This window comes from Schistocerca serialis, chromosome 3 (genome assembly GCF_023864345.2).
Source record: "Schistocerca serialis cubense isolate TAMUIC-IGC-003099 chromosome 3, iqSchSeri2.2, whole genome shotgun sequence".
Taxonomy (NCBI): Eukaryota; Metazoa; Arthropoda; class Insecta; order Orthoptera; family Acrididae; genus Schistocerca; species Schistocerca serialis.
Window position 1 is genome coordinate 65,801,568 of NC_064640.1, and position 229,939 is coordinate 66,031,506.

General features: G+C 39.2%; 1 protein-coding gene across 5 annotated transcripts; it reads right to left on the reverse strand.

The window, feature by feature from the left end:
• Positions 1-17,382: 17,382 nt before the first annotated feature.
• Positions 17,383-222,217, reverse strand: LOC126469714 (glycogen debranching enzyme). 5 transcript variants are annotated; one of them, XM_050096902.1, is made up of 27 exons: positions 222,107-222,217; positions 154,064-154,220; positions 149,457-149,682; positions 144,033-144,234; positions 127,488-127,622; positions 121,146-121,364; positions 112,814-113,052; positions 107,455-107,667; positions 104,151-104,345; positions 98,431-98,560; positions 90,259-90,382; positions 84,650-84,915; positions 84,109-84,258; positions 76,539-76,741; positions 76,155-76,358; positions 72,136-72,389; positions 68,506-68,595; positions 68,246-68,423; positions 49,847-50,025; positions 44,786-44,888; positions 42,414-42,639; positions 37,301-37,448; positions 34,604-34,819; positions 28,590-28,798; positions 18,553-18,738; positions 17,948-18,184; positions 17,383-17,596 (listed from the first exon to the last, which is right to left on the reverse strand). In XM_050096902.1, the coding sequence occupies exons 2-27, from the start codon at positions 154,206-154,208 to the stop codon at positions 17,531-17,533; spliced, it is 4,743 nt and encodes a 1,580-aa protein (XP_049952859.1). In that variant the 5' UTR covers positions 154,209-154,220; positions 222,107-222,217; the 3' UTR covers positions 17,383-17,530. The 5 variants fall into 5 exon arrangements, with proteins under 5 accessions (XP_049952859.1, XP_049952860.1, XP_049952857.1 ...); XM_050096903.1 differs by lacking the exon at positions 222,107-222,217 and adding an exon at positions 221,963-221,978; XM_050096900.1 differs by lacking the exon at positions 222,107-222,217 and adding an exon at positions 168,205-168,354.
• Between the last annotated feature and the right edge of the window lie 7,722 nt (positions 222,218-229,939).

The following is a 229,939-nucleotide window of genomic DNA, read 5'->3' on the forward strand; positions in this document are numbered from 1 at the left end:
CGTAGAATGCCAGTTTTCTTTCTCCTGATAATAACGTCCTCTTGAGTAGTCCCCGCCCGGAGATCCGAATGGGGGGACTATTTTACCTCCAGAATATTTTACCCAAGAGGACGCCATCATCATTTAACCATACAGTAAAGCTGCATGCCCTTGGGAAAAATTACGGCTGTAGTTTCCCCTTGCTTTCAGTCGTTCGCAGTATCAGCACAGCAAGCCATTTTCGTTAGTGTTACAAGGCCAGATCGTTGCCCCTGCAACTACTCAAAAGGCTGCTGCCCCTCTTCAGGAATCACACATTTGTCTGGCCTCTCAACAGATAGCCCTCCATTGTGGTTGCACCTATGGTATGGCCATCTGTATCGCTGAGGCATGCAAGCCTCCCCACCAACGGCAAGGTCCATGGTTCATAGGGGGGGGGGGGGTAATGTCCGAAATTTGGTGTTCTCAGCACAGTCTTTACGCTGTGGTTTTTGAAATACTGGTTTCCCTAATGTCTGTTAATTCCTTTCGTGCAGCCATCACCATGTTAGAAAACTTTTCACATGAATCACCTGAGTACAAACAACAGCTCTGCTAATCACCACCCTTTTATACCTTGTGTATGTGATACTGATGCCATCTGTATATGTGCATATTGTTATCCCCTGACTTTTGTCACCTGAGTGTAACTTATCCACGAATGTGTAGATGAATTTCATGAAATAGAAGAACCAAAATCTACTGCAAAAGATGCAATCTATATTTATGTTTTTTGAAGCACAAAAATTGTTTCAAGCTGCAACACACAGAGATAACACCCTCATATTGTTAGTGATTTTTCAGTAACTGTTTCGTCATAACTTTAACTAGTTGTATTTATATTATACTGTACACACAAATGAATAACGATGTATGTAATTATATGTGGGCATGATAAATACGCAATTTGTGCATCAGTCAATATCCTATGTACTTCAGAAGCATACCTAACTAAGTAAAGTTCTGCATTCCAGCCTAGATGAGCTGACTGTGCCCAACCAGTTGTCATGTCATCCTCTCCCATTGGTGTCATTAGATGTTGTATAGAGGGGTGTGAGGTCAACAGTCAACACATTGCTCTCCCTGTCATTAGAGGAAGAGGAGGAGGAGGATGTTAGTGTTTAACGTCCCGTCGTCAGGTAGGTCATTAGAGACGGAGCGCAAGCTCGGGTTAGGGAAGGATAGGGAAGGAAATCGGCCGTGCCCTTTCAAAGGAACCATACCGGCATTTGCCTGAAACGATTTAGGGAAATCACGGAAAACCTAAATCAGGAAGGCTGGAGACGGGATTGAACCGTCGTCCTCCCGAATCCGAGTCCACTGTGCTAACCACTGCGCCACCTCGCTCGGTCTCTCCCTGTCATTGTCAGGTTTATTGACCATCAAACTGCTATGAATCAATTGAGTAACTCCTCAGTTGGCCTCATAATTCTAAGTAAACCCCATACCAGTCCTCCCACCTGGGAAAATTCCATAGCACTCTCAGCTATAGAGGCAGATATATATTTTATAAATACACCCTAAACTACATGACTTTATGTGAGTGTCTTTTAGTTGTGCGTGTCTGCAACCTGACATGTCTTCTTTACAGTAAACAGCAATCTCTCCTTTCCTACATTGTTAAATTAAAATGAAAAAATGCAGGCTGAAAAGAATATACCAACATCATCAGCAACTTCTCTGATTGTGATTTGGTGATTGTTCACTATCATTTCTTTCATTTTTTCCACAATTTCATGATTTAATGATGTGCTGTGTCATCCAGTGCTCTTGTTATCTGTGTGGGCTCGACAGCCAGCAGTGATGGTGTGGGGTGCTATTTCTTTTCATCCCCTTTGGATGTCTTCCATGGGACACCTACAGTGCAGCAGTATGTCCTCTATATTCTATGCCTTCTTTTGTTGCTCTTCATGGCAAGCCATCTGGGGCTTACATTTCAGCAAGATAATGCCTGCCTGCACATGGCGACTGTGTCCACTGCTTGACTTCGTGCTTGCAAAACCCTTTCTTGGCAAGCAAGTTCGCCAGATCTCTCCCCAATTGAAAGAATTTGGAGTATTTTTGTCAGGGCCCCACAATCATCTTGGGATTTTGACAATCTGGCATGCCAATTGGACAAAATTCACCAAGATATCCCTCAGGAAGACATCCAACAAGTTTATCAATCAATCCCAAGATGAATAACTGCTTGCATAAGGGCCAGAGGTGGACCAATGTGTTACTGACTTGCTCAATTTGCGAAGCTTTCTCTCTTGAATAACTCATCCAATTTTTTTTTAAATTGTAATCGTTTGTTTGTTTGTACATGTACATAAAATCTACCAAATTTACTCCCATTTAGATAATTCCTTTGTGGTGCATCTTTTCTTTTTGTCTCTTGTTTGGTGCTTTTTTTCTCTTAGAGTGAATATTATTTTAGATGTTTGCTTTAACTTCAGTTATAAGCATGTTGGGTTCAGCTTTCTCTTTTATGTCCTTGAGTAATTTATTGTACAATTTGATCCCATCATAGAAAATACCGTTTTGGATTTTTTGTTCCCCTGAATTAGTTATGTCACTTTGGATTTTGGGAGCCATTATTTACGTTATTTGTCTTTCACACTTTTCTTGCATTGGTGGAGACTCAGTGATAGAGCAGAGGGACTAGATCATTCATTTCCACACGTAATGATATTAATTACATCATCACTGTCTTAGAATGCTGATATCCGGAGGTCTGTTTCATATCTATCTTCCCTACATTTATTGTTTTCTGAAACTTTACCCTACTGGCAGACTTTGAGGGCAACTCCTACCACATGTTAACTTACTGACCTGGAACCACACTTTGGAAGTTGCATGACCTGGCTTCTTGAATTGTCCTCCTGCCATGAATGGCCATGATGGACATTTGTAAAAGAAAATACACAACACAGTATCAAATGATTATTGGTATCTTCATATTTATTAATATTTAGTGCTAGATAATATTCTCTTTTCGATGATCAGCCCTGAAATGTGCAGGAGCTTCAATGTTCAGCACAGATTAGTAAGTTATGGAAATTAACCAACATTCACAAAGTTCACTGGTGTTAGACTAAGGTAAACAACTCTGATAGACATAACAGCTTCACATTTTAGCGGTCTGACACTAACTGACTAATAAATGCATGGCATTTATAACTCACAAGTAAATGTAGACTGCATACCATGAACTGAATGGAAAATTACATAATGAGATATAGATTGTCTGTGTAATGACTGCAAGCTTCCTACTCAGTTATAAAATGATGTTCACATTTTCTTTCCCAGTTAATGACTGAGGCACCTTGTACCTTGCATCTATATAGAGGCATATAATACAGAAGTACTGGTCTATCCTCCTTCAGTTATTAACTTAACAGTCAGAAAAATGAAAGGACACAAAAATGCAGAAGCAAAGATGTAATTTTGTTTAACTAATATCAGTATAACTGGCAAATGGCAAGAATAATGGGTTCTACTCTGATCAAAATTTTAATGTACATGGGAATTCCAAAAGCCTGCCAAAATTTTATGATAAAGTGAAGTGTTATAATTGAAATAAGTGATAAACTAACAAGCTACTTTAGTAAAATTACTCATTTTTGGTAACAGAAAAATCAGGGCTATAAAACTAAGGTATTGAATCTCAGAAATCATTACATTTAAGACTGGAACATTCTAGAAAACAGAAATTTTTTAATACCAATAACTTTAGGTATATAAGTTTTTTCGAAAAAGTAAAATGTTTTTTGAAATGGGAGAATAATGGCTTTTGAATGAGCTCCACAAGTCTGGAAAAAAACAACCCTTTGATAATCAAAAATTTCACAGTTACAGAGTTTGCATGTGTAGCAAAGAATTAAAATTTATTTAAATAAAACACTACTAGTTGAACTAAATATACTGTTCTCATCAGTAATCAGGGAAGTTACACAGTGAATAATAAAGTTCTGTGAATCCCTGCTTGGATAAGAAGGTGGATATTTTGAGTAACTGTTGTGTATGTACTATTAGCAAAACAAGATCAAACAAGCAAAAATTTTGATGTCAGGTGCGGTACAAGAAAATGTAGGATAGACTCACAAACATTGACGATGTTGTAAACAATCTTCACGGGTTTGCTGCCAGATCACATTGTGCAAATTCCACAATATATCCTCAGAGTAACTGTCAGACATCTTCAGGTGGTTCGACCGTGCTTGTGGCTAGCTATGACTGATGGTATCCGCACACCGATGCCCCGTTTTTAGAAGACGTGCATGAAGAACGTGCAGCTGGGGAAATTGTGCATGCGCAGTGATTTGCCCTATTCAAACTCCCTCTGCCAAAAATCGCTGACTGGACTGACTGACTGACTGGACTGACTGGACTGAACAACAAGCTAAGGTCCATCAAATGACTAAATATGATCGACTCAAAGCCCGAACACAGGAAGGTGTACTATATTTAATCTCACAGAGAAGACTTTGGATGTCACTGCAGTTTCGGTGATAGAGAAGGAATTGAATTTTGCAATACACCAGGGACAATTCCTGTCCAAGATGTGATTAGTGGAATAGAGCAGGCTGTTTCAAAACTTTCTTAGGATGCTGCTGAAGAGAATAGGCGTGACACATGCCGTATCTTGACTCAAGCTTTATCTAAGAGGTCCAACTTTAACATTACCTCAGCAGAAAGAAATGCTCTACAAGAATTGAGAGAAGACCAAGACATCGTCATCCTATCTGCTGACAAAGGAAATGCTTCTGTGATTCTCTCACGCACAGAATATAACAGCAAGCTATACAAACTGCTCGACGATCCTGCATATAGAAAATTAAAAAGTGATCCTATGGGTAGGATCCAGAGGAAAACTGTGGAACTCATAAGGAAGAACTTTTGAATGCATTACGGGAACAGCAGTGATCAATGTCTTATAAATAATTACTATTAAAAACAGTCTTGATCACGATTTATTTAACAAGGTGACCGGTTTCGACCACTACTGTGGTCATCTTCAGACCATTGAGTAGGAACCTCTTTCTGTTGGAGAATCAGACCATTGAGTAGGAACCTCTTTCTGTTGGAGAATCACTCCAACAGAAAGAGGTTCCTACTCAATGGTCTGAAGATGACCACAGTAGTGGTCGAAACCGGTCACCTTGTTAAATAAATCGTGATCAAGACTGTTTTTAATAGTAATTATTCATAAGGAAGAGCTCGATTCCTGAAAAAGTCGCTAAGGGTTTGCGTCAACAGGCTGCAGTTCCTCCTAGACTCTACGGCCTACCCAAGATCCATAAGAATGAGGTGCCTCTACATCCCATTGTAAGTAACATAGGAGCACCTACTTATTTTGTTGCCTAATACCTGAAATCACTATTGGGACCTCCTGTAGGCAAGTGTGACCATCGCATTCGAAACTCTGAAGATTTCATAGGTCACACGAAAACCCTTAGACTGTAATCATCAGATCTGTTAGTAAGTTTTGATGTTGTGTCTTTATTTACAGAGGTGCCCTTGCAGGACTCTTTGGAGCCCATTAGCAACAAGTTTGAGGAGGACATAGTAGCATTATTCAAACACATGCTCACTTCAACATACTTCTTATTTGAAGACCAATATTTTGAACAAGTGGACGGTGTCACCATGGGAAGCCCTCTGCCTCCTGTGGTGCTCAATTATTTTATGGAGGACTTTGAAGAAAAAGCACTGCAGTCAGCCACTCTAAAACCCTCTTGTTTTCTGCGGTATGTGGATGATACATTTATGATGTGGACTCATGGACTTGACACACTACCTACGTTTCTTCAGCATCTGAATTCGCTCCATCTGAATATAAACTTCACAACGGAATTGGAAAAAGATGGTACTTTATCTTTTCTTGATGTCTTGGTATGTCGGAAATCAGATGGAACCTTGGGACACAGCGTCTACCGCAAGCCAACACATACAGATCTATATCTGCAGGCCACAAACTGCCATCATCCTGCACAATGTAGTAGTACATTACGTATGTTAGTTCACAGAGCACATGTGGTATCTGATCCTGAGTGCCTGTCAAGTGAAGTCAGTGTTCCAACAAAATGGTTATTCTGAGAGACAGATATGTAATGCATTCAGGCCCAGGAGAGTTCAATCTATGGAGCAGAATGAAGATATGAAGAGACCCACCACTTTGGCCTTTTTGCCGTATTTTGGTGCCATGTCATCAGGAATCAGAAGGGTCCTCAGAAGATACGGAATTAAGTGAATTTTTCAACCATCTGCAAAACTGAGAAACCTGTTGGGTTTGGATAAGGATGACCTCGGACTGAGAAATGTGGTGTGTATGAGATTCCTTGTCAGTGTGGAGCAGCGTATATAGGCCAGACATGCCGCACAGTACAAGAACACTGCAATGAACATCATCATCATACACGCATTCGTCAACCGTAAAAGTCAGCAATTGCCGAACACTGCCTGAATACACGACATCATATGATTTATGAAAAGATGGAAGTTTTATCCCCGGCATCATATTTCTGGGACTGCTTTATTAAGAAAGCAATACATATCTGTACAGCTGATAATCTCATCAACAAGGATACGGGATTTCAACTGAGCATAGCCTGGAACCCTGCATTGGCAGCTATTAAATCACGACGCAAAAATTAAGATTCTTCAATAATAGGCCCATCATAACACTGGCCCAGTATGGCCATTGGTGAGTAATGTCTGGCCACACTGTTGACAAATGCAGTGTACAGCGCATGTACGGGAGAGCCACTCTGTGATTTTCGGCAGAGGGAGTTTGAATAGGGCAAACCACTGCGCATGCGCGATTTCTGCGGCTGTGCGTTCTTCACGCGCATGTTCTGAAAACGGGGGGTTGGTGTGCAGCCACCATCAGTCGTACCTAGCCACAAGCAAGGTTGAACCACCTGAAGATGTCTGACAGTTGCTCCGAGGAAATATTGTGGAATTTGCACAACGTGATCTGGCGGCAAGCCCGTGAAGACTATTTACAGCACATCTGCCGGGAAAGCTTGAAGAGTCACATTGACAATGTTGGTAATTACGTAGTTGTAGTAACTGCATAGTACACAAGACAGGCCCAAAGTAAGCCGAATATGGCTTTATTCATGAAGCACTCAACTACGATGGAAAACAAACTTCCTTGGATCCCCACATAACAAGACACAGTACAGTGACGTTAATGGCACACTGGAAAGACGCATGAGAGGAGCCAGTTAGTGTTGTTCCACACACATATATACACACACGAGTCACTGGGTAGGTGGTGCGGTGGAGACCTCACTGTGTGCACACCTCTCAGAAGTGCCCTCCATCGACCAGCCCATGCTGATACTGTTGGTGGCAGATTCGAACACGTATGCACGGTGACACCACCCTCAGCGCACATGCACTAGGTGCAAGATATAACACACTTCTCCCTTGTGCAAAGTGAAGGCCCAGGTAATGGAGGAGACACCAGCAACCTGATGATAGAAACATCTATTGATTCCAAACTGTTGGCACCCAGTGCTGACAGAGGGGGCAGGGTGATGGGCTGGGCAGGTACTGGAGTATTGGGCCAGAATGCATAGGGACACGGACTTGCCCAAGGGCAGTGGGCCCACACGGCACCCAACGACAGTACTGGAGACTAGGGTATCATCGACATCTCGATGTTGTCAAGCACGTCCCAGCGTGGAGGTGGCAGGGCAGAACCCACTGATGATGATGGCTGATGTGATGATGGAGGGAGGTCTGGTGCAGGCAGTCCGGCCAGAATAGGAGGCTGCAGCAATGGACCAGCCCCCAGCACAGGGAAGCTGGAACCCCAGGTTGCCACATGTGGAGGAAGCAGCCAATGGGATGGGGGCACCTCCACATCAATGACAGTCTCGAGTTGGAGGGCAGTGGGTTGGGCTGTCATGACAGGGGTGCCACCCACGAACCATTAGAGTCCAGTGGTGAGCAGAGGTGCAGCTGATCAAGGTGACGTGTCACCAATCTGTCAGCCATACAGACATCACACAGATGGTGTCCCCAGCAGCGGACAACCACAGCAGGTGCATCTCAGGCTGCAGAAGGTGGAGGAGCATGTGCGGCTGCCGGCCATGAAGCAACTCATGTGGGCTCAGCTGCCTCATAGGCGTGAGGCAATAGGCACTCAGAAAATAGAGAAGGGCATCATCCAGTGAAGAACCTATAGTGAAATTTTTCATTTGGGACTTGAATGTATGCACTAGTCATGCTGCCTTGTCATTTGATTGAATGTGTCCTTGGATGAAAAACTTGTCCCCTACCTAACAGTTTAGTGCACAAAGCATCTCAATGGCAGAACCTCACATCATAATGTGGCAGGACTGACTAATCTGGGAAAGAGGTCTTCCATGGACAGCTGCAAAACACTGTCAAAAACAGAGGGGGCAATACCATAAGTGAAAATAGTTGCACAGAGTGTCTTAAGCCTGACCCGGCAATTGATCTCACCAGCCCTGTTGTACAAACCAAACCACCTGGCACAGAACCAGGTTGGCAGCAGCAGTAGCAGTTCCTATGTGCAAGCTCATAATTGGAAAACACTTGACTGCAGCCTGCATTTCTGTATCAAGATGGAAGCAAAGCAATTGGCTCTCTGAGCACTATGGGACTTAACATCTATGGTCATCAGTCAGCAAATCAATTCTTCACAATGAAATTCGGAATCAGGACCCACAGGAAGACAGGACAAGGTGTCCACATTGGCATGTTTAAACATAGGTTGAAAATGGATTTCATAATTGTAGCGAGACAAGAACAGTGCCTAGTGATGGAGGCGATGTGCTGCCTTGTTGGGCAAGGAAGTGTGAGGGTTAAACAAGGAAACCAAGGCTTTATCATTAGTAATAAGATGAAACTTGTAGCCATACAAAAAACATGAAATTTCTAGAAAGCACAGACTATGGCAAGAGCCTCTTTTCCCACCTTAGAGTAACGTTACTGGGCTGGAGTGAGCGGTTTAGAGGCAAAAGCAAGAGCTGATTCAGAGCTATTGGCATACTACTGAGAGAGGACTGCTCCAAGGCCATACTGTAAGGCATCAGATGTCAAAACTATGTGCTGGTCCACAGAGAACTTAGCAAAACCAGGGGCCAAGAGTAGTTTGGATTTCAGCACTTGAAAAGCACATTCACAGTCCAGGCTCTAGCAAAAATTCTTGTGTAACAAGGCATTCAAAGGGTGCACCATGGTGGCTGACTCTTGCCAGGAATTTATGGTAGTAGGCTATGTTCCCTAGGAAGGCCTGAAGGTCTCTCATGGATGAGAGGCAAGGTATAGATGTAACAGCTGAGATTTGGTCTCACAGAGGGCAAACCACATCCCATGATACCTCAAACCCCAAATAAACAATAGATGGTTGGAAAAACTGAGATTTTGTGAGGTTACCATAAACCTGTGGACTGTAAGACAGAAAACAAAGTGCACAAATTTTTCAAGTGATCCACTATGGAGGAGCCTGTGGCAACAATATCATCAAGATAATTAATGCAACTCACAACAGACATAGTCAGTTGATATAAAAATTGTTGGAAAATAGCACAGACACTAGCCACACCAAAAGGAAGGTGCAAATGTTGATAGGGATTAACAGGAGAATTCAAAATCAGAACTTGTTGGGACTCTTCACCCACAGGAACCTGCAGATACTCTTCAGACAAATAAATTTTAGAAATGTACTAGCCACCCAATATTTTCACCAACAGTTCCTTCTGGCATGGGAGAGGATACGTATCCATGATCGACTGGGTGTTGACAATAGTACTGAAGTCGACACAGAGGTTTCTGAACTACAACCGGTGGAGATGACTATTCACTAGCAATAGCAGGTTGCACCACCCCTAGAGATTGAAGTCTGTCCGAGTCTGCTTTCACTTGAACGTTCAGGGTGACAGGAATATGACATACATGACAAAAACTAGGTCAAGCTGTGGATTTCGAAAAAATATGAGCAGAAAATTTGTAGCACACCTATGCCTCCCAAAAATAAGTCTGAAAACCCCTCATACAGTGTTTCCAATTAAAAATACAATACTTGATCATACACAATGTGAACTGTGTTGGTGATAGAAAATCGAAAAGTCTTAAATGCATCCATCCTGAACAAGTTCTCAACACCGGCATCAGCAACCACCAAAAATGTAATGGGACGAACCACTAATTTGTAAATTGCCCCAACAGCACAATACTCTGTTTGCTGTACCTGGCCAGCTTCCACGTGATCGAGCACATGGTGAAAAACACTTAACTTGCTAGATAACTTGGGAGAAGTCACAAGCATTGGAGCCACACAGTTTACATCCATGTCCATATCTCGAGCAACCTTTGGTGAACGACACACAGAGGCCTATCTGCGAGGTATTTCTGAAGAATGGCTTTTCACCTAGGCAAGTGAACAGAGTGATGAAGACCTAGAAATGACGGAACAAGGAAGAGGAAGAGGCCTTCAGGTCGACTGCTTATCTACCATTTATTGGGAATATTTCTTCGCAGATAGACAGAATATTGAGAAAATATCAAGTGAGAGTCATCTTTCGCCCTCCTTCCAAAATTTCATCACTGGTGGGATCCGTTAAAGATGACCTGGGCCTGCGTAAATCAAGTGTTTACAAAATTCCGTGTGAATGCAGCAAATCATATATAGGGCAAACAACACGAACTGTGCAGGAATGCATTGTGGAATACCAATGGCATACTTGCCTTCTCCAACCCACCAAGTCCACAATCGCCGAACATTGTATTTCCACAGACCATTCCATGAATTACAATGACACAAAGATTTTGGCCAATACATCAAACTTTTGGAGCTCAATTATCAATGAATCTATGGAAATAATATTGTCTGACAACGAGAGTCTCATTAATCGAGATAGTGGTTATCAGCTAAACTCTGCTTGGAATCCTGTTATAGAGAAACTTCGTAGTCGACATAGTTATCTGCATAAAGATGAAAATCAACCTGATATCGATACGCCAAGCTTCCACCGTGGAGGGTGCGAGGCGCAGCGCATGGAGTTGTTATAAACGCGCATGCTGAGCAACGCATGCGCAATGTCACCTCAGTATGCCTTTAAATAGCGGAGCTCAGCGCGTACTCGCCAGTACTACTACAGTGGAACTCACCTGAAGATGGCCAGAAGACTCTGCGCCGAAATATCGTGGCAGGACATTACTGATATCTGGCAGTTCTCCCGTGTTTTTATGGAACAGTTTACCTTGAGATTTCTTTTTTAATAACTGTTCCTATCGCACTGACAGTCTGCACAATCATAATGCAGTCCCTGCTCTCTCGTGCAGAAAATATTCCACCATCATGTCCAACAACAGTTGCAGAAATATTTTGCAAGTTTATAGTAATAGAGGGCTGGTGGTACTGACTGGATCACAGTCTGAAATTCTCAGGATCACTAAACCCCAAACAAGCCCTGCTGTTTTGACCATTCAGCATCACCAAGGGAGCATTGTGTTGTTTGTGGCACACTATAGATATATTGGAATCATTTTATATTCTACTCACAGATGATGAGAAGGAAAATCAGTTGGTGGTGTTCTATGCGTTTAGCCTTACTGCCACATTTGTCTCATCAAGGACATTCTCAACTGTGTACACTAAAGAGAGAAATTTTTTTATTCTCTGTGAAGACAGATTCTTGGAATTTAAGAACATCCTTTCACATAATACACAGTGCATTTTGTGATGTTAATTTACTAACTAAACAAACCCACAAACAATTAATATATTTTTTTCCTGTGTTTCAATTGGACTGTGTTATATGAGGGTTTGAAGCCTACCTCTTTTGCCCTGAAGTCATACCTGTCATAGTTCTTCTTATCAACTGCAGTTTGTCATTAGCCTCAAACACATTAAAATTGTCAAAGTTACTCAGACTCAAGGTATATTCACATTATGACACACATTTCCAAGATAAAACTTTATACATGGTTGACAGATAACTTGTCAGTCTGTGTCTCAAAGAGTCCTCTGTTTCACAACAATAACAGCAAAATTAAATGTGAGTAGAGGTAATATTCAGATAAAGAACAGATACAGTGTGCTGAGTAGGAGGAGGAGCCTCATTCAGGTGTAGAAAAAAGTAGGCCACGGCAGGTGATTAATAAGAATTTGAGAGATTAAGTCATATTATAGTTGTAAGAGGAACATCTGCACAAAAATCTGTCCAAGGCAGGATTTCTGTGTGGCACATTTCTACCAAGCACACAGCCAAACATATATTTAGGAACTGTTACATATATAGTTATTGTTAAGGGCATAAGAAATCTAGCAACACTTCTGCTATTAATGGTTTTGAAATTTTTCAGAAGTCTTCCTTACAGAATGTTGCACAATATCGCCAGGGGATACAAAAATGGATGTGTTTAAGTCTTTTGCACAAAACACACAGAAATAGAGGAGAAAGTTTCACTTAAACCTACAAGAAACTTGTCACTCTTAGAAATGCTTGGAAGGAATTTTAAATCAGTGTTATGAAAAGTATCACACTGTGTGCTCAAGTTAACATGGAGTATCAGTAGGGATATTGTCACAAGCTGTGGTGTATGCAGTGTGACATAGTGGCTAGCATTTCCAGTTGACATGCTGCAGGTCACCTGTTCATACCTGACCGACAGCAATTATTCATTGATTAGTATTTATCATTTCTGGAAGGTTCTTGAAATATCTTATATTTTTAATGTTTGTATGTTCTGCAATATTTGATGTCTGTACAAATATCAGCTGTCTGGAGTATTCAATGTTTGTAAAAATAGCTGTACTTTTTGTCCAGTTGATCAGTTCTGCTGTCACTGTAAGTTGGTGTTCATAATATATGTGCTTTCAGTGCTAAATGATGTCTTTCATTGACAGCCCTGCTTCTGAATTTTGACTTGACTCTGGTTACTACATAACAATATTAGTTATATGCCACAGCTAAACGCAAGGACTATAGCGATCCTGCATCCTGCAGAAAGCTAAAGTCTCCAGAGTTGCATCCCCCCTTCAGCCCAGGACAGAGTGTTTGTTTGTTTTGTGGGTGACAACTTTAAAAGCTCAGGCAGTAGCATCAAGTCAGAAGCACCAGATGATTACAGCTAATGCACATTCCTTTTGTCAACAGCTTGTTAGTTACGACCATGAAAACATAATGTTATTGACTCTGGCACAATACAAAACCATAACCAAGTTGTCATTACACAGTAAGAAGACAGTTTTTGTGACATTTTATCACTTGGTAAAGACAAAGAAAACAAAGTACAAGTAGCTGAGTTCATTCTTCTTATCATCATCATTGTCATCATAGTCATTATCATCAATGTTGGATGACAAAGGTTGCAATCAATTAAGCTAGGTAATAACAACAGATTCACAGATCACAGTGTAGCAAATGAACTCTGCAATTTAGTGGTAGGCAAGAGCAATGGCTGGTGAACAGCTGTGCCACCAAGAAACCACTTCCTTATATGGGGTACCGCAGCCACAACTTCACTCTGCTCACCACATATCTCACACCCCAGAGATTGATATTGTCATGGTGAGACACATTAAGATGGGACAGCTCCATGTGCTACAGCCTCACACCTTTAATACATTTTTTTTCCATTATACATTTAATGCAGATATCATGTGTACACAAAATTGCTGAGTAATTATTTATGCATTATTTCATTAAACTTTGTTATTCACAGGATAGTTTACAGTCTGTTAATGACCACAGTGTAAATAGTGTATGTAGAAACACTTTATTTAAAGAAATATTTTAAATTTACAATACCTGTAAACCATGTACAAGTCAAAATGCAACCCAGCTAGTAACTGTTTGTTTTAAGATTGACATAGCTTTGAAAGCCATCATTCCCTCTTTGAAACAAATGTTTTACTGCTTCTGAAAGCTTAATATTTAAAAAGTTATTCTTATTCAAAATTCTTGTAGTCCAGAGTGTTCCAGTCTTAAAATGTAACCCTTTCCAACATTCCGTGTTATAGTTTCATTGTCAAATTTTTCTGTTTCCAAAAATGTATACTTTCACTAAAATAAATTGTTAATTACTAAACTATAAAATAAAACTTTCCATGGAATTCTTGGCAGGCTTAGAAACTCATTGGCTTTATATTTTACCATTTAGTAAATTCTGTAATACATCCATCTATAAATAAGCATCGCATCCGAAGCAGTAGTCAGTCAGGACCTAGCAGTAAACTTGCAAACTTCTATGTCAGTTCTACTTTGGTAACTAATCATCAACAAGCGCACATCTCATGTTCAGTATTTGGTTTTTATCATACAACTTTCAGTCAGTCCATGGTTAGCATTCAACTAGCACAGTTACTACATATGTTATTACTCAATTTGCAATAAGTGTTCGATACACAAGGTTCGATAGTCAGTCCACACATAAACTTCTAAACGAAGATGCTTTTTTATTATGTTGCTTGTGATGTTGTGCAACCACTTGTAACTCATGTAGATTACTGATCTGTGTTAAGAAATTGATATTAATACATACAAATAAGCTGATAATTGAATTTAGTGTCAATAAAAGGAAACAGAATGAAAATGTAAATTTTAGTGTTGTGTACATTTATTCAATCAAATTATCATGGGAAGAACATTAAAGAACAAATTTCACAAGACTTATGAGGCATGAAACAAGTTGGTAACATTTTAACATGGCACTCAATGCACTGAAGTAAGTTACCTGAGCAGGTAACTCATGGTACCAACTGATTGCAGAGTATGATACAGTTGGAAACCAGTCAATCCTTATAAATATGGCACCATTCTCAGGTGTGGTCAGGTATTCTTATGTAAAGGATCTTTACATTGGGCCCCTGATCCATCTGTTTTTGCCTCTCAAAAGCAAACAGTGCATGAACCTACTGCCCAGTCACATTTATCTGCAGCTGCAGATGACCTAAACCTTCAGCAAGTAACACTTTACAGGTGTGAGTATATTCGTGTGGGGCTCCAGGTCACCTGATGCCAATCCTATTTAGCCCTCAAGTACCTGCAATGTGGTGCATCTTAGACAATCTCCAAACAATCTTACATCTCAGACTAGTTCCAAGCAAGCTCCATGAATTAAGGGTGGTGGTTGATTGATGATGGAGCTGGCTGGAATGACAAATAAGATTTATGATCCTGTCAACAATGCTATTAGAGATGGTTTATGAGCTCAGTCTGGGGAAGGAAAATGACAGTGTCATTTCCTTTGTAACCATCCTGGGATCTGCCATGATTGGTTTAATGAACTACAGAAAACATAATTCCGGATGTCTGGATAGTGATTTGAACCACTGTCCTCTTAAATGTGAGTCCATTGTCTAGTGACTGCACCACCTCACTGGGTCTCATGAATCAGAATGGTTTTCCAGTGCTCTTGGTGTCTGGTAGAGTCAGTGCTGTGATATGCACTAGTATGTCAGTTAACTACCATTAGTTAGGTGACTGCATGACATTGTGTAAGTTTGTGTAGCCTTAACAAAAAGAAATTCAAAGCTTAAAATATGCAACAATTTTTCTTTAAATTAATCTCCCATGAAAAGATTTGTTACTTTGATGTGTGATGTTTTGTCGTTTATTCTACTTTGTTGTAGATTTGCAAAGAAGACAGTCAGAAATCAAAAATGGAGCAAACTACCTTCCATACAGATGTAAATGAAGTACAAATTTCAAATAAACACTAGGAAAAATTAAAGTATGTATCACTTCAGAATGCAATTTTAAAATGTTATTCAATTTTCATTTATAATACAGTCAGAAACAGAACTCTCAAAATTTTTATGCCAAAATGTGTTGTCTGTAAACCAAAACAAACAGAAGCATGAATATCTCTTAAGGAAATAATGGGTAGGAAAAGAAGAAAAACTGAATGGTTTTTGAAGTGAAATAAGAACAAACAGTTTATTTCAGTCAGCAATGTAATACTTTAATTATGTGAGCTGCTTTGGTTTTCTCTTCTTCTCTCCTGTCTCACATACACATGCACACACACTCCAATATAACACCTCTTCCTCATTAAATTAAAATCATTATTATTAACAAAGTTAGCAATAGTTGACTTTATCACCTTGGTTGTGATATACACAATTTTATCATTTTTATTATTTAAAACAAATTTTCAGTAGGTCTTTGTGTTAATAATTTTGTATGAAAGTACCTGCTGTCACTATTTTAACATTAGTCCCAATAAAAGTGTAAAACTAGTACTTAATCTACAATTGGCACTATTTATTTTTGAATAGTCTGCTTTTAAAATTTTAAATAACTTCCTGAGAAAATTATTCAACATACATTCATCTCAGTTAGGCAAAATACACAACATAAAAAGTTACAATGGCAAGGAGGAAGAAGGCGAGAGCATATGAAATCATAATACGAGCAACTTTCTGTTGCTCAGATGGTGTTAGCTGTGCCTTCCTTTTCCTTGTCTTTGTTTCCTTCTTCACATCTTGCATCAGAAGCAGTGGCTCTAATAACAACAAACTAGGAGGCTCTGGCAGTGGATATGATTCAATTACTGAAATTGACATTTCATCTTGTGCACTGACACGTCTTGAAGCACTGGATTGAAGCTTTTTTGGTGTTTTTATTTGCAGACTTCCTGGGTACTTAAATTTCTTCTTCTTGTCAGTTATTATTGCTCTACTAGATTCTGAAATATCACAATCTACTTCTTCTGAACCCTTCATAATATATGGTGATGGGATCTCTGAACTCGTCATGGTGATTTGTGCTTCTGGATCCACATCTACAAGTCTCTTCTTTCTTTGCTCAGGAATGAGCACTACTGTAGCATCAACATCTTTATAATGAACATAGCTACCCAATTCTTTGTTTTTTAGTGGCAGTGTACATTTTTCTGATTGTGAAGAAAATGGATTGTAGGTTGGGTACTTAAAACTGTGCATTGGACTTACAACATTATTATTTTTTTGTGCAAAGCTGACCTGGTTACCTGATCTATTGGATTTGCTGAAAATCTCTGAAGGATTTCCTTCTAATACTGAAGCCCGAGCTAAAACGTTTCGTGTATCTCTGTGTACTACAGTTGTCACTGCTTCATCATTGGCAACATGGAGATTATTACTCCGGCTGTCAAGGGAAGACTGAATAACTGTTAAATGATCCAGCAGAACATAGTTTATCATTGGTAACTCCCTAAAATCAGTAGACTGCTGTCCATTTTCTGATTCTGCTGTAAATGTATTTTTAATTAGAAAATTTAAGCAGCTGACACAAACACATTTTGCTATAAAAGGCATGTACTCTTTTAACGGTATCTCACACAACTGAAGAGAAAGTGCATTATAGCCCACCCAATGGATTTGTAATACAATACTGGTTAGTGGCTGCCTGAATCTGAAGAACCTATCACTATAAACAACATTACTTGCCGTAACAGCACGGGCAATAGGGGGGCCAGAAGTTAGTGGGACATCATGTAATGCGTGTGAAGTCATGGGCCCCCTCTGGTGTTTAGATGGATTTACACACGCAAGGTGCAGTCAGTTACTAGAAGAGTCGAGAATGATAGGGTGGCTTTCCTGAAGTTGATTCAGATCATGTAGCACCTGCAAAAAGACAGATAAACATTATGAACTATTATTAACTTTAGGTATCTAGTTTCATCATAATACTGAAACACAAAATTTTATGCACTCAGTATTTTTGCAGATAATGAGCTATTTTCAATATGTACAGTATATCTGTGCTTTCTGTACGTTGATATATTTGACCTCTAAAAATGACAATGGCATTTTCCTATATTCTGAGGAATTTTTGACTCTAGAAGCACTACTTTTTATCAACTTTGTACTTATATGATAAAGCTGCTTTTGATAATCAAATTCAATTAGTAAATTTTAATACAAATGTCTTTTCATTTATGATAAATCATTTGCTAATGATATATTCATATTCACCTCTATAATGGATGCCATGCTCCATGCCTGTGTTTGACAACTGTGATTACAGTAAGCCCCATCTTTATTCGTAAGTTCAGGCAGGCCTCTCCACGGCGATGTTTGTAAAACTGTGAAATGTTTGGCCAAGATAGATCGAACACGTGCAGCAGTACGCTCCAACTCAGCAATTCCACCAACTTCTCGAGCAAAGTGTAAGCACGCTCGAAGGAAGTATCCAAGTGGCCACACCCATTCCTGAAAATGAGAATGAAATTACATTTTCACCATCCTCAAATAGGTAATCCACATGATATGTTTGCAGAAAATATGAGAACGTGAAGACGGAAAAAAGTTAATGTTTGGGAACTGAAAGAGGGGATACAGGTGGAAGAAGAAAGAGGGAGAATGAATGGTGGACATGAAGGAACAAGGGAGAGTCAAAAATCTTAAAATGTAGAATTTAGTGATACAAAGCAAAATCAATAAGCAAACTGAATAATTTTTTTCTGCATGGAATATATAACCAAGATTATATTTCACAAGTTATGCTGTGTGATACACAATAATTATACAGTGGGAGTATAACTTGTATTCACAGTAACTGTATTTATTCCACCACTTACTGGTCCCTGGTGGTAATTGAATCCATGAGCCACTTTAGGATCAGCAGAATCATTAGCATTATCATAATCTCCACAATAGTTCCAGTCAGCTGGATCAAGAGTTTTCATCCCAAGTGGGCCCAGAAGCAGTTCTTCTACCTTCTTCAATGCTATCCAAGCATGTTTCGGCTCAAACATTTCTGGTGCCTACAAAGAAACACAAAAACATAGACATTTTGACAATAAATAATCTCCTTACATCAAAAAGATACAGAGAAGTGTGGGAAAGGGTGAATTGGCAACAAGAGACACTGCTCGCTGGAAAAATTCTTTTTAAAAATGAATCAGGTAGGTTAATGGGAAAGACATTAAAACTATTTACTCCTGCTGCTTGCATAACTCATTGGCCACACATATATGTATCGTCGGATTATGTTAATAGAAACTTCAACATTGTTCACATGCAGACATATTGACATGAGAAATAACATGGATTATCATTTGAAATATGATAACAGTTTTCTTTATAAGCATTAAAATGAGCATCAGACTGCAATGCAAATGAATTTACAGAAAGGATACCCACTCTATGTGTGATATTTAAAATAATGTAACTGGAGAGGTGAACTGTTATCTGGAGATGGGTTTAGTCCTGAAACTGTCCATGGCAAAAGAAAGTATTATAGTGGAGAAACAGTAATTGGTTGATGTATTTTTGTCATTATACTATATACACTGCCAGGGTTTTTTAAAAAAAAGAAAGAAAGAAAGACTTCATCGATTTTGATCTGATGATGGCATATGCCACCTGGGGGATAGTGGATGTACTAACAATGGTTTCACCATCATCCACCAAAAGAAATATAGTGGCACAGCTACCAGAGTGCCATCTTTGTCTATCCTTTAATATGGAATGCTCACAGCCAGAAGGATCACTGTGCTTCAGACATGTGAAGCAAGCAGGCAACCATGCCACAGAGACACACTCCTGCTTCCTGCAGCCAACTGAGCGAGTTTAAAAAGGGTGAAATTGTGGCCTTATGAGTGGTGGGATGGTCCTTTCAGACTATTGCCACACAAGTTGGATGTGCAGCATCAGATGTGCAACAATGCTGGTATCAGTAGTCAAGTGAACATTCTCACACGAGATTCTGGATGTCCACACAGCACAGCTGTGCATCAGGATATCATGTTGTAAGGGTATCAGTGGCAGACTTTACAGCTACCACAGCACAGATACAAGGGTTTGTGAGCCAAGACATGTAAACATAAACTGTTGCTATTAGCAATGGGACTATGGACATGCACATCTCTAACCCGTTTACCATTCATGCCACAGCATCAATGTACATGGCTTGATTGGTGTCATCAGAGGATCACTTGCAAGATGAAATAGCAAGCTGTGGTCTTCAGCGATGAAAGCAGATTCTTCCTGTATGGAAGTGGTGGACGTATGCATATACAATGTAGACCAGGTGACTGCTGTCTCAAATAGTTCATTCATCCATCACACACTGGCATCACCCCAGGCCTTATGGTCTGTAGTGTGATACGCTACAACTCTCATTCACCTTTGGTGTATCTTGGGGGGGGGGGGGGGGGGATGCTAATGATTGCTCGGTATGTGCAGAATGTTGTTAGCAGTTAAGCTTCACCAGGTAGCCATAGCTATTCGTCAGGCACTCCATCCGTATTTTTACAGATGCCCTTCCTTTTTCACGTGCTTCGTCTGGTTTGAATCGATTGCTTATTTTGCTTTGATCTGATAAGTGCTGTTTTCTTTGTTATAGGCATCATGCATTGTTTGTCGCATTCTGATAGTGTGTGTTTACGGCCTGTCGCCGATCGCGGCATGACTCGCTTTTGTGCGCGCTACCGCTGCTTACAATAAAAAAAAAAGAGAGTAATTGTCTCATTAGCGAAACAATGGCAAGAGAGTGCTATTTGTTGTTACTTACACTGCTGCTTTCTTTCATAATGATCAACAAGAACCAAATAATAGACTGCGTATCATAGAATATGTTCTGAACGAGAGTTAGGCGAAAATTTTTCTCCGTTTGAAAATCTTTGCGGCCGCTTCTTTAATACATTAAATTCTGCACAGAAATTGGTCATCTTAGATTTAAAAATCTAGTCAGTTGCCGTGCTTCATTTCTGACTGTATCACTATTAGGCATAACAATAATATGAATATAAACATGACACGATACGTATATTCTTCCGCGTTTGCTGTTGTCTCACCCTCGTTTCGTAGTTTATTAGGCAGACAGGGTTTAAACGAGATAGCAGCAAACACGAAAGAATACATGGCAAAATGTTTATATTCGTATTATTCTTATGGTGAAGAGAATACTGCATGTGATTCACATTTCATCAGGTTCCTATTAGCAACCATCTCCTCTCACAGGTAGGAAAAAATTCAGAACGTAGTGTTGGCCATATTGACAAACATCCCAAACAGTCTTGCCAGTTGGATTTTCGTAGTACATTGAAATTCTGCTACATTCGAAAATGAACAAAACGGAATTTGTATTTACTTTGTTGGATAACGTATGAAAATGCAGTGGTCGAAACTCGGGGCGGAGAAAAAAAAGCTCGTCTTCCACCTTATTTTTTTTTTTTTTTTTTTTAAATTTATTTACTGACGCAGAGGGATTGGCGCCAGTATTTATCTTTGTGCCTACAAAGCATGCCTGTGTAGCGCTACATATATTTGACGGCAGAAGTTAGTTGTGGTGGCACCTACCAACATTCTTAAGAACTTCCACTTGCTTTACACTCGATTCTAAGCCGCAGGCGGTTTTTTGGATTACAAAAGCCGGAAAAAAAAAAGCGGCTTAGATTTGAGTAAATACGGTATGTACTTGTGCCTGATTTCCTTATCCAGAAGTTTCTCCACTCTTATCCTCCTACATATGGACCTGACCTCCTGCACTTTCGGCCTCACAATCCCAATTTCACTGCAGATTAAATAATGATCAGTGTCATCAAAGAATCCCCTGAATACACGTGTGTCCCTCACAGCCTTCCTGAATTCCTGATCTGTTATTACATAGTCAATGACAGATCTGGTTCCCCTGACTTCCCAATGGTGAATGTTCTTATGTTTAAAAAAGGAGTTTGTGATTACTGAGCCCATACTGGCACAGAAATCCAAGAGTTGTTTCCCGTTCCTGTTGGCCTCCATATCCTCTCCAAATTTACCCATAACCTTTTCATACCCTTCTGTTCGATTTCCAATCCTGGCGTTAAAATCCCCCATGAGCAGAACACTGCCCTTGTCCTTTACTCTAACAACTACATCACTGAGTGCCTCATAAAAACTATCCATCTTATCTTGATCTGTCCCTTCACAATGCGAATATACTGACACAATCCTAATTTTCTTGCTAGACACTGTCAAATCTATCCACACCAGTCGTTCGTTTACATACCTTATTGCAACTACGCTGGGTTCCATTTCTTTCCTGATGTAAAGCCCTACACCCCATTGTGCTATTCCTGCTTTGACTCCTGACAGGTATACATTGTGTTCTCCCACTTCCTCTTCTTTCTCACCCCTTACCCGAATGTCACTAACAGCTAAAACGTCCAGCCCCATCTTACTTGCAGCCTCTGCCAGCTCTTCCTTCTTCCCAGAGTAGCCCCCATTGATATTAATAGCTCCCCATCTCATTACCATTTGTTTGCTAAGTTGTATCTTAGGAGTCCCTGGTTTGTCAGTTAGAGGTGGGACCCCATCACCTCCAAAGGTCTGAGGCATTTTGCTCTGATTATTGCCAGCATCATATTTAAAGTACCAGGGAAGCAGGTTGCTAGCCTTACTTGCCCCGAGTCCCATTGGGTTTTACCCCTAACGGCTGAGGGACTAACCAGTGGATTTGGTAGTCTTTGCCGTATGAGCACAAAGGTGACCACGACTAAGAATATGTCCGAGATGCCCAGCCTTATTCCAAAGTAAGTGGTATCCCAACTGTCGGGGCCACTTACTTGGCCACTCATATGTTGCCCGTGGTTCATGAACTAGGACATGACTACAGGAACCCACACCATGAACCACACTGCTTGTGTTATTGATCTGTAAATGTAATCATTTCATGCATTCCATATGTACCCTTGCAACAATAAATCTTGAATGAATTGGAAACCCCTGGATGGATGTACGTAGTAGCTATTTTCCTGCAGGGTATATTAGAAAACTGGATAGTTGACCTCTCAATTAAGTGCAATTTCACTTAATCACCTCTGGGCATCGAGAAATTTTCCTGTAACAGCACATTTAAATTAGATACCGATCCAAGAAAGAGAATATATCTGTTTCCTGTAGTAAGTGCTGTGGTTAGAATGCCAGATAATAAAGCTGGATGTGTGTACAGACATGCTGACTTGAAATATTCAGGGTGGGCCAAAAGTCAGTTTTCAGTCGCAGTCCTTAGACTTTGGTTTGCTTAGAATGGGGGAAGACAGTCATGAACTTGACTAGTCAGTCATGAACTTGACTAGTGTGTTGCTTGAGGTTCTATTGTTTGTTGTAATGTGAGAAACAATGAATAGAAAGTTAGCTACAGAACAGTGGGTACTTGTTTTGTTAAAATGGTGAAAATATGACCATAATTACGGTGATGTTTGTGGAACATTTTCCAAACAGCCAACAGCATTTTAAATACAGTAACCACAAATTAAACTTAACATTTGAAGAAAATGGGCAGTTGTGGAGCTTCCTCATTTAAGTATGCCAAAGCCTGTTACTAAAGGAGAGAATCTTAATGCTGTCACACAATATTCTGTACAATCCCTGACTAAATCTCACCAGAAAAGCATCCAAGGAGTATGGAATAACAAGAGCAAGCCTACAAAGGATTCAGAAAAAGCTGCAATCGAGGCCATATAGGTCTACTTTATGTCAAGGCCTGAATGAAGATGATCTGGACAGGCATATGGGATTCAGAGAGTTGTCCATGATCTGACAAGAAGCCAACACAAAGTTTCAGAAAAGCATTTTTTGGAGCAACTAAGTAACTTTTAAGGTGAATGGTAGAGTGAACAAACGCAGGTAGTTTACTGGAGACTAAATGGAATAACAAAGTTCTGATTAACCAACTGCAAATTAAGTGTGGATGAAAATTTAATATATTGTATTGGAACCAAACGAATTAATATTGTCTGTCACCTGCAATGGAATGAACACACAAGTGCACTAGCAAACAAAATGTCATCACCATGCTATGCCCTTAGTATTGTCATCAGTGTATAACAGATAAGGCACTATAGTTACATACTGTTCCTATATCTACTCTCTCTTCAGACATGGAATTAATTTTTGTGGTTCCCACACACAAAACATGGACACACAGTCTTTAAACTACAAAAAATGCTCATTAGAACAATAACTAAAATAGTAAATGAGCTCCCTATAAAGATATACACCAACGGGAAAAAAAAAATTGCGACATCAAGAAGGAGTAGTGCGACATAACCAAAAGTTAGTAGATATGTTCCTACATCAGAAAGATGATGTCTATTCAAATTTCACACTGGTAGCATAAGAGTGGTGTCAGCAGACCACTATGAGGATGCAAATCAGGTTTGCTTTAAATACATGCTGTAACAATTGTGAGCATTAGTTACCTGTGAGATTGGGCATGGTGAGTTGATGTTAGTGAAGAATGCCTTTAAGGTGACAAAGACCACATTATCAACACCTTACTGGATTTGAACAAGGTCATGTAATAGGGCCACAAGAAGCTGTATGTTCCTTCCGCAGTACTGCAGAAGTATGGCAGGAATGTAACCCCTGTTCATGTTTGCTGACAGTGGTGGTCACAAAAACGTATGGTGGCAAGAAGACTGGGCTCTGGATGGCCACATGGAATGATTGAGATGGAAGACCATCATGTTCAGTGTATGGCTCTGGCGTATCATACTGCATCTGCAGCAGCAATTTGAGCAGCAGTTGACACTGCAATGACACAACGAACTGTTACAAAAAACATTTACTTAAAGGACAGTCCCAAGTCAAATGCCCTCTAGTGTGTGCTCCACTGACCTCAAACCACTGGCATTTGCGACTTCAATGGCGAGAGCTCATTGGAGGGCAGGGTGGAGGTCTGTTGTGTTTTCTAATGAAAGCCAGTTCTGCCTCAGTGCCAGTGATGGTTGTACATTGGTTAGAAGGAGCCCAGGTGAGTGCCTTCAATCAACCTATCAATGGCCTAAACAAATTGGACCTACACCTGGAGTTATCGTCTGCCATGTAGTTTTGTATGACAGTGGGAGCAGTTATCCCATGCACTCTGACTGAAAATTTGAACCCCAATCTGGTGATTGAACCTGCTGTGTTGCCATTCATGAACAGCATTCCAGGTTGTGTTTCCCAACAGGATAACACTCACACACATACCATTGCTGTAACCCAACCTGCTCTACAGAGTGTTGACATGTTGCCTTGGCCTGCTCAATCACCAGCTCTATCTCCAATTGAGCACATACAGGACATCAATGGAAGACAAGTGCAGTGTCATCCACAAACTGCATTTACTGTCCCTGTATTTACCGACCAAGTGCAACAGGCATGGAACTCCATCCCACAAACTGACATCCGTCATCTGTACAACACAATGCATGCACGTTTGCCTGTTTTCACCCTACATTATGGCAGTTACACCTATTATTAATGTACCAGCAGTTCACATTTGCAATGGCATATCTCATGCTTACATTAACCTGTGGTCTTGCAATGTTAATGAATTCCCGAAATTTCATTACTCTACATTAATTACTTTTTGGTGTTGTGATTTTTTTTTTTTTTTTTCAACAGAATATTATCAATAGCCCAATATGGTTTCCAGAAAGGCCAATCATCAGGTACAGCAATATTTGAATTTCTGAATGAAGTGCTCAAAAAACTTGATAGTGGAGAAAAAGTAAGGCATATGCCTTGATTTGTCTAAGGCCTTTTATATTATATTGCTGCAGAAACTTGACAGTATTGGTATCGGAGGTACACCTAACAACTGGCTCAGATAATATCCTGCTGGCCACAGGCAAGTAACAGGAATACAATGTCAAGAGGATAATAAATCAACTAGACACTATTCTGATTAAAAAGAAATATATATCAAAAATAGGATGGGACACAGTACTGACCCCTGACAGTACACCACACTTTACTTCTTTGTAATCAGAACAGTATTTAGTTGATTTAATATCTTCTTGAAATTGTAATTCTTCTTCTTGCTTGTGGCATGACCTAGTATTAACCAAACACTGTCACAGCATTATCCAATTTGCACATGACACAAGCATTTTAGTCAGCGGAAAGACAGCAGAAATTTTACAGACAGCACCATCTGAGACGTTAACTAGTGTTGGAAACTGGTTTGGCCAAAACAAACTAACAATAAATAAAAGTAAAACAGTAGCATTAAATTTTCATAATGTCAAGAGAAACAGTGAAGAGGACATAAAAATTCAGATATCAGACACAGATATTGCAAATCAAGCTAATACAAATTTATGGGGATCTTGCTCCAAGGTAACCTTAGATGGTATACTCACACTACACTTACAGCATATTTAAAAGACATAAGTACCATGCACTAATTAATTGATTGATTGATTGCTTTATTAATCCGTGAAACAATTTACATTGTATGGATTTTGTCATGTAAACCATTGAAATTTTTATGTCTTCAAATTAATTTCTTACACAGTAATTGGCAGTGAATTTTTAAAATCTAATTACATTTGGTTTTTATATAGTCTTAGATAAGCATTAATTCTATATATGCATTATAAACTGTACTTCTTATAATAGTTAACCTGTTTTAATTTCGGTACTCCATTACCATGAAAAGACTTCTATTTTGTAAATAATCTTTCAGTTTTGTTTGGGAAGAGTAGATAGTATCTATGTCTTTTATATGCTGTGGTAACTTATCATATAATATGATGGCATGTACAATATACTCTGCCAAGTTTTAACTTCAATTTTTTTGTCAAGATGCCAATTGTAATTGTTTCTGGTTTTATAATCATGTACTAAGCAATTCTGTGGTAATTCACCATCCTGCCTACATTTCTTCAGTTTGCAGGAAAGAATAGTGATAATCATGTCTGGAATGAAAAGGAACACTCTGCAGACCATTATTTGAAAGTATGGGGACTCTTTCTCTTCTATGTATTTACCTCTTTGAAAGTGCAATGTTTATCAAGAAATATGCAATAACAAATCCTAGTGTCCTCCTCAAAAATGAAAATCTTCATCCTCATAGCACAAGACAGAAAATTGACTTTCACATGCTCCAAATAAAAACCAGTTCGTGCCGAAAACGAATGTTCCACCATAGTAAAATTATTTACAACAAGTTGCCAAAAGAAATTAATGTAATAAATGATATAATAAATTTAAAGCAGTATTAAAAGAATATCAATGAATACATTGCTTCTCTTCTATCATCTGTCAGAGTTCCTCCAAAATCTATGACAGTCTAAGAAAGTTAAAGTATATAAACGTCATTTTTTACTGCTTACAAAAATATTGTGTAAGTATGACTATCTACTTGTGGCATGGGAAGACTGTAATCACTAATATTTTTTATTCGTGTTTTCAGTTTTAATTTTTTAGTGAAAGTGGTTTAATTAAAAGTCAGGGCTGAAAAAATTATATTCATTAATACACAGAAAACATCATGTAAACATGAAGATATATTTGCATTGATCTGTCCAATATCTGATATACTGTACTGTATATGTAAGATTTACTGGTCCGAAAAATACAAATACAATACAATACCTATAAAAGAGAATACTACTGTATGCAGAAACAAGGTGATTTAAAAAAAAAAATTGTTTCCTGTTTCAATTAAGATGATGTGCCTGGTATTTTGTAAATGGTCTATGGATGAATAAACAACTAACTAACAACTGGGATAAACAGATATAAATTAGGATATAGGAACTTAACTTTCAACTCAAACTTTCCTTTTGCAATTCAGCGCAAGCCAAGCTACACAAATTTCTTCTCAGTCTCCTTTCCCACTAAACTGCTCTCACCCTCCCATTAACTTGAACTTAAGCTTTGGATGTTTCTGTATTTTCTTCTTCATTATATCTCCCATTACTACTTCTACCTCATACCCATAACATATTTGTATCCAGTTACCTCCACATGCACTTTACATTGCCTCTTGTTCCTTTGCTTATCTTCTTTGCCCATTTTGTTTATTTCCTGACTCACTAACTATTATTACCCATAGCTATGTTCAGTTTCATACACTGTTTTTATTTACTTCTTCCCCCATCACTTGAACTCATCTTTCTTATAAGTACCATATTTATTTATTTACTATCTTTTTACAATCTTTTGTATTTCATCTGAATTTGACTGAACATTTAGCTTAAAAATAACTATATGAATGTGAAGAAAAATTACAAGGAAGATTCCAAGTTATTACTGTTTGAGTTTCTTCTCTGGCTTTCCATTCTCATCTGGATTTTTTGCAATGTATTTTCTGCAGCCAGCTAGTAGTTGTTAGCTAGGCTATGATTTTATTAATTACACTTTTTGCAGCACAGTTCCCTGTTTCAATTTCCTTGTGTTTTGTTAAGTCACTGTCACTCCAAAATCATGTGAACTGCCTTCCAACAGTCTCGTCCACCTGGCCACCTTCAGTTTTTTCTGCTCTTATATTCCCAAAGAAGAAACCAGTTCCCTCATCCAGAGATCCAACATACTTTAATAATTTTGTTTTCAGCCTCACCAAGATTAATTACATGCTCACTTAGTATCAAGCATTCTTTCCATCTGTAAAACTAAAATGTAAAATGTTATTCCTAAATATTTATTCACATTCATTTTCCCACTCAGCAAAATACATGAACCTCTTTATTCTAATTAAATACTCATTACTATAAGTTTCTCTTTCTTTAAATATCTGATGTGCTGTACTGTACATGTAAGATTTACTGGACCAATAAATATAATACAATACAATACAATAAAATAAAAAGGAGAAAAAAATAGAAAGATAAAAATAAAAACTTTCACTGATACTTACAACCACCATGGCAATAGGGAAGTTGCAACGCAGCTGATAATCTGCCCAAGGCTGACTTGCTTTATATGTATCTTTATATATACCACGGCGATGCACCAAATCCGGGCGTGGCTCATTAGGAGATAATTCAACATCAATGTAAAAACATTTTTCAAAATTTGTTGCAATTTTTTCTTCCCATTGTTTGTATGTCCATGTAATTAGAGTACCTGTACAGAATATTTATTATTATTTGCTGTAATGTGATTACAAAGCCTTTTCATACAAAGACATTTCATAATGTGAAACAATTTTCTTAAGGTGTGTATGTTATACTTTGATAGATAAAGCTTAGGAACAGTGGGAAAATGCAGTCTGAAGTTGTGAAAATCATGCATAATGTAGAATCGCTATGAGAATTACAAATATTATGAGAAAAAACTGACCAAAAAAAGGATTTAATTAAATAGTCAAAGCAGCACAGGTGAAGTGATTTGGACAAGGGCTCGTGGTCTGATGGAATCCCTGCTAGAGTCTATACAGAATTTGCAACTGAGTTGGCCCCTCTCTTAACCATGATGTGTACCATAGATCTCTTGAACAAAAAGCTGTTCACAGTTGCTGGAGGAAAGCATAAGACACATGAATCTACAAGAAGAGTAAAAGAAGTGGTACACAAAACTGCCACCTATATCTTTTACATTTATCTATTGTAGAATATTAGAACAAAGAGCTCAAATGTAATAAGGTATCCCACGCAGAATGGCCTCCTCCGTACCAACCAGTGTGGATTCCAAAACATTTGTCATGCAAAACCCAACGTGCAATTTTCTCACATGAGATTCTGAAAGTTGTGGATCAAGGCACTCAGGTGCATGCAATACTTACTTTCTGAAAATAATTTGTATCAGTCCAACTAAAGTGCTTATTAACAAAACTACAACTGTATGGGGCATCAAATGAGACTGTGGCAAGATTGAGGCATTTTTGGTAGGGAGGATGCAGTACATTATCTTGGGTGGAGAGTCATTACAGATGTAGAAGTAATTCCAGGTACACCCCAGGAGTTTGTGTAGCCTCAGTATTTTCACAGATGACGCAGTTATCATACCTCAAAAAAGTTGCACAGATATCCAGTCAGATCTTGATAAGGTTTCAAAATGGTACATACATTGGCAACTTGCTTTAAATATTCTGGGCTTTCCACAATCTTACATAGTATCCTATGACAACAACATTGTGTAACAACTGTAATCATTCAACTCATGCTACTTTGCTGCAACAATTTATGGTGACATGAACTGGAACCATCACACAGAGTTAATGACAGGTAAAGCAAGTGGCAGGAATCAGTTCACTGATAGGATACTGTAAAAATGCTGTCAGTCTGCAAATGATATTGCTTACAAAATGCTCATCCCACCCATCCTATAATACTACTCAATTGTGTGGGATCCAGTAACATGGCTTGTTGACAATATGTGAAAAAGAGCAGCAAGAATTGTCACAAGTTTGTTTAACTCCTGAGAGAGTGCCACAGATATGCTGAGTAAAAAGAGCTTGCAGGCTCTTGAAGATGTATGTAAACTATCCCAAGAAAGCCTACTTAAAAAATTTCAAGAACATCAATAAGGCAAGTAATATGCTATAGCCTCCAATGTATAACTCCTGTAGGGACTGTAAAGACAAATTAAAGCATACACATCGGTATTTCAGAAGTCATTGTTCCCACACTCCATATGTGAATGGAACAGGAAGCAGCAGTGAAATGGGATACAAACAAGCACCCTCTTTGCAAAGTTAGAATTTAATTCCTGAGGGTATTTTTGTTCAGTCGTTAGAGCTACAAGAAAATGTGTTTTTCTCAGAAGACATGTTTTGCTTTATTGAAGTAAAGCATCATCAGCAGTCTGTAATTGAAGATATTTACAATTTGATTAATTTTATAGATTAACAAATTGTTGACTTTTACTCATGGTAATTTATGCTTGGTTTTTCAGCTACATCAGGGAATGCCACCTGTCAGTACATTTTTGGTTTCTTTCTTCATTAGGCACTGATAATTGTGGTCTAATTTTACACAAAGTTCTGCAAAACAGCATAAAATTAGACCACTATTATCAGTGCTTAACAAATAAAGGAACAAAAAATGTGCTAATGGACAGCATTTCCTGATGTAGCCAAAAACTGAGCACAAACTACCATAAGTAAAAACATACAGTTTATTAACAAACTGTTTTTTCTATCTAGAAAACAAATCAAATTGTAAATATCTTTAATTACAGACAACTGATGATGCTTTAAATCAATAAAGTGAGACACATCTGGTGAGAAAAACACTCATTTTCTTATAAACGTAATGACAGAACAAAAATATCCTCAGGAATTGTAAAGCAACTACAGACAATATGGCCACACAAAGAAGAATTTAAAATTTAATGTCCCTTCAATATCAGTATTAGGAAAATCAACTCTAGCCTTTTTTAAGGAACCATCCTGATGTTCATCTGAAGTGATCTAAAGTAACTGAGAAATCTAAATAAGTATGGCTGAACAAGTATTTGAAACCCACTCCTCCTGAATGAAACTCCTGCATGATCACCAGTGTACTGACACATTTGAGTATCAATAAAAGAGAAGAATAAAAAAGTAGCTGTAGGTAGAAAACACAGTGAGCCACATTAAACTTTTGTAACACAGTATAAGGACAAATGAAGTGTAGGAAAGAAAATGTCTCATACATCATTTCTTAACAATTACTATTATTATTATTATTTTTATTTTTATGCTGACAAACAACCTTGGAATCAATTAAAGCATGTAAAAAATTCAAAAAATGTTAAATATATGAACTATTATACAAACAGAGATAGTAGGTCTAAAGGAAGCAATTAAAATAAATGAATAAACAAATATGTAAAAAGTCTGTGCAGCAGCTTGCAAGATTTGATAGGAAAAGGGAAAGGCCATGCTACAGATGGATTTGTAGCAAACTAAGAGAAATAAACTATTTAAGAGCTACGCATGAGAAGTTTAAAACTGAATGTTATGGCATAGAACATTTCTGCACTTACACCTTGAACTGAAATACATGCGATGGAAAAGACAAAATTATGGTGAAAACATCTGGAAGCTCATTTTGCTTTACATACATTGATAAACCAAATATTTCGATCAAACCTCTGCTATAAAAGGTATAGACTAAGTAATGTGTCAGGTGCATTTTTTCAATAAAGGAAACGTGTGGCACACTAATTGGGATGAGGTTCAGCAAATGTTCACATGCAGTGGCATTAATTTATATCAATAACCATGGAATATCTACATCTATATTCTGCAAACCACTGTGAAGTGCATGGCAGATGGTACCAGTTTTCCAAATCCATTTACATGTGAAGTGTGGCAAGAATGGTTCTAATTAATCTAATCTTGTCTTAACATCCCTATGAGAGTGATACATGGATGGCTGTAGTATATGCCTTAAGTCATTATTTAAAGCTGGTTCTTGAAACTTTGTAAGTAAACTTCCCAGGACAGTTTACATCTGTCTTCAAGAGTCTGCCAGTTCAGTTTCTTCAGCATTTCTTTGACACTCTCCCATGGTTCAAACAAACTTGTGGCTATTTTTACTGTCCTCCTCTCTATACATTCAGTGTCCCCTGATAGCCCTATTTGGTATGGGTCTCGCAAACTTGAGCAATATTCTAGGATGGGTCAGAAGAGTTATATGTAAGCAATTTCTTTAGCAAACTGGTTGTATTTCCCTAACATTCTACCTATAGACTGAAGTCTGCCTCCTACTTTACCTACAGCTGAGCCTTTGTGATTGTTCCCTTTCATATTCATACGAAGTGTTACACCCAGGTATTTATATGAATTGACTAATTGCAACTGTGAATTGTTGATATTATAGTCATAGGATACTATGTTTTTTTGTATTGTAACGTGTAAATTTTACATTTTTGAACATTTTGGCACGTTACCAATCTTTGAATCACTTTGAAATCTTATCAAGATCTGACTGAATATTTTTGCACCTTGTTTCAGATAGGGAAAGAAGCCATTCAAGATGACACTATTCCATGTGTAGCAGATGAGGAAACTGATGTGCATAGTTCAGAAGGGAAAGCAAAACAATACACTGAAGAAGCAATACAGAGGACATTTGGTGAAATAAAAATTAATCTTACATCATCATCTGAAATAAGGAAGAAAATCATGACTTTAAAAAGAAAAAGTTCATATGGAGAAGATAATATGTCCAATAAGACATTAAAAAGTTGTAGCCCTCTAATATGTAATGTTCTTAATCACAGACATAAAACATCATTAACTCAGGGTTTCCCCAGAAAGATTGAAATATGTCATTGTTATGCCTCTCTATAAAAAAGCAACTCCACAGACATCAGTAACTATTGCAAGTGTCACTCCTTATATAAGTATCTTAAGGTTTTAAAAATGTAATGTACTCCAGAGGTGTCACCCACCCGTGTAGTACTGGGATACTTAGCCAGTTACAGTTTGTGTTCCAAAAGGGCCCTTCTATTGAGTCAGCAGTTTAAACATTTACTGACCACATGATAAAATGTTTGAATGGTAAAACATCACCAACTGGGATCTTCTGTGACTTATCAAAGGCATTTGATTCTATCAGTCATAATATTCCATTAGAGAAGTTAAGTTTTTATGGAATATGCAGTTCAGTAAATCCCTGGTTTAATTGTTATTTAAGAAACAGAATACAACAAGTTACTCTAGGTTGTTTGAGTAACAGAAAGAGGGATGTCACATCATCTGCACAGTTAGATCTTGACCCACTAGTGTTCTAGCTTTATGTTAACTATGTGCAATTTAATTTTAATCAGGAGGAAGAATTAGTCCTGTTTCCAGATGATACAAGCATTACTGTGAATCTAAACAAAGAAGCATCAACTGAGAAAGTAGTAAATTTTGTGAAAGTTACTGAATGGTTTTGCACAAATAGGCTGTTTCAAACTTTGAAACAATGCTGTTCATCCAGTTTTGTACTGTCAATAACATCTCACCTCCTATTAATTTAATATACCAGCACAAAAGAATAAACAGGGTAGAAAATTTTAAGTTCTTAGATGTGCCTATTAATGAAAACAAACTGGAAAAACCATAGTAGACCTGCTAAAACATTGATGTTCAGCTACAACAGACAAGTGAAATGGTGAGTCAAAATAATAAAAGGCGATGGAACAACGGCAATGTATTGCATTGTCAGATGAATCATACATGCTATTTGGTAGGTGACGAATGCGGCCTTCTAGCTGAATGCTTCCTTGAAATATGGCTTAAATGATGCATGTGGTTGCTGTACAATGATATGCGGAACGATCACTTAAGCTGCCCTCCTCAGTTCTTTGGTGAAGCTGTGGACTATACAATTATTATTCAATAAATGATGACATAATACTGTTGTGAGACTGTAGTGATCATTCAATAATGAAAACTTTTATTTTACAGTCTTGATCACATGTAAATAAAAATTTGAATATACAAAGTGGCCCATTATTGCATTTCAATGCAATCAAGACAGCAAAATAAAGGATTTCATCAATATTATTGTTGAACATTTATATAACTGCATGGTTGATGTCTTTTCCACAGAAAATTGCATTCCACAGAAAATTGCATTTCTCAGCAAGACAATGGTCCAATCCCCAAGGTCAAGACCTTTTCTGTTGCTTTCAGGAGTTCAAAATGATACATTACAATTGACTTTCTGGTCTCAAAGTCTGCCAAATATCAACTCTGTCAAACTGATGCAGAGTGTCATCTCAGAGATTCTCCAAAAGAAATGCGTATCTATATGTGGATATCTGTTTCCATCTGTCTTTGTACTTACAACAAGGACTTGTAGATCCATGCCATTGTGAACAGTAGCTGCCAAATGTGGCTACAGAAACTACTGACTGGATAATCTTCATGTTATGGCTCTTTAGTCATTATTTGTGTTTCAGATGTTTCTTACAGTAATTATAACATAGAAAAAAATAGTTAAACCATACCATTCTTGCTACTCCGTTGTACACTGCTGTATGGGAAACGTCCCTGTTCATGAAGACTTGCAAGCCATCTTAAGGTTGATTTACACAGTGCTACAATTTCTACAGCACTTCCATCACGTGGGGTTGCTGGTTTCCCCCTGTTGCCAGCCTTATCACTGGAACCCATTTTGTCCATCCATGTCCCACAGTTGTATGAATTTCCTCCAAAGACAAAACCTGTAAAACAATTATCAGATTACATAAACATAACAACTGCAAGCATATTTTCAGTCACACTTCACAAGCTGATACATGGTTGGGCTTCACAGCCCACTGATGCAATGTTATCAATGCGTGGTGGAGAAAGGATGGGAAGGTAATTGTTCCTGTCATTTCCAAAGGACCCATCTTGAAGTTTGCCTTATGTGATGTAGGGAAATGACAGAAAACTTTGCAGATGTCCATATTGCAATGTGAACTCTAATCCTCCTGAAGGTGAGTCCAGTGCCTCAACCACATTGTCACCTTCCTTGTTACTCTAATGCCAGGGTACAAGAGCGTGGAGAAATGTAACGCACACAGAAAATGGCAGTTAAAGTGCTACATGCTGAAGACAGTGACCAAAAGGAAAATGGCAAACTTTCAACCAGTTCTCCACCTGAGGTAAAGCTATTTGACTTAAAAATAATGAATTAGATATTGATCTGACACCTAATGAAGATGCCATGTAACTAAGGCAAAACACATCCAGGTGCACAAGATAAATAAAAAAACTTAATGTGCAGCAACCAAAACGTGTTTTTATTTTATGTTATTTTATTAACTACTGTAATTTAAATACAGCTGCTGTGAAAATGGTCAACACAAGAAACTTGTAATGATGTCCATTTTTCAACAAGATGTTGTGCATGTATTTGCTGAAGGCCATTATATTTTATTACTATTTGTCAACGCAGAGGTTTACCATGCTTTAAACATTTGCATGAGCTTGTCATTTCTTTGACATATATTTTTCAGCAGCAAGTAAACTGCAGACACTTTTCCATAGTCAACTAGAGGACTTAAGCAAGAATCAACAATTTTATAAAATGTTGGACAAGTAACAGAATTGTTGTCATATATACATGCAAAATCATTAATATAGTGGTCATATTCAACGTGATTCATGCTGCGTTTGGTGTGTGCAGATTTTTGTGTGTTGACCACTTATGATTGCAGTGGCAGAAAAAATTATGCCACATGTAGTGAATAAAATTAATCCTTTCTGTGAAAGCTGAACTAGAGATTAATAATTTGATAAATATGTCAATTGCACATTACGTAGTTATTTATAACGAGGATTTGTAAATCAATTGATGCTGTGCAGACACAGAATACATCAATAGAGAAACATAACCCAACACACAATAAATTAATCACACCAAAGATATGTCATGCTAATACCAGTAACATTAAGTCTAGCCTTGATAACGCCATTAATCTGGCAAGTAAGAATGTCCACAAGTTTCTTCAGATGTGCCATATCCATCTGAAGCCACTCATTGAAAGTTAGATCCCAGAGAGCTACCAAATTGTGTGGTTTTCATTTGCTATGTTTCACTTGCTGATACAAATAGTCCCAGTCATTTTCTATAGGATTAAGGTAGGCCAGTCAAGGCACGATAGTGTGCTGAGTGTTTGTCAAAACAGTAACATATGTGTGTATACCTATGAACACAGCTGTTGTCATGTTAGAAGACAGGCATATCCACAGCATACTAATCATGAAGATATAGAATAAAGGTTCACTGAAAGTACTGAAGTAAACATCCTGGTTCATGTTCATGGTAGCATGAATAAATGTGTCCAAGTCATTGTATGAAAAAAGAAACCCAAACATCATAAAACCACCTTCACCCACTGTGGGTGAGCTATTGATGTACTTGATGCCTTGCTTCATTTGAAAAGAACCAAAATTGCAACTCACTGGACTGCACTACATGCCTCCAGCCAGCTACTGTCTAGTTTCTGTGTCATTTGGCCCACTGAAGGCTTGCAGGTTTACGGGCTGCTGTGAGCAGTAGACTTTTGCATGGTGTCAGACTCCATGTCTATTACAGGCAGTTTGTTTCATAATGTTCACTTGGAAACTGGTTGACATGGGCTTGCATTCACTTATAGTAGCAATTCTAGTCATTAATGAGGTGCACCACTTGCCTCTGATCCCTGTCAGTTATGTTCTCTTTATAATCATTGTTCTTATGCCATGCTACATGGCCACAAGTGGTACACCATTTATTGTAGACATGATGAACAGCCTTCATTGACATACCAACTAACTGGGCAACAGTCGTGGTGTGGTCATGGACATGTCCAAACATGTAAACATGCTAGCCATTATGTCACATCTACATGTCAACCAGTCTTACTGTGCTGATTCCATAGAATGGACTGGCAGATACACACCACTTCAATGCCATGACTTATGTCAGTGGTGGACAGTCACATGACCACCAGGTGCCAGTTCACCATTATCTACAGTGCTCCAAAATGACCAGTGTGCTCTTTTACAGTCAGGTGACTACTACTTTGTTCAGTGAGTTTAAGATAACAGCAAAGTACCCAATAAAAACATAAATACGTATATTAGCAGAAGTTCAGTAAAAAGATATTTGGTCTTGAGTATTGAATATGTTAGTCTGTTATAAAAGAAATGGGCTGTTTCCTTCAATAGCATACCTGTTTCTGGATGTACACCTATTTGATTGTTGAAGCCTTTGTCAGTCATATGTGCATCAATACTTCGACCAGCATTACGCTCTCGGAAGCAAAGGCCTTGGAAATGAACACTTAGTGCCTCTTGCATGACATCATGGAGAGGCTGATCCTAAAAATAAGGAAAAAGCAAGTTATTTTTCAGTAGTTCCTTATTTTAATACTTTTATATTGCCAGTTTGAGATGACCTGTCGGTGAAAAAGCAATTAGGGATAGTTCATAGGTTTGAACTGGGAAAGGAAATCATCCAAGTCTTTTATAAAGGAATTGTCCTGGCAGTTGCCTTACGAGATTTAGCAAAATCATGGAAAACCTAAATCTGGATCGCCAAATAGGGATCTGAACAACCATCCTCACAAATGTAGGTAGGTATCAAAGCTTGCAATGGTTTTGATATACTAATTATAGGGAGAAGCATGCAATTAGAATAAAAGATTGAACAAGTAAAGTATTGGATACTAGAATTATTGAAAGCAAAACAAAACAAAATGTTAGTAATGGGTTCATATTTTGAAATTAATTTAAAATTTTGCAGATTCAAACTGGTGATATTGTTGAAAGTGAGAGCAATGTAAACAGTCTGAGATTCCTTTATAAAGACTGCGGGGGTTTAACGAATGAAGAAATATGGCTGCTTACGTGACAAGAAGGTGATTAACTTCCAATAAACTGTGATCTGATCACTAATTACTTATATACTGAATGTACTCAATGAGAAGATGGCTCTGAAGATTTAATTTGTATTTTAATGGAAAATAACAGAAATGACATTAAAGAAGACATTCTAGAACAGCCAGTATTTGCCATTAAGCACTTGTAGCAATAAGACCAAAATCAAATCCCATCTACTGCCAATCTTGCTGAATACAGCATAAGTGCTCTACATAGGTCACACATGCACAAGATAATCAGCTACAAGAGTACTGTTTACCAATCACTGGAGGAGTGAACACTTAACTGCTGGAGTGTCAATATGTACAAGAGACTTTAAGTCAACACATAAATTGATATATTACAGGGTATAGCTTGCAGAGTGACAACAGAGGCTGAAACTCATTAACAGGAATACTTTGGACCGGGCAATATTCGTTTGTGGGGTGATCTCTTTAGAAAACCACATGGACCTCTGTGTTTCCAGAATGAATTTTTCACTCTGCAGCAGAGTGTGCATTGATATGGAACTTCCTGGCAGATTAAAACTTTGTGCAGGACTGTGACTCAAACTCAGGACCTTTGTCTTTCATGGGCAAGTGCTCAACTGACTGAACTACTCAAGCATGACTCACAACTCATCCTTTTTTAACTCTGCCAGTACATATTCTCCTACCTTCCAAACTTCACAGAAGTTCTCCCATGAAATTTGCAGGACTAGCCACTCCTGGAAGAAAGGCCAGTGTGGAGATGGGGAAGGATATTTCAAGAATGAATTTTTCACTCTGCAGTGGAGTGTGCACTGATATGAAACTTCCTGGCAGATTAAAACTGTGTTTGTAAGGTCGGAGATAGGTACTGTTGGAAGTAAATCTTCATAAGCCATGACTCGTAGCTCCGTCAGAAGAACACTTGTCCATGAACAACAAAAATCCTAAGTTCAAAACTCATCTGACACGCAGTTTTAATCTGCCAGGAATTTCCAGCTCTGTGTTGTTCCACATGTAACTGTGATTACATGTATCTATGAAAAGACATCTTTGTCGATTTTGTACATGTTCATACAGGGTGTCCACAAAGTCTGGGTGCACAAGGATTTCTAATAATGGTACTCTTAAGTGGATGAGAAGGATGGGCATATTGCAAGATTGCAGAAGACTTTAACCTCTGACACCCTCATCATCAACCTATTTGTTTTACTGCCATCAGGAAATTAATCACCAAGTTTAAAGAAACACGCTGTGTGTTGGACAAACCTTGTTTCGGACTACCAAAGACTTCAAAAGAGGCTGTCTTGGCCAAGGTTTATGCTAGCCAAAGGAAATCACCATGTTGGATATCCACAGAATTGGGTGTTCAAAGGTCAACCACCACAGAATCTTGGCAGAGGAGAGGTTTCATTTGTACAAGTTATGGATATTGCACCACTTAAATGAAGATGACCTCAATAAATGCATGCAGATGTGTGAATGGCCTGTAGATAAATTGGATGAAAATATCAATTTTACTAAAGACTGAGTGGTGTTCAGTGATGAAACTGTGTTTTATGTCAGTAGTAAAGTGAACAGACAAAATCTTTGATACTGGTCTCAAGGCAATCCACATTGGACGAGTCCATCTAAACAGCAGGGCTGCCAAAATGTGATGGTGTGGTGTAGTTTGTGGAAAGCTCATGTGCTAGGACCTGTCTTCTTTGATGAATATATACTGGGTGAGACTTATCTGAACATGTTGAGACACAAAACTGATGCCTCAAATTGAGTGTTTGGGTGAGGGAGTTCAAAGACCAGCTTCAGCAGGATGGGGCCCCTGCCCATTTTGCTGCAGCTGTTAGAGATTGGTTGAATGGCAACTTTCCTCACTGGATTGGGACAAGAGGTCATGTGGAGTGGTCCCCTCATTCCCCTCATTTCTCCACTTGATTTCTTTTTCTGAGGAATGCTGAAAGAGGAACTTTACTCGATGAAGATTACAAATTTAAACCACCTGACAGAATGCATTCCCAGTTAGTGTGATAAAATTGACAGAAATTCAGACCTGTTCCATCCATTTAACCTTAATATTGAAAAGTCCATCAAATTATGCATTGAAAAGCACACAGATCATGTTGAAGCTATTACTGATTAATGTTAAAGTTACTAAAATGTGGTTTATTATTATTTTCAGAATTCCCTAGGTACCCAGACTTTTGGACACACTCTACAAGAGGAGCAGGTGATGGTTTCATAGTAATATGTTACAGTGTTTAAAAACACAGTTCTTGTTTTCAGTGGAAAGCAAAGAGTGGCCATTACAATCTGCAGCTTGATCCTCAAGATAATCTCAAGAGATTTGTTGGTATTGACTGTTCTCTTCCCCACTCCAGACCCTTTCCATGCTAAATTAGCATATTTTTAACAAGCATGATATTCACTTTTAATGAAGCAATCACACTCAATATTAACATGACTTGTGCTACAAAAAATTGTCATGTCCATTTTGTACAACACAAGTATGTTGTAATCTCAAACATAAAATCTATATCAGGAATCGTTTCATATTTTATTCATGCCACACGATGTGTTCTATACTTTGAGTAAGTTTTATCTCATTTGACATACAACTTGTGATTCCTCCTTGATTTGCACAAATACTATGTACAGTTATTGCCAGGCATAAACCTGCAATTGTCTGCTTCTTCAGAATTTTAGTGCCACCTTTTTATCAACAATGTTCTTTCTGAATAAATTCTTGTTCTGCAGCAGAGTGTGTGCTGATTTTGAAACTTTCCTGACAGATTAAAGCTATGTGCTGGACCTGAACTTGAACCTGGGATCTTTTTGTTTTGTGGGCAACTGCTCTTATTGACAAATCTACCTAAGCCCTACTCATGACCTGCACGCACAGCTTCATTTTCTCCAGTACCTCAACTTAATTCTGTGAAGTTTGGAAGGCAGCATAAGAGATAATTATGGTCATTAGTCATGCTTGTATAGCTCATTTACTAGAGCATTTGCCCGCATAAGGCAAAAGCCCCAGGTCTGACTCCCAGTTTGGCACACAGTTTTAATCTTCCAGGAAAGTTTCAACAGTATTCCTACTTGTTATACACTTTGCTATAAGCAGTGTAGTATGTAATGACAATGACATAATATTTGGAGTGTGTATTACAATTTTGTTGTGATACAGTACTGATACACTGAGTTTAAAAATGTTCTACAAAAACTGGACAAATAATTGAAGTGTACTCTATTATTATAAATGAGAACATTGCAATGATTTGTATAAGACATTTATAAATTTAAGAAACACTTCAATGAATTATCCTATTTATTTATAACTTTTTAAATGCTGAATCAATACTCTATGTAGTGCACACTGTAAATATTATGCCATTATTGTTATGCGCTACATTGCTTACAGCAAAGCATGTAGCTAATAGGAACACTGTTGTTAAGAAGTGACTTTAGCATTCTGAGTATGCAATTACAGTTACATGCATTATAATGTCTGCATGTAGTATTTGTACATATCAAGGGAATATAACAAGTTGTATGTCAAAGGAGATGAAACTTATGCAAAGTGTAGAAAATATGATGTGATACAAATAAAATATGAAACAATTCCTGATATAGACTTTATGTTTGAGCTTAGATCATGTTTGTGATGTACAAAATGGAAATATAGGTTTTTTTCAGAACACAAGTCCTGCTGATATTGAGTGTGACTGCTTCATAAGAAGTGAATATCATTCTTCTTACAAATATGCTGTTTGGCGCAGCAATGGTCAGGGGAGGGGAAGAGGACAGTTAGTAAACATAGGCCTCTTGAGAGCATCTGGAGGATTCAAACTGCAAGTTGAACTGGCCACTCTGTGCCCTTAATTGTTTCCCATTGAAAACAAGCTTTGTGTGGTTGAGCACTGTCAACTTTTAACATGAAATCATCACCTGCTGCACTTGTATAAGGAAGCACATAAGCTTTGAAGATATCTTTTTATAGCTCTGTGAAGGTGGAACACATTCCATGTGGAACACTGCTGAGGTCCTATGCTTCCTAAAGATTTCCAGACCATATGTAAACACTATCTGGGTCAAAGGAGTCCTATTAGTGAGTTCCAGTCCCTGCTGTCACTTTATGAAAACCTAGAATAAGAAATTTCTGAACATGCGCACACATTCACTCACTCACCCACCCACCCACACACACACACACACACACACACACACACACACACACACACACACACAATCATATATATATGCTATGTCCACATGTAAGGAATATCACAGTCTAGTAGAAATTACAAATCCAAAGAAACAACACATGTCCTGGTTTCAGATATTCAGGTTGTACAGCTGAGACCAAAAGAAGAGCAAAAATAATTTTAATAAGAAGTGGACAGGAGAGAGGACAAATGAAGAAAGAAATACAACTATAACTTACAACTTGACCAGCAGGGAGTGCTGGAGAATCATCTGTTGGGAAAAGTCTTGACACTTTGTCTTTAAGAATGTTATGTCCATCTGGAGCTTCATTAACATAACTATGAATGCAGTGCAGCCACCACCATACTGCATCACGACAATTGAAACGAGCCTTGCTTCCTCCATCTAAGAGATTAGGTATAAGTCCATGGCGTAAGCAAGCAGCATAAGCAAGAATGTGATACCTAACAGAGAGCAACAAAAAAGCATTTTCATGAAATTATTCAAATTATCCACAACTGTAACAGTTAGAATACTACTATAGTATTTACACCCCATATATTATTTATTTCAAATAGTTATTTAATGTTATTAAGATTTTATAAGTAGTACTTTACATAATATAAAGAGGATGGATCACAGCTCACAAACTAGAGACAATGCCTAGTAACAAAGCAATATTTACTAAAAATGGAAAAATGTATAGGTTTTAGGCAAAGTCAATGGCTAGAGCTTCTCTCTCTCTCTCTCTCTCTCTCTCTTGTGATGCTGGCTCCTGCTGCAATCAGGTGGTTGTGTCAGGAGACAAGAGTAGCTTTACATGCACACACACATGTGCAGGTTTGTGTGTGTGTGTGTGTGTGTGTGTGTGTGTGTGTTTTATACGGTGTCCAGTGTGAAGGAGCCCCAGATTTCAAAATTAAGTGTCTTGAAGACTCCAATCAATATAGTGCAACAGACAGTATGTTTGTTGTGAAAGCTGTACGAATTTTATACAGAAGTTTCAAAATAGTCCAAAAACGTGCTAACAAATGGCATTTTACACTGTGCAGCTCACAGAGTATCGGTGTGCACAATTAATCTCATCCTCTGGAAGCATATTTTGCAATCACATCACAATATTTTCAAAATGTCCGCCACTAGCAGTGCAGAGGTGGCACACACAAACAATGAAATTTGCCATCACATCCTGTAGTGTCAGTGGAAATGGAGTCAGATGTCACATAGATTGCTGATTCCAGCCTGTCCAGCATGGTGGGATGGTTCCAGTGTCTTTCAATGTTCTCTACAAATCTAATCACAAGGAGTCAGATCGGGCAAATATGGAGGCCAATCCATCCCTGCACCAGTAAATTTGCAATACGTCAACAAAATGACTCTACTCCTGAAGTATTCACCAAGAAAGTGAAACATCTGTTTGGTGCAGTGGGGTCTCGCCTGATTTGCATGAACCACTCAGTGCCTGTCTGATCCTCAAACGCTAACTGTGTGGTGACAAATTGCACCAAAATTGCAATGTAATGTTCACTCGTGATAGTTAATTGCATGAAAAAAGTACCAATAATGCCTCCACAGCATACCATAGCCCAAAAAGTAAACTTGGGAGAATAAGTGGTTTCATTTCACACAAATGAGGAGTTTTGGAACCCCCAAATTGACAGTTTTATCTATTCACAATTCTATTTAGGTAGAAGTGTGCCTCATCTGTGAAACAGGTGGAGCCTACATAACATTCTTCATTATCAACCACTGTTAGAATGTGGTTTGCAAAGTCTGGCCCCCACCACACAGCTTGTACGGGTATGTCCTGGTGGCTCTGGACCTCTGTATACTTTCTGTATAAGATTCTTGCAGCTTTCACAATAAACATACCATTCATTGCACTTATTTATTGATCTTAGTTTTTGAGATATTTAATTTTATAATCAGGGACTCCTTTGAAATCTTACAATGTCTGCATTTCATTTCAAACAATAGCCAGTTAGCATTTCTCATTTCTCAAATCCTGTATATTTTAGGAAATGTAGATAGATTTTTTACCACAATAACTAATTAGCCACCACAAGAATATCACTTGAAGCACATGTTGCATGTTATTTTACAGTGTTACTATTGTGGAACACTACAGTCATCTACAAAATTTGTGTGTGTCCTAATCTGACACCACAAAGTTTTCTTTTAGACAGTGTTGAGTAAAATCAGTTTTACATGAGGTGCTCACCTTTGGAAGACTAAGGTACAAATTTCCAAAAGTAAACAGACATATTATATGTATTGTGGAAATTTGGAATGGAGTGACTCTGTTCCCTTGGGATAAAACTTTTATAACAACAGCACAAGGACATGGTACTCCAAGTTATTGCTTGGTATTTCATGCAGCTATTATGCATGTAAATTTGCACTCTGAGCTACTGAATATGGATAATGTCACCAGAACGGTTTTTATCCTAGTAACATTGCAAAGAAAGAGCAACTGGTCACAGAGTTCTCTTCATTATTAATAGACGATGTCCTGTCTTCTATAACAGAAAATAATTACTAATTTGCGTGAATGAATAGCTAAATGATATCAACTGAAAAAAAGAGTTTACAATGATTCTCATTAGTTACCTTGCATCTTGGTATCTGCCTGTTAGGATGAATAGACCTCTTAGTGCAATGAAAGTGTCTCTGCCCCAGTTGCGTACATAACCAGTTGCAAAATGAGGTAAACCTGCAAATAAAAAACATGCTTTAGTATGCTCAATGGACACATGAACTGATGAATTTACTGCCACATGAGTATTGATTTCATATCATCATCACAATAAACTACAGTTAAATCTTGAATTGTTAGAACAAGAATCCACACACATAAAAGAGTTTCAGGTGATAACAGTGAACATTGTAATTTTTGTTAACAGACTATATTTGTAGCTTTGAAGATATATTTTAAACCTGAAATTTATTGTGACATTAACACATTGGCACTCTTCACTCATGAAGAGAAAGTTGTTTAGAAAGAAACATAGAAAAGCTCCAGAGTGTTTAAAACTGTACTGTACACGTGTCACTGTAGATGGTTATTCATTCATCAAGTGGGGAACCAAAGCTTTCTGGCTCCCTTAGGATTATTTGAGAGGCATAAGATATTTGCCAATATATAGTCCCAGCCACTTCTGTGTCTAGTGTCATCATCACATTACAGTCATTATACTACACTGTATATAAAATTACCATAATCATTTTCATTTAGCTTAACTCTTCCATGGACCAACTTTTTCCAGCAACACAAGAATACTAAAAATTTTGCATTAAATGCCAACATTCATTCATTTTCTAAATTTTTATTTCCTCTTTTTTCAGATGAAAACCAACTCTACGACAAAAAATTCAATGAAATTTACGTAAATATGCTGCAATATCAAGTGGAACATTAGAGTAATAGCACATACCTTGTCTCTTGTCTCTATTGAACCCAACTGACAATGTCTATATGTTTGTTCTGAGATGGACATATGATTACTAACTGGACAAGTCATGCATTCTCTGGTACTGTTTTAGTTTATGACATGAGCCTTAGTGGTCACCCTTTCTGTTTTTGAGATGAAAAGCTACCAATCAATTGTCTTGCAAGTCACAGCCGACAACTCAGGTGATCTTAGTAATCTTGATGTTCTTTATTCAGCATTCATAAAATATGAAAGCATCAAAAAATACAAAATCCCCTCAGAAGTAAAAATTCTGATGCCACATCTTGTAGGAATGCAGACCAATAATATCAGTTGGACTCTAGATGACTGAAAAACTGTGACCTGTTCAGACGAGTTCTGATTTCAGTTGGTACGAGCTGATGGCAGGGTTCAAGTGTGGTGCAGATCCCATGAAGCCATAGATCGAAGTTGTCAACAAGGCACTGTGCAAGCTGGTGATGGCTCCATAATGGTGTAAGCAGTGATTACATGGAAGGGACTGGATCCTGTGGTCCAACTGAACCAATCATTGACTGGAAATGGTTATGTTTGGCTAATTGGAGATCCTTTGCAACCGTTCATGGACTTCATGTTCCCAAATAACAATGGAATCTTCATGAATAGCATTACACCATGTTCCCAGCTAACAAGAACACACTGGAAAATTTGAGCAAATGATTTGGCCACTCACATTGCCTGACATGAATCCCATCAAACATTTATGAGACATAATAGAGAGGTCAGCTCATGACAAAATCCTGCACCGGCAACACTTTTGCAATTATGGACAGCTATACAGGCAGCATGGCTCAATATTTCTGCATGGGACTTCCAATGACTTGCTGAGTCCATGCCACATTGAGTTGCTGCACTATACTGGGCAAAAGGAGGTCGGACACAATATTAGGAGGTATCTCATGGCTTTTGTCACCTCAGTGAATGTGACGTAGCATCATGTGAAAAGTGCTCAATCATCAATAGTATTGATCACTTCCAATGATTTTATTGCCTGATTCATGCAAAGGCATATCAAGGATGTTACTATTAAGTGTTTGTGTTCTTATAATCTGTTATCATTCTAAAAGTTACGTGCAATTTTCCTGTTTTGATAGGTGAGCCTTTTAATTACAGAAATGTGTATGGTTATTTTTTTTATCCTTGTCCTGGATAATTCTGTATATTCTTGCAGCTAAAGTCATTAAATCTTGTATGGCAGAAAAGTGAGCAGACAACATACTAATTATTATTTTGTGTGGCCCTTAATCTGGTGCAAATCTTTCTAGCTCATGCCACTTCAGTGATGTGCATTTCAGATGTGTTAATCCTTGCTTAGTCAGTGGGAACTATACTCCGACCAACTCCTAGTTTTACTTTGTTCCCAATGATTCACCTTACCATTTCTAGTGTCACCTGACATCTGGTGTAATTTTTCAGAGCTTGTTGCAGACGATGTATTAATCTGAACTCAACATTTAACATACTTGTAGGAGAACAAGTTATTCTCCTCCTTATTTGATATTTGCAGCACACAAACAGTGCGGTAGCATTTCATCATTTTTTCACCACAGCACATCTAATGAAAGTGCTACAAAAAAATGAATCCCTTCTATTGTAACTGTGAGACCTAGATATGTGGTGCTTCCTCAAATGATGAAACAGAAATGTAAGCTGGGGGCAACGCAACTTCAGTTCCAGTGTAGAGATGGGGTTGCGTCCACATTAAACAACATGAAATGTGTGAGCGTTCTCATAACACTGGACAACCCTAAGGACACCACAACAGTGTCTAGTAAAAAAATAATGATGGAGCTAAACCAATGATGAGCCTTCTGCTTGCTATTGCCAGATACAATAAGATCATGTAAGACATTTATAACTTTGACCAACTATAAGAACACTGTTATTGGTCAGCATTCCTACGAGACGTGGCATCAGAATTTTTGCTTCTCAGTGGACTTGGCAATTGTTGATGCTTTCATCTTTTATGGATGCTGAATAAAGAAAATCAAGATTACTAAGATCATCTGAGTTGTTGGCTGTGACTATCTTCACCACTGAACACTAGTGTCTGCTGTGCCATAGACTTCATGCATGTACTCCTTTGTGTAGCATTACTGACCACAGGTGCTGCAAGTGATGTCATACTGTTAGCGAAGGCATTCACATGGGTCGTCTGCTCCAAAACCCCACTAATGCCAAATTTTGGTGCACTGTTCTAACGGGTAAGTTTGTCATACGTCTCTCACTAATTTCCATGGTTATTACATTCAGCATTTTTGTCTGTTAGCACTGACAACTCTACACAAACGTCATCACTCTCTGTTGTTAAGTGAAGGCCATCAGCCACTGTATTGCCCGTGGTAAGAGGTGATGCCTGAAATTTGGTATTCTTGGCCACACTCTTGACACTGTGGATCTCAGAATACTGAATTCCAAATAATTTCCAAAATGGAATGTCTCATGTTTCTAGCTCCAACTACCATTCTGCATTCAGAGTCTGTTAATTCCTGATGTGCCATCATAATCACATCAGAAACCTTTCCACATGAATAACCTGAGTACAAATGACAGCTCTGCCAATGCGCTGCCCTTTTACACCCCATGTACACGACACTACTGCCATCTGTATATGTGCATATTGCTATCCCATGATTGTTGTCACCTCAGTGTACAACCAGTATCTCTAAGCCTAGTCTGTGCAGCTTTCTCTTTCACCCCATCCTTTTTGCATTTAATATGGAGGTAATATCACATGGAAGATGATCTTATTAGAGATGGAAGATCTAAAGAGTTCAGAAAAGAATAATAATAAAAAAAAACAACACTGGCATAATATTACTTACAAAAATTTATTGATATTTTCCACAGCAGTTAAAAAAAAGCCCCAAAACATTAAATCTACATCTACATTTATACTCCGCAAGCCACCCAACGGTGTGTGGTGGAGGGCACTTTACGTGCCACTGTCATTACCTCCCTTTTCAACACCAGTCGTGTATGGTTCGCGGGAAGAACGACTGTCTGAAAGCCTCTGTGCGCACTCGAATCTCTCTAATTTTACATTCGTGATCTCCTCAGGAGGTATAAGCAGGGAGAAGCAATATATTCAATACCTCATCCAGAAACGCACCCTCTCGAAACCTGGTGAGCAAGCTACACCACGATGCAGAGCGCCTCTCTTGCAGAGTCTGCCACTTGAGTTTGCTAAACATCTCTGTAACACTATCACGGTTACCAAATAACCCTGTGACGAAACGCGCTGCTCTTCTTTGGATCTTCTCTATCTCCTCCGTCACCCCGATCTGGTACGGATCCCACACTGATGAGGAATACTCAAGTATAGGTCGAACGAGTGTTTTGTAAGCCACCTCCTTTGTTGATGGACTACATTTTCTAAGGACTCTCCCAATGAATCTCAACCTGGTACCCGCCTTACCAACAATTAATTTTATACGATCATTCCACTTCAAATCGTTCCGCACGCATACTCCCAGAAATTTTACAGAAGTAACTGCTACCAGTGTTTGTTCCGCTATCATATAATCATACAATAAAGGATCCTTCTTTCTATGTATTCGCAATACATTACATTTGTCTATGTTAAGGGTCAGTTGCCACTCCCTGCACCAAGTGCCTATCCGCTGCAGATCTTCCTGCATTTCGCTACAATTTTCTAATGCTGCAACTTCTCTGTATACTACAGCATCACCCGCGAAAAGCCGCATGGAAATTCCGACACTCTCTACTAGGTCATTTATATACATTGTGAAAAGCAATGGTCCCATAACACTCCCCTGTGGCACGCCAGAGGTTACTTTAGCATCTGTAGACGTCTCTCCATTGATAACAACATGCTGTGTTCTGTTTGCTAAAAAGTCTTCAATCCAGCCACACAGCTGGAAAGGGTAGGCAGAGATCCAAAGCTCTATACTATTTATGATTTTTACAATTCAATTCAATTAAATTAAATTGAGACCTTTTGCACTCCAGAAAAAGTAGGTCTAATGCCATTAACTGAAACAGTCTGAAACTTGATACAATTATAATCTGAGGGAAACATATTCCTCCGTTCACCACAACCCTCATGACAGCTTCAGTCAAATCAATGACAAGTCCATGATTAGATTTTATATTAATTAGTGGGGTTAAAAATTTAATTCTATTTACAGTAACATCGGTTTGATCATAACACACAAAAGTATAACAATGTCTAACATACCTGCTGAAAGAGTTACACAAGCCTGCACTTCTTTTCCTTCACTATCTAGTCTTGTTAGTGGCAATGGAGCTGCTAAATTTGGTGATAACTGTGGCAATGGTGACGAGTGCACAACAGATGCACACTGTACAGACCCTAGTGCCAAACCTCTCAAGAAAGTTGAGCCATCCTTAATAAATCTGAAAGTAAGACATCATGTGAAGACATAACATTAATTTTAACAAAGTGAGAGTTACATCTACCAGTGTCCCTGAGTATCAGACAAAGCCTCTATTACTTCACAAGCAGACAGTGTCTCATAATCAGCAGTTGCTCAGTCACTCACAAGACTGTCATTACTGTGATCAAGTTGCTACTGAACATCTTGATCTTTTCCTCTTTTCTGAGGTGTAAAACAAACTTCTACCAAACATGAATGAAAATATAGCCAATGTTAGAAAGAACCATATTCTACATCAAAACCTTTCACAACTGTACCACCTCATAAATGACCTCCCAACAAGTACATTTATACAAAAAATAAATTTTCACTAATTTATGAATGCAAAACTAATATGGGGAGCTGTAATCTCTCTTTGGATGAATTATACGAGCAATACATCAGTCACAAAAAGTTTGATGAGACATGTTTTATCAAGTGAAGTTCACTGACAGGCATGTCTGACATATATATGAGGCAGTAGTGCAAACAACCACATGTGAACAAGATTGTGAAAACTGTAAATGTAAAATATGAGAATTATGGATTGCAAACAATTGTACAGGCTGAGCAACATACTGTGGCTGTGTCAAATATTTGTGTAAAGGACTCTGCATGAACATCAATGATATTTATGGTCTTCAAATGAAGGTAAACACAAAATAGGAGATCACTACACTTTCATCTTGATGATGCCAAAGAGCACCTTATTATGAAGTTATAGTGTTTGAATGTGGATGAATTCTCCATTTATGTGAGCTTTCATATCTTGTAACTACCTACAGTGAAGAGGTAGGATATATACAATCATAAATGTCATTAACTGCCAGTGGACCACAAGTAAATCACCATGAAATGACAGACACATGGCAATAATGAAGTCCAGGGATTCATTTTGAAAGAGGGCACAAATTTAGAGCCTGAAACAAGTATGCCACTACCTTCACCCCTGATCACTATTGTCTGCTGTGCCATAGACCTCATGCATGTACTCCTTTGTGTAGCATTACCGACAACAGGAAACAGATTTTGGGCATAATGTTTTATTGCTCTGTATATTTAAACCATTCTTTATTCTGTTACATGCCACCCATACAAAATCCATTCATCTAATGATTCCTTCATTATTTTGAAATTATCACAAGCAGGATATACCATCAGATTACTAAATGCACACTGTTGAACAGATGATGCAAGAGTCAACCATATACTACGGTTAGATTTCATTGCTCAAAATGGAAATGTTACTTGACTATACATGGCAGACAAGTTTTATGTGATCCAGACACAGAAGAAAGATGAAAGACTGTTTGTCTGTGAGGCACTTATGAGCAGAGACATTGGCTTCCTTGCCAATCATTTATTGCATTTGGAAACCTAACACAGGTAGCAGCAGTCCAGTTATCTTTATGCATTATTACATTTACAAAAACTCCTCCATTTGTTGTGGCATTAAGAAATAGTAATGCAGAGCTTCCCAACAGATGAAATATACATGCTGGTTCAGGAGAACTGCACAGTTTAGAAATCAGGATACAGGAAGTGGCAAACTAAAACTTTCAAGTGGATCATAAAGCATTCATGGATTGCTCTCATGAATTGTCCTCATAAGGAAAGGGTCTGCTCCACATTTCATATTAGCACACACTCCATCATGAATTGAAACCCTAATTCCAGTAATAATGGGTCCTGGGAACGTTTTTATATGTACTTCCTTTCCAATGATTAGTGCTTTACTTTCCAAAAGGATTAGCACTATCACAGATTGTACAACTGCGAGAACTAAAATTAGTTTAATGACTGTTTCTCTCCTGGAGTCATGACCTGGACTACAAAAGCATACGGTTGTCATTAATCAGCAGCAGGATTCCAAGGATCACTGAACTTACTCCTAATATGGTACAGGACCCTCTGTGCTACATGACATTATTAAAAGGTCTTACAGTTCACAATTTCCAACAAAGCAATACACACCCACACACAGTTAGGTTCTTCTCATATCTCTGCAATTCACACACCTGGAGCCATCAACCTCAGATACAACTGACTGTACATTCCTTGAAACTGTTTCAAGGGTAGCACTGAATCTTCTATAATTGGCATTCATATGTTAAACTGTTCTACGAAGTCTATCTGGAAGTAACTGCTAGAAATGAGCTGATATTTTTTGCTCCAACAGCTCTGTCATTATATGCACCACCATTTCGTCCCCAAGTTTAGGTTTGCAGAATTTGGTTTCCAGAGGAAAAACTGCCAAAAGCTGATAGACACTATTGTTTCAGGGATTTCCACATGAGTGTAACTATTCACATCTGGGCCACATATTGCTGTCATATCTTAATGCCACAGAGATATGAGAATTAAATGGTATTTTTCAAGCCATTTGTTTGTGTTACTAGTTAGCTTCAGATTACAACTACATGCTGGATGAGGAGAACTGCACAATTTTAGAAATTATTACAGATGGAGTAGTAAACTAAAACTGTAAACTGGTGACAAGAAGTGTAAAACATAACTTTAGTTAGTCTAGTATTATTTTATTTATTCACCAGTTAATTATCTGGGTTTACTTATGTATGGGGCCTTTTAGAAACACAACATCAGCAACATGTACAACAAAATCACTTTCATCAAAACATGTGGCTATTGTTGTGGAAGCAGCAGGAGTCACAGGTGCTACAGCACCAGCAGCTCTTGTAATACCTCACTCCGACTCACATTTTACCAATTTCAGCATTCTACTGCTGCTGAGAAGAAAAGGTCACCTTCATCACATTGTCCAGATGGGACATGTCACACGTCCCATCTTGCCACATGCCACATATCAACATCTTGACAACTTGTTAACTTTATGTGGCCTTCAGGTTTTTCCTCTCCCTTCATGTTTGACAAGCTCAACATTATTTTTGTCTGCTACTGCCAGAATCTTGTTGTGCTCAAGTGGTTATATTTATTTTGAGCACCAAAGAATCAGATCAATCACATGTACTTGACTGTGAGGCCCAAGTCAACTCTACCAATTTGTCTATGCCAGCTCTGTGCAATCTATCTTACAGGGACAGCCTTGTAAGGGGCCACACGGTAAACATGTCTTATATGAGAGCCAATGCTCTAGAAACGACTGACTGCCTCTCAACACTGTCTTGGCCATTGCACAATATTTACACTTAAAGGTTTGCAATGACACTAACAGAAAGTGTTGTCTTCACACCATCACTGCTTTGCTGACACTGCAGTTCACATACAAGGGCCAACACCACCAGTGGAGTCTGGTCTCGTCATACTGCTCAGACTGTTTCTGCCACCACAATCAAGTGGCTCACTCTCACTGCCAAGCCTCTCTTGCTGATTGTGACTGACAGGTACAGCTCTCAGTCATGTGTCACAGTCTACACAGGCAGACCTCTTGGACACACATGTGATAAAGCAGCAGGAGCTGTCATGTGACTGGTTTTTGTCATATCACTAGGTTCCAATCTAGTCCAGCGCCCGGAATTTGACAGTGTTTATTGGTGCTGACATAGGGATTCTTGGGTTTTTCAGTTCCTCTAAAACACTGTTGGTAAGTCACCTCATTTGTCAATCACCTATCCCAGTAATAGGTAATACCCTGATAGGTAATACACTGATCATCCAGAACATTATGACCACTGACCTACTATTAATATAAACCTGTCCAGGCCATAGCAGCATCACCTGGTGAGTAAAGAATGCTAGTCAGACACATGCACGTTGCCTGTAGCATCAGTGAAAATGCTGTCCATGTGTAGAATGGAGAAGGTGCATGTTCTACCTGAGTTTGACCGAGGGCAGATTGTGATGGCCTGGAGGTTTGGCATGAGAATTTTGGAAAGTGCACAACTTGTCGGGTGTTTGAGGAGTGTGTGGTGAGTGTCTTCAACACATGGTGAAACCACATCCAGATATCGTGGGGTTGGGTGGCCATCCCTCATTACAGTTGTCGGACGTTCTAGGGTGAGCAGACTGATAAAACAGGACAGGTGGTACACACTGGTCGAACGAACACAAGACTTTAATGCTGGGCAGAGTACAAGAGTATCTGAACACACAGTGTACTGAACACTCCTAATGATGGGCCCCCACAGCCGATTATCCATGCTTGTGCCAATTTTAACACCACGACACTGGCAACTACGACTGAAATGGGCACGTGACTGTCAGCACTAGAGGTTAGTGCACTGGCAGAGCATCACATGGTCTGATGAATCCCTATACCTTCTTCATCATGCCAATGGGAGGGCACGAATCCGTTGTTTTCCAGGGGAACAGCTCCTTGACACTTGTACTGCAGGATGGAGACAAGCTGGTGTCAGCTCTATTATGCTCTGGAGAACATTCACATGTGCATCCATGGGCCCAGTGGAGCTTACACGAGGCTCCGTGATGGCCGAGTAGTATTGTACACTGGTTACAGACCATGTACACCCTTCATGATTATCATGTTCCCCAATGGCAGTGGCACTTTTCAACAAGATAATGTGCCATGTCACAAGGGCAGGAGTGTGATGGAATGGTTTATGGAACACACTGGCAAGTTCCAATTGATGCGCTGGCCCCGCAACTCACCAGATCTGAACCTGATTGAACACATCTGGGACATAATTGAATGTGGTGTCAGAGCTCATTGCATCCCCAGAATGGGAATTACATAACTTGTGTGTGTAGATATGGTGCCAACACCCTCCAGTGACCTACCAAAGCCATATTTTTTTAATACTACGATGTGTCACTGCTGTTACCCATGCCATGTTACCCATGGCTATTTGGTAGGTAGTCATACTGCTCTGGTTTATCAGTGTATAAGTTGATCATGCGCCATCTCAGGTTTGTGGCAGTCAACTGCGACGATGTGTGGAACACATCTGGCTCAAGTCCCTTTGATAGCTTTTACTATTGCATCATAAACTTCATGCAGCTGGTATCAGAAGTTGTCCCATTTTGAGATATAGGTAATATCTGCATGACAATCCCTTTCTTATTAGACCACGCTTTAAGTTATGCTACAGATTTTGCTACTCAGATCACTCTCAATATTGGTGCCATATTTTGGTTTCAAAGGAACAGTACTGTTCCTATATGCCATCTGTGACACAGTGAGAGTATAACCCATAGCCTTGTGTCTAGAAATTTTGCAACATATCCTATACACAATGAATCTTTCACTCTGCAGCAGAATGTGCACTGTTTTGAAACTTCCTGCCATACCATAACTGTGTGTTAGACCAGTACTCGAGCTGGAATGCAGGAGAGAGGTACTGACAGAAGTGAAGCTGTGAGTACAGGTTACAGTCAATCCCAGACAGATCAGTCAATATGGGGGTTCAAGTCTCAGTGTAACAGACAGTTTTAATTTGGGAGGAAGTTTTGTATCCTATTCAGCTGCTGAGAGATCCCAGTCATCACTGTCCACAAACAGTAGGGATCTTCTGCTCATAAGGAGATTTCTAAGTGCCTGTCGAAACATAAACTGTCATCGACCATACAAATTGGCACATTCTGCGAAGTTGTTTTCTTATTTCACTTGTAGCGATTGTGTATCTGAAATTAACTTCATGGAAGCATATTTCCAGCTGCTTCTTTATGAGAATTCATGAACCTTTATAGTAATGAATACCCCCATTTTCATTAGAATCATTGACTGCTTTTCAGTACTTCCCATTTTTAGTGTTTCTTGGAACAGTTATTACGTGATATTCCCTGCTGATTGATCTATGTTGAGGTCATAACTGTTATTTGTAGAAAGCAAGCAGATCACCTTTGTAGCCTTCAATGTCTGTTAACCCTACTACAGCATATCACCATCTTTTGCAACTTGCAGTCAGTGTTTAGCTAACTTATTAGCAGAGCATTCCAAATGCGGTCACATTTGTCACATTATTCAATGAGCAGCACAAAAATGATGCACAATTTGTCCTGACACTTAAGTATGAGGAAACATTTGATTTAGTCATATGTTGCTACTCTAAACTTTGCGCTTAGCAGTTTCACTTTGAAACAGCACTTTACACTTGCTTCTTCTTATGGCCTTAGTGCATAGCTCTTTCATAAGAAAAGATGATTTGGGAAAGCCACTACCTGATTCTTGGATAATCTTGTTCTCCAGCTAAGATAAATACTGCAAAATCAAGTAGGAAGTTCTTTCCAACAATTTTAGCATTCATATATTTCATGAGTCTCTTTTTGGGGCCACCTTTGAGCTTTTCATGTGCTAAAACAAGCTGTTCCTAGAGATGGGCATGTATGTGCACCACATAATGGCTGCACTGTTTTAATCTATTGCTAAGCAGCTCCAAGTAAAACATCTCTTCAGCCATATTTTAGTAAAAAAGTAATACATGAAACCATTCCAAGTAACACAAATATGTCTTTATTCATAACCCTCTGAACAATAATGGAAGTAAGCCTCTCATGACTTCACATGTAATAAGACAAAAGAATCATACAGAAGGTGCAACATAAGCAAGACACAGAACAATTGATGTGAGCAGTACAAACTAAAAGAACAGAGTGAGAGTCAGCACTGCTCCCCACGTATATAGGTGCGAGTCACCGGTAGACCGTGCAGCAGAAACATTGCTGTGTGCATGCTTCCTGCAGGTGGACCTCTACTGGTCGGCCCACACTGATACAGTTGGTGGTTGATTTAAGTACACATGTGTGGCAACACTACAGTTGGCACACTCACACTCACTCGCAGTAGTAGCAGGATACAGCACACCTCTCCCTTGTGCAAAGATGGGACTGAGGCAAAAGAGGAGATGCCCATGGCCCAATGAGAGACACATTCATCAGATCTGGAATGGTGGCAGGCAGTGCTGACAGCAGGGATGGGACAATGTGCTGGGCCAGAGCGTGTTGAGACACGAATGTGCCCGAGGGCAGTGGGCCCACGTGGCGCCCAATGACAGCACTAGGGAGGAGAGTGCCATTACCATTTCTGCATCATCATCATCAGCAGGCAGACCCCAGTGTGGAGGAGATGGGTGTGGACTCACCGGCGATGACAGCTGAGGCAATGATGGCGAGGGGGCCGACGGAGGTGGACGACCAAAACAGCAGACTGCAGCAACGGATCTGAGGCCAGAGGAGGACCAGTGCCCAGCACCAGGAAGCAGGAACCCCAGGACAAAACACATGGAGGTGGCAGCCAATGGGATGGGGACACCTCTACAGCAGGTGACGACAGGCTTGAGGTGGAGGGTGGCGGGGCAGGCTGCGGCAACGGGGGCCATACCTGTGAACTGGTAGCTTCTGGTGGTGAGTGGGGATGCAACTGGTCAAAGCAGTGCACTGGTGACCAAACCCTCATGCCCACAGCAGTGATACTGGTGTGAAGTGGCTGGAGGAACCCAATCGTGGCAGGTGTGGTACAGCCCACATAGGTGGAGGAGCAGGTGTGGCAGCCAGCCACCAAGCAACTCAGCTCCTCCATAGTTGTGAAGCAATAGGCATTCAGAAAATTGAGAAGGGTGACATCTGGTGAAGATTGCACAACAGACTTTATCATTTGGAACTTGAATGGGCACTAGTCATTCTGCCTTGCCATTTGATTGAGGGTGGAATGGTGGAGCAGTAACATGATGAATAGCGTGACGGGAACAAAACAAATGAAAGGCTTGGGAAATGTGTAATGGGGTCCATTGTCAGAAAATAAGGTACAAGGCAACTTCTTAATAGAAAAAAACTCAAGAATGTGTGAATTGTGACCTCAGCTGACATCAACACACACTAGAGAATGTAAGGAAACTGGGAAAACGTATCTACAACCAAGAGCAAATATGAATTCGAGAAGGAACTTGCAAAGTCAACATCAATGCATTCCCCTGGCTTGTATGGAGCAACCCAGGGGGACATAGACTCCCTGGGAGCTGCCTGTTATCAGGCACACTGCTCAGAAACTGCACCAACACAGACAATTTTGCCATTGATTCCTGGTCAAAAATCATATTTCCTAGCTAACAGTTGAGTACATGAAACTCCCCAATGGCCCTGCTGGAGAAGACATAGAACCTCACACCATAACACAATGGGAATAACTATGCTGGGAGAGAGGTCTTCCATGGACAACAGCAAAACACAGTAAAAAACAGAGAGGCGATATCATAAGGAAAAATAGTTCCACACAGGGTCTGAAGCCTGACCTTGCAGTTTATCTGGCCAGCCCTGTTGAACAAACTGAACCACCTGACAGAGAACTGGGTCAGCATCAATGACAACTGATATGCATGAGCTTGTAATTGGAAAACCCCAGACTGTGGCCTGCATTACAGTATTAAGATGGAAGCAAAGCAATTCTTCACAATCAAAGTCAACATCAGGACCCACAGGAAGGTGGGACAAGGTATCCGCATTGGCATGTTCAGTCACAGGTTGAAAATGGATTTCATAATTGCATTGAGACAAGAACAGCGCTCAGTATTCTAGGCAGTACACTGCCTTGTCAAGCAAGGAAGTGTGAGGGTTAAAAGAGGAAACCAAGGGTTTATGGTCAGTAATAAAGTGAAACATGGAGCCATACAAAAAAAAAACATAAAATTTCTTGAGAGTAACCCTGCTGGGCTGGAGTGGGAGATTTAGAGGCAAAAGCAACAGGTTGTTCAGAACCACTGGCATATTGGTGCACTAGGACCACACTAAGGCCATAATGTGAAGTGTCAGTTGCCATCTTTGTGCTGGTCTGGACAGAAGATAGCTAAGAGGGGGCCGAAAGTAGCTTGGTTTTCAACATTTGAAAAGCACATTCACAATCCATACTCCATCAAAAAGGTACATTCTCACGTAACAAGGCATGCAATGGGTGGGCCAACTCCAGCAGGAATTTATGGTAGTAAGCTACCTTCCTTAGGCAGGCCTGAAGCTCCTTCATGGACATGGGGCAAGGCCTAGACATAACAGCAGAGATGTGGTCCGGCAGAGGGCAAACCGCATTCCATGTGACTTCAAACCCCGAATAAACAATAAAAGGTTGGAAAAAACTGAGATTTTGTGAGGTTACACCATAAGCCTGAGGACTTTAAAACAGAAAACAAAGTGCACAAATTTTGCAAGTGATTGGCCACGGAGGAGCAGAGATAATAAATGCAACCCAGGACAGTCTTAGTCAATTGCTCTAAAAATCACTTGAAAATAGCAGGGCTCCTATCAACACCAAAAGGAAGGAGCAAATATTGATAGAGACCACAAGGAGTATTCAGAACCGGAATTTGCCAAGACTCTTCATCCATATAAACCTACAGGTATGCTTCAGTCAAAGCAATTTTAGGAAAGTACTGGCCACTCGATATTTTCACCTACAGTTCCTCCTGGTGTGGGAGAAGATATATATCCACAGTCGACCCTAGTACTGAAGTCTCCACGGTGGTGAAATTTTCCTGATGGCTTCTGAACTACAACCAGCAGAGGTAATAACCATTCACTAGCCATAAGAGGTTGCACCACCCCTAGAGACTGTAGTCTGTCCAATTCTGCTTTCATCTGACATTTCACGGTGACAGGAATAGCACGTGCATGACAAAAATGAGACCATGACAAAAATGAGACCAAGCCAAAAAGGCCAAGCCATGGATTTCAAAGAAATATGAGAAGAAAAATTTGTAGCATACTCTCTACCTTCTGAAAACAAATCTGAAAACTCCTCACATGGTGTTTCCGTGTGTGTGTGTGTGTGTGTGTGTGTGTGAGAGAGAGAGAGAGAGAGAGAGAGAGAGAGAGAGAGAGAGAGAGAGAGAGAGAGAGATCTGATGGATGCCCAATGGCGAGGTCATCAGTGCCCTTACACTTATAAAAACAAATGAATGTGGAGATGAACTAAAAGTGTTGTACATGTATGCACTCAAAATGACCACACAGTCACTCTGTATCACATGCACTCTCACATGCACTAAAACCAATTAGGAGGAAAGAGAGGTAATCAAGAAATTAAAACACAGAGAAAATTTAACAAAGAACAAGGAACTAAAAGAAAAGCACAGGTAAATATGACTGACTTACAAAAATCTAAGATGAGCCAGCCACTCTTTGACACATTAAGAACATCTCCTTAAATTCTTGTTAAAAACATTGGGCAATTCACAAAACTTTAAAACCCTAACCACATTCGTTTAAGCATTACCTAAAATAGATGGCAAATCTGCCACAGTCCGCTGGTCGGCAAATAAAATGCAGTCCAATAAAATGAGGTGCACTGTGATCTGCAGGCCACAAGTACCACACATTGGAGGGTTCTCTCAGCAGAGTAAGAATCCATGTGTCATAGGTCTGTGGCCTATGAAAAGACGAGGAAGAAGGACTTCGTCCCACCAACGCGGCTGGAAGGAAGTACTCCACGACCGAGTTGTGGGCTTGATGACACGGAGCATGTTATTGGTCACTGCTAGCCACTCGTCTTCCCATCAACACATGACTTTGTACCTCAACAGAGAGGTGATAGCATGCAGGGGGATAGCACACCAAAATACCAGAGGATCACAAAACGCCTCCTTGGCTGTTCAATCCATCCTTTCATTCCCCGTAATTCCAATGTGCCAGGTACCCAGCACAAAGACACCTCCTTCTCCAGTTGTTGTTGTTGTTGTTGTAGGAGGGCATCCTGGATATTCTGGGATACTGTATCTGCTGGGTAAAACTGTTGGGTAGAGTAAAGAGAGCTCAGAGAGTCTGAGCAGACAAGAAATCTAACACCTTATCTGCTCCAGTGCTTGCAAGATTGCATATAATTCTGCCTCAAAGATGGTAAATTCTGGAGGCAGTCTGACCTTGAGGACACGATCCGGAAAAACAACAGACCAACCAACAGAGTCCCCTTGCTTAGACCAATCCATAAAAACACCTACATGGTCATGGTATTCAGATGTAATATCAGAGAATATCAGATTAAAGATGGAAGCAGGAGTGCTATCTGTCCTGTACCACATCCGATCTAAAATCACTCTAAGCCCTCCAGCAACCAGGGTTGCAGGCAGTTAAAACCCTGGATTTGGGGTCATACTGGCTCCACACTGAGTGACTCCAGCACACATTGCATGCGAATTCCAAATGGCATTGTGGCTCATGGACAGTTGGAAAAAAGGCATTCCAGAGGTGGATGTGCAACAGTATGGTGTGTGGGTGAAGTTGGAGCTGCAAAGAACTTACACACCTGTCGCACCATGAAGAGCTGGCACCAGATGGTAGGTGGTAGTTCTCCCACTTCAGCAGAGATACTAAGTATGGGACTGATCCGATAAACACCCGTGGCCAGCTGAATCCCCTCATGATGGACAGCATCAATGATACGCAAGTAAGAGGACATTGCTGACCCATACACTGTGCAACCATAGTCCAGCTGCAAATGTACAAAAGCCCGATGAAGCTGAAGGAGATGCACACTGTCCGCTCCCCAAGACCTGTGCCTAAGGCACTTGATGATGTTCAGTGCCCTCAGGGTTCTGGCTTTCAGGTCTCACAGGTGTGGTAGCCATGACAATCGGGAGTCAAAAATGAGGCCCAGAAACGCACTGTGTCTCTCAAATGTAGGATGGTGTCCCCCATATTCAAGGCACGCAAATTAAAAAGATGATGAGAATTATTGAAATGAACACACACTTATCTGCAGAAAACTGAAAACCCATCTTTGCAGCCCACTCCTCTAATCGCCGCACTGTAAGTTGCAACAGAGGGCTCACTGTTGCAATACTGGAGGAGGAAAGAAAACAACAAAATCATCTACAAATAAGGAGCACTGTAAAGGACTTCTTACCATAGATGTGATACTGTTGATGGCTATGGAAAAGAGGGTAACACTTAAAACATTGCCCTGAGGAACACCATTCTCCTGCTCAGATCAATCAGACAGTGTGTCACCAACTCAGGTCCTAAAAAATCTCTGAGACAGTAAAGACCATATGAAGATGGGGAGGTGGCCACAAAAGCCCCATTGATACAGTTGGGTGAGAATACGTCGTCTCCAAGTAGTATCGTATGCCTTACTTATATCGAAGTATATGCCGATACAGTGATGCTTACAGAGGATAGCCTGCTGAATAGCCACCTCTAGGAGGGTCAGATTGTTGACAGTGGACCAAAATCTTCAGAATCCATACTGAGAGCAGCCAAAGAGTTGCCTGATCTCCAACAACCAGACCAGATGATGGTTAACCATTCGCTCCAGGGTCTTTCCTACGCAGCTCATTAAGACGATACTCCAATAACTACTGGGACACATGCAGTCCTTTCCTGGTTTGAGGAGAGGTATCAGAATTGCCTTTCCAGAGCAGTTGCAGATCGCTGGAGACAGGCTCTCAGTCCCAGCATCATGAGCATCTTTTCCACAGTTCCCGCAGATCTCTTCACCTTCACAAGTCATGGTTATATGGCCGGAACACTGGTATTTATAGCACTGCATAGGGTTTGGAATATAAGGCCAAATGTTAAGTTGAAGGAACCCCACCATAAGATGTTCAGGCAGTGTCAGAGAATTGAATGTGACAATGAAAGTGGCAGTCTTTTCAGTTGCTCCAGAGAGAGTGTGGCAGATATGATACGCAAGTTGGGATGGAAGTCATTAAAGCAAAGACGTTTTTCGTCTTGGCAAGATCTATTTACGAAATTTCAGTCACCAACTTTCTCTTCCAAATGCGAAAATATTTTGTTGAGCCCAACCTACATAGGTAGGAATGATCATCAACACAAAATTAGAGAAATCAGAGCTCGAACAGAAAGGTTTAGGTGTTCATTTTTCCCGCACGCTGTTCGGGAGGGGAATTATAGAGAGATAGTATGATTGTGGTTCGATTAACCCTCTGCCAAGCACTTAAATGTGAATTGCAGAGTAATCATGTAGATGTAGATTCCTGTGTGTTTGTTGCTCCACATTGATTATTCCCTGTGATGCCCATCCTTGCCTCAGTTTTGCAGTGTCCATGTCCATGAAATCCCAGCATGTGACAACACCATTACTGGAGTTGAGAGAGGTGTGCATCTCAACAATGATATCATAGTCACCCAGTTTCTGTCATTTCTTAAGAAGGTCTACCAGCTTTGACCTGTTAGTTTCAATCAGCAATGAGCCATTACACTATCATTTCATAGATTTTAATATTTCCAGCAAGGCCTTCCAAACCCTTATGGATATAAAAGGGGGACACTTCAAATTTCCCCTTCTTTCTCTTTATCACCAGAAACACATTGTTATTCATGAATCCATTAGCCCTGTTCCTGCAGCCAAAAGTATTCTTATTATCAGGATGACTAGCCTCTCTCATTCTTTTGGATGAATGGGTCTGAATACTTTCAGGCAGAACACCTTTCCCACTGGGAGGAGAAGATGATTTTGAGGGTTTCATCTCGGTCCCATGAGCAGTTAGGGAAATAAGGGTCCACTCAGACAGAGTCTCGCATGCCTGAGTAAGCCTTATACAACTGATGTGCGGCAGGTTCCCCAGAGGTTGCCCGCTAATGACTGTTCCACCTCAACAGCCATGCAATCCATCAGCATGCAGCACACCTCAATATTGAGATTTTATAGAGTTTTACCCCGTCCTCGCAATCCAGGTGGTCAAGCCAAGATCCCCACTCCCTCAGACACACAACGTTACACCACCGCCTGGTGCAGTGGTCGCTAAAGCATGCCCAGAGATTACGATGACAGGGAACTGGCGGTGCTTACCAGTCCCCAGCTCAGGAACCCTGGAGTCGTCAAGCCTGCACCCAGCAAATCAATTCTGAGCCCCTGAGGGCCACAGTGTTTCCAATTGAGAATATGATACCTGATTGGACGTAAGGTGAACTGCATTCGTGATGGAAAATCCAAATGCCTGAAATAAATCCAGCCCAAACACATTCTCAACACCAGCATCAGCAACCACCAAAAATGTAATGGAGTGAACTACTGATTTGTAAGAGGCAGAAGCGATAAATTGTCCAAACAGTGGAATGTTCTGTTTGCTATAACTAACCAGCTTCTGTGTGACTGATGTCGAAGGCAGTGAGCCTAAACTCACATAGGTTTGAGAATTCAATTCACTGCAGCACTTGTGCGACTTGTAACTGGAGCATTTGGCAAAAAACACTTAATTCAATGGACAACTTGGCGGAAATTACAAGCATTGGAGACACAAAATTTATGTCCATGTCCATATTCTTTGGTGAACGACACATGGAGGCGATGTGGCCTTTCTTCTGGCAAGCATTACAAGTAGCTTAGCACTTAGGGCACGTCAAATGTTCATGCCCGACAAAACAGAAAAGAAAAGATGGAAACAGAGAATGCTGAGGCTGGCACTGTGGCAGTCGCAGCTGTGTGGGTTGGCCTTGATCTGCTCGGCACTGGGCCCACATGTCTACTGCAACCACTGCCACTTCCTTATGCAAGCTAGCTGTCGTCCTGGTGTAACAGCACTACCACATCATTCCACATTTCAATTTGGTCACCTGCTGCCTGAGAAACTTCAAAAGATTGTGCTATTTGCTAAATTTCTGCCAACATGGGGTTTTCACAGAGTAAAGTCTCCTGGTGCACTTCCTTGTACAGAGCTAAACAGATAATTGTGTTGCACTTCAAAGAGTCTGCATAAGAGCATCAGTAATGAATTGACACTTAATGGCTAAGGCCGTGAAGTTTGGCTGACCACACTCTGTATGACTGGTTTGGTTTCTTGCAGCATCAGTGGAATTCAACTTGTGCTGCTATGACATGCATTCATTTGTGATGGAAGTTGGACAATAAACTGCACATGTAATCAAAAGTAAGAGCTTCCTGTTCTCGTAAACGGGCAAGCTGACACAGTAATTGATACACCTTAGGTGGAATCCATGGTATGAATAATCCTTTGCGCAAATTCAAGTCTGTCACACCAAAAGCCAAAAAATGCTGCCTGAGTCTTTTTTCTTCAGCTTCCCAATCCTCAGCTGAATCATCATACAGAGGACAAGTGGGTGGATTAGACTGATAGAAAGATACCCTGTCTGTTAATGGAAGCCAACAAATTGCTCACTGTCAAAATAAGCTAGTCAGTCAGGGCCAGTAGCACAGCATCCATAATGACTAAACCTGATGAAACTGCACTTAAAGACTACACACACGGAAACCAGTCCACCCTTGTCACCAATTGTGTAGTAACCAAGTAGTACATGAAGTGGATCCAAGTAACACAAATATGGCTTTATTCATAAACGTCTGAACAATAATGGAGATAAGCCTCTCCTAACTCCACATGTAACAAGACAAAAGAATCATAAGAAGGTTCAACAGAAGCGATGCAGAGAACAACTGATGTAAGTGGTACAAACTAAAAAAACATAGAAGAGTGAGTCATCACTGCTTCGTGTGTATATAGGTGAGAGTTGGCAGTAGATGGCATAGCTGAGACTGCCGTGTGCGCGCTTCCTACACATGGCCTCTAGTGGCCAGTCTGTGCTGATACAGATGGTGGTCAATTTACACTTGGTGCAGTCACACTCTCGTACACTAGTAGCAGGATACAACACATATCAGGGACCGATGACCGTAGCAGTCTGGTCCCTTTACTCCCACTAACCAACCAACCAACACATATCATTCACCATATGAATGATGGCGTCCTAGAATGACTACCAGAGGGCTCAGAGATAGGTTTGACGATTTTACTGAGATTTTCTGCTAGGATAAGCATCTGCCCCCCATGGCCCTGACTACCAGACACCACATCCTGAATTTTCTAACAATGCTTCTGGCTGATAGTCATTTATGAGATGTGCCATTTCCTCAATATTTTCCAAGTGTCTTTGTCTCAGCAGACACAACCAGTCACACATTATCACTGTGGAGAGTAAATTCTACCACTTCATAATATACAGGGTGTCCCATTTATCTTGACCACCCTAAATAACTGTTTGTACAGATTTAAATTACAAAATGTTTCAATCAAATGTTCTCTAGGCATCAGGGAGACATCAATCAGCATGATTGCTTTCATTGTAGCTTTGTTTTTTACAAAGATATGATAGTGGTATGACTTTTTTAAATGGCACCCTGTATTTTTTATTCAGTGATTCATTTCCTCTCCTAAAGACCTATTCAAAAATGTATCACAGAGTACCATTCACACAAACACAACTTTATTAATTATATAACACAACACTGACATTGAAATTCCCAGCATTTAGTGCAGGTACTCGGGGTAATGGAACACATCCACATGCTGATATTGACAGAGGACAAATATAAACATAAGCAGAATGCACACCTGTCATTCTGTCAATCATCATCAGTTGAAGAGTTGTGTGAACAGAATGTACACCAATGAAGAGAAGGAAGAAATGCTACTCATCTATAGGGAAGGTAAGTTAGCAGAACAGTAATTTCAATACTGTTTTCTTATGTACAGGTACATTTAGTACAGTAGTTCAGTCCTTTTAAAGACTGTTGTGTACATTAGGCATACAGTAAAGGCTGTCCTTCCTAAAAACTGCATCGACATAACATCTCTCTTATTGTTGTGTTGAAGGTAGGTGAAATGCTACGCAGGCAGTGGAACTGTACAGAGAGCAATATCCTGACAAGAACCCACCTTCCTGATGGATGTTTTCTCATCTTGTTGCAATGCTTCAGGAAACAGAAAGTTTCAACCCATGACAACACACTTGCACAGATGAAGCTGCTGATGTTACTGTTCTCGCTTCTGTTGCTATGAATCCACATGTGAGCACACGACAGCTTGAACACAAGATTGGCATTCCTAAAACCAGTGTACATTGTATTCTTACACATCACCGGTTCCATCCTTACCCCCTACATCAAGAATTGCATGGGAATGATTTCCAGAAACACGTACAATTCTGTCAGTGGGCACAGCAGCAAATCCTCACCAACCTGAACTTCTTCTCCACAGTTCTGTTTACCGATGAATGTTCCTTCTCAAACACAGGATAGGTAAATACAAGGAACATGCATTATTGGTCCAGCAACAACCCATGATGGCTTAGACAGGTGGAACATCAGAATCAATGGAGAATTAATGCCTGGTGTGGGATGCTTGGTACTACAATTATTGGCCCTTACTTCATCAATGGTAGTCTAAATGGCACAGCTTATGTTAACTTCCTCAGACAAATTCTTCCTCCTCTTCTGGATGAAGTGCCGCTAAGAACCAGAACGTTTATTTGGTATCAACATGATGGTTGTCCAGCACATAATTCCTTGTCTGCACATTGTGTTCTGAACTGAAGGTATCCTGCCAGATGGATGGTCGAGGAGGAACAGTTACTTGGCCTGCTAGGACTCCTCATTTAAATCCTCTGGACTTTTTTCTTTGGGGATGCATTAAAGATGTTGTCTATCATGGTATTCCAACAACTCCAGAGGATATGCAGGAATGTATCATGGTTGCTTGTAATTTTCTTCAGCAGGCAGCACTGGAAGCAGTAAATAATTCTTTCATTCAACGAGTGCACCAGTGTATCGGTGTCCAGGGTCACCGCTTTGAGCACCTTTGAATTTTCTGCTCCTGGGCAATGGTAGAGGAGAGTCAAAGTCAATTTTGTGTTATGTTTTTACTTGGTTTTCATTTGTTTTCAGACAACTCCAGCAAGTGGATGAGTTTGTGATCCCGAGCTCAAAGTCAATGTTGTGTAATGTAATTAATAACGTCATGTTCCAGTGAATGGTACACTGTGATACATTTCTGAATAGGTCTTTAGGAGAGGAAATGAATTACTGAATAAAAAATACAGGGTACCATTTAAAAAAGTCATACTGCTGTTCATATATTTGTAAAAAACAAAGCTACAACAAAGGCAATCATGCTGATTGATGTCCCTCTGATGGCTAAAGAACATTTGCTTGAAACATTTTGTAATTTGCATCTGGACAAACAGTTATGTAGGGTGGTCAGGATAAATGGGACACCCTGTATAACACCTGTTTGATTGAATGCCCAATCATCTGTATGAGTTCTGTGGCTTGGTAGGTAAATGGGTAGGTGATTAACTACAAATCAAAAGGCTTTTAGTTTGAGTCTAGCTTGCTCTCAGAAGTTTATACTAGCACTCAATGCAAATAATATTTCTGGCAAAGTTTGTATGAAGCACAAATAAATTTTGATATTGCTCTTCTAAGCAGTATGTACTGCTTCTATTAAACAACAGCTTTTACTACAGTGAATCTGGAAGCCATACTTAGCAGCTTTTTTAAAATACAACTCTATATACATTCATAAACTTACAATGACATCAGACTCCATGCTTGGTTTAGTAAGCGCAAGTATGTCAGTGAAATGATGACAGCAAAATAACTTGGCACCAAATAACGTGGAATTTCTTTTAGAGGTGCCATGCTCTTCTCCAGCCACAGACCAAGTTCAATAGTGCCCGAGTACTGTTTGAGCCGATGAGAAATATAATCTGAAATTGGAATGTATTACTTTGAGTGACAGCACATTTCCTTGCACTCTCAGCATTTGACAATCCTGAATAAAGGACTTACCTATCATCCAGTTTCCTTCCCGTAGATTGTTACAAAATGGATGTCCAAGATCATTGATTGGCGTTATATCACAAAGCAGTGACATAAATCCTGTTAAAATGAGGAAAAAAAGATGTCACAAAACTCAAAAAACAACATCATAAATAACAGAGCTGAGAAAGATATCAACTTGGATTTTTTTGTGTTAAGTTATTAAGAGCTGATTTTTAATCCCTGAGAAAACCAAAGGAATGTATTAATCAGACTCTTAACAAATAATAAGGCAGGTTACTTCTTATGGCATTCGTGTCAAGAATATATTACTCACTCAACAGTTTATGGGAAAACAAGAGTTCTAACTCAACTATAGTTAATGCAGTACATCATTAAAACGCATCTGCTTCCTTTTATAAAACAGCTTTTCAATACAGCTCCTCTGTAATCCCTGCGTAAAATTTAACAAATAATAAGGCAGATTACTTTTTATGGCATTCGTGTCAAGAATATATCACTCACTCAACAGTTTATGGGAAAACAAGAGTTCTAACTCAACTATAGTTAATGCAGTACATCATTAAAATGCATCTGCTTCCTTTTATAAAACAGCTTTTCAATACAGTTCCTCTGTAATCCCTGCGTAAAATTTGTAGGTTACCAAAATGTTATATTGATAGACACACAAACAAACACACAAAATTCAAGCTTTCGCAACCAACGGTTGGTTCATCAGGAAAGAGGGAAGGAGAGGGAAAGACGAAAGGATGTGGGTTTTAAGGGAGAGGGTAAGGAGTCATTCCAATCCCAGGAGCGGAAAGACCTTAGGGGGAAGAAAGGACAGGTATACACTCGCACACACACACACATATCCATCCGCACATACACAGACACAAGCAGACTGCTATTTACAGAAAGATCTAATGAACAAAATTATAAGATGAAACCAATGGTAAATGGCCTCTAAGACCATGATATACATCCCACGTGTCAAATGTTAATACTCATCAATATACAATATCTATTATATCTGAGTCCAGGAAGGATTACAGTAACCAAAAGACTGTTTCTTTTGGAAACCACCTTAGACACAAGAACTAGAGTGATGCATGCTGTGCTCATGACACGAATGAAAAACACAACACATTTATTAATAATGTTCCTAACTTACTTGAAAACTATATCAACTAAAAGTAACCCAGATGAGACCAAACTCTACAAAAAAGCCATGGGTTACTAAAGAAATAAATGTATCTTGTAGAACAAAAAGGAGACATCTGTCTATCAGAGAAAGCTCTGATGTTGTTGCCGTCATTGATTACAAGGCATACTGCAAGTTACTGGAGAAACTAATATAGACACTGAAGCAAATGTTTTACGAGACAAAAATAGTCACATCAGGTAATGAAATAAATACAGTATGTGACATAGTGAAAGAGGAGAGGTGATGAGTAGCAGATAGCTTTAAGAGTAAATTATACATTGACAACAGGTGGATGCAGTGTTGCAAAACTTTTTAAAAATCATTTCATAACTGTAACTGAAAAGATGCGGTTGTCAGGCTCAGTGGAAGCTGTCATGGAATATCACAGGCTACCCATCATAAATAACTTAATAATATGAATACGGCCCTCACTACAACAGAAGTAGTAATACCTACCACAAAATGCTTGAAATAAAAACAAAAGGTTTAGTGGTTGTGATAAGACACTGACAAACTTTATTAAAGAGTCTTCTTGTGAGTTTAGTAACACTTAAAGTTATTTGTGTAACTAGGTGCCTGTCCCTGGAACATTTCTTCACTGGCTGACATATGCTGTAATTAAGCTTCGGCATAAGAAGGGAGATAAAGAAATACCATAAAACTACTGTCCAGTTTAACTTTTTGCCAGCATTCTTGAAAATTTTAGGAAAGGTGATATACAAGCAGATACTTAATCATCTGACTAGGAATAACATATTGACAAAATCACAGTTTGGATTTCTAAGGGATTCTGATACTGAGAATGCTATTTTCACATACATCAAGGATGTGTTTAATCCATTAGACAATAAATTAGAAGTTACTGGTATATTGTATTACCAGTCAAAGGTATTAAACACAATATCCTCTTAAATAAATGCAACATTATATCACACCAGAAAATGCTACAAAATGGTTCAAATTGTATCTCTCAGACAAGAACTAAAGAGTGTCAATAGGAAAAAAGACTTCTGTATGAAGCTATCGGGCATCATCCAAATGGGATGTGGTGTAACACAAAGTTCTATTTCAGGACCCTTAATTTTTATATTACTGAACATTCATCAGTAGCAATAGCATACGCCAATTTTGTTTTATTTGGAAATTATACAAATATTGCAACAAATGGCAAATCAAATATAGTGGTAGAAAGAATGGCTAATGTAATTTTGCAAGGATATTAGTAAATCATTCCTAGCTAATTCTGTGCACCTAAACTTTGAAAACAAACATTACATGCCAATTAAAAGTTGTAACAGGTTTCCTCCCAGCATATGTATGAAATACGGTGACAAGCAGATGGAAAAGGTTGACAGTCAAATTTTTTGGAATTAAAAATTGATAATAAATTCATCTGGGAGCAGCATACAACAATCACATTACTGCTGAAAAACTCAAATAAATCTTTATTTGCAATATGGATGTTGTCAGATACAGTGGTGTAAACATAAAAAAGCTAGCATATTTTGCATACTTTCATTATGTAATGTCAAAAGGGATCATTTTTGCGGTAAATCAGTAAGACAACATATGTTTTTGAGCCTAAAAGCATGGTGTGTGAACTCAAGAACATGTAACTGAGGCATGTTCAAGAAACTGAGAATGCTAACAACTTCTAGAAAGTATATTTATTTGTTAAAGAAATTTATCATCAGTAAAATATCTCACTTCCAAACCAATACTTCAGTTTAAAGGGATTTAATGGTAGCCAACTCCTTATATTCCACAGATGAAGTTTTTAGTAGAATCAACTCATTTTGTAAGTCTTATGTAAAAAAATGTTGTAAACTACTATCTGTTTCATCATGCTTGGCTACAGTAGCCTAATCAATGCCTTGTGCTCCTCAGTGTTCATACATTTAAATGTTTGTAACAAGTTTGATATTCCCTCTTAAATGAAAATGTGTTTCAGATATTTGACTTATTCCGCATACATGAGGACCATCATCTCAATACCCTATAGATATTGAGCAACACACATCTCTGAGTCTCAGTTGACTGAAAATGACAAGTCATGAATAAGCTAAAAGAGTTCAACAGAGTCAATGAGTATTTGTTGTTTGCTATTTACTATATCCAATCCACAGTATAAATACCACTTGCTCACTTCACACTGGTTTTGAACAGGTAACCTGTATCAATGTATCACTTTTTGTTCATTTCACGTGTGAATGGGTGTCACAAACAAAAAGCTACTCTCTCCAACTGGGCAGTCTGGCTGCACAGAAGTGGCTCTCTGAAGGAAATTTGGCTAGTTGTCATCCTTTTTGATGAACATATCTGCTCAAAGCCTCTTCTAGTTATCTATCCTCATTTGGTGATTTACATTAAAAACTGAAATCTTTATTATTTGGAAGCAAAATACATTAAAATCTATATTTAGACTAAAATCTAACAACTTAAATGTGCATTACCTTGCAAACCACAGTAAACCAAAGAACCAAAACCTGGGATGTTATACACTCCAATTCCTTTCCCATGATCCAGTTCCTCACTATCACAGCGGTACAATGCTTCATTTAAATCAGAAAGACTTAGTGATGAGAGAATATTGCTCAGTTCAGTTACTAGATCATGAGAGCTTGCATCTTGTTGAGGTAGACTGCTCAGCCATACAAAATTTCGCAATTTTTTAATGGCCTCTGCTGCCTTGTTATGAAGTGAAACCCTGGAACATATTAATTTATTTTGATGTGAAATTAGTTAGTTACTTGTTTCCAGATAATAGTGAAGAAATGACTCAGATACAGATCAGGCTAAATTTTACAGATGGCAAACAAGAAAATAAAATTCATGTACTTTTGTGTGTTGATCATTTAATATAAGATATGTGATGAATGCAGAGCAGCAATATTAGATATTAATGCGGAGTACTCATTAGATACCTGGAAATAGATTTTTAGTATTCTGCCACTGATTGTGTATAATGACCAAAAAAAAAAATGTGTGCACCTGTGTGCCTGTGAGAGAGAGAGAGAGAGAGAGAGAGAGAGAGGTGTAAGATATAGCCAAACAGAGAAGTACCAGAAACATTTGTGGACAAGAATATTCTCTGTAACATCAATTTTCTACTACTTCTTCTTCATCTCCCCCCCCCCCCCCCCCCCAAAAAAAAAAAAAAAAAATCAAACACACACACACCTCAGAATGACTTCTTGTAAATAAACATTAAAAAATATCTAAATCTGCAAAATTTAAAGATAAATAGTGACTGGATTGTCCATACCAGACAACAGCCCAGACTGTGGCCTTTGAACACTTACAGATTACATTACAATTCACAGTGACTGTATTTCCATCACGGACACCTAATTAAGTGTCACTGAATAACTATCTGATAGTACCAGTACTCATTACATTCAGAAGTTCTTGTGCTTTTAATGTCTAAGGCAATGGCAGCCCAGTTGGCTATTACAGTTTCTGTATTTATATTGTGCCTAATAAGGCATATAGGATTACTTCTCTACTTGGGAACTTGTTCTTTCTTCATGCACTATGGACCAGTCACTTCAGATGGCAATGATGACAAACAATTTTTGCTATGATTCATCTCAGTCATTAGCAAAAAGTTTGACATTTTCCAAATTTTCAGTGCAATTCATTACACATTTTTCACAACACCTCAGCTAGATGGTGCTCATCAGACATTCTTTCCTATACTTGGTGTACTAATGTGCAATTATCATTTTAATATGACCAAGTCACCACATATGTGACCCATCAACTGCTATTATTCCTCTTCAAACTCTGTGGTATTGCCACACTACTGGAAATGTCTAACAGCCTTCCCTGATGCACCACCATGCTCACAGGACTCTAGCCAGCAGTGCCATATGTTATCACTTGTGACTCACAATCTGAACACTTCGACCAGTGCTTCTGTGCACAGGAACTTTCAGGTGATATCCATGACCAGAACTTCTTACCACAGTGCTTCCACACACAGGGTCATTGTTTTACTTCAGCCTCCAGTTGTTGAGTGTTTTTTTCTCACAGTGCCTAACACATGCACAGCTTTTCCAAATTTCTTTCCAGTGCCTCAAACACACATACTTTGCCTGAATCCTTTCCAGTGTCTAATCCACACACATTCCTTCCAAATTTCTTTTTAGTAATTAATTCATGCACACATTTTTGAATTTCTCTTCCTGTGCCTAATAAATGCATATTTTTACTGATTTTCCTTCTGGTGTCAAATTTACACACAAGTGCTCCTTTGTGCTCCTGACACACATTTTCAGGGCCACAGCACTCCTGCAGCACAAGTCACTCTTGTGTTCATCCACGTGCAATACATTCACCTACGAAGCTCCTGGCCTTATGGTTGTCTTTCCTCATTCTACACAGGCTTTGATTATACATTTCAGTACCATGTCTTCTGGCTCTACAACAGCCATTCCAATGGGCTGTTTGTTTCAGATGTACATTCTTTTGGTTTCTGAACAGGTGCAGCCCTTTCCGCAGCAGCTCCCAACAACTGGGGTCCTGGACACTGCCCTTGATTGCTGCCGTTGATTCCCTTGGATCCCTTGTCGTCATGGTGGTTGGTTTTATTTTTCTTGTGGGAAGGAATATAGTGCTAGTCATCTCGACTCAAAGTAGCTGTAATGGTCACCCATCTTTTTTCGACCAGGAGCAAAGGGGGAGAGGGAAGGGATGTTGTCTCCTACACACAGTCCATGAGCAATACAGATCATTGCTGCGAGTTGCCAAATCATGGGCCTGCTGGTGCTGCATTTTCCAGATATCAACAGTAGTAATACAGGCCTGCCAACGCAATGTCATTAAGGAACAAACACAACAGTCCAGGACAACAACAACAACAACAACAACAACAACAACAATGGGTTGTTCTCATAAGAAACTATGGCCCAGCCACCACTGCGACCAGTGGCGCCCGTGTTCCTGACACGCAACACGTTCATCGCCAATAGAAGGTGAGAGAATCTTGGCACTACTGACATTAGCCAGGCCACATGCTTGCAAGTAATTCGCACCATGTGCATTCACTGCTATAGTACATATATGCTGATGCACAGCCACAGTGAGCCAGCTGAGTCTGAGCCACTGGACCAGGACCATTACACCATATGACTCTGGACTGAGTTCCAGCTGCCATTCCAGAAACACTTTGCCTTGCACCATCCCCCAGAGCAGGCAGCTGGCCAACCACATGCCTTTGCCTTAGTCCATGGTAGCTGAGGACTCTGAGCTTTGGAACTGGAATAGAACTATCATCAAATTTATCAGTTGTGTATGCCAGACAGCAGTTGATGCTGTGGCCCATTTGCACATAGACATTGGATTATGACTCAAAGTGATTGTATCGTTAATGCCAGATAGCAGTCCAGCCTGTGGCCTGTTCACACTGAGACAATACACTACAACTACAAGTGATTGTGTATCCATCAGGGACACCTAATAGAATGTCATCGGATAATTATCTGCCATTAGGAATGCTTGCTACTTTTAGTAGTTCTTGTTGTGCTTTTCAATGTCTAAAGGAATGCCAAGCCCAGCTGTCTATTGCCATGTCTGTATTTATACTATGCCTAATAAACTATATAGTAATATAGTATGAAATGAACTATAATGAGCTGCTGGTGGACTATCATTACAATACATTTCACACAATTTGTAGCTCCAAAACTACATACAAAAGAAATATTCAAAGCAATAGTGTTACTTGTCTGCTTGGGAGCTCTCTCTTTCTACAAGCATCATGTCGTGTCACTTGACAAACAGTGCATAAAGCTTTAGTTGCAGAACAAGTATGTGATTTGGCCAGTTTTGTTTGCTATCAGTGCGTAATCCCAGGTATTCTGAAGGACACTCTATCTAGCTGCTGGTCATATAAAATTTCTTCCATTTCCTCATCTTTGGAGGTTGTGTGAAACTTCATAAAGTTTATTTTACTGCAATTAACAGAAATACTATTTCTATGAAATCAGTTCACAATATGCCTAAAAACCTTATTAGCTGATGCCTTCAGTTTGTCTAATGAATTATCCATAAGTACCATAGTGGCATCACCAAAGGTGGTGAATTTACAATATTCTGTACAGAGAAGTAGACTGTTAATAAAAATAACAAAAGTAGGGGAATCAGAACTGAGCCCTGAGGCACTCGACTTGTGATGATATGCCATTCTGGTGATGTTGAGACACCTTATCATCTACCAAATACAACTTACTGCTTTCTGTTTAGAAGACTGAAGTGTCTAACTTCAACAGCAGTGTCCATGCAGTTGTATGTTCTTGATAGCACTGGAGAAGCTTTCTCAATTTCTGCTGTGTATAGCATTCATTCTTACATTAACATTCATTATCTCAGATAAAATAGTGAAAAATAAGTCACAACATTTCTAAAATGAAGATACAGTTTTGTAACAAAGGTGAAGTATTTTATTACAACTGGAAAAAAATCCACTTACTTGATTGCAACCACTGATCCAGGTTGAAAATTTTTAAAATTTATCTGTGTGACATTTGCATCACCAGAATCTCCAGTTTGAAGCATCTGAGACTCACTCAATGGAATATGTTCCTTCAGTTCTACTTCATAATCCTGTAGGCCATTTATTCTCTTTTCATCTTTCACAAAGTTATCGTATTTCTGAAATCTACCCCCTCCAGACCTACAGGAGAAAAATGTGTTAATAGTATTATTTTTTGGCAAATCTAATTTTAATCATGTCACTCAGATATATGTAATGAAAATGTAATCATTAACTACCTTCCCTGCTTGAATTTTGATGCAGAAAATTTATTATAGAACTAACATTAAACACAGATAATCTGGGATAGGATTTACTTACTTTGCATTCTTGTGGGAAAGTGATGCTTCCAAAATGACCTCATCAACAGTGCCTTCTACTCTCAATGGTTTTACAAACCCACGACTGAAATATGTGTCTGGATGCCGGAACGCTGTGTATGCCACCAAAACCACAGACTGATGGGTAGCAGGACAGTGCCGAGTAACAGCAACAATGTCAGCATCCATTTGATCAACAAATACCTGGAATATAGGTTAAAATAATGCTATTAAATATCTGAAATATATAAGAACAATAGGGGAATAAAAGTTGGATACATCAAGAAGGTTCAAATGGTGGGTTTTTATGTTATATATTTTTGTTTACATCTCCATTTCAGTGGGAATAGTCCTCCTTTGTACAAATAAGGTTACTTTGAGATAATACTCTGTTTTTACTATACTTTAAATGAGATGCTTTTGAGATTGTGGGATATTTTTAGGGTAATGAAATATTTTTAAGTATTTAGTGTTTTCATTCTGCAAAAATCCATCTAGTATAAATACACACTTAAATTTGACTTGTGTGAAAATTTGTAGGGAGGTGTGTAACATGTTTGCCTGATATATTCCAGAGAAAATGATTCATGTAATATTTGTTTCAGTAATTATATATAAGTACACAAATACAACACTTTGTACTTTGCCAGTGGATTTGAAAATTGTATCCCCTGGACTAAGAATGTTCTGCTCCCATTTACCAATCTAGTAAAAATTCTGGAAAGGCTTCTGAGGTCTCCCATCCTATGGTACTTCATGTGACTTACTAGGTTTGCACACTGAAAACACCAAGTGTAAAGGCATATTAGGTAGTGTAAGCTTCTCTACATTGGTTGTTTCTTCACTTACTCTTTACAGATTGGAGTTTTTTTTAAATATTGTCTTTCAAAATTTCACAAAAGCAGTCATCCTTAATATCAATCTATACAATACTATACAGTCACCTAGTCATAGTTGCAGGTTGCTTATCTAATGACTTCTAGGAGCAACAAAAATTTGATTTTCAGTATTTCATATAATTATTGATCAAACTGAAAAATTTAAAATGCTGTCATAATCTACTAAGTAAGATGTATAGTCTTACATTAAAGATGTAACACAATAAATCAAGTATTAAAGTTAGAAACTGTGTATACATCTTGAAGCAGCATAACTCACAGTGTGCTAATTATCCACATTATATTCATCCAGTATTTGAAAATAAGTGCACTTAATGATTTCCAACAAACTTTACACATCTTTTCAAAACTTTTTCTCCCTGGCAACCCAGATAATTAATGAAAGGAAAAAGAACTTTGTAATTCAGGCACCCACAGACATTAAACTTAATAATGAATGGAAGTAAAATGAATCACAAGACAGCTGTAATTGGTGATTTCTTTATTGTCACAACCAGTTTTGCTACATTAAAACAGCATCCTAATGTGGAAACAGCATCACATTAGCACACCAAGACACCCCCAATGTTTATAGTCAATAATCAAACCCCCGAAGTGGGGAAGTCATCAAAATAAATAAAACAGGACTTTGGGGCAAATAGTGTGGTGGTGCACCTGTGTAGTTTGAGGTTGATTGGTTTGGAGAGTAAAGGCACCAAACTACAGGGTCATCAGTCCCTAGTCTGAGGGCAGAACAATTGCCAGTAAATCTCTGTGTGGGTTCCAGTCTCTCTAATTTACACTGAAGTTCAATTCTTTAAAAAACTGGGGGCTCAAATGGCTCTGAGCACCATGGGACTTAACTTCTGAGGTCATCAGTCCCCTAGAACTTAGAACTACTTAAACCTAACTAACCTAAGGACATGACACACATCCATGCCCGAGGCAGGATTAGGACCTGCAACTGTAGCGGTTGCACGGTTCCAGACTGTAGCGCCTAGAACCGCTCGGCCACTCCGGCTGGCAAAACTGGGGGTGGAGGGGTCACTAGTTAAACATATTCTACAGAAATGAGACGGCTATAAATGCTTAATAGGTGTTTTTTCATGAGTAATGTCACACTTTAGTCATTAATTGTTGCAGACAGTGATGACAATGACATAGGTTTAGTTACAATTGGCAAACTGAATGTCAAAGAAAGTGGTAAAGGAAAGTAAAAAGTGATTTCAACTTGGATAAGACTTACAGCATAATTCTAATTTGCTGTTCTGGCATACCAAATGTGCAATGTGCGCTCTTCTCTTTTAGGGGAAAGAATATGTTCTGAGAGTGGAAGATTGACTAATTAGAAAATACGGCAATATGTATCATTTATGTAGGTGTATATTTGAAGCACAGTGTTGTATGAAAGTGTAAATTGAACTGTGCGATAAATGGAGAAAAGGAAACTAGAAGAAATCAAAATGCGAATCCATGAAAGAAAAACAGGTAGAAAAGCTCATATCACTACATTTTTGTTGGGTTTATTTAGCCTACTGCTAAGATACTTATTAAACATACAGTATTCCCATTACATTAAACACTCATCTCTTCTTTCATTAACAATCTGCAGCTCATTCCATTATTACAAGAGTGATTGGCATTAGGTACAATCACCATATAAGTGAGTTGGTTACAAATATAGTAATTGAAGGAATAAATGCAAGAATAATGTAGCTCAATTTCAACTAATACTGCAAGAATCTCAGAAAACTTTTTGTAAACTGGAGAAAAAAGTAATTTCAGAATATGATCTTTTCTTTAAAATGTTAAATGATGTTTTCTTGACAGCTCAGTTCTTTGTTCTTCAACGGTTCTCCCATTTACAATTATAAAATTTTGTTGCAGGACATTGGCAACTGAGCATCATGAAATCAGATAATAAACCACTTCGGTTGTAAATAGATTTATTGGTTCAATCACAATCAGTTTTGGATGATTACAAGTCCATGTCCAGGTGAACAAGAGTGCAATAGGAAAATGGAGAAACTATAACAAGAGACCATATATCACCTAACACTTGGCTAGTGGAAACTCACTGCCCAACTGTAAATATGATGATGATGTGGTTGGATTAGCCAGAATTAAACACGGGTTCCACACCAGGTAATCAACAAAATTAACCAAAAGAAACAGGCAGTCAAAGGAAGAAAAAAAGAAGAAAGCCTAAGAGAATATCAATTAACAATGTAAGAAAACTTACACAAAGAGATGTGTGGCCACTGCACATTAGACACCAGGTCATCGACTGGTGACAGCCACACATGGATCCGACATACAGTACGAAGTGGTGGTAGGAGGAGGCCCAGCACGAAAATTGGTGACTGTTGTATTTCAACAGAATGTAAAGCCATCTAGTGGTGAACAGCATCAGAGCTGACTAACCTGATCATTAACAATGGTGGATGCATAATATGTAACTAATTAAAACTGGGTTAGATGTACATTTTCGAAGTATTAAAAAATGAAAAAATTATATGCTTGGGCATAAAGAGTGAGTGTGACCAACCATATGTTAAAAATGGCAGAAAGGTAAAATTCAAATATAAAAAAGCCACAAATGGGCCAATAGTGGCAAGTTGGATAAAAATAAACTAATTATCATAACAACTGAGTATCCACAGGGTGAAATAGTACCAGTTGGTGACTAAAATTAAAGTGATATGCAGAAAATTACAGTTCCTTTGAGAGAGAAATTTGAGAGGAATATTGGGGAGGTCCGAGTACTATTTCAGAAAAAGATAATTATTTGGAGGTTCCATGAGCCTCAGCATGGTTTGCTTGTTTAGGGTTGTTGAAGGGTTCTTGTTTAAGCTGTGTATAAATTCTATTTCCTCTAATAAATTAAGGATGCAGCCTTTGTCATGGTGATGAAGGATACTCAACTTGGTATTTATGTCACCAACAGTGCGTCTCCTGACTTTCAGATGACTGAACTTAGAATTATTAATGTCATTATGTTCCTTGAATCAGATGTTAAAAAAGTGTCGTGTCTGCTCAATATAGAGGCACTAGCAATCATTGCACCTGATTTTATAAATGCCTGAGCCCATGTGGCAGCTGTGGATCCTAGCTTCAAGGTGCCTTTTCTGGAAACCAATTCTGTTTGGTATAAAAATGACACTGTGGCTCCATCTTTTTTGAGCCATTGGCCAACCTTACCTGAAATAGTACCAAAATAGTGTACTTTACTGCATGAATCACATGGAATGTCCTCATTGATGGGTGTCAGGGTAATCCCATGGTGAATACTATGAAGTCCTTCACTGGATAAGGGTGTCCACAGCTGAATTAGGTAGCCGTTAGAACTCACAATACACCTGGTAATTTCAAGCTCATTTTTATATTCCTGTCCACTGAGGGTTGCTTAGGTAGAAAGGTGCACCATTAAACTCAATGCAGCCATCTTATATTTCTGTGGGTGATTTGATAAGTTGTGAATTATACTGTCAGTTGTGGTCTCTCTGCTAAAAATGTGATGATAATCTTATCATTTTGTGAAATGATTTTTAAATCTAAAAATGGCAATGTAAAATTGATTATTAGGGTGCACTGTGTTAAGATATTGGTGAAACTGCTGTACTTGACCTTTAGTACCACTGTAGAGAAGTAAAACATCATTGACATAATGTTTACAGCAAACAACATTCTGGACGTAATGGGGGAAAGATTGGAAGAACTGGTATTCAATGCAGGTGACAAATATTGACAATAATGCTAGCTAAGAGAGATCCCATGACTAGTGCACTAGCTATTTGTAGACAACATTACCAAATTTAAAGTAACTGTGGTCTAGAACCATCTTTAGAAGAGAGAGAAATTCATTCACTGCTTTAAAATCTAAGTTAGCATGTTACCTTATATTGGATTCTACAGTCGGGATTACTTCTTTAGTTGGGATGTTTGTATATATGTTGGTGACATCCAAGCTAAGTAAGTGCCATGGGTGATTGTGGTCTGATTTAAAAGTTCGATGAGTTTGTCCCTCTTTTTCACAGTATCAGAGGTTGGAAAATAAAAATGCCTGCTCAGAAAACTATTTAGCTCTTTAGCTAAAAGATAATCAGAAGAATCAGCTGCATTACCAAATGGTCTCAGAGGGGAACCACTCTTATATACAGATCTTAAGTGTGCCATGCAAGTTGTGTGTTCTAGGCTTCATAGGCAAAAGGGTACTTTTTTTGTTTCAGTGACAAATTAGCAGTAGGATTGAAAGGGCAGATGAGTACATTATTGAAAGATAAAAATTCTTGTGCTTTTTGAATGTAGTCAGTTTCATGTAAGGTAACAGATGTATGGCCCATGTCCACATGTATGACGAGGGCTTGGTTAAGCTGAAGTTTTTTTATTAATGCTACACGAAGTGCCTTGATCTTTTTTGAGAAACAGTGACATTAGGGGCCCTATGAAATCCTGATCCTGCCCATTCTGTTCTTCCTTTTTTTTTTTTTTTTTTTAAATTCATTGGTAACAGCCTCATTAAGTTTAAGAATAATATGATTTTTAGTAGAGGCTTTGCATGCAGCTTGGTCTAAAAAAATGTTGTACTGGTGTTATAAGACAGAGCTTTGTTTAGTAAGCCAGTTGTATCATTATTAAAACCAATATTAGTGCAGTTTCCAACCTTTTTATGGAACCAGAAGTTGCATTTTAGGGTTTCTACAGGGCACGCTGAGCCTCTCAAGCTTCATCTTGTGAGATAGCATAATATCATTTGTTTAAAAATTAATAGTATGTATAATATGCATGTATGAATGTTCAAAAGTAAAAGAACTAAGTTCTTTAGCCAATCCCAAATGAGTAATGTGAGTTTCCTTCTTTAAAAAGTCTTTCTTAGAATATAACACACTGATTTCTTTTTAGATATCTTTTTTCATCAGTTGATGTACGTAACATGGTGAACTAATGTAGGTTCTATTGAACAATCGTTTGATAAAATTCAGAATGACATTTTACTTAAGACAAATCTTGTTAAAAGCCATTGCAGATTATGTCAGAAACCTGTAGTACTTCCTAGATGCTCAACACGGCATTTTTTATACCAAACAGAATTGGTTCTCAGTAGAGGCACCATGAAGCTAGGATCACAGCCACCACATGGGCTCAGGCATTTATAAAATTAAGTGCAAGGAGTGCCAACATCTCTAAATTGAGCACATGGGGCATTCTTTTAAAATCCAATTCAAGGAACATCAGGACCTGAATAATTCTAATTCCAGTTTGTTCACTCATTTGAAAGTCAATAGGCACTCCTTTGCTGACATAAATAACATTTTGAGTATCCTTCATCATCATCAGAAAGGCCATGTCCTTAATTAATTTGAGGAAATAGGAATTATGTACAACTTAACCAAGAACCCTTCAACAACCCTAAATGAGCAAACCATGCTGAAGCACATGTACCTTCTAAACAATTATACTTTCTTGCAATAGCACTCAAACCTTGCCAATATTCCTCTCAAACTTCTCTCTCAAAGGAATTGTAATTTTCTTTATATCCTTTTAATTTTATTCCCCAACTGATACTGTTTCACCTTGGAGATACTCAGTTGACATGGTATTTAGTTTATTTGTATCCAACTAGCCACTAATGGTCCATTTCTGGATTTTCTAAATTTAAATGTTATCTTCACATCATTTATAATTGATGGTTGGGCACTCCCACAATTTATGCTGAAGCACATAATTTATTAATTTATTTATTTATTTGCTTAAATACTTTGACAATATACATCTAACCATTTTTAATTAGTTACATATGTATCCACCTTGTTAATGATCACACTATTCAGTTCTGCTGCTGTTCACTGTTTGATGGCTTTACTTTCCCTAACAACATGAAGGGCGCTAATTTTCATGCCCAGCTTCCTTCTACCACCACCTCAAACTGGATCTCAGCTTCACATGTGACTTTCAGCATCCTGCAGCCTGGTGTCCAGTGTGTAGCGGCCAAGTGCCGCATGGTGTAAGTTCTCTTATGTTGTCCATTGATATTCTCTTGTTTTCCCTCCTTTTCTACTTTCTTTGACTACCTATTTCTTTAGGTAATTTCCTTGATTATCTGGTGTGAAACTCATGTTTCACTCTGACTAACCTGACTGTATGAACTTCATATTTACATCTGGGCAGTGAATTCTCACTATTATGAAAACTTAACAAGTGCTAGGTGGTATACAACCTTTTATTATAGTTTCTTCATTTTCCTACTGCAGTTTTGCTCAACTGAAGATGGTCTTATAATCACCCAAAACTGGTCTTAATTGAACGAATAAATCCATTTGCAACTTGTGCTACATATTATCTGATTCCATTTACAATTAATTACATTTCTCCTGGTTCTTGCATCAAAGTTTTATAATATTTGGATGTGTAGGTCTTGTCACAAAATAAAACATCAGGTTCTGCTAATACAATTGCTAATAGCTTACACTAACAGTTACAAGAAATAATATGTCTCTTGGCATGATGTCTATTCATACCATTATTTATGTAGTACTCCAGGCATTCTAGGAATTTTTAAGGAGAGAAGTGAAACTTCTTGTATATGTGTTCAGGAACAAGTAAAGAACTTACATTGAACATACATTATGGGAACATGTGACTGTAGCCATAAGTTATCATGTTTAGAAGGAAATGTTTAAAGACTAAATTTACCTGGTTAAAGCCAGACATTCCCAAATCAAAATGTAATTTGTTCAAAGCCTTTTTAGCTGAAATAATGCCTGAGCGAATTCCAACACCTTCTGATGCATCATCATCTTCAGTCCAAGCAGCATACTGTCTGAATTCATCAACTACATGAATCTGGAAAATGCATAAAATATAGGAAAACATATTTTTATAATGAAAGAATTGGTATTATTGAACATCAAATCTACAAGCATCAATAGTAAGCCTAAAGCACAAGACGAAATATATTGAAACTCATATCAAAAATATCAACTGTGAGGATCATCCTCAATTTCCATTGACAAGGCTCACCAGACAAAGTTAGAGAAACTTTTGTCACTTAAGTTTGTCCATTTTTAAGTTCATTTGTCAACTAAGGCTTTACTTCTCTTTTCTTTCAATGATAATTGTTTTTTGTATGTTGTTACCTATATTTGATTTTCTTATACTTCCTTTTCACATTTGTATAACATAAAATAATTTGACATAATGAGAAATATGTAGTTTGCTGATTCAAAAAACTTACATGATGTGGAACCAGTTCATCATAACCTCTGTTGCTACCAGATGCACAGCACGCCATTGACACAAGAGCAGTACTTGGAAGCAAATCAAACACAGATCTTTTGTCAATGGGACTAGGGTTATCATGTGTTAAATCTAAAAACAAAGCATGTGCTACTGATGGAACAAGTGGTCGAAGTGATGGTTGGTGGAAAGCACCTACAGGTTCTCCACCATATCGGTACACAAGTCGTCCCTCCTCGTGAGAGTCCCAAGCTGACATTGCCTCTGCAAAAAGAAAAAAAAACGACTTTATAATATGTCTGCAGATTAAAACAGCACAAAAATAAGTAAAATGCTTAATACATTGATGGTAGTGCATAACTTATTTAAAATATACAGGTTTAAAATAATAGTTAATACACCACTAGAAAAAAAATATCACCACCAAAACTCAGTTGTACAAGATAAATGAAAGTTGGTGGGCATATTTCTACAACTTAAAGATGATGTCTATTCAGATTTCTGAGCAGTCACATAAGAGTGCCACAAGTAATGCCACTACGAGGGTGCAAACCAGGTTTGCTATAAATACATACTGTACCAGCCATGAGTGTTAGTTACCTTTGAGATTAGACATAGTGACTTGATAGTCAGGAATGCTTTTAAGACAAAGAAGATGCAATTATCAACAGCTCGCTGAGTTTTAGCGAGAATGTGGAATACAGCTATGGGAAGCTTGATGTTCTTTCTGCAACATTGCAGAAAGACTTGGCAGGAATGTAGCCACTGTAGTGATGGTCATGGGATGGTAGATCACAAGAAGACTGGGATCTGGATGGCCATGTGGCACTACCAAGAGGCTAAGACTGGCATGTTTGATGTATGGCTGTGGTGCATTGTACTGTGGCTGTGGCAGCAATTTGAGCAGAAGTTGGTACCACAGTGACACAATGAACTGTTACAACTAGTTACTTCAAGGACAGCTCTGAGCCACTCAAATCCAAACCACAACCATTTGCAACTTCTGTGATATCAAGTAAGAGCTCATTGGAGGGCTGAGTGGAGGACTGTTGTATTTTCTGATGAAGGTCGGTTCTGCCTCTGTGCCAGTGATGGCAATGTGTGGGTTACAAGGAGGCCAGGGGAGCGTCTGCAACCAACCCATCTGTGGCCTAGACACACTGGACCTACTCCTCAAGTTATAGTATGGCGTGCAGTTTCATATAACAACAGGAACACTCATGTGGTTATCCCATGCACCCTGACTGCAAATTTGTATGTCAGTCTGGTGATTTTTACCTGTTGTGCTGCCATTCACAACAGTATTCCACTGGAAGGGGAGGGGGGGGGGGGGGTTGCATGTTTTCCAATAGGATAATGCTTGCCTACATACTGTGCATGCTCTACAGGGTGCTAACATGTTGCCTTGGCCTGCTCAGTCACCACATCTGCCTCCAATCGATCATGTACAGGGCATCATCAGATGACAATTTCATCATCATCCACAATCAGCATTAACCAGCCCCGTATTGAGAAATCAAGTGCAACAGGCATGGAACTGCATTCTTTAAACTGACACAGGATACAATGAATGTATCTTTGCATACTTGCAGCCAATACTCTTGTCAGATAAACTGGTTATTAATGTACCAGCATTTCACATTTGCAATGACTTTTCTCATGCTTACCTGTCAACGTGCAGTGTTAATTACTTAAATATGTTACCTAGACAAATGTGCTGAGAGTTTTTTTTTTGTCAGTGTATATTTACAGATAATGATAATTTAAGTTATTTTAACACTATAATAAATTCCTGATAAATATACTTTTACAGAACATAAAGAAAACTGGGTTCAAGCCTCCAAAAAGAAAATCATGAGAATTACAATAACACCAAACATTTGGAAGATAAGTATATGACACAAAATGGAAGTACAAAGTAATCATTAATAGACTGTGACAAGAAGAGAAGCAGGGGAAGAAAGGACTAGATGAGCTTTTATGTGTTATTACTGTAGATAACACAGTGTAAATGAGATGGAAGAAAGTAATATTCTCCTTTTCAGTCTGAAATCTGCTGACAAATTAAAACTGTGTAGTGGACTGGGGCAGAAATGTGGTCCTTTGCCTTGAGGACAGGAGTGGTACACATATGTAACCTATCACGAAATTTCAGGCAATGTACATCTGCTGCACAGTGAAAGTTTTGACATATTGATCATCTATCTTCCCATTTTTTGACAAAAAAGAACCAAGCATAGCTCTGGGTACATTTTTGGTAATGTAAGTTTACTTATGCTACATCTGAATAAAAGATATATGTATACAGCTCAAGTCTTATTCTAATACTGTCAATATAATAACAGAAGACAATCTGAGCAGCCATCTTGGGTTGTTCGCAGATGATGCTGTCATTTATTGACTAATAAAGTCATCAGAAGATCAAAACAAATTGCAAAATGATTTATAAAAGGTATCTGAATGTTGCAAAAATTGGCAGTTGACCCTAAATAACGAAAAGTGTGAGGTCATCTACATGAGTGCTAAAAGGAATTCATCAAACTTTGGTTACACGATAAATCAGTCTAATCTAAAAGCCATAAATTCAACTAAATACCTAGGTATTGTAATTACAAACAACTTAAATTGGAAGGAACACATAGAGAACGTTGTGGGGAAGGCTAACCAAAGACTGCATTTTGTTGGCAGGACACTTGGAAAATGTAACAGATCTACTATATGGAGAAATGACAACAATGATAAAATAAGGGAAATCAGAGCTCGTACGGAAAGATATAGGTGTTTGTTCTTTCCGTGCGCTATATGAGATATGAATAATAGAGAATTGTGAAGGTGGTTCGATGAACCATCTGCCAGGCACTTAAATATGATTTGCAGAGTATTGATGTAGATGTAGACGTAGGAAAGACCTTGGTGGAATATAATTACTAGAAAGAAGTAAAGGTAGGAACTCATCTTATAACTAAATGGTTAGTAGGCACATAAACAAGACTGAAAACATTGCTAAGCCTTTGGACAATGATGTTCTTCAGAGTTACCTAGTACAGAATACATATATACATGGCTACCTTTTCCTGGTTGACTACTTAGTACTGGTTCTGCAGCTTGATTTGGGTGAGGGTTTGTATCTCGTGGAGTGGGCGAGGGGACAAAAGAGGCAGACAGCAGGATGGAGGGTTGGAGGGAAAGGTGGCTGATAGTTTAGATGAAAGGGATGAAGGGACAGAACTATGACACCAGTAAGTTGACACTGAAGGCAGCAATGGGAGTTGCAAGTGGCACATAACAATATGGAGGAATGGACTACAAGGGGAAGAAAGAACAAAGGAAGATGGAGATTGTGGAGAGAAGGGTGTGAGTGTAGAACAAGTGAAGTGAAGGGGCAGACTGTATGGAGACACGTACAGAAGTGAGCATGGAATTGGGGCTAGCACAAACTGAGACCAGGAGGACTGCAGGATCAAATGATGTGTTACAAGAGTAATTTGTATGTACACAGTTCAGAGAAGCTGTCACTGTGGGAGAGGAGATCCATATGGCATGGGTTGCAAAGGAACCTGTCAGGACAAGTATGGTGTGTTTGGTAGTGTATTCTGCCACTGGGCAATAAACTCTGTTCTGGACTGCTGTTTGAGGGTGGCCATTTATTTGGTGGACTGTTGGTTGGTGGTCATGCCCACATAAATGACTTTGCAAATGTTACAGTAGAGCTGGTAATGACATGGGTGCTTTCAGAGGTGGACCTGCTTCTGATACGATAGGATATACCTGTGATGAGACTGGTATATGATGAGCTGGACAGGTGAATAGGGCAGCATCTAAGTCCACCACAGGGATATGACCCATGTGGCGAGTGATTGCTAGTAGGTGTAGCATAAGGATCAACCAGTATATTTTGTAGATTGTGCTGTCAGTGATACATCATTCTGGGAAGGCAGAATGGACTGAGGGTAGGGCATTCCCCATATTTGCACACCACGATAGGTTCGCGAAACACTGGCAAAGGATGTGGTTTAGTTACTGCAGTCCAGGGTGACATTAGGTGATGAGTGGATACTCCTTTTCAGCTGGTTCAAAGTGGCAGTCAGGGGATTAGGGGTAAATGGGATATAGCATGTGAGATTTGTTTGAGGATTAGGTTTGAAGGAAGGCCTCAGTATGACCTTGAGCATATTGGGCAAGAGATTTTTCATCACCACAAATCACAAATGTAGCCAGTCTATATGGGAGACTTTTTTAGTGTTTAATAGATGGCAGCTATCAAAACAGGAGTACTGTTGGGGGTTAGTGGGACTAATATAGGCAGATATTTTTACAAGATCATTAGAGAGGGAGAGGTAAACATCCAGAAAAATGAGAAAAATGGCATGCAGGACTGAGGAGGATCAGGTGATTATGATGGAAGAAAAAGTGTTGAGACTGTTCAGGAATGATGATAGTGTGTTTTAGCTCTGGGACTAAAGCATAAAGATATAATCAATGGAACTGAACCGGACATGGGGTAGGATTTTGGGTGGCTGGGAAGGTTTTATCTAGCTGAATCATCTGCAAGTTGGCATAGACAGAGCCATGAAGGTATTCATGGCCATGCTGTGGATATCTTCCCCTCAGAGGAAGTGAAATTATGGATAACAATGTAGTTTGTTAAGTGTGTAAGAAATGATGATGTGGTTTTGGAGTTGGTAGAACATTGTGAGAATTAGTGATTGACAGCAACAAGGCCTTGGGGAATGGGGGATGTTCCTGTAATTGAATGTGGCATCAACAATGACAAGTAGGAGTCTAGGAGATAATGGAGTGGGGATGGTTGAAAGACAATTAAGGAAATTGTTTGTGTATCTGATATGGAACACTAGGCTGCTAGCAGTGGGTTAGACACATTGTTTCCTTCATTATTTCATGTGGTATGTGTGGAGCAATATCACATAAGAGGCAATTTTTTCTATGTGCAACAAGCACAGGCATACAAATACACATTTCCATGCCACTGAATTATATTACAGCCCAGAGTGTAGATTTCATTTGCATCTACATTTTACAAACCATCATTTTGTTTTCAACAGTTTTCATGCATTTATTATTCTATTTTCTCTAGCTAACACACATTTTAATATTTTATTTCATTTCACTTTTACAGCAGACCACCCAGTTTTACTGCCACTATTTCCCTACAGGGTTTACCCATACTAACTAATCACTCCATGTTGTCATTTACCAGGTACCCTCTGCTACGCACCAAATGGTGGCTTGCAGAGTATGTATTTATTGATGTTGCATTGTTCTAAGTTCGTGTCTGTGTGCATGGGGGTGGTAGGGGGGTTGGAAGTAGGGGACGGGGAGAAGGCATGCATGCCCCATACTTGGTTTCAGTTCCACTGTATTTATCTACACTTACATGAAATGGCAGATCATTCTTTACCTTGCTAGTAGGTGACATTTCAATTTCTTCTAGTTTTCAGTCATCAGCCCATTTTCTTCTGTCTATTTCTTTGCACTTCTAATTGGAACATAAGGTTCCCAAAACTTGAGATTCAGTCTTCTCTTAAAAACAACATAACAAATATTACTGTAATTTTATGCAATTTCAACTGCAGTTGAAATATTTACCTCTAATGAGTGAACTGATTCCAAGTCTATTGACAAAAATATTGTCTTTCTGGTCAGAATTAGTAAACAGCTCAGCAACCACATACAAGTCAGGGCGAACTCTTCGAGCTGCATCAAGAAGATACTGAAACACAGAATATACAAAGAAAGTATGTAGAATGTCCGGCACTGTCTCAAAATAACATGATGTTTTTAAGTTAATGATTTCTTTCATCTTTGTTTAATGCATACTACAAGACATTACTGAAGAAGTTTTAGTCCTACGTACTAGTGTTCTCGATATGTCTCATAATAAAATGTTTGAATGTATGTTCAGAAATTTTTATTACATCTGAATAGTATTTCTTATAGACAAGTATTTTTAACAGCAAGGTTATTAAGTTCTTGTCATAAAGGGGTGCACAGTGTATTCTCAAGAGTGCACAGGTATGTTCAAGACGTAATTCTAGCAGTTTTAAAGTAATAATCATTGCAGAGAAAAAATGTTCACAATCATGATGGTAAAAATATGGTGAGACTAACATTTCAAACTGATGTAAACAATAAAATCTGTTGAACTGGTCATTCAGAGCTGAAGTAGTAGTACTCACAGTTTGTTCCTGTCATAGTGATAGACACAATCAATGGTGTGGCCACTAAGAACAAAGATTATTGATCCACATTCAAGTAAATAACAAATATGGAAACAGTACAATAAGCAGTAGAACACAATCTGAGAAGGAGTGCGGTTGTGCTGTCTTTGTATAGAGGAGGGCTCCAGTAAATGGTGCTGTGGGTGTAGCGCCATGTGTACTAGCCTTGTGACCCACCATGGGCGGCCTCTGGTGGCCAGTCCACGCAGCTGCCATGGGCAGACTAATTGAAGTGTATTGCACCAGCAGCCTGGTGCCACAGCGCATATCCGGGTGTTGCATTCCCTCTTGTGGGAAGGCTGCTATTCTGATGTGGGGGTTGGGGTGACTGATGACATATCCACGGCCTCTGTAGCAGGCACTGCAGGTGATGACAGTGGCAACAGTAGGAAATTCTGGGTCAGAACTAGCAAGTTGGGGTGGAAGAGGCAAACCTGTGGAAACATGCATGCACAGTGTTGCACCCCCCCCCCCCCCCCCAACCCACCCACATCTCCCCACCCTCCCTCAAAGTACCATAAGAAAGGACTGGTGATAAGAGCACTGCACTGGCAGTGTCATGACATCTGGGTCCTCAATATGATGGAACTGCACTGTTGGTGAGGGAGATGGCCACTTGGGTGGGGCACCAGGGACACTGGCGGTGAAGGATCCAAGGATCAAGGATACTGGCCCAACCAGTGGCAGAAGAGCAGGTGAGAGTGCAGGTTGTGAATGGCTTGATTGGCAAAGGAACTGTGTAAGGTCTGAGACACAAACTGAGGACTGTTATCTGACACAAGCGTATAAGGTAGTCCTTCAGAAGAAATTTTTTTTTAAAAGGGCCTGAACTGTACGACAGCAGATAAGATATGGAAAATTAGAGAAAGCATTCACAATCAACAACCAGTAAGAATTGAGGAATGGTCTCGCGAAATCAATGCAGCTTGGACATGCACAATGTCCACGTTGAAGCCAGACCAAAACACATTTTGACCAGCTGAGGATTTGGTACCAGAGACTCCTCAATGTCACTGATGTAGGAACTAAAGCACATGTCACTGTAGAGCAGCTGGGATCTTGCCCCTGGGTAACAGCCCATCTGTAGCTAAAAGACCATCAGCACCAAACACCAAAAGGGGGTGATGGGGGGCGGGGGGCCAAAATAGGTATGTAAAAGATCAGAAGACCTGCCCGCAGGCCTGTCTGGGCAATCATGCTGAATAAGGTCAACAGTGTGGCACAAAACAGGATTGGTAGCAACAGCAACTGTGATCCAGGAACTCATAATAGGAAAACTTTCCACTATACATTGCACCTCAATGTCTAAGTGAAAACAAAGGAGCTCATCCTGATCAAAAGTAGGATCCAGCCCCATTGGAAGCCAGGACAGTGCATTGGCATGCTGCATAGTAGGCCAAAAATGTATTTCATAGTTGTAACATGACAGAAGCAAGGTCCAAAGCTGCAGGCAATGTGCTGCTTTGTTCAGCAACAGAGTTGAAGGATTAAACAATGCAACCAACAGCTCATGGTCTGTAATGAGGTGGAACTTAGATCCGTACAAGAATACATGAAGCTTCTTGAGGGCATAGATGATGGTAAGTAGTTCCTTTTCAACTTGGGAGCAGTACTGTAGAGAGGAGTTGAGTGTTTGTGACATTTAAGGTATCAAACAATTGGAACTGTCTTCAAAGTGACGTGCAAGAATGGCCCCAAGGCCATACTGAGAGTCATCTGTAGCCAAGCTCAAAGGGGTGGCTACAATGGAAGGCAGCCAAACAAGGAGCAGAATGCAATTTAGATTTCAACAGCATGAACACATCGTCACAGGCCAGCATCCACTGACAAGGAACATCCTTGTGGAGGAATTTGTACAAAGGATGGGACAATGTGGCTGCACGTCGAATGAATTTGTCACAATAGGCAACTTTCCCTAAAATGCTTGGAGTTCTTTGACATTGGGAAGGATAAAGCAGAGCTGTGAAAGATGTGACATGATGATATAAATGCTTTACACCATCCCAAGAAACCTCAAAACCCAAATGCACAATGGATGGCCAGAAAAAGTGTGACTTGGCAAGTTGCACTTCAACCCCACACTATGTAAGACTGTAAACAAGGAGTGTAAGTTGTGTAAATGATCTTCTGTGGATGCACCTGTTACAATGATGTCATCAAGGTAGTTAATGCATGCCAGAACATACATTAGTAATTGTCCCAAAAAACACTGAAAAATCACAGGGGTGCTCGCCACACTGAATGGGAGGCCAGGATATTGGTAAACCTGAAGGGTGTGTTGATCACAAGGAGCTTTTTGGACCCTCATCCAATAGAATCCGTAAATACACTTCAGATAAATCAGTTTTAGGGAAAAACTGGTCCCCGGCGAGTTTGGCCAATAACTTGTGCTATCAGGGCACAGGGTGTCAATGGTAGATTGAGCATTAGCAGTAACTTTAAAGTGGCCGCAGAGGCAAAGCTGCCCATTTCGTTTTTTAACAGTAATGAGAGGCGTAAACCACTCACTTGAAGTAATAGCCTGTATAACACCCAATTATATTAGCCTGTCCAATTCTGATTTCACCTGATCACACAAGGCCACTGGAACAGGATGCACACAGAAAAAGTGCAGCTGGGCCATAGGTTTCAGGGTAATATGGGCTGTAAAGTTAATGGAAAAATCTAACTCATCCAAAAAAGATAAGAACTCAACACAGAGAATTTAACTGTGCCAATGGACCTGGTCAGAAATGAGGTGAACTGCATCCACAATGCAAAATCAAAAGGGTTGAAAGCATCCAGACCAAACACGGTGTTGGTGATGGCATCATCTACTACCTGTAAAGTCAAGTGAACCACAGGTTTACACACAGTGGGAGCCACAAACTGCCACAAAATTGGAAAATGCTACTTGTTGTAACTCAACAAATGTCAAGTAACCAGACACAATGCCAGAGATTCCAGGTCGACATAAGTTAATGCGTTCAGCAATGTCACAGCTGCATCTGTGTCCAATTGTGGTCAGAGCACTTTGTCCACCATTCACACGTCGATAAACAGTTCTTTATCATTCATAAGCACTGGAGACACACAATTAACATCCATGACCATATCTGCAGGAGAGGGCTGGGAATGGCACACTGATGATATATGTCCTTTTCTCCTACAGTTGTTGCAAGTTGCCCAATATTTAGGGCATGCAGCCTTGTCATATTGCATGAAACAGAATGAGTAAGAAGTGAGCACTGAGTCCTACCACTGCTGTGGTTGTTATTTCGCACATTGCTGTCCAGTATGGCACAGAGGCCACATTTGTGGAGCTGCTATTTTGTCCTCCCCTCAAGAACTAAGTCATGCCTGATGATCGAAAACAGGAGCCACTGCAGCAATGTCATACCAAGCTTCAATTTGATCACCAGCAGCATGAGATACCTAAAAAGACTGAGCAATATTTAAAACTTCAGGCAAAGATGTACTGTCACATTTTAGTGCTCATTGATACACCTCCTTATCAGATGCCAACCAAATGATGGCATCATGGACCATGTAATTAATGTAAAACTGACATTTGTGACTGATGTCATGGAGTTTGGTTGCCCATGCCCAATAGGACAGGAAGGGCTGTTTCAACCAAAAAAGAACTCAACATGTGCTGCAGTGCTATGTGCATTTACAGTGACAATTGGTCAACAACAGTCACATTTTGTTGAATGAAAGTAATGTTGGCTCCTGGAGTGGGGCTGACTGGCACAACTGGTAAATCTGGGGGAAATCAAGAAAGGAACAAAACCTTATATGTTTTTGTATTAGTGACACCAAAAGCAGAGAAGTGTTGCCAAAGCCATTTCTCATAAACCTCCCAGTCTTTGGGCACATCAATGCAAGTGGAAAGAGGTGACAGGTACACAAACAGTGTAGAAGCCTGCAGCTGCGCAGGGAGAGATTTGGGCACTGCCCCAGAGACATGAGAAATGATGGAACATCAAAATAGACTGAGCACAAGGGAGTAAACGCCATCCTTGTTGTCAATTGTGCCATAATGCTAGACAGACTCAATAGGGTGGCCACCAAGAACAAAGTTTATTGATCCACATTCAAGTAAACAACAAACATAGAAACAGTACAAGAAGTATAACAACACAAACTGAAAAGGAGAACTGGCTGCACTGTCTTTATATAGGGGAGGGCAACACTAGGAAGCATGGCAATAATCATGCTGTATGCACTAGTCTTGTGACCCATCGTGGGTTGCCTCTGGTGGCTGGCCTGAGCAGCTGCTGCTGGCAGCCTAGTGCAGGCAGCCTAGTGCTGCAGCACATATCCAGATGTTGCATACAGGGTTATAGCAGTTCCGTGCTTATGTATAATAATATGCTGAATGTAAAGGCTTACATAGGAAAATATATTTATTCATAGTTAGAAATACCACCCCCCCCCCCCCCACCCTTGTTATGGTATTACTTGAGCGGTTTTCTTTTTTTGTTAACTAGCATTAGAAACATTGTTTTAGCTATGAAATATTTTTCAGAGAATAACATCAGCAGTGTGACACAACTTCCAAAAGTGTTCGCTCTAACTGACAACTTTACCACAGGAGCAAAGCAAAACTAAGAATGTGTGAGAATCAAATAGGGGGCCACAAAAGTTTCTGCATGCTGTCCAATTATTTTTTAAATTTACTTAACAAATTTAACAAAGTAATTAAAAAGCTTTTCATAAATTGTAATATTGACTCGTACATTCTATATAAATACTGTGTATAGCATGATAAACATTAAATCAATAATCTACTTAGTCCCATTGTTATGTTATTTTTGTCTAGAGTTACATTCTTGAGTGTGGATTTGTGGGGATTTCGATGTTAATTAAAACTTTTCATCTCTTATCTGCAGCTGGCATGTGCTTGTGTTATTTACAAATTATTTTGTGGCAAAGAGGACCCTTGCTGAATGTAACTGGTTGTTGCATTTCATGAGAACCTATTACTCTTGAGTGCTGTGTGTCACTGTGATAAGTGAGCTGCCTGCTCTATACCTACACCTACACCTACATTTTTTACTTTGCAAGTGATTTTACAGTCCATGTTGGAGGATTCGTATTGTACCAGTATCTTTTTCCCAGTTTGCTTGTCAACTACAAGTAGCCCTATGCATGAATATGACTTTCTTTAATTTTGTCACGATGATCATTTTGGAATTACTGTGGCATCATCTGAAAACCTGACAATGAACCAGTGCAAATATTCTATGAATCTTCTCATCTTCCATGAGTTCTTCTTTGTAAGAATAACAGACTGGTGAACATACTCAAGAATATCAGATTCTCATAATAAACTTCTTCATGGATTGATTACATGTACTTCACATTCTGCCATGGAATTACAGTCTTTTACCTAACTTCCCAACAACATAAAATATCTGAGATGAACACTCACATATATTCAATAATTGTAACTCAATTCAGTGACTGATGACCAGTAGCAAAAAGATTCATTATTCCTTTTTCTGGTACTGCGCGCCGCGGAATTTGAATCTGCACCAGAAGTCATGGATGTCGAAGACCCATAAAGGTCACTGTACCATCGCGCCTTAAGCTGTGGCAGTGCGCGCCTCCTGGCCCGCTTTTATAGTGGGGGTGCCACAGTGGAACACGGGGTCCCAGCAGCCAATAGTGCCCCCCCCCCCCCCCCCGATAGATTACGTTGGTTTACACCTCGCTTTGCGCTAGACTGCTTACTTCCTGGTTCATGTACGAGTTTGTTTCCTTCTGACTCTGTTGCTCAGTCTTGTTGTATTCGCTCCGTCCTATGTTGGTCGTGTCTGTCCTCTTCCATTGTGTTGTTGTTCGCGGGCCTCTCCGCGGGTCCCGCCGCGCCTTCCGTCATCACTACCCCGCGACTGTCCTGGCCGCAGTTACAACACTTTTTATGTGCATTATATTACATATACTTCTGCTGAGGAGATGCTGACAGTTTCTGTGGAGATAACTGCAAGTTCTCCTGCATTTTCAAATAATGTTCTAACAATGCAATCGTCTAATATACCACAGTGTCATTCACAAATGGCTTCAGGGAGCTTATGATACCACAAGTCATTTATATTTATCATGAACAATAATAGTTATGATTACTTCCTCAACATACATACAGTACTACCTTCACTTTTGATGACGTGTCCCAACTGAGAAGAGTGTGATAAGTTTTGTTTGTTAAGAAAGCCTCAGTCTAGTTGGATACTGGTCTGATTTACTGTGTGTTTACATATTTTTTCCATGCAGCAATTCATAGCTGGATTGAAGACTTACGAAAAATAAAGAATCACATTATTAACCTTGGCACTGATATATACAGCTTGGTGAACCTCATGAATTAAGGGGGAATATACTCAGTTTTTGAATAATCTAAGTTGACTCTAACAGAAGACTTGTATTTCCTGCCTGCACCAACAGCAGTAGCATCTTGAATGAAAAAAAAGGTCACCATAATAACTGTTACATCTGATGATTCCTGCCAAATCTATGTAATCATAATAATATACGCCATCTAATCATAAATGAACTGTTGGCTTAAAAAGGAGTTCCCATCTATATTCTTCAGACACATTCCTTTTTTTTTTTTTTTTTTTTTTTTGTCAACAATGCAGGTGATTGTCAAATTACACAATTTTATGAGAATCTGAGGAAGCAAATGGGCAAAGAACTTATTGTAGGAAATCCAACATGAAATAATTTGTGGGATTGAAAAGAGGACATTTTACATGCAAACTCCTGCTCACATTATGCTGGAAGTTGCCACAGATATTTATACAGAACTGATGTTATATTTTCTTCAGTTGTGTCATATTAACCAACTTTTCTTAATGAGCAAATGAAAGAATCGCCTGCTAGGGACACGGTGACAGTCATAATTAGCATACAAATAAACCACCACAGACAGCATATTATTTGATTTACTTGACGAGTTTCTCCCATCAGACACAGACGTCCTCAGATATTCATTGCCCTCATGGCAATGCAAAGGTTTAAAGCACCATTTGGCACCTTTTTCAACACAAAGTGGGATGAGTGGCATTAGATGCAACTCTCACTATTTTGTGTTAATGATGGTGCTGAGTGGTGCTTTAAACCTTGCTTTGGTCTGATGAGCAAAACTAGTCAAATAAATAAACTGTTACACAACCTGTCGTATTTTATCAGAACATTATTTTTTTTAAGAGTTGAGGAACTATTGGCTGTTTCATTTTATTGCATTTGTTGTTTTTGACTACAATTATACAGCTTGATTAATTTATGTGAAACTATATCAAGCTGTGAATGTATGCTTCCCCGGCGTATACAGCTGGCGAAGAGTTCTCGGGCTTCCAGCCGGGTGGCGGTGTCTTCAAACAGCGACGTTTCGACGAGTGACATACTCATCATCTTCTGGCAAAGATGATGAGTATGTCACTCGTCGAAACGTCGCTGTTTGAAGACACCGCCACCCGGCTGGAAGCCCGAGAACTCTTCGCCAGCTATATCAAGCTGCTTGAATTATTTAGACTTTTTCCCTAAAGCCTCTTACTTCTGCAACTGGTATTGGAGTTGAATGACAGTTGTCCAACCGTATTCCATCAAATACACGAGCAGTCTGTTCTACATATTCTTGCATTCGCTGCCACAAGAATGGGCAGTCCTCGGGTCGTTCACCATATCTGAAAATAATTAGGAATTTATTGTGAAGTAAACTAGTATGTGATACATGACATTAAAATATAGAAAATATGACTACATATCACAAATCACCAAATTCACTATTCAAAATAATCTCATATTTTTCAATAAAATTTTGAATATGGATGGCACTAGCTTTCCAAAATCTGATACTATCTGTAAAGCGGCAGCTGCTAAGCTCAGATATGTGACTTCCAGTTAAAGTTCTTATCAAAACAAACATTTAAAAATTTAGAATATTCTGTTTCATTTCATGATTTACTCTCATGAATTACTTCTAATGATGTGGCCAGTTCTTGTGCAATACAGCCCATTTGCAGAGAACTAGTGATTAATTTTCAAGAACATTAATTTCTTTAAATTTTATGTTGTTTTCAGCAAGAGATTCTGAGTGATGCAAATTCTCAAAAAAAAACAAGGGCAAAATTTATAAAACAGATGTGAGAAGAGTGCTATTTTATGGCAGTGATAGCCTGGGCATCAAAAATGACTCACAAGCAGAAGTTTCAAAAACAGAAATGTTCATGTCAAGATGGGTGGAAGCAGTAATATTGAGAGAGAAAGTGCATAATGAATTCATGAGAGGTAGTTATGAAGTCATCTCCAAAACTCTCAGAATCCAGGTTGAGATAATATCACATAACAAAGATACCTGCCTGATGGCCATGACATGAAAAAGTACTTTCCATGGTTACAAAGAGGAGAAGGAGAGGAAGATCTCAAATCAGATGAGTGATGAATATATGAACTGATATGAAGGATCTAAGTGTTAGTGAAGATAATGCCTACCAGTTGCATATATGGTGCTGCACCTCTGAGTAGTGAGAAAAGGCGAGGACAAAGAATATGTTGTTCTTGGAAAGGATGAGAAACTAGTTGAAAAACCTGGGCCTGGCATGAGGTAGTGAACGTCAAGACAAGGGTGTGGAATCTCCCCAAAGAAATTAAATTTACATCACCAGTGCTTTTTTAACCATCAACCACAGAGAAAATATAACTAGAAAATGGCAGGAGACAATATCAGAATGGCTTCATAGTTGTTTTAATTCACCTGGGATGTGCTGTGAGAAGTGATCAACTACTGGTAATGATGATAAGTGGATTAAAATTAAAGGAAACCAAAAAGGAAAGTAGCTATAAAGATGTTTAACTAAATTTACAAAATACATTGTAACTGCATCGGTGGCCATGTGGGAGAGAAAATGTGTGCTGCTTCCAGCATGTGTACCTTTGACTAGGCTACCACTGACATCATGACACAGCCAAGAACAGTCTTTCTGATGTCTTGAAAGAGTCAGTTGAAGAGTGGAATGGCACTCTTTTGTCTTCTGTGATGACAGCAGGTTCTGTCTGTATGTGAATGATTGCATAGACCTGGTGAGTGCCCTATTCTGGAGTGCATTTGTCCTTGACACACATCCTGTCCTACACTTCATGGTGTGTGGGATCATCAGTTACAACTTGTGGTCACATTTGGTGCTTCTGCAGAGAGGAGTAACCAGTGCACACTGCATTTCACATGTTGTTGTCTCCATGTTACTTCCATTTCTTTGACAGGAAAGTGATGTACTTTTTCTGTAGAACAATACAAATCCACATATGGCTGCTGCAATGGAATGTGATCTTCGTGGTGTGTGACAACAGCCATGGTCAGTGATTCACCAGATCTCTTGTCAACTAAACACGTACTGGACATGAAGCGAGAACTTACTTGCTTTCCAGAGCATGCAAGAACCATTGCCAAATTGCAATTAAAGGTGGAAGATGTTTGTGACAACCTATAGCAGGATCCTATTTGGCATCTTTATGATCATTTTTGTGTGAGAATACACAACTGCATTGTCACCAAATGGAGTATTCTAAGCACTGATGCATCTGTTTGGGCACCCTTTAGTGTGACATATATTTCATTCAGTCTGAATTTGTTATCATATAAAACTTCCTGGCAGATTAAAACTGTGTGCCCGACCGAGACTCAAACTGAGGACCTATGCCTTTCGCGGGCAAGTGCTCTACCATCTGAGCTACCGAAGCACGACTCACGCCCGGTACTCACAGCTTTACTTCTGCCAGTATCTCGTCTCCTACCTTCCCGAGTTCAAGTCTCGGTCAGGCACACAGTTTTAATCTGCCAGGAAGTTTCATATCAGCGCACACTCCGCTGCAGAGTGAAAATCTCATTCTTGTTATCATATATTCCTACTATGGTGAACTACCTATCACATCACTTGTAAATAAAGTGTCCTTGTCTTTGAGGATGTTGCATTTTCCATCAGCAGTGTGTTATGTGAAACAGTGTCTTTGAAATAAATTCTTGCGTGACATCAATCCCTTGGTTCAAGGATTATTGGTTCACAAGACTTCAGTGACTTATTTAAATAATTATTGTAAAAAGAAGTACCATATACAACTTGGTAGATGTCTGCAGGAGGCCCCTATATGGAGGTGTTTGAGGATGATGTGCATCCAAGTAGATTCTTCAGCCTGTTCAAGGTGTAAAAGTATGCCTACAAGCTGCTATCTACATAGCAAAAGCGTGACCTTCCTCAATACTAGGATTCATAATAGTTGTCATACAAGTGCTCCAGTTTTTTTCCCCACTAGGGAGAGAAGAGAACACCACATTCACTAACCACTCAATGTGCTGTCCATTCTCTGAAGAAGGAATCAATCCTGCTTTTATCCATAGACCAAGAAAGTTTTCCAGTCAGTCAAATTCAATTAAAAACAGATGCTAGTGGCATAATGTGCAGTACTGGTTTTGTTTATTTCTAGGGGCAGTTTCACAAGCCTGATAAAAGTACAGTAGCACATCAAGAAAGCACAACTGCACTCTTTGTTGTTGACACTCTAAACACTGATAGTTATCCTGACAAAGCTGTTCAGACAGCTGGAAAGGAGCATAGTGTACCTTGCCCTTATATGTTAGAGCAATAGGGAAATGGTTCTGGTATTTAAAACAGCTCGTTTTATTTTGAACAAACAACCTCAGTTTATGATTAATGAATCCAAACTTATTTTATTTTGACAGGACTAGTGAACTAAAGGTTACCTTGCACTGATCTCCATCACTATATTTGATACTTTCCTCATTGTATCATTACCTGCCACAAGTCTACTGTCATTAAATCCATTGGGTATCAACATGCAATAACACTTTTGTTATAGTTCAGGGTGTTCTTTAAATCAATTTTAATTGAATATCCTCCACATCTCTTACAGGTCCTCAAGTTGCTTACTTAACTGGAAGTAGCCATCTCCAGGTGAAGAGCTTCCTTGCACTGGTACTTTATCAATTTTTAAGTTCCCGCCATTTTTCTAGACCTTCTGCATACAGAACATTCCCTATTGCCATATTTTTTACAGGAATGACATAATTAGTCGAAAGCTGTACCCTGTTACTTTCCTTGGCATAATTTTTTTTCATGCCAACACCAATTCTACAATGTAGTTTTAACAGGCTGGGTCTTCAGAACCAAGATGGTTGGATGTCTAAAGATGCACCATGTGGGTTCGTAGAATTGTCATGATTAGCTATGGAAGTACAGTTCCTACCAAAGAATCCAAATAACTAGGTAAGCCTAATTGAACTAGCATGTGGTAGTGTCACACAGCTTGAATGTAATGACTGTTTCATGTAAACACCCATTCACTTCCTCTGTGAACTCTCAACTTGAGACCCATCACTTAGAAATCTTATCAAGATCTGACTGAATATTTGCACTGTACTTATATGACAGTACTTCATTACAAATAACTGTATCATCTTCAAAAAGTCTGAGGTTAGGGTAAATATGAAAACTACAATCTGTAATTCTGTCGAAGTTGCAATGAGAAAATATCCTTTATTTGCTGTGACTAGTTTTGGCACATCATATATTACCAACCATCATCTTCCTTTTAAGTACTGAAACACAATACACTGAGTACATTTGGAAATAGCCACAACTGACAATCATGAGTAACATGTACAAAATCACCTAAAACATGCCATCAGCAGCACATGTCATGAGACAAAAAGCAGTGGCAATATGTTGTAGATGATTTTGAACATGTAACTTGTGACTGTTAATTGTGAGTGTTTGCAAATGTACTGGTCGTATTATGTTTGAATACTTATGATGAAGATGATGGTTTGATAATGTATGTCATGTCCAAAACTAGTAACCACAAATAAAGAAAATTTCTAATTGCAACTTCAATAGAATTACAAACTGCAGTTGCTAATCAATTTTTCCTGCATCATGTTGGAGGTTAAAAACTAAAAATATTGTCAGCTGGGTCAGTATTATGCAAAATGAACAGTATGGATCCCAAAACACTACCCTGGGGCACCTTCTACATCTGTCAATGATTCTCCATCCAAGATTACATATTGTGTCCTCTCTACCAAGAAATTCTCAATCCAGTCATCATTATCATTTAAAACACACTATGATCATACTTTTGTTAGTAAGAATTGGTGTGGTACTAGGTAAAATGCTTTTCAGACTCAAGAAATACTGCATTTAACATACTGCCTCGCTCCTTGACTTTCAGGATGTCATGTGAGAAAAACTCAAGTTGGGTTTTGCATGGCCAATGTTTGCGGGACCCATGTGGGTTGACATGCAAGACTTTATTCCGTTCAAGGTACCTCTTTATGTTTGAGCTCAAAATATGTTCTAAGGCATAGCATTAGAAGGATGTTAAAGATATTGGATGGTATATAAATACAGAAAACTGCAACCAGTCACTTTTCTTTGTTTAAGCATAAATCAGTTTTCGAATTGTGGCGGCCTTTCACCATACAGCTGTCTTAGCAATTCTGTACATCCTTAGCTCACAACGGCCCTCTGCTAAGGCAGCAGTTTTCTTCCTTCATGTGTTACTTCTGTCCCTAGCTGTCAATCCTGCCACGAGTCTGAATACCTGCATACTACGGTCATTGGCTACAGGTAGATAACAACAGCTTGGTCCATAGCGAGACTTCCATTGACCTAGCATTGACCAGTCTCTATCTTTTCTTTGCGGCATTAACATTGGTTCCTTATGTGTGCCTGCACCACTACAGAATGCCATGTGATGATGCATACCATGAAGTTTTGAGAAACACCTGCGTCACACCACCTCTACCGCTGCTATGTGGCGGAATATCATCATGCTGGTGAAACACAGGGATGAGACTGCCACCTTGCTCAGCGTCCACCTTCCCTGATGTGCCACACCTCTTTCAGCACCAACCACGCCAGCAAGTGACACTGTTCAGAACTTACGAATTTCAAGACTATTTTGAGTGTTTCATTGTAATCACATAGTTAGTAATTAGATGTGTTCCTTAACCACATGTGAACATTGTTCCTTGTACAGTACCTACCACACCTTGTTCTACTTTTGGTAAACAAACAAAAGAGGTTTAGTCTATATGTCACTGACTTTTCAATCCAAAATAACATAAATGTTGCAAACAGGGAAATTTTTGTATCAGCAAGCAAACTGTAGGTAATGAAGTCATTTTCATCATTTTATTCAAAATGTATTAGAAGCATACTATTGTACACTCAATTAAAATAATTAGTGTGATGATTTTACCTTAATTTAACACTGTCACCCCAAGCAATGAGTTCTCTTCTCAAATAAACATTATTTTCTGGTGAAGCAAAATTGCGAAGTGGATCATCATTCATAACCCATCCATTATGGGCCATAATATAGCACGCATCAGCTGAGTACATAATATCCTCAAATTCTTTTAAGCTGTCAGCTGCTCCATAATCAGTAAAATACCTAACGAAAAGAGAAAACATCCATTGAGTTTTGTCAGTTATAACAATATAATATAATTGTCTACCATACTAACATATATGAACTAGATAATGTTACAAATGTTCAAGCTTAAATGAATTTAGGATGTCAAACTTAAGGACAGGGTACTTATAATTGGTGGAAAAATTAAAAAAAATGACTTTATTAAATTCTATAGTCTTTCCTGATTACATTGATACATACATCATAGGGTTTCAAAGGAAAAATGACCTATATATACCAAATTTTAAAGTTACAGCCATGTATCCCACCACGCCCCCTTTATTTCTGTTACAAAAACCAGTATTATTTTGAAAAGAACTGTGAACTTTCTGTTTCCAGCAATTATACATTTGATACACTGTATATGTTGGTAATAGTGCAGGTTCTAGTGTCTGTAAATGATTATCTTCCCTAGTATTTACTTTTGTTTCACTGAAGCTGTTTGTTCACGTGCCACAGTGCTACATATATTTGTGGAAGTACATATCTTTCAGTGTGCAATAAATATGAACTATGCCACGCATCAAGAAATTCAATAAAAGTCAATTACATGGTAACCAGTTCACAAACAATGCAAGCCACACTGTTGAAAGTAACTTACATATCAGTTTTTCAGGGAAGAAACTCCCACATGGCACGCCTCCAAGTGATTCAAATTTCTGTGTTAACAATGACGCTGTATGTAGTGGATTTGCTGTTGTTGATGTGGGCATCTTATCTTCTATGATAAAGGAAGTAGCGAAATGTAAACGATGTTATGGTGTAGGCTGTCTGGAAATAACTGAACAACAAAGTAGCAGGAAGGGTTTAGCGTCAAAATTAAATGTTCCTTTTAGATCCTGCAATAAATCTACCTCAAAAATGACTTCAAACATTGAGCATAATTCATATGATGTGAATTTGAAGTTAGTGCATGCAATGTGTGTAATAGGAAAAGGAAAAAAAGGCTGTTCAAATGTTTTGTGGTTTGATGGCTCTTCTTCCTCCTCCTCCCAGTAGGTTCAGCAAGTACATAAAAATACTTTCAGGTGCCTTGACTGCTGTGTCTAAAATATCTATGAAATGTACAGTAGAAGAAACTGTAAATACTAGTGGAACCAGGGACATTGGGACATGGCAATATTGAGGACATCATTCCTTGAATGGTGTTGTAAGTGCTACGTCTCTGGAGAATGGAAAAGTTGTTGACATTGAGTGCTTATCTAAGTACTTCCACACCTGCCATGGTAACACTGAAGGACATATTGAACATCAGTGTTCTAAGAATTATAATGGTTACAGTGGAGGTATGGAGTGTGATGGAGCTCTAAAAATATTTCAGAGGTTGGTGCCCATTTATAACGTTAGATATACGAAGTACCTAGGCAATGGGGGCTCTAAAGCTTTCAATACAATTAATGAGTTCAATGTTTATGGTAACACCTTGGTAACAATATTGGAGTGTTGTGGACATGTGCAAAAGAGGATGGGTGCTAGAGTGAGGAAGCTATGAAGAGAAATGAAAGGAAAGTTGCTATCTGACAATCTCTGTCTGGCCGAGGCTGACAGAAACTGAAATACATGTCATTCATACTTATTATGGACTGGCCATTAGATGAACTGAACCTCTGAATGATGTTACAGCAATGAGAAAAACTGTATGGGCCACCTACTTTCATAAGTTGTTCACAGATGACCATCCTGTTTGCAGACTTTGCTCTAAAGGAGCAGATTCTTGGTGTGGTTACCAAAAAGCAAAAGAAAGTGGTCAAATGTAGCATCATAAGCATTTTCTTCCTGAGCCTGTTATGAAGGAAATAAAACCAAATTTTAGAGACCTAAGTGACCCTGTTTTGCTTAGTAAATGTCTTCATGGGAGCACTCAGAATACAAATGAAAGTTTTGAACAATGCATGTGGGAAAGATTATCCAAGAAATTTTTGTAGGACTAAATACATTAAAAGCTGGTGTACTAGATGCAAGGATATGTTTCAATGATGGAGTGATAGGAAGGTTGGAAGCCCTGAGCAATTTAGGCAGAAAATGCGGCTCTAATATGGAAGCTCAATTGCTTGCATGTGACAGACAATGGGTGCATGAAGCTGAAAGATTCACTCTTCAAGTAACCAAAGAAGCAAGAAGAGCTAAAAGGAATGCCAAGAGGAAGCTTGAAGATGAAGAAATGCTGCAGGATGAAGACTATACTTCAGGAATGTTCTGAGGCACAGCTTAATTCGACTCATATCTTCATTTGCAATTCCCTGCAAGTTGTATTTTTCAGAATTCAGGTACAAATATTTCCTAAAGTTTATAAAACATTGCTCCAATTTTTTCTGTAACTTGCAATAGTCCATACTTATGTAGTAGACCTAAGCTTTATTGCAGAATCAACTAAATTATAGAAAAACAACATTTTTATTAGGAAAAAACTTGTAAAAATTAAAATTTAAGATGTGATACTTTTTATCCTTGTAATATACACAATTGGTGGAATTAAATAGGACTAGTACCTCAGCCATCATGTCAAGCATATCTGGCAAAAATTTGGCCTCCTTCAAAAGTATGACATTGGATTAAATGGTACCTCAATTTGAGGAAGCATTTTGGGGAAAAAATGCATTAATTTCTGTGTAATTTTTCTAATAACCCTAAGCAGGTTCAAAAATATTCAAAATACTTCTGATTTGTTTAACAAGTGTGTTGCATTACCTGATATTGACAAAAAAACTCTGTAAAACATATACATTATAAACAGTGCCTGAAGGAAATAGGTGTTGATTTTTACATAATATTGAGCCAGAAAAGCTCTGTATCCTTAACCGTTGATCATTTCATAGTTGAAACAGTAATAATAACAGTGAACACAAGAAAATGATGACTCTGTCATAAAGTCTTAAAGAAAGTTCATGAACTACAAGTCCATGCATATGGATAAAGTCTGTAGTAATAATAAGATCATGTAATTGTACTAATACAAAAACAACAATTTCTATTTTCAGTGTCATCTCAGGTAATGTGTACAGTACATTACAGCACATATACTTCATGAATGCCTGCAGAGAAAATGCATTCACTTTATAGAAAATAAATATTTGTATGATTCACTCACCTTGGAACTAATGGATTCTTGAGAGAGACTTGTTTTATTCGTGGTCCATTCTTGTCTACTCTGAAGTACCGGATACTGGCAATGGTATTATTCACTGCAGCCTGGAGATGTGCCTCCACTTCCAGGTGGATGGCATTATTTAATTTATCCAGACACATTTTGAAATCCTCTGTGCACCTACGTATCCTTGTCTCTTCATCAAAACAATCACTCCTTGAAAGCAATAAAATACAAAAGAAATTTGAGGCTCATAAAAATATTTTACACACACACACACACACACACACACACACACACACACACACACACACACACACAGAGAGAGAGAGAGAGAGAGAGAGAGAGAGAGAGAGAGAGAGAGGTGAATATTAAAAAATTACAAAGTATAAAAATGTGAAATTTGTTTTTATAACTTTAATTGAAAGAAAATGTTAACAATATAATTCTTACACAAATTTTAATAATGAAGTAAACTATTTCAGTACTAACAATAGATAACCTCTCACTGAGGTACACTGCAATGTATTCCACAAAAGGAAGTAAACATACTTGCATTTGCATCTATTTTTGTATATTACCAGTGATATGGCATTCCTGGACCTTCAGTGCCAATTTTTCCAATTATCCAGATGGAGCCCTCGGGCTCAACAGTCAGCATAAAGAAAGATTGTTAGTCACAACAGTGAATGGAGCACCATTTGAACTAGGTCATAACTAAATGATTGTCCAAAAACTGTAAGGCACTCTTTCTTAGTTGCAGAATAATTCTTCTTGGACTTGGAGAGTACTCTGGAGATGTATGCATGCATCTGATTCATTTATGAAGCATCTGTCATAAAAGAACATTTCAAGTAAGTCTATCTCATCACAAATGCTTCAGTAAGTTGTAAAACATGTCATGACTTTTACTTTCTCTGAATCAGGGCAGACTCTTTTTTTCTGTTTACTAGATGCTACAAGATTTTCATTTCTTGGGTGACAAAGAGGCACTTCCTTGGATTCATATAAAGACTTGCATCAGTGACATGTCTGCAGTTCATCATCTAGTGGCTAGCGTTGTTGTCTCTGGATCATGGGGTCCTGGGTTCGATTCCCGGCTGGGTTGGGGATTTTCTCCACCCGGGGACTGGGTGTCTGTGTTTTCCTCATCATTTCATAATCATTCATGAAAGTGGCAAGACTGGACTGAGTAAAGATTGGGAAGTTCTACAGGCACTGATGACCTCACAGTTGAGCCACCCACAAACCAATCATCATCATCATCATCATCATCATCAACACACATCAGCACAGTTGTTCAGCAGATTACGTGATCTTAAATGTTTTCTGGTAAGACAATAGTGTCATCCATGGAGCAAAAACACATTGTTTATTTAAGATGTCAAAGCAGGTCATCTGTCACATGTTCACAGGTGGCTGGAGTATTGCACATACCAAGCAGCATAACTACAAACTAATCATATGTTATGAAAGCAATCATTTCTCAGTCAGCCTTTTCAACCTCCATCTGCCAGAACTCATCAAGTTTTATGAAAGAAACTGCTTCTCAGTCAGCCTTTTCAACCTCAATCTGCTAGTAGGGTCAGTCTGCATAATCATAGGGGAGAAATGGATCACTTCATCCAGATGTCCAAGGTCTTATTAATTTGTGGCAATAGATATATATTATTATTTTTTCAGCCACCATTAATTGATGAAAAAATGCCATGTGCTTGTTTTCCTTCTCCGCAAAGGTCACAGGAGACAATCCGATGGCTGAACATCTTGCAGCGAGTCCCCCCTCTTCATTCTGTATTATCCGTTGTTCAGCTGGAGAAACATTATATGAGTGCTGACAGATGGGTGTTGATACCCATCATTCATACGGTGCTTCACACTGGCTTGTCTGCTTTACCTCGTTTCCACAATGGACCTGAATACACCCAAAAATTCATTCAGCATGGCCAACACCTACCGACGTTATTCCATGGTAAACCTGGGACCTATTGGTCATTCTGTAGTAGATTTCCCCAGTTCATAGTTTTCAATGCTAGCGCAGCATGATTATCTGTCAATGGCACTGATCTGACATTCCTGGACTGGTTAAATAGTCCCTATGTATGTACCACTAGGATCAGCTGTTCATGGCAACTGGTGACCCCAGGCTCTCCTTGTCCACTTGTAAGGGTTATGATTGTCATCGCACTCCAGATTTATATTGTGAGGCTTAGTACTTTTTTCAATCAACTAGGACTTCACAATTTAGCTGAGGGTCCACATTGCTGATCAGCACTTATCTCATTTATAATGATGGTGTAAGTGTGTCTTCAATAACAGACATTCGCCCAGAGCAACCATTGACACATGGACTTGTTTCAATAGCTTAGTTAATCTGGAACTCCAATCTTACATAGCCTATGACTTCTTGTGATGCAGGCTAAAAGCCCCTCCAAGGATAAGATTATGGCTGTATTCTGGCAAAAATACTCATTTGAAGGGTTGTGTTCTCACACTGTTACTGAGTCACACAACACAGGTTCTTGTTTGTTGAACGTATCTTTCATCTGCAACATTGAGAACAATGGTCTTTGAACTTCAGAACATAGTCCTCTTCAGCTGGTAGAGATTAGCATTTGATATCACAGAAAATGACAGCCCAGATTTGACTAATGCCTATACAGATTGGTAGTCATTAATGAAGATGATGAGATTTCCTTATATCACGGCAAATGTCATCCAAGGAGGACTTTCTTCTGTATCAGCCTCACTTAATTTAAATTTTCTGATTACAGCAAGTGGGTGAGCAGCTGACACTGTATGATGATAGCAAACAACTGGAGAGCATTTGGGACCAACTTCATCTAGAGTGCAGTGATGATCTCATCTCACATATCAGCTGTAGCTGTCTGGCACGCACAGGATTGCATAAATGCTTTATGTCTTTTCACGTAATAGTCATCAAACATTCTTCTTCTTCTTCTTCTTCTTCTTCCTCCTCCTCCTCCTCCTCCTCCTCCTTCAAAATAACATTCTACATGCAAGGTGTCCAGAATAGTGACATACTGCTATATTGTCCTCTGTTCTCCAACTATAAGGTTTCCAGTGGAGCCAGCAAAAGTGGGGTCCTGATAGTCTTCCATTATTGTCATCAATGCAACATTCAAAAGTCTGTTGAATGTTTTTCAGTCTGCACTTTTCTGGTGTATCTCCTCAATGTTCTGGTAACACTCGATTAAGTCCTCTGTAACAATGAGATCATTCAAAAGAAGTGCATTGTAGACTTCCTCTGCCACACCTTTCATTAGCTGTGAAACTTATTGGCTTCTAACATATTTGGATTCACTATGTGACACAGTACCAGTCATTTCTGATGGTGTAGTCTCCCTTGGTATTAGGTCCAATTATTGCTGCTCTTCAGTATGTACACCAGCTGCTGGTTGTAATCACATGTTTTTGTAATTTCTGTTTGAAATATTTCCCAGTTCTTCAATTTTTCTCAGTGCTCTCAGACCTCACATTGAACTGTACAATCAGAATAAAAGTAGACATTGTCAACACATATCATATCATCCCACTTGTTGGATTTAGTGACACAGTCAAACAGCTTTAGCCATTTTGTAAATTACTGGCCAGCATTTTCGAAAAACAATGCTGCATGCCTGATGGTCATGTAATTTTTTGATACTTTTGTGTCCATTGGTACCTTGACAAAGCATGCGGTAGGTGGAATGTACTGTTTGTAACCATTCTACTCATTCTTGTCGACAAAGGTGACAGCTTTTGAGAGGCCTTATTGGAGCAATAGCAATATTCATATCTGTGGTACCCAGTGACACCATCAAACCATGTCATGTACAATCCAGTATGAAGTACCAGTTATGAGAGCAGTGTCTTCAAAAAGAACTAACACATTACACAGACATACACATACATAAAGGTGGACATGAACAGTCTGCCTCAACAGAATGTTCCTATTTACACATACATGAAATCTTCTAGCATATTACAATATTTAACAAATATGGAACATTTGAAAAATCAGTATATTAAATCATAAATAATTGCAAAGATATGATTCAAACCAGTGCCCTGTAAGTTGCACTACTTCTACATCAACACATACATCTACCTCTACATGAATACTCAACAAATCATTTTGGAGTGTGTGGCAAAGGGCAATTCACATTGTAGCACATGCCAGGGTTTCTTCTCATTCAATTTGCTTATGGAGCACAGGAAGAACAATTGCTTGAATGCCTCTGCATGCACTGCATTAAATCTAATCTTTTCTTCATGGTCCTTATGGGTGAGGTATGAAGAGGGTTGTAGTATATTCCTAAATTCCTCATATTATCAAAACATTGCAAGTAGACTTCTGTAAGAAAGTTGGAGTCTGTGTGTCCACCAGTTCACATTTTATAGCATCTCCGTGATGCTCTTCTGAAGGTCAAACAAACCTGTGACCATTTGTGTTGCCCTTCTTTGTAAACATTCAATATCTGCTGTTAGTCTTATACAATACGCATCCCACACACTTGAGCAATATTCTAGGCTGGGTTGTATGGGTGTTCTGTATGCACTCTTCCTTTTAGACTGATTTCATAATCATTACAATACAGCTGACAATGTACGGCATGCAGGAACTTCATGCACAAGGAAAAGGTAGCTGTATCAAAGAATGACAGAGAATCACATTGCAGTTTCAGAATTTTACTGTAGGCAATACTGAAAAGTGATGAAGAATATCATCTCTGTTACTAGCGCAAGGGTGCTGAAAGAATGGCCAGTACTTAGCCTCAGGAAGTGGTGATTCCTAATACAGCTGACAGGAAGACTTAAAGTAGAAAATATCAAACCTAGACACTGGAACCACTAATTTACTAAATTATTATCCTTCAGGAAGGAAACAGATTGTTTGGGGAATTTGGGGTGGGTGGAGGTAAGGCTTCAGAATATGAATTGTACTGTTGTATACTTCCTCATAGGCCTTCTGGTTAATGATAATATAGACTTGAAAAGCAACTGCATAATTCACTCAGTGAAGACATGACAGAACAATTATTTGTTCCTCAAAAACACTTGCTTGATCAGTGTCCAGAAAGTGGTTCATTATTCCCCTGCACAAGGGGGGAAAAAAACTGCACGATAAACCTTAAGCTTTGCATCCTATTTTGAAAGGCTTCTTTTTATTCTCTGCAATTGTTAATGGAGTAGTTCACATTTTTTGTTGTTCTATGTTACTTATTTTGTTTCTATGTTATTTTATTCTTTTAAAATTTCTTCAGCATGCTGTAAATTACATAGGTATTTGTTCCATTTTGCCATAGAGCCTGAAAAATTAAGGAACACACAAATAATTACATTTTAGTAAATGACTTACCTATATACATTATATAACTGAAGGGCTAATTCCATATCCACATTAGACTTCAATCGGCGATACTGGGGATCTTGAGTAATCTTTAGTTTCATGTTTTCCTGAGAAACTACTTGCACTGGTGGTAATCTTTTCCTTACAAGTGACTGAAATTCTGATACAAGTGCATTAACATCCACCATGTACAGCTCAGACACTTTAATTTGTGGAAGAAAAAAGCCATGGAGTGCACTTCGAATTGCCTATAAAATACAGAAGAATCACAAAGTTGTTTAAATTGTTAAAAAAAAAGTGTTCCACATCTACAATCAATTACATTGTTTCCAATTTCACCGACACCTATCTTGTTCAAATGACAGATGGCCTAATATAATGACACACTTTTTTAAATTATGAGGGTAATCCCAAAAGTAAGGTCTCCTATTTTTTTACATGTACATAGACCTGTTTATTTCTACAATGCTTCACATCAGTTTACAGCTTGAACATTTAGCTATTTTTCAACATAATCAACATTTCTGTCAATGCATTTTTGTAGACACCGTGGCAGTTTTTGTATGCCCATGTCAGACCAGTTTGCCGCCAGCTCCACAGCTTTGGCGAAGAAAGATGCCGCCACTGGCACGATGGTCGCTTGGTCTCAGGTGTAAAATGGTATGCCCAGGTTTCGTCACCTGTGACAATTGAGTGCAGAAAGTTGTCCTGTTCAGCTCCAATGAAGAAATGCGGGAGAAGCATCAACTTGTTGCTGCATGTGGTCCTCAGTCAGCATGCATGGCACCCATCTTGCGCACACCTTCCGGTAGTTCAATGTTTCCATTAAAATTCTGTGAGTAGTGCTTCAGGAAACCTCAGGAACCAACGTGCAGAGATCATCCAGGGTGATCCACCGATCTTCACGCATGCTTTGCTCAAGCTGCAACACCGTCTCCTTTGAAATTGATGGTCTCCCACTCCTTTGTTCATCATAAATTTTGGTCTGACCAGCTGAAAACTCACTATACCACTTATGAAAATTTTTGACATCCCTGCACGACTCACCATACACTTCCATCAATTGGTGATGGATTTCAATCGGCACAGTGCCCTTTGTGTTCAAAAATCAAATAACTGCACACAATTTGCACTTGGCAGTAACATCCAATGGGAGCTCCATTTTCAATGGCTCCCAAGCCAAGACTGAGCACCTCAGCATGGCGTGCGCATGTTTACACACAGCGCATGAAGCGCTCTTCATAACAGTGTGTCCAACTGCCACACAAACAGAGATCTGTACTTATAAAAAAATAGGAGACCTTACTTTTGGGATTACCTTCATACTATTTGCTGTCTGAGCTCAGTCTGTACTGTAATACATTGATTTTTGTTACTGCTTAGTATGTTAACACTCCCCTATTCAGAATATCAGACCAAACCTCATGTTCCCTTCACTATAATAGCTAATGTTGCAGACCATTTAGCTAAGCCTTCTAATTCGATAAATTTCCTACAAATAATGTATTTACTGAACAGCTACACTTTTAAGTTATGTTTTCAGGGAGTGTGGTCACTATGTTATCTTTTTGATGAATAACAGGACCTATTTCCTTCAGTGCCATACTTTTTACTCACTGATACTCAATAAGTGTTTATGTTTATGATATTTTGAACTTTAAAATACTGCTTCAGTCATGGCCAGCAAAAAATTTAACTTACAGACTTCAATAATGTCATTGATATTAAGAGCTGTTAGACACAACCAAACTATCTTACAACTCAATACTATCTTACAACTCAATGTTATTTTACAACAAAATGTGTATGCTGAAATTTACTGAATATGAGAGAAAGGACTCTCTCCTTACATGATGTACTGTTGCACTATGGTTCTGATAAGGTAGCAGGATTAGACAGTTCTCAGCTCATTTTCTACTGACACACCACTTATCTAACTTGTGTTGTCTCATATTTGTTAGTAGACTATGAAGGGATTTTATAGCCAAGTATAGAACCACATTCCAAAATTTGTGGGAGGATATTATGGATGTTGTTTTGTATCTTATATTATATTTACATCTCACAATATATTCAAAATATAGTTAAACATCTAGCAACAGTCATCATCAAACAGTATATTAATATACATGGAAGAACGCCGCATATTCCACATATCAGTGAATCATTACCTCTGCAAGGGCATGCAATTGGTCAAGTGACCTATCTTTGGAGTGCCATCTTAGAGGTTTGCATCAGACCTTCAGTCTATTGCGAGCTTTTGAATTGGAGTGACTGTGTGTTTATGTATAATGATGTCAAGCTGATCATTAAAGTGCTTATCTCTACACGTGGGATCTTACTATATTCATTTAAGCCATCGTACCCACTTCCACATCTCTGTTCTACATGTTTCCATGTGTTGACTATTATCATGTTGTATTTTGAGGCATAGATAGGGAATCATCCAGTCATTTGCCTTAATGAGTGTTGCAATCCATGTAAATCTCTCATGTCAATTTGATCAAGATTTGACTTCCCTGCTTTGCAAGACAATCCTCCGCATGCATTTCACATATTAGTCTGCTGTTTGTCATAATAAAAATGTGAGCAAAACTCAAATTGCTATTGTTTGCAGATGTGAATAAATTACTGGACAGAAAGTTTATTATGCTGATTCCAATCCCTGTTGAACTATATGCATATAAGGGGCAGTCAAATGGAAACGAGACAGATGGAAAAGAAAAAGTAAACTGTTTATTATTTCAAAAGTAACTGTGATAACTATTAATACATTTGTCCCACTGTGAGACAAGATGGTCAGTGCCTTCATGGAAAAATTTTTGCATTTACCTATGGAATGATAATTGTATCATGCATACACTTTTCCATCCAAAGCAAATCAATGGTCATGAATGTCTTTCTTCAGGGCTCAAAAATATGGAAAGTTTATGGGGAGAGATAGGAGCTGTATAGAGGATATGTAAGGGCTTCCTAGTGAAACTTATGCAGTGTAGTCGAAACAACCTTGGCAACATGTGGGCAGGCATCACCCTGCAACAGAATGATGCCATCTGTCAACATTGCTGGGCATTTGGACTTGATGATGTGCTTCAGTTTGTGCAAAGTGTCCATGAAATATCTGTTTAATGTTAAAACAAACATCATTCTTAACACTATATACATATAAATGTCACAAGCATTATAGTGATGAGCTGCCACTCTGTGTACCACAGTGTCATGCTTGGTGTCTTCTACGAGAAGATGGTAATGTGAGAAAAAATTGCCTTTAGAAAGCCTGGTAGATACCGGCATAATGTAATGCAATCATCACCATTTTAATTGTAGCCTGGAATATGCTGGAGTGTGCCTGGCATACATAGTTTAATGGGCACATACAAATAGGTTTCTGTTTCCTGTTTTAGCAATATGACAAATAGTAGGTGGCTTGAGGTCTCATTTTGATAGTTGTTCATATAGACTGATGTTCCAAAATACGCTAAAATGTTAGGGAAACAGCATTCACAGTGGGGACTAGTATAATGGGGTGACTTTGGTACTGTTCCCCATCTTTTCCTAATTCATGTCATACAGTTACATTGTGGGCGCAATAGTTATACGAGATATGCCTGGAAAGTAAGTACCATTTGGAAAAAACTCATAAAAACATTTTTTCACACAAAAATTTATTTTTACAAGGGAGAGAATTTCTTAAACTATTTTTCTACATAGTTTCCGGCATTGTTCAAACATTTTTCATAGCAGGAAACCAACATATGTGCAACTGGTTGCAGTACAGTGCACCAGCAGTACTTTGTCATATGTCAGCGACCACAATAATTTTACAGTTTTTTACCCTGTGCTTATTTTAACCCTTTCACTGCTCCAGACATAAATATACGCTAATCGTTTTAGTGCTCCAGACATATATATACTATTTGCTATAAAAAATACTTACAGCGGTTCCCTGCTACAGTCGTATAGTTACGTATAATGCCGAAAATCGGGCCAGCGAGTCGGAGGTAATTGTTGCGCAAGTATGCAGTTTAACTGTTGGAATACTAGGAAATACCTGAATGACTATTGTATGCTGAATTCTCTTTCTGCTGAGTTCATTCATATCGCTATATTACCTAGTTTGTGTGCGGCCGTTTCCGCGTTACCGAATAAAATGACGCGACGTTACCGTCCGTTTACAGACGATGAGCTGCTGAGTATTCTAAACCAAAATGATGACGAGGACATCATCATGCCCAATTCAGCTGATTATGGGTGGACAGATAATGACGATGATGAGCTGGCAGATAAATCTGTCACCACAAATATAAAAAATATCTGTGAACCAACAAACGTTGAACCAGTAAATGCATATCCAGATTTTGATGTTATTGTCGATTCTTTCTCCGATTCCGAAGAAGAGCCTGAGCGTATGCCTGAAAAATCTCCTAAGAGACACAAAACAGTTGATTTTAGATGGAAAAACTCTGATTTGGACTCTGAAGTGTATAATTTCAATAACAGTGGTTCCGGTTGCAAAATCGTCAATTTAGATGATTTATGTACTGTATACGACTGCTTCCAAGTTTTTTTAGCCAAGAAAGTGTGAGCTACATAGCTGAGCAATGTAATTTATATTATGAGCACCGTTGCAATGATGCCAGTGAAAAATCAAGACTACGGCGTTGGAAAAACACAAACAGTGATGACGTTTACTGTTTCCTTGCTGTAAATTTTCTGATGCCTCAAGTGAGAAAAAATGAAATAAACAGTTATTAGACCAATGATCAGTTACTGTCTACTCCAATGTTTGGACAACTCATGCCGAGAGATAGATATCTTCTGTTACTCAGAATGTTACATAACAGTAAGGACCCTGGAAATGACAACATCTGGAAATTATGTCGAATTGTGGATCACTTAAGAAAAGTATTTCCAGGTGTTTTCTATCCTTTTAAAAATTTGTGCATTGACGAAAGCTTAGTTTCTCCAAAGGTCGTGTCTTCTTCAAGCAGTACATACCTTCTAAATGCCACAGATTTGGTGTAAAATTTTTTGCTATGTGATTGTGAAACTGGTTATATTCTTGACTTTATTATTTATGTGGGTGCAGCAACAGACATAAAAAAAGAAACTGACTTTGGCGTAAATGTTGGAATACCTGGAAGCATTGTTCTCACTTTACTTGAAAGTTACCTTGGTAAAGGTCACACATATGTTGATGATTGGTACACTAGCCCAACGTTATTTTCTTATTTGCATGACAGAGTGGCTAATGCCTGTGGAACTGTGAGAAAAAAACACAAAGGCAGGCCTGCTTCTTAAAAAAAAACTTAGAAAAGGCAAGATCGAGTTTATGTCAACAGATAAACTTCTTGCTCTGAAGTGGCAGGACAAGCGGGAAGTGAGGATGATTTCAACTCTTCATACAAGCGAAATTACAGCGACTGACAAAATTGACAGAACCACAAATGAACCAAAAACAAACCCAGCTTGCATCGTAAGCTACATTGAAAATATGGGGGCCGTCGACAGGAGTGACATGATGCTAAGTTCAGTAGAATGTGTACGAAAAACTGTAAAATGGTATAAAAAAGTATTTTTTTCATTTGGTGGATCTGTCTCTGCTCAGTGCGCATGCATTATATAAAACTCAAATGGGACAAAATATTTCAGTATCTGATTTTCAACAGAAACTTATCAAGGAGATCCTAGATATTCACCACCAACCGCAAACAGAGCGACGTCGTGGAAGGAGATCGGCTGATGGTAACAATACCTTACGCCTAACCGAGCGCCACTTTATCTCGCTAATCCCAGGAACTTCAAAGAAGAAGGCCGCCCAGAGAAGGTGTATTGTATGTGCAAAACATGATAAATGAAGTGACAAGATACATTTGTGTAAAATGTAATGTGCCTTTATGTTTATTTTATTTTTTTCCGAGAGATATCACACTTTGAAGTATTACTAATGTAATATGTTTTGTATTTTTTCTCCTAATAAAGTACCTTTTTTTATCAAAATAAGACTTTCTGAACAAAGATTTTAAAAAAAGAAATGATTTACAAAGACAATACCAGATTTTGGGTCTCATTTTTATCTCAATAATAAAGGTAGACTGCTACAGTCGTATATATATGCACCGGGTGAAAATAACGCGCACAGGGCGGGAGCCACTGAGAGTAAATGCGCAGTGAAAGGGTTAATATCACAGCCCCTGAATATTGAGTAGTATGGTTTCTAAGAAAACCTGAGTGGTCCACCGATAGCCTTAATTGCATGATGCTGTGACTTATTGAGTGGTAGCTCACTGGTGTAATGCTCATAGTCTTAATGCATATCTTGTGTTATGATTGATCTTTATTTTAACATTAACCAAGCATACTTGATCCCATCTTAGTATCTTCTATGACAAGATGGCAATGTAAGCAAATGTTGTCTCTAGAATGGTGAGATGATCAGTAACTGTCATAACATAACTGTCACTATTTTGTTTGGAGTGTGTTGGAGGATTCATGGCATTATAGTTTAATGTTTTAAAATCTAGGACTATAGTGTCAATCGGTGTCATGTATATTGGATATTATGGTCTGTAGTAAGGAAACCTATAGTGGTTGTGTATTCTGCCACCATACATGCTGGTGCAACAGCTTTCTGCGTTAATGTGGGAGATGTCTTTATACTTTAATTTTGGTAATGGTTCACACAGTTTGAAGTTCCAAATGAAGCTAAAATGGTAGGTTGTCATCATCCATAGTGGTGGCTAATGTAATGAGCTAACTTTGACACTGTTTCTCCTGTTTTCTTAATGCGTATCAAACGGTTACATTATAACTGCAAAGGTTAGAATGAGGCATGTTTGGAAAATAAGTACTGTTCTGAAGAAAAACCCATAAAAACATTTTTACACATTTTTTTAACCATAATTTATTTTTACAGGAAAAACATTTTTTAAACTACTTTCCTGCATAGTTGCCACCATTTTTCAGACATTTGACATAGTAGGAAACCAACTTTTCTATTCCCTCTTTGTAGAAATATGCTGCCAGTGAAGACAGCCATTGCTGAACACTGTTTTTTGTCATTTTCAGCTTGTTCAATACCTTCCCATGGTTGAAACCATCAATGTGGTACAATAATGAAAAAAACTGAGAAAATTTTGGCATGCAATTCAAAACAAAAGGCATGGAATGCTCATCATGGCACTGTGTTGCTTCATGACAATGCACATCCCCAGTCTGCTCATGTCACAGACAACCTTATTCGTCAATTTGGTTAGGAGCAGTTCGATCACCTACCATACAGCCCCAACCCCACACCTTCTGACCACCATTTTTTCTTGAAATTGAAACATGATTTTGGAGGAAGGTGCTTTAACAAGGATGGCAATGCAAAAACCAGTGTTCAGAAGTGGCTGGCTTCACTGACGGCATCTTTCTATGAAGGGGGCATAGAAAAGTTGGTTTCCTGCTATGACAAAATCTATGAACAATGCATGAACTATTTGGAAATATTGTTTAAAAAATGCTCTTTCTTGTAAAAATAAATTTTGTTACTTTTTGTTTGGACATACCCCGTAGGTCAAAATGTTGTTGAAATCTATAAGAAGGGATCAATTTTGTTCCTTTTACTTACCAGTGAAATAAGGACTATAATGTACTAGTTCTTGGTAGTGCATATGAATACATTACATTGTGACTGTGATATGACACTGGCCACAGATGATGCCAATGGATCAAGAGCAAGAAACTAGTGACACCTGTTGACTTCCTGTAAACTTGTTAGTAGTTCACACATTCAGTGTGGTTTCTTCTGTTGAATGTCTCATGTATGTAATAAGAGTACTCCATATCTGTTGTATGACTATGTGTTGTGTGGATGTTATCCAAGTATGTCCGTGGAATTTTGCTTGACAAGCATTTTTAGTGCATGTATGTTAAAATAAAAAGAATGCTAATTGTGCTATTAACAGCTATGCACATTATATCATATCAATGTTATTTCTGTTACATGTTTGTTAATATTGCACTGTTTGGAAATGAATGGCTACATTTGAAACTAGTTGCCAATATAAATTACACGCAAGCATGACTGAAATTTAAATCATAACCAACTTTTCACAAGTCATTGTGAATCATCGTCGTAAAGTAATGCTATCAGGAATGTAATACTGAAGATAAAAGCAAACTTCATCCCACCATGTGCTTAGAGCCAGATCGATAATAAAATGAACAGGTTGTCAAAAGTTGATCGTAAGAGATTTCACTTTCAATAACAATATATAACAAGATCCTTTTGTCATTTTATGAAAGTTACCATTATTAAGCAAAATCTATGCAGATTACAATAATGTGATGAACTTACTGACAGATGTTCTTCACAATTTACTTCAGATGGTATGCCCGAAAACTGCCACTTTCCTTCTGCTACTTCAACTGTAAGCTGATGCAGTAGAGCATCGAGTAGATATGCTGGCCGAAGATGTGGTGAATTGACTAGATTGTAGGTGCATTCTGGATGTTCTTTGAGCCACTGGGATTCATTGGCAGTGTGGTTTAAAACTACATCGCAGATGCTCACCACCTAGAATTAGAATCAAGACATTTCAACTACTTAAGCAATTTTTTCAAAAGCAAATACAGGCTAACATATGCATAAAAAATAAGTATGCTCAGCCTCACAAGTGATATATTAAAAATATTACCTCAACTACAGAAGGAAGAGATTCACAAGTGAACATTCCAAAGTGTAAATAAATGATCTTGATGAAACTTAGTGGGTGTGTAGAAGGAGAAAAATAATGCAATACTTTTTTTGCACCCAGTTTCCTTTCTAAGGAATAAAACACACCCTGAAGTGTGATTTGGCACATTAGATATAGAGGGTACACTTTTGAAACAATGATATATAAAAATCTTTTTCATATAAAAGTTGATATGTAATTAATGTTATTGAAAAAATTATTTTGTATCACAATAATGAGTTACTTATTATTTTCAATTAATAAAATACATATATGTGAAATAGTAAAGCAACATGAATTTAAAACATAAAACAAATATAAGTACGATAAATAATTAGAATAATAATGAATGTTTAGGTATTTTAATTAGGTGTGTTGAAAAACTCCAACAGCACTTTTCCTAGAGTTTATTTTGCAAAAATTGTGTTTCAGAAACCAATTTTATTACACATGGATTTATGTTGCTTGAAAGCTTCTTTAATTTATGCTGTAACAAAATTTTTTGTTTTTCAAAATTAATTAATTAATGGTGGTGAGGTATTATGAAAAATTTCAGATCATTACAAAAAACTTTTCCAGAATGTTAATTACATATCAACTTCTATACGAAAAACATTTTTTATATACAGAAAAGCCAGAGAAACTGGTATAGGCATGCTTATTCAAATACAGACATATGTAAACAGGCAAAATATGGTGCTGTGATCAGCAATGCCTATATAAAACAACAAGGGTCTGGCCCAGTTGTTAGATTGGTTACTGCCGCTACAATGGTAGGTTATCAAGATTTAAGTGAGTTTGAACATGGTGTTATAGTTGGCAAATGAATGATGGGGCACAGCACCTCCGAGGCAGTGATGGCGTAGGGATTTTTCCCATACGACCATTTCACGAGTGTACTGCGAATATCAGGAATCTGGTAAAACATCAAATCTCTGACATCTCTGCAGGCAGAAAAAGATCCTGCAAGAATGGGACCAATGCCGACTGAAGCGAATTGTTCAACCTGACAGAATTGCAACCCTTCCACAAATTGCTGTATATTTCAATGCTGGGCCATCAATAACAGCAGCATGTGACCCATTCAACAAAACATCATTGATCCGGGCTTTTGGAGCCGAAGGCCCACTCGTGTACCCTTGATGACTGCATGATACAAAGCTTTACGACTCACCTGGTCCCGTCAATACTGACATTGGACTCTTGATGACTGGAAACATGTTGCATGGCTGGATGAATCTTGTTTTAAATTGTACTGAGTGGATGGACAGGTTCGGGTATGGAGACAACCTCATGAATACATGGACCCTGCATGTCAGCAGGGGGCTGTTTAAGCTGGTGGAGTCTCTGTAATGATGTGGGGCATGTGCATTTGGGGTGATATGGAACCCCTGATATGTCTATATATGACTTTGACAGGTGACACATATGTAGGCATCCTGTCTGATCATCTACATCCATTCATGTCCATTGTGTATCTCGATGGACTTGGGCAATTCCAGCAGGACAACGCGACACATCACGTGATTTAAAATTGATGTGATGTCAACAGATCTAATTGCCTTCCTGCTAGCCTGTTGTTATTGTAAACTTTAGCATTTGTTCTACTGAAGTGTTTTGCATCTTATCAACAAAGTTGAACAGGCTTTACATGATGCTTTTGCAGTTTTAGATAATGCAGCACTATGTTTGATATTTTAAAACTTGTTTTGGCATTCTACTGAAATTAACATTAGGAGAAATAGTTTTAAGGTTTTTAAGACACTGTGGGAGTTTTTCTGAATTTTGGTGAGATATTCACTGTTAGAGATATTGACCAGTATCTGTGAACTGTGCTTTTATATGTCCAGGTACACTGATGTTACGAACTTCTTGATTTGATATTTTTTTAGTAACGATTTTCAGTATTTTGGAGAATATATAGGAGGGTGTAAATTTTGGAGGGGTATTGTTTTGGAATGAATAAATTATCTTTATATGGATCTTTCCAACAAAATTGATGCTATGAATGAATATCAGATACCTTTGGCCATGTTCCTGCCCTAACGCCCCAATGAGCCATGGCAGTTTGGATAGATTGCTTAGGTTAAACCATTCTAACACAAGTTACAGGACAGAATTCACCTGGAGTATACTTATAAGAAAACAGAAAGAATAGCAATAGGATTACATTCCACTTAGTACAAAATAGGCGGGGGACTGAATAATATATAAAATATATGATACAATGTCAGTGACATATGCTAATAGTGTCTGAACATATGAAATAAAAATAAGAGATGAAATGCAGTGCATCTTATATAATATTGAAAAATATTGCCTATGTGACAGGCAATGTTCAAACACTCTCACACTGACATAGAAAAGGTATATGTTACATTGAAGGTTCTTCATCAAGTGGCTTTCAGGCATGTGCAAGTACAATGAATTTCAGAAATTACATCCAAGTATATTTCATTAATTAACGTCGTGTAACACACTGAGTCCTGCTGTACAATGTTAATACTTACGTTTGCCAAGTCCAAACATTGAAAAAGAATCTCAAGTGTGAAATGTTATGAACAATAAGTTTCAACAAACACAACATCATAATGAGACAATGAGCTGAATTGGAACACTGTAAGAGTTAAAAGCAAAATTATAGTAGTGCATTGAAACCACATGATAACAATTTGCAATAGTCAACTCCATGAGAAGCGATGGCTCTTAATTTAGCATAGAGTTACAGTGAGTAAAGCATGTGGCTGAGAACAATGCCTATGGATTAGTTAAATATGGAAAATGTATGTACATATTACCCGTTACATAGTGACTGTGATTGTAAACCAGTCTCATAAAAAAACACTAAAATATGTAAAAGTAATGTAATATACCACATTTTTACATATTTTAATAAAATTTTGTTTAAAAAGTTTATATGTGTATTTATAAACATTGCATAAACATTTGAGCACAGCCTATCAATGACAATAAAATACTAGTGCAAGGTCTAGGTTGCAACAAGATATAACATGAAGAGATCCAATTTGGCCCATTGTCTCATTATGATGTAATGCATGTTGACACTTGTATCTTTCATTATTGTTCACAACCTTTCACAATTGAGATGTTTAAGCTCTGGTATGAGCCTTTTTCAGTGTAGGTATTTTCATTGTGTTTGATTCCATGGGAATGACTGTGCCCCACACCCATGATGTAATCCATGGCAGGTAGATGGTCAGCTTCGGTCTTAATGTTATCTGTCTTTTTTTATTGTATTGAAGATCTAAATTTTAAAAGACAGTGCAGCTATCTTCAGTGCATTATTAGTAGTCACATAGACTGAACATAATTATAATGACACATATTCCAGTTTAAATACTGGAATATGTGTCATAATTACACAAGATCATCTCCTACAGACCTGACTGTGTCAGAAATGTTAATATAGCTTGATGTTAAATTCAGAATGTATACAGTCTGGTCTATATTAGAGGCTCTGAATGGTGAGGTTTTACTGATGTGATTGAAAGGAAGTGTCTGTTTGAGTATACTCTCATGACAATAATTACATATGATATTTCAATCTGTCTTTTATCAATTATTGTGGGGGGGCAGTTAGTTGTTCTTGCTCAGTTAAGTCCACTCAGACCTCCACTTGCAGCACCAGACAAGTATAATAAAGTCAGTTGTCAAAGTCTTGCGATGAAAAATTGTATTTTGACTTGGCATGACATAAGATTTTTGGTATTAAATGAAATGAAAATTACAAACTCTAATGTCACCATGCATATGATAGATGGAAAGGTGAAGCAATTATACTTCATAAAAATATATGTCATCAACAATGCATCTACAATCTGTACTTGTACATTCATTATGTATATTCCCATACAGGATATACATTTCACTTGAAAGTCACTTGCCTGGTGTTGGTCTGAATTACAATGCAAAATCCTTTGGACATGCATGCATATCCAAAGCAACAGGCACTGCAGCAACTACAGCCATTACAAAATACATTAAATGTGTTTACAGTTGTGAATATGGACAACCATCAGCTGTAGAATGGAATGATGATGACAAAAATTTGTGCCGTACTGGGACGCAAACCCAGAGTATGGGTTGTAGATGCATGGTTGATGACATATGGAAGTTTGGGTCTGGCTGTGAGTAGTGCTCAAATAGCCAAATGGTAAGGCAACTTCTCACGATAAGTGGAAAATCCATGTTTGAGTTCCAATCTGACACAAATTTTCATTGTCATCATTCTATTCTACAGCTTATGGTTGTTCCTTTGGACATGCATGCATCTGGAAAGGAGCTTTGTATCATAGTTCAGAACAACACAGGCACAGCACTATCGTAGCAATCTAGATAGGTTACAAGTTACTGATGATTTAATATCAAAACAATTTTGAGTACCTACAGATAGTAACAATCTGATGGATCATATAGTCATAGCACAATCTGAGTCATATATTGCATTGATTGACTTTCTGTCAGTTCTTGGAAGCCTATTTTATGCATTATGAATGAAACACACACAACACTGGTGTAATATGAATAAAGAATACTATATAATATATATAAATAATATAGAATATTACACAGGTGTTGTGTGTGTTTCATTCACAATGAATCATATAGTTATCTATGGAATAACACCTCCAAAAGACTCACATTTTGTATGACCACTCCCAAGATAAAAAAAAAAAATAATGAATATTTGACCAAAATAAAAAATGTTATTAGTTATTAATAGTCTGTTTTCTATGGGTCAAAAATTCTGAACTGTCACTGTCATGCACTTAGAAAGGCAATATCAGAATTTCTTCTTTTTTTCCAACTATTATTTGCAGAGCCACTGCATTATGAAATAAGATGCGTATGTGTCACAAAAGGAGCAATTTAATACATTCTTAAATTCTTATTACTTTCCCCCACCAACTCATGCTTCTGGGCCTGTTATTCTTGGAAACAGTAAAATTTACTGTCAATGACTTGATAATGAGGTTAGGAATACAGTGGCAGATTTGATAATTCCAAAAATGACTTACACACTAAGTACATCATACTCATTGTCCAAGCACCTCCTGTAATACCGCTTAGTTCTCCATGTCTTTCTCACAACTGATTCAAACACACACTGTAGAGCATAACAGTTGAACAGATTCACTGAAGAGGTACTGGAGAGAGAAATGAGGGCCCCAAATCAAAATACACTGAAGAACATGAAGTGAAGTAAACGTCCATATTTTCACTAATAACATAGTACACATCAGCTAACTTTGCTAATGAGTGTCTATGCACACTCCTCTTCGTACTTGAATGAGAAGAACATAATCAGACTCCTAGTCTCTCGATGGAAGACAAACGAATATTACATGCTACTGAAATGTAGCTTGAACAGTGGAAAACCCAAGTTGGAATATCAACAATTATGAAAAGGATAGATTGCTGCTCACCATAAAGATGGCACCCTGAGTTGCAGACAGGTACAATGAAAAGGACTGTTACACATGAGATTTTGGCAAAAGCCAGCAGTCTGGTCAGAGCGGCTGACCATTGTGGTCATATGTGCATCCGGTGTGCCTACTTGTTTGAATGTGTATGTTATCCTTTCTTTTCTGAAGAAGCCTTTGGCCATAAGCTCAGTGTGTAACAGCCTTGTCACTGTGCCTGTCTGCAACTTAACATGCCATCTTTATAGTAAGTAGCAATCTATCCTTTCCACAGGAGTGTAGCTTGGTTACACATAATATAGTAATAATAAAATTATTTCACAAATTACAATGTGAAATTGCTTTATAGTGTTACATTAATATGGAGTGTTTGCTGACATTTATAAAACAGCAACAATGTCCCATCCTCACACCAACAGGAAGACTGTACAGTTAGTCAGGTTAACTCACCTGTAAAATCGATTGAATCTTAAGAACAATTTATCTTTTTAGAGTAAAAAAAAAAGCATGCAAACTTACTTTCCATTCATCTCTCATCTTTGTGATCAGTGATTCAACATCATTTATTGTTACTGTTTTGTTTTCTTCACTAAACAGTGGATTCAGTTTTAATTGATCACTAATGCTGTAAGATGAGTTGGATCCTCCAAGTTCCTATGAAAAAAGAAAAAAAATTGCTTGTAAAACTGAACACATGGTTTGAAAACTGGAGTGCTTTGCTAGACATGCATATTGGTGATGGTATGCCCTGTCTTCCTTCTACCTTCTAACTAGGAAATCTACAGTTTAATGTAGAGTCCAAAACACAGGGGTAACATCGCGAAGCGTCCATAAATGATCTTGATGGAACCTAGTGGATGTGTAGAGGGGGCATAATAATGCAGTACATATTTTTTTGTTCCTGTTCAATTTTATTTTCATGAGTAAAACATATTGTGAAAGGTAATTTGTCATTTTAGGTTTAGAGGGAATATCTTCAAAACAATGATATTATAAGAAATGTTTCTCATATAAAAGTTGATATGTAATTAATGTTCTTGAAAACTGTATAATCAACTTCTTTAATAATTTCTAATTTTGCAAAATACCCCACCACAATTAATTAATTTTAAAAAATGAAAACTTTTGTTACAACATAAGTTAAAGAAGCTTTCAAGCCATATACATCCCTGTCTAATAAGGCCGGTTTCTGAAATACCATTTTTGGAAAACAAGCTGTACACGATATGCAGTTGTAATATTTTCAACATACCTAATTAAAATATCTAAACATTAATTACTATTCTAATTATTGATTTTACTTATATTTGTTTTATGTTTTAATTTGTTATTTTACATTTTACATTCATGTTTTTTTATTTTTTAGTTTACTGTTTCACATATGTGTATTTTGTTAATTGGAAGTAATAAGTAACTCATTATTATGATAAAAATAATTACAATAATGGTAATCTGCAAAGCAATGCTTAAAACATACATGCAGTGCACGTAAAATGATCAAAATTTCTGCAGGTAATGTACACAACAGAGAAGACATTATAAAACAAAATTCAGCAGGACTTCAAATTGTCATGGATGGTCCTCTAAATAACCTGATTTGTATTAGGCATATTTTCAGTACTTTGGTAAGCCTTAGTGAAGAGAGCTGATTACATACTAATGACTGCAGCTTAAATTATATCATTTCTCAAGTGACATCATAAACATTCAGAAGAAATATATCTGAACATCTTCTCACAAAGTTCTTCCAACATCAAAAGCTGTATATATCTCACAGTTGTACCTGTGCTGTCAGGCCCTTTGAGACAACCAAATAAACAAGTTCCTTGTCCTTAGGTATGGTACTCTACATGGTTCTTTCACACTAACCACCAGAAGAATCTAACAATAATATAGATATTTCTGCTTCATTGGGAAAGTAAACATCTCTCAAATACCTTTTAACCTGGTCAGATGTTTCTTTATCAGCTTCTGATGCTATCTCAAGGATATTTGGGGCTTCAAAAAGAGATTCTCAAATCTGCAGTCCAAACTCATCATCGGTTACTTTTAAAACTATGAAAAGAATGACTGAGGACAAGAAACATCTGGTAATCCCAAAGGGGTCCATGGTATAGAAACAGCCATGGAACATATACAGCTTTCAATGTTGAAAGAAATTTATCAGAAGATTTTCTTATTTAGTTGTGTTGAATGATTATGATCTCAATCTCCACTTGAGAAACAATATAAACAAGCTATCAAGCTGCAGTTCTTTCCACCAAGGCTTACCAATGTACTGAAATATTCCTGATACAAACCAGGATCACCCGTGACAATTTGAGATCATGCTCAATTTTGAAATTTCGTTCACTTTATGTGCATGGTGTAAAAATTCATATTTTAAGCATCTGCTTACAAATTATCATCACTGTAATTATTTTCTATCATAATAATGAGTTATTTATTATTTTCAATTAACAAAATACACATATGTGAAATGGTAAACTAAAAAACAAGGAAAAAAACCCTTGAATGAAAAACATAAAATAACAATTTAAATCATAAAACAAATATAAGTAAAATAAATAATTATGATTGTAAGATGATAATGAATGTTTAGGTATTTTAATTTGGTATGTTGAAAATACTCTAAACAAACATTGTGCGCAGCTTAGTTCCCAAAAGTGTTATTTCAGGAACCAGCTTTATTGCAAATGGATGTATGTGGCTTGAGAGCATCTTTAATTTAAGTTGTAACAAAAGTTTTTAAATTTCAAAATTAATTAATGATGGAGGGGTATTTTGCAAAATTAGAAATTATTACAAAAGTTGATTACACAGTTTTCAAGAACATTGACTACATATCAACTTTTATAGGAAAAAATATTTATAGATATCATTGTTTTGAAGATATTCCCTCTAAACCTAAAATGCCAAATTACCTATCACAATGTGTTTTTCCCCTTAAAAGTGCAACTGGGCACAAACAAAACAATATGTATAGCACTATGTTGCCCCACCTACACATCCACTAAGTTTCATCTAGATATCTGCAACTTTTCTGAATACAATGTCTTTAGAAACAAAGCACCAGTTCAGCTACCATAACGTTGGGGAGTAATCAGCAAATTTATACTAAAATAATCTTAGTGTCCCATGCACCCTCCCACCACCACCTACTCCAGTCCTGTAACCCGGAAGTTGTACACGATCAAAGGCAGAGCCACGTGTGAAAGCACCCACGTGATTTACCAACTGACCTGCCTACACTGTGATGCATTCTATGTGGGAATGACCAGCAACAAACTGTCCATTCGCATGAATGGACACAGGCAGACAGTGTTTGTTGGTAATGAGGATCACCCTGTGGCTAAACATGCCTTGGTGCACGGCCAGCACATCTTGGCACAGTGTTACACCATCCGGGTTATCTGGATACTTCCCACCAACACCAACCTATCCGAACTCCGGAGATGGGAACTTGCTCTTCAATATATCCTCTCTTCCCATTACCCGCCAGGCCTCAATCTCCGCTAATTTCAAGTTGCCGCCACTCATACCTCACCTGTCTTTCAACAACATCTTTGCCTCTGCACTTCCGCCTCGACTGACATCTCTGCCCAAACTCTTTGTCTTTAAATATGTCTGCTTGTGTCTGTATATGTGTGGATGGATATGTGTGTGTGTGCGAGTGTATACCCGTCCTTTTTTCCCCCTAAGGTAAGTCTTTCCGCTCCCGGGATTGGAGTGACTCCTTACCCTCTCCCTTAAAACACACATCCTTTCGTCTTTCCCTCTCCTTCCCTCTTTCCTGATGAGGCAACAGTTTGTTGCGAAAGCTTGAATTTTGTGTGTATGTTTGTGTTTGTTTGTGTGTCTATCGACCTGCCAGCGCTTTCGTTTGGTAAGTCACATCATCTTTGTTTTTAGATATATTTTTCCCACGTGGAATGTTTCCCTCTATTATTTTAATTCTGTACTTAATATTACAAAGAGTTCTGAAGAAAAGTTCATTTTAGACTTGGGGATATCTGGCCATTCAGCCCTTTTTGTCTCATTGTCAAATTTAAATAAAACTTATAGGCCCTACAGTGAAGAGAGAGAGTCAGAAACTTTAGTCAATGAAACGAGAATATATCTGTCTCATAACTGAATTTAACTTCTCAATCATTCAGTGAGCAGTGTACAATAAACACTAATTACAATGATTCTGTATCAGAATTGATAAGCATATTCAATGACTGTTTCCCCTACATATCAGTACATGGCAAATTCAATAAAATGAACTCTTGGATAACTGAAGGCATCAAGATCTCTAACATCAGAAAGAGGAAAATGCACATGGAAGCAATGAACAACCATGATGCAGAGTTTCTCTTGTATGTTAGCAAATACAAAAGAATATTTGACCAAATCATTAAATAAGCAAAGCAAATGGGAAGCAGTAAATTTATCTCAAATGCCATAAAAAAATCAAAAGCTGTTTGGCAGATAGTCCAGATGAAGCAAGTGCTGAGAAAACTACTCATTTTAACAGTACTTTAGAAATTGATGGGAAAACTGTTGCACACTCCAGACATATCTAGGAAAAACCCAACAGACTCTTTATAATTTCAAGTAAATTCCAACTAAATGCAACTGGAGAATATAAATTTACTCATGTACCTCACCACAAAGGGCTAGCATTATAAATTCCTCAAAAAATCTTAAATCTGTAAGCTGAGATAAAATTTCAATAAAAATAATAAAAGCAGGCTGTCATAATATTGCACCAGAAGTCAACCACATAATAAACCAACCATTTGATGAGGGTTGCATTCCTAACAGACTGAAATATGCATAAGTTCAGCCTATTCGTGGAAGGGATGGGTAAGATAGGAAGTTTCTGACAGTATCAGTATTATCAATTTTGTCTGCAATATTTGAGTGTAGAGCATTTAATCAATTACAAAAATATGACAAAACTCACAATATTAGTCTAAATAATCAATATTGACTTAGGAATTGGTGAAGTACTGTGCATGCTATTAATGAACAAAAATAAGCAAATGCTTTGATAACAAGCTAAGCATATTCGGTATCTTTTGTGGCCTCAATAGAGCATCTAACTTGATACACCATAACCTGTTGCTTCAAAAATGGAAACTCTTCAAACTGGTTCTCAGTCTGTTTCTAAAATAGAAAGCAGAGGGTAGTTATACAACAAGAAGGTGAGCAAGCCTGTTGTAGTTGGAAGGAGATACATACAAGTAGGTATACTATGCCTGTTACTGTTCCTATATTACATAAGTGACATGCCATGGAAGATAACTTTTGAAACAGTTCAGTGCACAGACAACTCAGTAATAGTAGTTTGTTGTAAAAACAATGAAGAATTAACACAGAGTTCTAAACAAACTCTTCAAGACCTTGAAACTTAGATAAATAATAGTACTATTAAACTGAACATTAAAAAGATCTCTAAGTGTTCATTTCAGGACCAAGCAAACTGTTGAATATACAGGGGATGGAGAAAAACATGAAAACACAACAAACTCAACACTTTACCATTACTAATATGGTGTAGCAAACCTGTTGGCATTCAAAACAGCTATTAGTCATCTCAAAACGGATCAATATAGGTTCTGCATGGTTTCAAAAGGAGTCTTACCCCATTCTTCCTGCAAGTTCAGCCAGTGATGATGGAGGTGGGTAGTGATCATGCACTCTTCTCTCCAAAGTAGAACATAAAGGCTCAATAACATTTAGATCCGGTGGCTGTGGTGTTCGTAGCCAGAGCAGATGCGACAAGTCATCCTTGTACGCACAAAACCAGTCTTGTGTTTTGTTGGAATATATCGTCACCATTGGGGAACAAAAATTGCACCATGAGATAGACCCAATCAGCCAAAATGGCCACATAATTCTTGTCATTAATGTGTCCTTGCAGAGTACCCATGGAGCCCAGAGAATAGCATATGGCTTCCCAATCAACACCAAACCCCTACCATGTTTCACTCTTGGGTTGTAAACAGTGTGAATGAAGACTCATCAGACCAAATAATTTTATTCCATTGCTCCATAGTCCAGGCTTTATGGCTTTGGCACCACTTTTCCTGTTACAGTAATCACCTTTCTGGAGAGTGATTTGGAATTCCAGCCCACCCTGCAATTCCCCGGTTATGGAGCTCCTTTTGTCTTGTTTTAGTGCTGACAGGGCTCATGAGTGCAACATTCAGTTCTGGAGTGACTTCTGTAGACGTGGTTCTACATTATTATTATTTTTTTACTTTCTCAGACGTTAAGTCTGGTTAAAAATGGAAAGTGACGCGGACCTTGATCAAGCGTCACTTCCTTTTAACTGTATGGTATGTGTTATATTGCATTTAGGAACTTTTGGGTAATTGAACATGTATCAATAATTACAGATTTCTGTAGTTGTATATATAAGTTTGGATGTAGCTGTATTGCATTGATGTACTGGTGGATATTGTGTGGTATGACTCCTGTAGTTGATAGTATAATTGGTATAATGTCAACTTTATCCTGATGCACATGTCCTTGACTTCCTCAGCCAGTTGGATGTATTTTTCATTTTTTTCTCCTGTTTTCTTTTGTATATTTCTTGTATTGGGTATGGATATTTCGATTAGTTGTGTTAATTTCTTCTTTTTATTGGTGAGTATGATGTCAGGTTTGTTATGTGGTGTTGTTTTATCTGTTATAATGGTTCTGTTCCAGTATAATTTGAATTCATCATTCTCCAGTACACTTTGTGGTGCATACTTGTGTGTGGGAACGTGTTGTTTTATAAGTTTATGTTGTAAGGCAAGCTGTTGATGTATCATTTTTGCTACATTGTCATGTCTTCTGGGGTATTCTGTATTTGCTAGTATTGTACATCCGCTTGTGATGTGATTTACTGTTTCTATTTGTTGTTTGCAAAGTCTGCATTTATCTGTTGTGGTATTGGGATCTTTAATAATATGCTTGCTGTAATATCTGGTGTTTATTGTTTGATCCTGTATTGCAATCATGAATCCTTCCGTCTCACTGTATATATTGCCTTTTCTTAGCCATGTGTTGGATGCGTCTTGATCGATGCGTGGCTGTGTTAGATGACACGGGTGCTTGCCATGTAGTGTTTTCTTTTTCCAATTTACTTTCTTCGTGTCTGTTGATGTTATGTGATCTAAAGGGTTGTAGAAGTGGTTATGAAATTGCAGTGGTGTAGCCGATGTATTTATATGAGTGATTGCTTTGTGTATTTTGCTAGTTTCTGCTCGTTCTAGAAAAAAATTTCTTAAATTGTCTACCTGTCCTTAATGTAGGTTTTTTATGTCGATAAATCCCCTTCCTCCTTCCTTTCTGCTTAATGTGAATCTTTCTGTTGCTGAATGTATGTGATGTATTCTATATTTATGGCATTGTGATCGTGTAAGTGTATTGAGCGCTTCTAGGTCTGTGTTACTCCATTTCACTACTCCAAATGAGTAGGTCAATATTGGTATAGCATAAGTATTTATAGCTTTTGTCTTGTTTCTTGCTGTCAATTCTGTTTTCAGTATTTTTGTTAGTCTTTGTCTATATTTTTCTTTTAGTTCTTCTTTAATATTTGTATTATCTATTCCTATTTTTTGTCTGTATCCTAGATATTTATAGGCATCTGTTTTTTCCATCGCTTCTATGCAGTCGCTGTGGTTATCCAATATGTAATCTTCTTGTTTAGTGTGTTTTCCCTTGACTATGCTATTTTTCTTACATTTGTCTGTTCCAAAAGCCATATTTATATCATTGCTGAATACTTCTGTTATCTTTAGTAATTGGTTGAGTTGTTGATTTGTTGCTGCCAGTAGTTTTAGATCATCCATGTATAGCAGATGTGCGATTTTGTGTGGGTATGTTCCAGTAATATTGTATCCATAATTTGTATTATTTAGCATGTTGGATAGTGGGTTCAGAGCAAGGCAGAACCAGAAAGGACTTAATGAGTCTCCTTGGTATATTCCACGCTTAATCTGTATTGGCTGTGATGTGATATTATTTGAATTTGTTTGGATATTAAGTGTGGTTTTCCAATTTTTCATTACTATGTTTAGGAACTGTATCAATTTAGGATCTACTTTGTATATTTCCAATATTTGTAGTAACCATGAGTGGGGTACACTATCAAAAGCTTTTTGGTAATCAATGTATGCATAGTGTAGCGACCTTTGTTTAGTTTTAGCTTGATATGTCACCTCTGCATCTATTATCAGTTGCTCTTTACATCCTCGTGCTCCTTTGCAACAGCCTTTTTGTTCTTCATTTATAATTTTGTTCTGTGTTGTATGTGTCATTAATTTCTGTGTAATGACTGAAGTTAATATTTTGTATATTGTTGGTAGGCATGTTATGGGGCGATATTTAGCTGGGTTTGCTGTGTCTGCTTGATCTTTAGTTTTCGGATAAGTTATTCCATGTGTAAGTGAATCAGGGAATGTGTATGGGTCTGCAATGTAACTGTTAAATAATTTAGTTAGATGTGAATGTGTTGAGGTGAATTTCTTTAGCCAGAAATTTGCTATTTTATCTTTTCCAGGGGCTTTCCAATTGTGAGTAGAATTAATTGCTTGGGTGACTTCATGTTGCAAAATTATCACTTCAGGCATTTGTGGTATCATCTTGTACGTATCTGTTTCTGCTTGTATCCACCGTGCATGCCTGTTATGTTGTACCGGGTTTGACCATATGTTGCTCCAGAAGTGTTCCATGTCTGTTATGTTTGGTGGATTGTCTATTTTAATGTGTGTGATCTATTGTCTGGTAAAACTTCTTTTGGTTTGTGTTGAATGTTTGGTTTTGTTTCCTTCTATTTTCACTTTTTTTGTATCTTCTAAGTCGTTTGGACAATGCTTGTAATTTCTGCTTCTTTTCATCTAATTGCTCTATCACTTTTTGTTGTGAGATTTTACCTAACCATTTTCGTTTTTTTTTTCTGACATTTCATTTCTTATAAATTGTGTTAGCTGTCCGATGTCTTTTCTCAGTTTTTCTATTCTGATCTGTAGCCTGTGTTGCCATGCTGGTTTTGTGGGTTTCTTCTGTGTGTTGGTTGGTTCTGATCTCTGCCTAGTGTGTATATTTAGTGTAGTGAGTGCTCCTATATAAACCAGTAGTTGTAACTCTTCCATAGTTGTGTTTTCATTTATTTTGTTGTGTATGATTGTGTTGATAGCTTTTTTTGTTGTTTCGACTTGTGGGTTATTTGGCGGTCTATGCAAGAATGGTCTAATGTCTGTATTTGTGTCTTTGTATTCTATATATGTCAGCAGAAATTTTTCTTCTATATCTAACACGTGTGTCACTTCGTGTTCTATTTGTGCTTGTTCTGGTGGCTGTCTTAAGATTACGTTTTCCTCTGATTGTTTAATTGATGCGTGTTGTCCTTTGTTTGTTTGCTCTGGGATGTTTGAGTCCATTACTGTATTTTCTTCTTCTTATGATTGCACATTATTTTGTTCCAGTATTTGTTGTACTTGTTGTTTGATGTTTTCTAATTCTGACTGGGGTATCCTGTTATTATTATTACACGGATCTGATCAGCTAGTTGTTGTTCTGTTAAAAATTTTAATTCTGGGTATCTGGTAATAAATGTTGTGTATACTTGTGATCTGTATCCAGTTGTGTTGGTTCCTAGGTTTGTTGCTCGGTAATAACAGAACATGAGGTGTCGATTAACTTCATCTGACCATCTCATCCTCTGTCTTTGTTTTCCTTCTAGGGTGGTTGCAGGAAACACATCCTGCAAAACACCTCTATTTGGATTTGAATCATTTTCCAGTTGGCTAGCAGTGTCGTTACCATTGTGGGCGGGCATAGGGTTCAAGCGTCGTCCCCGACCATGACGGCGCTTGTCCGAGGCTTCTTTAGTTCTGTCCTGAACCAACTAATCACACTAAAAGGGGGGTTAGCCCTATTAGTGGTTTGTTCTTTTCGTCGCCTTTTACGACTGGCAGAACATACCGGAGGCCTATTCTTTTCCCGGGCCTCCACAGGAATTATTATTATTATTATTTTTATTTTTTTTTGCCCCCCCCCCCCCCCCCCCCACACAATCCTCTTCAGTGACCATAAATTACAATCACTCAACCCACAATTTTGTCCCTGTTGTGACTCAGCGGATACTGTTTTTCTGCTTTCCCTGCATGCAGTATAAATCTTCAACTTGGTACCTCTTGAGACACCAAACATTTCTATTATCTCGATTCTGGAAGTACCCACCATACGAGTGCCAACAATTTACCCAGGTTAGAATTTACTTAGTTCTGACATAATGCTCTCATAACTACACAAAACACTGTTCTGAGCCTGAGTGACTCTTGCAACACATTGAGGACACTGCACAGGTGCCACTTGTGGTCAAATATGACAGTGCAACTTGCAAGCTTGGCTAACAGCCACATTTATGTTCAAGCATGCATTTCACATGGTGTTTAAATGTTTTTCTCTGATCCATATATATCATAGTCAAATTATAAGGGCAAAGAACTGATCGCTGCAAGCTTTGTTAAATTTCTTGGAGTTATTCTAAACAAAAACTTGTTACAGGGTGATCATGTGGACTGTTTAGTGAAGCAATTAAACAGTTTTGTTTATACAATAAACAAGGCACAGATTGGACTATATGTTGCCTTGTCACAGATGTAGACTGTTTGAAAATATCCCATATTACATGTCTTTGAAGCTTGGCAATATAATACAGCCCAAAGTCAAGGATGCGAAGCTATAAACCACAGAAACAGATGTTGAGAAATATTTAAAAAGTAAATATATGGAAGATTTTTGCAAACTGCATGAGAAAGACTGTTCTGTTTATATATACCCCTTTCTATGTAGGCATATAACTGTAGTCATCGGTGAGTCACCAAGATTTCAGTCAAATGACTGTACATGACATGTCATGTGACAATAAAGGTTCTATTCTGTTCTACCGTGTTTATAACACAATGGCTGTACACACATTAATTATTGACAGAGAAGGAAAGTACAAATAAAGGACAATTAAACCCCCAATATAGGCATTATTTTAACTGAAAATTCATATCCTCAACATGAAATGTAGCAATTTTTACCCAAACATCAGTATGATACACAAGCAATTTAGATGTAGTTAACATAGTTAGTGGGAATGATGCATCTTAAGGGGGGATGGTGGTGATTTTATGAAAACATATTTTTAAATTAATATATTAATTTATGACTTATTGGAAATATTTTACCAAGTTTTTATGACTCTGTGACCATTATTTTCATTACAATAAGATAATACACTGAAGCATCAAAGAAACTGGTATAGGCATGCATATTCAAATATAGAGATACATAAATAGGCAGAATATGGCACTGAGGTTGGCAACACCTATATGAGACAACAACTGTCTGTCACAGTTGTTAGATCAGTTACTGCTGCTACAATGGCAGGTTATCAAGATTTAAGTGAGTTTGAATGTGGTGTTATAGTCGGCCCACAACCGATGGTACACAGCATCTCTGATTTTTCCTTACAACCATTTTACGAATGTACCAGGAATATCAGGAATCCAGTAAAACATCTAATCTCCGACACTGCTGCACCCGGAAAAAGATCCTGCAAGAATGAGACCAACACCAACTGAAGAGAATCATTCAGCATGACAGAAGTGCAACCCTTCTGCAAATTTCTGCATATTTCAATGCTGGGCCATCAACAAGTGTCAGTGTGTGAACCATTCAATGAAACATTATTGATTTGGGCTTTAGGAGCCAAAGGCTGACTCGTGTACCCTTGGCAACTGCACAACAGAAAGCTTTACATCTCGCCTGGGCCCATCAGCTCAGACATTGGACTCCTGATGACTGGAAACGTGTTGCCTGGCCAGATGAGTCTTGTTTCAAATTTTATTGAGCGGATGGACATGTATGGGTATGGAGACAACCTTATGAACCATGGACCCTGCATGTCAGGAGGGTGCTGTTCAAGCTGGTGGAGGCTCTGTAATGGTGTGTGGCGTGTGGGTTTGGAGTTATGTGGGACCCCTGATATGTCGAAATATGACTCTGACAGTTGACACATACGTAAGCATCCTGTCTGATCATTCATTTCCATTCTCGTCCATTGTGCATTTCAACGGACTCTGGGCAATTCCAGCAGGACAATGCAACACCCCACACATGTAGAATTGTTACAGAGTGGCTCCAGGAACACTTTTACACTTCTGCTGGCCACCAAACTCTCCAGACATGAACATTATTGAGCATATCTGGGATGCCTTGCAATGTGGCAATGTGTCTCAGAAGAGATCTCCACCCCCTCATACTCTTACGGATTTATGGACAGCCCTGCAGGATTCATGGTGTCAGTTCCCTCCAGCGCTACTTCAGACATGAGTCGAGCCCATGCCACATAATGCTGTGGCACTCCTATGTGCTTGTGGGGACCCTATACGATATTAGGCAGGTGTACCAGTTTCTCTGGCTCTTCAGGGTACATCAGTGCCTGCACAGCTGAATGACATCTCAACTTGTGTATTATTCAACTTGGTTTCAATTCAAGGCTTGCACACTTTAGTATTGTTTTATCTTTGACATCTGTACACTCCACTATTGTAATATCTTTGTTATAGTTACAGGAGTCAACCACAGGTGGCACTTATTCTATGAATTATACACAAATCTTAGATATCAGTTTGTCCTACCTCAAAATAGTACTTCAAGTTATATAATTATTGGTGTTTACAAGGGGTGAATCTACTACAGCAATACTCCACAATGCACCTGAAGGTGCATGGTGGAGGGTACTTCTAGTACCACTAAATGATATGTCCTTTCCTTGTTACACTTGCGAATGGTGCATACGAAGGATGTTTGTCAGTAAGCTTCCGTATGAGTACTAATTTTTCGAATTTTTTCATAATGGTCATTTTGTGATATGTATGTGGGAGGAAGTAACATGTTGTCTGACTCTTGCCAGAAAGTACTCTCTTGAAATTTCAGTAGTAAAGCCCTCAATGATGCACAACATCTGTCTTCTAGCATCTGCCACTAGAGTTTGTTGAGCACCTCTGTAATGCTCTCTCATCAACTACAGGGTGGCGCATGAAATGTGTTACCATTTTGTTTTTGAATATAAACTTTATTGTCAATACAATCTGAAAGGAACATATAATACAATGAAGAGCCGTCCATAGACATTTGTTCTAAATTGGCACATGCTCAATATGTCCACCATTTCATTTCCTAACTTCCTTCAAACGAACACTGAAGTTAGTGATTACCCTACGGCACATGTCTTCCGTAATTTCACTGCAAGCTTGAAGAATAAGTCTTCCAAGCTCCATTAAATCACGTGGACGTTTTGGGACCCCAAAAGAAAAAGGTCACATGGATTGAGATCTGGACTATTGGGGGGCCAATTTTGTCTGTCATTGAAGCGACCTGGAAACCTGAGTGAAATGATCTGCATGTCGAAATGCTCATGTAAAAACTCCAACACAGTGTTTGCAGTATGTGGCCTTGCTGGGCAAGGCAGTAGCAAGAAGCTGTGGAATGAAGCTATTGCGAAGCATGCTCAAATAATGTTCGCTGTTCACAGTTTCTTCAAAGAAAAGGGGTCCAATGAGTCCATGACTGGAAATTGCTGCCCATGCTGTAATCCTCGGAGCATAATGTTGTTGTTCATGAAGCACTTGTGGGTTTTCAGTGGCCCAAAAGCGTACATTTTGTTAGTTAACCACACCGTCTAAATGAAAATGCTCCTCGTCTGAAAACCAAACGTTGTTGAGAGTTTCTTCCCTATTCTCCGCCCACTGAGCAAATAGTAGTCTCTGCTGCTTGTGTTCTTCAGTGAGCTTCTGTGCACAGGTCATCTTGTATGGGTACGTATGGAGGTCACTTTTAAGAATGCGTTGAACGGAGCGTCTGGATATTCCCAGTTGCACTGCTGCCTTTCTACACGATTTCCCGGGACTTCTCTGCACAGCAACTCGTACCGCTTCAATACTCTCCAGCAAAGAAACAGGCTTAGGCCGAGATTGCTTCGCTTCCAATACTGTTCCTTCCTGTACTAATTTATCGTACAACCTGTGGATGGTCTTCTTGCAAGGGACCCATTGTGTGTTAAACTGTTGTCAAAAACGCCTCTGAGTCACAACAAGGCTTTTAGTTTCTTGAAAAAGTAACACAATTGCCAATCATTGCTGTGTCGTCAGTCTTCCATTGTTAGCCACTGCTGCTTACTAGTATCCTAGCGGCAGTATCGTGAATTACACATCATTTCGTAACTCATTTGTTTTTCCTGCTGCTGTAGAGATACCTGCGGGATATCTAATGTGCGTCATAAATTGTGAAAGAAACAATTGGTAACACATTTCGTGTGCTACCCTGTAGACAATCCTATGACAAAACACATTGTTCTTTGATGAAGCTGCTCTACCTCTTTTATCAGTCCTACCTGGTAAGGGTCCCAGACTGATGAACAAAACTCAAGAATTGGCTGAACAAGTGCCTTTTAGCCACTTCTTTTGGAGATTAGTTACATTTACTTAAAATTCTTCCTATGAATGTCAGTCTGGTAACAGCTTTTCCTACTATTTGTCTTATCTGGTCATTTCACTTATGGTCGCTTGGGACAGTTACTCCTACATATTTAATAGTATATACCGTTTCCAGCAATTTGTCATTAATAGTACACTTGTACAGTAGAGGATTTCTTTTTCTTTGTATATGCAATATGTTACATTTATTTGTGTTTAGTGTCAACTGCCAGAGACTTCTGTAGGTCATTTTGCAAATCAATACTGCCTTCTGGCATTGCTACTTTCTTACAGATAGCCACATCATATGCGAACAATCTTAAAGACCTTCTGACCCTTTCTACTACATCTTTCATATGCATTGTAAACAGTAATGGTCCTATCACACTTCATTGGGGTACTCCAGAAGTTATCTTTACATCTATAGATTTTGTTCCAGTAAGAGCGATATGAGGAGTTCTATCTACAAGGAAGTGTTGAATCTAGCCACCTCTGTTTTCAGAATCCATGTTGACTTTTATATAAGAGATTTTCATTCACCAAAAACATAATTCTTGAGCATAAAATATAATATGTTGCATAATTCTGCAACCGACTGACTGCAAAGACGTAGGCCTATAGTTATGTGCATATGTTCTATTATCCTTCTTGAAACCAAGAATGACCTGCAATTTTTTTCCAGTAGCTAGGTATTCTTTGTTACTCCAGTGAACTACAATAAACTGCTGCTAGAAGGGGAGCAAGTTATTTCATTCAGTCTTTGAAGAAGTTTACAGGTATCTCATTTGGTCCTGATGCCTTTCCACTACCAAGTGAATATGGTTGCTTTTCTGTTCCAATATAATTTACCTCAATATCTGCCATTTCGATGGTTGTACGATGATTGAAATGAGTCTGTATTACGATTTTCAATTGCACAACAATTTCAGAATACCGAATTCAGTATTTCAGCATTCCTTCTATTACCTTCTGTTTCAGTGCCTGTACGGTCACTGAATGACTGAACAGATGATTTTAGCCTGTTTACTGATTTTACATATGATCAAAACCTCTTACAGTTTTCAGTGAGATTGGTTGACAAAATTTGACTTTCAAAGTCATTGAAAGCTACACTCATTGATCTTCTTATGCTCATTTTTACTTCTTTCAGCATTTGTTTGTCTACTAGGTTTTGACCACTCTCGAATCTGTGATGAAGCTCACTCTCTTTATGTAACATTTTTCTAGCATGGGTATTAAACCATGGGGGTCTTTCCCATCCCTTAAGACCTTGCTCAGAACATACTTGCCTAAGGCATACTGAATGATGCTTTTGAATTTTTTCATTTATGCTCCACATCTTCGTCCTCAGTGCTAAATATTTGTTTTTTACTTCTAACATATCCTTAATTTGTATCCTATCACTCTTGCAAAGCAAAAAGTTTTTCCTACCTTTCAAAACATTCCTTATAATACCCATAGTCATAGTTGCTATTACAGGTTTACAATCACTGATTTGATAAGTTCACATCTGTTTGTTAGGAAGTCCAAGACATTTCTGTCTTGAGTTGGTTCTCTAATTATCTGCTCAAAGTAACTTTCCAACAAGACATTCAGAATAATGTTGCACAAAGCCCTGTCTGTGGCACCAGTTTTGATAGCATGACTCTCTCAATCTATACCTGGCAAGTTGAAGTCACCCCCTATTACACAGGCATGATCAGGAAAATTATTAACAATATTCTGAAACTTCTCTCTGAAGCACTCTACCACTACAGCTCCTGGCCCAGGTGGTCTATAAAAGTATTTAATTACCATTTTCGACTGCCCTTTGATGCTTAACTTCACCCAGATTAATTCATATTCGGCATCCATGATAACCTCACCAAATATTATCAAATTCTTTATTGCAATAAATGTGGGTACTGGCTACTTGGAGACCATTTGCAGCAATCATGGACTTCATGTTCCCAAAAAATGATGGAATTTTAATGGATGACAATGCACAATGTCACCAGGCCACAATTGTTCCCGATTGCTTTGAAGAACATTCCAGACAGTCAAGCAAATGATTTGGCCATCCAGATCACCCAACATGGATCCCATTGAACATTTATGGGACATAATTAAGAGCTCATTTTGTGCTCAAAATCCTGTGCTGGCAACACTTTTGCAATTATGGTTGGCTATAGAGGTACAATGGCTCAATAGTTCTGAGCAGACTTCCAATGACATATTGGGTCCACGCCAAATCGAGCTGCTGCACCATGCTGGGCAAAAGGACTCCCAACACGATATTTGGAGGTATCCCATGGCTTTTGTCACCTCAGTGTAAGTGCCAAAGTGTCAGTGTTAATAAGGAATTGTGCCAGCTCTTCCACTTTCAGCAGCAGACTCATAATGACTTAGTAACTTCATTTGTGATCTATACTTCCACAATCCAGCACAATGAATTTTTATACAATTTCTTGTGTAATATATTTTATAAATAAATGAAACCTATACCATTTAAGCTCTGTTTATGGTAATTACTTCCCGAAAGTGTTACAAAGCTGAGAGATTTTTCCTTTACCTGTACTGGTGTAAAATGGATCATATTGTAGCCACTTTCCCTTGCAACTTGAAGTTTCTTCTCCCATGTGTGAAAGGGTCCTAAGCATTTAGCTAGAACTGTTTGGCATTGAATACAATCTTGTGGTAAAACTTCATCACAGCCATAAGTCAGGACTGGATCAACTGTGAAAAATCCTGACCCTTGAGGCCCTGGAACATCACTACAAAATAAAGGGAAAATTAGTCAGGGATACAGATTCTATATATAGTAAGTAACATAAGTTTGGTAAAATGTTTAAAAGTTACCAGTTGTAACAGGTTCCAACACCAAGTTAGAGAATTTGGACCTGTACAAACATTTCAGATAAAAACTGCACTGCTACGTGGAATGAGTAAATAAAAAACATAGACATTGTCAAAAATCATTGAAAAAACCACATTTGCAGTTCACAAGAAAAAGACAATTCACCAGAGAGCTTGCACCCCATTGGTAGAAAAATATTTTTTTTTTAATCATGAAGATACCTGTTTCTGTAGTAGTGATAACTTAATACCAGTTGAAAAGCTTAAAAAGTATTGTAAACATGTTAAAAATATCTTATTTTGTGATAAACCTTCGAAGGTAGCCACAAAAAATGCAAATGAGTTAGCACAGCCAATACTACTCTGCCAACACTCAAATACAGAGCTTTTGATTTAGCTCTTCAACAGACTTCCTAGCAAATGATTCAATAGCTATACATAGTAATTGTAAGTGAATTACACTACAGTACTGTAGGAGAACATCTCACCTGTTAATGTTTTACATTTATGAATTAGAATACACTGCTACTCACCACACAGGGGTGATGAGCAGCAGATGCATATTTAAAAGAAGTGTGTTGGATATTATCAAGCTATCACACAAACTCCTTCGGCAGATCTATAAGAACACACACAGCTCACACACACAGCCATTGTTGTCCCTCAGCAATGCGTTGGGCTAAATGTGTACACTGTAGTTATTCCATCCAGGACATTCCATTATTTAACATTTTACATATGCTACACATGAAAACCACAAAGCCTGCACAAATCTTCATCCCACAACCAATAACAAAGTGTTGTTTTAAACATAAACTTATAGATACTATTCTGTGTAATATTATTTTACCTTTCTCTGCAGTTGTGTAGTATAAGTCAATTATTGTAAGTTTACACTATACTAACAACCAAATTGTAACTAGTCTCTCTTCCAAGAGTTATCAAGAAAATTCTATCAGGTGTATAGGCAAATATTTAATATTTTGTTTTTGTAATATGTAATGTGTAGACAGTATAAGCCCAAAATATATCTTATCGTGTTTCACATGATGTCCAGTGTCAAGGGAAAACATCAATTTGTTTCACAATAAAAAAAAACTTTTTTTAATGCTATCTTATGTGAACAGTTGACAGTGCTCAGAAACAAGTCTAATACAATACCTAGTTTCTCAATTTGCATTAACATAGCCAAAATGTGAAGAATGACCAGTACTATAGCAACATCTGGGTAGTACAGTAGTATGGTATTAGCAGGCAGACAGCACGGAAGAACTAGCACATGAGGAAGGGAAAGCAGAGTTAGGATGATGTAGCAAATAAATGTTCTGTAAAGAATCTTGACTCTGAGAACTGTACCAGGTTTATTAGTACTGTGGATACCTGGCCCGGTATCAGTCAGTCAATAGCATCAATAAACTTGCAAATGGGATGGTTCCTTTTAAAGAGCATGGCTGATTTTCTTCCCAATCCCGTAATCTGAGCTTCTGTGCTGTCTCTTAAGACCTTACTGCCAGTGAGACATTAAACTATAATCTTCCTTCCTGTCAACAAAACCAAAAGACTGGTAACATCTGTTACCTGTATCACTGCCCAACTTGCCTTGTCTCACGAGCTAGACTGTACTATCCTATCTGTCTGCTACCACGTGCTGCAGTGCTACTGTCATTGCAGGAGTGCAGGTAATTCTTCGTACTTCTTTATCTCAGTTAACACATATTGAAAAACCTGTTGCCAAATTAAACTGATTTTGGACTGCTCTATTGAATGCACACAGAAAATTCCATAAAGAGAAATATTTGTTTGTAAGATGAAACAAACCAGCATTTACATTCACTGCTGGGCATTAGGTGAAACACATGATACAACCAAAATGAAACTGGAAAATTACAAATACCTGCCAAAACATGAGAGAAAATGACATGACAATTATTACGTAGGCACTCAGTGTGTATATGCAATCTACCTACAGCAAGTTCCAAGCTTTTCTAACATGGGCATTTGGAGATGGTAAATGTGGTGTCACCACCAGACACCACACTTGCTAGGTGGTACCCTTTAAATCGGCCGCGGTCCATTAGTATACGTCGAACCCGCGTGTCGCCACTATCAGTGATTGCAGACCGAGCGCCACCATGCAGCAGGTCTAGTCTAAAGAGACTCCCTAGCAATCGCCCCAGTTGTACAGCTGACTTTGCTAGCGATGGTTCACTGTCTACATATGCTCTCATTTGCAGAGATGACAGTTTAGCGTAGCCTTCAGCTACGTCATTTGCTACGACCTAGCAAGGAGCCATATTCAGTTACTATAATTGCTTCAAGAATGTATTCTGAACAGATAACATTGTGAATCATGTACCGTCAAGAGCGAAGTTCATCATTAATGGATTAAAGTTAAGTATCAAACTAATTACGTCCACTTTCTGAATTCTTATTCCTTGTCATGTTCCAGACCTCACATCAGTATAGTTCTTCCCTCCTCACACCAGCCTGCGTGAGCTAGAACGCTTGCATTTTGGCCTCCACTCATAACACAGTGTTGGCTCTTCTGCTAACACAAAAGTAAATACTGTACTAGATTCGTCATAGGATTTCTGCCCTAGATGCCATAGGACTACTGGCTCATAGTCTGCCGTGATGATTCAGTTATAATCACTATAGTGGCAGGCTTAGAAGTCTTGCCATTCTATAGGTGAAGGGAAGATGCTAATATGAAAGTGACTTTCCATCAGTGGTCATTTCCTTTCCAAGATCTGCAATATTTGTGCAGCTTTCAGCTACTATGGCTTGTAAGTTTGCCTTAAGCATCTATTTCTGACTCACAGTTGTTCAATGTATTTCTATTATTCCCAATCAAATCCTCCTCTGGAAATAAGTGGTTAATCATTCAACCCCTCCTGCATACAATTTTTGTAAATGGACTACTAACTGATTTTAGCCTAGAAGCAGAACCATGATGCTTTTGATTCATATCATCTTTTCTTCCACAATCATTTTCTCTGCTTCTTCCATCCATACTAGCAGCTGTTGAAAATTGTATTTTTTTGACATAAGATCACCTAAACTGAAAGGGACTCCCATTTGAGGCTATCATTTCCATTTAGATGCCATGTTAAAAATAGGATTTCTCCACCATACAGTGTGTTAAAATAGTTGTAAATTTGCTCTGTTGACTTACCTTGCAGCTTACAGAACTTTATATCATTAAGTGTCTCAGTTAAACCCATTTTAATACCATTATTTAGCGAAAATGGATGCTGCAGGTGATGAAACTAAACTAGTAAGGAATGAATGCCATGAAACAAAGGCCCCACTTGAATGAAATTTCATTCACACATTATGCAAGTTCAACACTGTATGTATCATAATCGTAGATCATACATCTACAAACAGACTGTCTTAGACAACAACTGTGTCCGGCACACAGTTTTAATCTGCCAGGGAGTTTCATATCAGTGCACACTCTGCTGCAGAGTGAAAATCTCATTCTAACAACTTAAGTAACTTTAACAGCTTCCTCTTGCAACAGTTCAGTCCAGACATCACACATTGAGACAATCATAATGGTGATGGATGTACGTACATCTTGGAAGTAGCACATAACACTGTCTCTCACTTGTAATTGTTCAAATATTTTGTTGGTAATGGCAACCTGACTGGATGCCTATCCATCAAATGCCACACATGCTCACTGGAGGACAGGTCTGATGATCATGGCAGCTAAGGGAATTGACAAACATCTGGGGTAATATGAGAAATGTGTGTGTGTGTGTGTGTGTGTGTGTGTGTGTGTGTGTGTGTGTGTGGAATTTACCCTTCTGGAAGCTCAGCATAGGTTGGAGGTACCCTACACTATTCAGTGCTCCCTCAACGCCACAGTTCTAAGGGTATTGTAGGCTATGACACAATAGACCACAGTGCCCAGAAATGATACTATATCTCACTGCTTGATAGACTCTGCCGGATGTAGCTCATCTCATGAACACCATACTTGCATATAACTGTCACTGTTGCTGATCTATAATTCAGTCTTATGACTAAAGAAAACTAGTTGTATCTTCTGTAGCTAGGCTTCACAGTCATGACCAAGTGTGGCAAACAGCAATATTGCTTGTTGGCTAACTTCTTGAAAACTGTTCCTGATTGTTATAAATAAAAGCCTGGGTGCAACATTTGCTGCAGTCATTGTGTAAACAGCAATGGCTGTTCACTTGATGAGGTAGACTAGACATGAGTCTGTATGCCACTGCCATCTAGAATAGGGACAACTAGCATTTGTTCTCTCATTGGATCATAAGCACTTGCACTGATACTTGGCTGATGCCTCATGTACAGCATGCTGGACAATCCCCTGAAAAAACTATTCAAGCCTTCTGTATGGGCACAATATGAACTCGTTGAAATTAAGTTAATTGTACAAACTGTACTCCTTCAAGCTTTCCTAGTGTGTCTGCAATGTTTACTGGCCCGGTTCTTAAAAGGAAAGAAGATTATGATTCAGAGTTCTCAGAGTTCTGTCAATGATGTGGTCATTAGAAATTCAGCACATATTTTGATTAGACAGGGATGGAGCAGGAAACTGGAACTGTCCTTTTCAAGGGAACTATTTTGGGATGTTCCAGTAGTGATTAAGAGAAACAATGGAAAACCTATGTCTGATGATGATTTTAACCTTCTTCTTCTGAAGGGGAGTCCAGTCTTTTGATCACATCATTATCTCATTCAATCATGATGCTTTGAATGACTAACCATTCTATCAGTGAGTCAAATACAATTGTAGCAATCTCAGTGTTTTCATACTCAGCAGATGATTTATACTCCATCCATAGCAGTATGCTTTGAAACATTGCCATTATTATCCTTTCTCAGTATTTCAAGTTAATAAGATATTTCTATTTTACATCTTTACAGGTATTCATTTTCCAGTTTCAATAAAGTAATAACATTAATAATAACATATATATGTAGTTCTACCCACCTTCAGCAAATGAGGATGCTAGTGTGTTACACAGTTTTTATGTACAGGAAACCAGAACTTCAGAGAACACTGATATTACACACTTACTTTGAACAAGAAGAAATACAAAGCAGATATTGATTTTAATATTTAAAAAGTAATAAGCTTGTTCTTTGTGATCAGTACCTTCCTTCATAAATGAAGTAATAATGGAATGAGCCAGCTCTTCTGATGCACACTTCAGCATATGATGATGTATCATCACCTGATGGTGTTCCTGAATCACACTGCCAGTGAAGTGGCCTATACTGATTCCTGTCAAACTCTTCCTCAATTGAGTCAGGATGATTACAGTAAATAACAACATGACGTCCAAACAGAGTAGGGCCAAGACGAAACTGCAGTCTCCAGCCTGGAAGAAAAATAAAGAAAACAAAAGCCTTATGAGAGCCACACAAATAATTTCAATATTAGAGAGAGATAAAGAGAGAGACACAATGAAATATGTGTTTGAGATAACACATTTCACATGTAAAATAAGTTTTTCTATACACTGAAGTGTGATAAACTGCTTTTACAAACAAGGCAGTAGGATCATTGTCATGACATCTACTGTTCAAGAATGCTGAAGAATCTAAGGACATAGTGGTACTACCCATATTGTCACAAGAAAGATGAAATAGTTTATGAAAATATGAGGTTTTCTGAAACTACAACAAAAGTAATCAATAGGCACTTGATTATTATCTGAAATTAGGAAAAAAGTATTAAGATGGCAGGAGGTTTCAGTTGTTAGCAAGAAATTTCCTGCTACTGGGCATGGACAAAATTCGATTCTTTCTGTAATCATTTGCACTGATAAACCTATCAGTCTAAGTAACTTTCTAATAATATTTATATAAATAAGAAATGATTGCTTGTGATGCATCGAAACAGTAGTAACTGGAACAAGGCTGATGCAAATTCAAGTTTAATAGCACAGTCGATTTTCTTTGATGCAGAACTGAAATTATTTCACCATGACAGTTATATAAAACAGAAAACAATGCAGGTGCTAAAAGGAAATAAAAGGTTTTCCTCATACCAAGAGAGCTACAATGTGCTGGAATTAGTTTAGAAGCAAGTAGATTAGCAGCCAAGACTGAAATTCCAGAGCAGTAGTAATAATGTAAGGTTGGTAATTGAGAAGTGAGAGATCAACGTGAAAGAAACAAAGTGCAAATGGAAACAAAAAAATAATTAAATATAGAAAATATATAAGATGTTATAATGACACAGAGCCAAAACAGCAGTATAGTCAAACAAAATTTGTCCTACATATTGCAGATCAGTGCTTTTCCTTGCCTTGGTGTGCATGATATTAGGTTCTTCATTCACCTTTTCTTTGCTCTCTGCCTCTATCTAACAAACTATTCTCACTAGATCTGCATCACTCAGCTGCCCAAAAGGCATTTTATAGACCTTACTACTCAACAACTAATTGATGTTTTTATCATCATTTTCAGAAACTGCAATTTGTATTTTAAATTAAAATATTTGTTCTGTTATATGAGGATACTTCAAGTCTTCAATTTTTATTTTTTCCAAAATCAACAAACTATACACAGACAATCAGCAAGCCATGTATTCCACACATGAAGCTTGCTGTATATTTTATTAATTATTTATTTACTTGAATACCCCTTTTGGAGGATATAATAAATCAAATTTGGTTTTCCTTCTTTGTGCTTGATTTTCATTGCTTCCAAACATCCTTAATCCTTTGAATATGTTGTTCCTTTTTTTCATAGGGCCACTTCCTTCCTTTTGCTGCAAAACCTCTTTCTTTCCTGATATCCTACCTTAAATGTTGCTTCTCTATAAAGTACTCTGTTATCTATTACGCCCATTCTAATTCCAGTGTTTTTCATATCTTTGTCGACTTCAGTGAAACATGTGGGTTTGGATTTATAGATGTTTAGTAAGTTCAGGATCTACTTGATTAGTCTGTTACCATCCACTCAGTATACGTGTCCATAAAACTGCAGTCATATTTTCTTCATTAGATCTGTTAGCTTTTCCAGTTTTAAACAGAGCTCTCTGTTTGATCTTAATTTGTATTCAACATTAATACTACTTCTAGGTCCCAGTATTTTCCTTACAATTCTTCTTTCAATGTTTTCCAGTTTTCCAAGACTCCCAAAGCTTGTAAGTTTAAGTGTGTTTGCTGCATTAGTGTTTCTGCCCTTATCATAGTTTGATAGTTTTGTACAGGACAAAAAATTTTTGTTATATACATTTTCTGTCAAATGGAATGCACTTTTATACTTAAATTTCTGCATCTTCTATGGCTATGTTTTCTTTCATATTGCTTGTCATCCATTCCCTTAGGTATTTAAAACCATTTGTTTTAGATATTATATTGTTTTGAATTCTAAGATTTGGGGAGGCATCATTGAAATATGTCATAAAGTGTGGTTTTTCTAATGCTATTTTCAGTCCTGTTTTGTCTGCTTGTTTCTGTAGTTCTGTGATTTGTTCTTTGGTGCTATCCAGTGATGCAATAATTAATGTCCTGTCATCTGCAAAAGCTAGATGATGTATGGTGATTTTATTTGGGTTTCTTCCTACTCCAAAACCCTTAATATTGATGGATTACCTTCACTCTCTCACTACCTTCTCTAATCCCCAGCTCAAAAGCAAAAGTGATAAAACACCTCTGTATCTTGGTCCCGATTTTCTTTCAAAAGGATCTGACAGTTCCCCCATAAATTTTAGTTTCAATGTTGTGTTTGTTAAAATTCCTAAATTATTTCTGTTGTTTTATTATTGAATCTGAATTTATTTATAATACTGATTAGTGTATTTCTGATCCTTTTTAAAATCTGAAAAAGTTATCACAAATTTCAGGTTTCTGATTTTCTTCATTTCTATTATATTCTTGATATTTAGTGTTTTCTCTGCAAAAACCTTTCCCTTTCTAAATCTTCCTTGATATTCTGCTAGTTGTGGGTTGAATATTCCTTCAGCTCTCTTTAAAAGTGTGATAGACAAGATGTTATGTCACTGGCAAGAGGGATATCCCTCTATCGTATTGTTGGGATCAGTTTCCTTTCCTTTTCTATGTAGGGGCTGTATTAATGCCAATGTCTGTTCTGATGGTAAGTGGTTTGTTGTCCAAAATTCATTAATGATTTCTGTCAGTTACAAAATAGCATTGTAACTACTGTGTTTCCACAATTTGGCAACTACATTGTCTTCTCCCAATAATATGTTAATTTTGAGTTATTTTATAATTTTTCTGATTTCCCCTATTGTTGGTGACTGAGTCTGGGTGTGTTCGAATTGTTATCAAAATGAAATTCTTCTTTTGGTGGATCACAGTTGTGTAGTTCTTTGAAATAGTCTGCAAGTATCCTGCAGTTCTCAGTAATATTACACCCAGTCTTCTGTGTTTTTGGATCTATAAACCGTAAACTTGGTGATGTGTACTTCTCTAAGCTATTTTGAATGTTTTGGGTTGTTTTGCTTAAAATGTGACCCAACTGACAACAGTTGAGTTTTTATATGGTGAACTTTGATCTTTTTGAGTCTGTCAGGTGCATGTTTTCTCACCTCTACAAAATTTTCCCTGTTCTTATCATTGTTATTTGCTTTCTAGGTATTCCAAGCTTATTTTCTCTTTCTGATTAACACATCACAATAATCATTCCACCACGAATGTTTCCATTTCTTTTTAAGAGGGTAGTTTCTTCTGTTGTCTGAATAATGTCTTTTTGAAGTTGTTCCTAACATTTAGGTATTATTTTCCCCAAATGCATTTTGTAGTTTTTCTCTCTAGATACATTTTGTAACCAAACTTTTTGGGTTAGTATTCATTCTTTTTTCTAAGTATTGGTCTAACCTTGAATTTAATGACAGATAGGCAGGGCTCTGAATTTTTCTGCATATCTTATAACACTGGAGTAACTCCTCCACTACAATCATGAAATAATCCAAGTAGTAATTTCTCCTTCTGCGATCTTTTCTCAAATCCATGAATTTGTCTCCTTGGCCCATCTTCTACAACTACAAATATATAAAGAGCCATGGACAGAAAAATCAGGATTATGCTATGCAATATGATTGTCGTATCCAGTCAGCCCAAGAGTTGCAGTACTTTGTGAGGGTACACAATAAATTTAAGAACAAAATTTATGACAAAGACTTTTTGATATTTTCCATACTCCTTGGTTCAGCTCCCCTGATACTACACAGTATGAAGCAGTCTCTTTACAACTGCACTCAAAGGTAAGGCAAGTCACTGTTCACACAATGCTTAACAGGAGAATTATGATGAGTGAATAACATATAATGTGATTGGAGATGATTTTGTACTTCATGTTATTTTGACTATTAATTCCTATTTTCAGGTTTTATATGAAACAAAAATTTTCTCTGATAGTGTTGAGCAATTATTATTATTATTATTATTATTATTATTAATTATAAATGCCATTTCTTGTGTCAGGCACAATGATTTCTCAGACATATAAGAAAACAGCCCCACATTGCAATGCTTGTTTCATCTATCTACTTCTGAAAAGTATTGTCATATAAGTTGGTACTCCACTTGCAAAAGATCTGGGTTTACAGCACACTTACTATCAACACAGTAAATACCTACACACATTACTTCTAATGATCCTGTAAAGGTATTTTGAGAAGACCAGACACAAAATGTAAGCTTTTAATTACGAAGCACTAAGCTATATAACGTCTTTAGAAATTAATTCTTATTTCACAGAAACATTTAAAATTTGATCATTACTCACCTTTCTGCAGACGATATAATGTGGAATCCTGATGTTCCCCATCATTAAGTGTGAGCACTCGAATTTGATCTGGATTATATTCTGGGTTTTTATTAATAAATCCCAGGATGGAACCTATATTGGTTTCACTCTGCTTGTGAGGCATCTTTTCAAATGTCTGGAATTCGAAAATAAAATTGCTATAAATACACACTGTGTGTCTAATAATATTGATAAAACTTGGTTATACAACTCTAATGACATTTACTTTACTCTGATTTCTACAGTGTTTTTTTTATGAAAATCATTATCTAATGCTATATAGGAGTATGTTGTAGAATTATGTTACAGTATACTGAATCCAAGCAAACAGTGTGGAATTAGAGACCTGCATTACAAGCAAATGCTCCTAAAAATCATTAAAAGTAGAATAAGAAGGCAATATCATTGGTAAAATATGTAAACCTGCAGTTTCCATAGGGCTTTTGTTTATCATGATCAGAATTCTAGAGAGAGAGAGAGAGAGAGAGAGAGAGAGAGAGAGAGAGAGAGAGAGAAGAGAGACAGTGTTATATGTTAAGTGCAACTACTGAGTAATATGAGCATTGATTTAAGATTCCCCAAAAGCAGCTACAACAGCATTTAAACATATTTAACATAAAACCAAATAAAAACATACATTGCACTTTATGGCACAGAAATCAATAATGAAAACTAGTACTCCCATCCAAAATGTTATGCAGTACTGCAAAAAAACTTATTGTAGACAATTAGTAGATTAAGGTCAGCATTTACTTCCATCATAACCATATGCTTCCCATACTGTTATTGGATGATGTAACATTCCTGGCTGTTCTAAATGTGATAATGAGACAGCCAGTTAACTTACTGGTAGAATATCACAGGATGAAATCCTTTTGTTGTCATGAATGTAATGTATCGTTGGTTCCTTCACAACTAATAATCACAACCTTATGCATATGTGTTACAAAAAGGGTAGAGTGTGAACACTATGTGATCACCACCCAGCAACGCTATGATAATGTGCTAATCCCAAATGCATATAATTATTTTACTTCAGTAAAATGTTCATTATTGTGTAGCATTGGATCTGCAACCACATTTTATGTAGAGTGTAATACAGAAATAAAACTGTTGACTCTGGATTCTATATCCAGTCATCAAATTAATAAATGCACACTCATAGAATTTGAATGCACAGTCGTAGAACTTGCCTGATAATGAAAACAGACAATAAGATATTATTATCAGACAAGAATATTGCACCAAAATGTATTCTGAAATACCTATGATGTGCAACTTCTTTCCGTTTTCCCTGGAATACATATGCAGTATAAGTTTGTTTGATGCATCTAAATAAGTTGCAATAACTTTACTGTTACTTATATGAATAAAAAATTAAGTAAAAAATTATAATTATACAATAAAAAAGGCTCAACAGTGATTTCCCTCTCAAACCCTAAGACCTGATATGTAATATGTCTCACCTACATATCAAAATATAGCATGATTTCAGTTCAAAAAATTAAGGACAGAGTGTAACATCCATACAGCTTACAAAACAGAAAAGATACTGCAACAGCATTCAGCTAATAGAAATAATGGTAAATTGCTTAACTTTCGGATAAAGTGCTTCTTCAGAATAGAAAATATATATAACAAGAAAGGAGAAACAGCACTGGATTAAAGGGTGGATGAAAAGCCACCAAGCAATATTCAGTGATGGAAAACACATGCTGGAATATAATGTGTGTATGAAGATGGATCATTCTCACCAACTACACACTGAGCAGTTCAGAGGTACATGCCTGAACATCAATTCCTTCCTGAAAAATGAATTTGTATGAAAGCTATTCAATTTACTGTCCTTTCCATCAGGCTCGTACAATGCTAGTACATCACATATTTTGTTGTTTTTCAATTCGTTTCTGAAAAATGAATTTGTATGAAAGCTATTCGATTTACTGTGCTTTCCAACAGGCTTGTACAATGCTAGTAACTCACATATTTGGTTAGTAGTGATATATTCTCTGGGGCGTACAATGATTTTATTTTTATTTGATTTATGTGATTGTGTGTCTATTGCAATTCAAGTTGCAAAGGTTTAGCTCTGTATACAATGGAGGATGTGACTATGTAAGCATCATGACACACAATTAGCCACGACCAAGTTTAACCAAGAGGAACTGTTGTCACAATCAAGAGACAATTGTTTTTGTTTCCATACACAGTCAATGAGGATGAGAATGTGAGGAAGGTATGCTGCAGTGTACATGCAGATCCCATAAACAAATATATTAATACTATACAAAAGAGAGAACATGATAAAGAGCCAGAAAATCAAAACTCAAACAATTACAAAAGAACTCAGCTTGCCCTTTTCTCACATGATACCCTCTGAATCATAGATAAAGGGAAACAAGAGGATTCCATATTCCTAGATTTCTGAAAAGCATTTGACATGGTGCCACACTGCAGCTGTTCACAAAGATACGAACATATGCAATAGTTTCTCAGATGTGTGAATAGCATGAAGACTTCTTAAGTACAGAACCCAGACAAGTGTTGATCAGAGACAAGAGTATCATCAGGAGGACCACTGTTATTTTCTGTATACATACATGATCAGGCGGACAGGGTGGGCAGCAGTCTGCAGCTGTTTGCTGATGATGCTGTAGTGCACAGGAAGGTGTCATCATTGAGTGACTGTAGGAGAATACAAGATGACTTAGACAAAATTTCTAGTTGCTTTGATGAATTACAGCTAGCTACATATGTAGAAAAATGCAATTTAATGCAGATGAGTAGAAAAGGAAATTCATAATGTTCTAATACAGCTTTAGTAGTGAGCTGCTTGACACAGTCACATTGTTTAAATATCTGGCTGCAATGCTGAAAAGCAATATTAAATGGAATGAGCATGTGAGGATTGTGGTAGGGAAGGTGGTCAGCTTTGGTTTAATAGGAGAATTTTGGGAAAAAGTTGTTTGTCTGTAAAGGAGACCACACATAGGATGCTTGTGTGACCCATTCTCAAATATTGCTTGAGAGTTTGGGATCCACATCAGGTCATATCAAAGAAGGCATTGAATCAATTCAGAGATGTGCTGCCAGATTTGTTACTGGTAGGTTCAAACAATACACAAATATTATGGAGATGATTCTGGAACTCAAATAGGAATTCCTACCACAATCCTCACACACTCATTCCATTTCATACTGCTTTGCAACATTGCACAGAGATATTTAAACAATGTGACTGTGTCAAGCAGCTCACTACTGAAGCTGTATTTGAGCATTATGAGTGTGGTTTCCTACTCACCTGCATTAACTTACATTTTTCTACATTTAGAGCTACCTGTCATTCATCAGTCCAACTAGAAATTTTGTCTAAGTCATCTTGTATTCTCCTACAGTCACTCAATGATGACATCTTCCTGTACACCACAGCATCAGCAGCAAACAGCTGCAGATTGCTTTCCACCCTGTCTGCCTGATCATTTATGTACACTCCTGGAAATGGAAAAAAGAACACATTGACACCGGTGTGTCAGACCCACCATACTTGCCCCGGACACTGCGAGAGGGCTGTACAAGCAATGATCACACGCACGGCACAGCGGACACACCAGGAACCGCGGTGTTGGCCGTTGAATGGCGCTAGCTGCGCAGCATTTGTGCACCGCCGCCGTCAATGTCAGCCAGTTTGCCGTGGCATACGGAGCTCCATCGCAGTCTTTAACACTGGTAACATGCCGTGACAGCGTGGACGTGAACCGTATGTGCAGTTGACGGACTTTGAGCGAGGGCGTATAGTGGGCATGCGGGAGGCCGGGTGGACGTACCGCCGAATTGCTCAACACGTGGGGCGTGAGGTCTCCACAGTACATCGATGTTGTCGCCAGTGGTCGGCGGAAGGTGCACGTGCCCGTCGACCTGGGACCGGACCGCAGCGACGCACGGATGCACCCCAAGACCGTAGGATCCTACGCAGTGCCGTAGGGGACCGCACCGCCACTTCCCAGCAAATTAGGGACACTGTTGCTCCTGGGGTATCGGCGAGGACCATTCGCAACCGTCTCCATGAAGCTGGGCTACGGTCCCGCACACCGTTAGGCCGTCTTCCGCTCACGCCCCAACATCGTGCAGCCCGCCTCCAGTGGTGTCGCGACAGGCGTGAATGGAGGGACGAATGGAGACGTGTCGTCTTCAGCGATGAGAGTCGCTTCTGCCTTGGTGCCAATGATGGTCGTATGCGTGTTTGGCGCCGTGCAGGTGAGCGCCACAATCAGGACTGCATACGACCGAGGCACACAGGGCCAACACCCGGCATCATGGTGTGGGGAGCGATCTCCTACACTGGCCATACACCACTGGTGATCGTCGAGGGGACACTGAATAGTGCACGGTACATCCAAACCGTCATCGAACCCATCGTTCTACCATTCCTAGACCGGCAAGGGAACTTGCTGTTCCAACAGGACAATGCACGTCCGCATGTATTCCGTGCCACCCAACGTGCTCTAGAAGGTGTAAGTCAACTACCCTGGCCAGCAAGATCTCCGGATCTGTCCCCCATTGAGCATGTTTGGGACTGGATGAAGCGTCGTCTCACGCGGTCTGCACATCCAGCACGAACGCTGGTCCAACTGAGGCGCCAGGTGGAAATGGCATGGCAAGCCGTTCCACAGGACTACATCCAGCATCTCTACGATCGTCTCCATGGGAGAATAGCAGCCTGCATTGCTGCGAAAGGTGGATATACACTGTACTAGTGCCGACATTGTGCATGCTCTGTTGCCTGTGTCTATGTGCCTGTGGTTCTGTCAGTGTGATCATGTGATGTATCTGACCCCAGGAATGTGTCAATAAAGTTTCCCCTTCCTGGGACAATGAATTCACGGTGTTCTTATTTCAATTTCCAGGAGTGTATATAGAAAATAACAGTGGTCCTATCATACATCCCTGAGGACTCCTGGTGATACTCTTGCCCCTGATGAACACTTGTCATTGAGGAGAATGTACTGGGTTCTATTACTTAAGAAGTCTTCATGCTACTCACATAGCTGGGAAACTATTCCATATGCTCATACCTTTGTTATCAGCTTCAGTGAGGCACCATGTCAAATGCTCTTCAGAAATCTAGGAGTATAGAATCTGCTTGTTTCCCTTTTCAAGGAACACTATTGAGAAAATTTAGAGAACTGGAATTTGAAACTGATTGCAGAACAATGGATATCAACTGCGTTTTTTTAAATAGGAACCCACATTTTTATTACATATTCGTGTAGTACGTAAAGAAATAGGAATGTTTTAGCTGGACCACTTTTTTCGCTTTGTGATGGATGGCGCTGTAATAGTCATAAACATATAAGTACGTGGTATCACGTAACATTCTGCCAGTGTGGACGGTATTTGCTTTGTGATACATATCCCGTGTTAAAATCGACCGTTCACCAATTGCGGAGAAGGTCAATATCATGTTGATGTATGGCTATTGTGATCAAAATGCCCAATGGGCGTGTGCTATGTATGCTGGTCGATATCCTGGACATCATCATCCAAGTGTCCAGACTGTTCGCTGGATAGTAACGTTATTTAAGGAAACAGGAAGTGTGCAGCCACATGTGAAATGTCAATCACGACCTGCAACAAATGATGATGCCCAAGTAGCTGTTTTAGCTGCTGACACGGCTAATCCGCACATCAATAGCAGACAAATTGTGCGAGAATTGGGAATCTCAAAAACGTCAAGTGTTGAGAATGCTACATCAAAATCGAATGCAGCCGTACCATATTTCTATGCACCAGGAATTGCATGGCGACAACTTTCTACATTGTGTACAGTTCTGCCACTGGGCACAAAAGAAATTATGGGACGATGACAGATTTTTTGCACGCGTTCTATTTAGCAACGAATCGTCATTCACCAACAGCGGTAACGTAAACCAGCATAACATGCACTATTGGGCAACAGAAAATCCATGATGGCTGCGATAAGTGGAACATCAGCGACCTTGGTGGGTTAATGTATGGTGCGGCATTATGGAAGGAAGGATAATTGGCCCCCATTTTATCAATGGCAATCTAAATGGTGCAATGTATGCTGATTTCCTACGTAATGTTCTACAGATGTTACTACAAGATGTTTCACTGCATGACAGAATGGCGATATACTTCCAACATGATGGATGTCCGGCACATAGCTCGCGTGCGGTTGAAGTGGTATTGAATAGCATATTTCATGACAGGTGGATTGGTCATCAAAACACCATACCATGGCCCATGCATTCACCGGATCTGACGTCCCTGGATTTATTTCTGTGGGGAAAGTTGAAGGATATTTACTATCGTGATCCACCGACAATGCCTGACAACATGCGTCAGTGCATTGTCAATGCATGTGAGAACATTACAGAAGGCAAACTACTCACTGTTGAGAGGAATGTCGTTACACGTATTGCCAAATGCACTGAGATTGACTGACATCATTTTGAGCATTAATGTGGTATTTACAGGAAATCACACTGTAACAGCATGCGTTCTCAGAAATGATAAGTTCACAAAGGTACATGTATCACATTGGAACAACCGAAATAAAATGTTCAAATGTACCTACATTCTGTATTTTAATTTAAAAAACCTACCTGTTACCAACTGTTCGTCTAAAATTGTGAGCCATATGTCTGTGACTATCACAGCGCCGTCTATCACAAAGCGAAAAAAGTAGTCCAACTAAAACATTCATATTTCTTTATGTACTACACTAATAAGAAATTAAAAAATGGGGGTTCCTATTTTTAAAAAAAATGCAGTTGATATCCATTTGACCTATGGCAGTGCCATCTAGTGGGCCAACCATAGCTTCATCTGGTTTCCCCCTTCAAGCTGGACAAGTTTCGTTCTTTGTAGTTTTTTCATTTTACGCTTATTTTGTGAGATATTTGGCCTGGTCACGATCAATGGACCACCCTGTATATACATGGAAAGTAAAAACACTGTACCTAATGGGAAAACTGATGTCATTGCTACCAACTACACTTCCACATTTTCCAATAAATTCAGTTTTTTCATTCTCCTTTAATTGTTCAAAAACATATAAAATTTATGTATAAATAGTTTTTCTCCAATCAAGACAAAGCAGTTCAGATATTTCATACTTGATCAAATACTTACTGAGTTATGTAATTTCATGATTTTACAACTATGATCTCTGTCAGTAAAATTAATTATCATCACATACAAGGGTCAGATAAAAATGTGGAAACACTGTGAGGACTGTATGCTTGAACATAAATGCAGATGCTAGCCAAGTTTGCAGGATGTGCTGTTGTATTTGACAATGAAAAGCACTTGTGCAATTTCCTCACTGCATTACAAGTGTCAAGCATGTGCTGAGTGATCATGACACACAGTCACTGAAGAGGATTATGACAAAAAGTAAGAGAACAACAGCTGCCAAAAGTCACTCATGAACCCTGTCAGCACCAAAACAGTGCAGAAGCAGCTTCATAAACAAAGAATTTCTGGGCAAACTGGAAATCCAAAATCACTCCTCAGCGATGCAAATGCCCATAACAGGAAAACATGGCACTGAAGCCATAAAATCCTAGATGATGGAAGAAGTTCATTTGGTTGGATGAGTCTTGTTTCACTCTATTTCCAACTTCTGATTGAGTTTACATTCCAAAATTGAAACATGGTGAGGGGTCTAGTGTTGGTTGGACAGCCATATCACACTATTCTGTAGGCCTCATGGTTGCTCTGCAATAGTGACAATGATTATGTGACCGTTTTGACTGATCAGGTACAATGTTTGTTCCCCAATGGTGATGCTGTGTTTCAAGTGGACACAGCTTGTATCATCTAGGTCTGGTTTTGTGAGCATGAGGATGAATTGTCACATCTGCCTTGGCCACCACAGTCACCAGATCTAAATACTGTTGAGCCTTTGTGGTATACTTTGGAGAGAAGGGTGCATGATCACCTTCCACCTACATCATCATTAGCTGAACTTCCCACTATTTTGAAGAAAGAATGGTATAAAATTTCCTTGAAAACCATGCAGAATCTGGCTTTATCCATTCTAAGATGACTGGTAGCTGTTTTGAATGCCAGCATTTTTCCTACATCATATTACGAATTGGTACGTGATGTTTTTTTTCATATTTTTGTTCACTGTCTGCATATATTTCAGGAAAAGTTTCTAAAACAATTTGGGAAATAATTAATTTGGTTCCATTTCTTAAGTAAACCTGAGGCTGCATGGTATTTCTGTTAAGTAAGCCAGTACAGTATACAGTTAGGTGGTGGTTTAGTTTAAATTCTGAAAACAACATTAAATGTAGTATAGATTTAATTGCAAAGAAAAGTATTTTTCCTCTTTTATGAGAGAAGGCATCAGGCCTATCCAGAATATACTATCCATTTTTACTCAGTGTAAGTAGTAGTATTAGAAGTAATCCTACTCCTGTGCAGAGTTCCACCATAGCTCAATTTCTATTCAACTGTGCTACTAAGAAAGTTTTGCAGTTGCTCATTTAGCTACAGTAGACATTCAGTTTGAGTACTTCAGTTGAAATCCTCAACAGATCTGAAGTAGAAGTGCTAATGGGGTATTTCTTGTAAAGGAAACTCACAGTAGCTGACATTCAACATGAACATTGTGGCATTTATGGAAGGAATGTGATGAGGGAATGTGCCTTGCATTAGTGATGACATATGCTAAAAAATGCACAGAAACATCCACGATGTCAAACAATAGAACTCTTTAGATAAACAAAGAAAGTTGCTGATAAATTACTTCAAAACTAAGATAAAGCAAAATGACTGTTTCCACCAGCTTTTTCAACAATTTACAGAATGAATTCATCGGTGACTACAGATGGCTGGCCATTTCATTCATCATTACAAATGAGTGTCATTTCATTTTACCTCTGCAGGTAAATAGCACAATGACTATGAGCTGTCATAAGGTATTTGCCAACAAATCATAATACTATGCACACTTCACATTTGGTGTGAGTTTCAACTGTGGCACTCCTTCAGAATGACTGCCGTAGATAATAAAAACAATCTCATTGGCACAGCAATATGAGTAATGAGCTAGTTCGGCACACCTTAAGATAGAAAATGTGTCATTTTCCTTTATCTTGTTGTACCATAAAATGGAGATAACTTTCTGGATACAACTTGTATTTTTTCAGGTCTCGTTGAATTTCATTATTTTCATATTTTTTTCTGAATATTTGTTTTAAATTATAATAACTATACAGCCTAATTCCGAGAAAACATTGTAACTAAGTGTCTCACAAGTAAACTGCTTCTTCTTGTGTAGTTAAATACTTGTTGCCAATATTATAGTTAATAAACTCATGACAGCAAAAGGAAATTGTTCATATCAAACAATATTTCATCCCATCAGATTAGCCAGTAATATTTTCATATTCAGTGACTACACCAGGTATAAAAAAATTAATGAAAAATTGATATGGTTGTGGAATAAGCACAGGGAGAAACTAATGATTTAAAAAATTACACATGACAGGAAAAGAAGAACACTGAGGCAAGACTACTGTGTCAGAGGCACAGGCAAGAAGCCTATATGTTGAGCCTGCAGTTATGTGCATAGAAGTAGGTTCATGGCACATAATTCGTACTTTCGTCAATTTCTGTTTCGGCAAAAGAAATTAAGATTTTTTAAATGGAAGTTTCATGAGACATGAAAATTTTATCCTTTGTAGTTAATTCCATGGTCCATACATCATCTGAATGATTCTTTTGTTAAATTGATGTGGGATGAGTCACTTTACAGAATATGTTTACAAGATTGCTGTTAAAATTAAAGAACATATTATTGTTTTAGCCCTACTCATGGAACTACAGTAGGTTACCTGTCTTTAAGTAAATATTTTTCCATGGAATAAAGGAGCTGTCCATCATAAATACTTCTATGTTAGATTTAAAACTTGATTTGCTACCTGTCAGAAATTTTCTGCTATTGGGCAAATGATCAAAAATTTTTGTTGCTGCATACTGAACTCTCTTCAGAGTCACTGACAGCTTTAATGATGGTTAAAAAAAGGCCTTTTTTCATCTAGTGTTCTAGGTATCGACATCACGCTTCTTCTCTAATTGTCATGGATTACTTATGACAATTTTAATTAGTGAATATATGCTTTGTGATGGTAGGGTTAAAATGACTAACTCCTTGAAGAGGTGCCTACATGATAACCATGGGTGACCACCAAATTTTATTCTTACTATTCAATTTTGTGCAATCAATTCTTTCTTTTGCTAAGTGATGTGTTAGCCCAGAAAGTTATTCCATATGACCTTATCAGTGGAAACCTTCAAAATATGTCAGCAGGTTGACTCATTTGTTTCCAAGACTAGTAATTACGCAAAAAACAAAAGTGGCTGAAGTTAACTGTTTGAGTAGCTCAATAATATGCTGCCAGTTCAAGTTTTCATCAGCATGTACACCTAAAAATCTGGTGCATTCCACCCTATTTGCTGACTCTTGTTCATGTGCTACACCAATTGCATCAATTGTTGGTATAGCTATTTGTTGTACAGAACTGAATACAATCTGTTTTGTCAAAATTAAGGGAGTCTATTTTCAGAGAACAAATAAATAATTTTTTGAAAAACATCATTAAAAATCTCTTCTGCTGTCTTCTCTCTAACGGGATTGATTATAATACTGAAATCATCTGCAAAACATACTAATTCTACTTGTTGAACATCAAGTGGAAGGTCATTCACATATACCGGGTTTCCCAGTAGGAATAGTCAGTATTTAGATCTATGACAGGAATGCTCATTTGAATAAAGAAAAATCATATGAACATATGCACTATTCTGAATGGTTTCCAAGGTGGAAAACATTTAATGTACATTTTACCAAATGCATGAAAGATTGTTATTTATGGGGTAGGATGAAGTCTGAGGTGTACAAACAAAGTGTGAAACGTGACATGAACAGCTTGGTCACATCGTGGACACTGCTGCCCTCATCTGGGAACATGCAGAGCTACTCAGACAGGCAACACAACATGTGTTCCCAAATGCACTGAAGTTGACAGTGGGATATTTAAACATTTATTGTGAACTGTACAACAGCTGTAACATGACAAGCATGATAATGCTTAGAGATGACTACTACAAATACATATTTTTCAACTGACACTTTATAAAATGCATGTTGTAATGTTTACTAACTGTTGTAAATATTTACATGTGTAAACTTGACGATCTATTGAACAATACAGAAAACAAATAACAATATACATCAAATGTGTTCTACCTCGGAAACCATTCTGAATAGGAATTATGTTCACATGAGTTTTTTTGCTTCAAATGATTGTTCCTGTCATATCCTTGAATATTGACCATTCCTGGTGGGACACCCTGTATAAGGACTAGGAGTGGACAGGAAATTGAACCTTGTGGGACAACCTGCCTCCTCCTACAAGTAGAAAAAGCATACAGATTTGTAAACTCAGTTACAGCACTATTATAAGTATGGCCATTCCACTTAAGAATTGAGCAATGAAAGAATGAAACCAATTGAAATTCAGAGAGATCCAGTGTGATGATACCCGTCTGTTACAGAAATTAGTGTAAGAAGTAAATTGAAATAAGTAAATGGTTTGACTTTAACAGCGGATATTCTTCATACCAATTGGGCATACTGACTTGGTTAATGTTGTAACACTTGGAAGTAATGTCACTTATTGTCACTGAATGAAACTGAAGGAAATTTAAAAATTCATCATGGATCAGCACACGATGGTGTGCTTGAACATCACAATTTCCTAGTAAGACGTGAACCAAGCAAGTTGAGTTCTCAGCTTAGGAAGTTAAGTCTACAAGACCACAATGCACTGTTGCACTGCTTAGAAAAAGAATGTGATGGCTTCCTTGCAAAGTTATTTTGAAGGACATCATGGTTGCATGTGATTGTAAAACTATTTATTCATAAAACACACTATTTGGTGGTGGTAGTATGTAGATGGTGCTCAACAGTGAGGTCATCAGTGCAAACGCACTATTGCAATTTTGGCCATGTAGCCCTTACCAAGGGGAGCACTGTGAACAAGAACTTGATAATGGTCAGAAGGTCAACATTGTTTTACAGTCAAAGAGGAACATAATGTTCTTTAAAATAATTTAAGTAACTGTGAACCCCAGCCGCAAAAAGTTAATTCGTTGCAAGACTTGTCACTAGGCCATAGTGTGAGTCCACTAACATTGACTGGAAACATTCCATGTAACTTTGAACATGACCATCAGAAAAGAAGGTTATAGAAAAACACTCTTGAAATTCCTTTCATGCTATCATACAGTACTGCATCTAGAAAGGTAAATATTAGTGCATCATGAATAGATGAAAAGAAGATTCTTGTCAGCCACTTTAAACAGTATTATTTATCACACACAAGAATAAGTTTTCAATGCAACAGACAAACTTCCATACTACCAGTGAAATAGTTTTGGCCAACAGTAACCCATATTTTGCACATCTGGCTCATTCATAATATTCACCTGTCTTTCCTTCCAGTAACTTCAACATATTTGGCATATTCAATAAGTCATTGGAAGAAAAGGCACAAGCCGTGCAATAAAAGTGCTGGAGATGTTCTGTTTAGTTTGACTGACATTGTGTTGAAAAATTATATTTTATAACACTTTCACATTCAAAACAATTCATTTTTTCATTTGACTTTCCTTCGACTCCGGAGCAAATGCATATTCATTTCATGCAGTGTGTCAAACCACAGTCTCAAGCTAAAACCATTCAAATGGAATATTAGATTATGATATTACTAATACTGTGTTTTTGTGATAGCCTTTCTTCTATGCAGTGTTCAGTTAAATAACTGAGCCCTGTGAAAATCTGCTGACAAATTTCTATTTAATTCACTGTTATAAGCAAATTTACACATTTTGCTGTTCAGTACAATGTTGATCTATACACCAAACTAATTGAATGGTCTTAAAAAAATAAAAAAAGAATTCTCAAAATTGAATGGTGCAATACCACTTGCACAGTAGAAGTTGCACTGTTTGTGAACATCATCAAATTTCACTGCCTCACTTACATTGTACACAAATTAAATGGATACAACTCAATGTTGACATCACCACCTTACCTCATTTCCCCCTGCAAATTCCTCCTCTGATCCAGCTTATTATAAAAATATACTTCCTGATTATGAGACACAGAGCAATAAAATGTAAATCTAACTTCGTGCAGCCTAACCTGAAAGATTTCTTGCCAATGCTATGCAGATAAAAGAAAGTATAAATTTAGAAGAATTTTAAGGCTTGACAGAGAGAAATACATTAGTAAAACTCAAGCTAGTGTTGGTAGTTAGCCATATAATTATTCCCCTCCACCCCCACTCCACCCCTGCCCACCTCCAACCAGTTATATGTTCATCCATAACAAAACTATACATACTAGATAATAAAGGCAATCCATGTGAAGGTTATGTAGCAAATGATTAGCAAAAATATTATTGGTGTCATTTGTAACATCAATAACATTTGCTGGTGCAGGTCAAGATTTTTATTTGCAGAATTTATCTGGTGCAAACAAAAATTCTGAGCTAGTTACAGTAAATTATTTAATGTAGAAAACAAAACCATTACTTTTGCAATTGTTGACTGTCAAAAGCCATTTTTGCAGAGAATAAAATTAAACAAAATTTGCTTAAAAGTTATGATAAGAAAAAACAAACCTTGATATGATCTCCAGTCACACAAAAGCAAAATCCACACACTTTCAGAACAGTTTTCTTTAACTAAAATAAAAGCTGTACATACGTCAACACTGTACTCGATTCATGACACACAGAGGGGAAAAAAAAAATAGAACTCAGAATGCCTAGCTACCTTATTGCAACTAAGGCAGCAGCACAACTGAATTTTCAGTGTTACTGTTGTTTCATAAGACTTGGGATGTGACATTAATTCTTCTCTAGAGCTCAGTTCCTGGTGTAATATAATATCTTACAACCGGCCTCCCAGAAATGAATAGAACAAGGGAGACAAAGTGAACAGTATCACTGTTACCGTGACACCTGGCATATCATGTTCCTCCAGTCACAATGAGAACCAGTTCTGGTACTTACACACTTCTTGATTTTCTTGTAACAAAATCCTTCAAGCAGGTAAACAGTTAGAAATGAAACATTATCTTGAACTTTCTTAAAAAATGTTCCCAAATACACTATTAATTTCATTATTGCTAATTTAGCATCAAACATTTCACACAACTATATTAGACACAAGTTTAAACAAAAGAGCTCAAATAATATTCCTTTGATAGTGTTATGACTGTGGTTACACAGTGAATACTATGAAAATAAAATAACAGATCTTACACATAACTGTAAATACCCCTTATCAGTACAGATAACCCTAAATGACACTTGAAGCAGCGTGAGTGTCAAGTTATTTATGAAAACTGAAATAATCAATGCAAACGTGACATAATGAAAAATACAATTAAAAATAAACTACCGTAATTTACAGATGATGATGTAAGTGTTGAGGCATTTCATTTACTTAAGCCAATGTTAACATAATTTTATTTTTATTTGGATTAGTAAATGTTACATACATTTAATACAAGTCATTAATATTTTATCTGAATAACATACAATTAAGAAAATAAATTAACTAAGAAATACAGACCAATCTTTTAAAAGAAGATAGAATAACAAAGACACTTTCACGCAGTATTCTGCATCAGTACAGTGCAACAGAAAACAGATAGAAAAGTAATTACACAACAACCTGAACGCATGAAAATTGTAGTGGATAGGAGTAATAATATAACAACAACAAAAGAGAGAGAAAGAGAGAGAGAGAGAGAGAGAGACTGTTGATCCAGAAAATGGGAAAATTAGGAACTGTAGTCCACATAAAATGACATTCTTACAAGTAACTTGTTAATAACTGTAAAACACACCAGTATCGGCTGTTCCATAAGAAAATTACCCAACATACACAAGAAGTACACTGTCAATAAAACCTAAGCAAAGTTTTCTACTTCTCCATCATAAATACAGTTACTTCAAACAAAAAACAGAATTATGAACCACGGTTCAACAAATATGGGCAGGTGAATGCTGCTGAACCATTAAAGTTTTATTAGTCACAGCCCCGATGAAGGTGATTTACTTGGTACACTTCTCCAATAGACAACCCATTATCCCAACTAATATGATTTTTTTCAACAGTCAATCATAATGAAACTTTCTATGCTTCACCTGCACAAATATTAGCCAAACATAAGTTCTGAACTTTATATTTATGATCATACGACTCTTCTTCAAGGACCCTACCCACTGCAGTTTTTGAAAAATATGCTATCAAATCTATACAGTGCCTTAACTCAAACAATTTTTCTCTATGTTAAAGAATTATTTTCTTTCATGTGTCTCAACATTTTTTATGATTTATTTAAAAGTTTACTATGATTGTTCTTACCCTTGGAAATTATGTTGGTATCCACAATACAATCATATTAATTAAATCTACAAATATCCACTGCAGATAAAATGATTGTTCTTTTCATATAAGTTATTCAACACAGATTGAGGTAAAAATATTTGCAGCTGAAATGTGGTACTTAACACCCTTTAGTTCATTACTAACAACACAGGGACATTTGTGGGCAGAAAATCATGCACTCTCAGTAGAATGTTCAATGTTCACTAATAAGCCTTACAGTAAAATTAAAAATCAATGTTGCAGTAGCAGACCTTGAAACTGGATGTTTAGGTTTTGTGGACAGTGGCTAGTAGCAACTGACACAAAGGTTAAATTGGCCATTTGAAACAGAAGGGGAAAGGAAGGGGGCAGAAAGAAATTCCAAGTCATTCAACTGGTGTGAACAGATGGGTGAAATGGAAGAGATCTGGATTCTACTTCCACTCCTTTGTAAAATCTAATACATCATAAATGTGCAAAAAGATAGTATTTTTATATCATTTGGACCTACTCTGTACCTAAAGACTGCTATTTTCTGAGCAATGATTCTCTTTTCTATGCACTTTATCAGAGATTACACAGTAACATTTTTAAGCACAAGCTGATATTATCAATCATCACATGCACAACATGTTAACAGCCAAGTCACACAAAAAATGCCTACATAAGTGAGTTTCATCTCTTGTAGACTAGCAGGGAGTTTTTACATGATCTGTATCTGTTTTTTCCGGTCTTGCTATGCCTCATCTATCGGTACAGAAATCTATGTTTCCTCTTTCCCATTATCTATTCTTAGATTTGGCCCAGTCATTTAATTGAAGGTTGTCTATTTAATCTCTGTCACTGCACATCCTTTTCCCATAGCCATCATGCAATACAAGCCGACAGTGTCTGTTTTACATGAATAAAATATTTCAACAATCCGATGTTCCACATTTCCTCATGTTTCGACGCTCCTTGAAATTCTTTCCTTACTTTCCAATATATTTTTGCTTTTAATTGTACACCACCTGATCTGGAAAAAAAACCTTGAGGCGAGAAGTTTGCAATTAGCTGTGCTGTTTTTCTGGGTACATATCATAATGCACTAAAGGTAAGTTTAAAAGCATCTTTCTGACATCTTATTTGGAATTTCCAGCTTTGGCTTCCATCACTTGCCATTGCCTAGGAATTTTTGCACTCTTTGTTGACTGACATTACTTATCCTATTTTCCTGTAATCCAGTTTCCTTTTCTAACATCTAAATTGACTCAGTTTTTCTACAGTCTTAACCTAGAAAGTTAGACCTAATTTAAACTAAGAGGAAATTGGATTTTTGTCTGGTGTGTTTGAACAATGTGCAAAAACACAGTGGTAAGTTCCTAGATTGAGCATTAACTAATGTTGAGCCTTCTCATGAATTTCAATCTTTGCACCAGATTAGAACTGAACAAAAATCTTTATTTTTCAGAGGCAATGTAGTACATGGAAGTGACAGGAAAATATCTGCTTCCAAATCTTACATTGGTATACAGATTAAAATGAGGTATATCAAAATAAAAAGTTTTTTGTTGTATCTAAAGCAAGCTTTATTAGTTGAGTATTTCTCTCTCCAAAATCCCCTATAATGTTACACATTTTCTTGGGACAGTGTACCAGCAGACAAGTTCTTCTGTAGACAGTGCAAATTATCCTACTTCCTTTCTTACGCATTATACAGTAACTCAGTTTGTCTAATTAGCAAACACCTTTTCTTCCTTGGGTCACACGTTGCAGTCAGTGTGGGTGTGACTGGCTTTTATTGTGTCTATTCTTAGTGCAAATCCCTACCAACTTCCCTTCAGTTAAAGTACCAGTTATTTACAAGTTCCAAGGATCATAACCATGATCTTTCACTACAGTGTGGAATGGTTCAGTTTACAATTATAAGACTTTTTCAGAGAAATATACTGCAACATACTGAGCATTTACATGACTGTCTTTTACTTTAATATGAAACTATCTCTAATCATTTTTCACATACAATAATTTATATTTAACTTACTTTGTAATAGTAAGTGTATACCAAGAAGCAGTAGGAAATTTTCATCTGTTTATAAATCACCCTCCATTGCTAGTACTGTCACCTGCCATCTGCAAATAGTTATTGCACATTGGCATTGAACATAGGCGGTGGTAACATTGATGTGACTGGCCCATGTAGAATATTCCTCAAATATGTGAAATGGAGCTATGTATACAGCATTAATGACAGAAACAAAAAATATAACACGTTTATTGGTGAAGTTTTTACCTTATTTGGAAATTGTTTTCCCCCAAAAAGTAATGCAAATCAGACCAAAGCCTACAAAGAAGTCACAGATTACTCAAGGAATAAGGGTATCTTGCAAAAAAAAAAAAAAAAAAGGTTCGGATGGCTCTAAGCACTGGGACTTAACATCTGAGGTCATCAATCCCCTAGAACTTAGAACTACTTAAACCTAACTAACCTAAGGACATCACACACATCCATGCCCGAGGCAGGATTCAAACCTGCGACCGTATAGAATCAAAGAGGAGGAGGAGGAGGAGGAAGAAGAAGAAGAAGAAGAAGAAGAAGAAGAAGAAGAAGAAGAAGAAGAAGAGGAGGAGGAGGAGGAGGAGGAGGAGAAATGGATAGCTATAAGAGTAAATGATACATTGGTAGTAGTTGTGTCTACTGTTGCAGAACTTCTTAACAGAAATTTCATAACCGTTACTTACAATATATCACATCATTTAAATAACAGTTACGAAATGTCCACTAAGAAGTTCAGTAGATTCTGTCATAGAATATCTCAGGCCAGGCATCATAAATAACTTCTGTAATATGAATATGATCATCACTGCACCAGAAGAAGCAATCTCCAATACAAAATGTTTAAAATCCAAAATAATCTAGTAGTTATGAAAAAATATTACAAAATTAATTAATACTCTTCTGAGTTAAGTAACGTGTTATGTTATTTGTTAAACTGGTTATCCCTCATAGAAACATCGATTCAAATACCCTGGAGTTAGGCCTCTCTATAAGAAAAAAGGCACAGAATACAATAAAGCTGCTTCCCACTTTCGATTCTGCCAGCATTCTCAAAAATTTTAGAAATGGTAATTTACAAGTGGCTCTTATTCATCAAGACTGTCTTTATTTACTGTGAAGAGCTGCTACTAGGTGATAAAATCAATTATGTCAAATAACAAAATCCATGAATTTGTAACTATTGTAAAAATTTAAAAAAACTACATTGGCACTCATCAAAATGTGCAAAATAGTGTGTTCATTTGGGTTATATTAACAGTTAGCAATAACATTACAAATGGATTCATTCCTCATACTCAAAAATATGTTCTTAACCATCAGACTATAAACAATAAATAATTTAGGAATAAAGGTAACAACTCACTGAATATCTGAGGCACTGACTTATTGATAATGCACATAAACAAGAATAAGAAGTTAATTATATTCTATGATGGACTGTCCATTATCTTATTTATACACAACAAATAATATATTGTCAAAGTCACAGTTTGTATTTCTTAAGGGTTCCAATATTGAGGAGTCTGTTTACACATAAAGCAAGAATGTACATAACTCATTAGACAATAAGTTGTAGACCACTGGTATACTACATGAGCTGTCAATGGTGTTTGAATGAACAAACCACAATATTATCTTGTGTAAATTTGAATATTATGGTGCAACAGGAAATATAGCCAAATGGTTCAAATCGAATGTCTCTGACAAGACATAAAGAGAGTAAATAAGAAATAGTACTGTATTCAGTTGTCACTCATTATCCAGTTGGGAAACAACTACATGTGGTGTCCCACGAAGTTCCAATTTAGGGTCTTTATCTTTTATTTATCACCTAACATTATGAGACACCATGTTTGTTTTATATGGAGATGGTACAGACATTGCACGAAATAGTAACTAAGGTATGCAGCATGTTACACAATTCCTTTTACAGGTTTCTGGCAGTTGTAGAGGAGACATCATAGGTAAGGTTTTCATAAGGAACCCACATCCAGAAATGTATAGTTTGGATGTAAGATAAGTTTCAAGATCAGGCCACTTTTAAATATCCTGCTTCACAGTACACACACAGTGGAGAAATTGAGCTCTTGACTTGGGTTCTCTACAGGAGCCCATGGCATGGGCAGTGTTTGGAGCACTGATCATCAGGTTTTCTTCTACAAGACAAAGGATGTCCTCTTAAAAGTCCTGCATCTCCAGGGAGCACCACATAGATCCTCCAAGTTGGGAATGTGCCAATGTCTCATAGGAATTATTGTTGTGGGGCTAAAGTGGTATGTGATGTCATAATTGTGAACTTCAAACTTATCAAATAGTACATTTCTGGACTTCAGCACCTTATTAAAACTTTATCCACTAAGTTTCCTCTACAACTTCTTGAGGCCTGCAATAGGAATAGTGAAACACTCTATAGATTTAAAAACAGCAGTTAATGAAATTTTTGTGTAAATTACTATATGGTTTATGGCCAATTATATGTCTCTAAACTCCAAGAGGAAGTTACATGTAATTCAGAACTTTTAAGAGGTTTCCTCCTAACATATACCTAAAATGTGATGACAAGCAGAGAGAAAAGATTGACAGTATTTAATTCTTGGGACAACAACTTGATGATAAATTCAGTTGGGAGGAGCATACCACAGAATTGCTGAAGGACCTAAATAAATCTTTATTTCCACTGTGGTTGTTCTTAGAAATAGGTGATATAAAAATAAAAAAAAGCTGGCCCATTTTAATTCCATAATTCCATACACCACAATTTATTTTGGGGGGGGGGGGGGGGGGGAGTCATCAAGCCAAGCTGAGGTTTTGTGACTGCAGACGTGTGCATCATCAATTATTTGTATGGGAATTCAGACTGTCCTGCAGAGGCTTGTTCAAGGAAGTGGAGTTACTAACTACAGATTTTAAATACATTTATTCCTTATTCAAATTTGCCGTAAATAGTATGTCTGTTTTCAAACCAACAACTCAGTTCATGGAATCAATTCTAGAAATAAGAATAAGGATTTACATTAAAGTCAGTTACTTTGTTTCAGAAAGGTGTCCATTACTTAGAAACTTACATTTTCAATTACTTGCCACCAGCAATTATAGTTTAGTTACTAATAAAGTTTAGTTTTAGAGAAGCCTGGTCCACCACTGTAGCTAAGTAATCTGGCGGCTGGCTACCATGCGGAGGACCTGGATTCGATGCCCAGTACTGCCATTGAGTTTTCCATAGTGGGAAAACTACAGTATATTGGGTCCACTCAGCTTTATGATACAAACAGTAGAGCTACTAGAAGAAGGAGTGGCAACTCCAATGTCTAGAAAGTCCTGTAGAGGCCTGTGGTGTGCTCACCTAATGCCTCTCCGACTCGCATCCAAATGTTGTCATGTGACGCTGGATGACAAGATGTCTTTCAGTGGAGCCTAAAAGATTCATTGCTGGGTAACTCCACCTGTTCAATTGATTAATTTCTTAGCAGAATAAACTGATGTATATATTATTAATAATATGAGTGTAATGAACAATTTGACTATATCTGCACTGCAGTTATGTGACCATTGTAAATAACTGCTGTTGAGTCACTGTGCCAGCACAATGCAGTCATCTGGAACAATGTAACTGTACGGGGGGAGAGGGAGGGGGAAGGGGAGGGGGAGGGGGAGGGAGGAGAGGGAGAGTGTGTGGATTCATCTGAAAGTTAGCAAAGTTCCTAATCTTGTTTACATGCCTTTTGACAACTCAATCCATCTATTATTTACTGACTTGTTACATTTACCCTATTATGTATAAAAATATGTTTCAGATTTTTGTCTTATTCCACATACATGACGACCATTTCATTTAGGAATTGTGGAAGAAACATTAGTACATCTTCTTATATGTCATGTTCTTTTGACAAGTCATAGAAAATATAGTTTATCAACATTTCCTCATTTAACTTTTATGTTAACTAATTGAAAAAAAAAGAAAAAAAACAGCATATTCTGTGGAGACTATAAACTATGAGACAACATTGTTCTCCAGTGCTTACATTCAGCAGATGAAATGTGTAGTACTGTTGACAAAGACATAGAAAAGGAATTGTGATACACTACGTGCTTCAGAACTAATAGTTGCTTTGTCTGGGAGGAGAAATGTATAGGTTGGGGAAGGTTAAAAAGGAAGGACGGAACACTCAGACCTAAGGATGACAGAGACCCCTCTGTAGTAAAGGGCAAGGGTAGATAAAGATGAACTGGAAGGCATCAGAGAGAGTAGACGAGACAAGGTAGTTTGCTAGTTTTTCACTTTTGTGTGTGTCTATTGGAGGTATTACACATTTGAGCTCCTCGACCTAAATTCTGCCAGCAGTTCTGTCTCATAATTTATTAGTTTTCTCAGTTCAAATTTCTTTTTATATACATTCTGTGGAGGGACACTTTTGAAATACTAATTGAAACTAAGTATTTTTTTTTTATAAATGTGTTATTGCACTTGCATACAAAATCTGTTACAGGATTTTCAAGGAGGAGTTAAGCAGTAGAACTGATTGGTAATTTTGTAAGTGAAGATGTACAAATCTTGAATTGTGTTTATTTGAGTCAGTAAATTAGCATCAACTTGATATTACAGTTACAGTCCAATTTGTTATTCTTATCAGATCTAATCATGAGTCATAACATCCTTATGCAAAGAAAATTCACATAACAAATATCTCTGAAGAATATCTGTACATCAAGTTAGAAATAATAACTTAAGATTTTTTCCAGCCATCAGTAAATATAATTTCTGAACACAGTAACCATCTTATAAGAAAACTTTGTCAATAAAGTTTTGTGGAAATGACTGCATTGATTTGTCACTTGTGACACAATACTTGACACAAATGAAGCACATGCTGCACACTTGGTAAGAATTTCAAGAAAGTGTTTCAAACACTACGTAACACATTTTAATACATACATGCACAAACACTTTGGCAGGCATTAAACCTGGTCAAAATGGTCTTTGAATATCACAATGTATTTCATTTAGTATTTCAATGATCTTTCAATGAACAGCTCAGGCCTGTTCAGAAACACGACCACAGTAATATGTGCAAACATGATTTTCATTGGCACTATTTTTTGTGATAATGATTAAAATAAGAACCCTGCCATGGCTAAAGCAAGTGGCCATAGAAGCGGGTTGGACCAGAGCTGACTAAATGCTTTTATATCAGGGGCGGCCTGCTGATACAACAAGAACTGCCACTACAATGCAAGGCAATTACCACATTTGCAAGCTAGGGGAGGGATCAACATCATAACAACAACAACACAGCAGAAAGACAGAACCACTGTGGTGTGGAGGCCCGAATACTTCATGCCCGAGCCATGCGCTCTGTTGGTGCTAGATGACGGGAACCGAGGCCTTGGCAAAACAGGTACGCACGAAGCTCATATAAATATCCTTCATTTTTAGATATATGGATGCAGTCTGGCAACCACAAGCCTTGAGGAAGGTTCAAACCAGTCTATGAGTTGACACGAATCTAAAAGTGGCCACCACACAAATTGGCCTCCACTAACAGTAGGCTTATTACTGGCTCTGAGTCTGATGTTGTGGAGTTAATGCCTTCCAGCTGGTGGGTCGCCTCCAAACCAACTTCCTGTCCCTGCCTGCCTCCTGCCTTGGAAGCCTCCTGTTCAAGACTGGGATGGTGCAGCCACCTAACTACCTCTGCTTGCGTGGGCATTCTGTCACTCTCTGCCTCCGCTTGCAAGGGCGGGCACTACTGCTGAGGGCTGTCTTCCTCTACACGGTCTAAAATAGGATTCTGTGCCTACTGCTGCATCCTGCCCTGAGCTGTATCCAGTCGGCACACACACACACAGTCGAGCTGACAAGTGCACCTCACGTTTATGCTGAGTCACTGGCATCACTGCTCCTCCAGGCAAGCAGCACAGGAAGCTGCTGGAAACTGCAAGCAGCCTGCTTAGCTCAGTGCCTGCACACCCACTGTCTACAGAAGCAGCTCTGGAGGGCAGTGCCACCACAAATATTTGTTATGATTGTTGCACTGTGTTCATTAATAAAATGTATGTTTAATCAATAATGTTTTCATGTTGATATTCCAGAAAGCTACCAGGCTTCCAACCACTGCTCCACTACCACCCTGCTTGGTGTGATGAACTATTGGCTCCTGATACTAACAAACCAGTTCACCACCTAACGTAGTGCAATCCACACATCCCCCCCCCCCCTCCCCCAGCCATTACAGCAAAAACATTTTCAGCTGCTCAAATTGGACACCAAAAGTATTATTAGTGTAATGTCATTATTTACTAGAGAACTGAAGGATGTTTTGTCAATACATAGGTGACCTAAATGTGAGAGTTTAGTACGTGTTTCATGTCAGGTGATAAGACATCAGTAGATTTTCAGATTTGACAGATGTCAGGATATTCAACATGTTTGACATTTAGCTTGTTACAGAGACTGTTTCATTTATGTGATGTATTCCTGGACAGTACGTCACTCAGTATGCTTGTTACACCAATGAGTCCACTCATAAGGCAGAGTACATGATAGAATGAAGGGTATAAGAAGCAATTACAAATGACTGCCACATGAATATGCCACCACATCAGAGCAGGAATCTTTCTGGGAAGATTAACAATGTTAAACAAAGCAAGATATCCAAAGCTTTTATTTGATGCAGTAACAACAGTATGCACCACAGCTGCAGTCATTGCCTGTGTATACGTGATCACAAAATCTTCATTACACAGAAACATGCTCTAAGGAAAGTATCTTGTGTCCATTCTGAACATCATGTAGGTAGTTCATCACCAACTTTGAGTCCATACAGAACCATTGTGCACAGTGAAATCAGTCACAATGCCATTGGTTTTTTATTATTCTTACAGATAAAGATTTCAGCTATAAATAGCCATCTCAAGGAATTTGAGTGATTTATAATCCAACAACTTCCAGCAGTTCATGTCACCATATGACTTTACTGGTGTACAGGCAGGAGAAAACTGCCAGTCAGTCAGTTTCATTACTTTTGTCTTTCTTTGATTTACTCTCAATCCATATTCTGTACTCAGTAGTCTGTTCGTGCCATTCAGCAGATCCTGTAATTCATCTTCACTTTCACTGAGGATAGCAATGTCATCAGCAAATCTTATCATTGATATTATTTCACCTTGTATTTTAATTCCAGTCTTGGACCTTTCCTTTATTTCCATCAGTGCTTCTTTGATGTAGTGATTGAACAATAGGGACCAAAGACTACATCCCTGTCTTACATCCATTTTAATCAGAGCACTCTGTTCTTGGTCCTCCACTCTTATTAGTCCTTCTCGGATCTTGTACATATTGTATATTACCTGTCTCCCCAGTAACTTACCCCTATTTTCCTCAGAATTTTAAATGTCTTGCACCATTTGAAATTGTCAACAAATCCTATGAATGTGTCTTGATTTCTCTTCAGTCTTGCTTCCATTATTAATGGAAATGGCAGAACTTCCTCTCTGGTGACTTTACCTTTTCTAAAGCCAAACTGATCATCATCTACCACATCATCAATTTTCTTTTCCATTCCTCTGTTTATTATCCTTGTCAGCAACTTGGATGCATGAACTGTTAAGCTGATCTTGTGATAATTCTCACACTTGTCAGCTCTTACAGTTTTTGGAATCATGTGGATGATATTTTTCTGGAAGTCAGATGGTATATCATACATTCTACACACCAACATGAATAGTTGTTTTGTTGCCACTTCCCCCAATGATTTTAGAAATTTTGATGGAATGTTATTTATCACTTTTGCCTAATTTGATGTGAAGTCTTCCAAAGCTCTCTTAAATTCAGATTTAATACTGAATCTCCTTTCCCTATCAACTCCTATTTCTTCTTCTATCACATCAGACATGTTTCCCCCCTCATAGAGGCATTCAATGTCCCCTTACCACCTATCTGCTCTCCTCTCTGCATTTAACAGTGTAATTCCCATTGTACTCTTAATGTTACCACTCCTGCTTTTAATTTTGCCGAAGATTGTTTTGACTTTTTATATGCTGAATCAGTCCTTCTGACAATCACATCTTTTTTTATTTCTTCACATTTTTCATGCACCCATTTCACCTTAGCTTCCCTGCACTTCCAGTTTATTTCATTCCTAAGTGACTTGTATTCCTGTATTTCGCTGAACATTTTTGTACTTCCTTCTTTCATCAATCAACTGTAGTATTTCTTCTCTTATCCATGGTTCCTTTGCAGGTACCTTCTTTGTACCTATGTTTCCATTTCAACTTCTGTGGTTGTCTCTTTCAGAGACGTCCATTCCTCTCCAACTGAACTGCCTACTGAACTATGCCTTATTGCAGTGTCTATAGCCTCAGAAAACTTGAAGCATGTCTCTTCATTCCTTAGTAATTCCATATTGCACTTCTTTGTGTACTGATTCTTCCTGGCCAGTCTCTTAAACTTTAGCCTACTCTTCATCACTACTAAATTGTGGACTGAGTCTATATCTGCTCCTGGGTATGCTTTACAATCCAGTATCTGATTTCAGAATCTCTGCCTGACCTAGATGTAATCCAACTGAAATATTCCTGTCTCTCCTGGCCATTTCGAAAAATACCTCTTCCTCATGTGATTCTTGAACAGATTATTCACTGTTACTAGCTGAAATTTATTGCAGAACTATCTAGTTTCTCTCCTCTCTCATTCCTAGTACAAAGTCCATATTCTCCTGTGACCCTTTCTTCTACTCCTTCCCCCACAACTGCATTCCAGTCCACCACAACTATTAGATTTTCAGTTCCCTCTACGTGCTGAATTACACATTCAGTATCCCCATATACCATCTCTGTCTTCTCATCTTCAGCTTGCAACGTGGGCAGGTATACCTGAACTGTTATTTTGTATGTTGGTTTACTGTCAATTCTGATGAGAACAACCCTATCAATGAAATGATCAAAGCAACACCGTCTCTGCCCTACCTGACACGTTCTAGAGTAAGTTGTCATGAGTATGGGAGGGTGCTCACGGGGGAGGGGTTCAGTTTGCAGGGGGGAGGGAGCTCGCAGGGGAATGAGGGGTTTGCAGAGGGAGGCATCTCGCAGGGGGAGGTGGAGTTCACAGGGGGTAGGGAGCTCACAGGGTGGGGAGGGGGACTCGAGAGGGGGGGGCTCACAGGGGGTGGGGGTGAGCAGTGGCTCACAGGGGGGAACAGAGCTTGTGGGAGGGGTGTGGCATGCAGGAGGGGGGCGGGGCTTGCAGGGAGATGGTGGCATGCTGTGCTGGAGGTGGTGGCGTGCTGTGCAGGAGGGGCTCAGGGCTTGCAGGGAGGGGGGTCGGGGCTTGCAGGGAGGGGGGGGGGTGCAGGAGGCGGACAGGGCTCCTTGGGGGTAGTGGCTCATGGGAGGAGGAGAGGCGACTGCGACTCATAGGCGGGGGTGGGAGGGAGGCGGCTCGCATGGGGGGAGGCGGCACACGGGGAGGGGGGGGGGGGGAGCAATGCAGTTCACATGGGGGGAGAGGCAACTCGCAGTGTAACTGTGGGGGAACGTGCAGAGAGAGAGAGTGTGTGTGTGTGTGTGTGTGTGTGTGTGTGTGTGTGTGTGTGTGTGTGTGTGTGTGTGTGTGTGTGTGCAGTGGGTGGGAGGTACCATAACAAGGGAGTGGTGGGGTACCGTACATGCATAGAGGGATGTTTGCATAAATGTGCACAGGGAGAGGAGCCTGGGTACGTGCAGGGAGGGAAACCTGCATACGCACAGGGAGGGGAGCCTACATATGCACAGGGAGGGGAGACCACGTACACACGATGAGAGTGTGGAAATAGCACATACATAGGGGGGGGGGGGGGTGTAGCATACATGCAAGAGGGTAAGAAAGAAACCGTATGTGGTGGGGGAGGTACCATAATCAGAGGGTGGTTTGAGGAAGATATCCTAAGCATGGTGGGGTGAAATATCGTTCATGAGAATGAGACATCATATGCATGTGGGTGAGAAGGGAGATAATGTGCATGTGTAGATATACAGGGGTAACATATGTACATGGAGGTAGGAGAAATAACATACACACATAGAGGTAAGGGAAATAACACATGCACATTGAGGTAGGGGAAATAATGTTCACATGTTGAGGGGTTTCAGGAGGTAATTTACACATGGAGTTGTAGTGGGGAGATACTGTTCATGCAGGGGTGTGTCACGCAGATATCATACATGGTGTGGCATGGTGCTCAGATATCACATGCACAGGAGCTCTGGCCTGTAGACACTGTACGCACAGGAGCCGTGGTGAGCAGATACCGTATGCATGGAGGTGTGGCAGGCAGACACCGAACGCACAGGGCTGTGGCGGGCAGGTAGCATACATGCAGAGCTGTAGCAGCCAAGAATTGGGCACACGGTGGGCAGATACCAGTCACTCAGGGGCAGATACTAGATGCTTGGCAGCAGATACCAGATGCTCAGGGGCAGATAGTGGATGCTCAGGTTCAGATACTGGATGCTCGAGGGCAGATACCAGATGCATGTGGGGCAGATACCATAAGTGTAAGTGCTTGGGGGCAGGTACTGTACACATGTAGGAGATGAGGGGTTGCAAATACCATATGTATGGGATGGGGGGCAGCTAACTGACATAGCGGATGGGGGTGGGGGAGGGCAGATACCGGGCATAAGGTGGTGGAAAGGGGGGCAGATACAAGTCATCAGGTGGCAGATACCAGATGTGAAGTGGAGATGGGAGATGGGGGGGGCGGGGGGGGTTGGCGGTGGAGAGGGGGGCAGATACAAGTGATGAGATGGCAGATAGCAGATGTGAAGTGGAGAAGGAGGAGAAGAGGTGTATGGTGGTGGTGGGTGGTGATGGGTGGTGGACATATACTGTATGTCGGGGAAGGGCATGCCCAAATAACTGATGCCCTCGGGAGGGATGGGATATAGCGTATATGCTGGGAAGGAGATATATTGTATGTCTGGGGGTAGGCATAATGTACAGAAGTTGGCAGGGAGAGATAATGTATGAAATGTGGGGGGGGGGGGGGGAGGAGGGGGGGGGGAAGATAATATATGCACAGGGTCTCTGTGGTGGAGAGATACTGTACACATGGGGGAGAACAATGAACGCATGGGATGGGAGATGAAGTATACACTAGACTGTACATGGTGGGAGGCAGATACCATATGGAGACCAGTACGTGGGGGGAGAGGGGGGGAGGGAGAGAGAACACACTATAGGTTGGGGATGCACCATATGTGAGGGAGGGGCAGGTATCGTACTCTGGAAGTGTAGATACCACACGTGATGGGAGATGTCATATATGATGCGGAGTTACTGTATGTGATGGGGAGATACTGTACACATGGGGAGGTTACTGTACGCTGTAGGGGTGATACTGTAAGCAAGGGTGAGACATTGTACACGGGGTGAGATATACTACATATGAGTGGTGGAGATATTGTATGAGGGAGGGGGGATTGAGGCACCATATGTGGGGGTGGAGATTACCATACATGGAGTGGAAATATGATACATGAAGGAGTGGAGATGGCATACGTTGGGGAGGTGTTGTGCGTGGAGGAGGATACCCTGTGCAGGTGGAAGATACCATATGTGGGGGACATGGAGCAGATACCTTACACCAGGGGGAGATACTGTAAGTAGGGGGTGTGTAGGAGGGAGGTACCGCATCCTGGTGGGAACATACACTGTGAGGGAAAGCATGAATATGGGGAGATAGGGTACACAGGGAAGAGAGGTTATATGTGGGGGATAGCGTAAGCAGAGAGGGAGAGCGTATGCACGGGGAGAGGGTACACAAAAAAATGGCTCTGAGCACTATAGGACTTAACATCTTAGGTCATCAGTCCCCTAGAACTTAGAACTACTTAAACCTAACTAACCTAAGGACATCACACAACACCCAGCCATCATGAGGCAGAGAAAATCCCTGACAGAGGGTACACAAGCGGGATGGATATACAGCGGGGAGAGGGTACACAAGGGGAGGAAAGGCTGCAGAGCAGGAGGAAACGTTACGCATGGGGGAGATGGTATGCAGGAAGGGTGAGGGTACACGGGAAGGGCGAGAGGGCACACGGGAAGGGCGAGAGGGCACACGGGAAGGGCGAGAGGGCACACGGGAAGGGCGAGAGGGCACACGGGAAGGGCGAGAGGGCACACGGGAAGGGCGAGAGGGCACACGGGAAGACAGTACACGAAGGATAGAGTGTACACAGGGCAAGGGGGAAGGGTACGCAGGGGGCTACAGGGTACGCAGGGGGGCTACAGGGTACGCAGGGGGGCTACAGGGTACGCAGGGGGGCTACAGGGTACGCAGGGAGGCTACAGGGTACGCAGGGGGGCACAGGGTACGCAGGGGGCTACAGGGTACGCAGGGGGGCTAGAGGGTACGCAAGGGGGGCTAGAGGGTACGCAAGGGGGGCTAGAGGGTACGCAGGGGGGCTAGAGGGTACGCAGGGGGGCTAGAGGGTACGCAGGGGGGCTAGAGGGTACACAGGGGCGTAGAGGGTGCAAGGGGGGTGGAGTAGAGGGTACTCAGGAGGGTGTAGAGGATACGCAGGAGGGAGAGGGTACAAAGGGGGGGAGAGGGTACAAAGGGGGGGGAGAGGGTACGCAGGGGGGGGAGGGTACGCAGGGGGGGGAGGGTACGCAGGGGGGGGAGGGTACGCAGGGGGGGGAGGGTACGCAGGGGGGAGGGTACGCGGGGTGGAGAGGGTATGCGGGGTGGAGAGGGTACATAGGAGGGAGAGGGTATGCGGGGTGGAGAGGGTACATAGGAGGGAGAAGGTATGCAGGGGAGCAGAGGGTATGCAGGGGAGCAGAGGGTATGCAGGGGAGCAGAGGGTATGCAGGGGGGCAGAGGGTATGCAGGGGGGCAGAGGGTATGCAGGGGGGCAGAGGGTATGCAGGGGGGCAGAGGGTATGCAGGGGGGCAGAGGGTATGCAGGCGGGCAGAGGGTATGCAGGCGGGCAGAGGGTATGCAGGCGGGCAGAGGTTATGCAGGGGGGGGGGGGGGGGGGAAGAGACCACAGTCTGTGGTCTGTGTTCCCCAAAAAATTTTCTATGTGATGGTTTCAGTTTAAGTTATTTGTAATTGTAACTCCTAGTTATTCAGCTGAATCAACACCCTTTAAGTTTGTGTTGTTGGTTGATTTGGGGAAAGGGACCAAACAGCAAGATCATTGGCCCCAACGGAGTAACGAAGAATGGGGAAGGCAGTCAGTTGCCCCTTTCAAAGGAACCATTCCGGCTATTTGCCTGAAGCAATTTAGGGAAATCATGGAAAATCTAAAAAAAGGGTGGCCGAGTGCAGGTCTGAACCATCGTCCTCCTGAATGCAAGTCCAGTGTGCCAATCACTGCACCACCTCACTTGGCAGTTTGCATGATGTATTATGTAACTGAAATTTAATGGTTTTTTAGTACCCATGGGGCACCTCACAGTTTTTACTGTTCAAAGACAATTTCCAAGTTTCACATCATACCGATGTCTTGGCTAAATTAGTTCTTATCTGATGACTTTACTGGATGCTAAACAACAGCATCACTTGAAAACTATGTAAGAACGCTGCTCAGATTTTCTCCTAAATCATTTATACAGATTAAGAACAGCTGTGGGCCTATTAACACCTCCTTTGGGAACCCCAAATACAAATTCAGTTTCAATAAATCGACTTCCTATTAATTACTATGAAATGTGATGTTCCTGACAGGAAATCACTAATACATGTGGGAATGAGAGTATACAAGCAATTGAAACTACACAGAAGAGTGAGAATAAGCTTGGGAGTGGTAAAAATGGGGGTGGCGGATGAGTAGGAAAAAATAGCCCTAGGGATGAGGAGATGTGATCAGGACTATGGATAAGCAATGTGTAATTACACTGAAGAGCCAAACAATATGGTAAACCTGCCTAATATCACACAGGACCCCCGCAAACACAACATGGCATGGACTCGACTAATGTCTGAAGTAGTGCTGGAGGGAATTGACACCATGAATCCTACAGGGTTGTCCATAAATCCATAAGAGTATGAGGGGGTGGATACCTCTTCTGGACAGCACGTTGCAAGGCATCCCAGATGTGCTCAATAATGTTCATCTCTGGAGAGTTTTGTGGCCAGTGGAAGTGTTTAAACTCAGATAAGTGTTGCTCGAGCCACTGTATAGCAATTCTGGATGTGTGGGGTATTGCACTGTCCTGTTGGAATTGCCTAAGTCCATGAGAATGCACAATGGACATGAATGGATGCAGAAGATCAGACAGGATGCTTACGTACATCTCACCTGTCAGAGATATATCTAGACTTATCATGGGTCCCATATCACTCGAACTGCGTGCGCCACACATTGTTAGAGAGCTTCCACCAGCTTAAATAGTTCCCTGCTAACATGCAGGGTCCATGGATTCATGAGGTTGTCTCCATACCCGCACTCATCCATCCACTCCATACAATTTGAAACAAGGCCCTTCCAATCAGGCAACACGTTTCCAGTCATCAAGAGTCCAATGTCAGTGTTGACAGGCCCAAGCGAGCTGTAAAGCTGTGTGTTGTGCAGTCATCAAGGGTACATGAGTGGGTCTTCATCTCCGAAAGCCCATATTGATGATGTTTCGTTGAATGGTTCGCATGCTGACACTTGTTGATGTCCCAGCATTGAAATCTGCAGCAATTTTTGGAACAGTTGCACTACTGTAACGTTGAACGATTCTCTTCAGTCATCGTTGGTCCCATTCTTGGAGAATCTTTTTCCAGCTGCAGCGATGTCAGAGATCTAATGTTTTACCAGATTCCTGATATTCAAGGTTCACTCATGAAATGGTCGTATGAGAAAATCCCCACCTGATCACTACCTTGGAGATGCTGTGTCCCATTGCTCATGAGCCAACTATAACACCACATTCAAACTCACTAAAAGCTTGATAACCTGCCATTGTAGCAGCAGTAAATGTTCTAACAACTGCACCAGATACTTGTTGTCTCATACAGACACTACCAATCAAAGCACCATATTGTGCCTGTTTTAATATCTCTGTATTTGAATATGCATGTCTATACAAGTTTCTTTGGCGGCTCAGTGTATCTATGAATGGGAAGTTGAAGTATTGTATTTTCTCCAGTTGGGAAGTCTTTACCAGAATGGTAAATATTTCAGAATGCTGCACTATTGATACAACATGCTTTAGAGGTCAATATAAAGGTGACACCATGTAATCACCGGGCTGGAGAAGTAAAATAGCAAGAATTACAGACTAGCATAATTTTTATGCAGAATTAAAATGGAAAAAGGAGAAGTTGCAACATATGTTAAAAGTCTAACACATAGTACAAATTTTGAAACAAATGGTTTTTGTTTCGATCATAAGCTATAAGTATGTGCTTCTGATATAACAATCTAGGAAACTTTCACCTACTTATGAGAAATCTAAATGCATTATTAAGCAACCCGTCGGACAAGAAGAAAGGGTTAGTGGTTTCTGGAGATTTCAATGTGGATTTCTTAAAAGATATGGACAGGAAAAATGAACTAGAATCATTAATAATTTCAGTAGTCAATTTTCCAAACTGGGTGCAGCGAGATAGTAGCACAATGATAGTTGTTAATGGACTATTTGACCATGATGCACAGTTAATGGAATAAACAATAGAGTAATTGACAGCACTGAGGCACGTTCATACAGAGCAGTGGGGCTTATTAATGAGAACAGTATATGATGTTTTAAGAATAAGTTAAAAGACATGGTATGGAATGAGGTGTATACAGAAAGATGTGCCCACATCAGATTCAATTTATTCCATAATAAATTTGAGTCGCCGGCCACGGTGGTCTAGCGGTTCTGGCGCTGCAGTCTGGAACTGCGGGACTGCTACGGTCGCAGGTTCGAATCCTGCCTCGGGCATGGGTGTGTGTGATGTCCTTAGGTTAGTTAGGTTTAAGTAGTTCTAAGTTCTAGGGGACTTATGACCTAAGATGTTGAGTCCCATAGTCCTCAGAGCCATTTGAACCATTTTAAATTTGTGTCAATCACTACAAAATTGCTTTCCTAAAAAGTTATCCACAAAATCCATAAAAAAACAAGTCATGGATGACTTAAGGAATCAAAATCTCATATAAGAGAAATAGAGAAATTTATACAAAGGCACAAATAATTCAAAATCTGACATTACCTGCGTAGCATGAAAAGTATTGTAATATTTTAAGAAAAGTCATTAAAATGTCGATAAGCATGTACATCCCAACATAAACTAATAATGCAGATAATGAAGACTAAAACCATATGGGATACTGTCAGATGTGAGACAGGACAGCCAGTCAGTGGCAATAGCCCATAACGATTAAACTAAATGACAATGTTGTGACTGTTAAAAGTATTCGCAACTTGTGAATTATAAGCCACTTTCTAAATCTTTTAACAAAAAAAGGATCAAATGGTTCAACTGAAGAAGCAAGAGAATATACTGAAAATGTCATTACACAAAATGTTAAGCAACTACAAGTAGCACTGACATACATCAATGAAATTAATGGAATCGTAAAAATTCTGTAGCACAAAAGCTCATATGGCACTGATGGAATTTCAAACGGAATTCTGAAAGATTGTTCTAACCTAATAAGTAATGTCCTTAGTGGTATATGTAATGCATCACTGGCATGGGGAATTTTCCTAGACAAATTAAAATATGCAATTGTTAAACTTCTTCACAAGAAAGGTGGAAAGAAAGACTTAAATGATTATCATCCAATTTCCGTAGTAACATCTTTTTACAAAATATATGAAAAGGTAATGAACTTGAGAGTAGTCTCACATTTACATAAAAACAATTTACTTAGCATATCTCATTTTGGATTCCAGAAAGGTTGCTTGACAGATAATGCTATTCAAATATTACAAGCCTTTCATTTTACACTCTTAGGAAAACTCATGTTTTATGGAACTGACGGCTTAACACACTGCTAGTTTGAAACATACTCAACAAATAGAATTCATAAACTTATGCTGAATAATTCAAACAATGTTGTAAGGATAGCAAAATTTAGTGGCAGGTGAAAAAATAAAAAACTGAGTCTCATGGGGTTCAATTTTTGGTCCACTCATATTCCTTATACACGTGAACGAACTCAACTATAAAAATACAAACAACTGAAGTACCACATGAACAGGTGTCAGCAAATAGTGTAGAATGCTCCAAAGTTTTGGGTATACATATTGATGAAAACTTGAACTGGAAGAAGCATATTACTGAGCTGCTACAACAATTAAGTTCAGCTACTTTTGCACTCCACATAATTGCTATTCTGGACACAAATGAATCAACCTTCAGACATAATTTGCATATTTCCAATTAACAATGTCTTAATGAATAATTTTTGGGGTAACTCATTACGTGAAAAGAAAGCACTGATTGAACAAAAGCAACCAGTAAGAATATTATATTGTGTTCACCCAAGGACATGATGTATGAACCTCTTCAAGGAGCTAGTCATTTAATCTGCACCATCACAATACATATGTTCACTACTGAAATTTATTCTAAATAATCCATTGCAATTTGAGAATAACATTGACAGCCATACCTATAACACTAGAGAAAAAAATGACATTTATTACCACTTATTAAAGCTTGAACTGGCTCAGAAAGGAGTTCAATATGCAGTAACAAAAATTTTTGATCATTTGCCCCAATAATGTAGTGTCTGACAGGTACAAAAGCAAGTTTTAAATCTAACCTAATACCACTTCTCCTGGACAATCCCTTCTATTCAATGCTTCAATTTCTGTTTGAAAATTGATAGGCTGTAAAAATACAATTAAGATAAAAAAAACTTGGTTTTAAGTATAGTAGCACGAGTAGATCTAAAAACTAATGTGTCCATCAATGTTAACACTAATCTTGTATGTATGTCCTGCAAAATTACATGTTCCAGGTCATTCCAGTAAAATAACCATTAAAATGACCTATGGAGCATACAACCAACCAACCAACCAACTAAATCTACCTAACTAGCTAACCAACTAACTACACCTTTGTGGCGAAGCATGGGGTCTGTGCAGCCTATCCATCAGTAATGGACTTTCAGATTTAAAGAAATTGTTACCCAATGAATGGAAGGCATGAGGCCCCACATTTTACTGAAAAAGTGAATGTAGTCTTTTAGCTAAATGTACTGCTTACAATTACAGTAATTCACATTTTGCATTAAATCTCCATATGTAAATTTTTTGTTATGAGAAAACACTAATTAACTGATTGTTGATCAGAGCAAACCATACATTTACAGGGAAATAATGTTGAAATTATGTTTTCACAAGGGTATGTGGATTTTCCTTTTATTACCATTGTGTGTTCAGCTGCTGTTGATGCCACCATATGTTACAGAAGATATTTTAGTGAATAATATGACTGGAATCAATTTGTCACTAGAAACAATACAGCAACAAAATATCATTCACCTAGCTATCTCACTTACACATTGGTGTTCCACCTGCTGATGAAAAGGATACATTATCTGATCAGAATTATCCAGACATCTCCATGTAATGCAGAATTGACCACTAGATGTCACGACAGGCAGACCCGCCAGTATAAAAGGCAGCAGGGAGTATTGTTTTGCCAGAAGTCAGAACGAATCAGTCAGGAGAGCTTAGTGACTTCAAACGTGGACACGTCATTGGATGTCACTTGAGTAACATATCCATCAAGGATTTATCAACCCTTCTAAGGCCATCCACATCAACAGTTGGCGACCTAACTGAGGTGGAAATGTGAAGGAACAACCTTAGCTAAGCCAAGACCAGGCAAGTCTCATGTACTGATTGACAGGGACCTTCGAGCATTGCAGAGTGTGTTTGTTAATAAAATAAATAAATAAATAAAAATAAAAAAATGAAAAAAAATTAAATTAACTTAAAAAACATGAAATCAGTGGAAGCAATCACTCATGACTTTCAAAGTGCTAAAAGCACTCCAGCTAGCACAATGACAGTGCATAGGGAGTTAAAAAGAATAGGATGCAATGGTCGAGCAGCTCCTCAGCAACCAGACATTTCTATAGTCAATACTAAGTGACACACAAGATGGTGTAAAGAATTATGCAACTGGACAGTGGATTACTGTAAATGAGTGATTGATTGTGCTATATCCTATGGCAATCCAATGGAAGGGTTTGGGTTTGACAAAAGCCTGGAGAACATTATCTGCCATCACGTGTGGCGCCAACAATGAAGTACGGAGGTGGTGATGTTACAGTATGGGGGTGTTTTTTGTGGTTAGGGTGTGATCCCCTTATTGCACGTCAGATAATGCTAAATGCAGAAGTATGTAAACACATTTTACAGTATTGCGTACTGCATGCAGTAGGGGAACAGGTCGGAGATTGTGACTGGCGGTATCCGCACCCTGTCATGACGCAGCATCTTTCAGGTAATGGTATATAGACAATAACATTCCTGAAATGGACTGGCCTGCCCAGAGTACCAACCTGAACCCAACAGAACTCTTTTGCAATGAGTGAGAAAACTGACTTCGCTCCAAACTCAAGCATCCAACATCACTACCTTCTCTGGTTTCGGCTCTTGAGGAAAAATTGGCTGTCATTTCTCCACAGGTGCTCAGACACCGCACTGACAGTGTCACCAGCAGAATTCAAACCATCATACAGATGAAGGAAGGACATACCCCATATTAATGTCCACTAACACCATTGGGCCTTCATAGCCTGTTTGGGTGGAGTTTTTTGTTAACAGGTGTTCAGATACAACTGATCAAATAGTGTATAGGCAATGGGGATGAATTCAATATTGTCTGTATGTGGGATATAAATCTGTATTTGAATTCTTTGCATGTTTTTGCCATAAAACTGTATTAATATCTTCTTCATACCCATTTGGTTCAATCACAGTTTCATAACAAGTGTGCGTACAGTCGTGAAGTTCATTGAAAACATGAATGAAACATTGAATGTTATAGTCTGTTTCTAGTAAACTGTGTACAGCATTATTCAAATGTTACACAAAGCAATCCTATATATAAACTCAAATAAATATCACACTGACATTATTAGCAAGTGAAAGAAGTGTGACATTATTCAAATACTTTTAGCACTGATAGTATTATATGGCTCAGACACCAGACTCAGAAGCAATAGTCACACATTTCGGACTTGGAATGATTCAGAAATGTACACATCAATTTCGAACATCTGTATTTCCACACATTCCAAACTGGGTACACATGGTGGGAACTTTTCAACTGAAAATTGTTCTAGCCTCCTAACATGAGTACCATTTCTTATGAAAATCACATATTTTGTTTCACCAGAAGTAATTTTTCAAGTGAATATTTTCAGGAATCCAAAACCAATCACAAAGATGACTTGAAAATCTTATATGCTGGGTGCTCCACAGTTTGTATATACTTGAAGTGCAGTTCATGGGGTACAACAAGATGTCCTTTATCAAATACAGATGATTAGTACCAAAGAAATATAGACAGATAGTATGTATCAATGTGTTCCAAAGAGCATGTAAAATGTAAAAAAAAAAGTGTGTAACTAATTATATATGTTAGTTGTGAAACACGAATACTGGATATGACAAAATGTACTTTTATAACTGTGTGAAATTTACTGGTAATGTCAAATTGTTGTGCAAGCTTTGAGGTACTGTGGTGCCCTTTGTGCAACAGAACACCATAACATTTCAAAAACAAAATTTTTAGATTTTATCTTTCAAAATCAGCCTGGGTTTACACAATGTCTACAACAGAGGCATAATGCACATTTCAATAAATTCCATCTTCTAACCCCTCTCATTTTCAGTGTACTGAATGACTTGCACCTACTATTACACTGTACTCTTTTCAAAAGCTTTCATGTTAGCTGACCATGAAAACACAGGGTGACAATTATTGAACTATATGAAAAAAAGTAAATTAGTTTAACTATGGCGTGCACACACTTTATTCAACAAGTAAATGTCACTAAAGATATTCGGATTAAAGTTATGACATGTTTGATATGTCTGCCATCATTGGCGATGATGTAGCACAGGCGAATAACAAAATTCTGCATGACCCACTGAAGTGGCGGATCATCGATGCTGTGGATTACCTCCTGAATGGCTGTTTTCAGCTCAGCAATGGTTTTGGGGTTTTTACTGTACACCTTGTCTTTAATACAGCCCCATAAAAAGAAGTCATGTGTTCAAATCTGGACAATATGGCGGCCAATTGGGGCCCATGCCAGAGGCTTCTGGGTACCCCAGGGCCAGAATGCAGTCCCCAAAGTGCTTCTCTGGGATATCAAACACACTCCTGCTTCAATGAGGTTGAGCTCCATCTTGCATGAACCACATCTTGTTGAAATCAGGGTCACTTTGGATAATGGGGATGAAATCATCTTCCAAAACCTTCACGTACCATTTGGTAGTCACCATGCCATCAAGGAATATTGCACGGATCATTCCATGACTGGACACTGCACACCACACAGTCACCCATTGAGGGTCAAGAGACTTATCGATCGCAAAATGCAGACTCTCAGTCCTCCAGATGAGCCAATTTTGCTTACTGATGAACCCATACAAATGAAAGTAGGCTTCGTCGCTAAACCAAATCGTACATGTGCATACTAATTCCCATGAAGCCCCTCGGCCAACCACACAGTTTGAATGTCCTAACACAAACTGGTCAGAAGGTATGATGCTTTTATTTCATGTAGTTCAGTAATTGTCACCCTGTATATTTGTACAGGATCAAAATACATCCATACCAAATAAAACCAAGAGAATAATAGAACAGGCTTACAATTGCTTCACAGCTAACAGCTTACCCTTAATCTTATGAAATCTTATATTATGCAATTCCAAACAAATAAGAATGACTTATAAAAATAGATATAAATTGGTGTACATCAGGTGAAGCTCCATGTATGAAGTTCCTAGGCACCTAGAAGAATAATAATCTGGTGTGGCACGAATAGAAAGACAAGTTAACCAAAAAGCTCATTTCTGTCAAATGTCTCTCTCACTGTATTGAACAGCAGCCTGGATTGCTAGCATACTTTGCATACCTTCATTCAGTACTATACTATAATCTTTGGGGGCAATGAAGATAAGGTATCCTATAGAAATGATCAATAAGAATATTATGTAATATAACTGAATGTCTTACAGAAACCTGTTTAGGAGTCTCTGAATTTTTCTAACACCATTTAACAGATGAACTGGGATGAAATATGATCCAATATATTAATAATTTACTCTTCAAGGCATATGAACCTCATTCATTCATTCATTCATTCCCATGTCATGCTTTGAAAATCCCAACACAAAGGACACAGTGAAGGGATATGAAATGAGCTAAGTTGTACATTAAAAGACACAAGTAGTCACTGCAAGTTACTTGTGGGAAGTACACTAAAAACAAAGTATGACTAGTGCTAATGTACTTACACTCATAAGTATGGGAGTTACTTCTTGATTACTTCAGGTATGTATGTTATAAGACAAATGGCTACTTTGAAAAAAGCAGGCAGGTACGTGTCCTCAACAGCACTGTAATCACCAGTTGTGACATTTTTCTGATAGTTTGTGTCGCTCTTGTACTGTTCACTGGGCAAGCCAGTGGTCCTGTCCCAACTGTCATTCAGTGCACGCTTGACACAACTGCCCACACAATTACCACATGCAGGGTTTGCTACAAAATTGACCATTCGACAATGGTCTGTGACAGTCAGTGAGCCACAGAGCGGTCATCGGAGGCCCCAGTATTCTCCCTACACCCAGAGGCTGTCTTCGACACCCCCGCACACATTACTCCAGTGTATTCTGCTGTTGTTGGTAGTGGATGGGCGACTGACTGAGTTTCAGGTAGACATGGGAGTGGCTGTTAGTCTACTTAACTGGGACATGTAATGGCTTTTGGGATGATCTGTGTTGCAAAGGACACACTGTCAAGTTGTATCTTAAAGTAAACAGTGTATTCCTTTGCACGGACAATTCTCTCTATCTCGGCATATTATAAGAATGTAAAATAGCAACTTACACTGTTTGTGGTTAATTTACTGTTGATCCACAATATTTTAAGGTTAGACATCTTATCTGTTTTTGGTTTCCAGATTGTTGACAAAGTACGTTTTGTGTCTCAGTGGGTCCCCTTCCAGGACTCCTTACTACAGTCACCCAACTAGCTGCTCAAAAAATTTCGAGGTACACGTCTCCCTTAAGCTGTATGCAATGTCTAAGTTTTATCACCCCCCCCCCCCCCCTCTCCGCTCCCCCAACTCCCTTCATCATGCATGGTAGTGTCAAGGTTAAGTTGTAAAGTTGGCAGGACCTTGGTATCATTTCTCCTATTTAGTTGAGCAAGTGGGCCACATGTTCGTTGGTGATTCAGAAGCCGATAGCATTGTGCGCCTTTGGGTGACTTCAAACAGACGATTAATGTACAATGTGTCCTGAAATCATACCCCATTCTGTGTTCAGAGGAGATGTTAGTGAGGTTGTTGACTTGCACAACGCATCCTGCGGCTGCCCCTGGACATCACTTCTTGAAGTTTTTTAGTGCTCAACACCGCTTTTGGGATTTATCAGTTTAAGCACTTGCCTTTTGTAAACTCGTCTGTGCCTGGAATTTACGAAAGTTATTCAGAGTGTTTGATTTAGGATGTTCCATGTGGTGAGAACTATCTCAATGACATCTTGGTAATGGGTCCTACACAAGAGAAGCAGTTGTGGAATCTGTAGGCAGTTTCCAATGCCTGATGGGGAAAGGCCTTCATTGCTGATTGGAAAAATGTAGTTTTTTCCTCCCAAATCGTCAGCCTGCCAGCACCCAAGAACCTAAAGGAGCTAGAGTTCTTTTTGGGCAAGATTTTGTGTTATGGTAACTTCATACCCCAGGCTGTGAACATATGGGATCCTCTATGCTAGCTTCGCCAAAAGAGCATCACATTTGCCTTGTCCGTTGATTGTCAACAGGCTTTTCAGTACCTCAAGCAGTGTTTGTGCTCCACTCTTTACACAGTGTAAACGCCTTAACCCAGTATGGCATTGGTATGGTCTTGTCATATCGCAACCTGAGTGGCGCCCCTTTTCTCTGCTCACCAGTGGTGGAGACCTCACAACCACCCCTGTCAGTGGACCAACCTTTACCCCTGCTTCCCACTGGTGGAACAAGCTGCATCGGCATTGTATCCTTCAGCTGGTTGATTTTCTCCTGGGGGAAACTCAGGCACTCTCCAGTTTTGTGATGGACATCACGACACAAACTGGGCCATTTTTGGTCCTACATCACCTTTTCAAGGGCGAGGGATTTAGTATTCCTGCCAACAGACATCGAGATGGAGGCAGTGGAGCTGGCATGGGTATTGCAGTGGGATAGCGTACAATGCTGCCACAGAAGAGGGAGGCAGATGCGTGGCATGAGCAGAGCCACTGACAGACATGTACCTGCTGGTGGCAATAGGTTTGGTTAGGCAGTTCTAATGCTGATTACAAGACCCACAACCAAGCCTTAAGCTTACGCAGCACTCTGTTCCATGAGCCGAGTAGTAAATCATTCATGCTGGTCGCATGTTGTGTCTCCCTTCAGGCTTGTTCCCTACACAGTGCTCAGGCTCTCTGCTCCCCCAAAGATTAACTTGCATGTCGAGATTCATTACCTCTTCTGGGGTTCAGCTTCCTGGCAATTGGCTAGCACTAGTACATTTGTGGTGACAGTCACGATTCCACAGTGCCATCATGCCCACGAACAAGTATTTTACAGATACAAAGCTCAGTGAGCCAAGAAATCAAATGAAATGTGATTACTCAGTAACGAGCCACTGGAGACTGTGGTTACCTTATGCCAAAATACACATAAGGTATCCCTCAGCAACCTCTGAAAGTTTGTCAGTGGAGTTTTGTTTCACTCTGTACACTGTGAACAGTAATAGTCCTCTTACACTCCCTCAGAAACTACTTTGACATCTGAAAATTTCTCTCCATTAAGAATAGCATGCTGTGTTGTACTTGTAGGACCTCTTTAGGCCTATACTAAAATTCTGATACTTCGTACACTCGTATTTTGTTCATTAGGGTACAGTGTAGAATTTTTTCATCACCTTTCAGAAGTCAAGCAACACAGCATCAGCCTGGATGCCAGAATCTACTTTCTTCAGGGATGAACAGAGTGAACTACTCTTCGAATTTTTTTGGTGGAATTCAAATTGATTACTACATAGTAGTGTTTTTTTCTCTCTAGAGAAGTCGTAACACATGAGCACAAACACATTCCAGAATTATATAACAGATTAATTTCAGTGATACAAGCCTGTATAGTTGTGTTGATCTGACAGCCTTTCTTGAAGATGGAACTGACATGCACATTGTTCCACTCCCTTGGAATGTTTCATTATTCCAGTGATATACAAAATGGTTCAAATGGCTCTGAGCACTATGGGACTTAACATCTTAGGTCATCAGTCCCCTAGAACTTAGAACTACTTAAACCTAACTAACCTAAGGACATCACACACATCCATGCCCGAGGCAGGATTCGAACCTGCAACCGTAGAAGTCCCGCGGTTCTGGACTGAAGCACCCAGAACCGCACGGCCACCGCGGCCGGCAGTGATATACAATAAACAGCTTTTAGAAGAAGAGTAGCATGTTACTGCACATACTTTAAATATGTTGAATCATACACGCATCCCACCATGTTCAATTTCCTTCCGTCTGTTGAGCAATTTTATTTCATTTACCGTCCTGTGACTCTTATTTCAATATCTGTCATATTCATTTCTGGTTTCAACCAGATTTCTGTTCCCAGATTTATGTGTGAATTATTATCACTCAAAAGTGAAACAGATTCTTGGACTTATCCATGGATGGCCCAGCATTTGCCTTATATTATTTTCATATCTTCTTCCTCCAATTTGCAATGGCAAATGCTACTGTCCGTAGTTAATTGGGCTAATATTTTCCCCATTTCCAAAATCAGAACATAATTTTTCAGGCCTATGTAGGAGGTTTCTCTCTCCTAAGAACACATATGTATTTGCCACACACACTCTGCTACACTAGTAGGTGCTTGCTACATGTGGCACATGGCTGACCATTAAGAGGGGTCCAATAATTCCATATCTGACAGCACAGGTTGAGAAAGCCACCTCTGAGATTAACACACAATCATCTGAGCCTCTGGTTTATGCCTTCTACTTGGCTCTAAACCAGAGCACCATGATTGTTTCTGAGAAAAATATCATCCAGTTTCCATCTCATGAGTAAAGCTAGCTGCTTTCATGAGTTCAGAAAATGGCCTATGTGTAATGATGATGGTTTCTGAACTCAGGCAGTGGCAACATTGTTTCTGATGCAAGTAACCATTTGCAGCTGGTTGCATCCAGCATGCTCAAAGCCACAGCCAGAGCTTCCTCTACATCTCAGATGAGTCCCCCCCTATCCAGCTCCTCCTGGCAAGTAGATCTAGTATTTGCCTGAGGAGCTCCATCACCTGCCTAATACTGGAGCTCCAAATGACTGGTAAGTACACCCTCTGTTCTTGTCCAGACTTTTCAAAGAAATTGGTCAGTCTCAAAGGACAAGGCATCCTTTGCGGGCTTAGAAGAGTTCTTAGCAATTGACAAGACCTCAAACCTGTTTTGAAGGTGTAAGAAGAAAACAACTTTTCGTACAAAAGAAATAAGGAAAAGACAGGACAGGCATAAAACATTTTGTCGTACAAAAATAAAATACAAAATCACTACAAATGTTTTAAGAATGGGATAATATGGGAAAACGTCCAATATTAACATCAGAGAAAGCGTGAAATATGAAAAAGAATTTGCAAGGAAAAACATACTTAACCCTTTCATACTTCCATGAGTGGGGGCGTTGCAGCTTTTACACCGCAATTAGTATTACACTTTTAACCTAAGGAAAAATAATCTTTATATAATCGCCAGTTAAATTATATTGGTGAAGATATAACATGACATTAAGTGGCTCTATAAAAATAATCTTTTATTTATTTGTTGCCTTCACAATCGTCTGTTATTGTCACTGTAATTTATAACACGCCAATATTCTTTATTGCCTTCATGGTTCTTTTAATTATGTGCCTTAATTGCACTGATTCACGTGAAAAGAAAGTAACATGGGAACACATTATGAAATGGAGCATTCATAAAATCCCACTCCTGTTTATGATTGTGAATAAATTAGTCAACTTCCATCTGCATCTCATAGTCTTCAGGACGTACAATTAGACCGTGTCTGTCAAATGCCTTCTTTTTCTCCATTTCCACACTTTTATGAGACCTAATGAAACACGTTTCTATAAAAGTAATATATTGTAGCAAATCAATATCCAAGATTGTAAAGAGTAATGAAAATTGCATATGTGAACTTCGAATCAATTCGAATATTCATTATATACCAATATAAAAGAAAGAGTGCTTTGAGGCGTAAGAAAAACACAAGTATAGAAAATACTTACATCACAAGGCGCGTAGCGGCAAACACACCGCAAACGCAGCACTCACATTTCAAACAACAATTGCGACCAAACCGCAGAAAGCATGAATTGCGCAATTGCAGTAAGTGGTGAAATCTGTTGAGAATAACAAATATGTATCTGGATGTGGATGCAACTGTAATGCTATCTGTGATACTAACAGAAACCTAAATCTTGTGGCTAACTGCCGCAGGCGTGCCCACTGAAAGGTTAAATGACAGAGCCAATAATCCACTTTGTACGAAAAAGTTTGTGTGTCTCTTTTGTTCTTTCATTAATTACAAAGCTCAGTCTCACTGTCTACTCCTCATATTAATTCACATTAATATAGTTTTCATGAGAGCTTACACAAGTCTATAAAATGATCCACTGGATAGTAAATTATGAAAGCAGAAACATAAAAAATGTATGTATAACATAAATTGTATTTTATGTTAGTTTGAATCTGTCACTTTTCTATTGCAGGAGTGTGTGCATGTCTCATGGTATGAACACCACCTGCTGACTAATGTATAATTTACCTTTTCCCTTTTGTTTTGGTATCTATAATATATATATAGACGGAAAATATACATTTTCCTTGTCTACTGGTATGCACATATGTGAAAAAAAAATATGTATCCTTTCTTTATTCTTTTTTTTTTTTTGTCTTATTACAGGTCCAATGGCTGCAGTCTGCTGAAATATGTAATCTATGAGCATAAATAAAGTGTGATCCTGACAGTTAATTTTGTATTGGTGCGTCATCATGGTCACATAGGTACCTGCAAGAGGTGGGACCCTCCTGAAATCTGGTGGTGTAGACTTTGCATGTATTACAAAACTCTCCCGCATTTCTAGTAACAGTTGCTTGTGAGTATATTAAATTGAAGATTTAGCATATCCAAATGCTACAGGAAATACTGTGGATTCTTTAAATGCTTATTTCTGTTTTTCCACTTTCAAGAGTATTAATTTGGCATTCTTCTTGGTTGTTTATGTTCCTGTTTAACAGTATTTTCTGTCATTTTGGCTTTTATCTATTTTAAAAATTTTATTTTCAGTGAAAAATAACATTATCTTTTTATGAAGTGAAACATTTCTTATGAAAAACTTGTTGAATGCCCTGAATATAATAATAATGAGGTAATTTCAGATTGTTGATCAAAATGATGTCATTTGTATCCATGTTGATACTATTACAAATGTGCTAATGATGTACGCTTACCATTTTGTTGTCATATTTACCTATAAACATTGAGTGAATACCTATCCATCATCTGATATAAAATAGGCTTTGTGGAATTCATGTCAAATTTAATTTTTGGGGCACTATACATTCTCAAACTCACATATCTTTCCCCTCTTGGATAAATTTCTGTGGATGTCCCTGCATGGTCGCTGACCTCTATAACGACTTTCTGTCTTCCGCTGTAAAAACACACTGTCACTGTTATTATTAGTCAGTGCTTATGAGTACTACTCATTTAATGAAGAGAGATGTTCCATGATTGTAAAGCAATGGCATATTCGGCCTATGGAATTAAAAGATCATGCCACAGACTGAAAAGTAAAATATTCACAACTAAAACAAGCAAGTGATTTCAGGATTATGATTTTAGAATAATCAATAGCATGTTTATTAGCACCCTTGCTGAATATGAATGTAGTGAAATGCATGAGGTCATTAATTACTAGCAATTTTACTATGCCAGTGATCTAGTGACTTTTAGTAGCAGTTCTTAAATAGAACATCTGGCAGTGTCAAAGTTTTGAAGGGGGTGCACAGCTACCCCTCTGGGCTAAAACCACAGAGCTGCTCCCCTGTTCCCCTCCCCCCAATGCCAACACTGCCTGTCATAATACTTTCTAACATTGTTGCAAGTCCTTCTCTTCACTACAGAACTCATAGCAAGTGGCAGATGACATTCAAAATGAACAATTCAGAATTTCATTACTTGGAAACATGTTAAGAATACCTGGCTGGGTCAAAATTGGCAGAGTGACAAAGGCCACTAGGCTGCCTCCGCCGGAGAGACAACCTGCTTCTTCTTCCCCCCCCCCCCCCCCCTTCCCGTTCTTAATCTAGACATATGTAGACATATGCTTTCTAATACCATAAATAATTGCTAGGACTCTGAATTCTTTTGTTATATGCCTGCTTGTAAATGGGGTAATTTTTATTTATTAGTTGTAATTTTCACATATGGCTCTCATCCCAGAAGCTACTACAAGCTGTTTTTCATTAGTTACCTGTACAGTCCCAAAATCCAACACCACATGATACTACTTGACTATTTATAAAGAAAAAAATGAAAGGTAAGCTGTCTATTGAGAGAGGAAAATTAAACCAGGAGAAGAAAATGAGACTGAGGAATTCAAGCAACCAGCTAACAACAAACAAATGTTACACATAATGAAAGGAGGTTATCAGTAATGGGATAAAAATAAAGAAATTAGTGAGATAATGCTAGTTTCCAAAATGTCAGTTAGTAACTTTATTGTATTTAATTATTCCAGTAACAGCAGTGCAGTCAGAGGATGTTTCAATAATAGAAGTTGCTGCCTAGTAAGTAATCTGCATGTGTGCTTGTTTAACGGTTGTATTACAGACTATCAACAACACAGTTATTTCCACATATCAAAGAAAAAAACACAAAATAATTCAAATAGTATTGTGCCAGTTGTATTGAAATCTAAAATGTACACATCAGTTGGCATTCTTTTTGTGTGTGGCTTCAGTTATATGCAAAGAATTTCTGTTAAAACTTAGAATACATTTGTATGTTTAAATCAAATGTGTCAATTTGGTTTTCAAGGATAATCCCAATAAGGAGGATGGTTATGTTAAGCAATATTAGAGTCTTTACAGTCAAGTTTTATGCTGTTGACGATGGTGTCTGGAAGCTGTATACTAAGTGAAGACCACACTTGTAGCAAAGCTGTTTCAGTATGGCAAGGGTCTACACACTTCCCAAGTGCATTCCAAACATGTTCTATAGGACAGGTTGAGATGTCAAATGGCAACTGTATTCACTGAACTGTTTGTTGTTGAAGGCATTCACTGTCATCTATTACACATGCACAGTGACATATGGAAGTGTAATTATGTCACCTCTACTGTGCTTATACCCACCTGAAGAAATAAACCTTAATAACTAGACCAACTCATTCCCTTCATGAAATGGAGAATGATACTGAGTTTTTACCTATCACCAGATAAAATTTTGCCTGTTTTGATTCAAGGTTGATGTTAGTTGATCTCTACTGATCTGCATGTACACACTGGTGCTCTCACTGCAATTACACATTCCTGTGAGGATCAGCAAGTGGTATACACATGGTTGTCATCTCGTGTATGTACTGCCTTCTGCAACCAAAACTACAGAACATCATTTATCTGGCCGCTGCAACAAAGCCAGACTAGTTTGGATGGAGTTACTCTACAATTTTTTCAAGTGCATAGATATTGGTAATCAAGCAATACAGCAAGTAGGTAAACAGCGAACAACTTGGCCAGTTACGTCTGAATTTGACCAGCCCACAGCTGTCCATTTTGTCCAATAAACAATGCTGCAATGCAATTTGATGCACAGATATTGTTAGTGGATTGTAGTGTTGAAGGTCTACATGTGGTTTGTCTGAGCAAGACTAATGTGGTAATCACATACTTTACTGTTGTGTCGACTGCTTTATATTTTGCCAGGTTTTTACTGTTTCATGGTTTACCCTAATTTAGGGAAACTGCACGTTTTAACTAGATCCTCATTCAACTTATATGTTGTTACCAATGTGAAGCATATTAGTAAGAAAGGACCTTCACACATGTATGCAGTATATGTAAAACACACACACACACACACACACACACACACACACACACAAACCTGTCCTATAGAACATGTTTGAAATGCACTTGGGAAGTCTGTAGACCCTTGCCATACTGAAACAGCTTTGCTACACACACACATATACACGATTCCATGTAACTTTAGCAGCAGTTGATCAAAATTTGTGATACGATAATGTAACTGACCTTTCATTGTCAATACACACAGTATCCTGAAAACTCTCTTATTAACTGTAATTGAGGTGAAAGTGTTATCTTACATTAGAAATACCACCACTTGTCACTAAATTAAATCTATATACTTGTTTAATAAACATAAAATATCTAAATTAAGCTAATGTGATTAAGAATTATGAAGAGTAAGTAATAAAATAATAATAAAACAACAGAAGTTTCACTACAACTGTTTTATTATGTCATTGAGCAACTATTCTTCAGTTTTACATTGTTACTGATTATCAAGAACAATTTAAGCTTTAAAATTTTATCTGGTTATTGTTGCCAAGACTTTTTTTATGACAGTAATATTGTCCATGCAGTTATAAAAGCTAATCATCTTCATATGAAATACAAGGAAAGTTTCAAAAACATAATTTTACTACATGTAGTCCACTTTATACTTTATTTTTGGCAGTGTCACATCTCTTCCTGCCGTACCTCCAGTTATCCTACTTAGGCTATGTATTATTTTGCGCCACTCATAAACATGACACTATCCTTGTACACACCACAATATAACTAACAAGAAGGTTAATGTCACTAGGAACTAGCCAGGCACAGTTTTTGCAAGATTGAAAAGTAATTAGGCGTAAATTTCTGTATTTGACCATCCCATTACCTGTCAACATGGTTTTCCCAAAATCTCTAAGAAACTCACAATTAGTGGGCAGTCTAATAAGCTGTCCAAGTGGTTTTTCAGCAATGCTTTGTAGTCATAAGCAGATAGACAAACAATAAAATAACAGGAACTCAACAAATGAAGAAACTGCAACAATTCACCAGTCAGTTTGTGGTAGTCTAACAGAGTGACCTAATAACAACACTAAGAATACTTATTAAATAGTACAGCATTGTGTTCATGCTTGGGAGAGACTGAAATGGAGTAAAGAGTTGTAAAAGTGATTAAGGAATATTATGAATCTCAGTATGGCGCAAATACATGCAGTACATTTTTACACAAACTTTGAAAGAAAGAGCAATATTGTTTATTGGTCAGATTTCTCTATAAATACTATATGCACAATTAGGGAGAGGTAGCAAAAATAGTGTACAATATGTTGGGTGCTAATTATAAAAACAAACTGAAAGCACCAGAGGTATAATCTGTCTTCTCCAAATCTACGAATCACGTATAACGTAAATGTGCTTCACTCTAACATTTGTAAACAGGGTCACAACATAACATTACAGATTTGAAACTTTAAAACTGTTTAGCTAACAGGTATAAATATGTTAGCAATAGAAAGTTCACATGATTGGTTGTGAAGGAAACTGAAGGCTGATGCTCTGAATTCATTCAGCTGCAGGTTTTCCATGTCTGGAGGCAATTCTGGTAGCAGGGCTGTGCACGGAAATTAATACAATGTTTCTATGCATTATCAGCAATTTCATACAATTGTTGCAAACCATTTATAAGGAACTTAAAAAATCAATATCTCCATCAATACACTACAAGCCACCTAATGGTGTGTGACAGGGGGAACTCAGTGTACCACTGTCACTTCTCCCCTTTCCTGTTCTAGTCATGAATGGTTCGCAGAAAGATTGTTGGTAAGCCTCCGAGTGAGCTCAAATCCCTCCAGTTTTACATTCATAGTATTTTGTGAGATATATGCAGGAGGAAGCAATATAATCGTCAACACTTCTAGGAACGTATGCTCTCTGAGTTTTCACAGTAAACATCATGATTCAGAATGCCTCTCCTCCTGTGTCTGCCACTGGAGTTGGCTAAGTGTGTCTTTCGTGGTGGACTACATTTTCTGAGGATTCTTGCAATGAATCTCAGTCTGGCATCCATATTACCTGCAATTATTTCCATGTGGTCATTCCACCTTTAAATCATTCTGTATGCATACTTGCACATACTTTATGTAAGTGAATGCTTCCAATGATTGTTCAATTGTGTAACGTGCAATAATGGAGGTTTCTGCCTATTTGTGCACAAACATTTGTTTATTATGAGTGTCAACTGACAACCCCCGCACCAACTATCGATCCTCTGCTGGTCTTCCTGCATTTTGGTGCGATGTTCAAGTGTTGTGACTTCTCTTAACACAACATTATCTGCAGAAAGCCTCATGGAAATTCCAACATTATTCATAGGTCATTTATATATACTGAGAAAAGTAATGACCCTGTAACACTCGCTTGAGGTATGTCCCAAGTTAGTTTTACATTCAAATATTTCTCACCATTTAGAATGGCATTCTGTGTTCTGTTTGCTAGAAACACTGCAATTCAATCACGGATGGTCCGATATACAGTATGGTCATATTTTCGACAGTAGGTGGCATTGGGGAACGGCATCGATTGCCACAGCATCAGCCTGGACATCAGTATCTAGTGCTTTCTGGGTCTCATGGATGAACAGTGAGAGCTGTGTTTCACACGATCACTGTTTTAGGAAGCCATGTTGAGTTCCACAGTGAAGATTTTCCGTCTCCAGGAATGTCATAATATGTGTGAATACAACATGTTCCAAAATTCTACAACAGACTACATCAGAAACACAAGTCTATAGTTTTGTGTATCTGTTTGACCAACCTTCTTCAAAACAGGAATTACATGCACTTTTATTCAATCACTAGGAGTGCTTTTCTTCTCCAGAAATCTAGGGTATACTGTTGCTGGACGAAGAACAACTTCTTTCTCACATTCCATGTAGAATCAGGTCCATTGGCCCTTTCTCTGTTGATTTCAGCTGCTTTTCTATCTAATCTTCACATATTTTGATATCTGTCCTTTTGAAATTTGTGTGACAATTTAAAGGAGAAACCACAGTTTGATCTTCCTCAGTCAAACAGTTTAGGAAAAATGCATTTTAATATTTCGGCCTTCCTCCATTTTGTTGCCATTACAGCCACAAAGTGTCTGGACAGATGCCTTTGATAAATTTACTGATTCAACATATGACCAAAACTTCATACGATTCTTCTGTCTAGTTACTGTGTAGAATGTTACCTTAACTTCATTGAACATTTCATGTCTGGCTCTCCGTGTGCTCATTTTGGTGTCATTCAAGTTCGGTTTTTTCTGCAAGGCTTTGGCTACATTTAAATTTGCTGTGAAGCTCTCTTTGTTTTCGCAGCAGCTTTCTCTAACACGGTTGTTAAAGCATGGCACGTCTTTTCGATCCCTCACAACTTTTTTTAACAAATATCTGTCAAAGGCTTGTTGTACAATACTCTTGAACTTTGTCCATTGGAGCTCAACATTTTTGGCCCTAGAGGTTTTTTTTTTTTTTTTTGGTGGGGTTTAAGGGCCATTAGCGCCCAGTCACTGTTGTTAGAGCACATGGAATCTAGTAAATCTCAAGGGGAGGGGGGACACCAGAAAGACCTGACAAAGATGCAGATAAAATAAGTAAAAAGGTTAGATGTCTTTGGACAAGCCAGTCAAAGTTATAAAACACAGAACACGAGCAGCTGCTCGAGCGTCATCAGCTAAAATATCCGGTAAAGTAGATGGCAGGGACAGGACAACACGAGATCGACTAAAGCGGGGACACGACAATAAAACATGGCGCACTGTTAATGCCTGACCACAAGGGCACTGCGGGGCTGGGTCACCGGAGAGCAGGCAGCGGTGGCTAAACCGGCAATGCCCAATCCGCAACCTGGTCAGAAGGACCTCCTCTCGCCGAGATGGTCGGGAGGAGGTTGTCCAAGCAGTTGGGAGCGGTTTTACTGCCCGGAGCTTGTTTCCTTGGAGGGATGACCAAGCATCCCACCACAACGACACAAGCCTCTTACAAACATCCCCACGAACGTCAGATGACGGGACACAATGGGAGGCTGGCCGAGGCAGGAGGACTGCAGCCTTGGCTGCAGCATCCGCAGCCTCATTCCCAGGCACTCCTACATGTCCGGGAACCCACAGAAAGCTGACAGGAGAACCATTATCAGCGAAAGAATGGAGGCACTGCTGTATCCGTTGAATCAAGGGATGGACTGGATAGGGAGCTCCAAGGCTCTGAAGAGCACTGAGTGAGTCAGAGCAGAGTACATACGATGAATGGCGGTGGCGGCGGGCATACTGAACGGCCTGATGGAGAGCAAAAAGCTCGGCCGTAAAGCTCGAACATTGGTCGAGGAGCCGGTATTTAAAGGTGGCGGCCCCGACGACAAAGGCACAGCCGACACCATCGTCAGTTTTGGAGCCATCGGTGTAAATAAAGGTGTGATCGGCAAGTCGAGCACGAAGTTCGACAAACCGTGAGCAATACACTGCAGCCGGAGTACCCTCCTTCGGGAGTGAGCTGAGGTCGAGATAAATATGAACCGGAGCCTGGAGCCAAGGTGATGTCGGGCTCTCACCCTCTCTGAAGGTGGTAGGGAGGGCAAAATCCAATTGTCGAAGCAGCCGACGGAAGCGGACTCCGGGGGGCAGCAGGGCAGACACATACAACCCGTACTGACGGTCGAGAGAATCGGCGAAGAAGGACTGGTAAGAGGGGTGGTCGGGCATAGACAACAGACGGTAGGCATACCGACACAGCAGTTCGTCGCACCGGTAGGTCAATGGTAATTCGGCAGTTTCAGCATAAAGACTCTCGACAGGACTAGTGTAGAAGGCTCCGGTTGCAAGACGTAACCCCCGACGGTGGATGGAGTTGAGACGGCGTAAGAGGGATGGCCGAGCAGACGAGTAGACGAAGCTCCCATAATCCAGCTTCGATCGGACTATGGACCGATACAAGCGAAGCAGGACAGTGTGATCCGCTCCCCAAGATGAACCACTAAGAACTCTGAGGACATTAAGGGAACGTGTACAACGGGCCGTCAAATAAGAGACATGCGGAGACCAACACAGTTTCCTGTCCAACGTGAGCCCTAGAAACTTAGTTGTTTCCACGAATGGGAGATGGCGGAAGGAACGCTTTATATCGCCAAAAGTTGATACAAACCGTCTTCTCTTCAGAGAACCGGAAGCCATTTGCCACGCTCCATGAGTATAGGCTGTCTAGACAACGCTGAAGGCAGCGCTCCAGGAGGCATGTTCTCTGGGCACTGCAGTAGATCGCGAAGTCATCGACAAAGAGAGAGCCTGAGACATTAGGTGGAATGCAATCCATAATTGGATTGATCACGATGGCAAAAAGGGCTACACTCAAGACGGAGCCCTGAGGCACTCTGTTCTCCTGGAGGAAGACGTCGGACAATACGGAACCCACACGTACCCTAAACTTTCGATCCGTTAAAAAGGAATCAATAAAAAGGGGCAGGCGACCGCGTAGGCCCCACCTGTGCATAGTGCGGAGGATACCTCCCCTCCAACAGGTATCATAAGCCTTCTCCAAATCGAAGAACACGGCTACCGTTTGGCGCCTTCGCAAAAAGTTGTTCATGATGAATGTCGACAAGGTCACAAGGTGGTCAACAGCGGAGCGGCGGCGACGAAAGCCGCATTGGACATTGGTAAGTAGCCGTCGAGATTCAAGAATCCAAACTAACCGAGCATGAACCATGCGCTCCATCACCTTACAGACACAGCTTGTAAGAGAAATGGGGCGGTAACTAGAAGGAACGTGTCAATCCTTCCCGGGTTTGGGTATAGGAACAACGACGGCGTCACGCCAACGCATTGGGACCTGACCTTCGGTCCAGACACGATTGTAGGTACGAAGAAGGAAGCTTTTGCCCGCCGGAGAAAGGTGTGCCAGCATCTGAACGTGAATGGCATCTGGCCCCGGAGCAGAGGACCGGGACAGTGCAAGCGCACGTTCGAGTTCCCGCATAGTAAAGGGGGAATTATAAGTTTCCAGATTCAGCGAGTGGAAGGAAGGTCGCCGAGCCTTTTCTGCCTCTTTCCTGGGAAGGAAGGCAGGGTGGTAATGGGCGGAGCTTGAAACCTCCGCGAAAAACAGGCCGAAGGCGTTAGCCACAGGATCAACGAGGACCTCATTACCTGAGGTCAGGCCAGGTACCGAGGAGTGGGCCTTAATGCCCGACAGCCGGCGCAGGCCACCCCATACGACAGAAGAGGGAGTAAAACTGTTAAAGGAGCTGGTGAAAGAGGCCCAACAAGGGGTGAGGTCATACCGCTCCGAGGTATAGTGGGTAAAGGCAATACGGTCAGTCGGGCGCAACATGGTTTCCTGGAGACCAGGGACGAGCGGACAGTGCAGGCGGAGGAGCAGTTGTAATTCCTCCCGATTAGATCGAATACCTCTTATGTTCCAATGTAACAAGGCCATCGCTAGTCAAAAAGGTGGGGAACAAGACGGGGGAAGAGCTGGTCACCTCGACGGCCGCGGAGGGCCAGGTTGCGAGGGAACAACGCTACAACCGGCGGGAGGCGCATCCGGTTCCATCGAGTCGTCGCCAGCTGCGGCCGCTGTCCCTGGTTGTGTAGGAGGGGCAGCATCATTTGCCGACGAGAGGCCAGCTGAGCGCCTGGCAGCAGAGCGTCCCGGCGAAACTGAGGACGGCCGGGAGCAGCGACTCACGGATGGAGCGTCAGACGAAACGCGCCGGAGTGGAGAGGGGGATAGAGACTTCTTCTTGGAGGCCTTCTTGGAAGGCCGAGGAGGCACAGGGATGGTGGGCTGGACCCGAAGAAGGTCCTCACGCGCGGGGTCCGTTTTGGAACGCCGGACCTCTGAAGCTGGGGTCCGGAACGTTTCCCCGATGGACGCCTGAGAAGAGGATCGCTTCTCAGGCGGCGGGGGGGGGGGGGGGGGGGGAGGGGGGGGGAAGAGGAGGAGGAGGAGGAGGAAGGGTGGCCCCTGGGGCAGAAGGGGTGGGGGACCACGGGGGAGGAGGATTTGGAAGGGAGGGATTTGGGAGGCGGAGGCAGAGACCAGGGTAGGGGGGAGGAGGCGGAGGGGGGACAGGATAGGGGTGAGGATACCGCGGAAGGAGTGGACACAACTGAGGCAAACGAAGTGGTCAACGGCACGGGATGGAGGCGGTCATACTTCTTCCTGGCCTCAGAATAAGAGAGCCGATCCAAAGTTTTGAGTTCTTGTATCTTCTTCTCCTCCTGATATGCGGGGCAGTCTGAGGATCTAGGCGAGTGGATGCCAGGACAATTAACGCACCGAGGTGGTGGGGTGCATGTATGTTCCTCACGAAGAGGACGGCCACAATCGCCACAAAGGGGCTCAGCCTCACACCGTGACGACATGTGCCCAAAGCGCAAACACCGAAAACAGGGCATAGGAGGTGGGACGTAAGGTCGCACGTCGCACCGGTAGCACATCACCTTTACCTTCTCCGGGAGAACGTCCCCCTCGAAGGCGAGGATAAAGGCCCCGGTGTCTATGCGACGGTCTTTGGGGCCGCGCTGGACTCGCCGGACGAAATGCACGCCTCGGCGCTCCGGGTTGGCCCTGAGCTGCTCATCAGATTGCAGCAGGAGGTCCCGATGAAAAATAACCCCTCGCGTCCTATATAGTGCCAGATGCGGGACAATGGACACTGGGATGTCCCCTAGGCGGTCGCACGCCTGGAGGGCCGCCGACTGTGTGGCGGAGGTGGTCTTTATAAGAACGGACCCCGAACGCATCTTACTGAGAGCCTCGATTTCCCCGAAGATGTCCTCAATGTGCTGAACAAAGAACATGGGCTTAGAGGTGGCGAACGTCCCCCCATTGGTTCGAGAACAGACCAAATAGTGGGGGAAGTACTTCGCCCCAAGCCGGCGGGCCTGTCCCTCCTCCCAGGGAGTGGCCAAGGGGGAAAGGGCAGGAGAACCACAACTAGAAACAGTACCTTTCCTTTTGAAAGACTCGGCCGCAGAGCGACCTGATACATGTTGACGTTTCATCTGCGAAACGTCCGCCCCGATACCACCCACTCCGACCAGAGGCTCTCCCCACGGGCGCCACCCAGCCTCAGCAAGGGCCACCTGGCAGGATGACCGTTGCCGGAAGTCCTGATGCCCCAAGGAGACGGGCATCTACTCCTTGGCCGACGTGGGGAGGGTGCAGCTCAGATATCGGCAGTACGATCCCTGTGTTGTCAGGGGGCTACAACCTAGAGGGTACATGACGACCCCACCACAACGGGCTGGCGACCGTGCTGGATTTCTGGTGCCATGGAAAGTCCATCATGATCGTAGGTGCAGATGGGGACGCACTATGGGTGTAACTTGTACAACCCGTCAGGCGTTTAGGCCCAATGTGAGGAATTGTGGGTATGGTTACAACGCCGGTACAATGCTGAGTGCCAAGGTCTTAGTGCACTGAGGACCAGTGGTACACCACGTAAGGCGTCCTTCCCCAAAAGGCTCGTACTTCTGTAGAATTTTGAAAAATGGAGGTCCAACCCCAAGGGAGACCATCACATGGAAGGCCGAAACGGTTGAAACTCCTTTTAGTCGCCTCTTACGACAGGCAGGAATACCTCAGGCCTATTCTTACCCCGGACCCGCAGGGGGTGGCCCTAGAGGTGAATTTTTCATGTTGACCATTCAGGTAATCTGGAATCTGTTAAATGTGTACCAAGTTTAGCAAACCATAATAATAAAACAAATGACTTAGGAGTTAATGCTATGTGTGGGAGGATTTTCATACCTGTGCATGATCTCTAGGTAAGTGTAATTTTACATGAGTTATGGCAAGGTAATCAGTAAAGAAATGAATAATAACTTGGTGTAACAAAATTACGTGGCTGCCACTCTCTACACAATTGAATTTGTACTACAATGTGTTTTTCTCTCTCTCAAAATAAGCAACATATTTCACTCCAACAAGGGAGGAAAAGACATTGTTTGTAAAATTGCAATAAACAAAATTTCCTGTATGACACTAACCCCCATCTCAGTAACAACATGACTTTTACAATTTTAATTACTTACATATTGGGCAAAAGTAAGAGAAAAAGTCAATACAAAACAATCATAATGCAACAATGCTTAGTGGGCATACTACCACTTACCTCAAAGATGTGTAAAGATTATCTGTGCAAAACTGTGAAGTTAGAAAGTGAAAGCATGTCTTTTTTGGTAAAGAGAATGACAGTTATTGATATTTGAATGATTGGATTTTAATAAGTTGCCAGTATTTAGTAAGCTGATATAAAAAGTTACAAAATGGAAAAAAAAGTGTGCTAAGCAATCTGCAAGTGCCAAAATAAAATTAGATGGGCAAAACTGTGCTAAATAAATGGACTGAAAGTTAAACTAGAGTAACTGACATTCATTTCATGTGTGTGATTTGACGTATTCACATAGAAACAATGATGACATTGTAAGTTAAAATAGAATAGCATATTAAGACCTTGAAACATGATAGACTGTAAACATAAATGACAGGCATAACCCCCTTCATATTGGACAGCATTCTTCCAAAAATACAAATGAGTTTGTACTGCAAAAATACTGCCAACCATCAACAATAAAACCTAGTGAAGAGTTACAAGACTTCCTTCTTTGACTTTGTGGGAAAGACTAAGCAATGTGCCAAAAAAAGAAATACCATTCTTTGCAGAGAAAATAGTAGGAAAGAGTTTGGGAATATAAAATGCACTTTCATTGACCTTATTTTCCCCAGAAATCACCTCTCACACCACAGAAATTTTACTGTTGTACGGTGGTCATGAACAGAATTTTTTCTTGGAAGAAGTGAATAAACAAGACAGACTTCTTTTAGGATGGAACAATACAGAATGTGCAGATGTTAATACGTAGTGAAGGCACAAGCAGCCAAATCAATTCTTACTATGCTCATCTGGAACAGAATGGAAGGGAAGAAAGTAGAAGGGAAGGATAAAACCAGTTATAAAAGAAGAGTACGGTATCATTAGGTGGGTGGGGAAAATTGCAGCCAAAAACATCTGAAGGCTCTCCGGGGCTTGTCATGCAGTGGGCAGTACACCTTCTGCATCCAACCAGCAGCACTCTGAGTCATTGTGAAAGACAGATAACTCACTCAATAAAATGGTAGGGAAAAGTGAGGTAACATTCTCAGATTAAAATGATGAGGAATGTGAAAGCATATCTGCAGCGGGAGGCAAGCTCCCATCCCGACGCCCCCCCCCCCCCTCCACCTACAGTGGAATCCAGACCGGACCAAACTGTCCCACATTAAGATAAGATTGTACACACCACACTGTAAAACTAGGTGTGCTACTCAAATATCATCAGTTAAAATTGAAGGTAATGAGCCATCTGGCTTCACAGTTTGCCTTATGCAGTGAAAGTGGGGGCACTCTTTTAAAATGTGTACTACTGATAAATGGGCAACTACAATGAAGTGTAGCAGTTTGTTGAATATGTAGGGTCACTTAGTGTGGCTGATGCAGAGTGAGCAAAGAACAGTAGATTCTCAGCAGTATGAAGACATCTGTGTAGTTGTGGTGGGTAATTTGTTGGTGGCAGCCATGGAATTTGGAAGGCCAGTTGCTCAGATTGAAATGAATTTTAGTAGCAGAGAAAAGTGATAAGTAAAAACAACTTTGTACTCTTGATACATTGACATAATTTCTTCTTTGAATTTTTGTTCCTTTGCCTGTATCTGTTCAGTTAATATAATCGCATTCTTTATTAAACAGGAAACACTTCCTGATGTTCTGCAAAATTATTTTTATTTCGTCATGAACTCGTTTTCTTTGGCCATCATCAGGTAACAACTGAATGTCACTAACACAGATAAAATGACATGCATCTTACAGAGAGACAGAGTTTTATATGAAAGATGCAAAATGGTTTCATTAACTAAAACTTCTTTGTAACTAATGATTTAAGTAAATGTACAGTTACTGTGTATGAAAGCTTTCCCATTTTCCCGGCTGAGATTATGACAATATTTTGCATATGGGAGGGTTTATATACAAAGTAAACTTTGATTATGTTTAAGTTAGGAATATTTGAAATGGTGATAGCAGGTAATGGAGATTTGATTTGGGGATGGAGGGTGGGGTGGGGCACTGGACACATTTTGAATGCAGCAAAGGGCACACTGAGCTGAAAAGGTTTGAGAATCACTGCACTAAAGGATGAGAGTATTGTCTCCTCTGTGCTGTGTATAACCATTCCACTGGCCATCGCACAAGATATCATATATCATGTTCCCATGGTGACTGGGAAGAGAGGTGATAGTTGGAAAATTGTTACTGCCACAGATATCACGATGGACATGTCACTGGAACTGGGACGCAGATAATGCAGGAATGGCACTGCAGGAATGTGTTGTTTCTCAAGTATTAAGAAGACATGGGTCCGACCATGTTGAAGATCCTAGTAGTAGGAAGAGTGGAGGGAGCTTCTCCGATAGTCCAGCTACATATTCTTACAGAGGCCTAATCTTATAGTCTGGTGGGAAATAGATGACACAGAAAGAGGCCTTGAGAGGAATTGATATAGAAACTTTAACTGTTTCCAGATCAGCATCAATAATCACTTGTCAACTAAAGATGCCCACATGTACCATTGTGCAGGTGCTCTTCCACCAAGTCACCATCTATGACTTTTCTTACCTCTTGAAATCTAATAATATCCTTGTTTCTTCTATCATCTGGCTATGAGACAGTCCCACCTCCATCACATTTTAATTACATGAGTACATGTCTCACTGACGTATGTCAGCCGGCCGTTGTGGCCAAGCGGTTCTAGGCACTTCAGTCTGGAACCGCATGACCGCTCCAGTCGCAGGTTTGAATCCTGCCTTGGGCGTGGATGTGTGTGATGTCCTTAGGTTAGTTAGGTTTAAGTAGTTCTAAGTTCTAGGGGACTGATGACTTCAAATGTTATGTCCCATAGTGCTCAGAGCCATTTAAACCATTTTTGACATATGTGACAACAGACATCACACACCGATTGTAAAGCTTATGCAACGACACATAGGCAACTCATTTTGAAAACCATTTTGACCACTACATGTACTCCACATTTTCACTTCTCTCTTTATTTCTTTGGCTGTTGTCTATCCAGCAATTGTCTTCAGTTGCCATAAATACAAAAATCATTAACCAGTTTTATGGCATCCTGTTTATGTGTGCAATTTTCTTGTTGATGTATTGACCATACATTATTTTAGTAATAATTGGTTTTCATGGCCACTCCAGTTGAAGTTTATTTGCTGCGGAGGAAAAAAGTGTAACGTTATCAGCAAAATGAAGTGCATGCTCCTTTATTTGAGTTTATAGTATGATTATTTGCTCTAGAGCTGCTGAAAACAGTTTTTGTTATGTGAAATCTTTCTGCCTTACTCCACTTCAAGTTCTGAACTCATCTCGGTGAAATTGTACGGAAGCTGTAGCATTTACGTACAACTTCTTCGGTACAATAACATAGATTTAATCAGTGTTTTGTTTCTTAAGGGCTGTTAGTGCAAATTTTGTTGAAGCTGAGCATTCTTCTGCAAAGGGGGCATTGTAATTGGTTTGGAAGGATCTGTAGTTTGTAAGTACTGATAATGGGAATATGATTGTGTCAGGCGTAGATTACAATTCTAGAAAAACTCAGCAGTGTGGACACTTCAATATTTTTTCCAGGTGTTTTGGTGCGACAAATGATAGGAGTGTTTCATACTGAGGGCTTACTTTCTCCTTATTAATTGCAGCAGCGATCAAGGAGAGTTCTGCCCGGGCAGTTACTGCAAACGGAATATAGTTTACTAGCACTTCCGTAGTCTTCTCCCTCTAAGTCCAGATGTACTCATGGTTACAGGAGGAGGAACAAGGGCCAAAGCTTACACACCTGAGCACCTAATAGCTGGAGGACATATAGCTTTATATGATACATGTGTATCACAAACAGCTTCTCAAGTAAGAATATAACCCTTAAAATCGCAAACAAAGGTACCAGTGTTAACTCTTTTGCTCCACAAATCTGGCAGACAAAAGGGATATCTTGGAATTCTAGGCTAGTGAACAGTTCTTCATGTTTAGTGCGACAATCCTATGGCAAATAGCTCCCTGGATCAGGTTTAGTCACTTATAGTGAGTAATCGCCTCTTATGACAGGCAGGAGCGATGTGCAAGCATAATGTAATGCACAATACTTCAACAAAAAAGTTGTGGGGGTAAACATAGGAGGTAGAATAACTGAACAAGTTAAGTAATTCATACCCATATACATGGACATTCAAGACACCACATGTATGCCATTTTGAACATCTGTTATAAAAATGAGAGAATTAATGCTGTAAAAGCATGCAGAGTAATGTGTAAAACACCAAGGTGACATAAGTCATGGGATACCTCCTAATATTGTGTCGGACCTCCTTTTGCCTGGTGTAGTGCACCATTTTGATGCAGCATGAACGCTGTTGGAAGTCCCCTGCAGAAATAGTGAGCCATGCTGCCACCCTAGCCATCCATAATTGCAAAAGAGTTGCGAGTGCAGAATTTTGTGCACAAACTGACCTCACGATTAAATCCCATAAATGTTCAATGACATTCATGTTGGGTGATCTGAATGGCCAAATATTTCACTTGAACTGTTCAGAATGTTCTTCAAACCAATTGCAAACAGTTGTGGCTCGATGACATGTCACATTGTCATCCCAAAAAATTCCATTGTTTGGGAACATGAATTCCATGAATGGCTGCAAATGGTCTCCCAGTAGCCAAATATAACCATTTCCAGTCAATGATCAGTTCAATTGGACCAGAGGACCCAGTCAATTGCATGTAAACTCAGTCCACACCATTATGGAGCCACCAACAGCTTGCACAGAGCTTCGTTGACAACCTAGGTCCATGGCTTTGTGGGGTCTGCAACACACTCCAATCCTACCATCCGCTCTTACCAGCTGAAATTAGGACTCATATGACCACACGATGGTTTTCCAGGTGTTTAGGGTCCAATAATATGGTCATAAGTCCAGGAGAGGCGCTGCAGGCAATGTCGTGCTGTTAGCAAAGGCACTCGTGTCTGCTGTCATAGCCCATTAATGGCAAATTTCGCTGCACTGTCCTAACTGATACATTCGTCATATGTTCCACATTGATGTCTGTGGTTATTTCATGCACTGTTGCATGTCTATTAGCACTGACAACTACAGAAACGCCACTTCTCTCAGTTGTTAAGTGAATGTCCTAGGCTACTGTGCCGCCTGTGATGAGAGGTAATGTCTGAAATTTGGCATTCTAGGCACACTATTGACACTGTGGATCTCAGAATATTGAATTTGCTAACAAATTACAAAATGGAATGTCCTACGCATCTAGCTACAGCTACCATTCTGTGTTCAAAGTCTGTTAATTCTTGTTGTACAGAAATAATCATGTTGGAAACCTTTTCACATGAATGACCTGAGTACAAATGACAGCTTCACCAACATGTTGCCCATTTATACCCTGTGTGCATGATACTTCCACTCTCTGTGTATGTGCATATCGCTACCCCATGACTTGTCACTTCAGTGTAAATTCTCTATTGCACATTTCCCAATAATTTTGGAATATAAGTTAATACTCTCTTTCAGTGTTTGCCTGAAATTTGTACTCATTCTGTACACGTATTTGATAATGTTTGTCCGTACATTTAATTAGTTCTTCACTAACCACTTTCATTTCTCTGTACTCCACATCAAACTACTTTCAACTCATTCCAGCAATCAAGGGAAAATGCCAGAGAGAACATATCTACTTGTATTGGGGTCTATCAGCAGAAGAGCATAGCTATGACAACATATTATGGGTGCACCTACATGTATAACTTTGATCATGACTAGAGAGGGCACTTGCAGCGGAAAAAATGCTGATACTGCTGGCTAATTACACGAACTTCCGTAGCACGCAAATACAAGGACACCCAGCAGCAGTCTTGCTCTCAGTTGCAGTTATCAATTTTGTCTCTACAAGTACACTGCGAGTGTCATTAATGTTTACCTGGACCGACTTAGTCTTTTGTTGGAAAGTGCTTCAGCTGATAAACGTGTAGTTTCCACCACCCCATGACTTACATGGAACTGTGCTCATTATTACAATTTCCACATGTGTGCAGTGTTATGTAGTAGTGCACGGACTTATGTAAGTTTTGATGAGAAACTACTGCTTATATTATTTATATCAAGAACTATTATCATTTGGTTTTGTGAACTAACAGAACATTTTTGTGTGTTGTCACAGAAAGTTTATTTGTGTTCAGTAATGTAGATGGACCTAAAGTGAAGGTTACAGTACATAGTATAGGTACTTGACATAACTTACGAGTGGTGAAAGCTTAAGCAGTTACCTCTAATTTCCAAATGCCTATCCACCATTCAGCTCCTCAGTCGAACGGTGAACAGATGCAATGCCTTATCAACAACTGCTTATCTTCTAATTAATACTTGCCAGTACCACAATTTTATGAAGTTTATCATGACAACTTTTGTCATTAATAAATACACAAAAATGTTTTGCACACTAACTAATCCCTTCTCATTCCTGACAACTGTTGTAACAGTTTCCTTTCAGTATTACTGTAGAAGCAATTGTTTTAGCATTTATAGACAATTCTGAATGCAGAATTGCACACGTATGACATCAACTGCCACACCACCACAACTTCATGGCCCAAAGCCAATGGATGGTATCAAAGGCTCACATGCTGTAAACCAAACTCACATTTTAAATAAAAAAGTATTTATATAGTGTATACTAGATTGAACCTTTACGTCAAGGCGCGCACACACTAGCCCAACAAAGGCAAATGAAAGACAGCAAGTGGATTTGGCCAAAGCTGGTTGCCAATGCATTGGCATTCGACCTGTCATACGCACCAAACCAAGGGGTTTGGACCTGCAGATTCGGCCATGTGGAATCACAATTGGTTCTTGTAGCTTGGCGAGGTTCCTCCCATTTTGTTATTGTTATAAAGTAGTGTTTTGATAACAGTTTCACCAACCAATACTATGAACAAAGAAGAGGATTCAACAGTTGTTGCATGTGCAGCATTTATTTTACTGCAAGAAGTTGATCATCAGAAAAAGAAGAAACGAGGCTAGCGGATGATCTCTCTTTTAAAAAGTAGGGAGCGGTGTGGTGGGACAAAACTGTCTGACCTTAATGCTGAATTATAATGATTTATTTTATAACTTTTTGCGAATGACAGCCATAAATTTTGAACTGTTATTGCTTAATGTAGACCCCTAACACATTTCCAAAGATGACTCCTCTTTTGGGAGAGCTCTACCTGCAGCACAAATATACCCATAATGATTCCACTTCTCTTACACATCATGCACATTATTTTCTAACAGCTCATTTATTTCCGTCCAAGCGCCTAACCTTTTCAATTTGTTTTTACAGTCGCAATTCATGGGATCCCCTAAACATTCTCGTTTATGGAAAAACTATCAGCTTTAATGCTGTCTCCATATTCCACTCAGTACTCCAGTACTTTTAAACACAATAAATAAATACCCATTCAACAGACATCCACATCCCAAATTGCTACTGAAACAATGAACATTCAACCCGGCATCCACATCAGGAGGTAGCCTGGGTCCCGAGCCCAACTCAATGCCAATGTTTTCATGTTACTGCCAGCAGTCCGAACCACAAACCAGGCCAAATACTTTGTTAGCTAAGATTTGCTGCCCGGACACACTAAGCACATTTTGGCCAATGGCGCAGTTGGTTTCCACTCGTTGGCCTTTGTTGTTTTAGTGTGTACCCGCATTCACACAATGGCATCAGATGAATCATTTCATCTTTAAATAAACCATGAGCCATGTGCTTTCGTCTTCATAGAACACAGCAGGAAGTTTTAAATCAAGGTTGCCTCAGATAGTGTATCAACCTTGGATATAAAAAATCTCCCAGTGATTCAACTCTATCATCTTAATCACTTCCTGAATGCTTCATAGCTTTCTAAGTTACACTTCTAGGCCCCCTTAAACAAGCTCTCCAACTATATTAATAATTCTCATATGACCACAAACCAACTAAAACTTCTTAAAGTAACTAAATATTCATTACACCTCAAACTTTTCTGAAGCTAAGTAATCCTCACTGTTCTCGTGCATACTCGCCTCAGATATTTTAAAAAGTTAACTGGTAGTTGGTGGCATTTCAATGCAATGCAAAACACACACACACACACACACACACACACACAGACAGACCAACGAGGCTACAGCTAGTCACAATCGCAGTGTCAACTTCTCTAACATATTTGAGCCTTGTGCTTACAACACCTTTCTCTTAGACTATTGCAATAAGTGATAAACACGGAACACTGCAAGTTTGTATGTATAAGCCACACAAGCCATCTTCCTGCCACACTGTAACCAACATCAGACATTGTGTTCAGATGACAAACGCAAATCTTTAATGTAATGATGAAAAAAAAGTTTAGACGACTAAGTAATTAATCACAAACTATCTAAAGGAATTTACAGTTTTTTTAATTCTATTATTAATCAGATTTCTATTTAATACGCTGTTGACATTTGTGTCATTAGTGGTTCAGTAGAAGTATGGATGAGAGTTAGAGTGGGAATTAGCCACCATTTTTCTTTCAGCAATCAACCTATTTGCTTAAAGTAATTTGGGGAATTATATAAAAATGCCTCTTAGCTACTTATCTTCTACTGGAGACTGATTATTAGTATACATACAGAATGAAGGAATATTCAGGTTTAATACACCATCTACGATGAGATCATTAGAGATGGACCACAAGCTCGAACTGGAGAGGGAAATCGGCCGCCCCCTTTCAAAGGAACTGTTCCAGCATTTCCTTTAAATGGTTTAGGGAAATCACAGAAAATGTACATCTTGATGGTAGGTCCAATGAGTTAGAAGTGCACCAACTTGCTTGTTCATACAGAATGATGCTAACAAAATTCACCCCACACCCATTTCTAAGACCAGGGAAAAAGTAGGACAGTTACTTGAACAAACATCAAATTAGTGCCCTGATGTTAATGTTTTCAAGAAAAGTGTAAAAACTATAAGAAAGACAGACAGCCATAGCCACTTTGTTCATATAAATAGCACGATCAGAAATGCTGCATGTAGGCCTATGTTGTTGGTACGGCAGGAAAGAAACCAAAATGCAAGTTCCCAGTATTTAATCAAAATCTTAGCACTGCAGCACTTAGCATATTATTTATGAAGGGCTTCATGGTATTATGAACCTATTACCTTCATCCAATCTAGATGGCTGTTTTACTTGAATCTGTCTGACTCATAGAAAATATTTTAATCTACAGTACGGTCCATTTATGTCGGAAAACAACACAGTGTGCCTAGTAACAATAGTTTCATATTATTTAAATTTTCTGAAGGAAGAAAAGATGGATGCTGAAGTCTGAGGGTCCATGACAAAGTCTGTTCACACATTAAACCACATTCAGCTTCACAACTCTGAAAAGGTATCCATACAGAACTTAATTCCTTGACAGTGGCATCTAACATTCCACAATTTCTAATACTGATTGACAAAATTCTTTTCGAATTGTGGGTCTAGTGTAGCAGGGGATACTGTTTACACGCCAAAACTCGGATGAACAGAACAAAAAGTGAATGACCTACCAGGTTATTTTCACACCATTCTTTGCAGTGCATACAGTGGTACACTATAAACAATATAACAATGACAAAATAATAGAAGAAATACCATGATCTACTACATCACTAAATGCCACTGCCACTAATGTCAAGGAACCCATGCAAAGCAACTGCAAATATCTCAAATCTCAAGCATCAGACGGAGAGTGAATATGAAGTGCAAAATAAATCAGTGAAAGCCACGTTATTCATACACATGCCACATTACTCAAATTCAGTCTAAAAATCTTAGTCCCAAAGGAAAAATTAGCCCACACCGTAAATATTGGTTTGTTTGTTACAGAGCCTCCTGCGGCAATGCAATTCGCGGCACTTCATGCCAAAAATATGTTAAATTGAAGACTGTTACGCACTTAAATAAGTGGGGCGGAACCACTGTATTGCAGCTTTCGTGCAATCGTCCAATATGCGAAAAACTCCGAATAAGTGAAATACAGTTCCAGAAACAAAACACAACCCAAAAATTCAAATAAAATTAGCGGATGACACTACAGTACCGTATTTATTTAGATGTCCACCTGACACAACACTTTGTGTTTACGGTCGCAACATTGCTTGTTTCTGTGTGCCAGGGGACAAACAAGGTTAAACTTCGTGCTCTTGTCAGAATTATCGATAGATTAAGATATACACATAAAAGTCGACCTCCCTATCGATCTCACAGCATTCTCAACAGGGGAGGCGACGACGTTGGGATCATAGATGTCTATGTACACCCTCTGTTAATGCAACATAATGTGCAAGAAATACGGTGCACTACTCTGGTAACACCGAGAAAATCACAACAGAAGTTTTATGTGCCGTATGGATATCTGCGTAGATACTCGATGTTGGAGTTCATAGTGGTCGAAGGGGCGTTGGCCGTCAGCGAAGGCGCGGCGAGGGCGTGTGCTTGCCGTCCCGCCGGTCTAGTGGCGTACTCGAGTTTCCCTACTTCCCGCGAGCGCTAGTCGTATACTACAAGCTCACTGCAGTAACATGGTGAACTCCTTTAGGATTATGTTCCAAGCCGAATATCCCAGTCTTTTTGCGTGATGAACTACGTCTAGATCCACAGGAGAAGATTGGTATTCACTTTTCATTCACGGCCAGTCCAGTCAATGTTAAGATGATTAACGAAGAAGAGTGGACGAAGGTGGTTACGGGGCGCTGCCGGCACACCGAAGTTTAGGCACTCATATGGACACATCGGCACTGTTACCGTTGAACAGTCACGCCTAGGCATGAGGATCCTTCTGGAATTCGAGCTACCTTTTGAGGTAAGACAGCTTAAGATCGAACTGACGAAGCATGTTCCTTCATACTTAAACATTGCCGTTTGTCGTGCAATTATGACGTATGATGGACAACCACACACATACTCAGGTTGTGGACAGGAGGGTCGCGTTTGCTCTGATTGTCTGCAGTGGGGGATCATCCAGATCCCACCACGAGAAGCGATACAACATGTTCCTCCATCGATTCTACCAATTACTTATACACAAGTGACGGCACCTACGACGTCTGCTGCACAAGTGGCGGCACCCGCGACGTATGACGGTGACGTTCGGGATATGTTACTACTGCAGACAGATGGACACGTTATTGATGAGGCACATACCTTCTGCTCTATACAGACGGGGTCGCCAGATAAACCCGAAAAGCAAATTCACCGCACAACGAGCGCATGGATGTTGATCCACAAGTCGTGGCAACCCAAGCTTTCCTCTCTGAAGGCGCAGAGGAGTGGGATCTACTTTCACATTCTGACACAGAGACCCATGTCTGGAAGAAGCGTTTGCCTCACAAGCACAAGAAACGCCGACGGACGCCGTCTGACGACTATCTCTTGTGGACAGATACAAACGATCGTACTGATTTCGACAGTGTCGCGGACGGCCCTGCTCTGGAGGCGTCAACCGGCACTGCTCCCGTTTTAGGAACTGAGACGATGGACTTTTCTTCTCCTGGACACCGGTTTGGAGATGGAGGGGACGATGGAACACCGTCGCAAACGTGAGGAATCATAACAAGGGCCTCTTTGGTAGCCAATGAACCACACCGACAGCCTCTCTCCAGTAACTTGTGGGCACATAGCGTGGGAGACAACTCTTTGGCGGACACATCACATACAAAAGAGTGGGAGTTACACAGTCCTCCCCATTTCCTATGGACAGCATGATAACAGAAACGACAGGGTGGCGTGGGGGTGACCAAACCTGTCGCCACTGCATACACTGATGACTAGCGCCGCCTACAAGGGTAAACGACAGTCACATCGATTCGTGACGATTAACATCAATACCACCTGGTTGCACGCGAAGCTATCTACATCTAAATCCATACTCTGCAAGCCACGTGACGGTGTATGGCGGAGGGTACCTTGAGTACCTCTATCAGTTCTCCCTCCTATTCCAGTCTCGTATTGTTCGTGGAAAGAAAGATTGTCGGTACGCCTCTGTGTGAGCTCTAATCTCTCTGATTTTAACCTCATGGCCTCTTCGCGAGATATACGTACGAGGGAGCAATATACTACTTGACTCCTCGGTGAAGGTATGCTCTCGAAACTTCAACAAAAGCCCATACCAAGCTACTGAGTGTCTCTCCTGCAGAGTCTTCCACTGGAATTTATCTATCATCTCCATAACGCTTTCGCGATTACTAAATGATCCTGTAACGAAGCGCCGCTGCTCTCTGTTGGATCTTCTCTATCTTCTCCATCAACCCTAGCCGGCCGGAGTGGCCGAGCGGCTCTAGGCGCTATAGTCTGGAACCGCGCGACCGCTACGACGCAGGCTCAAATCCTGCCTCGGGCATGGATGTGTGTGATGTCCTTAGGTTAGTTAGGTTTAAGTAGTTCTAAGTTCTAGGGGACTGATGACCTTAGAAGTTAAGTACCATAGTGCTCAGAGCCATTTTCCATCAATTCTATCTGGTACGGATCCCACACTGGTGAGCAATATTCAAGCAGTGGGCGAACAAGTGTACTGTAACCCAATTCCTTTCTTTTCGGATTGCATTTCCTTAGGATTCTTCCAATGAATCTCAGTCTGGCATCTGCTTTACCGACGATCAACTTTATATGATCATTCCTTTTTAAATCAATCCTAATGCCTACTCCCAGATAATTTATGGAATTAACTGTTTCCAGTTGCTGACCTGCTATATTGTAGATAATGATAAAGGATCTTTCTTTCTATGTATTCGCAGCACATTACACTTGTCTTCATTGAGATTCAATTGCCATTCCCTGCACCATGCAACAATTCGTTACAGATCCGCCTGCATTTCAGTACAATTTTCCATTGTTACAACCCCTCGATATACTACAGCATCATCCGCAAAAAGCCTCAGTGAACTTCCGATGCTATCCACAAGGTCATTTATGTATATCGTGAATAGCAACGGTCCCACGACACTCCCCTGCAGCACACCTGAAATCACTCTTACTTCGGAAGACTTCTCTCCATTGAGAATGACATGCTGCGTTCTGTTATCTAGGAACTGATCAATCCAATCTCACAATTGGTCTGATAGTCCTTATGCTCTTACTTTGTTCATTAAATGACTGTGGGGAACTGTATCGAATGCCTTGCAGAAGTCAAGAAACACGGCATCTGCCTGGGAACCCGTGTCTATGGCTCTCTGAGTCTCGTGGACGAATAGCGCGAGCTGGGTTTCATACGATTTCGAAACCCATGCTGATTCCTACATAGTAGATTTCTAGTCTCCATAAAAGTCATTATACTCGAACATAATACTTGTTCCAAAATTCTACATCTGATCGACGTTAGAGTTATAGGTCTATAGTTCTGCAAATCTGTTCGACGTCCCTTCTTGAAAATGGGGATGACCTGTGCCTTTTTCCAATCCTTTGGAAGGCTAAGCTCTTCTAGAGACCTACGGTACACCGCTGCAAGAAAGGGGGCAAGTGCTTCGCGTACTCCGTGTAAAATCGAACTGGTATCCCATCAGGTCCAGCGGCCTTTCCTCTTTTGAGCGATATTAATTGTTTTTCTATCCCTCCTTCATCTATTTTGATACCTACCATTTTGTCATCTGTGCAGCAATCTAGAGAAGGAACTACACTGCAGTCTTCCTCTGTGAAACAGCTTTGGAAAAAGACATTTAGTATTTCGGCCTTTAGTCTTTCATCCTCTGCTTCAGTACCATTTTGGTCCCAGAGTGTCTGGACATTTTGTGTTGATCCACCTACCGCTTTGACACAAGACCAAAATTTCTTAGGATTTTCTGCCAATTCTGTACATAGAACTTTACTTTCGAATTCATTGAACGCCTCTTGCATAGGCCCCCCTCACACTACATTTCGCTTCGCGTAATTTTTGTTTGTTAGCAAGGCTTTGGCTATGATTATGTTTGCTGTGAAGTTCCCTTTGCTTCCGCAGTTTTCTAACTCGGTTGTTGTCCTACGGTGGCTCTTTTCCATCTCTTATGATCTTGCTTGGCACATACTCATTTAACGCATATTGTACGATGGTTTTGAACTTTGTCCACTGATCCTCAACTCTATCTGTACTTGAGACAAAACTTTTGTGTTGAGCCGTCAAGTACTCTGAAATCTGCTTTTTGTCACTTCTGCTAAACAGAAAAATCTTCCCACCTTTTTCAATATTTCTATTTACAGCTGGAATCATCGATGCAGTAACCGCTTTATGATCGCTGATTCCCTGTTCTGCGTTAACTGTTTCAAATAGTTCGGGTCTGTTTGTCACCAGAAGATCTAATATGTTATCGCCACGAGTCGGTTCTCTGTTTAACTGCTCAAGGTAGTTTTCAGATAATGAACTTAAAAAAATTTCACAGGAATCTTTGTCCCTGCCACCCGTTATAAACATTTGAGTCTCCCAGTCTATATCCGGCAAATTAAAATCTCCACCAAGAACTATAACATGGTCAGGAAATCTACTCGAAATATTTTCCAAATTTTCCTTCAAGTGCTCTGCCACAACAGCTACTGAGCCAGGGGGTCTATAGAGACATCCAATTACCATGTTGAGCCTGCTTTAACCGTGACCTTCACCCAAATTATTTCACATTTCGGATCTCCGTCACTGTTACGCGACACACTTTATGCAGCCGACACTGACGTGGCTTCATTGTAGGAGGTATACGTTCTTGGCTTCCAGGACATCCCCCGATACACGACATGCATACCACATGCGTCGGATACGGGCAGTGGCCTCGCAATACTTCTCAAAGAAGGGTTAATAGCCACTGATATACGTTACCTACTGAATGTCAGAGGCACGGCGCTTACAGTCCAAGGGATACACCTCGTCACTGTTTACGCACCGTCTGGTACGAGCAAGAGTCGTGAATGTTCGCTATTCTTCACTGAGGAATTAACAGAATTATGCCAAGACAGGACAGATGATATGGTGATGAGGGACGATTTTAATAGTACACAATCTCCCAAGGACCAATTTCCTCAACATTCACCATGCCCTTGCCCTCAGTGGTGTCATTCGTAAGCTCGGTTTTGTATACACTTGGGACATCATCTATGCTGATAGACTGGGTCTCACACACTTTACGAAACATTCGTCTAGCAGAATTGATAGTACATATACCTCCTGCTCTCTCAGGAATGCGATCACGGCAGCTGAGTTTCGGCCAGCAGCATTTACTGACCACACTGCTTATATCTGTACCATCGTGCTTCAACGCCAACAAGTGTGGAACAGCTGCAGCCTGTGGAAATTTAACACTGCTCACCTGGCCTCACCAGAATGTCAAGCATCAGTGGGAGACACGTGGAGACTGTGCCTACGACAATGAGGAGCATATACATCTGCTTTACTGTGGTGGCTGTACTGTGCCAAGCTAAGCCTTCGACGTATCTTGAAGACTTTTAGCAAGGAAGCCACAATATGGAGGCGCAGCGCTGCAGAGTTGTACTACGCCATCCTTAGGCTGTGATACGTTATGCCCCAATCACTGGACAACTAGATGATAGTCAACTGAGCAAAAGCAAAGATTTTTAAGTTGATGCATCAACACCTGGAAGGGACTATCATTTGTACATGACAAACTGTCGGAATCCCCGACAAATGGCCCTCCATGTATCATATAGTCATGGAAATAAAGTGCAGACACAGGAAGTTGATCCATGAGGTGATGACAAAAGATGACGTACGTCATATTACGCAAAGAGACATAAGCAATGCTTTACCCATTATTGTCACCTGTACATGGAGAAGCGTTCTGATCCAGGGATCATCACTACTGTCCTGGTTTGACACACGCAACAGTTACTCCAGAACTACAACAGGACCTGCTAGAACCGGTGACTGAAGAAGAGGTGTTGGATGCCATAGGAAAAGGGACACCTAGTAACTCACCACGACCGGATGGATTACCCCTGGAGTTTTATAGGACATTCAGACACTATTGGTGCCGTACTGGACTACTATATGTCAAGAGCTCATGACACCAGAGGTGCAACTTCCAGCTGCATTTGCGAAAGGTATCATCATCCCAATCCATAAACCTCACAGAGGTTCATATATTACGGACTACCAACCATTAACTTTGTTGGACTGTGATATGATAATCTCCACACGTCTACTGGCAACTCGAATCCAGTGTACAACATCGCGAGACCTATCAGTGGGTGAGACGCAAGTATTGGGAGAAGGCTAGTTCGGGGACCAAGCACCATTATCCAAGATGACGGCAATGACGTTATCCAAGATGGCGGCGATGACATCCAAGAAGGGGGATTTTGGCGGGAAGTTTGAATTTTGGCGGGAAAGTGCCACGCCCCTCGCCCCCCAGGAAAAAGGCGGGAAGTTCAAATTCCAACATGATAATGTGTCACACCCTGCTTATCTCTACTAAGCAAAGAAAATGGCTGGAAAAAGGACCTGTCTTTATTATTTAACCACCTTCAAGCATGTGTGTTCTCCGCTGGCTCTGGACTCCAACTGACTTAGTTCATATCGGTGCCACCAGAGGGCACTCTCCTGAAGTCAGCTGAAGACGCAAGTACTGTCACTCAATATGGCTGCACCCAGTGTGTTCACCGCGAGCTCCAGAGCCCAACTGGCTTAGTTCATATCGGTGCCACCAGAGGACACTCTCCTGACGTCAGATCATGACGCACGCACTGGTATTCAAGATGACGGTATCCACTGTGTTCACCGTGAACTCCACAGCCCAACTGACTTAGTTCATGTTGTGCCCAACAGAGGGCACTACCGCGAAGTCGCGTGATGACACAAGATCCTCTGCTCTCTCTCTCACACGCGCGCATTATAACCAGACACACGTCGCGCCACCAGCCCGCGGGCGTCCGACTGCTTACGTCACACACCCTTGGCCGCCACCTCCATACACACATCAGTTATAGTCTTCTGTAAATATGCTAACTAAAGTAACATCCACATCGCAGATATAACCTATCAATTACGTAAGTACTTAATTCCATTTCAATTTTAATCATATTCAGTAATTCAATTTACAATTTCAATATCCAATGATCAAATGTTCCAAAGTTCCACATTTTCCCACTATCAGTGCGGTTTTCATTCATGGCCTAGCACTCCACACCCCTAGAATGGTGCACTCCTATCGGCTACTGCATTAGTCACATGATTCGACTTCAGATGGGTAGGAAAAGGTATTCACTATACTTTCAGCTACCTAGTTTACACTACTTTTCAAGGTCCAGACCGCCACCTCTTCCTAAGAACCGGCGCCGAGTTTGAATTCTGGCAGTAAAGAAAGGTCACTTGGGCTTTCACTACCAACCTAAGAAAATTGTTGCAAACAAAGCTCACTGCCACTAACCTAAGCCTTCAGTGTGCCACCTCTTCCTAGGGCTTGCTGGGAAAGGACTCAGTCCACACTAGGCTGATGGAGAGAGGAAGGAGTGTACTTTATGCATTTGGGAACAATTTATTTGGGGATGGAGTATGTGTATCACAGAACACACTCTCTGACATGCCCCACAGCATACAGATCTGCAAACTACTCCTACATAACTCATGTTTAAGGCTGTACACACACTCTTGCTAATTGTAAACCGTCAAAAATAACACATTGAACAACCTACAGACATGCGAACCACTCATAAATAATGCAATACATCTACGTCCAGGTAGCCAACAACTCCTAAATTGTCAAAATAATAATCCCTCTAATAGACTTTGCTTGCTAATCATCAACTTCGAAATCATACAGCAGTCTTTATTTAAACAATTAGAGGCACCACCACCACCAAGTGTATTCGCCACTGAGTCCATAGCCCAACTGACTTAGTTCATATTGATGCCTCTAGAGGACGCTGTAGTGACTTCAGGTGATGACACAAGTATCGTAATCTAAGA

Coding starts and splice junctions, on each gene's coding strand:
- LOC126469714 (XM_050096900.1), bottom strand. CDS start 168,339: ATGTTTGATGCTAAATTAGCAATAATGAAATTAATAGTGTATTTGGGA. Junction 149,683..154,063: donor ATTATATCGTCTGCAGAAAG/GTGAGTAATGAT, acceptor TTTTTCTTCCAG/GCTGGAGACTGCAGTTTCGT. Junction 72,390..76,154: donor GGATCAGTGGTTGCAATCAA/GTAAGTGGATTT, acceptor AATATGTTCCAG/GGTTTCACTTCATAACAAGG.